The 249,987-nt window shown below is 40.2% G+C and overlaps 1 protein-coding gene across 9 annotated transcripts; it reads left to right on the top strand.

Annotated features, from left to right (window-relative positions):
* Positions 1-41,608: 41,608 nt before the first annotated feature.
* DYRK1A (dual specificity tyrosine phosphorylation regulated kinase 1A) lies at positions 41,609-187,275 on the top strand. Of its 9 annotated transcripts, XM_067739488.1 has the most exons (13): positions 93,398-93,483; positions 94,882-94,974; positions 95,674-95,799; positions 146,153-146,349; positions 152,498-152,617; positions 155,384-155,572; positions 158,979-159,126; positions 163,077-163,363; positions 165,932-166,078; positions 167,945-168,085; positions 176,428-176,734; positions 177,218-177,342; positions 184,009-187,275. In XM_067739488.1, the coding sequence occupies exons 4-13, from the start codon at positions 146,230-146,232 to the stop codon at positions 184,627-184,629; spliced, it is 2,205 nt and encodes a 734-aa protein (XP_067595589.1). In that variant the 5' UTR covers positions 93,398-93,483; positions 94,882-94,974; positions 95,674-95,799; positions 146,153-146,229; the 3' UTR covers positions 184,630-187,275. The 9 variants fall into 9 exon arrangements, with proteins under 9 accessions (XP_067595591.1, XP_067595585.1, XP_067595587.1 ...); XM_067739484.1 differs by lacking the exons at positions 94,882-94,974; positions 95,674-95,799 and adding an exon at positions 41,610-42,035; XM_067739486.1 differs by lacking the exons at positions 94,882-94,974; positions 95,674-95,799 and adding an exon at positions 42,596-42,633.
* Positions 187,276-249,987: the final 62,712 nt, after the last annotated feature.

A 249,987-nucleotide genomic window follows, 5' to 3' on the forward strand; every position in this document is an offset into this window, starting at 1 on the left:
TACCAGATGTATAAATGAGTGGGTCTTCAGATGACTCCAGCTCTCAGTCGCTGGATCCCTCTAGCCTTAACATCTTACCAGCAGAGGCCTCAGACATCATGAGGAAGACCCACAGCCATCGTTACTGTGCCCCATCTGAATTTCTGGCCCACAAAATCTATTAGCATAACAAGATTGTTGTTTTAAGCTGCCAAGTTTTGGGCTCATTTGTTAGGCAGCAACAGTAACTGGGATAGAAATGTAGGGTCTGGAATTGGGGTGTATCCACAACAAAAAAACCTAAAAAGCCAGCATGGGCCTTAGGACCAGCACTGGGCAGAAGCTGGAAAGGCCCATGAGGAGACCATTAGTATAAACTTGAAGTCCCTTGAGGAGATATTGTTGTAGGTGGGAGACCAGGGAGGACATTATTAGTGGAGGATTAAAAAAACCTTTTTATGTTGCTATGCTGCAACCCTTCTTTTTTTTTTGCAGGACGCAGGCCTCTCACTGTTGTGGCCTCTCCCATTGCGGAGCACAGGCTCCGGACGCGCAGGCTCAGTGGCCATGGCTCACGGGCCCAGCTGCTCCGCGGCATGTGGGATCTTCCCGGACCGGGGCACGAACCTGTGTCCCCTGCATCAGCAGGCAGACTCTCAACCACTGCACCACGAGGGAAGCCCTCAAGAAAATTTTTAAAAACTATAAAGGAGCAAGGATTATCAGAGCTTAAGAATAAAACTGTTTCTTATTCCAGTCTGAGCAAAAGATTCTCAAAGGCAGAAAGATAATTTAAAAAGGTACATACACCCTTATGTTCATAGCAGCACTAGTCATAATAGCCAAGACATGGAAACAACCATTGACAGATGAATGGATAAAGAAGATGTGGTACATATATACAATGGAGTACTACTCAGCCATAAAAAAGAACGAAATAATGTCATCTGTAGCAACATGAATGCAACTAGAGATTATCATACTAAGTGAAATAAGTCAGAAAGAGAAAGACAAATACCATATGATATCACTTATATGTGGAATCTAAAATATGACAGAAATGAACCTATCTAGGAAACAGAAACAGACTCATGGACGTAGAGAACAGACTTGTGGCTGCCAAGGGGGAGGGGGGTGGGGGAGGGATGGACTGGGAGTTTGGGATTAGCAGACGCAAACTATTATATATAAAATGGATAAACAAGTTCCTACTGTATAGCACAGGGAACCATATTCAATATCCTGTGATAAACCATATGGAAAAAAATATGAAAAAGAATATATAAATGCATAACTGAGTCACTTTGCTGTACAGCAGTAATTAACACAACATTGTAATTCAACTATACTTCAATAAAAATAAATTTTAAAAAGAATGTATATATATAAAAAATTTTAAATTGAAATAAATTAAGAAAGAAAGAATCTCAGGGCAGATATTAAATATACGATTTTGTCAGGAAAACATCTCAAAGTTTAGCAGTGATTTTATTAAATTCCCAATTGACCAGACTGCCTAAGGATTTAATCTTATGCCTAAATCAGTGTTTGTTTACAAATTAAAGCTCAATTTTAAAAATTAATGTTTTTTAAATCTAAGTTGTTAAATGTTTCCAAATTATGTTACTCATTTTTGTATATATATGCATAAAAAATTTCTAGAGGCATACACACTGACATGTAAACAAAGGATGCCTCTGGGATATAGGATGAAGAATATAGGAAGGGGAAACTTTTCTTTTTATATTTCTGTATTTAAAAATTTTTTTCAGTGAGAATGCATTAATTTTATAAAGGTTAATTTAAAATCCTTAATGAATGTAGTAACATGTGTGGTTTTCTGTTCCTGCCTCACCTGAATCTACCAAGTATAGTTTAACCTTTATTTCATGAATTGCCACCTTATGCTCTTTATAGTTTCATTATTTACTCAATAAATATATAGATATGTGACTGGACTGAATCTATTCTGATGTGGAACATAATTTCAGAGTATTTTTTGCAACCAAACCCTTTATATAATGTTTATTGATTTCCTATTTGTTTCTCTTCTAAACGTAGCATGAGTTGTTTTTTAAAAGAGAATGTAGGGACTTCCTTGGTGGCGCAGTGGTTAAGAATCCTCCTGCCAATGCAGAGGACACAGGTTCCAGCACTGGTCCTGGAAGATCCCACATGCCGTGGAGCAGCTAAGCCCATGTACCACAACTACTGAGCCTGCACTCTAGGGCCGGCATGCTGCAGCTACTGAGCCCACATGCCACAACTACTGAAGCCCGAGCGCCTAGAGCCTGTGCTCTGCAAGAGAAGCCACTGCAATGAGAAGCCTGCACACCGCCTCGAAGAGTAGCCCCTGCTCGCAGCAACGAAGACCCAATGCAGCTAAAATTAATAATAATAAATAAAATGAATAAATAATAAGTTTAAAAAAAATAAATAAAAGAGAATGTAAAAATTTCTCAATAAAGTCATGAGAACATAAAGATGTCCCCTACTATGGGCATTATTTGAAATCATTTTGAAAGTTCCAACAATGCAAAAGGAGAAAATATATAAGAGGAGAAAACAAATGGTTATTTGTGGGTCATAGTGTTATCTACTCAGAAAATTTGAAAGAATAAACTAAAAATCTATTGGAACCAGCAGTAGAGGTCATTAAGGTAACCAATCCCTAGATAAATACATCCCCATACCAACTACTAAGAGAAAAAAATGCTTTACTTCTTTAAAGATGTTTGTCTATACTAGCAGTAACTAACTAGAAAATATTACTAAAAGGAAAGAAAAAAATCCATTCTCAATAGCATCAAAAAGCTAAAATATAGTAAAAGTTCAACAACAAATGTTTGCAACCTCAATGAAGAAAACTGAACATTACCAAAAGACATTCAGAATACATAACCAAGGTATTTCTGTACTTGAATACGAGGGTTACATTTATTGAACACTTATTATGTGGCAGGCACTGTGCTACTCACTTTATATGCGTTATCACATTTAATTCTCATAATAGCCCTATGACATGGGTACTATTATCATCTCTGCTTAAAAGATAAAGAAACTGAAGATTCACGAGATGAACTGACTTGCCAAAGCAGAAAAGCTGTCTTTGTCTAGTGCCTGTTTAACAATCGTTGCCTCATGTTCCCGTGTCATTTCTACCCAAATGGTCATAGAGTCAATGCAATTCCAAGCAAAATCTTAAGAAGAAGTGTTATTTTTTTGGCTGCACTGCGCAGCTTGTGGGGTCTTAGCTCCCCAACCAGGGACTGAACCTGGGCCCTCCGCAGTGAGAGCGCAGAGCCCTAACCACTGGACTGCCAGGTAATTCCCAAGAGGAAGTTTTTTGAAACTTAAAACTTCATCTATAGGGAGGGTAGGAGGGAGGGAGATGCAAGAGGGAAGAGATATGTATATGTATAACTATATGTATATGTATAACTGAGTCACTTTGTTATAAAGCAGAAACCAACACACCATTGTAAAGCAATTAGACTTCAATAAAGATGTAAAAAAAAAAAAACTTCATCTGGAAGAGCAAATGTTAAAAACTGCTAAGATGTCTTTGAAAGGAATACTAATGAGGAAGAAATTGCTCTAGTACTTCTCAAAATGGACTACCAAAATAGTGTCATTAAAATAGTGTAACAGAGGCAGAGAAACAAACTTATGTATTGACTTGACAGTGTTGGTATTTCAACTTTGGGGTAAAGTAAATTCAATAAGTGGTATGGGGATAACTGGATATCCCGCTGGGAACTGTGTAGAATAGACAGCTTCTTCAAAAATAATAAATAAAATGAAATTAAAATGAATTAAAATTCTAAACAAAGTAATAAGAGTACCAACAGAAAATATAGGAGAATACACATAGGGATAGTCCTTTAAAGTGAGACATTAAACCCAGAAACAAGAAAGAAAAGAATGTGACTGACTGGATTACATTATCATTTCTGGCTAAGAAAAAAAGCTCAACTTCCCTTCTGAACAGGAAAATGCAAATAAAAACAAGATACCACTTTCTCTCTTGTCAGGCTAACAATTTTTTTAATGGTACTATTTAGTATTAGAGATGGCATGGAGAAAACCCCTCTTTGTTGGTAGAAATGTTAACTGGCACAGCGCTTTTCGAGGACAAACTGACATTTCTATCCAAAAATTTTTTTATTTTAAATTTTTTTATCGACATATATTTGATAGACAATATTGCATTAGTTTCTGCTGTACAGCAAAGTGATTCGGTTATACATATGTATACATTCTTCTTCTATATTCTTTTCCATTATGATTTATCACAGGATATTAAATATGGTTCCCTGTGCTTATACAGTAAGACCTTGTTGTTTATTCAAATTTTAATACTCATTCCCTTTCACCAAACGAGCACACATTTAGGATGGTAGATTGACTATAGATATGAATATAATACTGATGTGTAGGGCAAAAAGAGAAAACTCTCTTACCTCATTCCAGAAGAGTTTTAAAATAGATATATTTTGATAAGATGTGATAAGATTCACATCTATCACACCTTTGTGAGAGACTGACTCTTTTATCAATGTACAATATTCATTTATCTCTTTGTCTTAATGTGCTTTGCCATCAAATTATATTTTATCTTTTATTAATATTGCCACCTATATTTCTTTTTAGTTTGCATTTGCCTTTGATCACCCCTTATTTTCAATTTTTTTGTATGTGTCTTATGAATATGATATTACTGCATTAAAAAAATTTTAATAGACTTTATTTTTTAGAACAGCAAAATTTAGCAGAAAGTAGAGAGAGTTCCCACATACCTCCTGCCTGTGCACGTGCTTAGCCTCCCAGCCATCAACAACCTGCACCAGAGGGCTACATTTGTTACAACATGATGAACTTATACATGTTAATATCACTCACAGTCCAGAGTTTACCATAGGGTTCACTCTTGTGTTGCACATTCTGTGGGTTTTGACAAAAGTGTAATGACATATACCATCATTACAGTATCATACAGAAGAGTTTCACTGCCCTGAAAATCCTCTGTTCTCCGTCTGTTTATCTTTCCCTCTCTCCTAACCCCTGAAAATCACGGAGTTTTTCTTTTTTAATGTCTCCATGGTTTTACCTTTTCCAGAATGTCATGTAGTTGGAATCATACAGTAAATAGCCTTTTCAGATTGGTTACTTTCATTTGGTCACTCAGTTTGAGAATACTCTTTTTAAAAAACAAATTTAATTGTGGAAAAATACGCATAATGTAGAATCTACCATCATAACCATTTTTAATTGTACAATTCAGTAGTGTCAAGTACATTCACATTATATATATATATATATATATATTTTTTTTTTTTTTGGCTGCGTTGGGTCTTCATTGCTGCGCATGGGCTTTTCTCTAGTTGCAGTGTGTGGGCTTTCTCATTGTGGTGGCTTCTCTTGTTGTGGAGCACAGGCTCTAGGCGCGTGGGCTTCAGTAGTTGCAGCATGCAGGCTCAGTAGTTGTGGCTCTCGGGCTTTAGAACGCAGGCTCAGTAGTTGTGGCACACGGGCCTAGTTGCTCCGTGGCATGTGGGATCTTCCCGCATCAAGGCTCGAACCCGTGTCCCCTGCATTGGCAGGCGGATTCTTAACCACTGTGCCACCAGGGAAGTCCCACATTCACATTATTGTACAAGCAATCTCCAGAACTTTATCATCCTACAAAACTGAAACTCTATATCCATGAAACAAGAATTCTTCATTTTCCCCTCCCCCCAGCTCCTGGCAGCCACCGCTCTACTCTCTGTTTCTATAAATTTGACTACTCTGGACACCTCATATGAGTGGAATCCTACAGTATCTTTTTTAAATGTCTGGATTATTTCACTTAACATAGTATGTTTGAGGTTCATCCATGTTGTAGCCTGTGTCAGAATTTCTTTTTAAGGCTGAGTTATATTCCATTGTACATATAGACCATATTTTGCTTATCCATTCATCCACTGATGGACACTTGAGTTGCTTCCATCTTTTTGTTATTGTGAATAGTGCTGCTATGAACATGGGTGTGCAAATAACTCTTTGAGACCCTGTTTTCAATTCTTTAGGATATAGATGTGAAATAAAATTCATATTTTATGGCACGACAAGAAAAATTTAAACAGGAAAAAAATTTCTCTGCCCTTTGGCCTCCTCTTTCCCCTCTACTGTGAATTGTGTATCTGCATCATGCTTTGACCAAACCTCCCTAACAGCAGAAATACCTGCTCGGCCATAAAGAGCAACGTTCTCTTAGTACCAACAAGACAACACCTTAAAGGCTAACATTCCTTCTTAATCTTGTAAGGGACCACTACGATCCATGACGGACTACTCGCTAGATTGTGTAAACTGTCAATAATATGTCATTTAATGTACAGCTGTCTGTCTCAGAAAACTTACGTAACTGTACGTTGGCCCCTAACCGACAGAAAAGTTCTCAGAGCTTTCTGAGAGGCTGTTTCCAGGTTATACTCCTCAATTTGGCTCAAATAAAAATTTTCACTTCTTTCTTAGATCAACTGATTGATTTTTTTGTCAACAATACCCAGAAGTGGAATTGCTGGGTCATATGATAATTCCATTTTTCATTTTTTAAGGAACCTCCATAATGTTTTACATACTTGCTGCACCATTTTACATTCCCAGTAACACTGCACAAGTGTTCTAATTTCTCCACATCTTCACTGTGACATCGTAATTTATAAGAAATATATATTTGGTATTCGTCCACCTTTTCTGGCACAGAACTAAAATCTTTAGAACTTCCTAAGTGATGACAGCAGTAGAGGGGTCTTTTGTTAAGCTAATGAGGTGACATTTGGACTCCACCAAAGGATGGGGGCTGGTTGCCAGTGGAGTCAACCTGGTGATTAGAGGGTTGGAACTTTCAGTTTCACTGCCCCCAACCCCATCTCCACTGGGGAAGGGAGAAGGCCTGGAGGTTGGATAGATTGCCAATGGCCAATGATTCAATCAATCATGCTTGTATAATGAAGCTTCCATAAAAACCCAAATGGATGGAGTTTGGAGAGCTTCCAGGTTGGTGAACATGTGGAGATTTGGGGAGAGTGGCATACTCAGAGAGAACATGAATGCTCCGAGCCCTTTCCCCATATTTTGCCCTAAGCAACTCTCTTTCTTCTGGCTGTTCCCAAGTTATATCCTTTTACAATAAACAAGTGATCAAGTAAGTAAAATGTTTCTCTGAGTTCTGTGAGCTACTTTAGCAAATTAATGGAACCCAAGGAGGGGGGTGTTGGAACCTCCCATCTATAGCCAGTGGGTCAGAAACAGAAGTGACAACCTGGACTTGCAATTGGTGTCTGAACTGGGGTGGCAATCAATCTTGTGAGACTGAACCCTTAACCTGTGGGAGTGATGCTCTCTCTGGGTAAATACTGTCAGAACTGAGTTAATTGCTTGGTGGTCATGGTGGAACCAAGTCCTCCCCTCCCCCGTTGGAATTGGATGCAGATCATTTCACTCACCAACACTTGTTATTTTCTTTTTCTTTCTTTTTTTTCTTAAATTTTAATGTGTGTGGAATCTTTCCCTTAGATAGTGAGTTTAACTCATTTGCATTTAATATAGTTAATGATTCCTTATATCTCATTTTATGTTTTTATGTAAATACATTTTAATGCTTTCTTTAACTTTTCTATTTTTTATTGCATAAATTAAATTAAAAAATATTTTTTAAATACATTTATTTATTTTTAGCTGCATTGGGTCTTCGTTGCTGCGCACAGGCTTTCTCTAGTTGCAGCGAGTGGGGGCTACTGTTTGTTGTGGTGCGTGGGCTTCTCACTGCGGTGCCTTCTCTTGTTGCGGAGCACAGGCTCTCGGCGCGCGGGCTTCAGTAGTTGTGGCGCACGGGCTTAGTTGCTCCACGGCATGTGGAGTTTTCTCGGACCAGGGCTCGAACTCGTGTCCCCTGCATTAGCAGGCGGATTCCTAACCACTGCGCCACCAGGGAAGTCCGGATAAATTAAATTTTCTTTTTTTATCTCTCCCCTCCCACCATCCATAGTTTGGGAAGTTATGCATGCTATCCCTATTTGTTGACAGCCCTTAATTTTTAAATCCTTATTAAAAGCTCATATTTACTGAATGCTTACTATATTCCAGTCCCTCCGCAGATCTTTTTATATTGATTATTTCATTTAATTCTTACAATAAATCTATGAGGTTGTTTCTAAGTTTTAAACAAAATTTTTTATTTTAGAGTAATTTTGGATTTATAGAAAAATGGCAAAGGCAGTACAGAGAATTCCTGTATACTCCATACTCAGTTTCCCTTATTATTAATATTTTCCATTAATGTAGTACATTTGTCAAAATTAATGATCTAATATTGATACATTTTATTAAATTAAGTTCATAATTTTATTCATATTGTAAGCAGATAGAGTAGGGGGTCCCGGGGAAAGAGACCCAAGCAGGCATGGCTTTCATGACAGAAGAGAAGCCATTTTTGGCCTAAGCCATTTCGTGATCTAAGCCTGGCCACAGTGCTTTCCCTTGAACAGGATCAGTAATGAACGATCTTAAGGCAAATGAAAGAAGGCAGGAACTATGGAAAAGCAGTCAATAAACCATAGTTCAGGGACTTCCCTGGTGGTCCAGTGGCTCAGACTCCATGGCGTGCTCCCAATGCAGGGGGCCCAGGTTCGATCCCTGGTCAGGGAACTGGATCCCACATGCTGCAACTAAAGATCTCGCACGTCGCAATGAAGATCCCGCGTGCTGGTGCAGCCAAATAAATAAATTTTTAAAAAACCAGTAGTTCAGTGACTAGAACAGAGTCGTATTTCCTCCCCAAGGGATATACGTAACAATCTGGTACATACCTTTGAGTTCTGTAGGAGCTCAGGCCTGCATCCAGGTGGAGGATGGAAGGCTGATGTTGACCTTTTCTGACTTCAAACTACTAAAACTTGGACTCTGTGGTCCTTTGCCCCAATTCTATGCTGGATTCTCCTCTGCTCAAGCGCCTTCATGAATATGCATGTACCCTTAGCTTAAATCTTCCCCAACTCTGCTGTTTAGGGAGACACTGCTTTGGGGAAGATCCCCGGTGTGCTCCTTACTTGCTGCAAGTAATAATAAATCCCTCCTTTTCCTGATCTTTGCCTTGGTTGTGTCTTTTGGCCCAACACCCACCAAGAGGCAAACCCAGGTTCTGGGTAACAATATTTCTTTAATTTTTGTCAAATGTCTTTATCTGGTCCAGGATACATTATGTTTAGTTGTCATGTCTTCTTAGTCTCCTCTTGGCTGCGACAGTTTCTCAGCCTTTCCTTGTTTTTGATGACCTTGACCATTTTGAGGAGATGGCCCTTAAATTTAATAAAACCTTTTAAAAATGCCTTTCTATAAGCATTTAGAATGAATCAGTATAACTTTTTCCTCTGGAGCAAAGTAAGACCTTAAGCATCTCATGTTTGTAGCAATACTATGAAATTTTAGTTCTAGTTTATCATTAACTTTCTTTTTACACTTTTCTGTTTTATTTCTTAAAAATCCTTTCTTAAATGTCTTAACATTAAGATTTAAGTATAAATTTTACTAGCATTTTTTTTCCACCACTTTTATATGTTTTGAATTTCCTTCTCTTTCTTGGACTCCTTGTTTTTGCCTGAAGGAAAATTTTTCAGGAAAAATGAATGGGTGATAAGCTTTCTGAGTCCTACATATTCATGTTTTTTTATCTGCAAAATGAAGATAATAATACCTATCCTGTAAATTGTTGAAGATTAGGTGAGGCAAGAGTTAAGCTTTTAGCAACATGTCTGGCACCTTAGAAGCAAACAATTAATGTTAGCTTTTGCTACTATTACAGTGAGCATGGATTATTTTGTATTATAAAGAAAAATATACACAGACATATGCAAATGAGGAAGTTAGTGGCAAGGAAGGTTATAATAAAGAAAGAGATTTGATAGAGCAATAGAGTAGGTGACGCAACCCCTGTGATAAGCATGATAAGTATGGAAAAAGCCTGATCATTTTTGCCAACCACTTTAACCTGGGTTATGCTGTCGACTATAGTCCAGAAAGCCACGTGGGTGTTCAAAGCCACACAGCCCATCTGTCCCCTCAGAGGTCACTGGAGTTTATCAGCTGTCGTGTACCCTTAGCATAAGTCAGGAGGGTTCTGGGGAAATGTCTTTCTGGTTACAAGGACTGACAATTTAGTTCAAAGATTAATAAACACAAAATAACACTTGAGAAGCATGTGTCATGTCAAATGCAGAATGTGTCTTCCAGAGGGAGGAAAAAAGCATCAGAGTATTCTTTATACAAACCAAAATTTCTTCAATTGATTCTTTGTTATTCATGAGCAAGGAGAGAGAACAAATTGTTATGCCTGACACCAGATTTCAGGACTGGAATTTTGTAGTGTGATTCATGTAGCTATATTTAATATTTGCAGAGTCACAGAGTAACTTCTGTTGGAGCCCAGGGACACCTTCACCCTGGGGATCCCTTCTCTTCCAGGGCTCTGCTTAGAGACCCTTATAGGATGGTCTTGGTACAGCATAGAAATTCATTGCTCCCTTCAGTGGCTGTCCAGTGATTCCATCAAGATCAATGCTTGTAAAACACATCTAGGTCTTTCGTTTTAACTTAAGAATGTGTTGCCCTTATAAAGATAAAGTGTTTACCTCTCTTGATCTTGTTAAAGGTCTGTGACCAGTCCGGAATTTTTAATACCAGGGCCTCTGGTAGTTTCCTGTGCTCAGTGGGTGGAATCCTGGAATGGGAGGTATACATAGAAAAAGAGAAAAGAAGTCAGATTTTTAAAAATGTGTGGGTTTGTGATCATTAGGGTAGGACATTGTGCTTAAATCTTCTTATGATGTACTTGTAAATGTTGATGGAATAATATTTAAATAACAAAAGACATGGCCTCATCAATTGGTACTTTAAAAGCTTTCACAGGAAAGAGATAAAGGATAATGTGACTAATAAAGGAAATGCTGATAAAGTATTAAAAAGAACAGAACACTTTTGATGGCTTCACACTCCAAGTGGAAGCCTGGGAAATAAGTGAACAATAAGTGAATAAAACAGCTGGGTGGACTCAGAGAAAATAAGAAAGTTCCCCCCCACCACCACTCCATACGTTCCTCCAAATAGAAACTAAGAGGAAAAATAAAATTGCTCCAAATCATTACAGGGGAACATTTAAGAATTCTAATATTATAAATAGACATTCAGGCTGAGTTTTCCATGCAAAGCTAGAACAAGAAATAAATCCTTAGGTATCAACTAAGAGACTAATACAGCAATATTTTCACAGGTTTAAAGTAAATCACTAAAAAAAGAAAATTGCAAAAACAACGTAATGAAGACATTTTGTCAGATGTCACATATGACAACACATACACATACCTGGCTTTTTCTGAGATTGAATGAGATATAATGTACTTTGAAACTGTAAAACGTTATTCAAATGTATGGCAATATTAGGGTTATGTGGGAAAATAAAAGCATCAGAACTCTTCTTCCTGCTCCCATTTCCCATTCCTTACATTTACCTTAAAATGCAAGAGTTTATTTCTACCCGAGAAACTTGACGGGCTGCCTAATGTAAAATGGGACACACAAAAGCTGGCTTTTCCTTATTCTCTTATCGTTCAGTTGTGAAAAGATTTGTTTTCCCAGTTGTCATTTAAAAATTGTTTTGGACAAGTTCAAACAGATATAAAGTTAGAAAGAATCCTATCACGAAGCCCATGTACTCATCCATCAGCTTCAACGTTTATTAGCTTTTGCCCAGTCTTATTCTATATATAAACCCCCCCAACTCCCACAACTCAAGACTATTTTGAAGCAAACACCAGACAGCATTATCATTTCAGTCAGAATTCCTAAAAGATTAAAAACTTTTCAAAGAAAACGTGAACCTTAACATCATGATGGAGGCTTAAAATAAAAGCAATTCTTTAATTTCATCCCAAACCAGTCATTTCCTTCATTATCCTGTAATTTTTTTTTAACAAATTGTTTGGGTCAGGATCCAATAAAGGCCCATTCATTGTGGTTGATTGATGTATTTCTTAAGACTTAAAATCTATGGGTGCTACACAACATTGTAAATCAACTCTACCCCAATAAAAATGTTTTCTAAAAAAATCTATGAGTGCTGCAATGATCTCCCCTGCCCCGCTTCCTATAGGTCTGACCTAGGACTCAGCATTCCACCCTCTGCCTGAAAAAAGCCTCTACCTCTGAGTACCGTCCTCTTCCCTTCTCTCCAGAATCCGAAGACGTTGATGATCTGGCAAAGATGCTAGGATCTAGGAGTGAATGAGAAAACTGTTTCAAGAAACCCCTCCAACATTTACTTGTCCTTACTCCTTAACGAGAGCCTGTACTGATCACTGGTATAAGAAACGTGGGAGACATTCTAGGAGAAATTTCTGTGTAAGTGTAAAGTGGTATTGTTGGTAATGTTATCATTGCAGAATGTTTTAGAGAGGAGAGCTTTACACAGGAAGTACAAGCAAAATTGAACCATGAACAAAGTATGTTATTACCTTCAGGGTATCCTTAACTTAAACCAGATAATTATTCACAGGCTCAGAAACCTCTGGGACAAGAAGCCATGGCTATAAGCCAAGAGAGAAAAAATTGGATATTTCCTTAATACCCACTGAAGAGAGGAAAAGCAATTAGAGAGTAGATCATTTAAGTAAAGGAAGGTGGGGAAACACCATCAAGTCGGTATCCAGCCAGTTATTCAATAGGATGATTGTACAAATCATCATGCAACAAATATCGTCTCTTGCTTACCCCAAAGGTTAAGGAATTGACTCACTGAGTTTTTAGCAGTAACGAATTGGAGGGGTGAGTCAATCTATGCCTCCCACCTCTGTCCTTCTCACAAATGAGAAAATGGCAGCCTCAGGGGGCTATGAGATTTGCCCCAAGTTGACCCACTTAACTGCAGAGTCGGGGGAGAGACAGGCCACCTGATGCCTAGTCCAGGGCTCTCTCCATCTCTTCTGCCTTCCTTCCATCAGGTTTTGAGAGAGAATTTACAAAGTGTTTGCAGCAATTTGAAGGAAATAACACCAGCACTGTTGGCCTGAATCACCAACAGTCTTGAACCTGGAGGCTCCCCTGTAGGGGAGGAAGGACTTTCCCCCCACCTTCCTAGGTTCAATAGCTGGGTCTGTGAAATAAACAGATAGCAGGTAGACTGAAAGCAGCAAAGGTGTACACACGTTTATTTTTAATAGTATGTGCATGGGGCATCACAAGAAAAAAAGTGAATACTCAGTAAATTGGTGTGATTTGAGAGCTTAAATACCATCAACAGGAGAAGGGGAGGGAGGATGTAGCCAACTTAGGGAGAGCAAATGATTTTCAGGAGAGAGGAAGGGGCCCTTAGAGGAACAGATGGGAGATACGATAGTTTGTGAGGACGTTTGGGTGTGGTGTGGACTTCTGGTCTCTTCTCCTGGGATAACGGTCAGTCTTCTCTGCTGCTGACACTTCTGGGGGGGGGGGGGCACTTATGACATTTGAGTCTCTTTTGGAGAATCTGAGTTTAGGCAGGTAAGGGGAGTTCAGAGAAATCTTCTCACTGCATGTGCTGTCTTTACAGTAGTTTCAGCTCAAAATAATCAATATCCCAAAGCAACATATTTTGGGGTAGCGTGTCCTGAACTTCACTATTTAGTAAATATTTGTTGAGGACTTCTATGTCACAAGGATACTTGGGAGTTTCTTCTGCTTTTAACATCAGGTTTGTTTCTCGAAGTTCATGCCCCGCACTTATCATCAGGTAGATTACTCTGGAAGGCAGGGGGTTTCTGTCATCCACTTTAGCACTGGTATTTCTATCATTGCCCCTTATTTGCTCTTCTCTGCACCGTCCCCTACTGCCTCTTCTCCCCATCACAGCCAAGGACCAACGTGTTTTGTTTGTTTGGTTTGGTTTGGTTTTGGCTGAGCCGCAGGCGGCATGCAGTATCTTAGTTCCCTGACCAGGGATGGAACCCATGCCCCTGCAGTGGAAGCGCAGAGTCCTAACCACTGGACTGCCGGGGAAGTCCCCAGGATCAACTTGTTTTGTACAGAGGATGGTCACGTCTGGCTGGCAGGAAGGTAAAAAGAGACACCCACTGGGTGTGCAGACAGCTATCTGCCCGTGAACTCTTTCTTTTCTGCTCACTTCAGAATCGTTGTTTGAAAGGTACCTTTCATTATCAACTTGGTCCAACCCCTTCTTTTTATAGATAAGAACACTGGAGCCTAGAGAGGCGGCCGTCTGGCTCAAGGTCGCCTGAAGTGTCAATGGCAGATCCGGGCCCAGAAGCCAGGCCTCCGCAGTTCTCTGTCTTTGCATCTTGCTTTATCACACAGGAGAATCAAATCTATTCAGCTACTAAGGGATTTGTGCAGAAACAACTTCCATTTGTGGTTGAGATAACCAACACAAGAATTTTCAGTAACAGAATTTCTTGGGTAGATGAGGGAAAAAATCCCCACTGGGACAAGTTTAAAATGAAAAGCTGTGAAAACGTATGCCTCTCTGAGAAAAGGTGTTTAACCTGCTTCCTGGAGTGACTTGTGTTGGGAACACTTAGTAAGCTCATGCTGACCCAATTAACACAGGGAAGGCATCAAACTCCAGCTGAAGGAGACCTAAGAGAGAAGGAGTCGTCTTTGTCGGAAATGTACACAAGTACCATCTTCATTTTTTCCGTTTTACTTTGTATATTAAAGTAATATATGCCCATAGGAACAGTTTCAATAGGAACCTTAATCTAATCAGGAGGAAACACCTAGATGTGAGCCATTGTATAAGACAACTAGAGTCCTATCTTCAAAAAAGACAGGGGCTTCCCTGGTGGCGCAGTGGTTGAGAGTCCGCCTGCCGATTCAGGGGACGCGGGTTCGTGCCCCGGTGCGGGAGGATCCCGCATGCCGCGGAGCAGCTGGGCCCGTGAGCCATGGCCGCTGAGCCTGCGCGTCCGGAGCCTGTGCTCCGCAACGGGAGAGGCCACAACAGTCAGAGGCCCGCGTACCGCAAAAAAAAAAAACAAAAAAAAAACAGTGTCATAAAGAACAGAAAAGTCCTAGTGGGACAGGGATTATTCTATCATTTAAAAGTCCAAAGAGATAAACCATCCAAATGCAAACTCTGCAATCTGATTAAATCCTGGCTGGAAAAAAAAGATATACAAACAACACTTGGGGGACTATTGAGGAAATTTGACTGTGGCTTGTCTATCAATCCACAGAGGGGATCATTGTTAATTTCCTTAGATGTGATGATATTCTGTGTATGGAGGAGAATGTCCTTGTTCTCAAGAGACACCAGCTGGAGTATTTATGAATGAAGCTTTGTGATGTTTTCAACTCACTTCAAGTGGTGCAGAAAAAAATGAGGGAGAGATAAAGTGAATGTGGAATCCAGGTTAAGAGTATATGGTTGCTACTTATTGTAGTATTCTTTAACTTTTATATAGATTTGAAAAATTTCAAGATAAAAGTCAGAGATAAAATTCTAGTGGGAAAAATCTCACTACAAAAAATGTGGTCTCCTGTTTCTGCCCACTTCCTGTTTCCCAGGATATCTGCTTTCAACATATTTAGTTGCTTATGCTGGTATGTACCTCCAAATGTAAAAATAAATGCAGATACTGCTATTTCTAAAATTGCTATACAATTTTAGATCTGTCTAATAACTTTCTAGTGTAGTAGGTGACACTTTTAGCTCTTTTGTGGTGAGATCCATATTTGACCTTTTCACTCATGACTAAACGACATAAGGCCATATACTGATTAACAAGTGAGTATATAATGATGACAGTTCCTGATTTGTAAAAACGACCTTTTTTTAATTTGACTTAATTGCTTTATTTCTTCAGTTGCTTTGCTTTTTATGAACTATTGTTAAGTGTTTTCTCACCTAAAGGTAACAGCTCTGTAAGATCCCACTCAAAGCCATTTCCCCACAAATCGTCTGTATTAGTTCCATTTTCTTTCTGAGGACACCTGATGTGGAACTCTCCGAGCACCTGTTTGGCTCTGAACTGTGTGCTCCGCAGGTTTGCTGCTCTGCAGTTAAATGGGACTTTCCTTCACCACCACCCCGCGAATTCCCACAGCATCTCTCTTGCGTTGCCTCCCAGATTCCTGGATCCCATGTTTTCTTTGCTTCCTTATCTTATAGATATCTGTGTTTTGTTGAGAAGTTGAATTCCATTCCAACTCCTGACCCTTTGTAACCTTTTTCTCTCTAAAAATTCTTGGGATGTCTCCTTCCATCTGATGTCCTGACATTGCAGCATGGTGTTCTTTGATGTTAGTCTTTTTCTATTCATCACGCCGGACACTCAGTGGAATTTTTCATTTGGAGACTTGTGTTCTTCACCTCTGGGAAAATTTATTGAGCTATTTATTTACTAATTTCCTTCCTTTCATTTTCTCTAGTCTATCTTTCTGGGACTCCTGTCAGCCAGATTGGAGCTTCCACATTGAGCTTCTAATTTTCTTACTTTTTTTTCTCCTGTGGAACATATTCTTTTCCTTCTACTTTCAGAGAGATATCTTTCTGCTCTTTTACTATTTTTTCTTTTTTGCTATCATATGTGTTTATATCTATCGTATTTTCAGTTTTCAAGGACTTATTCTTTTTCTCCAATTAGTTCCCTTTTAAGCATCCTATTCTTAATTCATGGCTACAATATTTCTCTTATTTTTCTGATATATATTATTATTATTTTATTTTATTTTATTTTATTTTGCGGTATGTGGGCCTCTCACTGTTGTGGCCTCTCCCGTTGCGGAGCACAGGCTCCAGATGCGCAGGCTCAGCGGCCATGGCTCACGGGCCCAGCCGCTCTGCGGCATGCGGGATCTTCCCGGACCGGGGCACGAACCCGTGTCCCCTGCATCGGCAGGCAGACTCTCAACCACTGCGCCACCAGGGAAGCCCCTGATATATATTATTATTATATTGTTTTGGCTGCACCACATGGCTTGTGGGATCTTAGTTCCCTGACCAAGGATTGAACCTGGGCCTTCAGCAGTTAGAGCTCGGAGTCCTAACCTCTGGACTGCCAGGGAATTCCCCATCTGATGATAGATTTTTAATTAAGATTTAAAAATTTTTTAAATTTTAATTTTTTATTGAAGCATGGTTGATTTGCAATATATAGCATTTCCCATCTTATACTTTTTGCTTATTTATTTATTTTTGCTTATTATTATTATTATTTTTTTTTTTGCTTATTTATTTTACACAGAGTAGTTTGTATATCTTAATGCCCTACTCTTGTTTTACCCCTCCCTCTTTCCCTCTCCCCACTGGTAACCATTAATTTGTTCTCTATATCTGTGAGTCTGTTTCTGTTTTGTTATATTCAATTGATTGTTTTATTTTTTATATTCCACATATAAGTGATAACATAGAGTATTTGTTGTTCTCTGTCTGACTTATTTCACTTAGCATAATACCCTCCAGGTCCATCCACATTGTTGCAAATGGCAGAATTTCATTCTTCTTTATGGCTGAGATATATTTCACTGTATATATATGTACCACATCTTTATCCATCATCAACTGATGGACACTTAGGTTGATTCCATATCTTGACTATTATAAATAAAGCTGCTATGAACACTGGGGTGCATGTATCTTCTCAAATTAATGTTTTCATTTTCTTCAGATATATACCCAGGAGTAGGATTGCTGGGGTGTATGGTAGTTCTATTTTTAGTTTTTTTGCAGAAACTCTATACTGTTTTCCATAGTGGCTGCTTCAGTTTACATTCCCACCAACAGTGTACTAGGCTTCCCTCTTCTACACATCCTCACCAACATTTGTTATTTGCAGATGTTTTGGTGACAGCCATTTTGACAGGTGTGACTGATAGCTCATTGTGGTTTTGATTTTCATTTCTCTGATGATTAGCAATGTCGATCATCTTCTCATGTGCCTGTTGGCCATCTGTATATCTGCTTTGGAAAATGTCCATTCATGTCTTCTGCCCATTTTTTAATTGAGCTGTTTGTTTGTTTTTGATATTGAGTTGTATGAGCTGTTTATATATTTTGGATATTAACTCCTTATCAGTCACATCATTTGCAAATATTTTCTCCCTTTCATTAATTTGCCTTTTTGTTTTGTCAGTGGTTTCCTTTGCTGTGCAAAAGCTTTTAAATTAAATGAAGTCTCATATGTTTATTTTTGCTTTTGTTTCTTTTGCCTTAGGGGACAGATCCAAAAAATATTACTATGATTTATGCCAAAGAGTGTTCTATGTTCTCTTCTAGGAATTTTATGATTTTAGGGCTTATATTTAGGTCTTTAATTCATTTTGAGTTTACTTTTGTATCTGGTGTGAGAAAATGTTCTCATTTCATTCATTCTTTTACATGTAGCTGTACAGTTTTCCCAGCCCCACTTATTGAAGAGGCTGTCTTTTCTCCATTGTATAGTCCTGCCTCTTTTGTTGTATTTTAACTGACCATTAGTGGGTTTATTTATGGACTGTCTACCCTGTTGCATTGATCTATGTGTTTGTTTTTGTGCTATTATCATACTGTGTTTTTTTTTTTTTTTTTGGCTGCGTTGGGTCTTCATTGCTGCATGTGGGCTTCCTCTAGTTGCGGTGAGCAGGGGCTACTCTTCGTCACAGTGCACAGGCTTCTCAAAGCGGTGGCTTCTCTTGTTGCGGAGCACGGGCTCTAGGCACACGGGCTTCAGTAGCTGTGGCACATGGGCTCAGTAGTTGTGGCTCATGGGCTTGGTTGCTCCGCAGCATATGGGATCTTCCCAGACCAGGGCTCCAACCTGTGTCCCCTGAAATGGCAAACGGATTCTTTTTTTATAAATTTATTTATTTTATTTATTTCATTTATAGCTGTGTTGGGTCTTCACTGCTGTGTGCGGGCTTTCCCTAGTTGCTGTGAGTGGTGGCTACTTTTTGTTGCAGTGCGTGGGCTTCTCATTGTGGTGGCTTCTCTTGTTGCAGAGCATGGGTTCTAGGTGGACAGGCTTCAGTAGCTGTGGCTCTTGGGTTCTAGAGTGCAGGCTCAGAAGTTGTGGCGCATGGGCTTAGTTGCTCCGTGGCATGTGGGATCTTCCTGGACCAGGGCTGGAACCTATGTCCCCTGCATTGGCAGGCGGATTCTTAACCACTGCAACACCAGGAAGCACCCATACTGTTTTGATTACTGTTGTTTTGCAGTATAGTCTGAAGTCAGGGAGGGTGATATTCCCAGCTTTGTTCTTTTTTCTCAAGATTGCTTTGGCAGGGTGGGGAGGGATAAATTAGGAGTTTGGGATTAACAGACACACACTACTATATATAAAATAGATAACCAACAAGGATCTACTGTATAGCACAGGGGACCATACTCAATATTTTCAAATAACCTATAAGGGGAAAGAATCTGAAAAAAATAGATATAATTGTATGTATAATTGAATAATGTTGCTGTACATCTGAAACTAACACAACATTGTAAATCAGCTATACTTCTATAAAAATAAATTAATTAGTTAAAAAAAATTGATCTGGCAATTTGGGGTCATTTGTGGCTCCTTTTTTCTAGTTATGTAAAAAAATGCCACAGGTATTTTGACAGGGATTGCATTAAATCTGTAGATTGCTCTGCATATTATGGACATTTTAACAATATAAATTATTCCAATCCATGATCTTGGAATATCTTTCCAGTTCTTTGTATCATCTTCAGTTGTTTTCATCATTGTTTTATAGTTTTCAGAGTATAGGTCCTTCTCCTCCTTGTTACATTTATTCCTAGGTATTTTAGTCTTTTTAGTGTAATTTTAAACAGGATTGCTTTTTTGCTTTCTCTTTCTTTTTTCTTTTTAAAAAATATTTATTTATTTATTTATTTGACTGCACCTGGTCCTGGTGGCTGCAGGTGGGCTCCTTAGTTGCTGCTCCAGGGCTCCTTAGCTGTGACATGTTAGCTCCTTAGATGCGGCATGCATGCGGGATCTAGTTCCCTGACCAGGGATCTAATCTGGGCCCCCTGCATTGGGAACACAGAGTCTTATCCACTGTGCCACCAGGGAAGTCCTTGCTTTCTCTTTCTGATAGTTCATTATTAGTGTTTAGAGAAGCAACAGACTTATGTTTATTGATAAAGTACCCTGCAATTTTACTGAATTCATTTATTAGATCTAATAGTTTTTTGGTGGAGACTTTGGGATTTTCTATATACCGTATCACGTCGGGTCTTCTCTTGTGGCGCAGTGGTAAGAATCCGCCTGCCAATGCAGGGGACACGTGTTCAAGCCCTTGTCCAGGAAGATCCCACATGCCATGGAGCAACTAAACTTGTGCGCCACAACTACTGAGGCTGTGTTCTAGAGCCTGCAAACCACAACTACTGAAGTCTGTGCTCCTAGAGCCCATGCTCTGCAACAAGAGAAGCCACCACAATGAGAAGCCTGCACAACACAACAAAGAGTGGTCCCCACTCACCGCAACCAGAGAAAAGCCCATGTGCAGCAACAAAGACCCAACACAGCCAAAAATAAAATAAATAAATACATTATCATGTCATCTGCAAATAGTGACAATTTTACTTCTTCCCTTCCAATTTGGATGCTTTTATTTCGTTTTCTTTTCTGATTGCTGTGACTAGGACTTCCAATACTATGTTGAATAAAAGTGGCAAGAGTGGGCATCCTTGTCCTGTTCCTCATTTTAAAGGAAAGGCATTCAGATTTTCACCATTGAGTACCATGTTAGCTATGGGTTTGTTACAAATGGCCTTTATTATATTGAAATATATTCTTTCTATACCACCTTTGATGAGAGTTCTTTATTATGAATGCATGTTGAATTTTGTCAAATGCCTTTTCTGCATCTATTAAGTTGATCGTTTGATTTTTATCCTTCCTTTTGTTAATGTGGTGTATCACATTGATTGATTTGAGTATGTTGAACCATCCTTGTGATGCTAGAATAAATTCAACTTAATCATGGTGTATGATCCTTTTTTTATATATTGTTGAATTTGGTTTCCTAGTATTTTGTTGAGGATTTTTGCATCTATATTCATCAGAGATACTGGCTTGTAATTTTCCTTTTCTTGTAGTCTTTGTGGTTTTGGTATCAGGGTAATGGTGGCCGCATAGAATGAATTTGGGATTGTTCTCTCTTCTTCAATTTATTGGAATAGTTTGAGAAGGTTAGGTATTAGCTCTTCTTTATATGTTTAGTGGAATTCCCCTGTGAAGCCGTCCAGTATTGGACTTCCATTTGCTGAAAGTTTTTTTATTATTATTATTTTAAATTGCAAGTTCAATTTCAGTACAACTGATTGGTCTGTTCAGATTGTGTATTTCTTCCTCATTCAGCCTTGGAAAGTTACATGTTTCTAGAAATTCATCCATTTCTTTTAGCTTGTCCAATTTGTTGGCATATAACTGTTTGTAATATTCTTACGATCTTTTGTGTCTTTGTGATATCATTTGTTATTTCTCCTCTTTTATTTCTCATTTTGTTTACTTGGGTTCTCTCTCTTTTTTTCTTGATGAGCCTAGCTAAGGATTTATCAATTTTATTTATCTTTTCACAAAACTAGTTCTTGGTTTCATTGATTTTTTTCTTGGTTTCTTTTTTATTTATTTTCTCTCTGATCTTTATTATTTCTTTCTGCTGATTTTGGGCTTTGTTTTCCTTTTACTAATTCCTTTAGAGGATAGATTATGTTGTTTGTTTGAGATATTTCTTATTTCTTGAGGTAGGCTTCTATTGCTATAAACTTCTCTCTTAGAACTGCTTTTGCTGAATCTCATAGATTATGAAAAGTTGTGTTTCCATTTTCATTTGCGTTGAGGTATTTTCTGATTTCCTCTTTGATTTCTTTATTAAACCATTGGGCTTTTAGTAACATGTTAATTAGTCTCCATATGTTTCAGTGTTTCCCATTTTTTAATAATTGACTTCTAGTTTCATACCACTGTGGTCAGAAAAATGCTTGATGTACTTTCTATCCTGTCTAAATTTGTTGAGACTTGTTTTGCAGCCTAGCATGTGATCTTTCCTGGAGAATGTTCCATGTGCACTTGAAAAGAATGTGTAGGACTTCCCTGGTGGTGCAGTGGTTAAGAATCTGCCTGCCAATGCAGGGGACATGGGTTCGCTCCCTGGTCCGGAAAGATCCCACATGCTGTGGAGCAATGAAGCCCGTGCACCACAACTACTGTGCCTGTCCTCTAGAGCCCATAAGCCACAACTACTGAGCCTGTGCACCCAGAGCCCATGCTCCACAACAAGAGAAGCTACCACAATGAGAAGTCTGCACAATGCAACAAAGAGTAGCCCCTGCTTGCCGCAACTAGAGAAAGCCCGTGCACAGCAACAAAGACCCAACACAGCCAAAAATAAATAAAATTAAATCTTAAAAAAAAAAAAAAGCTTAAAGTTAAAAAAAAATTAAAAAGAATGTGTATTCTTCTGTTTTGGGATGAAATGACCTGTAGTTATCTATTAAGTTCTTCTGGTCTAATGTGTCATTTAAGACTGCTATTTCCTTATTCATTTTCTGTCTGGCTGATCTGTCTACTGCTATAAGTGGGTGTTAAAGTCCCCTACTATTATTGTATTATTGTCAATTTCTCCTTTTATGTCTGTTAATATTTGCTTTATATATTTAGGTGCTCCTGTATTAGGTCCATATATGTTAATGAGTGTTATATTCTCTTGTATTGATCCCTTTATCATTATCTAATGCTCTTCTTTGTCTTATATTATAGACTTTGTTTTAAAGTCTATTTTGTCTGATGTGAGTATTGCTACCCCCACTTTCTTATCATTTCCATTGGCATGAAATATCTTTTTCCATCCCCTCACTTTCACTCTGTGTGCGTCTTTAGCTCTGAAGTGAGTCTGTTGTTAGCAGTAAATAGATGGGTCTTATTTTTTTTATTCCATCAGCCATTCTATATCTTTTGATTGGAGCATTTAGCCCATTGACATTTAAAGTGATTATTGACAGGTATGTACTTATTGCCATATAGTTACTTGTTTTCTGGTTGTTTTTTGTGGTTCTTCTCTGTTTTTTTTCCTTCTTTTAGTTTAGTCCCTTGTGGTTTGATGATTTTCTTTAGTGGTATACTTGTGTTCCTTTGTCTCTTGTTTTTATGTATCTACTGTAGGTTTTTGTTTTGTGGTTACCATGGGGTTCATATATGTTGACCAAAAACGATATCAATTTGTTTTAAATCAGGAGTCATTTAAGATCAAACACATTCTAAAAAATATACATTTTTACCTGCTCCTCTACTTTTTGTGTTTTTGATGTCATATTTTACATCTTCATGTTTATCCCTTTATTAGTTATTGTAGTTATAGTTGATTTTACAGTTTTTTGTCTTTTAATCTTTGTCCTAGAATATTTAAGTGGTTGATCCTCTGCCTTTACTATATATTTGCCACTTTGATTTTTTAAAAAATACTCAATAAAAGTAGTAGATGGGTACTTCCACAACATGATGAACTTAAATCTCTACCTATATGCAGCATGAAGCTTATTGCCATCCAAATTGGGGCAAGATAAAGATGTCCTGTATCATAACTATTACTTGACAGTTTTCTGAGCGTTCTATTTATGCAAATTTTATTTGCAGATTATATGATTGTTTACAGAGGAAGCCCAAGAGAATCAAAAGAAAAAGTATCATGAAGAGTAAAAGAATTCTGTGAGGGCTTCCCTGGTGGCGCAGTGGTTGAGAGTCCGCCTGCTGATCCAGGGGACACGGGTTCATGCCCCGGTCTGGGAAGATCCCACGTGCCATGGAAAAGCTGGGCCCATGAGCCATGGCCACTAAGCCTGCGCGTCCGGAGCCTGTGCTGTGCAACGGGAGAGGCCGCAACAGTGAGAGGCCCGCGAACCACAAAAAAAAAAAAAAAAAAAAGCTAACTTAGCTCAAAGTGGTTGCTATCAAATGCTTTTTCAAAAATCTATAGATATGGTCCATTATTTTTCTCTTTTAATATTTTAATACTGTGAATTATTTTAATAGATTTTAAAATGTTGACACACCATTTAATTCCTTGGTCATTGTAATAGTCATACAAGGTTTTATTTAGAATTCTTGTGTTGTCAGTCTAAGGTATTTCTTTGTAGTTTTCTTGTTTATGCTATCATAGTTGGGTTTTTGTTGTACATTAAGCTAATATCACACACACAAAAAAGTACTTGAGATTTCCTTCACTTTATAATCTAACAATTTGGATAGAATTGCAGTTATCCATTCCTTTAGGGTTTATTTGATTGAATCTCATGGTTAAACCTCTTGGCATTTTTCCTGAGAGGATTTGTCTGTTTTGGTTTCCTGTCTCTTATTAATTAACAAATAAGCCTTTCTGAGTCACTGAGTTTTAGGTATGTCTCCTGTAGACAGTTTGGCTTAGTGATCCAAACAGAGAATACTTTTTCCGTAGATACCACATTGTTGACTCCATACTATAAGCATACTATAAGAAATTAGTATATTTTCAATTCATTCATCTTCCCTGTCCCTTCCACCATGTAATTCTACTTAAGTACAAGATTTTTAAAACATGTTTACCTTTATATATTTAAATATGCTTATACCTCATTTAATAGCTTTAAATGATGTTATCTTTTTTTGGGGGGGTGGGGTGGGGAGCTTGTATCTTTACATTATCGAGTTGTCCCATCTAGCAATAGGTATTTCTCTACATTTACCATCTTTTTTTTAATGCCCCACAGTGGAATATTAGCATTTTCTTCAAAGAGATCCTGCACATTTCCCGTTCGACTATGTGTTTTATATTTTCTGTAGCTCTCTTTTTTTTGCGGTACGCGGGCCTCTTACTGTTGTGGCCTCTCCCATTGCGGAGCACAGGCTCTGGACGCGCAGGCTCAGCGGCCGTGGCTCACGGGCCCAGCCGCTCCGTGGCATGTGGGATCTTCCCGGACCGGGGCACGAACCCGTGTCCCCTGCATCGGCAGGCGGACTCTCAACCACTGTGCCACCAGGGAAGCCCAAATGATGTTATCTTTTTATCTCTGGTTATAAAAAAAAATTTTAAAACCTGTTTTCCATCTTCTTTCCACATTACCCACACTTAGTTTCTAAGTTATTTCACTTCTATAGTCTTAAGATTTTTAGTGTTATTATTCAGTTTGGTATATACAATCTCTCTGTTATATTCTTAAATGGATTTATGCTCATTAATGCTTTGTATGTCGTTCTGCTATCTCTTAGTTGGCTGAAGTTCATTCTGTGTAATTTCTTTAAACAGCATTCATGGAAACTACAGATCTAGATGTAAAATTCTTAGGTTATGCATACTTTCCTTGAGAATGCTAGGAATGTTCATGGAATGTTACCGTGGAAAAGTCTGAGGTTAGGTAGATACAGATATATATATATATATATATATATATATATATATATATATATTTCCCCCCTGAGGACAACTCCAGTTTATGCTGTTGTACCAATATAATGATGAATAATGCCCACCCACTTTCACTCACAAGTGTCCCAGTTAGGACAACAAATTATATGGTCACTCTACATATAGATAACGTGATATTTTTACAGGATGTCTAAAGAATTATTTATCTTTGAAGACCAGAAACCTTAGACAATATGTCTTCATGATTATCTTTTTTTGTGAGATTTTTTCTGGAACAAGGTATTTCCTTATAACCTGCAGGTTGAAATTCTCTTTTATTTTTGGAAAGTTGTCTTGAATTATATCTTTAAATATTTTTCTACACTCCTTCCTCCCTTGCTTTTTTGTTTTTTCTAATGGTATGAAGGCTATGCAGGTTAGATCTTCTTTGTCTTCCATATGTAAAACATATTCTCTCTAATCCTTTTAAAATACTTATTCATTTTTTCTTGCTTTTCTCTTTCCTATTCTCTATATGCTTTATTATGTTTTTCATAGTGTTCATTCTCTTTTGTGTTGCTTTTAAGTGGACCTTCATTACTAGGATTACTTTTTCAATTTCTTTTCTAAGCTTTCCTTTCTTTGGCTTGTATGGACATTTCCCTGAGCTCTTACATGTCTATTTGTGCTTTTGTATTACAGAGGAAACAGCCTAACTAGGCTCTTGTAATTCAGTTTTATCTCTTCAGAACCAATTTCACCTACTCTGTCACAATTTTCACCTGCTCTATGGCAATATTTTTCTATTTAATATTTCTTATTTGCCTTTTTTTTCTTTTCATCATGTACTTATGGCACTCTAATTACATAGATTCTATTTTAATTCAGTTTTAAATTATGAATTTTGCTTAAATAAACAGAAGTTTTTACGGACAACAAATTTCAGAAGGTTTAGATGGAGAGGAGCCAGAGTTATGTTCCTGAATATTAGACAAAGTGCTGTGTGCCTGAGTGTACTCTTTCAGCCTTTACTTCTCCAAACCAAATCAAAGATCAGCTCTGCATTGCTGTTCACAATGCTGAGTGTCTCTGCTACACCATCTTCACCAACAAGATGGCTCCTACAAATTATATGACTTTTCCATGTGATTCTTTATTCAGTACCACACTCCTTGCTTATCAAGAATCTGTGTCCATTTAAACTATTAAAATCACAAAATGATGACACTGGAAAAAAAATCGAGGAAATACAATGGAGTTATACATTTCTTTGGTTTACCCAAAAGAAATTAGTAAAAGGAAAAAGAGAAAAAGAAACAAAGGGACAAGGAACAGACTGCATAAGTAGCAAACAAATAGCAAGATGGAGGCATAAATTCAGTCATATCAGACATTAAATTAAAATGGATCAAATTATAATTCAAAGGCAAAGATCGTTAGGCTCAATAAGAAAAGATCCAATTATATACTATTTCACAGAGTTACACTTTAAATATAAAGGCAGAGTTAGGCTGAAAGTGTAAAGATGGAAAATTACATACTCTGTAAACATTAGCTAAGTAAGGTTGGTCTGGCAAATTAATATCACAAAAAAAGATGGAAAGGCAAGAAGTTCTGGTGGTGATAAGAGGGACATTTCACAATATAAAAGGTGAATTCAGTAGGAAGACATAAGAATCACAAATGTATGTGTATCTAATAACATAGCTTCTAGATATAAAAAGCAAAATTTGACAGAAATTAAAGAGAGATAAACAAATCCACAATCACAATAAAGACAAATCTACAATCACCTCTCTCAGTAACTAATAGAACAGGCAAAACAATCAGTAGGAACACAGATTTCAATGGCATTAATAGTCAAGGTGACCCAATTGATGCTTATAAAACACTTCACCCAACAATTGCAGAATACACACTATTTTCAAGTGCACATGAAATATTCACCAAAATAGACTCTACATTGAGTGACAAAGCAAGTCTTAAAAAATTTCAAAAGATTGAAATCACGCTGAGAATATTCCCTTACTATAGTGGAATTAAAGTTGAAATCAATAACAAAAACTAACTAGTTATCTGTAAATATTAAGCCCCACATTCTTAAATAACCCATGTGTTAAAGAAAAAGCACAATGGATTAGAAATATCTTGACTTGAAATGATAATTAAAATATAATCCATCAACATGTGTGGGGTATAGCCAGAGCAGGGCTTGACAGGGGAATATATTGTTCTAATGTGCAAACTAGAAGACAAGGTGAAAGTTAATTACCTAAACTTCAATCTGAAAAGGCTTAGAAAAATAAGAGCAAATTTAATCGAAAGTAAGTACCAGGAAATAAATACTTTTAAAAAGGCCCTAGGGCTTCCCTGGTGGCGCAGTGGTTGAGAGTCTGCCTGTCGATGCAGGGGACATGGGTTCGTGCCCCGGTCCAGGAAGATCCCACATGCTGCGGAGCAGCTGGGCCCGTAAGCCGTGGCCACTGGGCCTGCGCGTCTGGAGCCTGTGCTCTGCAACGGGAGAGGCCACAGCAGTGAGAGGCCCGCATACCGCCAAAAAAAAAAAAAAAGGGCCTAAATCAATGAAATGGAAAAACAGAACTGCAATGGACAAGAATCAACATGACCACGAATCAACATGACCAATCTTTTTTAAAAGATTAAAAAAATAATATAATGTTTACAAGACTGATGAATAAAAATGAGTGAAAACACAAGTTATCAATACCAGTCATGAAAACTTAGATTTCACCACAGATCCTACAGATAAGAAAAGAATAATAAGAGGAAATTAAGAGCAACTTTATATCAATAAATTCAACAGGTTAGATAAAATGGAGAAATTATTTGAAAAAATCAATTTATCAAAAACTGATACAAGGAGTATAATATCTGAGTATTCTCATATTGTTTAATGAAATGGAATCTGTTATTAAAAACAGTCCCTCTACAAAAACTTCAGTCCCAACTGACTTCGCTGTTAAATTTTTTTGAAAATTTAATGAAGAAATGATACTAATCCTATATAACTCTTTCACAGGAAGGAGAAAAGGGGAATATTTCCTCGCTCATTTTATGAGGCCAGCATAACGTTGAGAACAGAACCTGATGAGAACATTGTAAGAGAGTTGCAGACTGATATCTCTGATGAACACAGAAATCTTAAACAAAAAATTAGCTATTATTAACAAAAAATCACTGGCAAAATAAAGGAGGAAAGCCATACGATTCTCTCAATAGATTCAGAGTGTCACTCAGTGAAATTCAACACCTGTTCATCACAAAAACACTCAGTAAAGTAGAAATAGAAGGAAACTTCCTGCATTTGATAAAAGTATCTGAAAAGCTTATGGCTAATATATGAAATTCTGAATCATGAAATATTGAATGCTTTTCCCTCTAGGATCAGGCGAGACAAAAATGTTTGCTATCACCACTTACATTCAACATTATACTGAGGTTCAAGTATGTACAATCATGGGAAAAAAGAAATAAAAGCACACAGTTTGAAAATGAAGAAGTGAAATATTATTTACAGATAAGAAGTTGTGTACACAGAAGATCTAAAGGAATTTACAATCTATTAAAACTAATTAATGAATTAAGCAAAACTCTGGGATACATGGTCAATATACAAACATCAGTTCTTTCCATATGTTTGCCACAAATTAATTGGAAAATGAAATGGTAGGGTTAGAAAACTGTTTTAAGGAGCCACTCAAACATAACTGAGGACACTTACTTGACACTTACTTATTCCTTGCTAAAGCCTGTATTGATCACTGGTATAAGAAACATGAAAGATACTCTAGCAAAAATTTCTGTATAAATGTAAAGTGGTATTGTTGGTAATGTTATCATTGCAGATTGTTTTCGAGGGGAGAACTTTACACAGGAAGTACAAGCAAAATTGAACCATGAGCAAAGTATGTTATTACCTTCAGGGCATCCTTAACTTAAACCAGATAATTATTCACAGGCTCAGAAACCTCTGGGACAAGAAGCCATGGCTATAAGCCAAGAGAGAAAAAATTGGATATTTCCTTAATACCCACTGAAGAGAGGAAAAGCAATTAGAGAGTAGATCATTTAAGTAAAGGAAGATGGGGAAACACCAAGTCGGTATCCAGCCAATTATTCAATCAGATGATAGCATAAATCATGCAACAAATATTCTCTTGCTTACCCAAAGTTCCAGGAATTGGCTCCTTGAGTTTTTAGCAGTAGCGAATTGGAGAGGTGAGTCAATCTACGCCTCCCACCTCTGTCCTTCTCACAGATGAGAAAGTGGCAGCCTAGGGGGGCTATGAGATTTGCCCCAAATGACCCACTTAACTGCAGAGTTGGGGGAGAGACCGGCCACCACCGGATGCCTAGTCCAGGGCTCTCTCCATCTCTTCTGCCTTCCTTCCATCAGGTTTGAGAGAGAATTTACAAAGTGTTTGCAGCAATTTGAAGGTAATAACACCAGCACTAAAGGTGGCCCGAGATCACCAACAGTCTTGAACCTGGAGGCTCCTCTGTAGGGGTGGAAAGACTTTCCCCCCACCTTCCTAGGTTCCAGGTTCAAGACTGTTGGTGATTCAGGCCAACAGTGCTGGTGTTATTTCCTTCGAATTGCTGCAAACACTTTGTAAATTCTCTCTCAAAACCTGATGGAAGGAAGGCAGAAGAGATGGAGAGAGCCCTGGACTAGGCATCAGGTGGCCTGTCTCTCCCTCCGACTCTGCAGTTAAGTGGGTCAACTTGGGGCAAATCTCATAGCCCCCCTAGGCTGCCATTTTCTCATCTGTGAGAAGGACGGAGGTGGGAGGTGTGGATTGACTCACCCCTCCAATTCATTACTGCTAAAAACACAGTGAGCCAATTCCTTAACCTTTGGGGTAAGCAAGAGATGATATTTGTTGCATGGTGATTTGTACCATCATCCTATTGAATAACTGGCTGGATACCGACTTGATGGTGTTTCCCCATCTTCCTTTACTTAAATGATCTACTCTCTAATTGCTTTCCCGCTCTTAAATGGGTATTAAAGAAATGTCCAATTTTTTCTTTCTTGTTGTTGGAGCTGGTGTCTTTCAGAGCCCCCTCCCCTGCCTGCCCCGCCACAAATCAATTGCTCGGACAGAGCTGGAGGTACGGAGAATGTCTTTTGTAACATGGAATTGAAATCCAGGCATAGGAAGCAGATGAAGGAAATTTTAATGAGAAGGGAGGATATGAGAATAGTTCTCAAGAACTTAGTGAAGTAAAGAAGGAAACAAATACTTGTTGGATGCCTGCTAGGCTCCTGGTATTCTGGGCTTACTGCCACATGTTTATTTCTGAAATGAGACGTGGGAAGAGGCCTATTTTATGATATTCCCAAGATTTAGAACCTGATTCATTAGGTTAAAAAATATAGGGACATAGGGTCTATTTTTTTCTCCTAATCGCCAGTAATTCATTGTAGAAAATTTGAAAAAAGGCACAAAAAAGGGAAATATCACCTATAATTGTACCACCCTGTGGTAAATATTACAGAAATTTATTTTAATATATATAATTTTCATTACAAAATTGAAGTCATACCAAATCTACTACTTTATTTATTCTTTTATTATGTGTTCTATTTTGACATGATTTAAAAAAATATATCTATTTATTGGCTGCGCAGGATCTTTGTTGTGGCGTGTGGGCTCCTTTAGTTGCGGTGTGTGGGCTCCTTTAGTTGCAGCATGCAGGCTCATTTAGTTGCAGCATGTGGGCTCATTTAGTTGTGGCATGAGGGATCTAGTTCTCTGACCAGGAATCGAACCTGGGCTCCCTGCACTGGGAGTACAGAGTCTTAACCACTGGGCCACCAGGGAAGTCCCTATTTTGACATGATTTGCCACTTTTTTTTTTTTTTTTTGCGGTACGCGGGCCTCTCACTGCTGTGGCCTCTCCCCCTGCGGAGCACAGGCTCCGGACGCGCAGGCTCAGCGGCCATGGCTCACGGGCCCAGCGGCTCCGCGGCATGTGGGATCTTCCCGGACCGGGGCACGAATCCGCGTCCCCTGCATCGGCAGGCGGACTCTCAACCGCTGCGCCACGAGGGAAGCCCGATTTGCCACATTTTTTTAGTCAAGCCCCCACTGCTGGACATTTAGGTTGTTTCCAATGTTTCAACTTAAGGATGTCCTCGAGGGGAGTTGCTTGAAGGGTGGTGGATTGGCCAGGGCAAGTGTTGAAAGAAAAGGAGACGTTTAGCCTGAGAAAAACTAGATTCAGGTGGGAAAATCACAGCTTTCTTCCAATATTTGAAGGTTGGTATTTGGAGGAGGAGTGAGACTTGGTCTTTGTGGTCCCAAAAGTGTGGGTGGAAAGTGTGAGGCGGTCAGTTCATGGTGTATACAGTTAAGGGCAGCTTCAGGAGGTAGTGAGTTTCCAGCTCATGAAGATGTTTAAACGCAGACTAAAAATCACTTATGCTTACAGTAGAAAGACCGGAGAGTTTTGAAAACACAGAAGAAGTGATTTATTCATTATTTTTTGAAGGGGAAGATGTCATGGAAAAGACTTCAAAAGCAAAAATTTGGAGGCAAATCTCTTATTATTTATTATTATTTGTATCAGGGCCCAATATTTATATAATAATTTACAGTTCACAAAGTATTAGAAAGAATCCCCCTTTTAAAATGAGAGAACAAAGTTAGGGATGCAGGCTTTTTTTGGGGTAGTAGCTTTATTGAAGTATAAATGCATACAATAAACTACACATACCTAAAAATAAATAAATAAAATTGAATAAAATGAGAGAACAGATTCAGAGAGGTTAAGTAAACCACCCAAGTTCCTACAGCTGGGAGGTAGTGGAGCTGGACCAGAGGCTCACGTTCACAGTCCCTACAACCACTCACTTTTCCAGTTGCTATTATTACTCTGTTAAGGTCAGCAGTCCCTTCTTGAAAGTCCAGACTCACAGGACTTTGCCTGTGCCCTGCTTCACTGCAAGGCAATGAAAATGTCCCCAATGACTAATGTGAACAGAATGTCGCAGTACAGCTAACAGGTAAGGTCTCCTGTGTGTCCTTTCTATGCCATAGCAGCGACTTCACGATTAGGGGTCTGACAGGTGAGGGCGGGGCTCCTTCCCACTCTACCATCCTAGGATTCCATGATGTCTCAGGTGCCTTCTGCTCAGGACAGGGCCCCCGTCCCTGGCGGTCTGAATGACTATACCTGCCACATTATCCCTCTTGTCTCATATATACCTTCGACCCTGTCAACTCAGACCCCCAGAACACTGGGTTTTGAGCCTCCGCTCTATCTGTCTAGCTGGAAAGCACATAGCCCAGGAAATTATCCCTGTTTCTGGCATCCACCCCGAATCCTTGCCTAGTCTGTTTGGGCTTGGCGCACTGAAATGAAATGTCAGGTTCCCTTTTGGCTCCAAGAAGTTGCCCAGCATCATATTCCAGTGAGCGACTCCCAGCTGCACTCCTGGGGGACCCTCCCCACCTGGCCTTTCTAGCAAAGCAAGTAAGCGGGTCCCATATATTGACCCACCTCCCTGAAAACACCTTTGGGTTTATAACTCTCCCACGCAGGCTCCCTCCCAATCTGCAGGAAGCCTGCATCCACCGTGGGACAGAGAGGAAGGCCGGAAGCAGATGGCCACCCCCTTTCAAGCCCAGAGTGAAGTGGGCTTCTCTTGTTTTTAACCATTTCCTGGTTTCAGCTGTTTTGCAATTCGATGGTGACTCCATTCTTACAAAAACATCTACTTGGTTGCCAGTATATTTCAAGCACTGGGGGTTAAAAAAAAGCCAAGTGAGCTAGGCCTCTGCCCTTGAAGAGCTTCCTTTCCTCCTGGCAGACGGAAAAGGAAACCTATAATGAAGATGCAGGAAGAGAAATGCTTTGATGAGGGAATGAGACCTTCCAAAAGAGAGAACAGTGTTATGGGGGCCTCAGTTGGGGATGCCTCTACCAAGGAGGCCTGAGGGTCAGATCGTGAGAGGACTGGGTGACAAACTGAGGAGTAGGAGTGTTATCCCCAAAGCAGTGAGAGCCCTTTAGGTGTTTACAGGTGATATTATACTGAATTTGAGAAAGAGTCCTCTGCAGCCCTGAGGAGGAGGGGGAAGGAGGAACAAGCTAAGAGGCTGGGAGGGGGCTTTTACTCTTTATGTCATTCTTTTCTGTTCTGTTTGGGTTTTCAAACCATAAGCTTGAACTGTTTTTATTTTTAAAATAAACAGTCATTATAATGGGATTAGTGGTTCCTTTGGTCTTAGTCTTTATACTCTTCATGTTATAGATTTAAAAAGGAAACATAATAAATAATTTTTGCTTTTAAAATTCTGGAATTGGGCTTGTCTGGTGGCGCAGTGGTTGAGAGTCCGCCTGCCGATGCAGGGGACGCGGGTTCGTGCCCCGGTCCGGGAAGATCCCTCATGCCACGGAGCGGCTAGGCCCGTGAGCCATGGCCGCTGAGCCTGCGCGTCCGGAGCCTGTGCTCCGCAACGGGAGAGGCCACAACAGTGAGAGGCCCGCGTACCGCAAAAAAAAAAAAAAAAATTCTGGAATTGCTTTCAGACATGGGAAAGGACAGGCGTTTTTGTTGACCTTCACAAATGGTTTGGCTATTTGATTCTGCCCTTAAGCTGCTAATAGTACAAGCAGACAGAAGGCTGCTATTTTTGTGTTTGGGATATAGAAGCTAAAAGACTCAGCCACACAGAATTCCTGCCTAAACCCCTGTCCAATGAGAATGCCCTAATCTATGATTTCTCAGACTGGAGGTACTTGGGGTGAGCTGTGGACTGTGCAGGAACACTGGTTTGAGAAACACTGATGAAATAGAACTAGCTCCATGGTAATCGCTAACATTACTGTATCTCTTCAGTGGAATCTTCTTCTTCCAGTTTTGCCCTGCAACAATCTTTCCTCTGGCACTAGAGAAATTCTATCCATTTTAAGATCAGAAGAGAACATTTCCCACTTCTATACAAATCAATGGACAGTTTCTCATAAAGTTTTACAATTGCCAAAAACCTCACGTAGGGAAATAGGAAGGAAATAGCAGTAGATCATCATTCATTTAACAATACAAAGCAAAACAGCATTTATGGTATGCCAGATATGGTGATATAATGATGAAAATATAGGAACCTTGCCCTAAAAGCACGTATAGTTTAGACATGCAAATACAATGTAATAAAGTAATACCACTGCTATACCCACATAAATCTCTTTTGCACTGAATTGAAGCAAACACTGGAAAATAGCAGGAAATGGACATACCAAAAAACACTGTAGGAATATTAAATGATGTCCACTAACATACCTACATTAAAGCGCCAAGAAAATAGCCAAAGTTCTCCAAAACTGTTGAGCTAATGAACCATTGAAGTAAGTGGCTTTTGTAGATCTCTGTGCCTCCTACTTAGTTTTAATTCCATGTACTTAATTGTTTTTCACAGTTTCATTAGGGTATTTTTCCTCAACCTGTTAATTTCAAGGAAGGTATTTATATATATATATATATATATATATATATATATATATGAATCAATATATTAAATTGTAGTTCTTTTCAAGTCTTGCCAAAATGTTGCAAAATACTGTTTCAAGGTATTTCCAAACAGTGCAAATATCCAGTTTAATCCACAATTTCACATTTTCTATTCAACCTTTATCTTGATGTCACAGAAAAAGAAAATGTTAATGATAATTCATGAAATAATACTGGTAAACATTCTTACAGGTTAGGAAAGTAATGAATATTGTATTGTCCTCCTTCTAAAAAATGACAGCATTAGAACCCCACCTTGGGATAAACAACCTTGTAGGCAACCTTATTGATGCTAGGATAATGGCAGCAGAGCACTTGGTCCCAGTGGCTGTTCAAGAGGAGGCAGGGATGCTGAGGGCAGTGAGGCTGAGAGCAGGAAAGAAGTCTGGGCTAGATCCAAGGAGAGATGGCCACAGGTAAATTGACTGTGGTGATGAATGTCTGGTGTTGATATCATACACTAGCCTAACAACAGCATATGGCCTGCCAGTTTTCTTTTCTTCCTTTCTCCTCCCCCCTTTCTTCCCTCTCTCCTCCACCTCCTCCTTCATCCCCTCCTCCCTTCCTCCTTTCTTTTTCTCCTCCTCCTTATTCTTTGCAGTAACTAAAAAAAAAAGAAATCGATAAAAAATAAAATCAATATATATGACATTTTATATTTCCTTTTCCCCCAAATAGGCATAGGATATACACAAGCAGAGCACAAATAGCTAATAAACATATATATACATATATACAAAGAAGATACTAAATGGTCAGAGAAATGCAAATTGGAAGTTTTAGCCACAGCAATCAGAGAAGAAAAGGAAATAAAAGGAGTCCAAATCGGAAAAGAAGAAGTAAAACTGTCACTGTTTGCAGATGACATGATACTATACATAGAGAATCCTAAAGATGCTACCAGAAAACTACTAGAGCTAATCAATGAATTTGGTAAAGTAGCAGGATACAAAATTAATGCACAGAAATCTCTGGCATTCCTATACACTAAGGATGAAAAATCTGAAAGTGAAATCAAGAAAACACTCCCATTTACCACTGCAACAAAAAGAATAAAATATCTAGGAATAAACCTACCTAAGGAGACAAAAGACCTGTATACAGAAAACTATAAGACACTGATGAAAGAAATTAAAGATGATACAAATAGATGGAGAGATATACCATGTTCTTGGATTGGAAGAATCAACATTGTGAAAATGACTCTACTACCCAAAGCAATCTACAGATTCAATGCAATCCCTATCAAACTACCACGGGCATTTTTCACAGAACTAGAACAAAAAATTTCACAATTTGTATGGAAACACGAAAGACCCCGAATAGCCAAAGCAATCTTGAGAACGAAAAACGGAGCTGGAGGAATCAGGCTCCCTGACTTCACACTATACTACAAAGCTACAGTAATCAAGACAGTATGGTACTGGCACAAAAACAGAAATATAGATCAATGGAACAGGATAGAAAGCCCAGAGGTAAACCCACGCACATATGGTCACCTTATCTTTGATAAAGGAGGCAGGAATGTACAGTAGAGAAAGGACAGCCTCTTCAATAAGTGGTGCTGGGAAAACTGGACAGCTACATGTAAAAGTATGAGATTGAATCACTCCCTAACACCATGCACAAAGATAAGCTCAAGGTGGCTTAAAGACCTAACTGTAAGGCCAGAAACTATCAAACTCTTAGAGGAAAACATAGGCAGGACACTCTATGACATAAATCACAGCAAGGTCCTTTTTGACCCACCTCCTAGAGAAATGGAAATAAAAACAAAAATAAACAAATGGGACCTAATGAAACTTAAAAGCTTTTGCGCAGCAAAGGAAACCATAAACAAGACCAAAAGACAACCCTCAGAATGGGAGAAAATATTTGCAAATGAAGCAACTGACAAAGGATTAATCTCCAAAATTTATAAGCAGCTCATGCAGCTTAATAACAAAAAAACAAACAACCCAATCCAAAACTGGGCAGAAGACCTAAACAGACATTTCTCCAAAGAAGATATACAGACTGCCAACAAACACATGAAAGAATGCTCAACGTCACTAATCATTAGAGAAATGCAAATCAAAACTACAATGAGATATCATCTCACACCAGTCAGAATGGCCATCATCAAAAAATCTACAAACAATAAATGCTGGAGAGGGTGTGGAGAAAAGGGAACCCTCTTACACTGTTGGTGGGAATGTAAATTGATACAGCCACTGTGGAGAACAGTATGGAGGTTCCTTAAAAAACTACAAGTAGAACTACCATATGACCCAGCAATCCCACTACTGGGCATATACCCTGAGAAGACCATAATTCAAAAAGAGTCATGTACCAAAATGTTCATTGCAGCTCTATTTACAATAGCCCGGAGATGGAAACAACCTGAGTGTCCATCATCGGATGAATGGATAAAGAAGATGTGGCACATATATACAATGGAATATTACTCAGCCATAAAAAGAAATGAAATTGAGCTATTTTTAATGAGGTGGATAGACCTAGAGTCTGTCATACAGAGTGAAGTAAGTCAGAAAGAGAGAGACAAATACCGTATGCTAACACATATATATAGAATTTAAGAAAAAAAAATGTCATGAAGAACCTAGGGGTGAAACAGGAATAAAGACACAGACTTACTAGAGAATGGACTTGAGGATATGGGGAGGGGGAAGGGTAAACTGTGACAAAGCGAGAGAGAGGCATGGACATATATACACTACCAAACATAAGGTAGATAGCTAGTGGGAAGCAGCCGCATAGCACAGGGAGATCAGTTCGGTGCTTTGTGACCGCCTGGAGGGGTGGGATAGGGAGGGTGGGAGGGAGGGAGACGCAAGCGGGAAGAGATATGGGAACATATGTATATATATAACTGATTCATTTTGTTGTGAAGCTGAAACTAACATACCATTGTAAAGCAATTATACTCCAATAAAGATGTTAAAATGAAAAATAAATAAATAAATAAATAAAACAAGAGGGTGTGGTAGAGTGTGGGAAAAAGCCATTCTCACATACTACTTTTAGGAGTGCAAATCGGTGAAATCATTTCTGTGGGATATGTTCACAACATGAATCAAGCCTTTTAAGGATACATGCCTTTATACTAAGGAAATAACTAGACAGGTATGTAAAATGTATATATGGGCTGTTTATGCAACTTTATTTGTAATAACAAACAAAGAAGAAAACTTCCTTAAAAAAAAACTAGAGGAGCAATTAAATTAATTATGGTTCGTTCACCTGATGGAATACTTGTAGCTTTTAAAATAATTATCTAAATTTCAATTGATTAACACAAAAATTTGGTCACAACATAACTAAGTAAAAAAGGCAAAAGGCATAAAATGTACCTCTGTATGTTGTATGTGTGTGTGTGAGCTCGTGTCTCCCTAAGAAAATCTGGGAGGACTTATTCCAGTATGAAGCTAATAACAAGGTTTACCTCTGGGTGGTATCTATGAATAATCTTTACCTCTATTTTTTTCCATATTGTAAAACTGTCTGTAATGACCATATATTATTTTTATTTTTTGGCTTTGGACCTCCACTGTAGAGAACTGAGTGTTAACTTTTCGGTCCATTCAGCATACTACATTTGTCAGCTTAAATAAGGCCCCTCTCTTTTTTTTTTTTTTTTTTTTTTTGCGGTACGCGGGCCTCTCACTGTTGTGGCCTCTCCCGTTGCGGAGCACAGGCTCCGGACGCGCAGGCTCAGCGGCCATGGCTTACGGGCCCTGCTGCTCCGCGGCATGTGGGATCTTCCCGGACCGGGGCACGAACCCGTGTCCCCTGCATCGGCAGGCGGACTCTCAACTACTGCACCACCAGGGAAGCCCCCTCTCTTGTTTTAATTTAGTTTGTTTTTTTAAAATCTGTTTGATATACATGAATTACTTATAAAATCAGAACAAACAATAAAGCTTGTATGAGGGAACAATCAAGAACTTTCACTCAGAAGTCTGTGAGAAGAGCAAGGGTGTCCTCACCACTGTCCAGGCATGAATTGTAAATTGTGCACCTTGTCACCTGGTATGAGGCGCAAAGATAGGATTTTTGGTTAGCTTGTTTATCCTTGGAATGTTTGGGTAATAACTCCCAGTGGGGTTCCAACTGCTGAACTTTTGGGCTTAGTATGGTACACCACCAGGAGTGGTCATGAGCAGATTTGGAAACCAGCAAGAAAACCCCTGGCATCTTGACTTAGATCGGTGTATCAGTCTGCCGGGACTGCCATAACAAAGTACCACCAACCAGGTGGCTTTGACAACAGAAATGTATTGTCTCACAGTTCTGGAGGGTAGAACTCCAAAACGGAATCTTGTTCCAAGCCTCTCTACCAGTTTCTGGCAGCCTCAGGTGTACGTGGAGTTCTCCCTGTGTCTTCACATCATCTTCCCTGTGTGTGTCTGTGTGCTCAAATTTTACCTTTTTATAAGGACACCAGTCATTGGATTACGGCTCACTCCAATGACCTTATCTTGATTACCTCTGTAAAAACCCGCTCTCCAAATAATCTTGCATCATTTTGGTGTGGTGGAAAGAACATAGGCTTTGCAATTACACATGAGTTTAAATCTTGGCTTTACCACTTACTGGTGGTATGACCTTGGGAAAGTTATTTAATTATTCAGGACTTGATTTCTCACTGGTATAATGGGGAGGTAATGTTGCTGAGGTTTAGAGATACCCTAGAATGTGCTGGGTATGTGCAGGCTGTAACCATCTGTGATTTGGGGGTCTTTGCTTGTAGATGTTAATTTCTATGACAAGATATATTTGTAATACATCTGTCTGTGGACCTGATGGGAAGATTCTCAGATGAGAGCAAGGATTTAATCACTGAACCTGGTCAAGACTCAACTGGCATCTGTACCAGGGTCCTTCCTGCCTACATGTGTTCACGTGTTTGGGATCAGCATAATTCACAGGTTACTTTTTAGATGAAGCCTGTATAAAACCATTTTACGGCATTCCAACCTGGACATGACAGTTTATTGATCAACGTTGTTTAAGGCTGTCATACTGGGAGGAGGGATGGTGGTGGCGGTGGGGTGGAGGGGAGAAAGGGTGCAGCCTTCTTGATATGAAGACCAGCAATGCCTGCTATTACTGCATGATTATAAGCTCAAGATTCTGCTTCACCCTGATAACCTTTTGGTGGACTTGACTGAAGACAAGGGCACATTTCTTGAGACACTGTCATATTCTTTTCAGGTTATCTAGAAGACTACTTATGCAAGTTTCCTTCATTACCAGCAATAAACATTTTTTAAAAATAAATTTATTTGTTTTTATTTTTGGCTGCGTTGGGTCTTCATTGCTGCGCAAAGGCTTTCTCTGGTTGCGGTGAGCGGGGGCTACTCTTCATTGTGGTGCACGGGCTTCTCATTGCGGTGGCTTCTCTTGTTGCAGAGCACGGGCTTCAGCAGTTGTGGCTCACGGGCTCAGTAGTTGTGGCTCGCAGGCTTAGTTGCTCTGCAGCATGTGGGATCTTCCCGGATCAGGGCTCAAACCCATGTTCTCTGCATTGGCAGGCGGATTCTTAACCACTGTGCCACCAGGGAAGTCCCACCAGCAATAAAAAATTGAGTCAAATTTAATTTAGTGTTAAAGGTTGCAGATGCTTAAGTGTCCTGATAGAAGTGAAACTGTGGTGGATGGGGGTGGGTTTGGCGGTGGGAGCAGGGAGAAGAGAAGCAGGAGGGAGGAAGGAGTTGGTTGTATAGGTGGAAGTGTAAGTTTGGGCAGAGTCAAGATTGCAATCTCTCACCCTCAATAGGGACACTCTTCACCACTTCCTTCAAAACAATCAAGTTGAACGTGGACTTTAACTGCATTACTAATTTTGAAAAAGTCGGCACTCTAAAAGAACTTTTGATAGTCATGGCAACTTTTGATACCATGAGAATCAGTCTGAAGTAAGTTATTTGCCTACTTTTTGCCTAACTTATCTTAAGTTTAGTCTGGTTTCTTTCATGGCCTGTGCTAATTTGAATGGTTGCCTTAGTATATCAAGGTTCTGATAACTGTAGGAGGGAAACATTTGTTGGAAAAACTCAAGTGTCTTTTCTCCAGTCACACAGGATAGAGACCAGTATTTATAACGGGGTTGTTTTTCCTTTTGATTTGTACTAAAAGATTAAAAACATTTTATTTACTGGAGTATAGTTGATTTACAATGTTGTGTTAGTTTCAGGTGTACAGCAAAGTGAATCGGTTAGACACACACATACATCCGCTCTTTTTTTAGATTGTTCTCCCATACAGGCCATGGGGTTGTTTTTCTTTACACCTGTAAGATTGTATCTGCAGCCACTGTACTTATGAACGGTTTAAGCTTCAGAAAAAATTGATATGAACATTATCATAAGATTGCAAAAACAAGCTTAGAAATAAATCCATAAACTGGTGAATAAGAGTAAAATAATATCTATAATATCCTTTTTACCATAATATTAAATGCCATTTTACTAGACTGGTACAAAATATAATTTCAGACAGTGGCTGTCTACTAATTACACAGTAGCCAGCACAGCAGGGCTACTAGCATACCTAGGTTTTAATGCCTGGGGAGCACACCTCGCAATATTTAGTCAGGCAGAAGGTCTAGATAAAACAAAGATAAACCAAGGCCAGAATATTAATAAATTGTGGGCGGATCTAGAATCTGGAAACTGAGACGATACATGAAAAAGGAAATTAGGGAGTTGGACAAAGATACAGTAACAGCTTAAGACGATTAATTTTCGGGGAATTCCGACGGGGAAGGAAGGCTGTGCCCGGAAAGGCGGGAGGGGGGGTTGAAATCCGTGGGAATGCCTGGGAGAGCCTGCACAGCCTAAAGTTTTTATGATGGCTCCGTCCATAATTTCTGTACGCTTGCATTGGCCGCCTCAAAGACCGAGCGACAGGATTTAATCAAGGTGTCAGCCGCAGGGGCATCGTGAATACGGGCGAAGCGTCCGGAATTCCTGAGATGTCTGAAACGCGGAGGCGGCCTCTTCCCCACCCCCCGCCGCAGCCTCCGTGGGCATTTTCCGGCGAGGGGGGCACGCGAGCCCTTCGAAGAACAGCTTAAATCCGCGGACGTGCGCGGCTGGCGCGCTCCCCGGGGATGAAGGTGAGAACCCCCGGCCCGGGCGCGCGAGGGGTGGGTTCCCCGGGTCCCCGCGTGGCCTCAGAGTCCAGCCCCCCTCCCCCCGGAGCGGGCGGGGCTGCGGGCGCACGACGCGGAAGCGCTGGGCTGCGAGGGCGGTGGCGCGGGGCCCGCGCGCGCTCTGCGGGCCGCAGTCGGCGCGGGCGCGGCTGGCGCGGCGGGAGCGGGGCGGGGCGCGGCTGGGCGGCCGGGGAAGAGGCGGGCGCTCGCGCACAGGCCGGGCCGCCGCCTCGCCCCCCTTCCTCTTCCCCTTCCCTACCTCGGCCCGGCCATCCCCCTCTTCTCCCCTCCCCCGAGCGAATCACGCGCCCTCCTCTGACACTCGTAGCGGGCCCGAACTCCGAATTTATCCTTCACGTGACCTGAGGGGGTTGGGTGGTTGGTTGGGGACGAAGGGGGAGAGGGAAAGGAGGGAACGGAATCTGCCGTTGCCCGAGCAACAGGCCCCGCCCGCCGGCTTGGGGCCGGGGGGCGGGAGGAGGACGTCAGCACGTCAGCCGGGGTTTTGCGTTTTGATTGACAGTTGCTATAGCGACCGGGTCGGTCCGTCGCCATTTTGTTGGTTGGTTTTTTTTTAAACCCTTTCGCTTCCCGCCCGAATAATAATAAAAAGCCCCATTGGAGTGAGGCGGGGGTGGCGGCGGCAAGAGCGGCGGGGGGATCCGGGGAGACTGCTGCCGTCGCTGCTGCTGATCGCGGCCCGGGACGGGCTCAGGGAGCGGACACCCCGAGCGGGGGGTGCGGGCGCCGCCGCCGCCGCCGCTTCTGCTGCTGTTCCTGCTGCTGCTGTTGGTGCCGCTGCCGCCGCCGGCGAGCGGGCGGGACCGGTGTGAGTGTGAGAGAGTGTGTATGTGAGTGAGCGTGTGCGAGGACGAGTGTGCGTGCGTGTGTGTGTGTGTGTGTCTGTCTGTCTGTGCGGGGACTCGGGGGCGGGCGGTTCGGGCTCTCCTGGCGGAGGAGCCGCCGCCGCCGCCGCCGCCGCTCGGGCCCCGGCGCTTCTCGCTGCGCAGGTTTGGAGCGCGCGCCATTTTGTGAGATTTACAAAATCCTCCTCGGGAAGAAGCCACCGGCAGCGGCCGCGACTCGGCGCCCGGCCTCGCCGCCGCCGCCCTCCGCGCCGGCCCGGGCCTCGCGGCCCCGCCGCCGGGAGTCGGGGTCCGGGGACTGCGGTATTTGCCGGGGAGGGTGCTGTCGCCTCCCCGGCCCCGGGCGCCGCTGGAACCGCGAGCCGGAGAGAGACTGAGGAGGCTGCGGCTCGGCCGCGGAGCCGGGAGCGCCGGGGGCGGAGAGAGGAGGCCGGGGCGGCGCTGGCTGCGGAGGCCGCGGCGAGAGCGCAGCGGCGAGAGCCCGAGGCAGAGACTCACCGGAGGGAACGGCGCGAGCGCCCCGCCATCGTCCCGGTGAGTGTCCGGCCCGGCCCGGCCGCGGCCCCGCCCGGCCCGGCGCCCGGCTCCCCCCGCGGCCTGCAACCGGGCCCGTGCCGAGGCCGGCCGGGCGGGGGGAGGGACCTGCCATTTTAGGAGGAGGCGCCGCGGCCCGGGGCCGGCCGCCGGGGGAGGGAGCCCGACAGGCCCGGTCCCGGAGGAGAGGCGGGTGCGAGCGGAGGGAAAGTTGCGGAGGGTGGGAGATGGGGCCGCGGCCTCCCGGGAGCTCCCGGGAGCCGGGGCCTGGGGGCCGGAGAAAGCGCCAGACCTTCACTGGTCGCCCGAGCGAAGGGGAGGAGGTTGTCTTCCTCCTCCTCCTCTTCCTCCTCATCCTCTTCCCCCAGCTCCTCCCTCGTCCCTCCTCTTGGTCCCCACCAGTGTGGGAACGGCCGGGGTTCTCCGCAAGGACAATGCGCGGGTTAAGAAAATGGGGCTGGCTGCCGGGCTAGGCGCCGGGGAAGGTCGCGAGTCCGGTCCCCGCGCGGCCCTTTTGGGGTGTGTGCTGGAGCCAGGGCACTCGGCATGCTCCGAAGTTGTGCAGTGAGTGCAAGTGAGCCCGGCCACTCGAGGTGGATTGATGACTTGTTTAGCAGCGGGAGGAATTGGTGGCTGAGGATGCGTAAATTATAATTGATACGTGGGTATTGCAACGGAACTTCACAAGTCTGTTAATAGGCACAGACCCACTCTCGTTTAGAGACACCGGAGCTGCTGAATAGCTTCACACTTAGCGAAAGGCCCCTCCCGGGTCCGAAATAGTTAAAAAATGGCAGAATTAGTGAGTGAGTGACTCTGACCACTTCTCTGTGCCTGTCGTCCAACCCTTGGATGATGTGAATCTTGTAATCGAGGTGCAGTACTTGAATGCCAGCACCATTTGGTTCTTGAATTCCGCCCAAGTTGTTAGAAAATACATCTTATAACATTGTTTTCACACTGATTTAAAGATTAGGACGAATAGTGCCAGGCACTTTTCTTCAGGGCCTTATGTGTATTAAGTCGCTTATCCTCCCGGTAGGAACTGTTACCCATTTCACAGATGAGGAAACTGAGCGATGACTCATCCAAGGTCATACAGCTGGGACCAGGAGTCTGTAGCCAGCCTGGGCTCTTAATCACTAGGGTATAACTCATTATTGTAAATACTGGCAAATTTTGGAGCGATCTGTGTGTAATGACTCAGGATTCTAACCTAGAGCTTCTGTCCACGTATAGTGTTTTGCATGGAATTAACTTTGTGGTTTGCGGAAGCGGAAAGGAAAGGTTGAGGTGAGGGCCTCTGAATGAAACTAACTAGTCAGCTTCTGCCCCCCCGGCCCCCCCCCCCACCGCTCCCAGTCAAACTACGTAGACAATTTTTGAATGGAAGGAATTAAAAAATATTCTTCAGTGCGTTTTGTTCACACTTAAATTTAATTATAGTCATGTAAGTATTGATGAGTCATAAGAAAGTTTTGTGCAAAGTTATTTTTAGTTACTTTTTATCTTTGAACACTTAAGATTTTCTCTGTGATCCCTTACACTTTACATATACAAAGTATTTAAGAATGGATATATTTAATATTTTGGGGGCGTTTTCATAATTCAGTGGAATTACCTTTAGCTTTTGTTTTGTAAACTTCTTATATCTTGATAAGTTACGAGAATTTTTTTTCAGCTAGAGTATAAATGTGGAAAGAGAATTAAAATTTCAGGTGCTAAGATTTTAAACGGAAGATCATTTCAAAGAGACTTCAGTTATGAAAAAAGTTCACTCCGTTAGATTAAGATTTTTAGTATACATATGCCTTACACTTAAAGTGTACACCCAGCGCTTCTGGAGGATTTGCCTTGGAGTAGCAGTGATGTTTATGGTGGCTGTGCAAATTCATTTAGACTTCAGACCTTGCCAAAAAGTTGAGTCCTGTCAATGTCTACAGCAAGTTGTAATGTAAAACTGAGTATAAAAAGTTCATAAGAAGTGTGAGCTCAGAAGTTAATTATCCTGAAAGGAAGAGTCACTCCTGTGTCTGTAAGGTGAAGACTCACTCCTTTGAAATCTAAAAAAGATTATGGATTTGAATAGAATTAAGTGAGTGGATGGTCCTTATTGGTAGGGGTGGGAGATGGACTAAGTGATCTAGTGAGATCTTGTTTTTGTTTGGAATATGGAATTTAGGTTTAAGATCGTTTCTTACATTTCTTTTAAAGACTTTTTGGTGGAATTCAATGGAAACTTACAAACATACATAGTTACTGTGTCCTGGGGATTCAAAAATTGAGTTAATCCAGCCTCTTTTAAGGGCACTAACATTCAAAACAAATGAAGATGTTCCATTGTAATGCAGTGTCTTGTTTGGGAATGTAGATGTTAAAAAAACCCCTGCCTTAGAATTTTTTTCCTCTAGAATATTGTCTGATGTCTGCCCCTTAGTTTCATTTATGGAGATTTTTTTGTGTGTATGACTTAGAGATGTTGTGGTGGGGAGTGTGGTAAGTGCAACAACTGGTATTTAAAGAATTTACATAGGTTTTTGTAGAGCTACAAATCCCCATGAAACCAAATTTAAGATAACTTGTTATAATACGTGGTGAGAGTGACCTTTGGCATATGTTTTGTTTTGAAACTATGTAAAGAAAGAAGATGCTAATTTGTATTGAATCTTGGGTACTACTTGAAAACGAAACAAAAAAAAGGTTAGAAGTTTAGAATGCCCAGGGATGTTTTCACATGCATGTTTATGCTTGGCAACTATCTAGTCATGGGGAGAAAACTTGAATAGAAGTAACTTTATTATGAGTGAGAAGGGAATTAATTGCCTTCTACGTGATCTTAAAAATAAGCTTAATAGAAGAGGGGGCTTCATTTGTGACTTTATTTGTGGTAAGGTGTGTGCCAAATTTTCTTTGCTTTAACATTCACTTTTCCCTTGTCTCAAAGAACTTTCACATTTCCTACACACCCACCCCCACCCGCAAGCAGTTTCTCTTTTTATCCCCCCCCAGAAAAACTTTATCTCAACCCAGCAGAACCCCAAAACTTCCAGAGTCTTTATAAAGAACTTGATTTTTCTCTCCCAAAATTTTAGTAGTCTTAGAATTTTATTGTATTACTATCAGTAAATTTAAACTGTGAGTTAAGAATCACTATTTTTTGTTGAGTTTTTGGGTGGTTTTACCTCCAGATACTTGTGTGTATTTTCTGTTTAGAAGTAAAGATATTACTTGAAGCTATCACACATGATCACCTGAAACTTGACACTATCATACTTTGCCCTGTAAGGTGAAATGCATGACTTTATTACTTTCGTGTGAGCACCTTACATGTATATATAGTGGTTATGCTTTTGGAAGGGCTTCTTACCATATATCATTTTGACAATGGGCAACGTTTTGATGGCTAGAGAAATTATAGTAATTCATAACCCAAGGCGTGCACAGTTTTGGTTTAAAAATTTTGGGGGAAGGGGTTAAAATTTGTGGTTAATTACTTGGAAAAATCATCAAATTATTTTAAATTACTTAAAATTTCTCCCCAGTTGCCTCTAAATAAAGAAATCATTTGAAATCTTGCCTTATGTCAGTGCTATAATGTTAAGCTAGAGCTGTAAAGTTTACCATTGGTTATGTGAAAGTGAAATGTTGACTTCACATGACTAAAGTAATTAATTTAAGGCTCTTATTAGGCAAGAGACAAGTCTTGTTTCCTAACCTAGTGGCTACAGGCAGCCTTAGTTTCATTTTTTGGTATATGAAAACAAAATGACTTGGAAATATTGCATTGTATAAACCAGCTAAATGTTTTTAAAAAGTTTTGGTTTTGCTTTGAAATCCTACTTCCAGAGTTGTATAACAATTTAAAATTCTTTATTGGAGATAACTTATGGTACATTGAACATCTAAGATAATGTGGTTCCTTGTAGGCATACTTTTTGCTAATACAGAACCATTTTGGCTTTTCAGCAATTGATTCTTCTCCCAGAGCTATGTATCCTCTCTTCTAGAAGGTGACTTTTAAAAGTTTGTAATACTGTTAAAGTTTTGTTTGTTTGATGGACGTGTGCCCATATCTGATACATAGTGCATAATAGTTTAAAATGTATCTTTACTCTTGATGAATTATTTTCAGTTTTATCTCCCCATAATTGGATTGCTTGTTCAAATTGATTTTGTGGAGAGGGGCTTAGTGAACTGGTTTAACATGGAATGAAACTGGTTTCAGCATCACCTCTATTTTAAATAACATACCTGTTCATTAAATAATCCCCTTATTTCTCTAAGTATATAAAATTTCGACTGGAAAGAGTTTATTATTTTTTTAAGTTTTATGGGTATTTGTGGTTAAGGTTGGCAGTTTAGCACATGCATTTGGGTAAGAAGATGCTCAAATTGTGACATCTATCCAAAATCTGCTTGATAGCAAGTTAGAGATAGTAGCTGAGGAAGCATGATAACTGTGGAGAGAGTATTGGCCTGTGAGATGGTGCCAGGCAGAGCCTCCTGAGTCAGGCAGGTCTGGAATCTCAACAGGTCCTGCCACTCACTGGCAGTGTGGACTTAAGGCACAGTGATTTTGCTAAGTATCAGTTTTTTCATCTGTAAAATGGGGTTGATGATACTTACCATGGGGTTCTTGTGAAGACTGAGATAGCACACATACATTTCTTAATAGCTTTCTCCCTCTTTCCTCTTCTTCATTGATACTCATCTTTATGGTCTCAGCATAAATTCTACTTCTTCAGAGGCCTTCCCCCAAACTCCAGTCTAAGTGAGATTCCTTGGCCATGCATTCTTACAGACTCTGCTTTTTTTGACAGCCATCACTAAATGTTGCTATACAGTTATTCATATGTACGCGTAAGTACACGTACTCAGTTATTGTATGTCTCTCCCTCTCTCCACTAAACTGTAAGGTCCATCTGGACAGGAATAATTCTGTAACCCCAATGCCTGGCACATAACAGGTGTAGCTAAATGTACATGTACATGGAATGATGGAATGAGGAACCTGTGTGCCACATTCTGCCTGAGCACCATTCCTTAGTTCTGCAACCTTGGGCGAAGTAGCTTCTGAGCTTTAGTGTCCTGTATCCAGATGTGCAGAGCACCCGCTGCCTTGCCCAGGATTTTGAGAATGTGAAATGAGATACTGTAATGAGGTGTTCCGCAAAAAGCGTAAAATGTAAGTTGGTACAGTAGCAATAATTTCAGTAGTGAGATTACCCAAGAATTTATAATTAGAGTTTCAGCTTTACTGAGCTGGTAAGTAGCTGTTATGTAATATTTATTAGTAACTTAATCTTTCTATATGCATTAGTTGGAACACAAGATTGGACCTATGTTCTGACTAAATACAGTGGCTTAAACAAGGAGTTTACTTCTCTCTCATATAAGTAGCCTAAGGCTGATTGTGGTGGCTCCAAGATATAGGGGACCTTGGTTCCTTCTGTCTTGTTTTTCTATGCTTAAGGGGACACCATTTCCTATATAGTTCAAGACAGCTGCTCACCACATTCACAGTCCAGGAACAGGATGTGGGGAGAGGACATCCCCTCTTTAAAGACAAACCTGGAAGTTGCATATGTGACTTTTGTTCACACCCATTGGTCAGAACTTAGGTGGCCACATGTAGCTGCAAAGGAGGCTGGGATATGTGGTCTTCAGTAGGTAGCTGTTTGGCTGAAAATCTGTTTCCACTGAAAGAAGAGAATCGGGGGGTGGGGGGATTATGAAACATTGCCTGTCACACTTTCAAATGTTTTGGAAGAAACTTACAGAAATGAACTTTGAAAAGACAACTTATTGCACTAATAAGTTTATATTCCATATTTACTCTTTTGAGCAAATTACTCTTTTGAACTATGGTGTACAAATTGAAATAGACTATCAGTACATAGTATATAGAGTATATACATATGTAGTCAGATTAGAAAAAATGTAACTAAACTTCTAGTAGTGAAGGAATTTTGGGTCACATTATTTTACTATGGTGTTTTCTGGTAGAAACATGATTCTTGATTGCTTTGACTATTATATGTAAACAGTATTTGAAATCTCAGCTCTTGGATTTAGTTTTAGCAGTCCCCTTGACCGTTTTGTATGTATTTGTGCGCATATCCTCAGCAAGCAATACTAGGATATTGTGATTCAGTATCGCAATATCTTGTTAGGTTTTCAGTAAATGTTTGAATCACTGAAGTTGCAAGGAGGATGATAGCAGTGATATTTAAACATTTACTGTCCAGTATCTTCCTCTTTATTTCATGGGTTTGACAAAAGAGGAAGGTCTAGGATTCTTTGAACTAGCGTATAATTAGGTCAAGTAGAGACCTGAGGAACTAATGGGTCTCAAACAGTTTTCAGGAGAACTTGTCAAAGTTGTGGGATTCCCAAGCTCCGATACTTCTCTTTCTGTAGGTATGGGTGACACTCTAGAATCCCCTTTCTTAATTTGGACTCCAGGTAATCCTGATGCAGTAGAAACATTTTGAGAAACATAGACGTAGTTCATTTCTCATTTTAGAGAAGGAAAGGGATGCAGAGAAAATAAATGACTTAACCAGTGCCTCAGAATAAGCAGGTCTGGGGGTTCTTTGTTCTTTCTACAGAAGAGGGGACAGAGAATAGAGTACAACTGCATTTTTTTTTTTTTTGGCGGTACGCGGGCCTCTCACTGTTGTGGCCTCTCCCGTTGCGGAGCACAGGCTCTGGACGCGGAGGCTCAGCGGCCATGGCTCACGGGCCCAGCTGCTCTGCGACATGTGGGATCTTCCAGGACCGGGGCACGAACCTATGTCCCCTACATCGGCAGGCGGACTCTCAACCACTGCGCCACCAGGGAAGCCCTGCATTTTTGATTTTATAGGAAGATCTGTTGTTTTCAAATATGTTGCTATTTATGTGTGAGCTCATTGGTAGTGAATGGTTGGCTCACTTACCTGTCTTCTTAGCCTCTTAGAAGAATAGCCTGAGTTGGTCAAATAGTATTTAAAGGTGGGAAACTGAGGTTTTAATTCAGGTGTAGTTAGTGTTGGTGCTGTAGTGAGTAGGGTAGTGTATCTCCAGCGTTAGGGTAGATGACAGGTAGGTTTTGACCTGGCATGTTTAGAAGGAACAAAGGGAGGTCATGTCCTCAAATTATTACTTTCCTTTTCTTCTGGTTTGCTTGCAGTTCTCACTGTTGAATTCATTCCTTTAGATTAAGGTAAGAGCTGGATTCCCTAATTTAAAGTGGAAATATTCCCAGAGGAATATCCTTTATCTGTTATCAGGCTAACACTTTATTTTTATCATTTAGCTGGCTGTCATTTTAAACATTGGAGAGTAGCACCTGCACTAATAAGAGAGCTTTTTGGGACGGGGAGGGAAGGATAGGGCACATGTGCCCTTGCCCAAGGAAACCAAAGGCATGTTTGAGAAATGTCTGCTTGTGGTGCAGTCCTGGAAGGGTTCACGGAGGCTTCTCTGGTGGCCGGAGGTTGGTAGCATTAGACTGGCACTTGCTGGCCTTCTGTTGCTAAGAGTGTCCGTAATGGGACTGTGGGTAATTTTGCTGAGGACCACTGGGCTTGATGGAATACGGAGTCATTGGAGTAGGAGTGTTCTCTTTTTCTTAGTGTTTTTTCATCGTTTTAGGGCTCCTATTTGAGCAGTCTTATATCAGACATAAAAGGTATCATTTTGATCTAGAGAATTTTAGTTCTTAACAATCAACAAGTTATGTGTTCTCACGATTAAAAAAAAAAAAAGATCCAGCCCGGTAGAATGGTGTCACCTCCCCACCCCCTGTGCTCCATAAGTAATAGCTATTTAGTTTTTCCTACTAGAAATGTTCTATACATATAAATGTACAACTGTATATGTAAACATTTAGTATATACACGTCTGTTACAAAGCTGTCTATTTAGTGCGATCCTAATTTTTTTTTAGTGTGACATTGTGTGTGTGTGTGTGTATCCACTCTGTGTACTTAAAATCAAAAGCAAATGGGATCATGCTGAACACACAGTTTTGCAACTTAAGCTTCTTGATCATCTTAGAACTATTCCCATATCAGGTGGTAGAGTTTCCCTGTTTTTTTAACGGATGGGAAGTATTCCATGTTATGGATGCAGCACAATTGAGTCAGTCTCCATTAAAAAGCATTTAAATTATTTTCCCCTATCTTTGGTATTTTTAAACAATGCTGCAGTGTACATCCTTGTACATGTAACTTTTCTGTGAGCATTAGCCAGAGAGTATATATTTATAAGGGAAATTGCTGGTTCACCAGGTATGTGCACATTTGAATATGTATTACCAAATTGTCTTCCAGAAAGTAGCACCAATTCGTACTTCATCAGCAGTGTCTGAGAGTGTATAGTTTCCCAAATCTCACCAACACTGGTGTTATCTAAGCTTTAAATCTTTGTCAATTTAATAGGTGAATAGTGAAGTCTAATTGTTTGAATTTGCATTTCTTTATGAGTGAATTTGAGCATCTTAGTTGTACTGTAAGTCTTGTACATTAAATAACAAAGTATTCATTCTTTGTTGTTTAGTTAAAATTGTTCTGTGATTTTCCTGTATTTATTCTGTTGAATGAAAAACTGTTTTGATAAATTGTAAATGCTTATAATTGTACCTGCTTTGATAAATTGTAAAAGGGGCTTCTTGTTCCTCTTCAGCTGAGGAAACATTTGCCTGTCCTCTGTATAAGATATGTGAATTACGGCGGTAGAAACTTTGACTACAAAAGTAAATAAGGTTTGGTGACCTGTGCTGTTAGTGTTGAGACAGTTGTGTGTATACAGGCAAAATTAGCACAGGTAAGACCATGGCTGCTAACAATTAGAGCTATTGCCATACAAAGAACTAATTAGAAGAACGTGGGGAAGGCAGACAGATTGGGCATCTGAGCAGGCCTTGTGGAGGAGGAGGGATGGGAGCTTGGTCTCGAAGAATGGATGGGCTTTTTACAGTAGAACCTGGGGAAGTGACAGTCGGCTGGAAGAAGTCATATGGGCACCTGTGGTGGTGTGCCTGGAGTTTAAGAGCGTGTGTGTGTGTTTATGTGTGTGTGTGTGTTATGTTGGGGGAGGGATAGGAACAATTGCAGTGAGAAATGAGAGTTACGGGTCTTAAAAGGAATTTGAATTTGGGGCAATTGAAGGTTTTTTTCAGCAGGGCGATGATGGCAGATCCATGGGTTAGGGAGATGACAGCCTAAGAAGGAAGGTTTTGAAAGGCTCATTCTAGGTGTACAGGCATGAGGAATAGGAGAGGGAAAAACAAGACAGAGGGAGAGCCAAGTTTGGAACATGTTGAGTTCCTAATTATTTAATTTTCAACAGAACAAAGTGAATATTTCTGGATTCAAATAGCAACGTGACCCAGGTTTTGGAGATAGAGAGGAGAGAATTCAGCTTTGGTGGCAGTATAGTAAAGGCCATGACGAGTTGAATGACTGGCTGCATGGGACAGTTGAGAATATTTCCTGGTAAGGTCCTGAAGGAACTGTGGAAGAACAGAAGATAGAATTATTATTGTAGCTCAAACCTTACATTAGTGACAGGTGGAAGTAATTTGTAGCACCATTAAAAATGAGCTAAAAAATGGGGCAGTGGGAGAAGGCAGTGTTAGAAGCTGTGATTCTGGAAAGGAACAGGTTGTATCATAGTTCACGGTTTGAAAAGTATAGAGTAGTTAAACATGTGAGAGTTTAATTTATTCTGAGTGTCTTAGTATTTTCCTGAAAAATACCATATTCTGTTTATTTTCACATATGTCGTTATTGGGAGACCAATCATCTAAAAAGCATTTATCTTGTGAGGCAGATAGAGCTATTTATTGAGTACCTACTAGTGCCAAACATGGCACTAGGGCCTGGGAATCAATGCTGAAATAAAGCCCTCGCCGTGTGTGCCATCACGGAAGTTAGTTGTAGCGGGGGATCTTTAATAGCCTGCTCCTAATCCAGAGTAGGCTTAAGGACTCAGTCTAGAGTATACATGAATTTTCATTAAAGGGAACACAGGCTATGAAATTGAGTAATGTTTGATGTTGCTTTTGAAGGTCAAAATTTTTGTCTCCTTTTAAGAGTCCCTTTGACAGTTAATTTTAGGTTAAAGTTTATTTGGATATAAGTAGGACTGCTGTCTTTAAGACAGATACTGTCTGCTGAAAAATTTGTTCTGATTTGATCGTTTCTCCTTGAAAAAGAACAGCTGTCATCACAGTGGTGTGTTTTACTTCACCTTTACATCAAACACATTTTATTTATTTATTTATTTATTTATTTATTTATTTATTTATTTATTTATTTATGGCTGTGTTGCATCTTCGTTTCTGAGCGAGGGCTTTCTGTAGTTGCGGCGAGTGGGGGCCACTGTTCATCGCGGTGCACGGGCCTCTCACTGTCGCGGCCTCTCTTGTTGCGGAGCACAAGCCAAACACATTTATTTTTGAGAGACCTTACTGTGGTACAAAAGACTGTTTCATTAAAGTTTTCCAAAAGAGCAATGGTGAGAAAATTATTAGGATCTCAACATATTTTGCAATCTAATTTCAATTTTTGAATTTCCTTATAGTGGTTCTGTGGTACAGTTCAAAATGTCAGTAATGCTAGGTAAATTTACCTAAGAATTGGCCTGAAGGCCCACAGCTACTCAGCAGTACTGGAGTCAGCTATGCAAAGGGAAGAAATTGAAGACAGAAGTCTTAGGATTCATGGGAGATGTTTGGAAGAAGGCTGTTTGCTGAATAAGATAAAGATACATCTGAAGTAAAGGATGTGGGCATATAGGGAAGGTCAAGGAATAAAATTCAATAGAATGGATAGAAATGGAGGAGAGATTTGAACAAATGGATGAACAAGAATTCTCAGTTCTTTAAAAAAAAAAAAAACCTCTTTAATGATTTATTGTGACTTCTAGGGGAAAGACTAGACTAGTCATAGGACCCCCTACCTGGATGATCTGGCTCCCGCTGACTTAAGCCGTCCTGCCTCCCATGTCTTTGCATGTCTGCTTCCTGGGCCAGCCATCATCCCTTCTTTGTTTTAGTTAACTTCTTTTCCTCCTTCATTTTCAGTTCAGATATTACTTTGTCAGGGAAAGCAGAGTCCTGTCCTAGTCACCTCTTCTTTTTTAATATCTCATGTCTCCCTGTACTTTTCTTTCACAGTGCTTATCACAGTTGGTAATTTTTTTAGTGCTTGTTTTATTAATACCCTCCAGAGAGCAGGCGCAGTGGTGTCTTGCTTCCCCTTGCATTCTAAGAGATTGGCAAGTGTTTGGCGTATGGTGAGTACCAAATAAACATTTGTTGAATGAATCAGTGAACTACGTTTTGGTCTTTACTAGTTGGTCTCAAGGACCAAATGATTACATAAGGGGAATGTACATTTGGAGTAAGAGTTGGACAGGGAGTATGGGAGCCTTGAAGAAGAAGAAGAAAGGTGAATCCTGTCTTTTTAAAAATAAGCTTGGAAAACTATGTAGTCAGTAAAAAGACCAAGTTATTTACTCATGGATTAATTTAATCAGTGCATATTGAAATACCTACTAGTTGTTAGAAGTTCAGTGTTGGTATTAACGGAGTTGAAAGATTGTGTCTTCTCTATTAAAGGAGTACATAATTTTACTAGTTTATTGAAATAGATACAGTTTTTAGTTTCATTTGGAATGGTTTTAAATTGTGGAGGGAATCAGGCTGGATGTTCTTTATGATTCTTAGCCAGCAAAGTGAGGTTCATTCAGCAATTATATCTGGAATGTCAATCCAGCATTTGCAGTAGCTCTCGGGTTCACATTTAAAATAAGCTCTAGCTTTGACGTCATTTAAAAAGTGATAGAAGGGACTTCCCTGGTGGTGCAGTGGTTAAGAATCCACCTGCCGGTGCAGGGGACATGGGTTTGATCCTTGATCCGGGAAGGTCCCTCTTGCCGCAGAGCACCTAAGCCTGTGCACCACAACTACTGAGCCTGTGCTCTAGAGCCCGCGAGCCACAACTGCTGAGCCCACGTGCCACAACTACTGAGGCTGCATGCTCCACAACAAGAGAAGCCGCCGCAATGAGAAGCCCGTGCGCCTCAATGAAGAGTAGCCCCCACTCGCCACAAGTAGAGAAAGCCCTTGCACAGCAACGAAGACCCAACACAGCCAAAAAAAAAGTGATAGAAAAGTGAAGAAAGTGGTTTGGATGCGTTTTGGCTTTACTTTTTCTTCACATTTGGACAACAGAACAGGAAGAATGATTGAGGGAAAGTTCGTTGATGGATTTTCAAAAGAATTGAGTCTTGTAGTTAGAAAATTACTGAAGCTTTTGATCTTGTCAGGTGAATGATCTTTTTAAAAGCTTAAAAGGGACTTGTTTTAAAGTAGTTCTGAAACCTTTCTCGGGGACTAGTTTCTGTAGTAAATATTTAGAAAAGCAAATATTCAGATTTTATGTTTTGGCTCTTTGCCTGGCCCCTTGCCAGGCCCTTGGGACGTAGTTGTGAGTTAGATGGACATTCATGGTCCCATTCATGGTCATGAAGCTCTTCAGTATGGTTAGAGTTCACTGTAGAGAACTCTAAAGGAAACTTGGCTTGATGCTTCCATCATCCAGCTATCCATTTGTCCATCTATTTATGTATTCCTTGAACTTAGTTCTGGTGGCAACATGTTAGACTATATTGTTGCTTCATTTCTGATAACAAAGGGGCTAAGGGGGATAACGTTTATAGTACCAATGTAAAGTAGAAACTTGGATCTTCAGCTTGTTGGCACTGGCAGATTTTTTTTAAAAAAAGATGTTCATGTAAATCAGTGAGTTTCTCTTATTAAAAAATAAACTATTTAATAATGGTAATATTATTAAATAATGCTAGTATTGATTGCCTGCTATGGGCCAGACTCTACATATTCATTATTAGTTATTTTAATATTATCAGCAGCCCTAGAAGGTGGTGGATAGTATCTGTTTATAAGTTAGAAAACTGAGATGCAGGGAAGTAAATTTGCTTAAGGTTAATCATAGTAGATTGCTTATGCTGCTTCCAGGTAATAAAAAACCCAGTGAACAGTTATGGGCCCTAAAGTTAAACATTGAGATAGAAAAGAAAAAGGAGCATAGAGCTTCTATAACCCATTAATTGAAGAAATAGATAAAAGTTCTGGTATGCTGGGATTGATGCTTTGTGCTACTGGTTCATTAGTCTTTCAGATAATTAACCAGAACATCTAATCGCTTTCTATGTTTGGGGAATTCTTTCCCTTAAGAATCTTGGTGGGTGGTAGACGTCTTTCATTACGAAAGCCAGTTGCTCACTTTCTCTGCATTTTTGGGGGGTTAGGATGCAATCATATGACCTGGGACCTCCATTCCACTACCTCAGAAGCCAGTGATTTGCAGAAGCAGGCACTTTGCAGAGTCTGTGTTCTGCAGTGCAAGGGGGATGGCAGCTGCGGCTCTTCTGGAGGCAGTCAGTGACAGATCCAGTTGTAGCATTTAGTTCCGGGGTCAGTGGTATCTCTACAAATCACAGGGACCGAATCCTGTGTTGTCTCCACCAGACCAGATCTGTGGTTTGAATTTTCGGTGTTCTTGGTTATGTAGCCTTCCAGCCTGGCCCTCCTGGGGTTTTCTGTGAGTTGCCTAATACACTTTAATAACTTCCTTTACAGTTTCAACAAAGGTAGAGTTAGTTTCTTTTGTTTGCAACCAAGAACCTTTACTCAGATGATACTAATTATGACAATAGACAATTCTAAGGAACTCTGTGGTCAGGGTTACCTGTATCTAGATTAGAATTTACTAAGTAGAAGAGTTCACAATATATATTAAGTGAAATACTCGTAAAACAACTTTGCTTATTGATTTAATGAATTTGCTGAATTTGAGTGCCTGTTCTAGTCCAGGATATGTTCTAGGTGTTGGAGATACAGGAGTGACAATGCAGGTAAGATCCCTGTACTCACAGAGCTTACGTTCTATTGTGAAATGTAGAATAAGCAAGAAAGCAAATAACATAATTGACCAAGAGTGATACATATCATGATAAAAATAAAGACAGGATAATGTGATAATGATGTGTGTGTGTATGTTTAGGAGTTGTATCTTATAAAAAAAAAACATTTACTTTAAAATTGTTGTCAGGAGTCATGACTTCTGTTTTTGACTATGGGGCAGTAACATTCTGAATTTACCCTCCAGCTAGGAAAGTGGACAAAATACATGGAACAACTGTTTTCAGATATTAAACAATAGGCAGTGCAGAACCACGATCCCTAACAGATGGGAAACAAACGAGGAGGTCCTGTGATGGTGCACCTTTCTGCCTGGAGGCAGATCTCAGTGCAGGGAAGGAGATCCCCAAAAAAGCCAGTGAGTTGAGGAAAGAAAGATTGGAGTTGGGGGAGGCCAAAATGGTTCTGATTTGAGGAGCAGAGTTCTGGAAAGAAGGGAGTTATGCAAAGAAAGAGTTCCATAAATCTTCTTAGTGGTCCCCTTAAATGTTGACTGAATGCCAATGTGTGGTGCATGTGTAGGGTACAGTTTTATGAAGGAAACATTTCTGGGGAAGGAATCCACTGGGAAGCTGTAAGCAGAACAATTTTCTGAGCTCACCCAGGGCTGGAAAATATTTGAGTACTTGATAGCCAAAGTAGAAAGATCTCATTATATGCTGCGTTGATTGAGAATCCAAAAGGGTCATGTCTTAATGGGGCTAAACTAGTCCTAGAATAAAGGTTACTCTAGATCCGTTTGAAAAAAATCTTAGAAACAAGCCTTAAAAGGGGCAAACTGCAATTGACCCTTGAACAACATGGCTTGAACTGTGCAGGTCCACTTAACACGTGGATCTTTTCCAGTACTGCAGTACTACATGATTTGCAGTTGGCTGAGTCCATGGATGCAGAACTGCAGATATGGATGACTGGCTGTGAATTTATACTTGGAGATTTGACTGTGTGGGGCGGTCAGCATCTCTAACCCCTCTGTTGTTCAAGGGTCACCTGTAATTTGAAAGTAATGTAATTGCGAGTCATTGCAAAGGCCAGTACTCTTTAAAGAAACGTAAAGAAACCCAACACTCAACAGTGTAAAATGTCCAGCATCCAATCAAAAATTACTAGATGTGTGAAGACGTAGGTTAATGTGACTTACGATTAGAATATCAGTAAATTGAAACCAACCTAGAACTGACATGTTAGAACTAACAGGCAAGGACATGAAAGCAGTTACTGTATTCCATATGTTCAAAAAGTTAGAAATTATGAAAGGTATAAAAAGATCCAAATAAAACTTTTAGAGGTGAAAACTAATGTGTGGAATGAAAAATATATAGGATGGCATTAATGGCAGATTAGACATGGCAGAAGAGAAGATTAGTGAGCTTGAAGACAGAAGAGAAAACTCGGGAGAAACAGAAATGATAGAGAAAATGGAATTAGCAGACAAGGTTATTAAAAAATGGCTACAATATGCAGGGTCAAATGTCAGATCACTGTGTTGTACATCTAAAACTAATATTTTATGTCAAATGTATCTCAATAAAAAATACAAATAAAACACAGGGTCAGATTGTGGTTAATGTTGACATCTTGGTACATGAGTTTTGCTTAAAAAGAGCAATTGTGACTGCTACCTGAAGTTGGCTTGATGTGTAGTTAAGAGTAGTTGCAAATCATTATTTCAGCAAAGCACCAGGATATGGCGGAAGAACTTTATTGTGTAACAGGGTGTTATTTCTTGATATGTAACAATATTACCATAAAGTTAGAAACTTAAAAACAAGTACATTTATGGCCTCACAGTTTCTGTAGGTCAGATGTCTGAGCACAGCTTAGCTTAGCTGGGTCTCAGAGGGCTCTGGTCAAGTTATTGATGGGGCTTTGGTCTCATCTAAGGTGTAACTGGGGAAGAAGGTCTCCCCTAAGCTCATATGATTGTTGGTAGAATTCGGTACCCTGTGCAGTGTTGGATTGAGGGCCTCAGTTTCTTGCTACCTATTGGCAGACATCTGCCCTCAGTTCATTGCTGTGTGGTCCTTTCCAGCATGGCCACTACTTTCTCAAAGACAGTGAAGGAGCGAGTCTACGCACTAGACAGATACACAGTCTCATGTATCATAACCGCAGAAGTGACATCCCTTCATATTTCCTGTATTCTCTTGGTTAAAAGCAAGTCATAGGTCTTGGTTCAAGGGAAGGGTCTGTGGAAGGGCATGAACAGCAGGAGGCTGTGTCGTGGGAGCCATCTTAGAGTCTGTCCATTACAGACAGTAGAGTATAGTGGTAAAGAGGTGCTGTACATTTGATTGGATGCTGTACATTTTTGTACATTCCCTGGAGTCTGATCTAGATATCTGGCTTTGAATCCTAGCCCTGCCTGTTCCCAGCCATGAAAACTTCTCTGAGCCTCAGTTTCCCCGTGGGGATAATATATGCCTACTGTTCATAGCATTGTGAAGAGTAATAGAATGCATGTAAAGCACTTAGGACTCCATCCTGCTCACTCCTAGTCATCTTCCCCATCTCAGTTTAGATGTCTGTGTTCAGGGAAACCTTCCCTGAGTCCTTCCAGTCTAGGTTAGGTTTCACAACACCTTGAACTTTTTCTTACCACGCCACCTGAATTTTATACCAGTTAGGTTTATTTATTTTTGTATCTGTTTTCTTTAGACTGAGCTGCTTAAGAGCAGGAGTTGCATCTGCTTTGTTCACTGCTGTCTCTTCAGGGCCTAGCATAGAATCATAGAAGGGCCTGTTGTATAGAAAACTCCATAAATGCTGAATAATTGAAAGAATGAGGTTAAACTGCATGCACTGTTTCTTTGAAATGGCATTTTTAGTGTTACCATACTGTGTTTTTTCCAAGTACTGGAGCAGTTAGTCTAAAAGATACTCCCTCTGTTTCTAGGATGGTCAGGATCTAGCATGGGAGATTGAGGCATAATAGTCTTAGAACTGTGATTAAAGACGTTTGCAGAGTGGATGCTAAAAAGTGGTAAAAAAGAAAAAAAAGAGGCTGACCATATTGAGGATACAGTAGTAAAAATCAGTTCTATTGGATTAGAAGTAGGGTACACAGTAGAGAGTTTCTCTTGGCAGTAAATGTGCTCTGCAGATCACTCCATGGTGTGGTATGAAGGAAATAAGCTTGGAGAAAATTACCTTCTTGGAGATTGACAGTACACATTAGCATATTATAGGAAACCTGTAACATGGTAAGGGCAATCTTTATTAAGCTTGCTCTGAATAGTTTATAAACACACACATATCACAACCTAGTAAGGTATTATTTTCAAATAACTGATGATAAAAATTAGGTTTAGAGGTGAAGTAATTTTCCCTAGTGGTTGGTGAGATAGAATTCAAACCAGGTTCAGCCCTCACTCTTAGTTATTATTTGTATTGCTTCTGTGGAATATGTTTTAGCAAATATTAATTTCATGAAAGCAGGAATCTTGTACCTTTTTGAAAAAAATTATTTTTTGGCTGCTTTGGTCTTCGTTGCTGCATGCGGGCTTTCTCTAGTTGTGGCGAGCAGGGGCTACTCTTCCTTGCAGTGCACGGGCTTCTCTTTGTTGTGGCTTCTCTTGTTGCGGAGCACGGGCTCTAGGCGTGCGGGCTTCAGTAGTTGTGGCACGCGGGCTCAGTAGTTGTGGCTCTCAGGCTCTAGAGCGCAGGCTCAGTAGTTGTGGCGCACGGGCTTAGTTGCTCTGCGGCAGGTGGGATCTTCGCGGAACAGGGATTGGACTCGTGTCCCCTGCATTGGCAGGTGGATTGTTAACCACTGCACCACCAGGGAAGTCTGAGAACCTTGTACATTTTGTTTGTCATGTATCTAGGGCTAGAATCTTGCTTATCCCTTAATACATGGCTGAATGACGGGTTTCTGGTATTATTTTAAACTGTATCGGCTTCCCAAGTTGAATTCCATGTAAAACTTGAAGAGAGTTTTGTAGATAGCAGCTAGTATAATCCAATCAGTGGATTACAACAGAAAGTAATTTTGTGTTTTCACTTTGCAGTGATTGAGTAGTTATGTCCCTAAAGAAGAAACATCTATGTAGTCTCTGACTCCTTGTAACTTCCTCTCAGTTACTTTTGAATTTACTCTTATTACCCAGCTCTCTTGAGTTTTGTTTCTGAAATAGTCTTCAATTAAGTTCTTTCTTTACATTATTGTTAATGACCTCTCTACAGATCAGATCTTTAGTTTCTTTTTGCTTACTGCAATAATTTTTTTAAGAATTACTTTTTAGTTTTAATATGCATATAATCAAAATTGAATACTACTGAAAGGCTTGTGATGAAAACAGCCTGTCCCCAGGCACCCCCTTCATTACTCCAGCCGTGCTTCGTAGAGCAGTGCTTCCCGAACTTTTCCACCTCAGGTTCTGTGTGGACAAAATAGAAGAGGCTGTTTGGGTGTCCTGAGGTCTTTAGGGGATCTTGGCACTTCTGGAACGTTAGTGGCACTGTGTGCCATGCACACTAGCTGGCAAGCTCTGCCCCGTAGGTGGTCACTTTTTCCTCAACTCTTACCTGTTTCTTCTGCTGTTTATCTATTTCTAAATAATTTGCTTATCAGTTAGGATGCTTTTGGATGGTAGTACTGAGACCACGACCCAAACTGGCTTCAGTCCAGAGGTAGGGTGGGCTCTAGGGCTAATTGGTTTTGTGGCACAATAATGTCTTCAGGGCCCCAGTTTTCTGTCTCCCCCTTTAGTCATTGGCCGGCTACATCCTCAGACTAATAAGATGGCTGCAGCAGTTTCAGGAGTTGTACCCAGATCCAGCAGTGTCCAGAGAAAGAAAATTATTTTTCTTGTAGCTGTATAAGAATATGGAAACTTTGCCTAGAAACTCCGGCAGACTTACCTCCTGGGTTGTATGCCTTTTTTTGAAAGACTCACTAGGAAGGGAAATGGAATTACATTTAGACCAATTAAGCACACGCCTGGAACTGAGCGCTTTCCCTGAGAACATGCCTAAAGGGATGGGTGTGCAAAGCGGTTCTGGACAAAATTAGCTTCTGTTAGAAAGGAAGAAGGGGAGAGTGGAGGCTGGGTAGGTAACTCTGACCCTAATTTGGTATTTGACTTAAAATTTAAGATATTATCTATTGACTTTCTGTTAAGGTAGATGAATATTTAACTTTAAACCACCTGTTTTACACTTCTTCTCCCATCTGTTCATTATAGTTTTATATATATATATTTTTTCTTTAAATGTATTATGTTTAATGATGATTATGTAAGTCTTGTTCACCATGGAGGAAAATTGTATACTATGATTACATTTCCCTCCTTGTATAATTTTGTTTTTCCTGTTTTGTTTTCCTCGTATAATTCTGTTGTGTTTTGTTTTCTAGGTACTAGTGACTGAGTTTTCCTGTACCTTCTAATAGCCTCTCCATATAGTTTTGCACAAATATCAGATAATTAGTTGTCCTGTTCCTCATTCTCACTCACCCCCACCCCCTCCCTTAAGAATGTTCTCAAGGGGCCGTCCATCAAACTACTCCTGTATGGAATTCTTTTTTTTTTTTTTTAATTTTTATTGGAGTATAGTTGAGTTACAATGTTGTGTTAGTTTCTGCTGTACAGCATAGTGAATCAGTTATACATATACACACATCTACTCTTTTAGATTCTTTTCCCTTGTAGGTCATTACAGAGTATTGAGAAAAGTTCCCTGTGGTATACAGTTGGTCCTTATTAGTCTGTATGGAATTCTTGCTCTCTAGGTCTAGTAGGGTTCCTTTGTGTATTTCCAACAGGTTTGGGTCTCCTGTTTCCTAGTTCTCTGAACTTTATCTTTCCTGCCTTTATCTTTCTTTTTGCCAGAGCACAACTTTCAGTACTTCCTGAGAAAGGGTGCAAGAGAGGTTAATTTTTTGAGACATCATCTGAAAATACCTTTAATCTGCTTTCTCTCACGAGTAAAAGTTTTGACTGGGTACAGAATTGCAGTTGGAATATAATTTTTACTGAGAACTCTGAATGGATTTCTTCATGGTTTTTTAGCTTCTATAGCAGATATAATTTGTATTCTGGGTTCCATTGGAAAAGTTAGAGAACATAATGCACTCCCATGTATCCATCACCCAACTTCAACATTGATCAACTCATGGCCGTTTTTTAATTTATTTATTTTTGGCTGTGTTGGGTCTTTGTTGCTGTGCTTGGGCTTTCTCTAGTTGCGGTGAGCGGGGGCTTCTCTTCATTGAGGTGCGCGGGCTTCTCATTGCAGTGGCTTCTCTTGTTGCAGAGCACGGGCTCTAGGCGCACGGGCTTCAGTAGTTGTGGCACGTGGGCTCAGTAGTTGTGGCACGTGGGCTCTAAAGTGCAGACTCAGTAGTTGTGGCACAAGGGCTTAGTTGCTCTGTGGCAAGAGGGATCTTCCCGGACCAGGGCTCTAACCTGTGTCCCCTGCATTGGCAGGCAGATTCTTAACCACTGCGCCATCAGGGAAGCCCTCATGGCCACTTTAAAAAAATTCATAATCCTATCTACCCCTCTTCCCTTTGATTTTATACAAGCAAACCCAGATATATAATTTCACTCTTGAATATTTCAGTATGTATCTCTAAAAGATAAGGACTAGTTTCTAAACCATAACCCCAGTAGCATTATCGTACCTTTAAAAGATTAACAGTAATTCTTCAAATATCCAGTTAAAGTTCAAGTTACCTCGATTGTCTCATAATTATATTTTTAAACAGTTCATTCAAATGAGGATGTAGGTAAGGTCCATAAATTGTCATTGATTGACAAATCTCTTAAGTCTCTTAATCTATTGGTGGTTTTTTTCCCCCTGAGTTTTATTTGTTAAAGAAAGTGTATCATCTGTCTTGTAGTGTTCTACAGCTTGGATGTTGTTGAATGAAACCCTGTGGTGTCATTGATGTGTTCCCCGTCCCTTGTAATGTATTTCCTGTACTTGGCAGTAAGATCTTGATAAAATTTTGGTTTTTTCTTCTTTTTCTCTGTTTTTTTTTTTTTTGAGAGGTGGTGAGTGGGGAGAATACTGCATGGGTGGTATGTTATCTTTAGGAGGCACAAAAATATCTGACTTTCTGTGATGTTAGTGGCTACTAAATATTAATATAGATCCATTAGTTTATTAGAAAATTTGATCCTTTTTATATGAACCCTCCCACTTCCTGGAAGTTTTAAGGATCTGATCTTCATCTGTGGTGTTCTGAAGTTTTGTAGTGTTACCTTGTCTATTTTCTATTTGTTTACTTTTTACACTTATGGGGAGATATTTTTCAACTTTTACTTTCCATCAAGGTATTTTTTATGTTCTCTGCTCCTCCCCCCCCACTAGCATTTTGTTTTTACTTCATGGTTACATATATTCTTTTGCCTCTTCAAGCACGTTCATATTATGGTTAATTGCCTTTTTCCCCCTTTCATGGCACTGTCTCAGTTTCCTCTCTATTCCTGTTTTTCTGCTTGTTTTGATTTCTGCCTTTGAGTTTTGGCAGCTTTCCTCAAATACCTGGCCATCCCTGGGCTGGTGGCTTATATTTAGGAGTAAGTTACAGTAAAGCCGAAGGAAGCTCTTTGTGAGGTTGAGGCTTGTTCACTGAAGGCTTAGTGTGGTGCTCGAGGGACCCATGAATATGAGTAACCCTAGGGCTTTTACTCCAGGGCTCTTGGTGTCTCCTGATTGAAACTGTAAATCGCATGCCTGGGGGAGAGGGGACGTGTATTCCTGTTGCTGATGTTCTGCAAGCAGAACTGGAGAAGGGGACTAGAGTCCACAGTTCCGTGTAGAGACTCTTACCCAGTTCTGTTTTTCGTCTTCTGCCTCAAACCAGTTCTCTGTTGTGCTTGATCTTTCAACGTGTGGAGCCTCTTTGCATTTCCCCAGAGAGCGTGCATGCCTCTGGTCTATTTGGGGACATGATAGTTGCCAGCCTGTATAGGGTTTGGGCTGCAATTTGGGGTTTTACTACATTTACTTTATATACTTAATTGTTAAAACGAACTTAGGAAAGTTGCTGGTAAAATACAGATAACTTTTATTTCCTGAATCTTTTGAGAGAGAGTTGTTCACATGATGTCTCTTTGTTGAATATTGTAGTGCATGTTTCCTACAAAGAGACATTCTCTTGCCTGACAACAATACAACCATCAAAGGCAAGAATGTAACATTGATATATTACAGCTGTCTGATCCTTAAGCCTCCATTCAGGTTACAGCAGTTGCCCCAGTGGTGCTCTTTATAGGAGAAGGATACAGTCAATCTAGGATCACTTAACACATTTTGTTGTCACGTCTCTTCAACTCTTGATCTAGAATAGTCCCTCAACTGTTTTTTTCTTTTATGATATTGATATTTTTGAAGAATACAGGCCAGTTATTTTATAGAATCACTCTCAATGTGAGTTTGTCTGATGTTTCTTTGTATTAGATGTAGGTTAAGTATCTTTGCCAGGAGTATCATAGAAGTGATGCTATATTAATTTCAGTGCATTTTGTTAGATGGTGTATTATTGTTTTTCTGTTTGTGCTGTAAAAAAATTACCACAAATTTAGTGGTTTAAAAAACATACATTTATTATATTATAGTTCTGGAGTTCAGAAGTCCAAAATGCATCTCAACTGGGCTCAAATCAAGATGTCAGTAGGGCTGCATTCCTTTTGGAGACTCTACAAAATAATGTTTTTCCTTGCCCTTTCCAGCTACTGGAGGCTGCCTGCATTTCTTGGCTTATGGCCCCCTTCTTCTCTTTTCAAAGCCAGCAGGTTTGGACCTCGTCCATCTCGTGCTGCCATCTCTCTCTCTCTCTTCTTCCCCCCCCACCCTTTCACTCTTAAGGACCTTTGTGATTACATCGGGCCCACTGGGATAATTGAAGATAATCTCAATTTTAAAGACATCTGATTGGCAACTTTAATTTCTTCTGCAAACATAATTCTCCTTTGCCATGTGTAAAGTAACACGTTCACAGGTTCTGAGGATGAGGGTGTGGACCAGTCTTGGGGCAGGGGCGTTGTTGTGCCTGTACTACAGGTGGCATATGATTTCAGTTTGTTCCTTATTGATGACGTTTACTTTGATCACTTGATTATGGTGGTGCCTTAAGGCTTCTCCATTTTAAAGTTACTTTTCCTCCCTCTTTGTAATAAATATTTTGTGTAGAGATACTTGGAGACTGTGTAAATATTCCATCAGTAATCAGGCTTCTAATTTATTCACTTGTTTTATATCACTATGAGTACCTGATTTTCTGTTTTATGCAGTGGGTTGTAATCCATTACTGTCATTATTTATTTTGATGCCTCACTTGTCCCAGATTTTGCTAGTAGAAGCCCCTTCAAGTTTGCTTCTATGTCCTTTTAGCATATCTCCATCATTTTTTGGAGCACTTTCCAGGCTCATCTTGAACTATTGTCTCAGTCTTGGAATTGGAATTGGCTATTTTTCCAAGGACCCCCACCCCCTTAAAAAATCCTTTATTTTGAAATAATTGTAGACTCACAGGAAGTTGCAAAAATAATATAAAGTCCCATGTACGCCCTTCATCCAGCTTCCTTCAGTGGAGTTTTGTGTAGCCCTACTACAGTATCAAAATCGGGAAATTTGATATATCTGGTACATTTCTGTTAACTGCACTACAGAACTACTCACTTCTCATTATTTTTTAAGCTTGCATTTGCGTGTGTGTATAGTCTTTTGTAACTTATCTATTCCATGTATAGAGTTGTGTAGCTAGCCCCACAATCAAGATAACAGAGCTGTTCCATCACTTTAGAAGAACTCTTTTGCTACCTCTTTGTATTCCCAACACCCCCCTCCACCATTCTGTTTATTCTCCATGTCTGTAGTTTTGTCACTTCAATATGAATGGAATTACACAGTATTAACCTTTTGAGATCAATCTTTTTCACAAAGCATAACGCCTTGAGGTCCATTTGGTGTTGTGTATATCAATAGTTAATTCCTTCTTATTGCTGGGTAGTGTTCTATTGTATGGATGTACCAAGTTTGTTCAACCATTCACCTACTGAAGGACATTGGGATTGTTTCCAATATTCTGTATAATATTATGAATAAAACTGCTTTGAATGTTTGAGAACAGATTTTCATGTAAACATTGTTTTCTGTTTTTTTGGGGTAGAAGTTTAAGAGTGTGATTGCTGGGTCATGTGGTGAACACGTCTTTAGTTTTGTAAGCAATCACCGGACTATTTTCCATAGTGTCTGTACCACTTTATTGTTCTCACCAGCACTATGTGAGGGATCCACTTTCTCAGCATCCTCCCCACCATTTAGTGCTATCACTGTTTTTTATTTATAGCTGTTCTAATAGGTGTGGTGATACCCTGTTACGGTTTTAATTTGCATTTCTTTAATGACTAATGATGTTGAACATTTTTTCATTTGCTTGTTTGCCATCTGTATCTCCTCTTTGGTGATATATCTGTTCATGTCTTGCCCATTTTCTGATTGGATTTTTAAAGAAAAGTTTAACTGCTGAGTTTTGAGAGTTCTTTATGTATTCTAGATACAAGGTCTTTGTTGGATATGGTTCGAAAATACTTTCTCCCTGTCCATACATAGCTTGTTTTTTCATCCTCTTAAAAGAGTCTTTCAGAGCAAAAGGTTTGAATTTTGATGAAGTCCAGTTTATTAAATCTTTCCTTTATGGATCATGCATATGGTGTCAAGTGTGAGAACTCTTTGCCTAGAGCTCTGGTTCTTTTTCATGGAGAATGGTATTAGAAACCAAAGCCTGAGCATTAGGTGTGCTTGTTGCTCTTAGGGTGTGGATCTTCTCCCGGTCTCAGTGGACATAGAGAATATGTGTGTGTCCTAGGCCTTTCCAGATTTCGGGGTACATTAACTATTTTCTTTGGTATCTCCAAGTGTAGACACTTATTCTGTGCCTTCCTTCATTCTCCTAAGTCTACTACCACTGTCTGTGTTTTATTTCATTATCTAAACATTGGTCCATTCTTTCTTTTATTATTATTATTTTTTGACTTCTATACTGATTTTATTTTCAGTGGAGCTTTGTGAGAGAATAATTGTAAATGCATGGACTATCCACTGTGTTGCATGTGTACTTGGTGAAGCTGTAGTGTTCCCTTTTCAGATCTTTTTTGTTGTCATTATTTTTCTTTTACACTTGTCAGCCTTACCTCCCTCCTACTATAGCTGCTTTCACCCTGATTGTGCTGTTTTGCCACAGCCTGTAATCATCCGTGATTCTCGTTTCCATGTAATGAAGACCAAGTTTATTAAAATATTCAGGTTCTCTTTATAGTTGGACCTCAGCTTACTTTTCCAGTCTTTTTATCTGCAACCCTACCGTATTTGCTCCACTCCAGAGCTATTCTAAGTAGCTTTCATTTCCCCACATGTGTTATGCTTTCTGCTCCTTTCCTCTCAGTTTTCCTTTGAGGCACATTGTCTGTGCTAGTTTTATAACATTTTCTATAGAGCACAGAGCTTGGCATATAGTGGGCACTTGATGCATTAAATACATAAACAAATGCTGCTTCCTCTAAAATAATAATACCACCCAAACATTTTATTGACCTATTATCATTTTCCAAATACTACCATACAGTATCTCATTTAATTCTCAAAGCAACTCTGTAAGCCATTATTCATCTTTTATAAATTATGCTGAGTGAAATGTCCAAGGTCTTAACTGTAGGAGTTAAATTGCATTTAACAAATGTTTGTGTACGTATTTTGTGGCAGGCCCTGATTTAGATGCTCGAGACACTTGGGGAACAAAGCAGACAAATGTGCCCTTAATAGAACCAATATTAGAATGTTTTCCTTGTGGGGTGGGTTTTGGGTAAAGTCTTCCATAACCTTAGTTACTCATCTCAGATGTCATCTCTTTTAGTTTCTCCTAGCTCTTCTGGAAGGAGGCAGGAATTGGGTAGAAAGAATAGCTGTGTCTTCTGTGTTCTTGTTAGTTCCTTTTTGTGCACAGTTTTATTCTAAGTAGCATTTATAAAATCATTATTTGTATTTGGGGCCTTTGCTAGATTGAGCAGCTATGGGCAGGGATTGTTTTTTTTCTGGTATCCGGGATGCCTGGCCCATAGTATATCTAATATTCTCAATAAGTGTTTGAACCCATTAATATAAAGACTTATCCATGGTTGTCATTTACTGATAGCAGGTAACAATACTCTTCAGTACTCATTGATGCCTCTGTGTAAGGATACAAACCAGTTTAAAAAACTCCACTCTGTATCTTAGCCAGTAGGACATATTCTCAAAGAGATTATCTATAGGCAAGTTTTTTACTGAAGTTTAATAAACTATTTTGTTTGTGGTGGGTATGTATACGTCTCTAGTCTGGAGATGGAGTCTTGACCCCCTTTTCTCCTCAGTTTTGAGCATCTCATAGGAGTCCTGAGTTGTTTGTTAAAGAAGTGTGCTGATACAATATAAGGTGTCAGAATTTACCAGCCTTTTTCCAGTTCAAGAAGATAAATGATTTCAGATGTAGAGTGTTTACTTTCATTTTCCAAACACATACATTGTAACTTTTCTTCCATGTTTGCTTACATACAAAATGTTGGGGTTATCTATATTTATTTAATGAACCATGTCAAATCTCAGTGGCTTAAAACAACCAATACTCTTTTCTTTGCTCACAATTCTCCAATTTGGGCAGGCCTTGCCTCCATTGCACATGGTGTCTCCTGGGACTGGAAAGTCTGAGATGTTGGATTCCAGCACATGTGTGGTCTCTGAGACATCTTCTTCCTTGTGACTTTTTCATCTGGTTACTGTGGGCTTTCTCACAGCATCGTCTTGGGGTAGTTGAACTTCGTACGTGGTGGTGGATTCCAGAGGTGGTGACTGGATTCTGGAGGTGCCAACAGCGGAAGCCATTGGGCCATCTTAAGACTTATGCCTGGAACTGGCATAATGTCATCTTCACTAGATTCTTTAGGCCAAGAGCAAGTCACAGGCCTGTCCAGATTCAAGCAGAGGAGACTGTACAAGGTGTGGACACTGGCAAGAGTGGTTTATTGGGACCACCAAGGAACATCCCACTACATGAACGAAGTATTTTTCTGAAGGGGAAAAAGGTGACTTTTCTGTTTTGTTTTTTTATTATCTAATCTGACCAGTTTATGCATTTTATAATGCACTGATGTGATTGTATTCCTTTTTGCTGTAACTACATTCAGATAGCTGTATAATATTAACATAATTTGTCTTATTCAGTTAAACTGTGGTTTGATAATTTTGGTAGGGTTTATAAATATAGATTTGGAGATTGGGTAGAAGAGATAATGAGTACTTTATGGCCTTCTCAGCTCCAAATTACACCTAAGTTAAAGTACCAAAGTACTAGATAAAAACCCTGAATATGTACTTTGTGAAATAAGTGATGTAAACCTCCTTTTGGGTCACATGTTACAGTCCATAAAATATCTCAAGTATTTCTCCAGTAATCCTGTGATTGTCCTTTGTACAGGAGAAAGAAGAAATAGATAATCATATCTCCTGTAATTGTAGCTCAAGACTTTTCTTTTTTGCCCCTGAACAGATCTCCTTAATGCTGGGAATGTGACAGTGTTCAGTGTTTCATTTCATTTAAATAGTTCTCATATTGAGGTCATCCTGTTACTGGGCTTGGGTGTAACAATGGAAATTTGTCAGAAACATTGTGGCTCATTGACCATATACATTGGAGTCCTCTGGAAAGCTTAAAAGAAATGCAGATTTTTGGGTCTACCCCCAGACTTAGCATATCCAAATGTCTGAGAAGGGGTCTGGGTGATGTGTAAAGTTTGAGGATCACATTTTTAGGTCCTGTGACACGCATTCTCCATGGGGGAGGTGATATCACTCCCCAAGGGGGAGAACTTGTTCTTGGGTGTGGAGGAGTGAAAAAAATCTTAGATATTACAGTAAGTCAGCCTTACCTGACAGAATCTTATTCCATAATATTTAATTTCACTCATTAAGGAGAAATTTAATTTAACTAAAGTTTTCTTCCTGGTGATGGGAACGAAGGAGAAAAGGTTGAGAAACATTGTTCTGTAAGGATTACTCCTGCACAGTGCCTGCCCCACAGGACTTGAGCCACCTCCCCCATCCTGGAAAACCTTGGTATGTGATCTGGGTAATTTTTTTAATACTGAGGTTTTACCTGCACTAATAGATTTTCTTCTAAAAATCCAGAGGGGGAAAGCATTTTACTCTATGGAGTTTTGCATCCAGGCAGATCGATCTTATCCTTATGGACAAAGCACTGTTAGAATGGACTCTGTTCTGGGATTTGGAAACCTTTTAGCTTTCTAGAAAAAGCTCTTCCTGTTCTTTAGCTTATTATCACATAGCTCACCAGGATCTCTTGTATGCCAGAGGAAAGGAGGCGTTCCTGTCTCTCCTGGGAGTGAGGCCTGTTCCCACGCCTCTGTCTCCTGTATGGTGCAGGCCCTGGGGGGGTCAGGGTGGGTGAGAAGGCAGGACCCCAGTGCCCCTGTTCTCTGGGAAGGAGTGTAGGCCGAATACTGTTACTTGGGTTTACTGACTTCTTTCTTTGCTTTGGACTGGGTACAAATGAAAATACTTTTTTGGGATGGGGGCTATTACAGGGCAGTAGCAGAAGTAGAAGAGATGTTTCTAATGTATTACTTTCTATAAGGAAAAACTTCAGATTTTGATTTGAGTATTTCTGGGTCCTTCAGGGTAGTGTTAACGTCTTTGTACTTGTTTTCTGTGTAATTTATCCAGGCTCAGGAGGGTTAAAGGCATAGTACAGCCAGGAAACGAAAGGCCTCTGTAAATCTGCATTCACCTGAAAACACATTGCTTGGCAACTGGCAGATGCTGGGGTAGATTATTTGTTGAATCAATGAATAAAATTAATCCAAAGGTTATTTTAAAAAATGCGGTTCTTTTTTCTATGATTTTAGAATCCAGGCTTAACGTAATGTTAAAGGGAGAGTGACCTGGGAAGTTAGGAGTCCCAGGGTCCAGTGTTCTTCCTGCCATGTCTTTTAATCTCTAGACTTTCATAGATGATCTTTTAAGAGCCTTTCAGCATCCAACATTTTATTATCAGACACCTTAGAAACGTCCTCAGCTGATGTATTAAATAGTTGTTAGAGGGGATTAGTTCTAGTTGTCACGTACACAGTAGTGTATTAGGGTCCACGGTTAAGCTGCTGTAAGTGGGAGCCAGCACTTTGATGACTCTGAGAACACAGAATCATCTCGAGGAGGTGAATGGCCAGGTTGCTGGGGGTGCTGCCTCAGTGGGTCATCCAGAGACACGTTTCTTCCACCTTGATCATTCACAGTACCCTAGGGGACGGCCCTCATCTGTGTTGTCCTTGCCCTAACTCACAGGCAGGTGAAGAGACTGAAAAGTGTTCACTCCTTGTCTTAAAAGACCGTAAGTGTCACCCCACGCTGTTTTTTTCACATTCTGTCCATGAAAACTTAGTTGCATGGCCATACCTAGCTGCAAGGGAAGCTGGGAAGTGTAACCTAGCAGGGAAGTTGTGTGCTTGACTATATTTATGGAGGAAAGAGATGACTGTCTCTGCCACAGATAGTGTGGATGAAACCATTCAGCCTTCTTAGTAGCACCCTTTTGGGGGAAGCTTTTTACTTAATGTTTTTGTTTAGCAAAAATCTTACAATTAACACAAAGAGGAAGTAAATTATTTTGGCACTTGGATTAAAATGCTAAGTAGAGTATATCAAAAGGCAAGTTTTGAAATTAATTAGGAACATAAAACTAACCAGCTCTAACGGATTATACCTTTGTGTCCTCAGAGTACAAGCCAGGTAAAGAGTCGTTGAATCTTTGCTATATTCTGTGTTCCTAGAAACACCTAGGTGCACATTCAGTCAGTTTTCCAGAGGAGTAGTTTTCCAGAGGAGTAGCCCATGGTTCACTTCGGTAAACTAGCCCAACAGAAGGAAGCTCCTTCTTAAATACCATCAGGCCTCTTGGGCTCTGAATTCTTGTTAATTTGTAAATTTGGCCATGTGTCATAATCGCCTGGGGCCCTTGTTCAAAATACAGGTTCAGGCCCTATCCTGTGGAGGTTCTGATGGTTATGTCTCTGAATCTGAATTTTTAACAAGCCCCTCAGGGTGACTCTGATGCAGCCGTCAGTGGTATGGGATGTCCACTGCTTTGGATAGTCTGCACCTCAGTTGCCTCACATGTAAAAGTGCAAAATTATACCTACCTGGTTTCACAGGGTTCAGGGAGCATGACATGAGTTGTACTTGAAATTGTTTCATAAATTAAAAAGTATCATAAAAAATGTTAGGTGGCATTATAAGTTAAGTCCGTGCCAGGTATTGTGCTAATTTATTTGGTAAATAAAGTTAAGTGCTCGTATCTCCCTTTAGAAGTAAGCTGGGAAATTACTGTGAGATAGAAATCTAGACTTCTTGATCCTTGCCTAATTGAACAGGGATTCTGGAAAAGTTATCTGCTCAGCATAACTACCAATAGCAGAACAAGCCAGATAATTTACATACTTTTGTTTTAACATAGTGATAAGATACTGTATATCGACTTGATGACTTCCGTTAAATACATTTTCATTGTCATCTGTGTGGGAAACTGTGCTCTGTACTTTGGCCTTGAATATGATATAGTCTCTGCCCATAAGGAAGTTACAACCTGGTAGAGAAGACAAGACTTATAAACAGATCACAGTACCATTATTAAGAACATTTTCTTCTCAAGGGATGAATTCTACAACTGTTACAAGGCAGGTTCTGAATATGATATTCAGGTTCAGATGGGAGAGGTCACGTAAGGTGAAGAGCACAGCTTGAGACAGGAGGAGTGACTTCCCTTTTTCTTTCTACCCCAGAGGGACCAGCCTCTGTCAGGTACTAGGAGGACTCTTTTCTGTCCCCATTTGCAGTTGCCTGGACCTTGTAAGGCAAGTAACATGATAGAGAAGCTTGTGAAGGTTAAGGATACGTTTCCTTCTCTGAAGTAAAGGGAAGTGGAACTAAATGTGATAATGCAAACCATGTGCTAGGCACTAATGTATATCACCTTAATCAGTTCCAACAGTTCTGTGAGTTGAGAGAGGCCGTGTCCTTTAGTGGAAGGAGCCTGGGATTTTAAAGCCTAGAAGCAGTTGGTAATGTTGGCGCCAAATCTGGCTTATGCATCGATGTTCAAGTAAGTGGCTTCTTCCTGGTGAAGCAACTTGACAGGACATGTCAGACTGTTCCTTCCTTTCAGCATGTTAGGTTTGCCTTGGCTTTGACGAGGGCATGGCTGCTGCTTAACCCATTGAGATATTACGGATGGAGGTCTGGGGGTTCATTATTAAGCTGCAGAGTAAAGGAAGGGGAAGTGTGGTATAGCAAACATGCAGTGTATGGTAGTAGGGAATCTTGACAGGAAATACAAAGGCTGATTTATTTGATAATGTACCAAAGGTTGGGGATAAAGTAGTGAAAAGCACAAATACAGTTTGTGCCCTCATGTCATTGACAGCCTAGGTTTGACATTTTAACATTTGCTGTTTGTGATAGAGCATGTGAAAGCTTTCTTGAACTGTTACAGATTGGATAGCTCAGCATTGGGTTTCACTGAGCACGAAAGTGGTGGGGATTTTACACTGTATGTTTTCCAGTGGTTATGTCTTTTTAAATCTTGAAGGAACTCACAAAAAAGCAGTAAGATTGCAGATCATTCCAAATGAGATGTTGACATAAATCAAGCGTACTTTTCCACATCCTTCAAGAATACAAATACAGATTGGAGCGTTTTTCATAGGTGACATTTGTAAATGTACATATTTTAAGAAGATTTGAAAATGTCTTTCTTACCTCTTTGTATTAGTTTCTTGGGGCTGCTGTAAAAAAAGTACCACAGACTTAGTGACTTAAAGCAATAGAAATTTATTCTGTCCTTGTTCTGGAGGCCAGGAGTCTAAAATCAGTACCACTGAAACAAGATGAAAGTGTCATCAGGCCCAGGGGGTCTCTAAGAGACAGGCTCTTCCCTGCCTCGCCTAGCTTCTGGCGGCTGCCAGCATTCTTTGACTTGTGGCTGCATCTCTCCGACCTCTGCCTCCATGGTCGCTCTGCCTTCTCCTCTTCTGCCGGTGTGTCGCGTGTCCTTCTACCTCTCTCATAGCACACTTGTAAAGGCATGTAGGACCCACCTGGATAACCTCCTCATCTCAGGATTCTTGACTACATCATAATCACACCTGTAAAGACCTTTTTCTAACTGTGATAACATCCAGAGATTAGGATGTGCATATTTTTTGGAGGGTGACATTTTTTAGCTTACACTCCTATGCATTATTTGGAAGAGTAGGAAGTTTGCTTTTGAAATAGTAACTTTAAGATATTCGTAAGTATATTTCCAGTTACAGTAAACATTCATGATGTATCTTACATCTTTTCAACATTAGCTTGAGATTCAAATTTGGGATCCAAATTGGGAGGCATTGCCCCAAATTTTACCACCTCACATGTCATTTATAACAATGGTTTTGAGCTACTTGTCTCTAAATAGTGGAGGTTATTGTTCTTTTAGGACTAGCTCGAGTGAAAGTTGTAATTTTTATCAGGATTTATTAAAAATGAGTCTAAATTTAAGAAAATGATATAAATTATTGGTACTCATTTTAGCAATTTAGGAATTTTAATGACTGTGAGAAGGTGCGATTGCAGGAGGATAATGAAAAATATACTATGATTATACTTTTCCTAAAATTGCTTGGTTCTATCAAACTTGAAAATGTGTTACAGTTGGACTTCTTGTTTTTTATTATGCTATACCTTATTTTAGCGAATTTTGGACTGATCATTTTGAATAAGGTATGAACACATAGTGAACAGTGTTGTTTTAAAAAGAAAAGATGGTTGTTACACTTAGAATGGAAGGTACCAATGGAGGGTTTTTGCAGTCCTGAGCCAGTCATGAACATAAATGTATGTGTGTGTATTAATTTTAATACCTGGTTCTTCCTTGAACGTGCCTAATTTTTTTTTGTCACCCTTAAAAAAAAAAACAGACTCTTTTCTCTAATATCTTAAGATACATATTTGGAAGTTCTTTTCAGATAGTTCTATTATTTCTAGTTCCTTGGGTATGAAGTTTGGTTGTTTACCCATTGAGTTTCTCTTGTGATGGAGGGTTTCTTTGTGTGTTTGTAATTACTTTGTATGAGCTCTTCTTCACAGGAACTTCTGAAGGTGTTCTGTGTATCAACTTCGAGGGAAGTTCATATCTGTGTTTAAATATTTAGAGTCAGTGACACTTTGCACTTCCCATTCCCTATTTCCCAAGTGTAATAACGGTAAACACTATCAAGCTGTTTACCTGCTTGGTGCAGTTGTTGCCATATATTTTCCTCCGACATGTGTTACTCCTATGTATGTTACAATTTTATGATTTTAGCTTTAAGCACCTTTTAAGCTCCAATTTATGATTAATTTTTGTTTTAAACAATAATCTTTTAATTTAATTACAAGAAAATAATCATTTATGAAAATTTACCTACTTATTTACCATTTCTGGCACTCTTCATTCCTTGTATAGATTTGTGTGTCCATCCAGTATAATTTCCCCTCAGTCTGAAGAACATTCTTTAGTGGTTTTTGTAGTGCAGGTATGCTGGTAAAAAATTCTGTCTTTATTTCACCTTTGGGCTTGAAGGTTATTTTAACTGCGTATAGAATTCCAGATTGATAGTTGTTGTCATTGAGCATATTAATGGTGGTGTTCCACTGTCTTCTGGCTTCCTTGTGTCTGGTAAGATGTTAGTGATAGTTACTATTTTGTTCTTTTCTCTGTGTATACTGTCTTTTTTCTCTCTGACTGCTTTCAAGATTTCTCTCTTTATCTTTGGTTTTAAGCTGTTTGCCTATGATGTGCCTGGGTGTGGTTATAATTTGAGAGGTTTTTTTTAGCCATGATTTCTTCAAATATTTTTCTACTGTTTTCTCACTGTCTTCTGTGATTTTATAATTTCCTTTTTTTTTGTAGTTTCAATTTTTCTGCTGAGATACTCTGTTCATTCACACATTAAAGAGCAAATTGTTCCTTAAAGTTTTTGAATGCATTTTCTTCTAATACTTTGTATAAAATATCTGCTTTAAAGTTGTTGTCTGCTATATCTAACATCTTGTGCAACCTGGGGTTGGTGTTCTATTGACTCTTTTTCCCCCTTGACTGTGGATCACATTTTTCTGTTTCTTGTTTACTGAATTTTGATTGAATACTGTTTTTTCCTTCTTGAGAATGTTTGTTCTACAAAGCTGGTTGGTCACCTTGAATTTATTTATGTTTGGTTTTGTATTTTATTACTCAAGATTTATAGAAAGCTCAAGGTGACGCCTGGCCCCTCTAATATGGTGGGACATGACTTCCAAACTGGGTCTGCCTGTGGATCTTGCCTGGGTTTGGTTTTAGACATTATTCGTTTTGGTCTGCAGAAGGCTATACTCTAAAAGTGTGGTCCTTAGTCTTGAAAGGGGGAAAGGATGTTAAGGTGTGTATTAGTAAGGGTTCTCCAGAGAAACAGACCCAATAGGAGGTATATGATTTAGTGTAAGAAATTGGCTTGTGTGGTTATGGAGGCTGAGAAGTCCCCACATCTGCACTTTGCAAGTTGGAGACCCAGAGAGCTGATGGTGTAGTTCTGGTCGGAGTCTGAAGCCTGAGAACCGTAAGAGCTGATGGTTTAAGTTCTAGTCTGAAAACCAGCAGGCTCAAGATTCAAGAGCTGCTGTTTCAGTTTGAGTCCAAAGGCAGGGAAAAGGTTGAAGTCTCAGCTCAAAGCAGTCAGACAGGAGTTCTCTCTTACCTGTGGAAGGGTCAGCCTTTTTATTCTACTCCGGCCCTCAACCAACTGGATGAGGACCACCCGTATTAGGGAGGGCAGTCAGTCTATGGATTGGAATGTTAATCTCATCCAGAAACACCCTCACAGACACACCCAGAATAATGTTTGACCTATTGTCTGGGCAGCCCATGGCTCAGTCAAGTTGACACAGTAAACCTCTGTTAAAGAGATCTCTCCACTGTGGCTGGGCAAAGACTCCAAAATTTCCCATTCTCTTTCATTTCTGTTCTGCTCTCAACCTCTTAGCAGTCACTCTGCACTAAGCTTGTCTTATCCTTGCCCCATGTACGTTCTGGTCTTCTTGGGACCCCTCTACAGACTTTTGGAGACCCCTTTCTGCATAGCTCTCCTCTCTCTGTTGCTCTGTCCCCCAAAGATTCCAGGTGCTTCAGCTGTTTGGAACTCTTAATCTTTACTTTCACATCTCAGTAGGACCCCCATGCTTTGCTTGGATTCTAGCTCCCTCCACCATGTTGGGAAGTTGTCCCCAGAGAACCTGGGCAAGAAAACAGGGTCAGTGGAGGAGACAATTTTCTTTAAAAATTTTGTTTCCCTGATTATATTTCATGGAGTAGGCAGACTTTTAAATAATGTTGTAGTGATGTGGACCTTTGGATGAAGGTCAGGCCAAAGGGGTGGACTCTAGAGTAAATTGTACCCCACTTCCCACTTAGTGTTGGAACCATAGCCAAGGCAGATGCCATGGGTCGCAAGCTCTGCAGATGCAATGACTAGGGGCTGTCACTCATGAAACAGCTCTCCCATTAATGGATGCCTTCGTTCTTTCCTTCATTTGCCACTTGTTCTCCTGTAACATTCTTCTTACTCTTAGTCCTATTTTCTTTAACTACAGGGAGCGAGTCAAGGTCAGTTCATTCCATCCTTGAGACTTGCTAAATTATTTGGAAATGTCTAGTCACTGGTCCTTTAATCTTTCATTGTCTTGGCCGAACGTCCTTGGTACTTCCAGATCCCCAACTCACCTAATTACTTTCTCAGAAGTTCTGAATTTTCACTGCCTCTCTTACGTAGATCTAGAAATTGAAAGAATTGTGAGCTTCAGAAGCCTTACCCATACTAAGACTACAAATCCAGATCTCACCTGTCAAATTCTTGGAAAGATTTTTCTGATACTCCCTCTTCCTCAAATCTAAATTGGTTCTTCTCGTTAATTTTCTCTTTTAGCAATGTGTACTTCCCCCTCATAATCGTGAGCATGGTTTGTAGTTATATATTAGTGTGATTTTGCCTGTCTCCCACGTTGGACTGTGAGTTCCCTGAGGGCAGACACAGTGGCAGTAAATCTCACCCGTGTGTCTCCAGTTCTCAGCACATATTTGTTGAAGAAATGAATGATAGATTTGAAACTCTCATCATGTCATGACATCATCTGATTTTTAGGATATTATTTGTGTGTATGCAGTTATTTAAAATTATTTTTCAGTTGTTTCAATAGGCGTAAGTGATGGCACTTCTGAATTGTATACAGAAGTATGTATGGTTGTCCCTCTTGCGACTTTCTGTCCACTCCTGTCCATTCCTACCCAACCACCTTCTCAGTCCCATTGTCCTAACGACAGATACTGCTGTTCAAGGTTTGCAGTTATCTTTCTGGACATTCTCCTGTGTATTTCCATTTATATGAAAAGAAACATAAGTATGCTTATGTTGTTGTTGTACAGATATATGTTTGCCCATATTTCTTTGTAGCAATGCAGTTTGAAGCTCAATTAAAATGGCAATTAAGTATTATTTTGCTATTATCATTGGTTTGATAATCAGATCTTTTCTGATCTGTTTATTTTACTTTCACATACTCTTTAAGTAAGGCACATAACCTCTAGACCTGAGTTTCCACATCTACTAAAGGATTGATTTGAATTAAATGAAATTGAAGACCTCTTGCTCTCAATCTGATACTAAATTCAGTGTTATTGTATAATCCATATGTATTAGCTACCACAAAAAACATGTTATTCTTTGTAATATTGAAAAAACAGGAAGATCAAACATCAATTATGACTTTGGGTAGCAAGAGGAAATTTTGGGGCAAGTTGTTAAAATGTTCAATTTTTTTTTTCTCCAAGAGTGGCTAGAGAACGTTAGCTGCTAAAACTAGTAGTGGGATCTGTCTGTCTTGTGGACTTTGGCACTAGGAAGTTTGTGCTTTGTTGATCCCTCAGAGCTAACTGATGACACCCTAAAAGGAATTTCACCCCAATTCCCTGAATTTTCACATCACAGCTGTATATTTATTAACACAATAAATGTCCCTGTGAAAAATTTTATAGGAATCAAAGTTTACATAGGTAAATCTTGGTTAGTTATTTATATAAAGCATTTTATGTAAAATAGTTTCCCAAGCAATTTTAACCCCATCTCCTCTCCCAAAAGAGAAACAAACAAAAGAATAAAAAAAAGCAAATTTTGCTTAGTCATGGTATGTTTTTAAGTTCTCTGTCATAGAATATCAAATCTTTAAATTTCTTTTAGTTAGCTGCTTTTGTCAAGTATCTCACTTATTTTATAGTTTAAAGAATTGTATTTCTAATACTTCTTTCATATATCACCACTTCTATTTAAAATTTTTTTTTAATTATGGAAAACTTGAAACATACATAAAAGTAGAGAATATAATGAACCCTCATGTCCCTGTCCTCCTGCTTCCACAGTTGTCACTATTTTGCCCACCTGGTTTGCTAACATTTTCAATATAAATAATACCACATTTAAAAATATTCTCTTTAGAAAAGAGGCTTGGTGTTTAAGAGGAAAAAAAAACAAACTCAAAACAAGAAACAAAAACTGTGCCCAAGCTTTATCTGATTATGGCTATTTATAGAGAACTGATAATTATATAAAATATTTTTTTAGTTCATATACCATTCTCTGTATCAGAAATACTCAGTTTTGTGCCTTTCGCATTGAAATGAATTAGCCAAGTCATTTGTTCCATCATTAGATTGCAGGTATGACTTAACTGTGCTTATAATCTTGTCTTAAATATTTAAAAATTTTAACTCATTTGTTTCAACAAAGCAACCAAAAGCAGATATTTTTTTGGAGATGATGTAGTTTGATGATACTGGTTTCCTTTCCCTCCTGTATTGAGAGTCAGCTATAGTTGAGGAAGCTGGCCATCTGGAGGGTGAGTTGAACAGGCTGTTCTCACTTTCTGGGGCTAGGTGCTGTCAAGCATATAGTTAGCTACAGTTGAAGGCAGAGTGGGGTTAGGGCCTTAATCTGGTATAAATACTGCTGTGGCAGGGTTGAGGGGAAGTGGTGTCTACTGTAGAGGTTGCTGGTGGGAGACTATCTGGAGGAGAAGGCATTGGTGTTGACAGGCAGAAAAGGAAGGAAGGCTCATGGAGTCTGAGCAAAAAAGTGATGTTGGGGGAATGATCTTTGTCCCTCGTGGCTAGAGTGTAGATTTGGGGAAAGCATATAGTAGGAAATAAGACTGGAAAGGTGGAGATAATAATGACAGTATAAAATATGACAGTATGAAGAAGTGAACAGGTAATGAGCATTTACCGGGCAGTGCTTTAAATGCTTTACATGTGCTATGTCATCGATAGCAGCACTATTTTATGGGGTAATCTTCACTTTGTAAATGAGGGCACTTAGTCAACTAGGAGTTTAGAACTTTGCGTGAGGCCACCTAGTAAGTTGTGGAACCAGGAGTTAAACTAGGGCAGGCTGACTCCGGAGCCTGACGGCTTTGGGCCTTGAACACCAGGTTAAGCAGCACAAAGCACTTTTTGGGGGTCCTACCATGGACAGTGACCTAGCAGTATATTAACTGAGTTTTAAAAGCAGAGATCTTTTTTTTTTTAGCTGTACGCGGGCCTCTCACTGTTGTGGCCTCTCCCGTTGTGGAGCACAGGCTCCGGACGCGCAGGCTCAGCGGCCATGGCTCACGGGCCCAGCCACTCTGCAGCATGTGGGATCTTCCCGGACCGCGGCACGAACCCATGTCCCCTGCATCGGCAGGCGGACTCTCAACCACTGGGCCACCAGGGAAGCCCGCAAATATCTTTAATAGTTTATTTTCATGAGCTTTTCACCTTTACTGGAGTTTTAAACATTGGAGGTACTTAAAGGTTGTTTCATAGTTGTGGCTTTAGCTAGATTCCATGTCAACTTTTATGTTGGCTGAATTTCTTGGACCATTTTTTCCTGATTATAAAACATGTGCATAGGGCTTCCCTGGTGGTGCAGTGGTTGAGAGTCCGCCTGCCGATGCAGGGGACACGGGTTCGTGCCCTGATCCAGGAAGATCCCACATGCCGCAGAGCGGCTGGGGCCGTGAGCCATGGCCGCTGAGCCTGCGCGTCCGGAGCCTGTGCTCCGCAACGGGAGAGGCCACAACAGTGAGAGGCCTGCGTACCGCCAAAAACAAACAAACATGTGCATATTTATAAAAGTTGTGATGCACTGAAAAGTGTAAAGAAGACAATAAAAACCGTCCAGTCTTTTATTAGCCAAAGACATTCAATATTAATAGTTTATGTATTTTCTTCCAGAGTTTTTTCTATTCTGTTTTTTGTTTTTAACTTTCCTGAGACTGCGCTTTGATGAAGATTTTGAGTTCTTTCTGATAAAATATAATGCATGCCTTTTCCCCTCATGTAATATAATTGTTTTAAGAACTTAAATGATTACATAATATTTTATCATGTGAATGTACAATAATCTTTGTCCTCTTTTCTTTTGAAAGTGTTGTTGAACATTTTTATTGTTTCTGATTTTTTATTTTTGATGATGTACTTTTGTTTATAAATTTTGTATTTTTCATCATGAAATGTATTTCTAAAAGAGGTTGAATGTGAAGCAAAATAGACTACAAGCAGAATGTGAATCAGTGTTACATGAAGAAAATTGTATGGGAATAATACTTACTTTTGCTGAAGCTCATGTTCAAGTATACCATGTATAGATTTGAAGATTATAAATTGAGAAATAAAGCATAAGATTCGAGCAAGAAAAATGGACTGGGACTGGCTAATTAAATTTGAGAAGAGAGGTTGAGTGTCTTGATGTTCAGCTGGAGAAGAAGCTGAGGAATAAGTCTCTGTGCATCTGAAGCGTGTTTTGTAGGCTTTGTATAGTTATTTTCTGTTTCTTCAGAGTGCATAAAAAAACATGAACGTAAGTTAGTATGGAGGAATTTAGCATACAGTTTGATTCAGGATTGAAAATTCTCGGTATAGTTTATCATGAGAATTATTCTTGGAGATAGGTAGATTTTCACTATAAATTTAGGATTTTATTCTGCATAAGGAGGAAGGGGTGCTTAAGATGGCGATTTAAAGGTATAACTAGACCTTTATTTCTAAGATTTATTTTAATATTAGTTCTAGTTTTCTTACCTGTTGTGTGTTTCTTTTTGGATATTTCCACATAAGAGCAGCATTACTATGTTAAAGTTTGCAGTTTTGATTGAAAGGACAAACCAGAACAAGAAACAAACAAAACTCCACACAGGCAGCTAGCAAAATAGCATGCCCGTGTAGGTAACTGATTTGCATGACTGTGAATGAGAGGTCCCCAAAGTTGAACATCCAGTCTAGTGAGGCCAGCGGAATTTGAAATATAGGTTGGGAAATGTTGACATTAACACATCAGTCATATGTGTTAGGATTGTGACAGTATGGCTGCTGATACCCCATGCCAGTCATTTATACAGACTTGCCATTGATCAAGAAAATCCTAGTTTAAGATTTTAAGGTTTAAGATTCTAGGTTTAAGATTTCGTTTCATTACAAAATGCCCATTCATTTTAGAAACTTTAAAAAATACTGAAGATAAGAATAACAATTTCCTGCAGTTCCTCTCTCTGGAGATAACTATTTGCATTTTGTGTATAACCTGTCTTTTTTTTTTTTCTCTGCACACAGTTACTCTCTCCTTTTTAAAAATGAATATATTTGCATACTGCTTTATAGCCCACTTTTTCTATATAAGACAGTATTTTCCATGTTGTTATTCTATCATTCTAACGTGCTTATTGAACATCTCCTAGGCTATAATAGAAATATGAGATTGAGATTCACCAAGCAGTAGATACTATCACTTGAGTAAGAATATAACATAAATAATTACTAAAATATAGTGGTCGATAAGTAAACGCAAGTTCAGAGGAGAGATTGGAGTGGCTTTAAGCTGGATGAGGGAGAATTAAGGTGGTCTTGAAGAGTGGATAGGATTTAGGTAAAGAAAGGGCAAGTTTTAGGAAGGGGGAATGATTTGAGCATTGATGCAGAAGGAGGTTAAGTGGCATTTTATAGAATGCCATGCTGAGCTCTGAGTTCAGGGCGATAAGATTTGATCTAATGTTCCTAAGTTACAGAGGGGTTAAATCCAGGTTGAAAGTCTGTGCTTCAGGGATGTATGCGTGGCAGCTAAAGGTGTGATGAAATGGGACAAGGGATGAGCTGTCTTTAAGTAAAACAGTTCCCAAATCGGCTGTGCTCAAGAATAACCTGGAAGTTCTTGTTTAAAAACAACCAGATTCTTGAGTCCTTCTCCACGCTTCCTGAATCAGGATCTTTTGGGGTGGAGTCTGCAGTCTAGTTTTGGCAACCTCCTGTACTGTTTCTGACATACTGTCTGGCCTAGGAGATGCTTAGTTTAGGAGGCCTCTGTAATATGTGTGAAATAGGGACTGATATAAGGACATGGACCAGGGTGATAACAGTAGGCGTGGACGAGAATGGAAAGGCATGAGGCATTTTGAAAATCGATAGAATTTAGTGAGACTGTTTAGAGTAGCTAAAGAAGTCAGCAGTTACTAGCATGGTTGTGGTGTCGGGGGCACGTGTAGAGATGGCAGTGTGAGCTGTGTAAGGAAGGGATGAGGATGCCTTTTAGGCATAGTGAGTTGAGGTAGTAATGTGGCACTGCACGCAGCATCCAGCAGCTGTTGGACTAGACACTGAGTGAGCGGTCAGGGTAGAGAAGAGAGTCTGGAATTATTAGTTCAGAGTAAATCTTTGAAGTACTTCTTTTAGAGGGAAAGATGTATAGAAGAATGAGTTGGAGGGGCCAGACGATGGAACTGGAGAGTAACACCTGAGTTTGGAGCCAAAGGTGAAAGAGACATGGAGGATGATTGGTACCCTGAAATACAAGGTCACACATTTTAAGAATTTTTTAGGAGGTAGCATTTCTCTAAGTTCCACAAAAGTCTAGCAGGGAAAATAAGTGCAACTAAACTCATTTTACTACTCTTAGTAATAGGCTTATTGGAAGAAAATGTAAGCTGTTAATAATAGTGTGTGTTTTTTTATTATTTCTGGATCTTGTTGTTTTTCTGTATTTTTGAAATTCAAGGATAATTAAAAAACAGTGGTTCATAAGATTATATATAATTATATGTATTAAAGTACACATAATCAACTAAGTATATGTGTGCATGTACTTATGTAAATTAATTACATATAATATATACTTTATAAATAAAATTGTGTGTATATAAAATACTTTAGAAACACACACATACATATAAATACTTTAGACCATTCTATTTAGAAAAGTCGGTACTATCAGAAAGGAAAGCGTGAGCAGTTTTTTTATTGCATTTCTTAGAAACTAGTTATGAGAAGGGGTCGCAGACTATTATTGATTGAACATATTCTTCCTAAGTGTCTTCTGTCTGATAGATATGCTTTGTTTCTGGAATACATGCATGCATGAGATCACCCCAGATGTCAGGTTAGGGAGGGAAATGTAACGGGGGATGACACTGAGCGCTGGGTCTCAACCTTGTTTGATTCTCAAAGCACCTAGAGGTCGTTGGGCCACCCCTTTTTAATTCCTCTTATGAGCAGGATCGATTTGAGTAATAGAAAGTTTGAGTATGTTATGTGTAGGTGATGTGAAGCAAGCGCATCAGCAGAAGAGATTGAAAAAATTTGTTCATATTACTTTGCTTTTAATTCCTATTTACAAAGGATTCCTGTACCCAGTTCCAGCATGTGAGGGTGTGTGTGTGTGTGTGTGTGTGTGTGTGTGTGTGTGTGTGTGTGTGTGTGTGTGTGTGTGTGTGTGTGTGTGTGTATGTGTATGTTTTTCACGGGGGAGGGGCTTTTTCACACCAAGCAGTTCTCAGATGGCAGCGGGGTGTCTGAGAATTCAGCCCAATTCTCACACTGTCTACCTGGTAAAGGGCTCAGTCCTGTAAGACCCTCCACTTCTGACACCAAGCACAAGCCCAGGTTGTTACCTGGGCGTCTGACTGGCTACAAACTGGAGGTTCCTGTGACCTCCTCCTTAGGTTTGATTCATTTCCTAGAATAGCTCACAGAACTCACTTTTCTTATTTTGGCCGCGCCTCGAAGCTTGTGAGATCTTAGTTCCCCAACCAGGGATCAGACCTGGGCCCTGGCAGCGAAAACGCCGAGTCCTGACCACTGGACCGCCAGGGAATTTCTCAACACAAGAATTTGTGTGGATTGGATGTGGGGTAAGCAATAGCAAAGAGGTCCTAGATGATATTAGGGTTTTAGTTTGGGAGATTGGGGTGTAGTGATACCCGTTAACCAAAACTGAGAGTACAGGAAGGAGAAGTGGATTTTTTTCCTGTCCTGCCTGGTCATTCCTCGTCTTTTTTGATCAAGAGAGAAGAGTGGGGAAATGACAAATTCAGTTTAATGTGGGACCTGAGATCAGCGGCTTTGGAGTCTGTTTGGTTAGATTTGAATCTTATCTCTCTACAATTCGTCCTGTGTGACTTGGGGCAACTTCACCTCTCTGGGTCTTAGTTTCCTCACCTGTAAAACGGGTAATAGTGCTACTTAACTTATGTAATTATTTATGAGAATTAAGTGAATTAAAGGAAAATGTTTATTTGTACATTAAATATAAGATACCTCATATGCAGTTATAAGTGGGAAACAAAATCAAGCTCGTTCACTGGACTCTCAGAAATGTGGGCCTGAACCTTAAAGGAGAGAGGTGGGCTAGAGGCAAGTTGGTATTTTCAGTCTGCTTAATTGCACATATAACTAAGATAGTACTTAATGTTGCCTTTCAACCAAATCTTAGAAGTGAGGCTTCTGGAACTTAGGTCTGCTTATGACAGGGATATGTCCTAGTATCTACTTTATATAGTAGTAGTCACTCTCCAGTAGTGGAAGTTAGGTTCCTGAAAAGTGCTGTGGTCTGAATATTAATGTTTGAGGAACTTGGAGTATAAGAGAATACATGCAGATAGGTTGATAGACTTGAAGGTTGAAATAAACCTGTGAAAATCATTGTTTTCACACTCACTAAAGGAGACAAAGGATGGCAAGCAAAATAAAGTATCACTGGTAGTTTATATGTTTTTTTAAAAAATAAATTATTTATTTATCTTGGTTGTGTTGGGTCTTTGTTGCTGTGCACGGACTTTCTCTAGTTTTGGCGAGCGGGGGCTACTCTTCATTGCGGCGCGTGGGCTTCTTGTTGCGGTGGCTTCTCTTGTTGTGGAGCACGCGCTCTAGGCGTGTGGGCTCTAGAGCGCAGGCTCAGTAGTTGTGGCGCACGGGCTTAGTTGCTCCGTGGCATGTGGGATCTTCCCAGACCAGGGATCGAACCCGTGTCCCCTGCATTGGCAGGCGGAGTCTTAACCACTGCGCCACCAGGGAAGTCTCTGTATGTTTTGAATTAGTGGCAGGGTACCGTACTTTAATTTGGTCATAGCTTACTCCTAGAAACTTTTCAGTCTCTGCCCACCAGTCTTAAAAAAGATATTTGTCAATGCGTTATGTGTTGTAACAGGTAATATGCCTATGAGTTATTTCCCTCCTGTTTTCCTGTATTTATTGCCATATACGAATACTCAGTGCCTAATTTTGTCTCAGTTTAGCCCAGATATAGTCCTGGAGAGGCCAGGTAACTTGGTGCTTGAGGTAGCAAAAATTGGGACAATATTTATTTAATCCACTCAGCTCTGTCTTCTTGAACCTTTTCTCTGGTGCTCACGCAGGGTTGTGTTAGTTCTTTATGTACAGTTTCATGAGAAATCACATCCTTCTTCCCCTTAAACCCATGTATCAGCTACTTCCACTTCCACCGTGCCATTGGAGTCATATATTCCAAGACCCAGGTTTTCAGTCCTTCATGTTCTTTTTATCTTGCCTGAGGCTTCAGTGCAAAAATAACTTATCTGCTGTTGGTTTTTACACTCTTTTCATCTTGTCTCCTTAATTCTTTTGTTTTTGTTTTTTTTTGGTAAAGGGAATATAGAACGAACTGTTACATGCTGTAATCAGAATTTCTCTGCTAGGTTGACTTTGCAGGAGAGTTACTTTTCCATTCCCCTAAAGTGAAATACTTTATACAAATTAATTTACTGCTTATGAGCTTTATTTCATGTTTGGTATGGTTGAGGCAGAAGAGTGGTGAGTCTAAAATCAGACTAAGTCACCTAGATTCTTGCAGGTTTGCAATTTTCTCCTAACCATTTCAATGATCCCTAATGAGAGGCATCTTGGAGTGGTGGAAAGTAGTGAACTTTGGTGTGGGACCAGAGTTCTCAAGCTGTGCCCATAGGCCAGGCAGGTTAATCTCTCTGACCCTTGATTTCCCCACCGTTGAAATAACAGTGCCTACTTGTACGGTGTGTGGTGTGTGTCAACGTCTGTGAAGTGTCTCAGCTGATGGTGTATAGCAAATGGCTTTTTCCCTGCACTTTTACTCATAATTTCGATTTGATGATATCATAATGCTTTTTGCCTTTTTACTTTTTTTTTTTTTTTTTTTTTAAAGACTGTGACTACTTCTTAGGGATCCTGGGGGAAATCATAAATGTTCTTGGTTTTTAGGATTTCTCTTGAAAGCCCCAGTTAGTGAAAGGACTTTTTTCTGTGTATGCCATTTGATCATCTTATTGGGAATTAGAGTTATAGATTTTTTATTTTCCTTGTGTGTTAGGTATCAGACCATTTCCCCCATGACTCCTTTGGCTATTATAATTCTTGAAAATCTATTTCTAAAATTATTATCTGGAAAAAAGACATTTTCTTCTATCACTTCCTTGCTCTGTTAGTGTAAATGAGCAGAAGTTTATAAGGAAAGCTAATCACAGAGTATAATTTTAAGATAATCACATTGTAATTTGATCCATGGAATCAAATTTTAGGTCTTTCAAATTCGTTTTCATTTTTTTTTTAACATCTTCATTGGAGTATAATTGCTTTACAATGGTGTGTTAGTTTCTGCTTTATAACAAAGTGAATCAGCTGTACATATACATATATCCCCATATCTCCTCCCTCTTGCGCCTCCCTTCCATGCTCCCTATCCCACCCCTCTAGGTGGTCACAAAGCATGGAGCTGATCTCCCTGTGCTATGCGGCTGCTTCCCACTAGCTATCTATTTTACATTTGGGAGTACATATAAGTCCATGCCACTCTCTCAACTTTGTTTTCAGTTTTGTAGCTTGTTATTTTTTTATTTTTTTGTAGCTTATTCTTAATTGGCATCTTCTGAACTATCAGAATTGTCCTTTTAAATCTCATTGTGCATTATATTTTATTTTTTCATGTGGGTTAAATTTTTAAAATTGTGAATATATGAGAATATATATTGATATAACACATAAAATTAAAAGGTCATAAAAAAAACAACTGTATACTTGTACCCAGCTTAAGAAATAAAATAGTACCTACCAATACTTCTGAAGCTTGTATCAGACTGAGTTTTTTCACTGGCTGCTTATGATACTTCCCTACTACTTTAGTTATTTTGGAACTAGATATAGGGCTTCCCTGTTAGCTCAGTTGTTAAGAAACCGCCAGCCAATGCAGGGGACATGGGTTCAAGCCCAGGTCCGGGAAGATCCCACATGCTGCGGAGCAGATAGGCCCGAGCGCCACAGATACTGAGCCTGAGCTCTAGAACCTGCGAGCCACAACTACTGAGCCCGCGTGCTACAACTACTGAAGCCCGCACGCCTAGAGCCTGGGCTCCGCAATAAGAGAAGCCACCACAACGAGAAGCCCGCGCACCACAGCGAAGAGTAGCCCCCGCTCGCTGCAACTAGAGAAAGCCCACGCACAGCAACAAAGACCCATCACAGTCAAAAATAAATAAATAAAATTATTTAAAAAAAAACAAAACTAGATACAGTTTTTAGTTTTCAGTACAAAACGTGTCATTAGAGAATACATTAATACCTGCCATTTAGTTTAACTCTTCAGTTAATCTGGATTTGCCGTATCATGCTAATGCATTCATTTCAATCATAGTTTTGCCACTCTAGTTTTTTTCAGATTTGTAGTAATTTTATAAATCTCAGCATGACAGTGCTTTTGATTAGGTGTCTCGATATCCTCCCACCCTCTCTCCCCTCCTCTCATCTCCCCCACCCCTCTTGAGAAAGAGAGACAGACAAAAAGAGAGCGAGTCTGATACCTTCCTGAGCATACCATGCACGTAAACTCAGCTTGTTGAAATTCTGTTATCCCTGCAGATGTGCTGTAGGTTAATTTTATGCAGTGATTTTCAGACAACTAAAAATTGGTTTGTAAGTTAACTTCAGAAACCACTTAAGCTCAGTTCCTAGATCGTTCATAGACCATTATATTGCCTTGGGCAAAATGTGAGCTAAAACATACTGTAAAAGATTTTGAGGACTATGGGAGGTTCCTATGGTAAGGATAGTAGATGCTTTTTGTTGGCATCTAATTTTGCTCCATAATTTGTGAATGGCTCCATTTGTGGGGGGAAAGATAAAAAAATCACTGTAGGTTTTTCTCAGAAAAAAAGAAAAATATGACTGTCTGGATTTGTAAGCTTCTTTAGAAAGAAAATTGTATCTATAATTGCAAAGTACATTTGTTGTTCGCTGTTACTTACTTATTGTCATTAAAACTCACATCTATTTTTTGAAAAGTGACCAGCCTGAAGGATATATTGGAATAATCACTAGAATCTTTATTTAAAGTAATCTAAGGTCAAGACTTGAGGAGTTTATCATTTCTCAGTATATGATGGTTTAGTTGCTGCATATGTCAGCAGCAGATTTTGTAACTTACAGAAATTCTTTACCCTTTGCTAAAGGCTGCTCTTCAAATGAGTGTGATTAAATGGTTGATTTTTTTTCTAAAAGATGTCAGTTTTAGGGTGAGACCATTTTGATAATCCAGAGTCAGATGCATTATCCATTGTGCCACTGGCCGACTCATCTTTTCCTATTGAAACCATTGAAGTTGGCAGGGTATAGGTAGCATTGTGACATCTTACAGGTGAAGAATGTGATGTCAAGAGCCTGAAGGATTTGAAAATGTGCAGTTCATGGCAAGAGATTTAAAAATTCACATTTTCCTTTACCATGGTTTATGCTAGAATTGTAAAGACTGACCATTTATGAGGGAAAAATTATTAGAAAACTATGTCTTTGAAGTAAAAAATCTTGAATCTTGATGATTCAAATATTATTCTTGCAAATAAAACTATTTTGATGCACTACTTTAATGTTCATCCGTTTATCTGTCCATATCGCCTTTCCCCCAAGTTGGGTACTAATTGGTCACATGCCTAGGGTTTTCCTTGATACCACAGCAGCATCTAAGCTGGAAAAGTGGTTCTTCAGGAATGGAATCTGGAATCCAGGGAATGATTTCAGACACAGGTAGTTCCTAATTTACAAGTAATTCATACATGTAAACCCCTTCCCTGAGCTGCTCTTTCAGTTGCTGCTATTTGGAGTACAGAATTTGAGCTTTTAAAGAACTTCTGGGGTTCAAAAGTAAGTAGAAGCAGAAATAAGTGAAAAGCAGAAATATTTGGTGGCAATAAATAGTCAAATCCATATTATGACCCACTTGCATAAAAATGTTTTTCCTCAAACTATCTCAGTAGTTTTTAACATTATTTTGCAACACTGTTAGAATTCTATCATTTAGGGGTTTATTTGGGCTAACTAGCTAGCATCCTTGTTGAAAACTGCAAATATTAAAGTGAATTATTTCAGCCCTGTTGATTTCTTCCTATCACATACCTGAAATGAACTACACTGAGGCAGTAGGAGCTTTGGGTGGTAATTTAGGAACATACTTAGGGGAAAGCGTTGTTATTAGCAGGATGATTGGAATGTCATAATGTAAAATTTAGGGAATTACAGGCATCAGGAGTTGAGAGAGTGCTAACAAAGGAAAACAACCTATTTCAGAATTTGTCTGGATAAAGAGAGGATCTAGAATTGGTTAAGTTTCTATGTTTCTTCTGCAGGGTCCCCAGTGCCCATGGCTGGTGTAATTATCTTTTGGGTTCAATAGATGTCTTTTGGCTAGTCTGGGAACTTGGCCAACATAAGCAACATTGTTTCATTAGGAATAATACTTACTTCCACAGCATCAATTTGAAAAATAGATTTTTAGACCAGACTCATTTATAAGTTAGGTTTCAGCCTGTGCTTGTCTTTGTCTTGTCTGTCATCACGTGCTCTCAGTTGACAATAGCTACCAGGTTGCTTTTCTTTCCCATCAGTCATGGAATTTGCTGGCCAATCATAAAATAGCAGTGGAAGTAATAAGTAGGAAGTAAAGTGAAAGAATTACAATAAATACAAGAAGCCACTCCTAGAGCAAAAGAGGGCTTGTGGGCTTAGGGGAACAGTTGGTGAGCAGTGTCTCAGAACTTAATTTACCAGTAACATTGGTAGATTGATGTGATCGTTCCTATAGAGTAAGTTTCATTACCTCTGATAGTAAGCCATGGTGAAAAGTGAATTCACATTTACTGATTTGTGAATTGATGTAGATTACAAAATGTAGATGTTTTTTATTCGGATAAAATTACATAGAACAGTGTAATATTGACAGTTTATTTCATCCCTAGAAATGTGTGAAATTTTTGTTGGTAGTAGTCAGATTTTAAAACTGTTTTTCTCCCTGACAATTAAATATTTTATATTTTATATATAATTGCTTTTCATTAATGAAAATTATTTTCGCGTAAACTTAAATAAATGTGAGGAAATGAATTTGCAGTAATTTTATCTCTATGTTTTGGGGATTGTATTTACATTAGATGTTCCTCAATTAGGGGTAATTGTCTTGCATCCTTATCTCTTATCATAATCTGTTTTTCTTCACACAGTGTTATAGTTTTGCTGCTGGACTCTTCCCTCCCTTCCCCCACCCCATCAGGATGATATGAGACTTGAAAGAAGACGATGCATACAGGTGACTCAAGTTTTGAAATACAGTAAAACTGTGGCTGTCTGAGAGAATGTGGGAACTGGTGGTATATTTTGAATGCGGGAGCTTTCTGATAAACAGCATTAGTGGGGAGAATTATTTAGATCAATAAATGCAAAGATAGTTGGGATATTTATTAAACTTGACTTTGGGAATCAGTTTGATAATCAGTGACAGATAGTGTTATTAATACAAATACAGCATAGTGATTGCTAGTACTTGACCTTTTCAAAAGGGGTGTTGGCTAATACTTTGGCGAGAATTGAAGTATTTCTGTTAAAAATAAATAAAATATTCACCTTTATGGTTGAATGCATGTTCCCCCAGATCCCTGTTAGAAGAGAGCAGATTTTTTAAAGGCATAGGGAGTAGATGTTAGTAGTGTGTCTTAAGTCTCTGATAATTCAGTTAAGGATATTATACCCATATGTATGATTCCTTAAAAAATATGGTCTGGGATTTTGTTTTTTCTTTCCTGCTTCTCCATCCCTTCCTTCATTCCTCTCTTTCTCCTTTCTTTCTTCCTTTTCTCCTTCCCGTTTATCCTTTTGTCATTTGTATTTATACAAGAGAAGCAGTATAGAAGGCATTTTTGAAAGAATATTTTTGATTGCTTTATAATTATTTGAGGTGATCTTATACATGGAAAAATGGAGGCTTGTTCCATCTGTGGCTGTGTTTGGGCTCTTGAAAATGTAGTGTAGCTAATGGATGAAGTGTTAACTAACTTTTAAACTTGAATGTTCTTAAATCAGGCCGATTAGGAGGTATTTTGTTGAACCAAGTGGCTTATATTTGCAGGCCTGGTCAGAGATAGTCTTATTTGATTTATAAACTGTTTAAAAGAGTGATCTTTAACTGGAAAAGAAGTAACCACATAAATCTTGGATAGATGCTTAATTACGTTATTGGTGAAGGTGTTAAGGATTTTGTGGTTGCTTTTTATTTGGGTGATCTTTGTTTTCTAAGAAGAAAAAAAATTACCATTTTTTGACTTCAGCTCGGGATTTTAAAAAACAATGTCTCAGGTGTGCCATTTTGTATGAAGAAATGTGCTTGAATATATATTAAATTTAATTATAGATCAAATCATACTTTACATTCATGAGGGACTCAAAGAATCTGATGGTAATTCTTTTTTGAGTAAAAGGTGTTTGAGTAATTATCTCTGTAATCTGTCTCTCGGGTACACATGTATATTTGCCTGTACGTATTAGAGGTACACCATGTACACATGCTGGCTGAGTGGCTGACAAAAGCAACATGATGCTGAGGCTGAATGTCAGTGTCATAGAGGAATAAATAGGAATATTTACAGAAAAAATTATAGAATTTTATGAAAATTTTGTTGTCAGATTTTATACGTTTGACCTTTTGGTGCAGGAACAGTTGCTCAGCACTGTCAGCTCCCGGATTGCTCCTTGGGCACTATACTGCACATTGGCTATACCAAGTAGATGCTCACTTTCGCCTGAGGTCAGTAGAGGAACAAAGTATTTTGGGGGTATCTCATAGATTTATCCATGAATATTAATGATTTTGGAGATTTTCCCTTAAGAAATTTTGAGGTGGCAAAGTTGCTATTTTATTTCTAGTTTACCTTCATAAGATATGAAGAGTTTCTAAATAACTCTTTTTCTTGAAAGGCTTATGGATGAAATGAAATATCTAAAGAGTAAATCCAGTTTTTAAAGGTTATCTAGTTAATTTTATGAATGCTAGAACACACAAAAAAATTACAAATACTAGATTTATGATATAATCTAGTCTCTTACTCAGCCTCATAGTCTTTAAAAATTACCAACATTTACTGGCTTATAAAGGAAAAAACTCAAGAAGAAAGATCTGACTCTCTCTAATATACATATTAGCTGTTGGCGTATTTCCCTTTCAACAGTTTGAAAGTTAATAGTTGTTTTTGAATGTAAAATTAACAGCTTTCACAATCATCATTAATTAATGAAGTTTGCTCTTGTTTTACTGTGCACACATTTATTCTTCAACGGATAGAATTTTAACACATAAAAGCTCGTAAGGAGTTTTTTCATTGAAAGTTATTTCTAGAATGCTTTTGCCTACTTGAAAGTGAATACTGTTTCCCCAGGCATTCATGGTCCTGACTTTATGTTGGTTAGCTGTGATGATACCTTACTCTCTCATACCATTTCATTTTAGGTGCAGGTTCAGGGATGCTAGAAAGGACATTGAAGTATGCTTTGACTGACTGTCTTTCAAAAGCCACAGCTTAATAATCGATTTTTACTGAACAGCAAACCAAAGTTAAACTTCAATATATCTCTGGTACGTGTGTATATAGGTGTTCCTGTACTTAACTTAATTTGAGGTAATTTTTGCATATTTTAAAATATAGTTAGAATGTAAATTAGGTAAAATTAGATTATTTTTTGATTTTTGGGAAAAAAAATCATTTATGACCAAACATTTTATTTGGCTAACATTTGCTTTGTACCAGGTACTGTAACAGTGTTCTGCTCGTAAGGATCCCTGTACTTAGAATCAAGGAGCACATAGGAACACATTTCAATTGGAAGAGGGGGCAGATATATAACAAATTTTGCAGTGGATGTTTATGATAAATCTTAAACACTTGTCTGTTGAATTCAAGCCATCTAGAGTAAAAACAGAAAGCACTCTCTGGTTAATAGCATTTGCAGTAATGGCTTCACCTGATACCTTCATGCCGATGTTGTCAAAATCTACCTTTGTGTCCCACTCTTCTCTTCTGAGCTCCAGACTCATGTAACTGCCTCCTACATGTCTCTCCTGCACACACTCCCTCCTCTCCTATTTATCCCTGTTAGCGATGAGTGACACCGTTCTACCCAAGCACACTGTCATCTTGGGAACCTAGGAGCTACTTTTTACCGCTTTGAATTAAGTTATAACCAAATTCAGTTTATTTAGAATGTAGAAATCACTTAGGAGATTAAATTTGGAAAATGCACTGCCTCAGAGATCACTGTGGACATTAACATAAAGGCGTTTGCATTTTTCCAGTTTATTTGATAAAAGGACCTCACCTTCCTTTTATTTCTTATTTATACCTGTTAACATCCAAGGGAACACTAGTGGGAAAAGCTGTTGGATACAGCAGTTGATACTGTTCTTTATTTGTTGGGCTTCTTTAACAACTGAAATTGTTTTTTAACAATAGTGATAGGCTAGTTGTTTTAAAACTTGAAATAGTTCTAGAACATACAGAACTGAAACTCTTTGAGGATGAATAACATTGGAAATTTGTTTATTTATTTTGAAAATCAATTCTTTTTTTATATAAATTTATTTATTTATTTTTGGCTGCGTTGGGTTTTTGTTGCTGCGTGCGGGGTTTCTCTAGTTGCGGCGAGCGGGGGCTACTCTTTGTTGCGGCGTGTGGGCTTCTCATTGCGGTGGCTTCTCTTGTTGCAGAGCATGGGCTCTAGGTGCGTGGGCTTCAGCAGTTGTGGCACGTGGGCTCAGTAGTTTTGGCTGGTGGGCTGTAGAATGCAGTCTCAGTAGTTGTGGGCTTAGTTGCTCCACAGCATGTGGGATCTTCCCGGATCAGGGCTCGAACCCATGTGCCCTGCATTGGCAGGTGGATTCTTAACAACTGCGCCACCAGGGAAGTCCCGGAAATTTATTTTAAATTCCGCTCATTTGTTCATATTGTCTGCCATATTTCTATGAATTTAAGTGCTTAAAACCATTTGATATGGCAGAGTTTTAATTCTAGATTAAAATGTGGGTTTTGTAGGGCAAAGTTTATATACTTCAGTGGTCACAAGAGTATGGCATACTATTGCAGAACAATTAGAAATCAGATCTGTATATTTAAATAAAATCAACTTCTGTAATTCCATTCATGTACAGGGTGCACTGGGGGAAATAAAAGGATATGTACATTTTGATATTTGGGAGTGTATTGCCCATTTTCTTCCTTTTGGACTTGTTCTTCATGTGGTCCTGCGTATCTGGTCTTTTTCTGTAAGTGTTTTCCCTCCTTTAGCTGTCATTCATTTCTTAACCCCGAGCGGTCTGATTTTGTGCTTAATAATTCAATGAATTGATGGGTTTTGGTGAACGGTAAATCTAGTGGATTTATTTTTGCTCTCAGATTTTAATTTTTTCTCCCAAGAAAAAATTGATAAATACTTGTATTTACCAAGTAATACAGCGTCAGTGAAAAAATTTGGAAATTTATGAGAATATAGGTAAGTGGAAGGAAACATACCCAGAGTTCTACTGCCCGTCGCACTATGGCACTTCCCCTTCTAGTGTTTTGTTTGCAATGCCATTTTTGATTAATTAATATCATCTGAATATCTGTTCAGGTTTGTGTGCTTGGGTAGAATCTATTTTTATGTTGTTTATATTTTCTCTTTTATTGCCTAGCATTATATTGTGAACATTTCCCTGTGTCATCAGAAACTTACTAACTATAGTGATCTGCTGTTCCTTTGAACTTGGAGCAAATTCAGAGCATTCAGAACTATAACTTTTTGCAGGTGAATTATTTTAGAAATTTATTTTAAAGTATGCTGAGTTGAAACCATTTCTTTGTATGCTCATTTCCTAGTTAAGTTAGGTTTCTCTCTTATTAGACATTTTTTTTAAAATTTTTCCTTTTCACTTTTTTTTAAAGTACTGACACCTGTGCATGAGTGTTGGGTTGTATGTTAAATTATTTCCTTGTAATTTATTCCTATGAGCGTAAGTATTAGGTCATAGGGCTTGGAAAATTTTAAGGCCCTTCATACAGACTTTTAGAATGGTGTTTGGTAATATGTACCAGTTTATACTCACTAGCATTAGATGAATGTTGGTCTTTTAATATACATTTGTGAGCATTGAGTATTATAATTAAAAACAAGTTTCTAATTCAGCTGGCAAAAAGAAGAATCTTCTGTTTTAGAAAATATAAAAGTGATAGTGTGTACTCAATGGAGGAAAAAGTTCAGTTGCTTCAGAAATGTATAAAGTGACAAAACTAATATAGTTCAGTAAATATTCTCCTCCCAGGATTCTTTCTGGCAAATGGTTGTATTTAATGCTTTTATGGCATTTGCACATGTTTGCTTACCAGTTTTTTTGGTCCCAGCTAGTCTGATTCTCAAAGTCAGAGGACCATGGCTTATCCTGTTTGTCTTTGCTGTGTGTGTCTCGCAGGGTTCCTGTGACATAGAAAGTGCTCAACGAACACTTAGAAAAAAACCACTTTTTGTCATTCTACTAATGCCTAAAAATATTTTACTCTGAATGTCTGCTTTAATAAATTTCTTCAAACACTTTTAAGAGTTCTGCATTATTTTCCATTTCCTTATCCTTTTATGTTTCATATTTTATTAAGTTTCTGATTTCCAAGTGAAAGCAATTAATAATGATTATATCATATATATATCTCATAAGAAAACATACGATATTTATAGAGAAGATGATGGGAAACCTGAGGTTAGCCATGTTGTAAAGTTGAATTTCTTAGACCCTAGTGCCTTTATTCAAGGCCTAGGCGAAAGCAAATAGATTCATATTCATTATTTTAGATTTTAGGGACTTACTAAATGTACCTCCAAAAGAACGTTTGAGTTCTGGGAAGATGACAGCAGGGCATAGTTTTTTGAATCTTCGTAGTTTTCCCTAAAAACAGAGTAACCAGCACAGCAAAACCAAAAATTCATGGACACTTTCTATAAGACTAGGTGAACAGTATCACTACAAACCCTAATGGAAGTAGGTGGGGACAAATCTCCAATAACTACAAGACCTGCATGGTGTCAGCATTTGTACAGAAAGATGCAGAAGGGAGCAGCAGGAATCTGATGGACCTGAGAACAGGAGAAGCCCAGGCTAGCTAACAAAAAGTCCCTGGAAAGTGTGGCAGGCAAGTTGGAGAACAGAAGCTAAAATTAAGAGATGTTTTTGAGTTCTCAGGATACCAGGGGCCCACAGTGAATTCTGTGGGTTAGATCCATCTGGTCCCTATGAATTTTCAAAACTTACCAGTTGAAGTTCCCTTGCTGGTCAAAGTCCTGCACTAAGGAGACGCTGCTGGTAATAGAATCCAAATTAAGGAGGATGAAGACAGTGGGGAAAAGGGAAAAAAGGACATATAAAGTTGGGGGAAGGTGAAAGTACAGGAGACCTCATTCATGAAACTATATTTCAGTGTCCTTCATTTCTTCTTCATGAAAACAGAAAAGGACTCTTATTGAAACCGGAAAAGCTATTCCAGTTTCCTAAAAGTTTTTTATTTTACATGAAATAGAGCAACTGACTAGGATCACAGTCAAATTCCCCACAGAGCTTTTGTAAGAAGAAAGGAATAAGGAGAGAATAATATTGCTGCAGACAGTGAAAACATATTACTAGAAAGAAATGTTAATGAAACAAATGAAAAATATAATCTAATGTTTCTAAATGAACTCAGAGAAATTTAGGAAATGGTACAAATATGGAAGAGCAACATAAATCTGAATAAGGAAATGTTAGAAATGTGGTGATAGCTAAGGAAAGAGAAATAAAAGAAAAAATCATTTAAAAAATGAAGTCTAAACTAGAAGGACACAGAGTGAAAAAATAGTAGAAAATTTCTTCGGAGAAACAGAAGATAAATAGAAGAAAAAAATTTCTGATAAAAAAGAATTAAAGAAAAATAAAGAATCATTCTGGAGAAAGTGACATTTACTAAAGAGAGGCAAGAAGTTTCAACATACAAATAATAAGAGTCTCTGAAGAGGAACCAAAGCAATGAAACTTAATAAGTTTTAATAATAATAACTCAAGTAAATTTCCTGAAATTAAAAAAAGTGTTGCCACTACATTTGAAAAGGGTATGTTGTATACTTGGATAAATCGATACAGAAACAACCAACATGTAGACATATTCTTTAAACATTATTGAAAATTCTTCGGGGTATCTAGGTAAAGACTCAGTTCTTTAAAGGAAGAATATTAGATCATCTGATTTTGATAGCATTGCTTTATTCTGGAAGCAATGGAGTAGCATCTCATATTCACAAGGAAAGGAGATAAGAGCCACGAGTTTTATACCTAGCTAAATTGACTGAAGTATAAAGACAGCAGAGAAAATATTATGAACGTGAGTATGAATTTGGAGGCTGTTCTTTCTTTGAGCACTTCTTAAGGAATCTACCAGAGACTAAACTTTGGCACCCAGAGAGATTGCAGGGACGTTGATATAAGGGGAGCTTTAAATAGGTACTTGTGGAACTTAAAGGATGCTTATGAGTGAGTGTAATATGTAATGGCTAGATTCTCTGCAATGAAGATACAGTACAAACAACAACAAAAAAAGGTAGAATAAAGTTTCTGATTGCTTCATTGTTACTAATGGGAAATAAAAGAATATTACTTCAAGTTGGAGAAGAGGGAGGGGAGGGGGGAAAAGTTACTAATTAAGTTTCAGTGGTATTCTAAGTAGGGGAATCAGTAGGTCATACTCTTTCACCCCTAGACACATAGTGAAAAGAAAGGAAAATAGAAGGGATTTGGGTAACCATGAGAACAAAATACAAAGTTCCAAATCTCACTTTCTTCATATGGGGAATAGGAGGCATAATAATGGTAATAAAACCTCACAATGTAGTCCGAGCACATGCCTGATAGATGTGCTCTATTTTAATTATTATTATTCTCTCTCCTCTCAGTTGTTATTACCATACTATTTATGAGTATTTAGGTTTTGCATTTTCTTAAATTTCCCCCTTATTTGAGAATTTGGCCTGTCTTCTCAAATTACATGTTTAATGTCTCAAATTTTATCAGACTTACAGTTAATTCAAATTCATCTCATTTACATAATTTAAAATTTGTGTTGAAGGACTGTTTTATTAGGCATTGGAATTAATGCTGATTTTTTTCCTACTTATTGGAATTATTCAGAAAGGATTTATTTGCAGGAGCAGGGTAGATAGGGAAAAAATGTAATAGGGGCAAAGGGTTTTTTCTGGGAACCAAGTTACCTGAAAAGCTAATAACATTTTGTTTTTTCATAGTGATATACTTGACATGATTATCTAACATCCATTTTTACATGAATCTAGTAGAAAAAGATTTTGTTATAACGAAAATTTATTGTCGAAAGAGATCTGAAATACTTTAGTTTTCCCTCTTCCCCATTCAGTAAAACACAAAATGTAGTTTTTTTCTCTCTTTGAGGGCAAGGACTTTTTTCCTATCCCTCACCTTTTATAGAAGTAAAGTATGTGTGTATTTGTGTGTGTAAATATTCTCTGACACAAATTACATATCATAAAATTCATCTTAGGAGTAAGTTTGAGTTTTGAGTGAATTTATACAGTTGTGCAGCTATTACCACCACAGTCCAGTTTGTGTGTGTGTGTGTATATATATAATTCATTAATTAATTTTTTTATTTTTGGCTGCATTGGGTCTTTGTTGCTGCGTGCGGGCTTTTCTCTGGTTGCGGCAAGCAGGGGCTACTCTTTGTTTTGGTGCATGGGCTTCTCATTGCAGTGGCTTCTCTTGTTGCGGAGTATGGGCTCTAGGCACGCCGGCTTCAGTAGTTGTGGCACGCGGGCTTAGTTGCTCTGTGACACGTGGGACCTTCCCGGACCGGGGCTCGAACCTGTGTCCCCTGCATTGGCAGGCAGATTCTTAACTACTGAGCTACCAGGGAAGCCCAAGTTTGTATATTTTTAATTAAAAATAATTCAAGTTCAAATAGAACTTCTGTAAAGAAGAAAATAAAAATCAGCAGTAATCCAAATAATCAGAATATCACTGTATTTTTTTAGTTGATATATTTTTGCCTGTTATACCTTATGTACATGTGGCTCCTTCAAACAGTATTGAAGAAACAAAATGGGGTCACATTTTACTTACTTTTTTTAGTCTTCTTTTAAAATTTAAACATTTCTCAATCAATATTCTTTTATAGCATCATTTTTAATGAGTAATTAGTATTTTACAAATCAGATAACTATTCCCCATTGTTGCTAATTAGTTCATGTTTAAGTGAATGTTACTGTGGTAGTCCTTGTGTTCATGTTTGATTTATTGCCTTAGGTCCAGTTCCTAGAACTTGCATTTATTGAGTTAAAGGATATGTACTTTTAAAAAAAATTTTTGTTTATTTTTGGCTGTGTTGGGTGTTCATTGCTGTGCGCCAGCTATCTCTAGTTGCGGTGAGCAGGGGCTACTCTTCATTGTGGTGCGTGGGCTTCTCATTGCGGTGGCTTCTCTTGTGGAGCATGGGCTCTAGGCGTGCGGGCTTCAGTAGTTGCAGCACGCGGGCTCAGTAGTTGTGGCTCGCCGGCTCTAGAGCGCAGGCTCAGTAGTGGCACAAGGGCTTAGTTGCTCCGTGGCATGTGGGATCATCCCAGACCAGGGCTCAAACCCGTGTCCCCTGCATTGGCAGTCAGATTCTTAACCACTGCGCCACCGGGGAAGCCCCAAGGATATGTTCATTTTTAAGATACATATTTTCAAATGTCCTTTTAAGGGACAGTTTATGCTTTCCCCAGCTACACAGCAGAATTTTACCACATTCTAGAATTCTGAGTATTTAAAAATATTCCAATTTAATAGACAAAACATAACTTAATATTTTAATTTGCATTTATTTGAATATAGTGAGATTGAATATGTTTTTATATGTTCTGTGAATTTCCTTTTAAAATTTTTTGCTGATATTTCTCTTGAGTATTTTTTTTTAAAATTTCATTTTCTAAGAGTTCCTCACTGACTCTGATGATATATATGCCAGGAACCATTCTAAATGATTTACATTTATTAACTCATTTTTTTCTTGATGATTACTCTCAGATAGGTATGATGATTAACCCAGCCAGAAGTTAGGTAGCCTGCCCCAGGTCACACAGCTAGTCAGGGATGGAGCTTGGATGCAAACCCAGGAGCTTGACTCCCAACTCTTAACCAGTATATTTCTGCTTTGTTACTTACTTCTCATAATTTTGCAGTTCATATTTGTGTTTTAATTTAATTCATAGTATTATTTTATCCAGTAGCTCTAAGTTTTTGTATGGAGGGACTAGGTCTTATTTATTAGTGTCAATGCCTGGAACATAATCGATTCTCAAATATTTGTTGAACAAATGAGAATAAACCCATTAACAGTCTGTTGGTGGTGGTGACCTTTTATTTTGTGTATTGTATATCCTCTTTTACAGGGATTCCCAAGGGCTTCATAAATAATTTACTCTTTGGTTTTGATAAGATACAATAAGCTTATCTGTATTAGCTTTTCTGGAAAGTCTGTGGAAGTAATTACTGCTTTAAAAAGGAACATGTGTTCTTACACAAGCAAATATGAGGGGTGAAGAATGTATGTTATCGACAGGGATTTGAATTGTAGATTCAAGTGAAATGAAATATTTGTTTTGAGTGTAGGAATAATTTGATGGAGTTTGGTTTTTGTAGTTTTAGAAAATGGATAGACTTGGCCATTATTTAAAAGGCTTTTTGAATAAATTTTGGTTTATTTTGAGCAGTAAAATCCTTTAAAAGGAAAACCCAAAGTAAAAAAGCTGATGTAAAAAGTTAATGCTAAAGGTTTTGACAATGTAGATCAGCTACTCCAAAGGTATAATTTAAGATTGCACTTCTAAGTGCTTTTTCTCCCTTTTCGTTTGACATCAGGCTACTATTTACTGGTCCCTCCTTAGTTTGGTTGAGGCCTGGGGTGTCCTTTAAACACTAGTCTTATTAAAAAGTGTAGAGGTCCATATTATTAAATGGATCTATGTTAGAGATTAGAGAGATGCACATATAAGTTTACTTCCATTTTTACACACTGTCCACAAAATATACATGGGATCAAGTACTCAAAAAGCAGACACTTGAAAATGTAAATATTTATCTTGTTAATAGAAACCTAGGTCTGCTTTGTATAAAGTTATAAAAGCTAAAAAAAATTTGTTGAATGCTTGCCTTTTCTATAACCTCCTGGTTACAACCAACCTTTTTTTCCCCTACTAGTAGTAGTATCTTTTAGCCCATGCTTAACTGACATGTTAAAATCATATTTGTACTTTTCTTCTATATTAAGCATTAATTACTCATTAATTACTAAATTTATGGGCTTATGTTCATAAACCTTAATCAATTCTGGAAGTAAAAAATGAAATATCAGTTTTCCTTTTCCTCATTCTCACTCCTTAGTGGTAAAATGCCTTTTAATCTTCAGTTTTTAAATTCTTCCTTTGGTTACTTACATCACTTTAAATAGAGTAATAGACCTATTTTATTATTTAAGAAACTAATGGCTGTCGTCCCAGAAAGAGGAAATCAAATAGCTCTCTATGCTACCTTTCTTTCTGCCAATTTCTATTACTATTTTAAAGTTTTTCTGTTATTAGTAAAATTTTATAAAATTGATTTAAACCTCTCTTTCTTGACCTGTCAGTTTTAGACAGTTTCTCTTGTTTTCCCAAGATATAAAATGAGGGCTTTAGTACCCTTTCTTTTTACCTCACAGACAATGACTTTTACATTGTATATAAGAATATACACTTAGATATCTTTCTTTAACTGCAATTGAGTTCCATGATTTTGTCTTGAGATTCTGTTGAAAATTAAAAACACAAAAAGCTATACTGGAAAAACCACATAGTGTATTAGAACCTATAGAGAGGGAGATGTAATACGATGTCACTGAGCTCCTTCCACTCACAGAAGAAATGTTAACAAAGACTGGAGGTGTAGTGCAATGTCATGATGATTTTTAAAAATGATTTAATTGTATGATGTGCATTCAGTTTTCACTAGGAAAAAAATTTTTAAAAATCTCAGATGCAGAGTAATTGTAATTTTTATTTTAATAAAAAATATTTGTAACCCCTATTGCCCAACTCAAGAACCTGAACTCCCTCTGCCATTATCTTTTCTCCCAAGTGGCAGGACGAGTGCAGATTTGGCGTTTGTGGTGAGACACTGGACGGATGACCTCAGTTCAGTGGCTGTGAATTGGGGTCCTGGCAAGAGGTTTCTCATACTTTCATTTCCAGGGTGGGGGACCACAGTGAGCAGTACGGAGTTGTGCTGCTCCTGTCTAGCCCTTCCTAGGCAGGTGGCTTAGTGTCTTCTGGGGCATTTCTTTGGCCTCAGCCTGGGGGTGACTGTTCATCTGTGTTTGAGTGTCTGAGCCTCAGTGTGTTGACTGTGTGGTAGACACTTCTTGGAGCTGTTGGGACAGGCTGACCACGCAGCAGGTAGTTGTCTGGTAATCAAGCCCACTTCTGCCCTTCCTTCTCCTCCAGTTTTCCTTTTCCACTCAGAATGGCACCTGCCACTTTTGCTGTGGTTCTTGGTGTCAGCTTTCAGCTCTGGGTCTTTCTGATACTCTTTGGATATTGGTATGATCCTGTTGGCCTTTTATCTTGAAGAAGTCTGTCAGAACCTTTGGCTCACGGGTATTTCTCCATCCCATGCTTCAATGAATTGATTTTATTTTTGTGACTCTTGACTGCTGTGTTGGTGGATATCATGGAGCATATGAACCGGTATGCTTATTAGTCTATCTAGTGCTGTAGATTTTCTTTTTAAAAGCACCTTCCACCCTCAATTTAGGAAACTGAGCTTCTGGGTGTGGCGTCGGTTCCTTCTCTTGCTGGTAGTCTTCAAGGATTTTTCAAGCATTACTCCAGTTCTCGCTGTTCTTGGTTCTCTATTTACTAGTGAGTTCTGGTAGTAAATATTAAGAACTAGGTGGCATTCGTGGTCTCAGTAAAACTTTCCTTCTACTACCCACCTGTAGTATAGCAATTAAAGTTGCCCATGTGAGAAATAGCTCTCTTGAGAGTCAATACCTGTACTTCAGTTTCTGCCTTTGTGACTTTTGGTTTGGGTTCTGTTTGGAAGCACTGTTTTCTTTGTCCATGTTTTGTCCATTACCTCCACGTGGCCTCTCCTTGTTACCGCTGCTTGGGAGGATGTCTGCTTATCTCAGGTGCTTCGAACACAACCATCTTGAAAGTGAAATTTTCATACTGTTCATTTTTAAAGTCAAACTGAATATAACCCCTAAATGTATTAAATCTGTCCACCTGTTTTCATATGACATGGGAATTGATAAGAAAATACTTAATGTATAGGTGAAGATGGTTAAGAAAGATGAAACTTACTATATTTTATTGTCTTGATAAGCACAATACAAAGAAAGATTTTAACCCCAAAGTTAATTTGCAAGAATCTTTTTTTGTTGTTTGTTTTGGCAATGTGCATTGATTATGATAACATTTAGCTAAATAAAGGCTTGATCAGATTTTTATATTTCCATGATACCTGATGAGGGAGTAAAAGTATATTTAATATACAACAGTGAGTATTCATAATGTTTTGGTGCCTTTTTTGGTTTGGGAGGGGAAGGAGGATGAAGATGGGGCCATTTCCAAAATGTGAATTAGTTGATCCACAAGAGTAGAGAATAGTCCAAGATTTAAAAATTTATGTCTATAATCCAGATTTAAGTAACAGTTTACCTTCTTTTTTTTTTTTTTTCTGTACGCGGGCCTCTCCTGTTGTGGAGCACAGGCTCCGGACGCGCAGGCTCAGCGGCCATGGCTCACGAGCCTAGTCACTCCACGGCATGTGGGATCTTCCCGGACCGGGGCACGAACCCGTGTCCCCTGCATCGGCAGGCGGACTCTCAACCACTGCGCCACCAGGGAAGCCCTACCTTCTATTTTTACAAGCAGACTCGTGAGAAGGAGGGGAAAAAAGCATCAGGATTGCTCTTAAGTTGGAGAGAATCTACTGGACTTATTTTTTTTTTTTTTTTTTTTGCAGTACGCGGGGCTCTCACTGTTGTGGCCTCTCCCGTTGCGGAGCACAGGCTCCGGACGCGCAGGCTCAGCGGCCATGGCTCACGGGCCTAGCCGCTCCGCGGCATGTGGGATCTTCCTGGACCGGGGCATGAACCCGTGTCCCCTGCATCGGCAGGTGGACTCTCAACCACTGCGCCACCAGGGAAGCCCTGGACTTAATCTTTTGTAAAGGATGTCCAGCTAAACAATATGGTGGCAGCCTCACTTTATAGAATGAGGCATTACAAACTTGACCACAGTAGTTGCTCAAAAATTTTTGAATATTTTTCCAGATTAGATGGCTTCAAATTAAAAAAGGAAAATACTTGCCATTTTTCAAAACTATAAAGCTACATTGTATTTCTCCCTAAAATGCAAAATTGTTGGTATGGTGTGATTTGTCATTTGAGATAATCTTGGATGATTTGTTACGTGGCATAATAATGGTCTCTTACACATTGAGAGGATATATGTCTTGAACATCATTAATTGCAGATGAGAAGTTACTAGTTATATATTCTAAATATGTTTCTTCTTAGAATATAGGGGAGAAAACATAATTGGAATACTATATTTTTAAAAAGTTAATGATTAATTGTATACTTAGAAAACTTACCATTTTCTTTACTAGGAATTTTAAAATACATATTTTATATAATGAAGATTCTAATTTAGTGAGTTAACTAATTTTAAACATTTTAAATGTTTAATTTCTGATTCTAAAAGTAGTAGTCATTGACGTTTTCCTAAACTCCACAATTTAAGTAACTTTTAAAAGAACTGCTGATAACTAAACAACATTTAAATTCAGGATGTTTTATCCTAGAGCATCTGTCACCAGACAGATGATATTTCCTTGTGTCTCTAGGCCCCAAAGGAAAATAAGAATCCAAGGTTTTAATTTTTTTTTCTTCTTCAAGGATGGGAAAATTTTGTCCTATGAAAAGTGTTTAAGAGGTGGGCCAAAAAAAAAAAAAAAAGAGGTGGGCCAGGAAACAGCCTTTGTTTATATGGAAAATGATTTTTTTTTTTAACTGCTGTAGATTGGAAGACAGGCTGGATTAAGATCACTTAATCAATGTGATGGAAGTAAGAAAATCTTGAACCTGGGAGAAATGACCAAGATATTAAAGATTCATGGGCAAGAGCAAGAGTATGAATGAAATTGGCTTAAAAATCTTCTTTGCCCTTGTCTTTAGGAATTAAAGGAGGCTTGTAAAGGGTTCCAAGTGTTTAAAAAACACACAAATGATATCTAAAGTTTGAAGTGAAATGAGATTGCGTCTTTCAGGAATGGATTAAATGCTTTGGGTTAGTGATTTTCAACCCTTTCTTAAGTAAGCCTTGGTTAATAGATGCTTTTATCATATGATGGCATGGAGAATGATTCTGAGCTAATCTTTTTTGAACATTTATATTTAAATATATTTTCATATGAACAGCAAACCATGAGACTTACTGGTACCCCACGGATATATTGATTATTTATAGATACTGTTAGAAGATTATTTGGGAGGGCTTTGATTTTCATCTGTAGGATCTTTTGCACTATTTTTCTAAAAGTATAGTTTGTTTATGGAACAAGGGGTTAGTGTTAGTCTTTCAGGTCTCTTCCAGCTTTAAAGTTCCTCCCTCTAACAAGCTGACTCTGGTTTGTGGTTTTATTGGACTTTTTAAATGATTTTCATCCAGAACTGCTAAGTAGAGAGAACATGAGAAGAAATTAGGAGACAGGTATGGGTGACGGATGCTTGGAGATGGTGGAAAAGTGGCTTCGGTTTTCTTAAGGGGGAAGATAGTTTGCAGTGGTAGAGATAGGAGCAACATGCTGTTTTCTTTGAATCTGGTGCTTGAAATCTGCTCTTTGTCTTAATTCAATGTATTTTACAAATGCTAGCAGTCTTTCTGGAGACATTTACAGACATTCTGTGGGAAAATATATTTGAAAATCACTGACTTCTTGGTGTGGGATGAATCTGTACTCCCGTTTAGAAGGAGATAATTGCTAGGATAGGTGGGACAAGTTGATCTATTTTAAAATAAAACTGTATCTTTTATAAAGATACAGTTACAAGGCACAAATGGGAACTGTGTCTCCTTGACATGTTTCAAAGCATTTCTCTGAATATGTGAGATTAAAGAAATGTTCTCAACCACTAAGAATTGTCAGGACACTGATGCTCTTTAAGGCTATATTTGTAGCTGTTAGTATGTACTGACAGAGTAGAAGTTTTTTTTTTTTTTTAATGTTTTATTCATTATTAGAAATTTTACATATGAATATAATGTGTTTATATTTTGCTCATATCTTGATCTTGGTTCCAAGATATGAGTATTATTTTCTTGGTCCCAATTTGTGTATTCTGAGCCCTATAGGTTAACAATTAATGTGGGTTTTATTATTTTAAAATTATTTTGAAACTATATATTAACACATATCATAACCAAAACCAAAATGTTATTTCTCTTCAGTCTGATAAAGCTTGTTTCAGACTTCCACTGAGCCGTGTGTTCTGTTATGCCGACCTTTTGTTCAGGCTTTCCGTAATAGAATAAAAATGCTTTATAGGATTTCTCTAAAATGAGAATCTGTTTGAATGTATAGAAAGACATTTACATAATGCCTGCCTTTGAGTAGGTGGGGGAAAAAGTTAAAATGTTGATGGCAGCTTCTGATAGAAAAACTCATAGCTATATAGTAAAAAGTTAAAATTACAATACATACACTACATTAACTGTATTCTGTGTGTATTGCCATTGGATTTCATTTGGAGTGAAAAATAAAATATGATTCTAATCCTTTACAGTTGCTGTTAATTTTGCTCTAAACCTGAAAGTGTTAACAGCAACTTGAAAATGTGACAAAGCTCAATTTCATTTCTTGTTTATTGCTTGTTTTCCTATTGGACAATTGGAAGTAGCTCTGCCCTGGCAACTAAAATAGGCTGTTTGCATAACCTAGTTTGATTGGCTAGCATTCCGACTAACAGTTCCAATCATATGGCGTCGGTTTAGTGGTAGGCTATGCTAATTAGCCGCTGTTGCTGGGGTTCAGGATGGTTTCTATGTGCTGTTCTGCTGCGTTGTGTTGCCTGGTGAGAGACATTGATAAATGAGCGTTTAATGATCTGCAGCAGTTCCCACTCACTGCGGGCAGGCGGATTTTAGAACAGAAGTGGAAATAAGGATTTAATTGCTTTGTTAAATACCTGTAACCAAAATATGTGTATTAAATTATAGAAGTTAAATTGTATAAAATCTTTATCTAATTAAATACTTTATAACAGAAAGGGAATAGCATTGCCAAAATATAACCCAGGGAGCAGCGCTGTGCACAGGTTTTCTAAGACTCTATTCAGTAAAATTGATCTCTTTCTTTTCAGATTAGAAATAGTACCATTGCAAAAAGTAGCATATTTGATACTTCTCATGATTTTGACCTTTTATAAAGGTACATGTTTGTTTTTAATAAATTGGTGCAAGCTCTGGGGCAGAATTTATCTTGTCCTGCTCATGTAATCTTAGCAGATAGGAGCATAACTGGAACCCCCTGTTCATGCTCTTCTGTTCACTTGGAAGATCAGGTTGTTATTCACCAACTCTTATTATTATCTTTCTGATTTAAGTCAGATGCTTTAACTATTGCTTGTATTATACTATCTTAGGTTTACATTAAGTTTTTATTGAGTAGTTAGGTGAGCGATTCTGTAGGAAATAAAAAACTCAGTGCTTTGTTCAAAGAACTTAAGAGGTGAAGAGTAAACACATGCAAAGTTAGATGAAAATATAAGACAGTCATACTTAGAACGTGCCATAAGTATTTATCTGGAAGAGTACAGGTAAAAAGAAATCACCAAGCGTTTTGAGGATAGGGACATGGGAAATGGGTTGAGTGGTCTGGGAAAGGCTTTTGAGAAAGCCCACAGAACTTTGTTAAGGTTTTAAGTATGACTTAATTCAAATAGCTGGAGAAGAATAGGAAGGAAGAACATTTTAGTATGAAGAACAGATAACAATTGAACAAAAGTAACATTCTGATATTATTGTTATCCAGTATAGGTGGTCACAGTGATTAAGGCTTCAGCGTCTTAGATGTTTCAGTGCCTGAGTTTCTAAGCCAGCTGGTGTTATTCCCTTAAAATAAGAACTGCTGTTATACTGTTCTAGCTCTAATTTTCTTTGGCTTTTCTTCACTTGGTTTTGTGGCAACCAGTGCTCTTCACCTTTTGTGTCTGTTGCTTAAAGCATAGGGCTTTTAAACTTTCTTTCCTCCCTTTTCCTTGGCCCTAAAGCATTGAAACACAAGATGGCACCAGAAATAATCCATTTGCGTTTTAGATGTCTATATCAAATTTTCTGAGAAGTTTACCCCTTTAATTGTTATATCTTTTATTTAAGGGCCTGGTTAAATTAGACAGGCTAATTGGACAATCTTACAGCCTTGCGAAGAATGTAAACAAAAATTAAACCTTAATAGCTGATTATTGTTTTTCCTAGGCATATTTACTGAAGATGTATTCTAAAACAAATGTACACATTGCTCTGTGTTAATTATATCTCAGTAAAGCTGGAAGAAAAATAAATAAATAAAATAAAACAAATGAATAGAAATGCTTTATTCGTCCCCATAGTCAGAGAGATATAGGCTCCTGCACTCAGGGAGTTTATAATTTAATGGAGGTGGATGAGGTATGTCTTTATATAACTGTATGGTATAGTTATGCAAAGTGGTGAAATATCCGTGCTACAAGAGAGGTGGAGATTCAGAAGAGGGGTGATCCTTTTTCGATTGGGACAAGGAAAAGATTCTTGGTGGAAGTGGTGTTTCACATGGTCTTAGGAATGCTTATTTGCGCTCCGTATGTCATCTTTGGTGAAGTGTTCAAATCCTTGTCCAACCTTTTTTTTTCCTTCTTCTCCTTTTTATTGAGTTTTGAGAATTACCTATTTTGGATTCAAGTCCTTTAGCAGATACATGATTTGCAAATAATGTATCCTAGTCCATGGCTTACTTTTTCATGCTCTTAAACGTGTCTTGAAGAACAGATGTTTTTAATTTTTATGACGTCTAATTCATTGATTTGGTCTTCTGTGGATCATGCTTTTGGAAAACTTTTGCCTGATTGTCCCAAGGTCTAAAAAGTTTCCTATGTTTTTTTCTCCCCCTCCAGATTTTATAGTTTTGGGTTTTACATTTAAGTCTGTGATCCATTTGGAGTTAATATTTTAAATGGTGCTGCAAGCTGTAGCTAAAAAAGCACTTTTTCTGCAAGTGGGCCGTTTGAAGAAAGGACTCTCCTTTCTCCAGCGAATTACTTTTGTATCTTTGTTGAAAATCAGTCTTCCATATGTGTGCGGGTCTGTTTATGGACTTTCTGTTCCATTAATCTGTTTGTCTGTCTTGACACCAGTACCATATTGCCTTTATTACTGTAGCCGTATAATAAGTATTGAAATCTGGTAGTAGTAGTGTTAGTCCTGCGACTTTCTTCTTTTTCAGAATTGCCATGGTCACTCCAGGTCCTTTGAGCTTCCATGTGAATCGTCACATCATTTTGTCAGTTTCTGCAAACAAGCCTACTAGGTTGTGGGTTGGAATTGTGTTGAATCTGTAGATAGTTTTGGAGGAAGGATTGACTTCTTAAACAATATTGATTCTTCAGATTCATGCTCACTGTATATCAAGAAAACAGAAGCCATTGATTTCAGAACTTCTTTTTAAAAAATATTTTATATTTAGTTCAAATTATATTTTCTATTTCCATTTATATATTTAATTCACACAACAGAGGTACTACTGGACATTATTTGCTATATTAGAAACAGTACTGTGTTTTTGTCCATTCCATTATCCAATGTCGTCTTTTTTAATAGAGGTGTTTAGTGCTATAATTTTCTACCTAAGTGTTGCTTTAGCTGTTTCCCCCAAGTTTTGATATAATGTATTTCATTTTCTTTCAGTTCAAAAAAAATACTTTTAATTTGCTCTTTGATTTCTTCTTTGAGCCACAGGTGTTTAGAGCCATTTCTTCTTTGAGCCACAGGTGTCATTTAGTTTCTAAGTATTTGGGGATTTTCCATACATCTATTACTGCTTTCAGATTTCATTGCCGTCAGAAAACATATTTTGTGTGACTTGATTCCCTTTAATTTGTTGAGATTTGTTTTATGACCCATATTATGGTCTGTCTTGGTAAATGTGCTGTGTTGCTAGAAAAGAGTGTGTGTTCAGCTGTTCTTTGGTGGAGTATTGTCTAAGTGTCGGTTACGTCAAGTTTGTGTATAGTGTTGTTGCTATATCCCTACTGATTTTCTGTCTACTTGTACTATCAGTTATTGAGAGAAGGATATGAAATTTTCTAATATAATTGTGCCTATTTATTCTTGCAATTCTATCTTTTTTTGCTCCGTGTATTTTAAAACTCTTTTAATAGGTGCATACGTATTCAGAATGAATATATCCTCTTGATGATTTGGCATCTTTATCATTATAAAATGACCTTCATTCCTAGTCATATATTCCTTGGGTTACAGAATACTTTGTTTCATATTAATATAGCTGTTCTGTCTTAATTTTGATTAGTGTTAGTATGATATATCTTTTTCAGCCTTTTACTTTTAATGTGTTAATGTCTGTATTTGAAATGTGTTTTTATAGGCAGCATATAGTTGTCTTGCTCCCCCTGCCCCAGGTCTGCAAATCTCTGCCTCTTGATTATTGATATGTTTCAGTTTAAATCAGGCTGCTATTTATTTTCTATTTGTCCCCTCTGTTCTTTGTTCCCCCTTTTCTCTTTTTTTTCTGTCTTCTTTGGATTAAATGAATATATTTTATTATTTGATTTTTTTTCTCCTTTGTTGGCTTATTCATTTTAACCCTTTGTTTTTTAATTCAGTGATTGCTTTTTATCTCATAGCAGTCTACTTTCAAATACTACTACTTATATCACATCACATTTGGCATATTGACTGTACCATACAATACTTTCATTTATCTTTTACTGGTCTTTTTACTGCTTTTTCACAGATTCTATTTGTATGTATGTTAAAAAACCCCACACTACATTATTATTTTTGTTTAAACAGTTAATAATCTTTTAATGAGACTTAACTAATTAGAAAAATTCTTATACATTTGCCCATGTGATTACCTTTTCTGATGCTTTTCATTTCTTTGTCTAGGTCCTGTTTCCATCTGGTCACATTTTCCTCCATCCTCAGTACTTCCTTTAATATTTTTTGTAGTGCAGGTCTACTAGTGACACATTTTCTCACCTTTTGTATATCTGAAAATTTTTGCATTTTATTTCATTTTTGAGAGATATTTTCATTGGGTATAGAAATTCTAGGTGATACTTTTTTCTTGCAAAACAATTTTAAGATGTTACTCCACTCTCTACTCACTTGCATTGTTTCTTCTAAGAAATCTTCTTTAATCCTTATCCTTGTTCCTTTATGTATAATATGTCCTTTTTCTTTCCTGGCTGCTTTTAAGAATTTTTTTCTGTCATTAGTTTTGAGCAGGTTGATTATGATGTGCCTTGGTGTGGTTTTCTATATGTTTCTTGCGCTTGGGGCTTGTTGAACTTCTGGATCTGTGAGTTTGTGGTTTTTTAATCAAATTTGGAAAATTTCTGACTTATTTTTACAAAATTGTTTCTGTTCATTCTCTCCTCCCTATCAGGAACTTTAGTTACATGTATATTATGATATTTGAGGTTGTCCCAGAACTCAGTGAATGTCTGTTAATTTTATTTTCTCTCTTTTTAAAAATCTGTTTTATTTTTTTCTGTTTTGACAGCTGGTTTCAGGTGTTGAATAGTCAGTTGGAATTCTGAAATACTTTTTATTGCTGTGTCTTCAAGTTCACTCATCTTTTTTTTCTACAATGTCTAATGTGTTTTTTTAAAAAATTTATTATTTTATTTTTGGTTGTGTTTGGTCTTCGTTGCTGCGCTGGGGCTTTCTCTAGTTGTGGTGAGTGGGGGCGGCTCTTTGTTGTGGTGCGTGGACTTCTCATTGCAGTGGCTTCTCTTGTTGCGGAGCGCGGCCTTCAGTAGTTGTGGTGTACAGGCTCAGTAGTTGTGACTTGCAGACTCCAGAGCACAGGCTCAGTAGCTGTGGCGCATGGGCTTAGTTGCTCCGCAGCATGTGGGATCTTCCCGGACCAGGGCTCGAACCCATGTCTCTTGCATTGGCAGGCGGATTCTTAACCACTGCGCCACCAGGGAAGTCCCTTTAATGTGTTTTTAATCTTACACAGTGTAGTTTTATTTATACAAGTTCAATTTGTGTCTTTTAAAAAATATTTTCCACAACCTTCCTTAACTATTTGAATATGTGGAATGTAGTTATAATAATACCTCTTTTATTGTCCTTACCTGCTAACTTTAACAGCTGTGTCAATTCTGGATCAGTTTCCATTGATTGATTTTTTTTTTTTTCATAGGTTATGATTTCCTGCTTCTTTGCATGCTTGGTAATTTTGATTGTGTGCCAGACATTCGTGAATATTTACTTTGTTGAGTGCTGGGTAGTTTTACATACCTATAAATTTCTGTGATCTTTTTTCTGGGACAGTTAGATTTCTTAGAAATAATTTGATCTTTTGAGTTGTACTTAAGGTTTTGTGTGTGAGACCAGCACAGTGTTTAGTCTGATTGTTCCTCACTACTGAGAAGATAGTACCCTGTGTAATTTATTTAATGCTCTGTGAATCTTGATGTTTCCCAGTCTGATTGGTGTGTATGTTGCCTAGCTTCTGGTGGTTTGCTGTCAGTCTTTGGCATGCCTTGACCTCTGCTGCGTCACCCTGATCTCTGTCTTCATCTTCACATGGTGTTCTCCCTGTGTGCCTGTCTCTTTGTCCAAATTTTCTCCTCTTATAAGGACATCAGCCATACTGGATTAGGGCCCAACCTAATGACCTTATCTTTAGTAACTACATCTGCAGTGACCCTATTTTCAAATAAGGTCAGTTCCAAATAAAGTCATATTCTCTGGTGCTTGGGGTTAGACTTTAACATGAATTTTGAGGGGACACAGTTAAGCCTGTAACTGCCCCCCTCCCCTAGTGGTGTTTCCTTGAATGTACCCCCTTTAAAAAATTTTTTTCTTTTTAATTTTTTAAAAAATATTTATTTATTTGGCTGTGCTGGGTCTTAGTTGCGACACGTGGGACCTTCTTTGTGGCACGCGAGATCTTTTAGTTGCAACATGTGAGATCTTCCTGGTGGCACGTGGGATCTTTTAGTTGCAGCATGTGGGATCTTTTATTGTGGCACTTGGCATCTAGTTCCCTGACCAGGGATCCAACCTGGGCCCCCTTCATTGGGAGCGCAGTCTTAGCCACTGGAACACCAGGGAAGTCCCTGAACATACCACTTTTATGCTCTTACGTTTTTATCTATGTTCTTTCCTCATTGGAATGTCTCCTTTTCCTTTCCTTTGCTTATCTTAATTAAAAACTACCTACTAATCAGAATTAATGTCTATTTACCCTTTGTTATAAGCGTTTACATGGCTGTTTCTTGCACATACTTGCAACATTTTTGAAGAACTGGAGAGGACTCATTTTTGGAATTGTGCCCCAGTTCTTTCTTTCCTCCCCAGTACCGCCTGTAGTACCTTATAATTAGTGGTTACTTGAATTGAGTATATTAATGAGTGTGTCTGAGCAGACAAATTGTAGGTACGAGGCATTTTACGAAAGATTAATAACTTCAGGAAGGATTGGAGTCTGGACTCATGGAAGCCATTTAGGAGGTGGTTATAGTAAGCCAGCCATGCATTAGTTTATTAAACAAATACTTACGGAGCCTACTAGGTACAGAACCCTTTACTAGGTGTTAGGAATTGATAGACCTGTGAAAATTACAGAATCTGCCACTATTCTCATGGAACTTACTGTCTATGAACAGTTACGAGGTAAAAGAACAGTTACGAGGTAAAAGAACAGAGAAGATGGATATGAAGGAATTTCCTAAGGAACCCTAGACAGAACTTAAAGAATGATTAGTCACGAAGGTGGAGGATGAAGAAGAGTTAGAGCAGCATGATGTGAAGCCTGGATGAGTGGGAGAGTATTGTTAGTGGAAATTTCAAGTCAGGCAAGGACATTCTTTTCTCGGGGGAAAAGATAAGTTAGTTTGCTTCTGGTTAAATAGAACTTCTAAGTAGAAATTGCAGATTGCAGAAAATTCAGAAATGAATAGTGAATTCATAGATGTTGGTCCTGCTTTACCATGAAAAGGAGAGAGAGCATGAGTAGCTAGTTAAGGGAGGGGCTGACGGGGTCAACAGCGGGGCTTTCCTGGGTAGGTGATACTCTGAAAATGTTTGGAGGAAGAGTGGAAGGGCTGGAGAACTGGGACATGATAATGTGATGATCATTTCTCCTTGGCATCTAGTTCCCTGACTAGATGAGGAAGCTGGGGCACAGGAAGTTGAAAGGTGCTCAAGGACACAACTAGTAAGTGGTGGAGCTGGAATTCAAACTGGGTGTCGCGGCTCAAGGGTCTGTGCTTCTAGGCACTCCTCCATGCTGCCTCTAATATTTTTCTTTAAATGTACTCACTTATTTAACACGTTAAAGTTTTTCGTAAGGAAACTATAATACTATTACAAAGTTAGAACATCAGCCTCATTTGTCACTTAATGAAGGTGGGAGTAAAAATAAATATAGGGAAACCAAAGCAATTCTGTTTTTTTTTTTAAGATTTATTTATTATTTATTTATTAAAAAAATTTTTTTTTTTGGCTGCGTTGGGTCGTAGTTGTGCTGCACGGGCTCTTCGTTGAGGCGTGCGGGCTCTTTCATTATGGTGCCCGGGCTCTTCATTGTGGTGCATAGCCTTCTTTCTAGTTGTGGCGTGCAGGCTCCAGGGCACATAGGCTCTGTAGTTGCGGCGCACGGGCTCCAGAGTGCGTGGGCTCTGTAGTTTGCGGCACGCGGGCTCTCTGGTTGAGGTGCGCAAGCTCAGTAGTTGTGGCGTGCGGGCTTAGTTGCCCCGCGGGATGTGGGATCTTAGTTCCCTGACCTGGGGTCAAACCCTCGTCCCCTGCATTGTAAGGTGGATTCTTTACCACTGGACCACCAGGGAAGTCCCAGCAATTCTGTTAAATTTATACAACTTACAGAATGCATACCTGAAAATAATGGAACTATTTATGATCAGTTAGTAGGTAAGGGATATTCTGCTGGATGTCAGGTAGTTTAAGAAAACAGTGAGGTAAGCAACATACGTTTTTGGGCATTTATTGTGCCAAACATTTCCTCTTGGTGTTGAATATATACTAGTGGATAAGACAGAGTCCTTGCTGTCATGGAGCTTATGTTCTAATGGCTAGAGATACACAGTAAACATCTAAACAAGTAGATGGTTGGGGGAGGTAGTTTTTGCTAGAAAGGCCAGGGATGGTCTCTCCAAGGGAGTGCTTTACTTCAGTTTCATTTGACTTGTTTCAAATGAACATGTGCCTGTGGGATAGTCTAGTTTATAGTTCCAGCCACAGTCCTCCATAAGATCTTGCAAACGTATTCTTGTATCTAGAACAACTTAATATTTTTTCCCAGTTGGAGTAGAGGAATGATAGTTGTCCATATGAAAGCCCAGGAAGCTCTGTGTAAAGGAGTGGTCATTCGTAATCACAGTCTATCTCCTTATGGAGCCGGGGAAAGGGAGGGAACTTAGCATCCTGCTCGTGTCAGTATTAGCAGTCGTAACATCATTCATTTGGGGGTAAGGACTTCCCTGCTTGGAAAACAGTGAGTAGACTCTGCTACCACAAATGTCTTCAGCATTAAGAAAATAATGTAGCACTGTGCAGGAAAATCCTTGCTAGTGCCCGTACATACCATCGATATTTCTTGATAGTTAATGTGGAAGAACATTTTATAACTGAAAGTTTGAAAGAGTTTTCCTGAGCACTAGGCCTCTCAATTCACTCATTTTGCATAAAATGGATTATACTGCACTTATTTTAACCATCTACTAAGTATTGTAATATCTCTGAAAACGTAGGCATAATAACTCTTTTTCTAAAACATGTTGAACTAAGTGCATTACTATTAAATACTCACTGTAGCGGGTGCAACTCAGGAAACAAAGCAGACAGGTTGCATTTTTCAAAAATTCGAAATGAAAATAGCCTATTCAGGTCCATGGGGGACTTTTAAAAAACATTTTAATTGACATTAGTTTTCTTTTCAATAAAGTAGTTAATAGGAAAATTGATACTATTTTCTAGCTATTAAAAATATTAGTATCCTGGAGTTTGAGAATTCATAGCATGAAGGCAGCTTTCAAATCCTTCATCTTTGAATTTGGGTGGTGTTTTAGAGTTTACAAAGTGTGTGTTCATATGTGTTAGCTCACATGACCCTCTCATAGGTGTTGGAATGACTTATCATCCCCACTTGAAGGAAGGGCAGCCGAGCCTTGAAGACGGCCAGGGTCACACTGAGAGATAGTAGAGCTGAGGCTAGAATCCACTTCCTCTTTTTAGTGCAGTGTTTGCTCAGTGCCTGTCGTATGGAACAGGCACTGTAGACGTCACAACTAGGAAGGCCTGGCTGGCTCTCCTCCTTCTCCCTGTTGAAGCACCGTGCCCAGGATGGGCAGAGGGAGTTGTCCCTCGGTGCCCCCTTGATAACTCTGCTGCATGGAGTTCTTGATACAAGTCACTGCTCCTCTGGTTGATACTAGTCTTATGACTGTCCCTCTTTGTTAGCACTTGTCCTCCTTGTCGGTGACAGTGACAGCTTGGGAGGGGACCAGAGGGCACTTACCATTTCTCTACTCTCCTAGTAGGAGAAACTGGTTCTTTTGTATCCCCTTCCTTCCTGTTAATCTGTGTTTGAGTCTCATGAGGTGAGTTAGTTGAGCCAGGCAGTGATGTTTTTTGAGTGCCATTATGTACCCATTCACTGAAGATATGTCAGTGAATGAAGTAGCAGCAGTTCCATCCTTCAGGGACTTGTGTTATAGTTGGGGTAAAACAGATAATAACACAAACACATGTACTATATAAATAAATACATAAATACACAATATTTTATATTATACATGTAGATACATAACATACAGATATATAAGCGTGTGTGTGTATAATTTTAGGGTGCCTCACTAACATTGCTGCCTCTGAAGTCGCAAGACCCCAAATCCAGCCTATTGCCTCTTTCTTATAAATACACAGCCACACTCATGGGTTTACGTATTGTCTGTGGCTGCTTTTGTGCTGTGAGGGCAGAGTTGATTAATTGCAGCAGAGATTGTGTGCTTGATAAAGCCTAAAATATTCACACTCTGGCTTGAAGAAAAAGTTGGCTCACTGCTTGCTCAAGATCTTGCCAGCCATTGTGCTCGAAGGTACTGGTTCAGCTTCAGAGCTAGAAAATAAAGCTTGATTGGGAAGCCGACAGAGATGATAGATGGTTGGAACTTTGGGGCCGAGAGGGTAGTTTCCATTCTCTAGGTGCGGGATCGCTGTGGTAGCTCCAAAGATGGAGGTGACTGAATAATTTGTTTTGAAGTAGGGAACCTATTATGCTTGCAGAAGAGCATTTATTGTTGTTTTCTAGTAAGTGTGAATGGTATGTGGTGATTTTAAAAATGTGTATTAAAATGATGTAATAAGGACTTCCCTGGTGGCGCAGGGGTTAAGAATCCGCCTGCCAGTGAAGGGGACGTGGGTTCGAGCCCTGGTCCGGGAAGATCCCACATGCCGTGGAGCAGCTGAGCCCGTGTGCCGCAGCTACTGAGCCTGCACTCTAGAGCCCGCGAGTCACAACTACTGAGCCCACGTGCTGCAACTACTGAAGCCCGTGTGCCTAGAGCCCATGCTCCACGACAAGAGAAGCCACCGCAATGAGAAGCCCGTTAACCGCAATGAAGAGTAGCCCCTGGTTGCTGCAACTAGAGAAAGCCTGCACGCAGCAACGAAGACCCAATGCAGCCAAAAATAAATAAATTAATTAATGAATAAATAAAAATGACGTAATGAAAGTATATATAAATTAGATGATGGGAGTTGCTCACATGTGGCGGAGCAACTAAGCCCGTGAGCCACAACTGCTGAGCCTGCGTGCCACAACTACTGAAGCCCACGTGCCTAGAGCCTGTGCTCCACGACAAGAGAAGCCACCGCAATGAGAAGCCCGCTAACCGCAATGAAGAGTAGCCCCCGGTTGCTGCAACTAGAGAAAGCCTGCACGCAGCAACGAAGACCCAATGCAGCCAAAAATAAAGAAATTAATTAATGAATAAATAAAAATGACGTAATGAAAGTATATATAAATTAGATGATGGGAGTTGTTCCTGTTACCCTAGAGTCCCATTCTTCAGAAATATTCATTATTAAGGGCTGGTTTTTTTTAAGATCTATTTTGATGTGGACCATTTTTAAAGTCTTTATTGAATTTGTTATAATACTGCTTCTGTCTCATGTTTTGGTTTTCTGGCCGTGAGGGATGGTGGGGTCTTACCTCCCGGACCAGGGATTAAACCCACACCCCCTGCATTGGAAGGTGAAGCCTTAACCACTGGACCACCAGGGAAGTCCCTTAAGGGCTGTTAAGACATGGATTTTAATCTCTGTCTAAATATTCCCTTCTACGCAAGAGTTTTAAAAAAAGTGATTTTCTGATTATCTTCTTGTACATTGTGACCCCTTAGTTGACTTGGCACCTCAAAATGCAAAGAATTAGGAAGGATTTTAATAGAAGCCTCCCCATCAGTTGATGAGTTGACATTGTAGATTTTTAAAATTATGCTTTCATGTCAAATATTAAAGTACTTTGTACTATATCATCACTGTTCTAAATCTCACAAATTTTAATGAAAATTCTCGTTCTAGTAGAGGGGCCCCATAATCTGATCACCTGGGAAATCTTTGAAAAATATTGATGTCTGGTCCCCATTTCAGACCTAAATGACTCCAGATCTTTAGAGGTTGAGATGTCCCCCGAGCGAGCTATTGAGTAGGTAGCACTTTGTATAATACAACTTAGTTTTCATGATGAAAATTTATAGGAAAATGGTAAGGTTTTACATGCTTCTGGTATATATAGTTCATGGTTTATCCTGGAAAAAAAATCCGTATACTGAGTTTCTTTGAATTCAAATATTGAACAAAGGAGGGAAATACATATAAGACAGGGGTTATTTCATTTGATTTGAAGATTCACATAAATTCACTCCCTCCCACCCTCTGCTTTTGTACTTACTCATCAAGAAAAAGTCTACCTTCTCAAAACCAAAAACACATTTCTTAACCTTTGGGTGGTAGCTTTGTATTAGTCCAGATCCTTACTAATGGGAGGTGGCATACATCTGATCACTGTTTTCAAACTGGGAAATAACATTTCTTTAAGTATTTACTAACCTTTCTGGGTAGATATTACTTTCTGTATTCATTATGGTAGGCTAACTGGTATAACAAACATACCCAACATTTCAGTGATTTTATTTTTTTATATATATATATATTTTTTTTTTTTTTTTTGCGGTATGTGGGCCTCTCACTGTTGTGTCCTCTCCTGTTATGGAGCACAGGCTCCGGACACGCAGGCTCAGCGGCCATGGCTTATGGGCCTAGCCACTCCGCGGCATGTGGGATCTTCCCGGACCGGGGCACGAACCCGTGTCCCCTGCATCAGCAGGCAGACTCTCAACCACTGTGCCACCAGGGAAGCCCCATTTTTTTTTATAATTAAAAAATATATATATTTTTATTTATTTCAGGCTGCATTGGGTCTTCGTTGCTGCACACGGGCTTTCTCTAGTGGCAAGCGGGGGCTACTCTTTGTTGCGGTGCGTGGGCTTCTCATTGCGGTGGCTTCTCTTGTTGCGGAGCACGGGCTGTAGGCGCGTGGGCTTCAGTAGTTGTGGCACGCGGACTCAGTAGCTGTGGCTCTTGGGCTCTAGAGCACAGGTTCAGTAGTTGTGGTGAGCGGGCTTAGATGCTCTGCGGCATGTGGGATCTTCCCGGACTAGGGCTCGAACCCGTGTTCTCTGCATTGGCAGGCGGATTCTTAACCACTCAGCCACCAGGGAAGCCCTCAGTGAGTTTAAATTAGAAGTTTATTTCTTGTTCATGTAGTAGCCTACTGACTGTTGAATCAGGGGATAACTGTTCTGCTCTGTACAGTTATTCAGGGACCAAACTGTGGACATTTTCCTATCTTACATGTGGTGTATAAAGGTCACCCTGGGCTTTGGCATTCAGTCATTGGATTGGGAAAGAGCATGGAGGTTTACATGGGAGATTTTTATGGGTCAGACCTGGTAGTACCACACATCACTTCTGTTGACATTCCATTGGTCAGAGGTTAGTTACAGGGCCATGCTTGCTGCAAGAGAAGCTGGGAAATGACTAGTTGCCTCAGTAAGGAAAAAAAAAGTACCTTTAGTTACCGATTAGTAGTCTTGTCCACATGGCAAATGCAGCCACCATAAATATGACCAGCAAGACCTTGATTTAGTCTATGTAATTTTTTCTTTCATTGTTCCTTTTCTCATCCCCCCATGATTCTGCTAAATTACTTCCTCCACGTGCCCCCCCCCCCCATTTTGGGTGATTGTCCTTCATTGTTCCTTTATGTGTGACAGGGTTCTTGGATGCGGAAAAACTCATCCTTTCCTAATTTGGGAAGAAAATGAATTTAATGGAAGGCTATAAGTTAGCTCGCAGAATTGATTGGAAAGCTGGAGACTGTGCTGGAAAAATAAGTAGGAACCAAAGTGGCCGGCAGCAGAGGACACAGCCAGGTCAGGCCACAGGATGCCTCTCCCGGCACCTTGCAGTCAGTCGCCGCGTGAGCTTTGTCTGTCCCGTCCCCACAGTGAGTGTGCTCTCACTGTTGGTGCATCTTCAGAAGTGACTCCTCAAGATGCTCGCTCTGACTGTTCAAACTTGGGTTGCTAGCGAAGCCCTAGTTACCAAGGAGTGAGGAAGAGCAAAGTTTTGCTACTGTTCAGCTTTTATAGTAGGAGGCATGGCTTTCTTTGTCTTCTGTGATTCCCACAAACCGTGGTGGGTGTCCAGAGACCAAGTGACCAAAAAGTGACAAACCCCTACTTTAGCACCTTTTCATCAGGAGAAAATGTCCCATATTTTGGTGTAAGATAGGAGACTGTTCCAGTCTTGATTTTGCCACTGACCTTTTTGGACAAGTCGTTAAAACTCTGGATTGCAGGTGCCCCCTTTATAAATTGAGGTTGGGAACTTGATGCCTGATAATATTGGTTCATCCACTCACTCACTGAATAAAATATTTATTGAGTGCCTTTATGTGCTGGCTTAAAAGAGGTGAGTGAGAGAGACATCCTGGCCTTCTCGTAGTTCAGTGGATGAGCACAGAAATCATTCCAATGCAGTTAGGGTGGGATGGCAGCTCGTGAGGAGTCCCTTATCCAGATTAGAGGGTTGTGGGCAGGGGTTTCCTGTATCTCTCTTTGCTTCATTCACTCATTGATTTATTAAAGTGTCTGCTTTAAGCCTTTGCATTGTTGTAGTTTTGAGAATACCTGAACAAATAAGACCAGTCCTTCCCTCAAGGGTGCTAACTGTGAGGGCATGCTGATTACTCCCGCACAGAACATGCTTGCTGTGCTAACCGCAGAATAGTAGGAAAAGAAATGGAGCAGGGAGCAGCTCACTGTAAGATTCTGGGAAGGTTTCTAAGAGAAGATGACATTACATCTGGGTTTTGAAGTTTGAGTTCAAGATTTCTAGGAGCAGAAAAAAGAAAAGGGAGTATTCTAGATAGAGGGAAAACTTCTGCTCAGACACTGTCAATGCAGCTGAGAGAAAGGATGTGTGATGGGGGGACAGGATGGAGGGAATGGTGGGCAATGAGATGAGAGCTGTAAACACTTAAACCTGGAAGCTCTGAATGTCTCAAGGTGTTGGAGATCTTGAAACTTTTTTAAGGAAGCAAACTTTGACAGCAGTGGGGAGAAGGTGCAGGTACTGTAGAATCCTCAACCCTTTCTTCTGAATTGAGATCTTGATGAAGAGTACAGAAATAAGCAGATGGATTTGTGAGACATTCCTAGGCCAGAGTCATAGAATGTAGTTGGATTGTGTGAGAGTGTGTGTGTGCGCGCGCGCGCATGTGCGTGCACAGGGAGGGAGGGAAATGAGACAGTGAATAAGGCTCTGCCGTCTCTAGCTTGAGTGGATGGATAGGGGGGATGCAGTTTATAGAAGTGGGTTGCACTTGGCATTCCTCTCTGCTCCAGCCTGGGCAGACACAGCATGCCGTGCTTTCTAAACCGAGGTTCAAGTTAGCCTTGGAATCTGTAACAGTATGCGCTCCAGACGGCCACTGCCAGTCTGTTTGAGTTTGTACTAGAGGGGAAACCTGCTGCCTTTTTTCTCTGTTGTGAGGGATGGGAAGTGAAGAGAAGACACAGCTCCCCTCCACACCCAGTTTCTCTTTTCCTTGTCTTATTTTCTTCAGAACACTAATCGGACATTTTTTCTGGTATTATCAAGTTCACTTATTGTCTCAGGGATCCTGCCCTCCCCCCACCAGCAATAAAATACAAACTCCAAGAAGACAGAGACTTTGCCCTTCATCTTCACATTTTTGGCCTTAATGCTGAGAACTTTATCTAGAACAGCACTGTCCAACAGAATATAATGTAAGCCACCTATGTAATTTAAGTTTCTAGGAGTCACAGTTTAGAAAATAGAAAAAAGAATCAACATTAATTTTGGTAATATATTTTATTTTACCCAATATTATTATTATTTACCCAATATATATTATTTATTTAAAAATATTATTTTAAAGTTAAAAATTATTGAGAGAGTTTACATTCTGTTATTTTGTACTAAGTCCTTGAAATCTTGTATGTTTTACGTTTGTTGTACATTTACAGCCCATCTCAGTTCCAGCCAGATGCATTTCAAGCACTGAGTAGCCCTACCTGTGATTAGTGGCTGCCATATTGGACAGCTTAGGTCTAGAGCATAGTAGGGGCTCAGTAAATTTTTTTTTTTTTTTTTTTTTTTGCGCGGTATGCGGGCCTCTCACTGTTGTGGCCTCTCCCATTGCGGAGCACAGGCTCTGGACGCGCAGGCTCAGCGGCCATGGCTCACGGGCCCAGCCGCTCCGTGGCATGTGGGATCCTCCTGGACTGGGGCACGAACCCACGTCCCCTGCATCGGCAGGCGGACTCTCAACCACTGCGCCACCAGGGAAGCCCGCTCAGTAAATATTTGTTGAATGAATGAATTAGAAGATAGATTGGTTGTTAAGGGGGCATGTAGAATCCAGGAAGGATTTGGTTTTAACAGTAAGGAAATAGAGCATATTAATATGTTTGACAGAACTGGAAGGGAGAGGTAGATGATAATAAAGGGGCAGTTTGATGGAGGAAGTTCCCTGGAGGAAGGCCCCTGAGGAGGTAGTTGGAAATGGGGTCTGGCAGCCCAGGTAGGAAGGATGAGAGATGTTCTGCTATCTTACCTCTTTTGAAGAGGTATGTTCTTCAGTTATATTTTAGGAAACCCAAATCCAGTTTGTTTAGCATAAATTTCTAATTGGAATTGTGTTATAACTATTTGTTCCCCTCATTTTAGATATTAGATAGTTGAGAGTTATTTTAAAAAATCTTAAAAGTGGTTTTCCTAATGACTTAAAAAAATTGAATCATTATGTTGTACGCCTGAAACTAATATAATGCTGTATGTCAATTATACCTCAATTAAAAATTTTTTTAATTAAACAAAGAAAGGAGGGCTTCCCTGGTGGCGCAGTGGTTGAGAGTCCGCCTGCCGATGCAGGGGACGCGGGTTCGTGCCCCGGTCTGGGAGGATCCCACATGCCGTGGAGCAGCTGGTTCCGTGAGCCATGGCCGCTGAGCCTGCGCATCCGGAGCCTGTGCTCCGCAACGGGAGAGGCTGCAACAGTGAGAGGCCCGCGTACCACAAAACAAACAAACAAACAAACAAACAAAAAAAGAAAGGAAAAGAAAAACATCTTTTCACTTGGGAAGTGGGAAGAAGTGTTATTGACATGTATCAACATCCTTTCTTTGATGTCATTCGACTAGAAAAAGAAGTATTTTCTGTGTTAAAATTAACTTAATCAAATCTAGTTTTTAGCATTGTGATTATATTTATCTGCATTGTACATGTCTGAATATAAAATAAGGTTATTTCCCCAAAATTATTCCTCAGTCCCTACATACTTGAGTTCTTAAACAGTCTTTTATATTGTCTCTTCTGTTATGGGGTATACTACTGTTCATTACTTTATTGTTCATTACTGTTCATTACTTTATCTGAATAATAGAGGTCTGTTTGAGGATGACATGTAAGCATGGGGAACTGCTTTCAGTAGTAGTTTGGGATGCTTATGGAGATCGTTTGATGTAACGAATCTGTTCAAAGTGAGGCAGAGAAATTTAACACAGATTTTTAAGGTCATGATCTCATGTTTTCAGGTGTTGATGTTGTAAATAAAACTTTTGAAGACCATGTTTTAAAGTATTGTAATAAGTAGAAATCGTGAATATACCCGTAGAATTAATGGAAAACATCAACTCTTCTAATTTAAAAAGTTTTTAATCTTACTTGGGATAATATATCCAGTTATAGTGTCATACGGTCATTCAAAAAATGTTGCCTTTAAAACAGTTTAGAAGTTAAGATTGTGTGCTCTGGGAAACCTAGATGACTTTAGAGGAAATCTAATGAGGACAAGAAACTGGTATTGAAGATTGGAAGTAGGCTTTTGACTATATCGTGATGGACACCTCCCATATATATAGATAGATATGCACAGGCACACCTCAGAGATACTGTGGGTTCGATTCCAGGCCACCACAATAAAGTGAATCACATGAAGTTTTTGGTTTCTCAGTGCATATAAAAGTTATGTTTACACTATACCGTCGTCTGTTAAGTGTTCAGTAATAGCATTATGTCTTTTAAAAAAGTACATACCTTGATTTAAAAAATTCCAAAAAAACCCCAATTACAATAGTAACATCAGAGATCACTGATCACACATCACCATAACAAACGTAGTAATAATGAAAAAGTTCGGAATATTGCAAGAATTACGAAAATGTGACACAGAGACATGAAGTGAGCAAATGCTGTTGGAAAAATGGTGCCGATAGACTTGCTTGACTCGGGGTTGCCACAAACCTTCAATTTGTAAAAATCACAATATTTGCGAAGTTCAGTAAAGTGAAGCGCAGTAGAACAAGGCACACCTGTAGTCGTGGTCTGATTGGGAAATGTGAACTCTTCTTGCTTTGGGGACAGTCGTATATTCCTGACTGAGGTATGCTCAGGCAAATATGATGATGTCAAGGCTGGAAGTGACTGGGGAGATGGTTATTCATGGGTGTTCAACCTTTTATCTGCCCAAGCATCCAGAGCAGGTTAAGTTAACACCTGTCAAAACAGAGGCTTTCTAGGAAAATGCTTCCGAGATGGGGAAGAAAGGAGGGTGATGTGTATATTTTGAAGAAGCCCCAAATAGATGGTGATACTTCCTCTGCATGTGACGCAGTAGGGTATGTGATGGGGTAGGGCTGTTGGTACAGGTGGCATGTTTTTCCCAGTGTCACGTAGTTAACCTCTGAATTTGGACCGGAACTGTGGGCTTCTCCTCCCCAGGCCAATTTTTGTTTTTCTCTGCCACACTCTTTTCCTTCTCCTTTTATTGTTTTTGTACCTTTTCTCCTTTCTATTCTCAATAAAGGTTTAACTGTCTTGTGCTTGATAGCATGAAAACTGCTGAGATGTACTAGGAAGCAGTCTTTGACCAAGTCATTACATTTAAGAACATGTGTTCATTCAACCTAGTGCCCTTTTCAGACTTTCTCATTGTCACCACTGTTTCCTAAGTCTCCTAGGCTCAAAACCACTGAGCCATTTTTGAAACCAGCTTGTCTCTCTCTCATCTTCCATCTTTAAACAAGTTTTTAAGTCCTGTCATTTCTATCCCGTGGTGTCTCTTCATACATCTTCCTTTTTTTTTCCAACATTAATCTCCTAAAGCCTCTCACAGTCCTTTGCTCGGACTGTTGAAATAAGCCCCTAATTGATCTCTGCTTGAGGTTTCTCTCTGTTTCAATCCGTATTACACATCAATTATGATAAGCTTAAATAATAGAACATCTATTGAGCACTTACCATGTGCCAGATATTGTTTAAAACAGTGGTCCCCAACCTTTTTGGCACTAGGGACTGATTTCGTGGAAGACAGTTTTTCCACGGATGGGGGGGTGGGTGGGACATGGTTCAGGTGGTAATGCAGCGATGGGGAGAGGCAGATGAAGCTTTGCTCGCTGGCCTGCCGCTCACCCCTGGCCGTGCGGCCCTGTTCCTAACAGGCTGCGGACCGATAATGGTCCGTGGCCTGGCGGTTAGGGACCCCTGGTTTAAAACATTGTCTTTAACTTTCATAATAGTCTTGAGGTTCAAGCACTGTTATTAACCCATTCTGCAGATGGAAAGGGAGGCAGAGATTGAATTATCCAGTCACTCAGTAGCTAGGTAGTAAGTGGCAAAATTGAATCCAGACACTCCAGAGTGTGTGTTTCTATAGTTGAAAACACAGCTGGAGTGGTGTCACTCCTGGCACCCTTTCTCTGGCACCCTCTTACCTATTTTACAAAATCCAAATCTCTTATCCTGGCAGAAAGACTCTTTGGTCCAGCCTGCCTTTCTATCTGTAACCTACTCCTCTGTCTATGTTCTCCAGCCAAACTTGAAGTGACGTTTGAACCGCTGTCTGGAAGAGAAGTGGGAGTTGGTCGGGCAAAGTAGCGGAGTAAGGAGGGAGCGGAGGGTGCGCCTGGGAGAGCTGGGGCTGGAGCCTGAGGGAGGGCCTGCACAGGGTGAGGCTGCAGGTGAAGGTCGGTCTGGACCATGGCCCACTTCCCGGTCTTGTCTTTTTCCACAGGACATTTTCGTGAGCTCTTCACAAGATTCATGGAGACTGAGAACTGGCTTTTTTAGGAAGGTACTTTTGTAAAGCTTGATGTGAAGTTTATCTGTTTTTCCTAGATTCCTTTTTAAATTCCCCTCTCTTCTGGCCACAGCCATCCATTTGTATGCATCCGTGCTGCGTTTATTTTCACTTGAATTCAAGCAGGTTGTACTTGGGAAGGACATTCTCAAGCAGGGTGCTCTTTCTCAGCCTCGATCTCTTTTCCCTGCTAGTTCAGTTTATCTTCACTCCTTTGCAAGGGAGGACCTAGCAGTCTCGTCTTGTAGGAGGTGTTTCTCGTGTCTCTTGAGCACTTTCCCACTCTTTCTATCTTTGAGGCGTTCCCTGGTGAGGAGAGTGGACTCTGCAGAGCCTGGGTTGTGTTACCACTGACCAGCCATGAGCATGGGGCCACCACATTCAGGGCCCCTGTGCAGCTGCTGGACTTCAGTTTCTTTCTATGTAAAGTGTAACAGATGCTGTAATGATGCCACCTAATTCTTGGAGCTTTCATGGATATGAGGCATACTGGAACAAAACTTGGCATGGAAGAAGGGTTTAATGAATGTTGTTACTATTTTTTACTTTTATTACTTTTTCTTTAGTTGTGAAAAACTATTGACAGAGCATTCTGGTAAAGGGTCATACAAACCTGCTTTATTCTTACTATTACTACTGAGGGTATTCTCTTTGGTTTAGAAAAATGTGCTTGTTTGAGAGGTAAATAATGAAATCTCATTGTTATTTACCTGTCGACTTACTTTTTGACTTCCAGTGAGTTTGAAAGTTTTCCCATATGCTTATTATTGGTTTGTGAGAATTGCATCTTTTGCCTTTTTTCGGGGTGTGGGGGCAGATCTTAGTGTTTTTAATTGTATCGTTAGAGAGCTTTATATATTTAAGGATATTGTATAACACTTTGGACAGTAACATTTTCCAGACTGTTTTCATTTGGCATGGAACTCAGATGCAAATTTTAAATACTTTTGCACAGTAGAAATGGAAGAGGGAAAACTAATGATGAACTCTAAAATGATGTATTTATTTGCTACATAAATATAGTTTTAATGAAGTGTTCCTTTTAAAAATATTATTACATTTTAAAACCTCTGTGAACAGTTAACAGTTTGCTCAGTACTTAACTTTTAAAGTGTCTCTGGTCAGATAAATATCTTGCCTTTGGGGCATTTTGTAATGGAAAATCCCTGTAAATATACAGTGTTCTAATTGGAATCACAAAGCCAAATGATTGCCTCATTGGATAATTTTAAGTATTATGCTGCAATTCAATATAGGTACCCAACTAAGCACTTAACTAGATTTAAAAATATCTTGTATGTTTAACAGCTGTCTAGCTAGAACGAAAAAAGACTGAGGAGAGGAGTTATGTGTATGTTCTCCTCTTTTCTGCCTGGGATCAGAGAGGGAGAGAGTTTTAAAAGTGTTTTTTTCTTTCTCAGCTGCTGTTGCTGTGCCTGCTTTGGGAGAAGGCAGAGGCAAAGATGAGGGAACGTATGGGGCAGCTTTCTTTCCAAAGAAACTTTATGTGCCTGAAACTTAGTAGCATCTCCAGACACTTGTTAAAGTGGCATGGTTGTGGCATAGCTGAAGTGATGGCAGCCTGTGGTAGGTGACATTTCCGCCTGTGTTGTATTCCTAGCGGCCTCTCTCTGTGTTCTGATTCTTCTTCCTGGAGGGGAAGGCAGCTAAGCAGGCAGTGTTCAGCTTTTTAATAGCTTCATAATATTTTAGCTTTTAGTTGTGTTGTAATATGTGGTTTCTCTTCCTTTTGTACTTCCAGGTTTCTGGAAGGCAACTGTAGTGTTTATGGGCCCTAGCAAAGTCGTGGTCAAGAGATCTGAAGAAAAATCCTGGAATGGGGTTGGGGAGGGAGCATCTTTGGGTAATTCAGGTTTATATGTATGAACATATTCATACATTATGTGTGTGTATGTATATACGTGTATATACTTTATGTGTGTATATATATATAAAACATTTAAAGTTTTTTTTAGATAAATAGTATTTTACTATGTATTTGTATAGATTTTTTTAAAAAGGAAATAAATTAGAATCTAACCACCATTTATTAAAATGTGTCATTTAAGCTCTAAACAGAGACTTTTGAGCACAACCTTTCCTTTCCTCTGGCAATGATCTGTGTAACATTTCAAATCCATGGCATTTTACAAAGGAAGGAATACTTTGCGTTTACGTGACTGGACAAGATGATGAACCATCTCATTTCATGTATGAGGAAACTGACTTATTTGTTACCATGCTGCATTTATGCGGGTGTTACAGCAAGCGAGAGGAAGTCTTAAATCCTAGGTCAGTGTATATCTATGTAGCAAGCTTGAACTTTCCTGGTGTATTTCTCATTTTACCTGTTTTGTAAATGAATATGCTAAATTTGCCTGTTACAGAGGAATCTGAGATACGGAAAGCAGAGCTTCACAAAGGTGGTTATGAGCAGCTTGAGATCTACAATTATCCCATCTGGATGGTTCCAGTGCTTTTCCTTAACTGTCCCACAGATGACTCTGACCTGAGAGGAGGTGAATGAAAACCCCATCTTCTGACTGAAAATAGGAAGTGGCGTTCGTTGAATGCACATGTCACGTTACTGCTGGTTAGGCTGACTTTAACTGTTTCATGCGTTGTCAACTACCGCTAACCCTGTCTCAGGTGATTGTATTTGCTAAACCATAAATAAGGGTATGTGTCATCTGACAAATTCTAGTATGAGGGACAGCTGTCTGATAGCCTTGAGCTACACGATCACTGTCGTCCCTTCTCGTTGAAAGGCACGCTAGACTCTCAGATCTGGCTTACCGTCTAATTGAATGATGATAGTTCCTTAGCTTGCTTGAAAGAATTGTTTCTTGATTTTAACCAGTATAGTTTGTCAGTTTGAATGACTTACATCATTTTTGTAATACTTTCAGTATCTTTATTTATTTATGAAAGTTAAACTTACTGAAGGCCAGATGACTGCAGTGAACATGTGAATCCTTCAGTTAAACAAGTGTTTAGCATTTATACAAGCATTCTAGTCAGGACCCCAGTTATTTGCTCATTTTCTTTGGTATTAACCCGGATGCCTGATAGAGCAACCAGCACTGTCCTGTGTAGATCTTCTAGATTCTTGAAAATACTTTTATTCTCACAGTGGTAGTAGATTTTTTTCTTTTTTTCGAATCTTGGTCTCCTTTAGCCTGATTAGTTACCTGTTGAATAAATCATGTTATTCTCATACTGTGGCTAGAAAGAAATTTATGTAAATTAGGTCCTATATTTATAGGTGACACTGTTTTTGTACTGAGACAGCCAGAAAAGGCTGCTGCAGCAGCTGTTGTCTCCTTGCTGTTCCCTTGTGCTGAGAGCTGGATTTTGCTCGCTCAGAAGGCATCTTTTTTCTGTCCCTCTGCAGGGCTGTCCGGTGAAACAGCATCTAAAATTAAACTATCAGAAACAAGTTTGCTTTTTGTTTCCCAAAAGGACTGGAGTAGGGTGGGGTGGATGGGTTAGAGGCTGTATAACTTTGAAACAGTTATGAGCCAGCAAGGATCATGCAGCTGCCATCATGAAGATAAACCTTTTTTTTTTATCGTATTTCCCTCAAACTTAATTTGCCTCAAAAGCATGTTTGTGAACATTTTGTTCAAGTGGCCATTATTTTGGTTTCTGTGTTAAGTATGTTGCTTTCTTTAGCATGTAATTTTTCCAGTAAAATTTTAGTTTTAAGTTTTAGAAAAGTTTTGTTGAAGTCATTTACAATCAGTTACCAGTTAATCACACCTAAAATTCAGCAGCTTGTATGCTTAATTTATTGTAACATAATAATCTTTTGTGTTGGCATTTCTAAATCTTCTCCTAATGGCAGATTCATATTTATAAATTTGTAAATGTCTGTGCTCTTTCTGTACTGCACAGTGAGTTGGTTAGGCAGCAGTTACTTACAGCATGTCTACTGCATGTTGAGCACTGTTCTAAGTCCTAGGGATTCAGTAGTGAACAAAGCTGGAGGAGGGCAGGGGGAGTGTCCGTTTCAGTAACATTATTGCACTGGGAGGTGGACTGGGAGGTGGACTCCATATCAGTCACTAAGTAGCTACCAGGCCAAGGAAGAAAATCACTGATCTTCATTTTCTTCAAGTGGTTGGAATTGATCTCTTGAAAGGTTTAATCTCGCTTCTAAAATTTCTCTACGGAAATTGTGTATGTTTACTTGTCTTTTGTTTCAGCCCCACCCCCCATTACTAAAAATTAAGGGCTCAAAGGCTGCTTGGCACCTTGTTTCCTACTAAAGGGGGAAATTTTTTATTTAGATGGGCTTATTACTGATTAAACATTTTAATTTAATGGACAGTATAAGAAAAAAGGGATTTCTTTTTTTCCACTTGGAATTTTTTCATAGCTGCTGATAACCCATAAAATAACCAGGTAGTATTATCTGTTTCATTTATTTTTTTCTATTTAAACATATTTTATAATTTTAGAATATTGGGAGAAATATAAATTACCCATATTATGTATTATATATACTATGTACAGTATAATAATTATAGAGTCTGGCAGCTGTATCTTGAGTGATTATTTTAATCCTTTTTGTGTTCCAGATGCTATTATTTATTTATTTATTTATTATTTTTTTTGCGGTACGCGGGCCTCTCACTGTTGTGGCCTCTCCCGTTGCGGAGCACGGGCTCCGGACGCGCAGGCTCAGCGGCCATGGCTCACGGGCCCAGCCGCTCCACGGCATGTGGAATCTTCCCGGACCGGGGCACGAACCCGTGTCCCCTGCATCGGCAGGCGGACTCTCAACCACTGCGCCACCAGGGAAGCCCCCAGATGCTATTATTAAAAATAAGTGCTTGACATTTTACTTCAGCTATAAGAATTTGGTTTGCCGTTAGTAACTGAAAGGGTAAAGGACCGTTTACTGTCTTACTTAGGGCTAAGTAAGATTTTCTGTGATCTAGTTGAGGATAATCCGTCCATCTGTCCATCCATCCATCCATCCAGTCTTTCTCAGTGGTTGCTTGAGGGCTTATCACATGCATCCTTAAGTTATAGTGTCTTGTACTCTAGGCACGTGGGCTTCAGTAGTTGTGGCACGCGAGCTCTGTAGTTGTGGCTCGCGGGCTCTAGAGCGCAGGCTCAGCAGTTGTGGCGTACCGGCTTAGTTGCTCCGCGGCATGTGGGATCTTCCCGGACCAGGGCTCGAACCCGTGTCGCCTGCATTGGCAGGTGGATTCTTAACCACTGCGCCACCAGGGAAGGCCTGTTTCTTTGTTTTTAAATTGACTGATTTTTTTCCCCCCTTCCACAGTGTCTAGTCTCCTATTAGGTCCATTTAGTGAATTTTTCACTTCAATTATTTTTCATTTCTAGAATTTCTTTTTGGTTCCTATTTATATTTTCCATTTATCTGTTAAGATTTGCTGTTTGTTCTTTTATTTTGTCCGTAATTTCCTTTATATTTTAAAAGATTTGTAATCTATTTTTTGTCTGCTAATTTCACTATTTCTGTCATTTCTGGGTCTATTAATGAGGTATTTTCTTCCTGAATACAGATCTCCTTTTCCTGCTGCTTTGTGTGCCTAGTGATTTTTGACTGGATATGGGCGTTAAGAATGCTAGGCTGTTGAGCATCTGGGTTTTGTTGCCCTCCTTTTAAGAAGTGTTGAATTTTGTCCTGGTGGGCTGTTAGCTTACTTGTTGGTCATCTTGATCCTTTGAGGTTTGTTTCAGTCTCTGTTACAAGTGGAAGGCTGCCTTTTATAGGGCCAGTATAGCTTTCCTCCTAAAGTGTGGATTTTCTGGGGTCTCTGTTGAATGTCTGTGGTGTTTGTCACGATTTCTCCACCCTAAGTGATTAGAACACTTACTGTCTCTCAGTCCGGGGCAAGTTCTAGTAGTTGTTCAGCTTTCAGCTCCCTGCCTGTTGCTCTTTGTGTGGCCTCATGGACCTTCACCTGACGATTGTGCAGCTTAGTATTTGGCCACACAGTCAAGGGCATCCCCAGGTATAGATGAATGGAGCTCCTTCTCTGCATAACTTCCTTATTTCTACTGCCTGCCCCACAGATTCCAGCTAACTCAGTAGCCTTGAACTCTCATCTCTGTCTCCTCAGTTCAGTAAGACCACTGTGTTCTGTTTGGGCCCCCCTCCCTGCACTGTACTCTGGAAATTGTCTCCAGATAGAAAGCCAAGGTGGTTGTGGGGCTCACCAAGTTTGTTTCCCTTTTCTCGGTGATCACTAGGCACACAAAGAAGTTGTTCTGTGCGGCCTGTTGTCCAGTGTCTGAAAACAGTCATTTCATCTGTTTTGACTAGTTTCGTAGTGGTTTGTTGTGAGTGAGGTAGTTCGGTACCAGGTGCTCTAAAATGGTCAGAAGTGGAAGTCTGATATTATAGGCTTTAAAGAGAAATATTTTTATCCCTATACCATTGTTACTTTTAACAATTTAATGCACAGATTTACTTAACATCTCATATTGATAAACCGAGCATTTGTTTAGGTGTTATATGAGCAACTTCATCCTGTTTGTAGACAATTGAATATGCTGTTTTGGCTATTAGGTTAAAGTGTGTGTGTGTGTGTGTGTGTGTGTGTGTGTGTGTGTACATGTACACATGCATTCTGTGGTGATACATATTGGCCACTAACTAGAGGGTAATAAGAAATCAGTTCATTTGTTTTTAAAATTAGATAATTTATAGAATCATAACATAGTTTCACCTTAATGTATATTTATTTAACACCTGTGGAGGCAGGCACTGGCTTGTGTTTGGGATATAAAAGTGAGTAAGAGAAATTGACTGTCAGCAATAGATGTAGCCTGTGCTGTGATTAGACTGTTCTTTACTTCTGGTTCATGAGCCCCCATTTTATTTATTTATTTATTTATATTTATATTTATTTTTATTTTTGGCTGTGTTGAGTCTTTGTTGCTGCATGCAGGCTTTCTCTAGTTGCAGTGAGCGGGGGCTACTCTTCGTTGTGGTGCGCGGGCTTCTCACTGTGGTGGCTTCTCTTGTTACAGAGCACGGGCTCTAGGTGCACGGGCTTCAGTAGTTGCGGCACGCGGGCTCTAGAGCACAGGCTCAGTAGTTGTGGCGCACGGGCTTAGCCGCTGTGCGGCATGTGGGATCTTCCTGAACCAGGGCTCAAACCCATGTCCCCTGCATTGGCAGGCGGATTCTTAACCACTTTGCCATTTTAAAAATACTTCTTTCATCCTTACCCCCTTCAGCTTTCTCCCTCCCTTTTTGAACCATTTCTTCATGTTCTAAATATTCCTGATGGATTCAGTTCATTCTTTCACCGAACAGATATTTACTGAATGCAGGCCACGTCCCAGGCACTGTTCTTAGTACTAATGATATCTTACTCATGGACTTCCATTCAGTTACCCTCTTAATTTGTATTTTTCTTGCCAGCCATCATTAAAAGTGCAACTGGCTACTCCTTTAACGTTTTTCTTCTCTTTTGCTATGGGTATATCTTGTTGCTAGGGACCTTGGAGGTTTCTTCCCACTTAAGCTTGGTTGCCTTTCTGTCATTTCTTAGGGGATTCTGTCTCAGAAACTTGGCCTTGTAAAAGTTTCTGCATTTGAATGTCTGAGTTTTAATTAACTTGAATTATTTTCATTTTTTTTTGTTCTTTAACATTGTTCTGTCTCTTTAAAATCTAATGTGGATTAATACTGTCACAAGGATGGTCTCCTATCAGTATATTAATAAAAAAAAATTCAAGTTAGCTACAAGTGATGCTACATGTGGGTCTTATATCAGAGATAAATGATTGGTATTTTCACTCAGGGTCTTCTCCCAGGCTTTTCTGTTTGGTATTTCCTCTGTGTCTACTTCTGCCTCTGTCTTGCCGTCTCTCAGTCTCTGAGATCTGTTCATGGAATGTTTCTCTCTAGAATCAGTGCTCATCTCTACTAGTGTTATGGTCTCTAGTTGTTAAAGTTTAGAACATAGTGAGGAAACGGCTTCATTTTTAAAAATTTATTTATTTATTTATTATTTAGTTATTTTTGGCTGTGTTGGGTCTTCGTTTCTGCGTGAGGGCTTTCTCCAGTTGCAGCAAGCGGGGACCACTCTTCATTGCGGTGCGCGGGCCTCTCACTGTCGCAGCCTCTCTTGTTGCAGAGCGCAGGCTCCAGATGCACAGGCTCAGTAGTAGTGGCACAGGCTCAGTAGTAGTGGCTCACGGGCCCAGTTGCTCCACGGCATGTGGGATCTTCCCAGACCAGTGCTCGAACCCGTGTCCCCTGCATTGGCAGGCAGATTCTCAACCACTGCGCCACCAAGGAAGCCCGCTGCTTCATTTTTAAATAAACTATTTACCAACATTTTTATGAACTTTTAAAATTTATGAAGATATGCTTATGGTTAAAAAGATTCATAGAGTTCAGAAGGATGTAAAAAATGAAGACAGAACCTTACATGCATCCTTTTCTCCAGCTTGCCTTTTATACTATTTGGCAGCAATTTAAAATATTACCTTGGAGTTGAGCTCCAAGGCATGATTTTCAAGCAGAAGCTAACGCACCATTGTAAAGCAATTGTACTCCAGTAAAGATATTAAAAAAAAATACTTTTGAATTAAGTTTTGTAAGTTTATCATTAAATTAAAATATCTGCTATTGCAACATGTATTTATGATACATTCTTGGGCTAAAATATTATTTTTAATTTAGTTGAATAAGGGTTATATATAATATGGCAGATACAGGTTAAACCATATGAAATTGCTGTTTTGTAGGCCAAAGGAGGTCTAATGTCAGCAATTTCATATAGTTCAGCCTAATTCTTTATCATCGTCTCTGTTATAGGATGAACTGAGTCTATTTCCTCATTAACATTTAGATTTAAAAAGGAAGATGGGAGCTTCCCTGGTGGCGCAGTGGTTGAGAGTCTGCCTGCCGATGCAGGGGACATGGGTTCGTGCCCTGGTCTGGGAAGATCCCACATGCCGCGGAGCAGCTGGGCCCGTGAGCCATGGCCGCTGAGCCTGCGCGTCCGGAGCCTGTGCTCCGCAATGGGAGAGGCCACAACAGTGAGAGGCCCTCGTACCGCAAAAAAAAAAAAGGAAGATGGAAACTTTAGAAAGAATAAAAACCATGGTGATTTGCTTAATTATAGAATCAAGTTGACAAGAAATTCCCATATTAGTTTGTCTTCTTGGAGTCTTATTATAGGAGAGGAATGAATGAGTGAATACCTTAAATACTTTCTGGCATTGTGGGAGGAAACTAAACTTGAGTCTCTTTCTGGATTTCACATGCAGCAGTTGAGCTAAGAAAGGAGACAGTGAGCATGTGGCAGACACCACCTATATACCAGGCCTTAGTGCTAGAAGCTTAATCTTTCTTTCACTTCGCTAAGTAACTGGTAATGTTACTAAGTAGTTATAATAGATTTTATAGTAAACAGATGGTATTGTAAATAGCTTTATAAAAAAAAATCCCACAGGGACTTCCCTGGTGGCGCAGTGGTTAAGAATCTGCCTGCCCACGCAGGGGACACAGGTTCGAGCCCTGGTCCTGGAAGATCCTACAGGCCACGGAGCAACTAAGCCCCTGCACCGCAACTACTGAACCTCTGTGTCTGGACTACTGAAGCCCACGCGCCTAGAGCCCGTTCTTCGCAACAAAAGAAGCCACCGCAATGAGAAGCCCGTGCACCGCAACAAAGAGTAGCCCCCGCTCGCCACAACTAGAGAAAGCCCACGCTCAGCAACGAAGACCCAATGCAGCCAAAAAAAAATCCCACAAGTGAAAAACATAGTTGTTTCTTGTTGACCCACATTTAGATTACCTACAGCAAATTTTAAAGGAAAATCAGATTCTTTGTCACCTACCATACCACTCTTAGGACGGAAATGTGTTTTAGTCTTTAAAAAAAAAACAACCTACAAACCCCAAAATGTGGGGGGAAAAGCCTTACGGTGTATTGTGTAGTCAGAATATAGCCTGTTTTTGGACTCTCTGCTACTTGCATTAGTTGGAAGATAGCTTTCTTAAGATGAGCAGTTAAATTTTTTTAGATGTTATTCAAAGCAGCATTGGCATCATTTGGTGGCTTGTTAGACTCTCAAGCCCTACTCTAGATCTACTGAGTCAGTCTGCAGTTTTAACAAGATTCAAAGGCAATTTGTAAGCACGTTAAAGTTTGAGACTCACTGTTATAGATCGTGGGTGGCATTGTCACCCCCACAAACCAATGCCTTAGTTACCCCTCAGTGAGTGCTTGTTGAATTTAGTGCATGTAATTGACTAGATCTAGATTCAGAAAATGAAACAAGTATTTTAGGAGGATAGTTGTAACAGTAATAATCAAGCAGCAGCTATCCAGTTCATTGTATTTCTTTCATGGCTGTCTGGATATCAAAAAGTTATTGATCCGTCACCCAAAATGTATTCTTGAGTCTGATTCTACTCATGCTGGATGATTAGTCACTGTCTTGTGATTGTGTGTTTGTGGTGTGTGTGTGTGTGTACATACGCAAGTCAACAATAGTATACAAATTAAAGGAGTAATTAGATTTTGGTGAGTCAAGGATATATAATCCATATTGTAATGTATAAGATAACTTAAAAAAAATAATCTGCGTGCAAGGAGGGCATATAAAGTTTAATCCAGCAGAAGGTAAGAAAGGAACATAAAACAGTTGGAATAAGTATAGAAAGGTTATTAGTGTTCATACATGAATTAAACCCAACTACATACTGTTTAACAAGAAACAAACCTAAAATATAAGGGAACAAAGGTTGAAAGTAAAAGGATGAACAAAAGACATACCATGCGAAGATTAAGAGGTGGGCTTGGTGTAGTCATGCTAATGTCAGACAAGGTGAAAAGCATTATTGGAAACAAACGGGCAGTTTTTAATGATAAAAGGCCTTATTCATCAGGAAGGTATAAAAACTTTCAATTTATGTAATGCAGTACATGACCTAAATGGGAGATTTTTAATATACCTCTCTGGCTAACCGATGGAATAAGATAAGTACAGAAATAGAAAATACAAGTAAAAGAGAAATACTTAATAAAATTAATAAACCTTTGATTAGACTGATCACAAAGAAGAAAAGAGAAGGACTTTTTAACCAATCTTGGGTGAAGGGGCTGTCACTACAGTTATGTCTACATTGATTGAAAAGCTTATAAGAGAGGGTATTATGAAGAAGTTGATAACGATGCATTTGAAATTTAGACAAAGTAAACATAGTATTGGAAACATATAGCCTACCAAAACAGACACACCAGAAAATGTAAAATCTGAATAGTCATATTTAAGAAATTTAATTGAAAAACCTACCCACAAAGAAAGCTGCACGTCCAGGTGATGTCACCAGTGAATTTACTACAAAAGGATAATCATGACCAAATTGTATTCCAGGAATGCCGCAGTTGATTTAACATTCATAAACCAATCAGTGTATTTCACCACATTAACTAAATAAATAAGAAAACGCATGTCATTTCAGTGGAGTTCAGAAAAAGCATTTAATAAAATTCAGCATCAGTTCATGAGAAAAAGATTTTAGCACACTGGGGCTAGAAGGGAACTTCGTTAACCTGGTAGTGGTTATCAGTTAAATACCTAGAGCAACCACAATACTGGAGAAATACAGAAAGCTTTCCTTCTGAGATTGGGTGTGAGACAGCAGAACCTGTACCTCCTCCTCTAATCACCGCTGTACTGAAGGTGGCAGCAAGTAGAATAAGGCAAAGTGAAGAATAAAGATTAGGAAGGGGGAAAAAGAAGACTGTTCAAGTGCCCAGTTGTGCTAGTAGTTACTTACTAGACAGTGCAGATAAATCCATCATTGCAGAACTTTCTGTTGGACAGCGCTGTTCCAGACAATGCAGTTTCAACCAAAATCCCAGCATGCGTTTATTTGTCTTGGTGAATTTGATGAGCTAATTCTAAAACATAGACACAAAGAGGGCTAAGAATAGCCAAAACATTCTTGTAGAAGAAAAAAATTCTTTACTACATATTACAACTTCTGAAGCTATCATAATTTAGACAATATTTGGTTCTTACGCAAAGATATAAGAAATCTAGGTAAGTCTTTATCCAGCATAAGAGAATAAAGAATCCGAAAACAGATCCAAGTATGTATGAGTATGTGATTTTTGATAAAGTTGACATTACAGGGCATTGGGGAAACTTTCCTTTTAATAATTGGTTCTGGATTAACTGGATGTCCATTTTGGGGGGAAATGAAACTTGATTGCTATCGGAAACACAGAAATCAGATCCAAGAGCACTGCCCATCTTTAGATGTGAGTGGTAAAACCCAACTTCTGGAAGATAACATAGAATTTCTTCATGACTTTGGTTTAAAGGAAAGATTTCTTAAACAGACACCAAAAGTACTAATTTTAAACCAAAAGTTGGTAACATTAAGAGATTGTGTTCGTCAAAAAATACCATTAAGGGACTTCCCTGGTGGTGCAGTGGTTAAGAATCCACCTGCCAATGCAGAGGACATGGGTTTGAGCCCTGGTCAGGGAAGATCCCACATGCCACAGAGCAACTAAGCCCACAAGCCACAACTACTGAGCCCGTGAGCCACAACTGCTGAAGCCCGTGCTCTGCAACAAGAGGAGCCACCGCAATGAGAAGCCCGTGCACCGCAATGAAGAGTAGCCCCCGCTTGCTGCAACTAGAGAAAGCCCGTGCACAGCAACAAAGACCCAACACAGCCAAAAAATAAATAAAATAAATTAGTTAATTTAAGAAATACCATTAAGAGAGTGACTGTAAACCATCTATAACCGATAAGGGGCTTATATCCAAAATATGTTAAAAAATCTAATTTTTTTTGGCTTTAGATATTTGTAAGTAAAAGACTCTCTTGATAGAAAAATTGAAAAACAATCTGAATGGGCATTTCACCTAAGTGGATACCCAAGTGGCTGATAAATGAAAAGATGCTCATAGTCACGAGGAAAATACACATTAAAATCACAGTGGAGTACACACCTACTGCAGTGGCTGAAATTAGAAATACTGATGGTTCCAAGTGTCAGTGAAGGAATGGAGCACAGGGAATTTTCATAAACTACTAGGGAAGAAATAGGTTGATTAAACAAAAAACTGGAAAAAAACCAACAGAACAGCATCTCTGTATATACCGAAAATCACTTAAGAATCTTTCTAGTGGCAGTATGCTTAATAGCTCTGAACTGGAAGTAATCCCATGTCAATCAAAAGTAGGGTGGATAAAGTAATGATAATGAACAAGCTACAGTTCATAAGCCTAACATTAAGCAAACAAATTCATTTATATAAAGTTAAAACTAATCTGTTTTTGGAGGTCAAGATACTAGTGACTTTTAGGGATGAGGGAGTTAGGTATTGATTGGGAGGCGTCATAGAGTAGTGGTGCGGGGTTTCTGGAATGATGGCAAGTTTTATTTTTCTTGTCCCACAGGTTCAATTGATGATAATTATTTAAGCTATATACTAAAGACTTTTTTCTGTGTATTATAACAAATAAGTTTAAGCACAATATGTAATAATGACATTGATGATAGAAACAGAAGCTTGTATGTTTTAAAAAGTGCATGTTATGTACCAGGTTCTATTCTGCATGTCAACTTGTGGTATCTCGTTTAAACTTTATAACAATCCGAAAGGAACAGGGTTAGTATAATAATATCTCGGCTATAGGTAGGGAAACTAGGACCCAGAATGGTTAAGTCGTTTGCCATTCAGAGCCTTAGTCTTTTTACTATTTATTTATAAGAGTTATTTATAGATCAAGGATCCCAATTCTTTTCATATACATTTATATTCCTTCCCAGTCTTTTGTGTTTTTAACATGCAGATTTCACACACACACACACACACAGACACACACAGTTATTTGACAGTTAGGTTTCCAATTTTTTGCTGTTGTAAACAATACCAAAATAAACATTCTTCCCTTACTATTTTTGTGCACATCATCTATTATTTCCTTAGGATAAATTTTTTTTTTCACCGAACAAAGTCACTCTATGGAATTGGATTAACTGAATGTATTTTTAAATTATGAATAATGAAATGTTTAGAGAAGTTATCCCATCTGTCATCGCAGGAACATTGTACTTATCCAGCAGATATTTATGAATCATATACTCTGGGTCAGTAAGGACTGCACGCTGTAATGGAGGGAGATAGAAGCTAAGGTCTAAAAACAACACTAAGTAGGGGGTGAAGACTTGAGATTTGCGCCTTAGAAAGGTCACTCTAGCCATCTTATTGAAGAAATGCGGAGTTGCACATGGGCAAAGTAAAGAGAGAGAGATCTATTAGTGATCTATTTTAGTCATCTAAGTGAGGCATGGGGTAATGGAAATGAAAAGAGGAGACTGAGCGTTCTATGGGAAGTAGAATCAGTGAGATTGGGCTTCCATTTGCACAACGCCGTCTGTGGAGGAAACGAACTCGAACGTGACTCTCAGAGCTTTGATTCTGGTTGACTGGGTAGAAGACAGTGGCGTAGTGGCGTTTGCTGTGTAGGATATAGAAGTGGAACTTATATTTTTTGGGGGGAATTGAGCTTTGTTCTCTTTAGTTTGCAGAATCTGTGCAACATTCAGGTAGAGATTGTATGCTCCAGAAGAAGGGTACTCGCCCCATCTTTCTTCCCATCTACTGTACCGTGCATTACAGTACAGTAATTGCAGTTGATATTAAGCCATCTACTAATTGCCGGAGCCGTTCTGAGTACTTTACATGTATTAAAGCACTTAACCTTCACCACAGCTGTTTGAGGTCGATATTATTATCATTATCAGGAAATTAGGTGTGCAAGGCCACACAGCTGGTAAGCGTGAAGCTGAAATTTCAAACTACAGCAGCCTGGCTAAGAATCTGTGGTCTTCACTTTGGGGCCAGCGCCGTTGTGTGTTTCAAAACAAGCTGACTTTAGAAAAATTACTCTGGTGCTGAACAGTGTAGTGTGTTGTGTGGTGAGAGTTTGCTGGTTTACTCAGGAAGACAGGCACATGTATGCTGGGCCAGTGTTGGTTGACCGGGGTTTTGTGCTTTGTTTTCTGGCTTTAGTCTGTGATTGCAAATTTGCAGATTTGGTTGAATATAAGAAGAAAAGTCTTTTTCTTTTCCTAAAGAAAAATTAACTTTTATTAGCTAGCTACCAAATACTTTTAGGACCAAAATGTTAATTTTCCATTTCTACTATGAAAATTATGACCATGGTCCCAGCCTACCTGTGGGATAATAATTGATTGTTCGTTTTTGTGGCAAGCTTGCCTGGTCTAGGCTCTCTTAGGACTGTGTCAGAAGAGTCCAGAGGAATACAGCAGCCTGTGAATTTGTTTCCATGTATTGTGCGCTCAACTTTTAATTACCTGTGTCAGTGGTGAGCACCATTAGGACACATTTTTCACCTGGTTTGGGGGATGCTAGGGCTGTTGATTGCCATCCACCTGACAAAGCGGCATCTCAGCAGTTTTCCTTTGAATTGATTTTTGAAGAGCTGATCCATTGGACAGGCCCTTTGCAGGAATTCAGAGATTACTTTTGCAACTTGTGGTTCTCAATTGATGCAAATCTCATGTAAAAATAAGTATGAAAGGTTGTTTCCATTGCTTTACAAAAAGATTTACTTACGATTTTCTCTTAAAACAGACTTGTAGATATTCATTTTAATCACTATTATATTTTATACCGTTTATTGTACAACAGTTGTGTTGAGTGTCATACCCTTGTTTGCAGTTTTAAAGGTTTTTAATATTATTGAACATCCTAAAGTCCTTATTTAAAGAACTATCAGATAAGTCAAAAGATACAAACATTGGGATATGAATGCATCCTTTAAACCTCACTTATTATCTTCTCGTAGGAGGAGAGACTTCAGCATGCAAACCTTCATCTGTTCGGCTTGCACCGTCATTTTCATTCCATGCTGCTGGCCTTCAGATGGCTGGACAGATGCCCCATTCACATCAGTACAGTGACCGTCGCCAGCCAAACATAAGTGACCAACAGGTTTCTGCCTTATCTTATTCTGACCAGATTCAGCAGCCTCTAACTAACCAGGTAAGTTTATGACGTATCAGAAATGATTTGTTGGGATGGTAATTTATTCATTAAAATGGTAAAATAGTAAATAGGCAGAATGCCTTAATGGTTTTCAGTTTACATGTCACATGGGATTCCGGGTTGACAGAATATGATATTAAGGAGTTTGTGTTTAAAAGTTTGTTGGTTTTTTTGGTTGGTTTTTTCTATGTATTTCACTTTAATTAGAAAAACACTTATAAACATAACCACATTCTCTCATTCTGCGATGGGGGAAAAGTTACTTCTAAAGAATATTAGTTAAAATAAAAAAACTTAAACCTTATTTTTATGGGAAGGCGGTTAAGTAGAAAAATGTAAGTTATAGGAAAACAAGTCGGATCCCATTATAGGAAACTTAAAGAGGTGATTTTATACTGTCATAAACTACCTCAGTACACATTTATAAAAATAAATATGAAACTCCTTAAAATTAAAAAGAAAAATTATAAATTAATCATGCTGCTCATTCTAATATTCAGACTAGAGATTCAGCAATTTTCCATAAGACGGATAGTGTAAAGTGAATAAATGCTGAAATCTCTTGATATACATACACATATGCATGTGTGTATGAATCTTCCTGAATTAACTGCGTCCACCATGTTGATTTTTGATTTCGGGAGTTTTTTTTTTTTTTACTAGCTATAGTTGTGGTAAAGTTTCTTTCTCCACTGAGACTGTGTGTGATGAGTGCAGAAAATGGCTGTTTTTCCATGTACTCAGGAATTTGGTTTGTCACTGTTTAGGTCTTTCGATATGAACAAAACCAGAAAATTTCGAAGTATTTCTTATACTGGATTATTTGAAGGAAATGTGTTTTCTCTAATTCAATAATACCTGGTTTTAATGAGCTATTGGCTACAGTTAAGTAACATCATTATTTGAGGGCACCCTTGTATGTATTATAATAAGATCTTGTGAATAGTTGAACTGACTTTACATTTATAAAATTATATAACGTGAATAACATTCACAGTTAAATAGTAAGATAAATTATGACAGGACATAAGAATTTGTTTTATGCAGTAAATGGAGAAGTTGTATGTTTGAGAATTGGAGCAGTTGGTCAGAATTGGAAAGTGTTCAATTGTGTACCAGAAGAAAATTCTCTGGACGTCCAAAAAGTAGTAATAGCACAGTCTTTGCACTGTACTTTCAAGAAACAAAGTATGTTTGGATTCATTTTCCCGCTTGTTCAAAAGTAGCCTATCAGGTAGGGTGTCTGTTTTTAGTCTGTTTTTACAGCTGAAGGGATTGAGCTCCCATTTGTGACTTCTCCAAGTATGTAGGCAGTAGACTCTGGGGCCCAGCCCAGGCTTCTTTCTTCTTAGATACAGTGCTTTTTCAGTTGTAACACCTGGCATCTAAGGAGGGCTAGGAAAAAAATCCAGTCCTTTCAAGTTATTTTATGTTTGTATTATTGTAGTAGGTAATTTAGTTAACAAAGTACCTATTTTTAGATACAGCTAACATCTTATTTGAGGGTTATTTTCAAATAAGAGATAAGTTACTTAGTATTTCCATTGTAAGCTGTAAAATATTTTAAAAGATTCATATGATGTAAAAAGACTGTCTTTTAAGTAATAGTATTCAGCCAGATACTTCTGCCAAACTCCAGAAATTTTGGAACCTTAATAAGGCAGTCAGATTAAAAGCTTACTTATAACTGAAGTGTAAAGCACTGAAACTGTGCACTGATGTGGCGTGGTCTGCTGGTCATAAGACATGGGCTCCAGGTCTTGACTCATGATCTGGTTGTGTGACTTGAGTCAGGTCACATGGACTCTTCCCTCTGTTCCTTGAATGTAAGATTGAGACCTTAGACTAGACCCTCCAGAAGAGTACTCTCTAGCTCTAAACTTCTGTAATTTCATTATTCAGTTTCCATAATCATCCTATCCAGTGCCTTTTAAGTAAGGTTTATTGTACAAGTAAATTGAAAGAAGATAACGTTTTATTTCTGGTAGTTAATCTTTCTTGTGTGAGTGTGTTTCATGTGAATTTAAATACAGTTTTGTTCAAAAGATAAATGAAGTAAAAGTAAAAGTAGAAAAGTATGATTGATGTTCAGAATGCTGAGTCTCTCTGGGCTGTTAACAGTTTTCACAGTACCTTTCATGGTCCTTAAGCTATGTACTCTGGATATGTGTTACATATGCTATTCAACTTTATTAATAGCTCTCAAAATAGCAAGAATGGCAGGACATGGTGTTTCTCATTCTCCACTGTATATATGAAAATACGAGGTAAACATAAATAAAATGGGTGGAATAGGTATTATTAAACTAGAAAACAATTTTTAAATAAAGTCCTGGTACTTAACACTGTGGAATCTTTTCAAGAAAAAAAGATTGTTTTAGCTCTTGTAGCTTCTCTAAGCAGGAGGTGTGAACTACTGCCTTTTTTTTTTTTTTTTTTTTTTTTTGGCTTTGTGATCTGTGTCATCATCACACAGAAAGGTCAAGAGATAGGAGCGTTGGGGATGTGACATTTTTTGGCTCCCGGAGCCTTAAGGCTGAGGTGGCAGGAGAATAGCTCAACAACTTTGCCTTTTCAGCGAGGGCGTTGGGGGCGGTGTGGAGGCCGTGGTGGGACTGGGCTACCTGCAGTGGCTCAGGGAGCCCCTGGGTCCTCTGAACGCTGTGGGACTTCTGCCCGGCTGCGGAAGGGAAGGAGGGAGCTTGCTATGTTACATTCTCCTGACTGTGTGACCATAAGAAGTTGGAAGTGGACAAAGTGTCAAGTGCTTAGGGCTGGCTTGAGTCTTAGTATATAGATTTGTCACTGAGTGTGTATTTGGACAAGTTAATTTTCTAATTCTGAATTGGTGCTTATGGCACCACAGTAATGAGAAACAGAAAGTTTGGTTGCCTAACAGGAAATCACAATGAAAGTTTGTGGAGGAAGAGTCGTTTAGTTTGTCGAAATTAATTTGTTCTTTCCATATATTTTGAGTGCCTAGCCTGCACAAGGCACTATTTGAAGCACTGAAATACAGCCTGATCTAAAGGCCAGTTTTTTGTGGGCGGAATTCATCTGGTTTATATATACAGATGCCCCTGAAATAGTAACTTCTGTTGCCAGAAGAATATAAGAAAAGTAATGTATTTAGAATTAGCTAATTGATTTGGCCTTTTAGGTAGCTTGGCTAATTGTGGAAGAGGTTAGCAATATTGTGTGACATGCCAAGGCCATAGCACACACTCATATATTGAGTGCAGGAAAGATTGTTAGGCAAAATTACATTCATATCCAATTTCATGCATGTCCTATGTACATTAAATATTTTTTTTTTGATTGTGGGATTTTGGTGTTTTAAGCGAGCATAATTACTCATGGAAAGATGTAGGCACTAGTCACATTTTTTCCAATGTTTGAAATACCAGTGGAATTGTAAGTGGGCAAGTTAAAAAAGCATATTTACAGTTTTGAACATAATTAATTGTAATAAATGCATATGTTTATTTTATTGGTGTTTATTATGCATGACTCAATTATTTTGTCCAACAAATAGACTAAAAATGATTCAACAAGAGGATAGACAAGAGACCTAAAATTAACAGGGAGCTCCTGGCCCAGTGCTGTGGTTCAGATCATAGGCTTAGGTGGGAGACTGCCTCACTTCTCATCTCTGTTATTTACTGGCTCTAAGACCTTGGTCAAGTAACTTTACATCAGAGACTCAGATTTCTCATTTGTAAAATAGTGAGAGGAACTTACGTTACTTATTCTCATGAGATTGTTGAGAGGATTACATGAGAGAGTAAAAATCTGCATACTCAAAGCATAGTGTATAGCAAATATTTGCTGCTATAATTATTATTTTATTAACTACTTAAGTAATTCAGTTGTTTCTAGCAGTAGTTATACCTTCTATCAACTCTTGTGGCAAAGGTAAACAAGTATTTCACTGGTTCAGATTTCGTGAAACTTCACAGTGAGGCTACACTCCAATGGTCCAAGAATGGTCTTGCCAAGTACGTTACCGGCTTGAAAACGGTCAGGGTCTTAAAAAATAAAAAAAGGAAATACATTAAGAGAAACCTCTTTCATTACCTTAAATGCTTATAGCATTCATTCACATAAAAGTATTTGACATGCTTATTACTGATATTGTCTATTCATTAAATTAAGTCTCCAAGGACAGGTATAAGAACCAAATATTCTGTGAACCTAACTGTACCTGTTCATATTTAGAAAAATAAAACTATATATATTTAATAAATTAATTCAGGTGATATTATTAAGTCTTACTATATTTTCAGACAAATAGTTACAATCATTGAAGGTTTTTTTTCCCTTAAACCTTATTTGGAACTTTAAGAAGGAGAGGATCATGGGAAGAGGTAATAATTATTAACTTAATTCAGTAGTTCAGTGAATTTGCCATCCGGATAACAACTTTTTAGAGTTTGAGTATAGATTCAGAAGAAACTAATGTTAATACCAGTTTAAGAGAAAGTGCAGGGTCGGAACAGTTCTCGGAGCTGAGTTGCTATTCCCAGGTTATAATCCTCAAATTTGGCTCAAATTTCCACTTCTTTCATAGAATAAAGAGAGGGAGAGAGAGTACAGCTAGGTAACTGTAACTAGGTAACACCATCTTTTCATACCACAGGGATGGGGATTCTTTTCTGTTCTGTCCTTACAACCCTTCTGTCTTCTTTTTTTGTTACTGTGGGTTAACTTGGTTAATTTTCCCAAGACTCCAGACATTTCTGTGAGGCCTTAGTATGATGTCTTTTCTGTCTCTCTGCCCCTCAGATTGACTGACCACAGTGCCTTTGGAAGGGGCTGCATCAGGGGCTTCTGGCTCAGTTGTTTTGCTGGTGTAAATGTCTGCAGGAGAGCTAGATAGGAGCCCAAGGATGACTAGCGTAGTGACTGAAGGTACCTTGATGTCATTAATTGGTTTTGAGGATCTGTTGCTTGCAAGAAGCCCCTCTGGGAACTCCTTTGCTGAGGCTTGAGGAGTGGGGCGAGAGCAGCCATCCAGGATCATTAGTGTGCTAGTTGCAGCATTCCTGGGCGTATTTATGTTTGGAGGACGTTTGTGTTTCCTGCTTTATCCCCCGTCTAGCAGGAAGCTCACAGTTGAACCCTGACTGCTTATTGGACGATGAAGGAGACATGGGTTAGTTTTGGGGTGGGAGTATGGTTGAAATGAGTTTTTTAAAAGAAAGTTTCATTAGCTTTAAGGTGTTCTCTGGAACTTATTTGTGGTCAGCTCCTAGTGTAATCATAGGTAGGGATATTGGTATTATGGCTTCACTTGTTTATTCAACAAATACTTATTAAGTACCTACTGTGTTTCAGGCACTATGCCTGCTATGTTTTAGGCAAAGGGAATACAACATTGAAGAAAAGAATCCCTGCCCCATATGGAGTTTTCCTTGTAGTGGAAGGAGAAGGAGAAACAACTAGAACCAGTAAATGAGTAAATGTATACCAGTACGTCAGGTGCCGAAAAGTGCTGCTGGCTGGGGGCACAGGGAATGTGGAGGGTGAGGTCGGATGTGTTAAGGTAGAGGGCATGTTTTACTCAGTCATGTTAAAGAAGTGAGTGAAGATTTCAGCCTCGCTTACAGGTGCTGGTCAGAGGGCAGGGTCTGGGGTTGTTAGGAGCTGCAGTTCTGCAGCACCAAGCTCCATCTCTGCTCCACGAACAGCTTGCTTCGTGGTGCCAACTGGGTCTTAGACTCCCGTGTTAGGAAGCTGAAAGGTGGGTTAGTCTTCATCTGCCTGTTGTGAACCAGGTCAGGCTTTAGGAATAATTTAGAAGAAATTTTTCCATAGGCTAATTGTATGGTGGAGAAGCCCTCTTGGGCAGCATCATGCATGTCTCCTGGACCAGGGGTATATCTGTATTCCTCTTGTTGAATTTGGGGAACAAAATTGAAGCCTTGGTAACTGGGCATATTATCTTCTAATTCCATTTATTTGTTCCAGTGGTTGTCTTCAGTGGATTCCGGATGAAAGAGATATGACCAAGAGAGCATGTATACTATTCTAACGTAGATGTCTTTTTTTTTTTCTTTTTTAAATACGTATACACAGGTTACAGAAGAGGGAATTCATACCAGTACAGTATAGTTAAAGTGCTAGTCTTTTCTGTCTATTTAAGGTGATGCCTGATATTGTCATGTTACAGAGGCGGATGCCCCAAACCTTCCGTGATCCAGCTACTGCTCCCCTGAGAAAACTTTCTGTTGACTTGATCAAAACATATAAGCATATTAATGAGGTAAGACTATTGATTTGTTATAACAGCATCTATTTTGCAATAGAGCAAGGGAAAAAAGTTATTTTGTAGCATATTTAAGCATACTAAAATTATTTTTAACTCCCAAGGATTGTCATATTGATGATTATCATGAAGACTGGTAAGTTAGTGATTTATAGATAATAAAATTATAATTGTGTAAAACAAATAAGATATATTAACAAGAACTGCAAAAAGTTAAGATAATTGTGGATAACTTCCCTTCTTTTTAAAGTTATATTTAATATATGCTGAGTTGTCATTTTTATAATAATCTCGTCTCCAAAACTTCAGGGGAAAGGAAGGTAATAATGATAATATAAAAGTATGAAAATGTTACGGAATTTTGCTTAAATTTTTACTTATCTGTTTCTACTTTTACCATGGATGTCAGGAAGCTCTGAGATGTATTTAATGCCCAGTTAACAGGCATTTGCTCTAGTCTGTCTGATCTATCTATATTTATGTAGTTTAAAGTTTTCTTTTTAAATTAATGTGTGTTCTTTTATCTGTATCTTTTTCATTGTAAGATATCTGAAAGCCTTTTTGGTGGAAGTAAGTAGGATAAAAAACATGGACAGCCCTTTGAATTACTCACCTTTCAACTTGACTCTTGGCTTTCAAAACTTATTTTTCTGGTGTTTTAGACCTTTGGCTTGGTTGTTACTTGCTTCTAATCCCAACTCTAGCTCTGTAATGAATTATTAAATGAGCTTTTTTGGAGAAGGGTGGACACCCTATGCTTTCTTTCCTCTTCCAATGGGGCCTTACATCCTTTCACGTTAAAGACTTATCTTCTACCAGCTTTAGAGCCATTTAACTAAAAAGATGTTCTTATGTGTGTATAAATTTTATAGCAGTTTGATGCTGTTTTAATGCCAGTATTATATTATTGTGGCAATGTGGCAGGATAAAATTGAAGTGAACTCAATGAGGAGCATTTCTAAGTTGGATTTTGTATACAATTTATATGTTATAAAAGATGTTCCAAACTAGCTTTTGGTCATCTGAAAATATCTGATAAATTGTTGTTAACAATTGATTAATGTCAGTTTGCTAATATCTGATAAATTGTTAAACTGTTAACAGTAGCTTTGTTAAAGCTTGTTTTTAACTGTTTTGCCACCTTGTAAACTAGTTTTTCTGATGTTGCTGTGTGCAATGTAATTTATAATTTCCTGAAAGTTAGTTACCAGTTACCTGGACTGTTGCCTAGTCCACCTATTATTTTTTACTAGTCTTAGAAACTACTTTATAAGAAAAACAGATACAAGGAAAATAACTGAATCTGTGACCAACCATAAGGTTTACGGCCTTTAGTGGGGGGGGGAGGGGCATGGCTGTTTTTCATTAATATGTTATTACAGGCTTAAGAACTAGGCATGTCTCAGAGGCCCTTTTTATATTAGCAAAACATCAGTTCATATATTATACATTTAAACTTTCATTTTTAAAATCTTTTGCTCTAGGATCAAATATAAAATTGGGATTGACTAGAAAGGGGCATGAGGGAACTCGAATATAAGGAGGATGAAAATGTTCTTTATTTTGTTTAGCATATGTTGATTACATCAGCGTATACATTTTCCCCAAAGTCCCTCATATTATACACTCTTTTTTTTTTGAATTTTTGAATTTTATTTATTTTTTTATACAGCAGGTTCTTTTTATTCATCCATTTTATACACATCAGTGTATACATTGTCAGTCCCAATAGCCCAATTCATCCCACCACCCCCACCCCCACCCCCCGCCGCTTTCCCCCCTTGGTGTCCATATGTTTGTTCTCTACATCTGTGTCTGTTTCTGCCCTGCAAACTGGTTCATCTGTACCATTTTTCTAGGTTCCACAAATATGCGTTAATATACAGTATTTGTTTTTCTCTTTCTGACTTTCTTCACTCTGCGTGACAGTCTCTAGGTCCATCCACGTCCCTACAAATGACCCAACTTCGTTCCTTTTTAATGGCTGAGTAATATTCCATTGTATATATGTGCCACGTCATCTTTATCCATTTGTCTGTCGATGGGCATTTAGGTTGCTTCCATGACCTGGCTATTGTAAATAGTGCTGCACTGAACATTGGGGTGCATGTGTCTTTTTGAATTATGGTTTTCTCTGGGTATATGCCCAGTAGTGGGATTGCTGGGTCATATGGTAGTTCTGTTTTTAGTTTTTTAAGGAACCTACATACTGTCCTCCATAGTGGCTGTATCAGTTTACATTCCCAACCAACAGTGCAAGAGGGTTCCCTTTTCTCCACACCCACTCCAGCATTTGCTGTTTGTAGATTTTCTGATGATGGCCATTTTGATGATGGTGGGAGGTGATACCTCATTGTGGTTTTGATTTGCATTTCTCTAAGATCTATACCATCTCACTGTATATAAATTATACCTTAGTTTAGAAAATAAATATGAATCAGGTCCTGTTACTCTTCTTGAGTGGGAGACTTTGGCGTGGTCACGTAACATCTCCTATTTAAAAAATGTATAAACAGTATAATTCTAAAGTGAATTTTACTGTAGATATTTTTCATTTGTTATATATCAGTGTTATTCTGTAATTCCAGTAGCAACTATAGAAAATTATTTATTTTATTTTTGTGTGTGTTATAAAGAATAAAAATTCATCAGTTTCCTACTGATAGCAGATGTGTCTTGTATGTACTCGACATATGGCGCCCTCACTGCTCCCCGTCCCCAATAATTTTTCATTGCACAGCTAACACTATTTTCTCATTTCAGGTTTACTATGCAAAAAAGAAGCGAAGACACCAGCAGGGCCAGGGAGACGATTCTAGTCATAAGAAGGAGCGGAAGGTTTACAATGATGGTTATGATGATGATAACTATGATTATATTGTAAAAAACGGAGAAAAGTGGATGGATCGTTACGAAATTGACTCCTTGATAGGCAAAGGTTCCTTTGGACAGGTAATTTAATGGAAGATGCTGAATTTCATAAATTAGAAAGAACTTCCTAGTGAATCATGTTACTATAGCCTTTTCTCAGTAGTACACTTTTAATATTTGCAAATAGATCTAAACAACAGATATGTAAGTATTTGGGTTATTATAGTTTTCTGTAAAGGTAAGAAAACTGCATCAGCTATAAAAACTCCATTAGACTTTTTTAAAAAAAACTTTCTATAGCTATCAAGTAGTTATTTTACTAATACTAAGTGGTTGATTTTAATCACTAATAGACAGTATTGCCTCTTTCATGTGGGGTTTTTAGTCTCTGGATGGTTCGTCGTTATGTATGAGAGAGATAATTACCTTCCTGTCGGATACTCCTCCTCACAGAGAACAAAATTACCATTTTCAGCTGGCACAGCACATGTCCTCTCGCTTCTTTGGAGACTTGGGACACCAGGGGCTGTGCCCTAAGTTTTTCCTCAGCTCCTCTTCTAGCTCCGTCAGGCCTCTAAATGGGCAGAGGGTCTCCAGGGTCTCCTCTTAAGTCCTCATGGCATCAGCGTTGCTAATATTGTGATTGGCATTGTTCCGATGGGTGGGGTCGTTCAGGCCGCTTCTACCCAGAAGAGTGAGGGAGGAACTCCAGTGGACCTGGTTTTTTGTTCGTTCCTAGTCTCTTCTCTCCACCCACAGCTCTCTTCTCCTCACTTGCCCACCCTATCCCAATACAAAGCACAAACCCTAACTACATTAGCCTCTTACATCAGCTGTGCCCAGACTAAGAGCTGTCAGACCTTCTTCCTTGCACTTTTAAAAAGCTTTTCTCTGGCAGTGGATCCCCCAGCTGTTCCCATGTGTAAATCTCCCTATCTTATCTCATCAAGTCACAGAGCCTTTTTGTTTGAGGTATGATTTACTGTTAATCCCAGCCTCCTTTGCCTCGTAGCTTTTGTGCAGCAAGTCAGTTACTATAATAACTTCTAATCCAAATACTTCTTTTGACTTGGACAATATTTTGGATTTTGGAGGTTGTTTTTGGTTTGTCTAAAACTATGGAACCTGCATACACTCTTACTTACCTGTTCCTGCCCTGAGTGAAAGCAAAGCATGCCTCTTTTCAACCTGTGAGGAAAAATTCATCATGTGTCAGTCTAATCATGCTTAGGACAAAAAGTATACTACAGGCCAGTAGCAGCTACAGCTCTAGACCCAGACAGATCAAGCTATTAAACCTATAGGGAAATATGAACAAGCTTCTTAGAAGACCCCTGACTCTGGTGTGGCTCTACCAGGCCCTGGTGTCCCATGTATAATACATTTGCCCCTGTCCATGATTTCACAGAATTTTTGTAATTATACGTAATTCAGGGCCTTTCCCCTTGATTTGTAACCTCTTTTTCTCCTGAGTCAGGGGATTCTCAGTGTGTGGGGAGTCCCTCTTTAAGAAAGGATTACTTTTTGTCAGAAGCAGCTTCTGCTTCTCTTTGAGAGCTTTTTAAGGAAAGGCATTTCTGAGGCCTCTACCTTTTAAGTAAGGCCGTGAACACCCTGGATAGAGTGATTGTCATGTCCACCTTCAAAATTACACCAGCGTTTAGGCAGTTGCTCTCAACAGGACGCTTTTCAAACTTCTGTGATGTCCACCATGAAAACTGTGGCTGTACAGCCTGTTCTCTAAACTTAGTTTTCCTTAAATACTCAGTCTTTGAGCTCACCGTGATCTTTCCCCCTCCCCTTTAATTTTCTCATACTCTGATTCCTAAGAGCAAGTCAGCATAGTAAACCTGTGAAAACATAGGCCTATTTGACATCAAAATCCATTTTACCAGATCAGACTGACTGATGCCTTTCTCCTAGGCTGAGGTGTGTTCAGGGTCAGGACCTGTCACTCACCAGATAAAGTCTTCCTTACCGACTTGGCCAGACGTCCGCTAAATCCTCTGCCAGATCCTTGTCAGAGAAGCAGCTTCTTCATTTCTTAAGCCAGTGGTCATCAATCCTGATTGCACTTTGAAAGTCTCCAGGGAGCTTTGGGGATTGGGGGTGGGGTGGGGAGGGGAGGATGGATACTTAGGCTCCAAGCAGTTAAATCAGAGTCTCTGTGACTGGATTCTGGGCATGGGTATTTTTGAAAACACCCTACTGAATGTGTGATATTCGGGGTTGCAGATCATTGCTTTAGCATTGAGCAAGTTAACTATTTGCTAAGTCAGTAAATAGTTGAGTCCATGTTAGTGGCCTTTGTCCTGGAGACCGTTAGGATCTGGGCACTGAACTGCAACTCTTGGTACAGTCAATATGGTCAGTGAAACAGAAGAATATCAGAAGCACTTGGTCAGATGTTTACATGGGTCGCCTCTGATCTAAAAGACAATAGATAGTATTTTTTTAGAATTGGGTGAAACCAGAGATACTGCACGTTTCATTCCAAGTTTGATTTCAGCTGAATGATTTATGATCTATGATTGACAGTAACCTTGACCGATGTGATCTTGGACCATGCATTCCATTCTCTTCCTCTAATCCAGTGGTACTCAGCCAACACATTGGAATCACTTGGAGTTCTACCTGCATCTCTGTACTTTCTGAATATGCTAGAAAATGTATCTAAAACTATTATCTATTCAGACTATTTGTAATATTATAAATATAATATTTAATCACTTATAGCAGTTTCTGATTTGTAGAGATATAGTTTTATCTGTGTATTTCCTGATTTTGTATAAATTTATTAATAGTGTGAAACTTGTTTTAAATGAGTAAAATTTTAAATGAGAGGTATGCATGGTGATTTGCACATGAATGTTTCAGTTTCCTTCTCATTTTAAAACTCAAAATCCCCTAATTATGGCATTTTAAACTTTTTTCCTGGTTATTTGTTTTTGATATTTTTTAAATTGAATAACTGTAAACTAATTCTTCTGGTATGCCTAAGTTTTTATCTGTGAAAATCTAAGTCACATTTAGAAAGTTATCTACATTTTTCAGATGACTTAGAACCTTTTAAGTATCTCACACATATGCTTGGGATTTAAACCAGGTTTTTCTCTTACTAAAAGAATAGTTAGAAGAATTGTTTTATAATGTTATTTAGTAAGAAAGGTAAAAAACCCCAAAGCACTTGTCAAGATTCATAATTTATTTCTGAAGGAGGAAAATAGTTAATCTCATTTTAAGAAAGTTATCTATTTTGTGGATGTTTAGAAATACTGTAAGGATGCAGAAGAAATCCATTTGAAAAATGACTTAAAGTGACAATAAAATAGTAAATGGATGCTGTTGAATGGAAACGAATAGGATCTCTTTTAATTAGGAAGGTCAGAAAAAGGGGAATTAGATAAATGTACAATTAAGCTGAACTGTAAACTTGTTAAATTGTTCATTAATGAAATAGGTATCATCTGTCTTTTTTCTCTTTTAGGTTGTAAAGGCCTATGATCGTGTGGAGCAAGAATGGGTCGCCATTAAAATAATAAAGAACAAGAAGGCTTTTCTGAATCAAGCCCAGATAGAAGTGCGACTTCTTGAGCTCATGAACAAACATGACACTGAAATGAAATACTACATAGGTAAACAAACAAACAGGCAAAGAAAGCAGTGCGCCCTAACCCAGACCACAAATTTGAGTTATTTTTGTATGAATATATGTTGATTTTATCTTAGTGATTGGGTAAAAATTCAGTTATTTCTGTTGGAGGGCATAGATTTATACACGTTACTTGATCTGGCAGTAATATTTTACATCTTCGGGTACGTGCATTCTAGGTGGTATATAGTATAAAAACAAATGAGAATAGTGTCTTTTTTTGTTGTTTTTTTTTTGTTTTTCAAACTTACAAGTGTCATTTGTTTGCTTTAATGGTGCATGTTTATATAGAGAGGCCACTTTGTGTTAACTTTAACCATTTCTAATATAGCTCAGAAATTAGAAGTGAGCTAATATGTTGTTAATGGTTACAGAACCATTTTTGGAATGTCTGAGCCAAGATCTCAGGTTCTTCCTCAAGAAATAGTAGCCAACATTTCTTGAACTACTACCATATTCCTTGTGGTTTTCTTCCATCATCTGTAACCATAGCAGTCCTGAAAGGAAGGTGGTAAATCCTTATATTACAGGTAGTTTGTACAAAGAGTAACATACCCAAGGTCCCAGGGCTCTTGGAGCTAGGGTCTGAACCTACCTCTGCCTAACTCCAGAGCTTGTGTTTATTTCATTGTCATATGGTGTTTCTTCTGAATACAAAAAGGGGAGACAGAAGAATTATGAAAATAGTTAAGTCTAGGGCCAATTGATATATGGATAAAACATCTTCTGATTATACATTCTTTAATACTATTCTTAATCAAATCTAAGACACCATAATTTTATGTGCCACCAAGAAACAAATTGCTGCCAACTGTAAACACAAAATGATGTCAATTTTAAGATAGAGACCTTAGGGTCAATTAATTACAGACTGTTTTATAGGCATGTATTAGCAGCTCACCTTCAGAAATGCTAACTTTACCTGAAAAACATATGAGGTTAAGTTTTATTAGCAAACTCCTTTTTAAGAAATGAGGAGAGGGCTTCCCTGATGGCACAGTGGTTGAGAATCTGCCTGCCGATGCAGGGGACCCGGGTTCAAGCCCTGGTCCGGGAAGATCCCACATGCCGCGGAGCAACTAAGCCCGTGCGCCAAAACTACTGAACCTGTGCTCTAGAGCCCGTGAGTCACAACTACTGAGCCCGCATGCTGCAACTGCTGAAGCATGTGTGCCTAGGGCCCGTGCTCTGCAGCAAGGAAAGCCACAGTAATGAGAAGCCCATGCATCGCAACAAAGGGTGGCCCCTGCTCTCCACAACTAGAGAAAAATCCGGCGTGCAGCAACGAAGAACCCAACACAGCCAAAAATAAATAAATTTATTTTTTAAAAAAAAAGAAATGAAGGGAGGGCATTATGGTTCTTTAGTCCCCCCAAAATAACAGAAACAAAAAAATTGATGTTTAAAGGTGTAAGGTTCACATATTCAGATTAAATTTCATTTATGAAACACCCTTCATTCCTCATTGTTGCAATAAAATGAGCTTATACTATTAATTTTTCTTCCTTAGTGCCTTCTCTGTAGATGTCTGATAAAACCCACAGTAATAACATTTGTATTTCAAGTCTTTTCACACTTACTGCATGTTTGCTGTTCACTTTCAGTTACAACTTAGTGTAAGGTGAGCACATTTCCGTTCAAGGGGCTTAGGAGGCCAAGAAGGACATTCTAAGGATGCAGTCCTTAGACTTACAGTCTCTAAACATACCTCCCTTTTTCTTCTTTCTCACTCTTGTTTTATTTTGAATTTTTGCTTAAGTAGTAGAAACGTTGATAGCATTACTACAACAATTTATTTCTGCCTTGTTGAAAGAAAACACGAAATGTTAGCTACTTGGTTATGTTATAATAATGGCTGTCATTTTTGTTTCTAATAAACTGACTTTAATGATCATTAATTGCATCAGTTATTACAGATATTCTTTTGGATGAGTTTTTTTTGTTTTTAAAGGTTCTTATTTAGGAAGAAGGTGAATTCATGCACAGTGTCTTAAGAAACTGAGTTTCTATATTGGAAAACAAGCAAAAAGAACTTTAGATTTAGACACAGCCATGGCAGTAGAGTTGGTACATTGAATTTAAGGTGTCTGGAAGTTGTATTGCTCTTTTATAACGTAAATAACTTAATTTTGAAGTGATTTGATCAATATAATTTAGTCTCATGAGTTGTATAGTCTTTAAGTCTTTGAACTTCTAAAAACTCTTACTTTTTTTACCACATAGCATAATTTCTTATCTGGATTATTTGGTACCTGCCACGGTCTAGTTAAAAGAACATTCAGTTTAAGTGTAGAACAAAGTCTTGCCAACCGTCTGTTCTCCCCAAAGTTCAGTTTAAAAAAACTTAATGTATATACTTGTGTTTGAGCTTTCTTTGACAGTGTCTTTAGTGCTCAGCACATTATAGATACTTAGTAAATGAATGATGAATTAGTGGAATTGAGTGGATTGATCTTCCATTGGAAGAATATTCTAATCACAGCTTCTTAGAGGGATTGTCATAATCACGTTTGAATTCTGGCATCAGTTACCTTTTGCATTCCTTTTGCGGCTGCTGCTTAACCAGGTCAGAACTCTTGTTTGGACCATGTCTCTGGGGTGTCTTATGTCACATGGAGCTATGTTCTTAATTTTAAACCTATGAACTCAGTGATTAAGAACAGATGTTATACATTCTTATGTAACTGTTAGTGAGAGTTGAGTTGTACTATGGACTCCTATAGAGCCATGTAGTAGTTGTGTTATTTATCCTAATTTTAGATCACGTGTATCAGGAATGATCTAAAAGCTATATTGACATGCAGTGCTTCCAGGGAGACAGTTCAGGGCTCCTACCAGGACAACACAATGTATCCCCTTTCTCAGGGACCAGACATTGAATACTGTCCTAGTTATTCCAGATAAATCTGTAGAGAAACCTCTGTTTTAAATGATACTAAAAGACCAAAATGAAGGTAGCCTTGACAAATGGTTGTTTTTATGTCGTTCCAGTTGAGTTATAGGTGCTCAGTTTGGTGTGTGTAAGAATTTTTATAGTGAAGGGCAGTTCTTTACTTTATTGAATGACTTCATCTGATGTGAAGTCAGTGTTAATACTTAAAGCACAACTTTTCGAAGCAGTTTGTCGACGATTAAGCCTTTTTAGAGGATCAGTAGTGATACCAAGTAATGTATTCTATTAGACTTTCCCCATTCATAAGCCTACTCACAATTTCTTGTGATTGAGCTTTATTTTGAAGTTTTCCCAAACCTTCAGTCTTGGACAGGATGTCCTATGTACCAGTTTGATGAACATAATCAGATGCCTTGATTATGAACTCTAGTACCTTGCAATGTGATTTTCGAGCCTTTGCTGTATTTGCCCAAAAGAAAAAAAACCTGTCTTCCTTTGACAATTGTTTCAGAAAATCACTAGTGAAATCTAAGGCTCAGCAAAGCAGATTGTGTATGTGTATCAAAGCCTTCCCAGAGAGGGCTGCCAAGTACAGCATCGTCACAAGCTGGACATCCCAGTGGATGGAGCTTAGATGAAGTTGTGAGGTAGGGCTTTCAGGGAGTACAACGTGTTTTCTCTTACCAGTGACAATAAAATTATCAAAGTATTCTCAGTACTCTTTGTCAGTTTGCTACTTGCGTTTTCATACCTGACTTAATTTTTTTTTAAGCAAGGCATTTTGGTGGTACTTCTTGCATTATATTGCATATTGGCAGACACTATACACTAATATATTAATTCAGCAGATGAACAATTTAGATATTCTTAACTGATTAAAGAATGTGCTGTTTAGTGCAGAATGCTGATCTCCAGATTTTAACTTGATTTTCACTCTGCATTTGACAGTGTCATGTTACAGATTGTTGGAGAGTTCATGTGCATGTTATTCTCATTTTATTGGTATGTATAATTTAAAATGAAACTTTTTTCTCTTTCAGTGCATTTAAAACGCCACTTTATGTTTCGAAACCACCTCTGTTTAGTTTTTGAAATGCTGTCCTACAACCTCTATGACTTGTTGAGGAACACCAATTTTCGAGGTGTCTCTTTGAACCTAACACGAAAGTTTGCACAGCAAATGTGCACTGCACTGCTTTTCCTTGCGACTCCAGAACTTAGTATCATTCACTGTGACCTAAAACCTGAGAATATCCTTCTTTGTAACCCCAAACGCAGTGCAATCAAGATTGTTGACTTTGGCAGTTCTTGTCAGCTGGGGCAGAGGGTAAGTATATTTCAGGACTTGTGAATTAAAATTAGAATTAGGTTAAAAGACTGTAAGTAGATACTTGAAATGTTATTAATCTGTATACAATTTGGAGGTAATTACAGGATGGTTATCTTTAAAATGCAGCACTTGAATCACCTTGTGTTGATACCTATTTTGGGAAATACCTTTTAAAATGCAAATAGTAAACTTTGAATTAGAAGGTATTAGTTTTTTAAAGTTTAACTTAAAAAATTATGTGTATACTAAAAGTTTAAGAGAAAAGAGGGGATGGATATATTAAATATTAGGTGATTTGTTGTAACTATATTTCCCAAATAGAGGTCCTTAGTATAAATTTGGGGAAATTCCAATAATAGAACATTGACTCCTTGCTGTAAAATATTTCTCTAAATATAGGTCGAGATAAATGTTTTTCCTCAAAAGCTGATGGGTAAAAAAAAATGCAGGTAATTTTACATTACACACAGTGATACAGTGTAAATTACTAGGTTGATAGACATACTTGTTTTGATAAATAAGTTTAAATCTTTTTTTTGTTTTATAAATTATGACACCGAACTAGTTTTCTTTAGAGTGCTAAAAACAGACATGTCCATAGCAGTAAATAGATTTAGGTTTAGCTGATTTTAGGAAAGCAAATTTTTCCTACTGATCTTTCTAGCATTATGAAAGCTACTCTAACAGTGTTTTGCATATAAAATAGAAGTTATAGGATGGTCTCTTCTTGAAACCAACTAGGGTCACCATTTGATAATACTTTATTCATTTAAAATGTTGTTCCTATTTACTTGTAAGTATTAAAACTGCATTTCTTAAAAAAAAAAGGTAAAAACATAACTAACATGGAGATATTCCTATTTCATATTGGCTTTCCATTTCTTGTTTTTCCAAATTAGTGAAATTTCCTATCCAACTTTATTCCAGCTTTTAAATACAGTAGGTTAATTTAATCATGAAGGTTTATGGTCAGTTAACAAGATTGTCTTTTTGTTATTTTCTGAAAATTATGGTAGCAATGCTACATTGAAATACTTTTTAAAAATGGAAGGAATAGGAAGCAAAGTTTGCAGTTTCGGATGCCTCTGAAAATCAAAAGATGCTCATAGTTGTTAATAGGGATCAAGTATATTGTAAATGGAAAATATGTGCCCATCTTGAGAGTCATTTGAATAGATTTTAGACTTGTAAAATTTTTTCCTATTTAAACCAAATCATATATGCTGCCATGATATCAAGCACTACTATCTCTCTCCAGCCAAAGTGAAACAGCTATACCTCTAGCTCAGTGAGTTTTTTAACTATGTGAGTGTATCAGAATCCCATGGGAAGTCATTTCCAAAACAGACATGCAGTGGCCCTATTCTAGGTCTGCTGGCTCAGTGTTAGAAGGTGGCAGGGCAAGTATGTTTCAAAAAAAGTTTCTCAGACGATCCTGGCACACACAGGCTTGTAGATAACCCGACTACTGCTTTAAGCAGCTGGATAGGTAGGTGACAAACTTCCTTTCCTAAGCTGGGAAATAAGTCTCAGTAGTAGGGAGTCTTTGGGGCTTCACGATGCCATTGGCTTATAAAAACTTGGAAATGTAATAGTTCTTCCTGGTCCCTTTCAGTTAGGCTTTCTTCACTCTGAGCAGGCCTTAAGGTTGAGCTGACCTGCTAGTGGAGGCATGGGATGGTTCTCAGATTTGGCTGGAGTTGTGGAAGTCACAGAAGCTTTCGTGAGAAGCGGCTCCATGCTGCTGGCTGCCTTGTTTGAGTGTTAAGTTAGGGAGTTTGGGTAGGAGGATTTTGTTTGTTTCTCTCCCCTTTTTTAGTAAAACTATCTTTGCTTTTGTAGTATTTCTAGATATAAATTTTAAATGGCCAGGTGAAGATGAATTGGTCTCTGAAGACATCTCAGATTACTTCATCGAAAATAATCCATTTCAAGATTTCTTTTTCTCAGAAGTCTTAGAATGAGATGGAGGAGGACAGGGTAGAGAAGTGATTAGTCAGAAACGACTCCCAATTGAATCTTTATGTGGCAGTGTTTCTAGATTTATCTGTGAGACTAGTACAGTACAGATGTCTGAAATTTCAATTACATTGTACTGAGTTTGAGTCTTTCTTAATGCTTTGAATTAACCTGAAAAAAGTCTTTCAGGTTACTTTAGATACAATTGAGCTGTTAAATTAATGGTAAACCAAGTACCAGCCATAGCAGGAAAGAATAATAGGGAGATAAATTGTTCTCAATAATATTTTCTTCTAATAAGGCATAATTGTTTAAGCTATATCTTGGTTACCGGTTAGGATTGAACTAAATGAAAGGGCTTGAATTATATATATATATATATATATATATATTTTTTTTTTTTTTTCATTTCACAGATTTACCACTCCCTTGAAACGTTTAGTGCTTTAAACAGTATTCATAGTCTAATGTTGAAATCAGTAAATGGAACTCTAATAACCCAGTTATTTTTTGCTGTTAATATTAGACTTGTGTTCTTAATTCATTGTTGACCACAGTTAAACAAAACTTGTTTTGGAATTAATACTATTTTGAAATATATTTCAGATATACCAATATATTCAGAGTCGCTTTTATCGGTCTCCAGAGGTGCTACTGGGAATGCCTTATGACCTTGCTATCGACATGTGGTCCCTTGGGTGTATTTTGGTTGAAATGCACACTGGAGAACCTCTGTTCAGTGGAGCCAATGAGGTATATGATGGATTGCTTTAAAAATTCTGTTTTTGTTTTCAGTCTCTGACAGTATAATCTGAAAGTTGTTTTTAGGAAAAGATGTCTATTTACCAACTTTTATCATTCAAGTGTTAGGTCAGTTTTGAACTTATTTTATCCATTTAAAATTTTTTTTCAATTATGTAACGGTGAGTTTAGAATTGTGAGACGGGAAGCGAGATCTTTCAATCTGCCAGTGGAGGAGAGCAATAAATTAGATTAGAAAATGTTAAGTATTTTGGTATAAATTTTACAGATTTTAAGTATAAGAACAGAAAAAGATGATAATGAAGAAATGAGGACCACCCTAAAAACAGTGTAAACGTGACTGTAAATTTTGAGAGTATGATTTGAAATTAAAGTAAATGATGACTAGTAGTTGTTGATGAATATTTGATCTGAATAATTCAGGGTAAATTAGGACTATAGAATTTCAGAGCGAGTCCACAGGTGTTTATTCTGTGTTCTTAGAAGATTTTTGAAGGTCAGAGGCAGTGCCTGGGAGGAGGGAGGGCAAGGGAGAGGGAGGCCAAGCTCCCTTACAGTCACAAGAATGGGCTTTCATTGGTTTTAAAACTGTTTGCTTGTGGGATCCTGTTGTGTTTTGTTTTTTAAAGAAAAGTTAACCATTGCAGATTGTGATCAGTCCATTCATTTATATGTGAGAAAAGAAAGACTAATGAAATTTCATGACTTGAACTGGGTTATACAACTGTCAGTAAATAGTGCCAGAAACGTGTCCCTTCCTCCTTCCTTTTAATTCACTTCACTCTAGCCAGTGAGCTACTTTTTGGCAGAGCTGCCATAAGTGTGTCTTTGGTTTTCTTTTAATAATAAATAATATAAAGGTAATAGTACCTTTTTCATGGGCTTAAACAACATTAGGAGCATCTGAAACTTCAGTGGCTTCCATCTCACTCGTGGTGAAAGCCAGTCCTTTTGAGTAGCTTGAAAATCCCTTACTCCCTCTGTCTCCTGTTCTCTCTCCACCTCTCCCTGCTGTCCTGCCCCGCCCCGCCCCGCCCCGCCCCTGCCGTCTCCCGGCCCAGCACACACAGCTCTCTCTCAGGTCCCTACGAACGAACCACAGGCTTGTACCAGGGCCCTTACGTTCATTCTTTGCTCCGTGCCTGGAGTGCTCTTGCTCCTGCCCTTGCGGCCTTCATGTTTTTGCTCTCACGTCACCTTCTCAGGGAAGCCTTTCGTGACACCCTATTTTAAGTTGCAGTGCCCTTCTCACTCTCCATCCCCTTTTAATTTTCTCCATGGTTCTTAGTGGTCGCCTGATATGTATTTGCTTATTATGTATTTGCTTCTTGGTGATCTCTTCCTCTACAACACAAACTTTGGGGCAGGGATTTTTGTTTTGTTTATTGCTGTGTTCTAGTGCGCATGGTTTCCAGCATATAGTAGACGCTCAGTATTTGAGTGAATTAATCTGCACTTAAAAAAAATACTTTTATTGGGTCCACACTTTTAAGCCTTTGGGTTTTTTTTTTTCTCTGTGTGATTATTTAACTAAAATTCTCCCAAAACTTAAATTTTAAAACTCCCTCCAGTCATTTCCTTACTCTCCATTGTATCCGTGACCACCTGCCATCCCATGGATGTACGTGTTTGCTTCATTGTGTGCCCTCCCCTCTGTGGAGTGTGGGGCTCAAGGAGAGCAGGGACTTTATCTCTTTTGTTCATTATTCTATGCTTACTGCCCCGAGGAGTGCCCCGCACACAGGAGATGCTCGATTTATTTATTTCTAATTTATGAATGAATGAATGGATGGATGAGCACAGATAGGATGTCCTACAGTAGAAATTACAGGTGTTTTGTTTTTATTTTTAATACAGGTAGATCAGATGAATAAAATAGTGGAAGTTCTGGGTATTCCACCTGCTCATATTCTTGACCAAGCACCAAAAGCAAGAAAGTTCTTTGAGAAGTTGCCAGATGGCACTTGGAACTTAAAGAAGACCAAAGATGGAAAACGGGTAAAATAGGGAAATAATTTTTTTGAGCCTTTGTTATTTCTTTTACTGAGCTGTCTTTATATAGCGCATTTTGTATTTACTTGAAATCAGTGTTGCTGAAGTCAGTTATTAACAGTAGTTCCACTGATAACTTAGGTATGTATATTTTCTTCATAAGTTGGTTATAGAGTTTGACCTGAACTATCTGTATGGACCAGTGTTTGCTTAGTGCTCTTTAAGGCTTCATTTTGAAACTGTATGTCTGCCTTTTGAGGTAGCTGATCAAATCACCATGCCTTGTTTCCACAGTAGAATTAGTAAGTTTGACCTTTGTTTCTCATAGTTTGAGTACGTAGTGAAGTCACAGTTAACAATACTGCAGCTGTGAACAGTGGAAGTCATAATTGCAGTAAATGGCTTTTTTTTTTTTTTTTTTTTTTTAAGTTCAGATGAGAGAAAAGGATTCTTAAGCAGTTTGTGACAAGAATATGAACTGACTAAATGGTCCTTTTGATAGATTTCAGATTCCTAGCTTGGGTAACAGGAGTTTCACATCTCCAAAATCTTTAAAATTTAAGTGAGGTTTTTAAACACGTTAGGTACGTTTTAGTAATTTTCTTCTATCTGAGAACTTTTTTCAGAGACCTAAACTGTGTCAGTTTAATAGAGTAAATGATAACAGTTTTGCATCTTGATTTACATCTTTGTTTTATATATCTGAAAATAAACATATGTTTTGTAATCTAGCTTGTTTCTAGTATAAGATGAAAATAATCTATAAATCTGTGATTGTATGTGATACATATACCAGACACCTTGTGATTGTAGTTTTTGCGTTTTCAACACTTAGATTTTATTTTTGCTACACTTTTTATTTTGCCCTTGCGTTTTAGCGATGCTGCCACCAGGTGTCATTTCCAGTGAATTGAAGATGATGCTTATGTGCTGTAATTCACCTTCAGCTATGGAGTCTTAACTTTTAATATCAAATGGGGTTTTTTTTAAGAATATTAAAAAAAATAATACATATATATAACTATCTTTCACAACTGATTTGTAACTTACTGCATTTTGCCTTATTCTCTGAAGTTCCAGGCATTGTAATATCTGGCAGCTAAATTATGCCTACTCCCCATAAGGAAGGGATGGAAAATACCAAGCAGACATCCTGAATCCTTTTGCCTTTGTCCACATAGCTTTATCAGTCATGGCGCCTTTTCCCATTGAACCAAAACACAGCCTAGGAGTCCTTAGCTTCTGCAGCATTCAGGGTTGCTCCTACCAGTTGATTTTAATTAGCATGGAGGATGTGAAGCCTTCTTTATGTTTTTATCTCTCTGCAGTACAGGCTACCACTTCTTTTTCCACTTTGAAGTTTTTTTTTTCTTTTGCTGCTGCTGTTTTTTTTCCTTTTTCTAAATGAAACATTCATCTCATTCCATTTCCCTAATCTCTGCCTTATAAAACCACAGTTAAGTCACAATGAGTTGTAACCTATCATTTCTCCAAAATTCAGGTATAATTATTTTAAATTGTTTAGGGGGGACATTTCAGAAAAGAGTAGTTAAATCTTTTCCCTTAAAATTGAAAGTGAGTATCTTGACCCACATTTAATACATATTAATTAACCATAGATTATTTGAGGTTTTCTTTAGCTGCAATTAAGCAGCTGACTTAAGAAACTTTATTTTTTAAAGTGTAAGATAATTACTTCTCTTTGAATAGAAATAAATTTTCAGCAACAAAAAAATCAAATCCATAACCAAATGGTTACATTGTAACGATGCACTAGGGATTTTAACCGTAAGTATAAACAGGTGTGCATGCACCATCATTGGGTATATTTGTTTGCTTTATTTCCTTAGTGATTTTATTTTTAATTTCTCATTTTATGTTTCAAGGGCCCATTTTAGCTTCCTAGTAATGAAATCCATACCTACTATCTATTTTTTTCCTTTGGTGGGGAAAGGGGATGAAGAATTAAGAGTATAAACGATACCGTTTTGTTGAAGTATAATTTATACACAGTAAGATGAGTGTCTTAAGTGTTCTAACTTTTTAACTTTTAAATACAACAGTATATATCCACTACCTAAAACAAGGCATAGAGTAAGTACTTCCACCACCTCTTATATCCTTTTCTGTCATCTCACCCTCAGTTTCTGATTTCTGTCATCATAGGTTAGTTTTGACTATTCATAGGAAAAATTCATGTAAATGGGATCTGTATAGTATTTATTACTTTGTTTCTTTCACTTAACAGACATTGTTTTTGGAGATTCATCCATATTGTGTCTCAGAAGTTACTCCATCTTATTGCTTCATAGTATTTCATTGAATGGAAATACTGTATTTATATTTACCTGTCAGTGGATGTTTGGGTTGTTTCCAGTTTAGGACTATTATGAATAAGGCTACTGGGAACATTCTTGTATCAACTTTTGTACACTTAAATTTTCATTTCTCTGGGTTCACTACTTAGAAGTAGAATTACCAGATCATAGGGTGTATGTGTGTTTACCTTCATAAGAAAAGAGCAAACAGTTTCCCACAGTTTTATCATTTTGCATCCCCACAGGTATGAGAGTTGCAGTTGCATGACATCCTCACCATTTGATGTGGTTGGTCTTCTTGATTTTAGCCATTCTAATGGGTATATATAGTGGTTTTCATTTGCATTTCCCCATGACTGATGATAGTGACCACCTTTTCATGTGCTCATTAGCCATTCGTGTATCTTCTTTTTTGTGATAGTCTTTCCAGTCTTTTGCCTGTTTGTTATTGGGATGTTTAATTGTTGAGCTGTAGGAGTTCCTTTTTTTTTAACATGTAATGGATATAAGTCCTTTGTCACATATATGTTGTCAGTATTCTCAGACTGCACCTCGCCTATTTCTTTCCTTAGTAGTAGTTTTTAATGAGCAGGAAATTTAATCTTTTTTTTAATGAATAGTGTTTTTTGTATTCTAAGAAATCTTTACCTTCCTCAAGTTTATGAAGATACTCTCCTTTAAAAGTTTTTTTTAAATTGAAGTATATGTAGTTGATTTACAATGTTGTATTAGTTTCAGATGTACAGCATAGTAATTCAGTTACACATACATATATATATTCTTTTTCAGATTCTTTTCCCTTCTAGGTTATTGCAAAATATCTAGTATGTCCCTGTTGGTTATCTGTTTTATATATACTAGTGTGTATATGTTAATCCCAAACTCCTAATTTATCCCTCCCATCCCTTTCCCCTTTGGTAACCATAAATTTGTTTTCTATGTCTGTAGGTCTGTTTCTGTTCTGAAAGTCAGTTCATTTGCATCTTTCTTTTCTTTTCCTTTTTTTTTTTTTAGATTCCACATATAAGTGATCTGTTATTCTTTGTCTGGCTTATTTCACTTAGTATGATAATCTCTAGGTCCATCCATGTTGCTGCAGATGGCATTATTTCATTCTTTTCTATGGCTGAGTAATATTTCGCTATATATATACACATACACCCCACATCTTCTTTATCCACTCATCTGTCGATGGACGTTTAGGTTGCTTCCATGTCTTGGCTATTGTATTGGGTTGGCCAAAAAGTTCGGGTTTTTCTGCAAGATGTTATGGGAAAACGCGAACGAACTTTTTGGCCAACCCAATAAATAGTCCTGCAGTGAACATCGGGGTGCTTGTATCTTTCCGAATTAGTTTTCTCTGGATATATGTCCAGGAGTCAGATTGCAGGATCATATGGTAACTCTATTTTTAGTTTTTAAGAAACCTCCATACTGTTCTCCATAGTGGTTGTACCGATTTACATTCCCACCAACAGTGCAGGAGGGTTCCCTTTTCACCACACCCTCTCCAGCATTTATTATTTATAGACTTTTCCATAATGGCCATTCTGACTGGTGTGAGGTGATACCTCATTGTAGTTTTGATTTGCGTTTCTCTAATAATCAGCGATGTTGAGCATCTTTTCATGGGCCTGTTGGCCTTATCTTTCTTCGAGAATCTTTACATCCTTACTTTGTGTCTGTCTGTGTATATTTGTTTTATCAGTAACTGAGAGGAGTGTTCATTTTTAGTGATGATACTGGATTTGTCTTCATCTCCTTCAGTTGCTTTATGTTTTTTGAAGCTCTCTTAATAGGTATACTTGTTTAGTATTTTTAGGACTTGGTGATAAATTCAGTCTTTCATTACCATGAAATATTCCTCTTTATCTCTAATAATATTTTTGTCTTTGAGTCTACTTTGTCTAATATTACTCTAGCTATACCAGCTTTTTAATTCTTAACATTTTTATAGTGGTTTTTTTACCCTTTTACTGTAGTAAACCTGTTCATACTTTTGTATGTGAAGTATGACTTCTGTATACAAAATGTAGTTGAGTCATCCTTTTTAATCTAGTCAAATAGTATCTTCCTTTCACAATGAATATTTAACCTATTTAATTATTCAGGGGTTTGGGTTTTAGACTTTTGCCTTATTTGTATTCTATTTGTTTTATCTGTTCTTTGTTCCCTGTTCCTTCTTTACTGCCTTCTTTTGAGTTGAGTACTTTTTGGTATTTTATTTCACCTTTTCTTAAGTGACTGTTTAGCTGTTCTTCGGTGTGTAATTTTTAGTGTTGCTTTTACTGTATGCATCTTTAACTTACCAGTTGAACTTAACAAAATGTTATATCACTTTATAAACCGTGTGATAACCACGTGCTTTTATCTAAGTCCTTCTGTCTCTTGTCATCATATATCACTTACACATATGTTATAACCCTCACAAACATTGACTACTTAAATTAAAAATGATTTTTTAAAGAGATTTAAAAGTACATAAAAAATAAAGAAAATAAAAAGTTCTTTTTGGGAATTCCCTGGTGGTCCAGTGGTTAGGACTTGGAGCTTTCACTACTGTGGCCCCGAGTTCAGTCCCTGGTTGGGGAACTAAGATCCTGCAAGCCCCAAAGAAAAAAAAAGTTCTTTTCTTTTTACCCATAGAATTTTTCATTTCTTTTTGCAGTTCCTGACTTCAATCTTGTATTATGTTCCTTCAGCTTGAAGAACTTCCTTTAACTTTTTATTTTATAGTGAATAACTTCTGCTGATGAATTCTCTCAGCAGTTGCTTATCTGAAAATACCTTTATTCACCTTCGTTTTTGGGAAGATATTTTCCATGGATATGGAAATTACAAATTGATATAGAATTTTAGGTTTACGTAAACCTAAACAAATTTAGTTGTTTAAATATATTAATGACATTGTTTTCTGTATTACATTGTTTCTGAAGAAAAGTCAATGGTTTTTCTAAGCATTGTTTTCTTTATGAAATATTTCTCTGTCTTCCCCCTGGCTGATTTTGATGCTTTTTTTTTATTATTATAACTTAAGATGTTTTTATTTGATTCTCACAATAAGATGACGATAGATAGTAATAATAGATATTCTCAGTTCCATTTTTACACATCAGAAAACTGAGATTCAAGAGTGTTAAATAAATTCTTTGGCGACCACAGCAAGGAATGGTAGGGCTAGAAAGCAAGCTCAGGTCTTCTCAAGCTGCGCTTAGCACGCTCTCACGCTGAGAAAGAGAACTTGGGGATATAACAAAGAAGGAAAATGCCTTTAGCACAGGGATCTTCTGTGGAAGAGAAAAGAAGCAAGCAATTTGGGTGACACGCTCAAACATGACATATAAAAGCTGGTATGAATTTTGTAGATCTTTTTGTTCAACCTCTTTTTTTTTTGCTTTTTTTTTATGTTTGATTTTTCAGCAGTTTGACTATTAGGTTCTTATGTATAGTTTTCCTTGTATTTATTCTCCATGGAGTTTGCTGAGTTTGTTAGATCTGTGGATTAATCTCTTTTCATCAGTTTTTGAAAGTGCTCAGACATCATCCTTTTAAATATTTGTTCTGCTTCACTCTCTCTTCTCCTGCTAATTATTCAATTAAATATATGTTATAGTGCTTACTATTAGAGGTCTCTGGTTTATTCATTTTGTTTTCTTTTTGTGTGTTAGTTTAGATAATTTCTTTGCTCTGTCTTTCTAGTTCACTGATTGCTTTTCTTCTCTTGAGCCCAGTCTGCTGTTAAAACCATTAAATGGATTCTCTGCATTTCTTTTAGTTCTAGTGTTTTCACTTAATTTATCTTTTTTTAAAAAAAAATACTTTTGGGCCTGGTGGCGCAATGGTTGAGAGTCCGCCTGCCGATGCAGGGGACACGGGTTCGTGCCCCGGTCCAGGAAGATCCCACGTGCTGCGGAGCGGCGGGGCCCGTGAGCCATGGCCGCTGAGCCTGTGCATCTGGAGTCTGTGCTTCGCAATGCGAGAGGCCACAACAGTGAGAGGCCCGCATACCGCAAAAAAAAAAAGAAAAGAAAAAAAGAAAAAAAACTAGTTTTAAATAACACCCCCCCAGTCTATCCACACGTTACCTAACTTTTGAAGTAAATTCTTTTTATCATAGTTATTTTAAAAAAATTAATTTATTTTGACTGCGTTGGGTCTTTGTTGCTGCGTGCAGGCTTTCTCTGGTCGTGGCAAGCGGGAGCTACTCCTTGTCATGGTGTGCGGGTTTCTCGTTGCAGTGGCTTCTCTTGTTGCGGAGCACAGGCTCTAGGCACACGGGCTTCAGTAGCTGTGGCACATGGGCTCAGTAGTTGTAGCTCATGGGCTCTAGAGCACAGGCTCAGTAGTTGTGGCGCACGGGCTTAGTTGCTCTGTGGCATGTGGGATCGTCCTGGACCAGGGCCCGAACCCATGTCCCCTGCGTTGGCAGGCGGTTTCTTAACCACTGCGCTACCAGGGAAGCCCCATAGTTATTTTAAAATACCTGTCTGTCAGTTTCAACATTTGGGTCATTTATATATGTGAGTTTTCTACTATTTTTTTCACTTGATTATGGACCCTTTTTGTTTGTTTGTTTCATGTGTCTATAATTTTTTATATGTATGTTGGACTTGCTGTATTTAAGAACAGTTGAGATGGAAGTAAATCTTACTTCCCTTTAGAAAGAGGCATGCTGCTTACTCTGTCAGGCTGCTAGTGTGATGAGACTGAGTCAGTTTCATTTGTAGTTTAGCTGAATCTGGGCTGTGTTTTGTTTGTTTGCTTGACTTAGATTCTATTCTCCACTGTCTTCATAGGTTTTAAGCGGTGTTTGGAAACTGCAGAGATCTTTTATGCATTGTTGCCCAGCCAGCAACCCGCTGCTAACTCTTGGTGCCTCGGGGTGATCTGTGTCCATAATGCTGCTCTGGACCCAGCTCTGCAGCGCCCTGGGGGACCCTCCCTGGGTCATCTGCCTGTCCCGTCCTGTGGCCCAGCCACACGTGGCTGTTAGAAGTTGGTTGGGAGTTGGGCTGGACTCTTCTTAGTCACATCTGTGGCATTTGCTCCTTCTCCCACCATAAGTCTCTTCTTTCCTAGGAAAGACTCTTCATTTTCTAGAATTTAGTTAATCTGGTTTCTTTAGTCCTCAGCTCTCTGATAGGTTTTTAAAAAGCAGTGATTTTGTTGTGTGCCTGCCTGGCTTGTTCTTGATTTTAGAGTAAGAGCGATGGTCTCTTGCGAATTTCTACATTGTACCTAGAAGCAAAAATCCAATGATACTATTCTGAATAAATTCAGTATTCATAGGGATTTTAAAGGTTATACTGTTATCTGTTAAAATGAGTTCCCAGAAAATCTCAGCACATGTTAAGGCAATTTATTATTAACCATATTTTCTATCAATAAAATGAGGCATAAATAATTTACTTCTGATTCTTTTATCTGCATATGAGCAGGTAGGGTTAGACCCATGATTCTTTATTAGGAGTGATCTTTAAAACTTTAATGAGCCACTGTTACTGAGTAAGTGCCCCTGAGTTCACAGGTGTATTGGGCAGAAAAGAGGTTCACAACCACTGGTTGGCACACTTCCTTTGTAAAGGACCCCATAGTAAAGGTTTCGGCTTTGTGGGCTTCTGTTGAGTATTCTTACTTGGTTTTGTTTGTTTTTACAATCTTTAAAAATATGAAAACAATTCATAGTGGAGGCTATATAAAAACAGGCTCTGAGCCAGGCCATAGTCTGCTGATCTCTGGGCTAGATGATCTTTATAGTCATTTCTGGTCTCAAAAGTGAATTTCTCCTAAGTACAGTGTGTTCGGAATAGTATGTGAATAGTATTGTGAATAGTATTTTAATCGGAATAGTATGTGAATAGTATTGTGAATATTTCACATTAGTGTGAAAATATAGAGGCTCTAACTATAAAGCATTCTTTTTAATAAAGGCCTCAACATTATCATACATGTAAGCATATTTGACATTACGTAGGCTTTTACATATTCCATCAGATTTAGAGAAAGCCTTTTTATCTTTTTTCTCTTTAGGAGTATAAACCACCAGGAACCCGCAAACTTCATAATATTCTCGGAGTAGAAACAGGAGGACCTGGTGGGCGTCGTGCTGGGGAATCGGGTCATACAGTAGCTGACTACTTGAAGTTCAAAGACCTCATTTTAAGGATGCTTGATTATGACCCCAAAACTCGAATTCAACCTTACTATGCCCTGCAGCACAGTTTTTTCAAGAAAACAGCTGATGAAGGTACAAACACAAGTAATAGCGTATCCACGAGTCCTGCCATGGAGCAGTCACAGTCTTCGGGCACCACCTCCAGTACATCTTCAAGCTCAGGTCTGTTCTTTTGATATTATATTAGGCTTTGAAATGTTTCCTCTTTTCTTTACAAAGTGGGGGTTATTTTAAAGTTTTTTAAAGTTTGTTAATGGGTGGGAGGAATTATTTTTCCCGAACCTGTTCTTTGTGGCTAGTAAAAAAATTCACCTCCCCCAAAGCTCTAATACTTAATTATGCATATAATAAATTCTGCTTGGAAACAATACTCCTTATTAGCCAAATTTTAAAATTGTTTTTAAAATGGAAATACTTGGTTCACATGCTTGAGTTTTCCCCTGACTTAACCAAACTTGGTCATATTTTAGTTCAGTGGTTGATGTGAAAGAACATAGAGAATTGGAAGCCTTCCTGGTATACTTCAGGTTAATACAGATTTTTTTTTGGTGACTCACTTCCCGTTTTAATGTTATAGTTTTAGGATATATACTTGAACAGAATTAACTTTACACTCACAAGCTGTACCGTGTTGTGATACTTCAGGTGGGTCATCGGGGACTAGCAACAGTGGGAGAGCCAGGTCGGACCCAACGCACCAGCATCGGCACAGCGGCGGGCACTTCACAGCTGCTGTCCAGGCCATGGACTGTGAGACACACAGTCCCCAGGTGAGCAGTCACACAGCCCTTCATTCACGCCCTCCACTGTGCCCAGGCGTACCAGTGTTGGATGCCAAGTGGTTTTAGAATGATAACGTCATTTACTCTAAAAGGTTCATATCTTCCTTGGTTGTAAGGAATTCTAACTTACACATCCTTGAAACATTTTCCCTCCGTGTTTAGAAATAGCTCCCGTTTATTGAGTGCGTACCAGCAGCTGCTCCAGGTGTTTGTTTATCTTGTTTACTCCGGCAGCATTTTGAGCCTTGCCCTGTTTGGATTTTCATTTTACTTTGGGAACTGTGACTTCAAGGTTTAGGGAACTTTCCGAGGTGCGTGATCTTAATTACTGCACTCCACTGCCTCTTGTGATCTGCTATCACTGACAGTCCTAGATTCTGAATCAGTTTGTGGTTTGATTTTCACCTCCATTTTTTGTTTTGAAGGTTTTTTGTTAAAGAGGATCTAATTAAGTAAATTTTTTTAAGGGGTGAAGCAGATGATGGTAGAATATTTATTAAATACTCTTTGTAAAATAATAAGTTAATTCATACTGAGTACTGCATTATGATGTTTACAGTGAGAGGCAAGTATATTATCTAATGAGAAATAAAATGGAAGTTGATGAATATCACTGCCCATTCTTGGGACTGGGGCAGCTGAGTGCTGGTGGAGAAAGGCATATCTGTAGATGCATTGTTACCCCTGTTAATTCGTAGTCACCAGCATCTACTTGGGCAAGCTTGCATGTTTCTCAGGTCATCTCATCGTGCTCCCATTCTCTTTAATAATTGCTTCAGACTCTCCTACTCTTGCTAGAAACCTTTGCCTCCCCTTCTCTGCTCTCCCTCACTCCTCACTGTGTAAGGAACAGTCCTCAGAAAGGAGCGCTTCACTGCGTGTCACCAGCCACCTCGCCCCACCGCCATGTGTGCTTGTCCCCTTTCTCCGGCCCCTTGTCAGCAGGGGCAGCAGCTCCTGCCTGGGGTCAGCCACCTCGGGCCCTGCCCCTCTCCTCCCACCTGCACAGGACTTGGCCCTGCTCAGCCACTGGCCCCTGTGTCCTCTGCTCGCCTTCTTCCCGTCAGCACCTGATCATCCCCAGCTCTCTCCCATCTGAAGCAAAACCTTTCCCTGGCCCTTGTCTTCCTCGCCCCACATTTCTGCTACTATTACTTCACCCTTTAAGAAGTCTTCAGCTGCTCCAGTTGGGCTGCTTCCCAACTCAGGAAACTGTTCCTGTGGAGTCACAGTGGTCATTACTGAGGAGCCCGGCAGACACTCAGTCACTTGTCACTCTCTGGTCCTCACTCACGTTGACACAGCCCTGGCCTCTCTGTGCTTTTTTTTTTTTGCGGTACGCGGGCCTCTCATTGCTGTGGCCTCTCCCGTTGCGGAGCACAAGCTCCGGACGCGCAGGCTTAGCGGCCATGGCTCACGGGCCCAGCCGCTCCGCGGCATGTGGGATCTTCCCGGACTGGGGCACGAACCCGCGTCCCCTGCATCGGCAGGGGGACTCTCAACCACTGTGCCACCAGGGAAGCCCCTCTCCATGCTTTTTGTAGCACTCTCCTCTGCCTTCCCGGACAGGATGGCCCTCATCCCAGCCCACCTCCTTCCTTCACTGTCTCCTTTTCGGATTCTCTGCTCCCCCGCGGCCACGTAAACGTGGGTGGTCTGTGTCCTGTCTCTCACCTTAAACACTTCCTGGTGACCTCACCTGCTCTTACCAATGACTGCAGCTACCATCTCGATGTCGGTCACTTTATGTCTTTATTTCTGATCTAGACTTCACTCCTGAGCCCCACACCTTTATTTCTAATCATTTACTATAAATACCGTTTTGGAAGTCCCTACAGCATAACACTGCAAATGCATCCTATAAACTGAAGTCATCATTTTCTCCTCCGCCAAAGCTCATCTCCTTTTATCTGTATCAATACAAGTGGCCCTGAATTTACCCATTTGCTCAGGTCGTACACCTGGCACCTGGGGAGTTCATTCTTGACTCCTCTCTCCCTCACCCCCCACCTTGAATCCAATGGTAAATAGTATGGATTCTGAATATCCTACATATGTGTCTGTTCTCTCTACTTCACCCGCTTGGTACAATCATCTCTAGCTTATCTTGCTGTAAAGATTATTCCAACCAGACTTCCAGCGTCCAGTTTCATTCACCAGTTCGCCTCTGTTCTCTTCTCTGCAGCCTAGTGAATGTTCAGTAGAGCAGTCTGATCCAGCTCTTTCCCTTGCTTTCAGCCAGTTTCTGGCTTTCTCTTGTACTTAAAAAAAAAATTGTGACTTCTTACACAGGATTCAGTGATTTCTGTCATCTGGCTCCTACCCAGGCATCCTTCCTCCTCTTCATTCATTCTGGTCTTCCTGGAATTTTTTTTTTTTTTCATTTTTCAGACTGTATACCATGTTCCCTTTCACATTTCTCACATTGACCGTGCTCAGCCTGGAATAAGCTTTTCCTCTGTCTTTGCTTTGATGACTACTATATATCCTTCAGGTCTCAAATATCACGGCCAGAGGCTTTCCCTAATTCTTTAGAACGACCTTCCTTCTTCCATCCCTTTCTCCCAGTTTCTAAATTAATGTTATTAGTTTTATGTAGTCTTTCTGCGATGTTTTATACATATGCAAGCAAATACAAATGTATATCCTTCACCTAACCTTTGTACACAAATGGTAGCATACCGTGCACACATCTTGTTTTTTTTATTTTAACATGTTTTACATATATTTTTATTTATTTATTTATTTATTTACTTTTGCCGTACGCGGGCCTCTCACTGTTGTGGCCTCTCCCGTTGCGGAGCACAGGCTCCGGACACGCAGGCTCAGCGGCCATGGCTCACGGGCCCAGCCGCTCTGCGGCATGTGGGATCTTCCCGGACCGGGGCACGAACCTGCATCCCCTGCATTGGCAGGCAGACTGTCAACCACTGCGCCACCAGGGAAGCCCTACATATATTTTAAAATGTATATTATGGAGCTCTTTCTGTATCATATAGGGAGCTTTTTCATTCTTTTTGTTGTGTTTTAACAGTCACACAGTATTCCATTGTTTAGATATTCCAAGTCATTGCAGTAGTTCCCTATTAATGGACATTTAGCTTATTTCCAATCTTTTTTACTACTGCAAATAATGCTGTAATAAATAACCCTACATATAAATCATCCACACACATGCAGTTTATATGTGATACGAGTTCCTGGATGTGAAATTGCTGGGTCAAAGAGTAACGTGGTTTGTCATTTTGATAGCTGTTGCCAGATTGCTCTCCATATAGTTTTACCAGTTTAGCCTCCCACTAACAGAGTTTGGAGAAGCAGTCAGTGTGATCACCTTTGGATCAGTCTGAACTGAAAAACCTGGTATTGGACAGAGTATAGTTGCATTTCACTTATTTCTTCTTTCCATGAATTTAAGTAGCTTCATAGTTTAAGAACCATTAATATTTTCTGAGAACTTTCTGCCTATTTTTCTACTGGATTATTTTCAATAGTTTTTCTTGAATTTTGATTCTGAGACCACCTTTGTTGAGTGGTCTTAATGATCTGTGCTAGCCACTGGTGATAAAGACACAGGCTTTGCTTTCCTAGAGCTTACCGTGACACAGAAAATAAATAAAACGAATCAAATGAATAGAAATTGCAAGTACTATTAACTGTTAAAAAGAAAATAAGACAGGATAATGTAATAGAGAGTAGTGATTTGTTGGGTGGGAGGTATTAATTCAGATAGGCCGAACTGATAACAGGACGACCCCCCAAAATATGGTAGCTTAAAAAATGTGAAGTTTCTTTTTTATGTAATAGTCCAGAGTGGGTATTCAGGTTAGTGGCGTGGCTCTCTCCCACATCCTGGGTTCCTACCATCTTATGACTGCCCCATCCCCAAGGGCCTAGTTGTCTGCTGCATCTGGCAGGCAGAAGGACTTGGGATGTATTTTGTGGGACAGATCTGGCTGTAACATAGGAACCTTCATTCATATTCCATTGACTAAAACAGTCATATGGCCATGTCTAAGTACAGGGGAGGCTGGGGAGTAAGCGTAGTGCAGCCTTATGCTCAGGAAGAAGAGTATGTTTTTTGAGGACAATTTGGAACCTCTGCCACAGAAATTGGGGGAGCATTAGCCAGAGTGGTGAGGGAAGACTCTGGAACTGAAATGATGAGAAAGAATCATCCAAGCAGAAATTAGAAATCAGAGCATTCTAGGCAGAAGGAACAGTAAGTACAAACACCCTGAGGCTTCTGAAAGATGTTGACTAGGTAGAGGAATAGAAGGAAGATCCTGTGTAGTAGGAACTTAGGCAGCAAGAGGAAGGATGGCTAGAGGAAAAGTTTGGAGAAATGAGCATTGGCCAGATTGTTTATGGATTTTGGATTATTTTGTTTATCCATTCATCCATCAGTGGGCACTTACTTGGGTTGTTTCCGTATTTTGGCTATTGTAAATAATGCTGAAGTGAATGAACATGGGGGTACATATATCTTTTCAAGATACTGTTGTTGTTTTCTTCATATAAATACCCAGAAGTGGAATTGCAGGATCATGTGGTAGTTCTGTTTTTAATTTTTTGAAGAACCTCCTCCATACTGTTTTCCATAGTGGCTGCACTAATTTATATTCCCACCAAGCAGTGCATGAGGGTTCCCTTTTTTCCACATCCTCACCAACACTTGCTATTTGTTGTCTTTTTGATAATAGCCATTCTCATGGGTGTGAAGTGATATCTCGTTGTGGTTTTGATTTGAATTTCCCTGATGGTTCATGATGTTGAGCTTCTTTTCCTGTACCTGTTGGCCATCTGTATGTCTTCTTTGGAAACATGTCTAGTCAGATCTTCTGCCCATTTTTCAATCAGATTGTTTGGATTTTTGCTGTTGAGTTTTATCAGTTCTTTATATATTTTGGATATTAGCCTGTTATCAGATAATATGATTGACAAATATTTTCTCCCATTCAGTAAGTTGCCTTTTCATTTTGTTGATGGTTTCCTTTACTGGGCAGTAGCTTTTTAGTATGTTGTCATCCCATTTATTTATTTTTGCTTTTGTTGCTTTTGCTTTGGTGTCAGATTCAAAAAATCATCACCAAGACCTATGTCAAGGAGCTTATTACTGCCTATGTTTTCTTCTAGGAGTTTTATGGTTTCAGGTCTTACATTCAAGTCTTTAATCCATTTTGAGTTAATTTTTGTGTTTGGTGTAAGATAGTGTGGTTGAGTTTCATTCTTTGGTATGTGGCTGTCTAGTTTTTCCAACACCATTTATTGAAGAGACTGTCCTTTCTCCATTGTATATTCTTCGTTCCTTGGTCATAAATTAGTTGACCATATACGCGTAGATTTATTTCTGGGCTCTCTGTTCCGTTCCATTGATCTATGTGCTTTTTTTTATGTCAGTACCATACTGTTTTAATTGCTATAGCTTTGTAGTATAGTTAGATACCAGGGAGCATGATGCCTCCATCTTTGTTCTTCTTTCTCAAGATTGCTTTTGCTATTTGGGTTTCTTTGTGGATTACAAATTTTAGGATTATTCTTTTTTTTTTTTTTGAAAAATGACGTTGGAATTTTGTGGGGGATTGCGTTGAATCTGTAAATTGCTTTGGGTAGTTGGGACATTTTAACAACATTGATTCTTACACTCTTCCAGTCTGTGAGCATGGACTATCCTTCCATTTATTTTTGTCTTCTTCTTCCAGACCTTCTTCTTCTACAGGTCTTTTACTTCCTTGGTTAAAGTTATTTCTTGATATTTTATTCTTTTTGATACAGTTGTACATGGGATTGTTTTCTTTTTCTGTTTCATTATTAGTATATAGAAATGCAGTCGATTTTTGTGTATTGATTTTATATTCTGCAACCTTATTGAGTTCATTTATTAGTTCTAACAGTTTTCTAACGGAGTCTTCAGGGTTTTCCATATAATGTAATGTTACGTCATCTGTAGGTAGTGACCATTTTACTTCTTTATTTCCAATGTGGATGACTTTTCTTTTTCTTGCCTGATTTGGATTTGTGTTTTAAAAAGACTGTTCTTGCTACTCTTTGGAGAATGGTTTGGAAAAAGGCAAAGATGGAAGATGGGAGTTGATTTAGGAGGCTGTTATATTAGTCTAGGCAAGAGATGATAGTGACCTAGGATAGAGTAGTCGTGGTGGAGATGGAGAAAAGAGGCCAGATTTGGGTTCTATTTTGGAGGTAGCTTTAGTAGTACTTGCTGATTGTTTGGATGGAGGAATGGTTGAGCAGCTAGATGGGTACTAGTGGTTCTATTAAAACAGGAAAGATTGGAGAGAGGAGGAGCTTTAGGGGGAAAGTAAAGAATGCCTTTTGGACCTGTCAGAAATATTTACTATCTGGCCCTTCCCAGAAGAAGTTTGCTGACCCCTGGCTTAAACAGTGCTCCCAAGGAAAGAAAGTGGCGAGTAAAATATATGAGTATGGGTGTAACTTGCTAAAAATTGAAGCTTTCATAATAAAATATTTTTCACTCTTGAACACATTTGGAAGTTTGTGTTATAGAACTGTCTAACACATTAAGGTTTCAAAACCCTCTCTCTAACTAATGTAAATGCTAGTGTTGTAGCTTTTTATCGAAGATTAAAGCTTGGAAACGGTACTCTTAAATCGTTTTAAAATCTGTTCTTACAGGTGCGTCAGCAATTTCCTGCTCCCATTGGTTGGTCAGGCACTGAAGCTCCTACACAAGTCACTGTTGAAACTCATCCTGTTCAAGAAACAACCTTTCATGTAGCCCCTCAACAGAATGCATTGCATCATCACCATGGAAACAGTTCCCATCATCATCACCACCACCACCATCACCACCACCACCATGGACAACAAGCCTTGGGCAACCGGACCAGGCCAAGGGTCTACAATTCTCCAACAAATAGCTCCTCTACCCAGGATTCTATGGAGGTTGGCCATAGTCACCACTCCATGACATCCCTGTCTTCCTCAACTACTTCTTCCTCTACATCTTCCTCCTCTACTGGTAATCAAGGCAATCAAGCCTACCAGAATCGCCCAGTGGCTGCTAATACCTTGGACTTTGGACAGAATGGAGCTATGGACGTTAATTTAACCGTCTACTCCAATCCCCGCCAAGAGACTGGCATAGCTGGACATCCAACATACCAATTTTCTGCTAATACAGGTCCTGCACATTACATGACTGAAGGACATCTGACAATGAGGCAAGGGGCTGATAGAGAAGAGTCCCCCATGACAGGAGTTTGTGTGCAACAGAGTCCTGTAGCTAGCTCGTGACTAAATTGAAACTTGAGTTTGTTTCTTGTGTGTTTTTATAGAAGTGGTGTTTTTTTCCAAAAAACAAAGTGCAAAGCTGCTTGAATCAGAAGGAGATTAACACACTGAACCGCTACAAGAGGGCAAAGCTGACTTTTTTTTTTTTTTTAACTTGAAAAGATTGCAAAGGGACAATGAAGTTTTTAAAAGAGCCATGTCCAAACCCATCTTCACGGATAGCTCAGAGGTGTCCTCTTTTTGCCTCCCCCATTTTAACTCGCCACATCCCAGTCATAGTGGGGTTTTTGTCTTTCTATTCCACAGAAGTTGTTGTTCAGATGTTGGTCTTAATCATTTGCCAACTAATTTTAAAATAAAAGGCACTGCACATAATTTGCATTTTAAAGGGCCCCATGAGGGTGTTTTTCCTTCCATTTTTGTTTTTCCTTTTTTCCTTCCCGTTTTTGTTTTGTTTTCATTTTGTTTAGGGTGGGGGGTGGGAAATTTGGGGTTTTAAGTCCTCTAAACACACTTGGGCACGGAAATGCAGTACTGTAAGGAAGAGGGACCTCCAGCTCACACAAACATCACCTTCAGCTGTATGGAAGGGACGGTTGTATTGGAGTTTGTAAGGCACAGTAAGCATGCTAAGTGGCGGGATCAGAACTCTCCTGTCTGAACCTACTGAGGAGCAAAGCAGCAATTGCCTGGGATCCTGTGGGTCTCCCGTTGTTGAGGCCACAGTGAGATAGTAATGGAACGTGACTGGTCTCCTAACCAAGGTGCACTGAGAAGCAATCAACGGGTCAGTTGTGGCCAGTCCTGGGGAGGTCTGAGTGGTGGTCTTTGGGATAACCTTTGGCCTTATGGATTTGGACTCGAAGTTAGAAGAGCCTACCATTTCAGATGCAATCACTTTTGGACATGCTTTTGCAGACAGTCCTTAATGCTGAAAACACAGAGAATGGGTAATTCAAGAGGCCTTTCTTTTAAAATAGACTTTTGTGACCCACTAATTGTAAGGTATTGCAAGGTCACTTTGCGTGTGTCATAAAGTTGACTTCCTTATTGGTTGAAGGTCACAGAAGTAGTGGTTTGCTTTGATGGAAATAGCTACAGCTGTGTCCCTTCCTGCTTTTTACTTTTTCTTTTGCTTTTTCTCGGCACGTGGTATCTCCACCATTTCTTCTGCACAAAGATGTCTTCTGTTCATCCTGAACATTTTTAAAAAAATGCAGAATTTTATGTGACTGCTTTTTTGCCTCACAATTATGCTGTGAATTTTACAAAAATTTATTTTCTTTTTTGATAATTTATTGTACCAAAGCTGTTTTTATAGCACATAGATGTCTGTAACCAATAATGTAGCAGTTCTGCACTTTGACACAAGGTGTAACTAGACCATTTTTAAATGTCAGTTGAAAATTATGGCTGTACTATTGCTTAAACAAAACTGGAACTGTTGTTGAATCCATAGCCAATACATTTACAGCAATCTGTGTACTGAACATAATAGATTGACATCTAACTCAAGATTACAACAGCTGTTACATCCTAAATGTGTTCAGGCTTCTGAAGGTAAAGGGACACTGGATCCAGAAGCTGTGGAACCAGCAGTTGATTCTTGTATTCCTGATTAACCTACTTGTAAACTTGAAAGCAAGACCTTGATTGCACCAACAGGTCCAAACTATGAGCACGAGTAAAGCAAAACTTCCATGCATGACCCGGAAGGGAACAGGCTGGTGTCTAACAGGTGCCTAGTTTTGAGATTGTGCTGCCTTAATGTAACACAGTCTGGCAGTTGCTAAATTTGTGTTCCCATTTTAAATTGACCAATTTTATGGTGTTAAACTTTTGAGCGGTTGAGTTGGGAGAATGAAGATTAAGGAATTTACCTGTCCGGGATCAAAGAAGCCTAGAAAAGAAGCAGTAATCTACCTCTGCCGATAACCCTGTTCAAAACAACTCAGCAGAAACACCACATTAGTTTTTATTGGTCAATTCCATGTGGCTGACTAGATCAATTTTTTCTGAACAAGAGCAGGTTTTTATATGTAATCAGTCAGTGACAAAAGAAAAAAGGCTTAAAATCATGTGAATGGAAACTTGGGAATATCAGTTTTTATAAACCACAAAATTTTTTTTTGTTGTTAATCAGGAAATCCATTTTTATTTTGTAATTAAATGTCAAGCCTGTGGATGGATTTTTGAACTCGGTAGTTCATAAAGTTTACAGTGAATAAAAGGACATCATCTTGAGTCTAGCAATATCAAAAGGAATTCAGTAGTTACTGCTGTTTAGGAATATAAGGTGAAGATACATGGGTCAGATCATTTTCTGTGCTGGTTGCCACATCTTAGCAAGCACCAAAAAACGAAAGCAGTTTTTAAACCGCTATTTACATAAAGGAAGTCATAAAATCCAATGCTTCTGCATACTGTGTTATGTTACAGTCCAGTTTTGTGTGCTTTACTACACGGTTTGGTTACAGGACTTCTGTGCATTGTAAACATAAACAGCATGGAAAAGGTTAAATACCTGTGTGCAGATTGTAAGATCTGGTCCGGACTTGCTGTGTATATTGTAACGTTAAATGAAAAAGAACTCCCCTTTGTATTATAGTCATGCGGTCTTATGTATGATAAACAGTTGAATAATTTGTCCTCAGACTCTTTACTATGCTTTTTTAAAATTAATTTAAGAAAAATGTAAACATAGTTGAAATCTTTCTATGCAATTAACCTGGTCCAGGTAATGAATGGTCTGGTAGGTATACTGACTATAAGTTTAGTCAGACGTGTAGAAAGGAAAACAGTAGTTACATCAACGTAGGCTTCAAAAATCTTGGAAAGTAAACATTGGAGGTTTAACAGACCATTTTGATTTTTTAAAATTGTTTCTTTACTTTTCACAGTTTCTCTTTGATTCAAAGTGCTCATAGGCCGTAATGTTTAGGATGGATGTGAGAGTTAGATGATTTTTCTCTAGGATTTGACCTGCTTGGAAGCAAGAGGAAATACAAATAATATCGTTCCTCTTTCCCCAGATCCTTGATGGGGGCCTATCAGGGACTTTATACAAGAAAGTCTAGAATTCCTGCCACAGTGAATTAATCCTAACCTAAAGTCTCCTGTTTTTTATAAGTTAGCCTGCATAAGTATACATTAAGGTGGCTTTCAGAAGGCAAAAAACTTACTGTAAATTTAAATGTGATTTTGTAAAGTTCAGATTGTCTACATAAAGTGCACTTACCACATGTATGAAAGAAACTTCCTTTAGTGTTTTTCTTAGGGTAATGAGCATTTTATAGGTAAGTGGCACATTTTGTATATCAGAATCAGTATCCAAAAAACTTAGGCTTATTTTTATTTAATGAATATTAGAACTGTTAATACATGTGAAAAATCATTAAGGCTACAATAATTATATAAGGCCCACAAGATGACTACTCTGTTTGCTACTGTATCGTCTTTCCCAGCTCCTATGTTGTTAAACTTATTGTTGTAATAAGTCTTATAATAAGGCAATACAATGATGCGATAGTAAATGCTAAATTTCTTCTAGATTAGTTCCCCAGTTTCCTTTTGGCCTGCCTTTACTCTGTTAGCTCTCAGAATACAAGTTCAGTACTCATTTTTATATCCATTTTTGTAGTGGTGACCAAAGCTAACAGATCAGATGGTTCATTCCAGATACAGAACTTGGTCTTAGTGCCATATATGAAAAAAAAGTTTGAAATTTTAAGATTAGGGTTAGGAGAAAAACCGATCGGTATACTGAGTCTGTTCAGATTTCTTAGAATCCTTGGGATTGCTCGACATTGGGAAGCCTTTGGTGTCAGGAAGTGCAGAGTAGGTGGTCTCATTTTCTTAACCATGGATCTCCTTCCCTAGACTTGTTTCCTAGGGTGAAAACATACATCAAGTAATTTTTAGTACAAAGAAGAAGAAAACCCTAAGAACATAGCTTATCGTATTCTTCTTCTTCCCTCATAATGCATAGCAGTAACCTGTCTCCCGGTCCCCTGAGAACCATCTTGTGGGTATCACCTGGGCTTTCACACTCTAGTATTAATTCCTACATATCCCTGTGTTTAAAGCACTCGTTATTTTTTTGTGGAAGACTCATTTAGGATGGTAAGTGGTCTTGTCGGTTTGTGCGTTTTTCTTTCTCTTTGGCATTATGTACAGCCAAGGTCCCTGGTTTCAGCTGCTCACGGGAAAACGATAAAAGAGCTAAGGTGTTCTTGCATCGTAATTTTTGGGGATACCATTCACCTTAACACAGAGAGGGCCCGAGGTATTTGTCATCAGTTTTCTTACCTTAGATCTTCAAAGACGAAAGTATTTCTCCAACTAAAACACAATGATTTAAATGTGTACCAGATAACTAGGTAGAGCCCCACAGGTTTCAATATCAGCTTCTTTACATGAAAACACGGGGTTTATTTATTTTATTATTTTTTTTTGCAGTACGCGGGCCTCTCACTGTTGTGGCCTCTCCCGTTGCGGAGCACAGGCTCCGGATGTGCAGGCTCAGAGGCCGTGGCTCACGGGCCCACCCGCTCCGCGGCATGTGAGATCTTCCCGGACTGGGGCATGAACCCATGTCCCCTGCATCGGCAGGCGGACTCTCAACCACTGCGCCACCAGGGAAGCCCAAAACACAGGGTTTTTGTTTTTTTACATAATTTCACACCTTGAGGGTATGACCTTTTATTAAAGAGAGCGGTGGGAATGACTTAAGTTTCAGGCTTGGCATGTCATGAATTCCCTGCCACCTGCAGCAGGACTTGGGGACGCTGCTTCAGAGCAGCGAGGAGGGAAGATGAATCTCCAGTTCGCTTCCTTGTGCCTTAACTGGATGTCAGTGTCCAGTCTCAGCTGGGTTCTGAAGGAACAGAGGCACTGCGGTAGGAATCTTGTTGGCTGGTAAAACGCAGTTTAAATGTGCGGCAGGAAAAATGGGTGACAAAGCTCCTGGTGAAGGATGGAGGAGGTGGGCGTAAGTGAGCGCACACCCCTTCCCGGTGAAGGTGGCGCCCTTGGGTGATGCAGGCTCGGGTGTGGTCAACCGTGTGCTCTCAGATCTAGAAAGATACTTGAGGACTTCTCAGGTTGCAACATGTAGAAAGGCCATGTAGGAATTATATTCATTTGTCTGTTTTAAAGACCACAGTTTATTTAAAATACTTCTGTAAAATTTTATTTTATTCTTGTAAATTTTACTCCCAATATTTCCTCATTAATCGCTATAGTTGCCTCAGGTCTTTAGCTGAAGCTGCAGTCAAAGGGGGAGGATTCCGAGCCAAAGGTAAGATAGAGGGGCAGGCCCTGGGTGTGTGGCGGTTCTTCCTCAGGCAGGGCCATTGCCACCAGCCGAGCAGCTGGGCCCAGGGCTGGGGCCCAGGGAGGTCTGTGAAGAAGGAGGAGCTTTGCCAGGAGAGTGTTGAATTGGTTAAAATAGAGCCCAGGGTGGTGAGTTTGTGAGTCACCCTTGACTCACTGTTGCATAGGAATGCAATAGCAGGCTGGGTGAGGATGGGGGTTGTCAACTCCCTGGACACTAAGATGACTGCTGATGGTGTCAAAGGATTATTTATGTTTTTAAAGGTCTAAAGCACGATATAGTGAAATAGTGACCCTAAGGAGAAAGTCTTCACGTACATCGCAGGCAAGCCCCCGTCTGTTGAAGAGCTGACATGACACACGGGATCCTGAGCTGGGTGAAGTAGTTGACTTTAGGCGCTGCTCCATTAATTGCCCAGCAAATCCGTAAGCAAGCTCTGGGGAAAAGAAACGGTGTGTTTGGTGAACCCTAGGTGATCTTACCAAACTGTTAAATCAGTGCTCATCAATTTAAAACGAGTTTTCAACCCTGCCACACATCTGACTCACCCGTAGGATTTTATAAAATCACAGATGTGCTCATCACCCTCCCAGAATTTTTGATTCAGAGAGTTGGGAGTGGGGCCTGGGTCTCTGCTTTTTAAGTGGCTTTACCGGTGACTGTGCCCTTGCATAGGATGACTTGGAGGGCCCAGAGATTGGCTTGGCTAACCGGACAGGAGTCTGAACTGAAGAACGTTTTTTTTTTTTTTTTATATCTGGGAATTATATATGGTTCTTTATTCTTTTTTTTTTTTTAACATCTTTATTGGAGTATAATTGCTTTACAATGGTATGTTAGTTTCAGCTTCACAACAAAATGAATCAGTTATATATATACATATATTCCCATATCTCTTCCTGCTTGCATCTCCCTCCCTCCCACCCTCCCTATCCCACCCCTCCAGGCGGTCACAAAGCACCGAGCTGATCTCCCTGTGCTATGCGGCTACTTCCCACTAGCTATCTACCTTACGTTTGGTAGTGTATATATGTCCATGCCTCTTTATCGCTTTGTCACCGTTTACCCTTGTCCCTCCCCATAGCCTCAAGTACATTCTCTAGTAAGTCTGTGTCTTTATTCCTGTTTCACCCCTAGGTTTCTCATGTCATTTTTTTTTTTAAATTCCATATATATGTGTTAGCATACGGTATTTGTCTCTCTCTTTCTGACTTACTTCACTCTGTATGACAGACTCTAGGTCTATCCACCTCATTACAAACAGCTCAATTTCGTCTCTTTTTATGGCTGAGTAATATTCCATTGTATATATGTGCCACATCTTCTTTATCCATTCATCCGATGATGGACACTTAGGTTGTTTCCATCTCTGGGCTATTGTAAATAGAGCTGCAGTGAACATTTTGGTACATGACTCTTTTTGAATTATGGTTTCCTCAGGGTATATGCCCAGTAGTGGGATTGCTGGGTCATATGGTAGTTCTATTTGTAGCTTTTTAAGGAACCTCCATACTGTTCTCCACAGTGGCTGTATCAATTTACATTCCCACCAACAGTGTAAGAGGGTTCCCTTTTCCCCACACCCTCTCCAGCATTTATTGTTTCTAGATTTTTTGATGATGGCCATTCTGACTGGTGTGAGATGATATCTCATTGTAGTTTTGATTTGCATTTCTCTAATGATTAGTGACGTTGAGCATTCTTTCATATGTTTGTTGGCACTCTGTATATCTTCTTTGGAGAAATGTCTATTTAGGTCTTCTGCCCATTTTTGGATTGGGTTGTTTGTTTTTTTGTTATTAAGCTGCATGAGCTGCTTATAAATTTTGGAGATTAATCCTTTGTCAGTTGCTTCATTTGCAAATATTTTCTCCCATTCTGAGGGTTGTCTTTGGTCTTCTTTATGGTTTCCTTTGCAGCGCAAAAGCTTTTAAGTTTCATTAGGTCCCATTTGTTTACTTTTGTTTTTATTTCCATTTCTCTAGGAGGTGGGTCAAAAAGGACCTTGCTGTGATTTATGTCATAGAGTGTTCTGCCTATGTTTTCCTCTAAGAGTTTGATAGTTTCTGGCCTTACATTTAGGTCTTTAATCCATTTTGAGCTTATTTTTGTGTATGGTGTTAGGGAGTGATCTAATCTCATACTTTTACATGTACCTGTCCAGTTTTCCCAGCACCACTTATTGAAGAGGCTGTCCTTTCTCCACTGTACATTCCTGCCACCTTTATCAAAGATAAGGTGACCATATGTGCATGGGTTTATCTCTGGGCTTTCTATCCTGTTCCATTGATCTATCTTTCTGTTTTTGTGCCAGTACCATACCGTCTTGATAACTGTAGCTTTGTAGTATAGTCTGAAGTCAGAGAGCCTGATTCCTCCAGTTCCTTCTTTCGTTCTCAAGATTGCTTTGGCTATTCGGGGTCTTTTGTGTTTCCATACAAATTGCAAAATTTTTTGTTCTAGTTCTGTGAAAAATGCCAGTGGTAGTTTCATAGGGATTGCATTGAATCTATAGATTGCTTTGGGTAGTAGAGTCATTTTCACAATGTTGATTCTTCCAATCCAAGAACATGGTATATCTCTCCATCTATTTGTATCATTTTTAATTTCTTTCATCAGTGTCTTATAATTTTCTGCATACAGATCTTTTGTCTCCTTAGGTAGGTTTATTCCTAGATATTTTATTCTTTTTGTTGCAATGGTAAATGGGAGTGTTTTCTTGATTTCACTTTCAGATTTTTCATCATTAGTATATAGGAATGCCAGAGATTTCTGTGCATTAATTTTGTATCCTGCCACTTTACCAAATTCATTGATTAGTAGTTTTCTGGTAGCATCTTTAGGGTTCTCTATGTATAGGATCATGTCATCTGCAAACAGTGACAGCTTTACTTCTTCTTTTCCGATTTGGATTCCTTTTATTTCCTTTTCTTCTCTGATTGCTGTGGCTAAAACTTCCAAACCTATGTTGAATAAGAGTGGTGAGAGTGGGCAACCTTGTCTTGTTCCTGATCTTAGTGGAAATGCTTTCAGTTTTTCACCATTGAGGATGATGTTTGCTGTGGGCTTGTCATATATGGCCTTTATTATGTTGAGGAAAGTTCCCTCTATGCCTACTTTCTGCAGGGTTTTTATCATAAATGGGTGTTGAATTTTGTCAAAAGCTTTCTCTGCATCTATTGAGATGATCATATGGTTTTTCTCCTTCAGTTTGTTAATATGGTTTATCACATCGATAGATTTGCGTATATTGAAGAATCCTTGCATTCCTGGAATAAACCCCACTTGATCATGGTGTATGATCCTTTTAATGTGCTGTTGGATTCTGTTTGCTAGTATTTTGTTGAGGATTTTTGCATCTATGTTCATCAGTGATATTGGCCTGTAGTTTTCTTTCTTTGTGACATCCTTGTCTGGTTTTGGTATCAAGGTGATGGTGCCCTCGTAGAAGGAGTTTGGGAGTGTTCCTCCCTCTGCTATATTTTGGAAGAGTTTGAGAAGGATAGGTGTTAGCTCTTCTCTAAATGTTTGATAGAATTCGCCTGTGAAGCCATCTGGTCCTGGGCTTTTCTTTGTTGGAAGATTTTTAATCACAGTTTCAATTTCAGTGCTTGTGATTGGTCTGTTCATATTGTCTATTTCTTCCTGATTCAGTCTTGGCAGGTTGTGCATTTCTAAGAATTTGTCCATTTCTTCCAGATTGTCCATTTTATTGGCATAGAGTTGCTTGTAGTAATCTCTCATGATCTCTTTTATTTCTGCAGTGTCAGTTGTTACTTCTCCTTTTTCATTTCTAATTCTATTGATCTGAGTCTTCTCCCTTTTTTTCTTGATGAGTCTGGCTAGTGGTTTATCTATTTTGTTTATCTTCTCAAAGAACCAGCTTTTAGTTTTATTGATCTTTGCTATTGTTTCCTTCATTTCTTTTTCATTTATTTCTGATCTGATTTTTATGATTTCTTTCCTTCTGCTAGCTTTGGGGTTTTTTTGTTCTTCTTTCTCTAATTGCTTGAGGTGCAAGGTTAGGTTGTTTATTCGAGATGTTTCCTGCTTCTTAAGGTGGGCTTGTATTGCTATAAACTTCCCCCTTAGAACTGCTTTTGCTGCATCCCACAGGTTTTGGGTCGTTGTGTCTCCATTGTCATTTGTTTCTAGGTATTTTTTGATTTCCTCTTTGATTTCTTCAGTGATCACTTCATTATTAAGTAGTGTATTGTTTAGCCTCCATGTGTTTGTATTTTTTACAGATCTTTTCCTGTAATTGATATCTAGTCTCATGGCGTTGTGGTCAGAAAAGATACTTGATACAATTTCAATTTTCTTAAATTTACCAAGGCTTGATTTGTGACCCAAGATATGATCTATCCTGGAGAATGTTCCATGAGCACTTGAGAAAAATGTGTATTCTGTTGTTTTTGGATGGAATGTCCTATAAATATCAATTAACTCCATCTCGTTTAATGTATCATTTAAAGCTTGTGTTTCCTTATTTATTTTCATTTTGGATGATCTGTCCATTGGTGAAAGTGGGGTGTTAAAGTCCCCTACTATGAATGTGTTACTGTCGATTTCCCCTTTTATGGTTGTCAGTATTTGCCTTATGTATTGAGGTGCACCTATGTTGGGTGCATAAATATTTACAATTGTTATATCTTCGTCTTGGATCGATCCCTTGATCATTATGTAGTGTCCTTCTTTGTCTCTTCTAATAGTCTTTGTTTTAAAGTCTATTTTGTCTGATATGAGAATTGCTACTCCAGCTTTCTTTTGGTTTCCATTTGCATGAAATACCTTTTTCCATCCCCTTACTTTCAGTCTGTATGTGTCTCTAGGTCTGAAGTGGGTCTCTTGTAGACAGCATATATATGGGTCTTGTTTTTGTATCCATTCAGCCAATCTGTGTCTTTTGGTGGGAGCATTTAGTCCATTTACATTTAAGGTAATTATCGATATGTGTGTTCCTATTCCCATTTTCTTAATTGTTTTGGGTTCGTTATTGTAGGTCCTTTCCTTCTTTTATGTTTCTTGCCTAGAGAAGTTCCTTTAGCAGTTGTTGTAGAGCTGGTTTGGTGGTGCTGAACTCTCTCAGCTTTTGCTTGTCTGTAAAGGTTTTAATTTCTCCATCAAATCTGAATGAGATCCTTGCTGGGTAGAGTAATCTTGGTTGCAGGTTTTTCTCCTTCAACACTTTCAATATGTCCTGCCACTCCCTTCTGGCTTGCAGAGTTTCTGCTGAAAGATCAGCTGTTAACCTTATGGGGATTCCCTTGTGTGTTATTTGTTGTTTTTCCCTTGCTGCTTTTAATATGTTTTCTTTGTATTTAATTTTTGACAGTTTGATTAATATGTGTCTTGGCGTATTTCTCCTTGGATTTATCCTGTATGGGACTCTCTGTGCTTCCTGGACTTGATTAACTATTTCCTTTCCCATATTAGGGAAGTTTTCAACTATAATCTCTTCAAATATTTTCTCAGTCCCTTTCTTTTTCTCTTCTTCTTCTGGAACCCCTATAATTCGAATGTTGGTGCGTTTAATGTTGTCCCAGAGGTCTCTGAGACTGTCCTCAGTTCTTTTCATTCTTTTTTCTTTATTCTGCTCTGCAGTAGTCATTTCCACTATTTTATCTTCCAGGTCACTTATCCGTTCTTCTGCCTCAGTTATTCTGCTATTGATCCCATCTAGAGTACTTTTAATTTCATTTATTGTGTTGTTCATCGTTGCTTGTTTCATCTTTAGTTCTTCTAGGTCCTTGTTAACTGATTCTTGCAATTTGTCCATTCTATTGTCCATTCTATCTCCAAGATTTCGGATCAACCTTACTATCATTATTCTGAATTCTCTTTCAGGTAGACTGCCTATTTCCTCTTCATTTGTTAGGTCTGGTGGGTTTTTATCTTGCTCCTTCATCTGCTGTGTGTTTTTCTGTCTTTTCATTTTGCTTATCTTACTGTGTTTGGGGTCTCCTTTTTTTCAGGCTGAAGGTTCGTAGTTCCTGTTATTTTTTGTGTCTGTCCCCAGTGGCTAAGGTTGGTTCAGTGGGTTGTGTAGGCTTCCTGGTGGAGGGTACTAGTGCCTGTGTTCTGGTGGATGAGGCTGGATCTTGTCTTTCTGGTGGGCAGGTCCACGTCTGGTGGTGTGTTTTGGGGCGTCTGTAGACTTATTATGATTTTGGGCAGCCTCTCTGCTAATGGGTGGGGTTGTGTTCCTGTCTTGCTAGTTGTTTGGCATAGGATGTCCAGCACTGTAGCTTGCTGGTCGTTGAGTGAAGCTGGGTGCTGGCGTTGAGATGGAGATCTCTCGGAGATTTTTGCTGTTTGATATTATGTGCAGCTGGGAGGCCTCTTGTGGACCAGTGTCCTGAAGTTGGCTCTCCCACCTCAGAGGCACAGCACTGACTCCTGGCTGCAGCACCAAGAGCCTTTCATCCACAGGGCTCCTTAATTTGGGATGATTCGTTGTCTATTCAGGTATTCCACAGATGCAGGGTATATCAAGTTGATTGTGGAGCTTTAATCCGCTGCTTCTGAGGCTGCTGGGAGAGATTTCCCTTTCTCTTCTTTGTTCTCACAGTTCCCAGGGGCTCAGCTTTGGATTTGGCCCCGCCTGTGCATGTAGGTCGCTGGAGGCCGTCTGTTCTTTGCTCAGACAGGACGGGGTTAAAGGAGCCGCTGATTCGGAGGCTCTGGCTCACCCAGGCCGGGGGGTAGGGAGGGTCACGGAGTGTGGGGCGGGCCTGCAGCGGCAGTCTGCCGGCGTGACGTTGCAGCCTGAGGCGCGCCGTGCGTTCTCCCGGGGAGCCGTCCCTGGATCCCGGGACCCTGGCAGTGGCGGGCTGCACAGGCTCCCCGGAAGGGCGTGTGGCTAGTGACCTGTGCTCGCACACAGGCCTCCTGGCGGCGGCAGCAGCGGCCCTAGCGTCCCACGTCCGTCTCTGGGCTCCGCACTCCTAGCCGCGGCTCGCGCCCGTCCCCGGAGCTCTCAAGCAGCGCTCTCAATCCCCTCTCCTCGCGCACCAGGAAACAAAGAGGGACGTAAAAGTCTCTTGCCTCTTCGGCAGGTCCAGACCCCTCCCCGGACTCTCTCCCGGCCAGCCGCGGCGCACCAATGCCCTGCAGGCTGTGTTCACGCCGCCAACCTCAGTCCTCTCCCGGCGCTCCGACAAAAGCCGGAGCCTCAGCTCCCAGTCCCGCCCGCCCCGGCGGGCGAGCAGACAAGCCTCTCGGCTGGTGAGTGCCGGTCGGCCCGATCCTCTGCGCTGGAATCTGCCCGCTTTGCCCTCCGCACCCCTGTTGCTGTGCTCTCCTCCGCGGCTCCCAAGCTCCCCCACTCCGCCTCCCGAAGTCTCCACCCGCGAAGGGGCTTCCTAGTTTGTGGACACTTTTCCTCCTTCACAGCTCTCTCCCGCTGGTGCAGGACCCGTCCCTATCCTTTTGTCTCTGTTTAGTTTTTTCTTTTGCCCTAACCAGGTACGTGGGGGGTTCCTTGCCTTTTGGGAGGTCTTAGGTCTTCTGCCAGCGTTCAGTAGGTGCTCCGTAGGAGTTGTTCCACGCGTAGATGTATTTCTGATGTATCTGTGGAGAGGAAGGTGATCTCCGCGTCTTACTCTTCCGCCATCTTCCCGGAAGTCTGAAGAACGTTTTAAAATAGTTTCATTATTGAAGTGTATATAATTAAATATATATCAATGGGTAATTAAAATTCACAACTTAGCCTGCATTATAAAATATTATAAACAAGCCTCCAAGAAAGGCAAAAATAGCAGATGTAAGTGTGTAAACCTTTCACAGTTTGTTTCTTGTCATCTTCCCTTTTGGAAGGGGTTGGTGTGACAACCTATCAGTAGCTCTCAGATGTCCCATGAGAATGGCACGTGTTAAGTTTATTTCCCAGAGATGGGGCTGGGCCGTGCTGCTTCACACCTCAGTCTCGAGTGGTCTTTGTTGGCCCAGCGGCAGATTCTCCAGGGCATGAGCCACCTGGTCTGAGCGTGCAGACATTCCGGAGGGCTCCGCAGTGCAGTGGCCGCAATTTTCAATCTAGAATCGGGTTCAAGTCCGTGCTATCCGTGCTCTTATCCTGGGCAAGTTGTTTTACTTCTCTAAGCCTCACTTTCCTTTTTTTTTTTTTTTTTTTTTGGTAAAATGGGAATGACTGTAGTATCCACTCTGGGATTTTATGCAGCTTCACTGAGATAATGTACATAAGAATCTTAGCACAATGTAGGAGGTGCTCAATAAATATAATTTGTAACTAGAGAGCTTGGGTCCACAGTATGAATGGATCTACTTCTGTATCAATTTAACAAGCATCCTGTGGGAAACCGAGTAGTGTTCTCTGTGAAGGATTAAATAGGATTACTTTCCAGTTTACTTTTATTTCTGGAGTCTGTAACTGGACGTTATTCCCTTCCTACTTGATTTTGCTACTGCACAGTACCTACATCTATTTTAGAATTTTGAGGTTGTGTGTTTTGTAGTTGGCTTTGATATAATGTGTGATATTTAAATGTTTTATAAAGGATTTTTCTCTGTAACTTAAAGGAAGCTGTTTGGAGGCCTAACTATGGAAAGGGCCCATTTTTTAACAAGCACTGTCATTCAACCTGGCCGTCATGTGTCCGGTGGCCTCTCCCTACGTCCCTTTTCCCACTTGAAGGCATATGTTACATTTTTAGCCTTCAGAGATTTGACTTAGGGAGAAAGGAGGATAAGTAAAAAAATCAGTTCGTAAACAGCGATATAATTGGGGAAGCTTTCAAAACTTAGTTATAACCCACACGTTAAAAGCTTTAAGGAGCTAGCTGCTGCTTGTTTTTTTTTGTTTTTATTCTTTATTTTGTTCATATGTTAGAGGACTGTGTACCTCCACCAGCTTGGGGGCCTGTAATTTGACTCCCTTTTCATTCCTAAGGCATCCTCCTTTCCTCAGAGCAAGCATAAGGACAAAAATGCCTTAAGACAGAAAGTCTGTTCCTTCGAGTTAGAACATATGTGTGTGGTTGACGTTACTGCACAGGAGCACGTGCATAACATGGCCTGTGGCTGCAGCTGGGTGGAGCTCACGATGGATCTAATAATGGATTTAAATGTTTCCCTGAGGTAGATAAAATGCTTTGGGGAGACAAGAGTTCCCCACGATCCTAAATTTCACATACAATGGACAGCCTCCTTCTTGTAAACCAAACTGGGCTGCTTTTGTGCCTCTTAATAGCTCTCCGTCTTTCCCTGACCTGCGGGCACATCTCTGCCCTCTGGACATGCCTTTGGCGTGAGGGCCTAGCCAGCAGGAGCCCTAGTGCTGACTGCACACCTCGGATCAGAGTAGGATGGGGGTGAATCTAAGACTGCTGTCAGACCTGAGAGATACTCTGCCGTTTGCAGGGGGGCTCACACGGTCTTCATCACCGCCACTCTCTGACTCAGTACGACTGTCGCCCAGGTCCTGCCCCCGGCGTGGGGAGGTGGGCGCTGCTGAGACCGTGGACACTTTTCTGAAGGTGCCTCCTGCGCACGTGTAAGGGCAATGATTTCACATCTGTACTGGTCCAGGAGGAGTCAAGTTAGGGCTTGTCCCGTGCGGCTTCCCCCGTAGTCACCAGCTGCGGTCCTTCTCCGCAGCTCAGCTTGCTCTGTGGGTGAGGGCCCTGCCTGGCTTTCACTAGGAGCGGGGCGCTAGCGGTGACTCCCCTCACTGGTCGGATAAAACCGGAGTGAACTAGAAACATCTCCCCTGCTGCCTGCAGACAACACTCCGAATCGAAGGAAGCAATCAGTACTAACCCTGGAAGTAGAATTTATAAATGGAAAGCCCTACTCTGAGTAAAATGTCTTACTAGCTGGAGGGAGGGGGTGTGTCTTGAGGCAGGTGACATGAGGACTGCCTGAGAGAAAAGTATCATGACCACCTGTCCTGTGCAAGGCACTTGGCTACGTCCTAGGGCTGACGCCAAGTCCATCACTGTTCCTGGGGGTGGGGCTCAACTCCAGCTGAGCCGAGTGTTATTAGGGTCAGGGTGTGAACAGGGACCCTCTTCTGGTCCAGGGACTGGACGGGGTTTCCCTGAGGAATTGAGGGTTAGGCTGCTAACCTAATGGATGAATGGGAGTTAGCCAGGTGGTGGTGGGAATGTTCTAGAATCTTGAAGAAAGAGTATGTTCAGAGCCTGACGAAATGAGGAAGTGAGAGGCCTTGCAGGTATCTGTTCCTAAGCAGATGGAGTCCAGAGCCACTTAGGAAGGAGAGCTGGCAGGCCTGGGGTGTGGATCGGACCGAGTGAGTGGCGGGGCGGGGGGGGTGGCAGGAGTGGAGGCGTTGGCCTGAGCAGCTTGGTGGCGGCCGTGCTGTCAATGGTATCGGGAGCGTTTGAGGTAGAGCAGCTCTCCTACACCATCTCCCTGCAGTTCAGGACTTTTGAGTGCTAAGGGCTTCCAGGACATTTAAGTGGGCATGTCGAGTAGATCGTTTGATATAAAAGGACAGGTTGAAGGGGTGAAGGTGAGGCCTGGGGTGGTCGATTTTGGTCCTTCTGTAAGCAGGTGATGGGGACTGAGATGACGTAAAGGGAGGTGGGAGGAGAGCCCGGGCACTTTCACCAGAGAAACCTGTACAGTCGGAAAAGTAAGAGCCCACGCCTGCCTTGGGCCTTCAGTTGATTTAGGACTAGCGAGGGCAGAGAGGTCACCTAGACTCTCGCCACCTGGCGTAGTCGGGACTTGCAGCATCAGCATCGCCCATTCTGCCTGTTAGAAACGCAGATCCTCAGGCCCGGCCCAGACCTACTCAGAACCTGCGTATTAACAACGGCTGTGGGTAATTGATATGCACGTGCAAGGGTGAGAATCACTTGCTTGGCACCTCACTGGGTGAGGTGAAAACCTAAGAGAAACCTTGGAGAAAACCTAAGAGTTGAAGCGGCTTGTTCAAGATGCCACACCTGACCAGTGACAGCCTCCAACTTCCAGGACAGGCTCTGGCCGCCACGATGACCTCGACTTTTGGGATCACGTACCACAACCTGCAGCCGGACGATCCCTCCAGCTGCTGTGACCACCCGAAGTGGAGTTATGGGTGAGACTAACATCAATTCATGTAGACTCTTGGCATATGGGCTGACTAAGCTTAGTGATTCTGGAAGGACTGCATTGTTCTCATGAACCACGATAGACATGGCTTTCCTGAACCTGGAAATGTTGAACAGGTTTATCTCTGATTGTCTTTTCATTTAACTATGTAACTAAAATAGCTCCCGGGAGACTCTGAAGAGTGAACACGGAGACTCTGCTGCTTCCCCTTCTCCTCCTCTAAATGCTGTCCCTTGTCCCCCTTCCTTTCTCCCAAGGTCATTTTTGTTCCTTCTGGTTTCCAGGGTCCAGCATTCTTCTTCCGGCTTCACCTCTTCCCTGGCGGTGTTTCAGGCTGGTGTCTGGGGTGTCGTGTGACAAAGTCGGGAGCCCTTCACCGAGACTGTTTCTGCCACGTGGCAGCCATAGGCCCCTTTTGTCTCTCCCGCCTGTCCGCCAAGTCCAGACAAATCGTGCAAATCCAGATTGTTAATTCAGGCCCCCAGCCCATGCCTCTGGATTAAGTGAGGCTCTTGAGGACTCTCTGAACAAAAGTAAAAGTAGAGTTGTAAATGGAAGAAAAAATAAGGAGATTCATGCTGTTTTAGTGATTATCAGGGAAGCCTTCCCTTTTTTCTTCTCTCTGGAGCATTTCAGCTTGCTCGCTCCTTGCTGCCGTTACTCACATTTGCCCACATGCGGCTGGCAGCAAGCCCTCAGCACGTCCTTCCAGGGCGGTGGGCCCCTCAGGAACAGGAGACTCCGGAAAAGCAGGGATGACTTTGGCCTCTGCTTCCTGTCTGTCGCCAAAGGTTAGGTGTTGGCAAATTACAGCCACCCTCCTGCTTTGGTATGGCCTGCCCAGCTAAGAATGGTTTTTATATTTTAAATGGTTGAAAAACATCAAAGGAATAACATTTCATGTTGTGAAAATTATATGAAATTTAGATTTCAGTACCCATAAGTGAAGTCTTAGTGGAACACCACCACATTTTAAAATCTGCATATTGCCCGTGGTTGCTTTTTGCTACACTGGCAGCGTTGAGGAGTTGCCACAGAGCGCATGCGTGGCGCACTCACTTTGCCCTGCTGTTTGGTGCCCTGCACGTGGCAGTGATGGTTACAAATCAACAGTATTTTCAGTGCTGCCTATTTTGCCATGCCACACATTTATTTTTTATTACCAGTGTGGTCATTATGTCAAAACAAGAGAAGGGGAAAGTGGATTTCAAATATCACAGCTTTGATGGAGTGTGGGTTATTTTGTTCCTGAATTAAGTGGCAACACGCAATGATATGGTAGCTGTCACATTACAAAGAATACAATATGTGTTGGCATTACCAGTCTAAACATCCAACAAATGACTTCTAACTCACAAGGAAGCAATGGTCAGGAAAATTAGAAAATTTAAAATTGAACATCTCATCACAGAATTCCTTCACAGAAATAAAAATGGAAAAGGAGGCTGCAACCAAAGACAGTTTCTGATTGGCTCGTTTATTAGGCAAGCAAGGAAAGCCACTTACCTATGGTGGGTTAATTCAACCGTGTGTGATGCAGCAGCTGAAGAAACACCACCAGAGAAAGTAAGCCTGTTTAGAACTACCAGCCTTTCGATGGTAAGAGTTGCTCCAAAATTTTGCAGACAACAGGAGTGACATCAATCGTCAATTAAAAAACAAAGCAAATGATTTTGAGTGTTTTTCTGTGACTCTTTTTTACAAGAGTTGATGTATGTTAGCTTACTTGAGGAACCTGTGCTAAGTTGGAAATTAGCCTTTGTGCACACCCTGTGGTGTAACAACTACAGACAAAAATATTTTCAAAGTTGAGAAACTGAGTACAACCTGAAGTGGAATCTGCTAAGATGTGCTACAACTGATGGTGGAAAAAATATGTGAAGAGTAGAAAAAGGATTAACAGGACAAACTTACAATGCTTGTGATAATATAACATGTTAAAGTGTAGGGTTATTTGTTGTATTATTTAAATCACTGGGTATGTTGTGCAAAATATTTGAATCATGTGTTATTGAACCAATATTGTCAACAGTGAACTTCAGTTGCTGTTGTGGACTTACCTGGCAACAGTTCCATGAATTCTTGTCAGAAATAGTAGCTGAAAGTCCTGACCTGGTCTATAACACAACAGTTCAGTGGTTTAGTAGTCGTAAAGTTTATTTCAATTTTGACCTCAGGACCAAGACTGAAACTTTTCTGAATAAGAAGAACTGCCCTCAACCACTATTGTCAAACACTGAACAGCTTTGGAAATTAGCTTTTGCTGCAGATTGGTAATGTTTCCTAATGAATTCTATCTAAAATCACAAGGAAAAACTGTTTATACATGGAATTCACACTACGGTAAAGTCATTTCAACAAGAACTAACGTTGTTGGGATCGCAACTAATGTTAACATGTTGTCAAAAGTTGAAACAAGAAGGAAGAGTTCCATTATTCCCACACACGTTTGCAGCAGGTATATTATCTGAGCTCATACTGCAGTTCCAGGAGCCATTTTTAGACCTTAATGTAAACCCAAAAGAAATGTGCACATTTCAAAATCCATTAGCTGCAATTGAGGAGCTTCCACGTAACCTTCAATTGAAGTGATTAATCTGCTAAAAAGCAAACATCAAGAGAAAAATCTAATAGAATTCTATAAATGTCTTTCTTTCTTTTCTTTTCTTTTTTTTTTTTTTTTTTGCCACTCTGCACAGCATGTTGGATCTTAGTTCCCCAACCAGGGATCCAACCCATGTCCCCTGCAGTGGAAACGTGGAGTCCTAACCACAGGACCACCAGGGAATTCCCTATAAATGTCTTTCAAGTGATAAATGTGCAGTTAAAAACCTTGTGCTCATCGACTGATATCAGTACTGGGAAGTACCTATCCGTGGGAAGACATTTTCAAACATGAAATATGTAAAATCTCATTACAAATCAGCATTAGCATATAAAGGTGTGCAATTAATTTTGATACTAATCACTAGCTTTGAACTTCAATTAAGTGAAATGTTATCTCCCCCAAAGAATTCAAATTATTCTTATTACTAGACCTGTATTACACAAAAATTATACTCAATTATTATTATAGTTGGCTTTCACCAATTAAATTTTTTTTATTAATTATATAAATTCCTACACAATATCCTAGAGTTTTGCTTCTTGGCCCAGAAAACCTAAGACATTTAATATCTGGCCTCTTAAAAAGTCTGCCTTTGGGGCTTCCCTGGTGGTGCAGTGCTAAAGAATCCACCTGCCAATGCAGGGGACATGGGTTCAAGCCCTGGTCCGGGAAGATCCCACATGCTGCAGAGCAGCTAAGCCCATGCACCACAACTACTGAGCCTGTGCTCTAGAGCCCACGAGCCACAACTACTGAGCCCTCACGCCTAGAGCTCATGCTCTGCAACAAGAGAAGCCACCACAATGAGAAGCCCGCGCACCACAATGAAGAGTATACCCCACTCGCCGCAACTAGAGAAAGCCCGCACGCAGCAACAAAGACCAATGCAGCCAAAAATAAATAAATAAATAAAAATCTGCCTTCTCCTACAATAGATGGAGCAAAGAAAGAGTAAGTGAATTCAGTCTCCAGATGAGTACACCAAAAGGCAAGTTTGGGACAGAGGTCCAGGACCCTCTGGCCGTACTCCCAGAAACAATCTCTGCTCCCCAAAGAGTCTTTGGGCCATGGTCTGTTGGTATAGGACCAGGCCATGATGCAGAGAACCACCAACGGGACAGCCCCGTGTCCAGCAGCAGGGAGTGATAGACCAGTTTGTGGCTCAAAGCTTGTCTACTGACAAGGTCTGTCCTCGGATGCCTGACCTCCACTCATCAGTTTGCCCGTACAAAGGCGTTGAAAGGTTTACATTTTCCTCCTGATGCAGACTTCAGCCGGGTGTCCAACAATTCAATTCAATTCTGACACTATCTACCTGGAGTCAGCATCAGATTCTGCATGTAAAAGGGTTCAGTCCCACAAGACTGCTCCCACTTCAGATGCCAACCACAAGTTCTCAGACTCCTGTGCTTCTGATCGACTAGGGTACTCAACTTCTCTGGGTCTCAGTTTCTTCATCTGTAAAATGGGGATGAGACTATCACCCACCCTGTAGGTTATTGTGGGATTAAATACATTTATATTATATTATAAATAATCTTAGAACGGTGCCTGGCACATAGCAGAGCTTAGTAACTGTCAGTTCTTATTAGTTGTTCTAGCTTTCCAGAAGGTAAGGAGCTGCTGTTACCTGCAGCTCAGTAACTGGCCTAAGGTCACAGAGCTGTTAATTTTGGAGTCAGTTTTCAAGCCTAGGTTTTCAGACTGAGCGAGTTCACTCACCATTACCCCAAACGGCCTCCCATCCAAGCCTCCACCCCGACTCCAGCTCTGTCTCTTGCCTCCTAGGCCCCCGGTCCATCACTTACCTGATAGCATTCTCACAGACAAACATTGACCTCCTCCATTTAAAATCCTACCCCATCACTGCCAGGATATAATTTAAGGTTCTAGAAAATTCATTCAAGAGCTGACACCCACCTGCCCCACTGAGCCGCAGCCTCCTGTGTTCCAGCTTCACCAGCCTCTCAAATGTGCCTGCATCAGCCTTTGCTCCCAGCCTGATCTTCTGTGATGCCTTCCTGGTCCTTGCCAGTGCCCCCTCCCTCCATGACCCAGGGTCCTGCCTGTGTTCCACGGCTCCTGTGTGCACCCGCAAACGTCGACCAATGTGTCAAAGTTAACAATGTCTCTCTGGCCAGCACCTGGAGGGCAGGGCCTGCTTCTCCTTCCTCCTCTCTCTCCAGTGCTTGGGGTAAAGTCAATACAGGATGCCGGACGCCTGTGGAGTAAAAGAATGAATGGGAGCATGTGCTTCCTGGAAAGGAAGAGAATTTGGCCGGACCCGTTAAGTCTCTTTCCAAAAGCTTTTTGAAGTTTGTGTGTTTGGGACTCCCTGAAGCAGGAAGTTGCTCACAGAATCATGGATGGAGAGACACCATGTCTCACTCTTGTACCTGGCAGAACATTCTCAGGCCAGAGAGAGGAATCAGCTACCTCTACCCCTCTGGCTTTAGGGAAACAGAGGGGTGCTACACCTCCATTCATGGTGTTGACTGAAGGAAAAACACACAATGTAAGAATTATGAGTTAAGTTTTATTCAAGGATCTGACTGAGGACTATATAGCCCAGGAAACAGCCTCTCAGTAGCTCTGAGGGGACTGCTCCAAAGAGGTGGGGGGAGAACCAGAATATACATGATTTTTGGCTCAGGAATACGTGCAGTCAAGCACACATCTTGGTAAAACACTACTGCTAGTCACAAGGAGTAGGTATCTCAGTTAATGATTTTAGTGCTTTTCTATGTAGGGGAAGATGCAAGAATCTGGGTTCATTAAAGTTCTTTCTGAGATATACATCCAACTATCTGAGGGGTATGTTTTTTCCAAAGCACAGAGTGCCTCTTCCTGTTTTCTGTCCTGAATTTCTTTCAGGGTGAACTAGGACTTAATCCTTGTAGAACTGAATGGTGGGTAACATTCTTTGTTTTTACAGTGGATACCACCCTGGGGCAGATTCTTTTTGTTTTGTTTGCACAGATCGGAAGCTTGGGGCTGGGGGCCATCGAAGGTGACCTTTGTGCACCCAGCATCCAGGCTGAGCAGGCCTGGGTGGGGCTGGAGTGAGGGTGACATGCCCGCTATCAAGAGGCCAGGGTAGGGGTGCAGGTGGTTTGAAGGAGGCTGGAACAGGCATTGGACCACAACCAAAGACTGGGAAACGGGTGAAGGAAAACAAAAAAAAAACAGGTAAGAATTGCACCAAGGGAGTTTTGTTTTTTGAACCTGAAGACAATTTTTTAAAAATAGACAAGTTTCTTTGGGTCTCTGAATATTTAATAAATGGTTATATGTTTTATAAGTCTAAATTGCAAAAAATCTGTGGTGATGAAAAGTCTGGGCTTGAGAAGTGTGCCCATCTGGGTCCCAGGTGATACTCCTCCGTTGAGAGACATGGGACAGAAGCCCAATGTCACCACATAGACCAGAGTCACAAGAGTAGCATCAGGGTTTTATAAGGTGAAAATAAACCCTATTCAAGATTAGATATGTAAACCTCGGGTTGGGAGGTGACAGCAAGTGTTAACATACTGTCAAAGGAAACTTCTTGGACCTTAAAACTACCTCTAGAGCATTGACGGCTCAGTCTTTCTAGAAAGGCCCACGGCTGCAGGGGACCAGCTAACTGCCCATCTGTGATGCTTCCGGTCAAGCAGAGTGGTGACTTTTGCCCTGGAAAGGGTGAGTCTGCATCTCCTCTCCTTTCTCTGACTAACTTTCAACACAGAGAAAGGGTTTTTGTTTTTGTTTTTGTTTTTTGCGGTACGCGGGCCTCTCACTGTTGTGGCCTCTCCCGTTGCAGAGCACAGGCTCCGAACGCGCAGGCTCAGTGGCCATGGCTCACGGGCCCACCTGCTCTGCGATATGTGGGATCTTCCCGGACCGGGGCACGAACCCGCGTCCCCTGCATTGGCAGGCATTGGCAGGCGGACTCCCAACCACTTCGCCACCAGGGAAGCCCAAGGGTTTGTTCTTGTGTGACCAAGTTCTCCCAAGACACAGCAGCCTTGGGATGAAAGAGGAACTGTGGTGAGAAGACAGAATCTCCCTAGCTCCGCCCCCGCCCCGCCCTTACCTGTCCATGCCCAGCCCTAGCTCTCCCCAAAACCTGTGGAGCGTGATGTCACAGTCCTCCTGCTGCTGGAATGACCCGTCTCCAGGCATCCTGGGCTAATCTCCAGCAGGCCCTGAAAACACTGTCTGCCCATCACTTCCCTGGCGGCCTGGTCTCAGATCTGCAGAGCTGAGAAAGTGGGGCAGCCCCTTCACCCCAGCGCTCATTTTCCCAGGGCTGCCCTGGGCCCCCAGTGCTGGGGGGCTGGGAAAGCTCTGGGCACGCCCCACTGCAGGACTCCTTCCAGACAATTCCACTGGTTTGCTGTCCTCAGCTCTGGCTTCTGGGCCTCTATGTCCTTGGGAGGAATTATTTCCTCTTTCCCTTTTGCAACCGCCCCGGCAGCTGCCCTGGCTGGCCTTCGGGGCCGCGGCAATCCTTAGGTACTAAGCCACATCAGGCACAGCTGAATGTGAACGTCCACTGCTCAGAGTTTGATTTGGGTGCCATTTGGGGCATTTTCTAGAATGATATTTTTTGTGACAAAATTCCAGCTATAGTTTCTAACTGCAGTAAGGACAAAAAGGCAATGAGTTTCCCAAACTAGAAGCATTCAGAGACTTTTTGAGTTTCTATGATAATACGCCAAAAATCTCTTCAACTTACCTTTTTTTTTGTTTTGCTGAAAATGTGATATTTCACCCAAATTACTTCAGTAATTTGCATCTCTAAAAAAAATGACAATTTCCTGCTTAACCAAGCAAAATTAACAGTAATTCCTTACTGTCACATCCAATACCAGGTCCACAGTCAACTTTCCCCATTGTCCCCCCAATATATTTCACTGCTGATTTGTTCAAACTAGGATTCAATCAAGGTCCAGACATTGCATTTAGTTGTTGTGTTTCTTAAATCTCCTTAGATCCAGAAGTTTGTTCTCTATATTTTGGGTGGTAGAACAGTTTTCCCCACTCTAATATGTTTAATAGTTTCATTTTTTACATTTAAATCTTTGATCCATTTGTAATTTATTCTATTGTTATCTTGTGAGGCAGGGATCCGATTTTGTATTTCCCCAAATGGCTATGTGGGTGTTTCAACACCTTTTATTAAAAAGTCCATCTTTCTCCCATTAATTAAAGATTTCACATGTATCCTTTGTCATATGTTAACTGTCATAATTGCTTGGGTCTTTCGTACCTTCTAACATGTTGCATGGTGTGTAAGCCTACCCATATGCCACAAGCACACTGTTTTCACTGCAGAGGTTCTGTGGCACGTTTTAGTATCTGGCAGGCCAGTACCCCCAATTTATCACTCTTTTCCTCACAGTTTTCCCGGTTATTCTTGCTGGTTTATTTTTTTCCATATGACTTTTCAAATAAATATATCTAATTTCAGAAGAAAATTCTGTGAATGATGAATTGACTTGGGAAGAATTGATTCTCTTTGATGTTGAGTCATCTTATCCAAGAACATGGTCTGTCTTTTCATTGGTTAAATCCACTTTTGTGTCTTTCAGGAGTGTTGTAAAATTTTCTCATAAAAGTTTTACACAATTCTTTTAAATTTTACGCTGAGGTATTTTTCCTTTTTTGTTTGTACTGTAAGTGGGATTTTTCTCTTCCCTTATATCTTCTAATTGGTTATTATATGAATATAGGAAGGCTATTTATTTTATGGTATTTTAATGTTAATTTTATATCCTTACTAAATTCTCTCATTTTTTTTTTTTAGTATATTGTCCATGGACTCTTGTGCTTTTCTAGTATGCAATAAAATCATCTGCAAACAGGGATGTTTTATATTTTCCTTCCAGTGGCTGTCATTTTGTTGTTCTCTCATCTAGCGACATCAGCTAATAATTCCAGTGCAGTTATTGGAGTGGTAGAAAACATAGTGGGTCTCCTTGTCTTACTCCTGACTTTCTTTATAATTTGTACAGTTGTACCAGTTATCTTTTGATTAGTGTTTGCATAATATATCTTTTACTATCCTTTTACTTTCAGGCTTTCTGTATCCTTTTGTTTTCTATCTGTCTTTTGTCAACAGCATAGAGTCAGACTGGACATTTTTATCCACTCTGAAAGTCTTTTTGTTTTTAATTGGACTTTTAATCCACTTAGATTTAATATAATTGCTGATGTATTTGGAATTGTACATTGATTCCATATTAATTATATGTTAGATTTAATATAAGTAAGAATATATTTGGAATTATACATTATTTAGAATTATATTACCTACTCTTTTTGTCCCCAGTGATTTCTATTTCTATGTAATTTTCTTCTTCTTTTGGGTTGATAGTATATTTTTCAATTATCATTCTATTTTCCCCATTAGTCTGGAAGTTATCCAACACTCCACTTGTCTTTTAGTGGTAACCATAGAGATTAAAAAGTGTGACACTCATTTATCTAAGGTTACTATTATTAAAGCACTTCACCCTCTTTCTAGACAATGCAAGGATCTTAGAATATTTTTAACTGTACATACTTCTCAATTTACATGATATGATTATTATATCTGAACTCTATTTTTAGCCCACAGTAGATTTTATTGCTTTCTATGAAGTCAGCAGTCGGTAGGATTTACCCACAGTAAGATTCACCCTTTTTCATACTCTTCATTCCTTCCTGCATCTCTGAGCTTCCAACTAGGATTGTTTTCATTCTGCTTGAAGGACACCTTTTAAGTTTTTTTTTGTTTGTTTTTTGTTTTTTCTGGTATGCGGGCCTCTCACTGTTGTGGCCTCTCCCGTTGCAGAGCACAGGCTCCGGACACGCAGGCTCAGCGGCCATGGCTCGTGGGCCCAGCCGCCCCGCGGCATGTGGGATCCTCCCGGACCGGGGCACGAACTCATGTCCCTTGCATCGGCAGGCAGACTCTCAACCACTGCGCCACCAGGGAAGCCCAAGTTTTTGTTTTTTTTAAATTGCAGTCTACTGGTAGTGAATTACTTTAGTTTTTGATATTTGAAACTATTCCTTACGTTCATTTTTTAAAAAATAAATTTATTTATTTATTTTTGCTGTGTTGGGTCTTCGTTTCTGTGCGAGGGCTTTCTCCAGTTGTGGCAAGCGGAGGCCACTCTTCATCGCGGTGCGCGGGCCTCTCACTGTCACGGCCTCTCCCGTTGTGGAGCACAGGCTCCAGAGGCACAGGCTCCAGAGGTGCAGGCTCAGTAGCTGTGGCTCACGGGCTTAGTTGCTCCGCCGCATGTGGGATCTTCCCGGACCAGGGCTCGAACCCGTGTCCCCTGCATTGGCAGGCAGATTCTTAACCACTGCACCACCAGGAAAGCCCTCCTTACCTTCATTTTTAAGGAATTTTAGTTTTAACGTTTAATTTTTAAATAATTTCAGGATTATTAAAAAGTTAAAAACATAGTGCAGAGGGTTCCCGGATACTTTGCATCCAGTTTCCTCTAAAGTAACCATGTTCTGTAGCCACAGTACAATTATGAAAGTCAGGAGGTTAACACGGATACTATACTAGTCACTGATCTACAGTCCTTATGCAGATTTCATCAGCTGTCCCACTAACGTCGTTTTTCTGGACCAGGATCACACGTCGCATTTAGCTGTCATGTCCCTTCTGTCTCCTGTACTCTAGGACAATTCCCCAGTCTTTGTCTTTCAGGACCTTCACACTTTTGAAGAGTTCCATCCCGGTATTTTATAGAATTTCCGTCGGATTTGTCTTTTCTGATTTTTTTGTGATTAAATTAGGGTTATACATTTTTGGTAAGAATACCAAGAAGTGATATTGTGCTCTTCTCATTACATCACACCAGGAGGCATAGGCTTTTGTTATATCTTATTACTGGTGATGTTAACTTTGATCCCTTGGTTAAAGTGGTATTTTTCAGTTTTCTCCACTGTAAAGTTATTAGCTTTCCCTTTGTAAGTCATAAGCATTTGATGGAAGATACTTTGAGACTATGTGTATACATTATTTAATACTGTATAACAAGTTACCCCCAAAGTTAGTGGCTTTAAAGTAATAACCACTTATTATCTCACAGTCTCCTTGGGTGAGGAATTTGGGAGAAGCTCAATGGGATAGTTTCGCTTGGGGTCACTAGGGCTGAGGTTGTAGTCAAGATGTCCATCAGGGCTGCAGTCATCTGAAGGTTTGATTGGGCCTGGAGGGTCTCCTGCCAAGATATCTCCCTTCCAGACTGTTGGTAAGAGGCTTTAGGTAGTCACTGAATTCATGCAGAAGCTTCATTTCCTCACCATGGGGATCTCTGCGTATGACCCCTATAGCATCCTCACATAGCACCTAGCTTCCACCAAGTCCAGTATGCCAAGAGCTTTAGGTAGAAGCTACAAAGTCTCTATGACTTATCTCCTCACTCTGTCATTTCCTCAGTATCTTATTGGTCGTCCCTAAATGGGGAGGGGTCTACATAGCAGCAGGAGTACTGGGGCCTGGGGATCATCGTTGGCCATCTCCATGGACCTCGGTTCCTCTGGGCTTTTGACCCCACCTTCTCAGGCATCCTTCCTTCTCCATGAAAGGCAGCTGACGTTTGCTGCGGAATTGTTTGCTTAGCCTGTGTGTCAGTCAGGGGCCATCCAGAAGACAGAAACCACACAGAAATTTGTACAGGGCAAGCTTAGTATAAAGAAGTATGAACAGGAGTACCGGGGAATGGCTAATAAGAGGCCGCTAGAGAATACAGGCACAGAGACTTCCCTGGAGGACCAGTGGTTAGGACTCCACCCTCCCAATGCAGGGGTCGTGGGTTCAGGCCCTGGTCGGGGAGCTAAGATCCTGCATGCCGTGCACTGGGGCCAAATATAGAAAAAAAATAAATAAAATAAGAACAGGCACAGGGAGCCGACACCACACCTGGGACTGAGACAGGCCCCTGCCAGGACTGAGATCCAGACCCCGCCGTGCGGGCACAGTTCAGGGGATTACAGGGACTTCCCCAGGCAGGATTTGCTTGCATTCCACCCTGCAAAAGGAGGTACCACGTCTCGGAACCCTAGCGGCTGCCTCAGGAGGTGCTGCAGAGGCCCCGCAAGAAGAGGGTCTGGCTGGCCGCCATCCTGAGCGAAGGCACCTCTGCGAAGCGCCGAGCGGTGTGTCCAGGGCACGGGCTCCTGGCGGCCTCACCTGCCGGCACTCTGCCCTGAGCCACCCGCGGAAGCCATCCGTGGGCGACTTGGTGCCAGCCATCGAAGGAGACGTGACTAGCCAGCAGCACTAATTCATACCGACGGAACTAAATGACTAATACGAGGTCAAGCGTTTATTTCCTTTTGTAAGGAGCGAAAACATAGCTTCTTAGTTCCAATCTAACCGCCCCCTCATTTGCCAAGTTGCCAAGGTCCTAGCTGCGTTCAGCATAAACTCTCAGCAACAGCCCCGGGGAATGGATGGATACAGTTAAAGGGTTTGGGACCTCCCTGGTGGTCCAGCGGTAAAGACTCCGTGCTCCCAATGCACGGGGCGTGGGTTCTACCCCTGGTCGGGGAACTAAGATGCTGCATGCCTCACAGCGTGGCCAAAGATTAAAAAAAAATAAGTGTACAGTTTGATTAGTTTCAATGTACGTATACACATGTGTAACCACCACCGTTGTCGGATAACAGTTCCATCTCCTCCAAAACCCCAATTCCCAGTGCGATCCCTCCTTTCATCTGCCTCAACCGCCGATTTGCCCAGAGCGTTTAATCGGTTAAAACAACCTTAAGATATATATAGGAGAATCATTTCCTGAGAGGACAGACAAGAAAGACACAATGAGGAAGAGTGATAGGGGCTGCAGGGACTTGCTTTACCAGATGTCAGAAGGTTCTGTAAAGCCACTGCAACCAAATCAGGGTCTAGGAACAGACCACGAGATCCGAGGAAGAGCAGACAAGCCTGAAATACGGCCCACCGTCTATGGGTGGAATTTAAGACGTGACAAAGGCAGTTCTCTTCAATGGAAAACGTTTCCTGGTGCGTGCGTGTTCTCAGTCTCAGGGGCTGACATACGTAGTTATTTTAACACAACATGGACACGCTTCAAGGATTTACAGGATCAGAGGAGGAACAAAGTGGGTAACAGAGGATATAACACTTAAGAAGGATTTTGAATGAGAAACGAGTTTGTTCCGGGGACAAGGAAGTCTCGTTTTGGACTTCTGACCTCCAGAACCGTAAGACGATCCACCTGCGTTTGTTAAAGCCAGTGAAGTTGTGGTCATATGTTACAGTAGCCACAGGAGCCCATGCAGGCCAAGTAGATCAGGTTGGTGGTGCCTCAAGTCTGAGGGGAAGATGGAGGCGGAAAGGCAGACTGGGGTTTGGGGCAAGACCAAGTGGCTTACGTGACAGGGTGGCAGTGACTCCCGTTTTCGGACCATCACGCTGGCAGGAGGGTTTGGAGGCACACAGCGAGGGGAGGTACTCTCTGTTCTGCACAGATGACGTTTTCATCTTGGTGACCTCACTCTTGAGAACAGCCTCTCAGGGGACGTTTTAGTGGGTATCGCTGTCACGGTGCGCGAAAGGTCACGTGTGTTTTTCTGTTTCAGGGTTTCTGCCAAGTTTCTCTTGACCTCCCCCTTTGACAGGCTGGTTAATTCATTCAGGCGTCACGAGGCAGAAGAGCTGTGGACAAGAGGGAGCTCCAGGTAAGTCAGGCCGCCAGGTGGAGAGGAGGATTCAGGTGGAGGGTGACACCGGAAACAGCAGAGGCCATGCAGGAGGGACTGAGGGGCCCCTAGACACATCATCTGTGACACTTGCTGCCCATCTTGGTCAGAAGGCCACACCTGGCTCCTCTGGGGGCTGTTCTTTGGCCGTCACCTCTGCTGTCGTCCAGGGTTTCTGTGCATGGAAACCCCTTTACTGAGGTAGCCCAGGGGGCCTTGTGACCAAAAGAGCTGAAAACATTCTGATTATCATGAGTTATTATTGTTATAATAATCATTATATGTAAATCTCTCATCTAAAGTTCATCTGACCCAGTTTAATTAATTCCAGGATTCAGGTCAACGCGTGGTTATTTTTGTGTTTGCTCAAAAGGGTGTTTCTTGCAGATGGCAAGCAACATGAGTGTTTGCTATTTGGTGACAAATGGAGCTCAATTAAAAGCCCTGTCACTTTCAGGAGTGGCTGTTTTGCACAAGGGTCATTCGCTCAGTCGTGCTGGACAAGGAACCACGCTTGTTAAGAGGTTGCCGTCTTTAAGCGAAGCCAAATTCCCACTACGCTCCCCTGTGCATGGTGAGATCTGAGTCCACAGGACACGAGGCGCTCGCGCCCCGCCCCTCCTGACGCTCTCCAGGCAGCCTTGGTGACAGCCGGGCACTGAGACGGGCGCAGCGGTGTCCTTTTAGGTTCTGAAGCACGTGGTGGGGAAACTGAGCCTGTGCCGCCCAGACCTTCAGATTCTCTTGATAGATGAGAAGGGAAAAGCATTTATAAGATAACAAATTAGGATTTCTGTGTTGCCATCTGTGATCTGGTAGATGATCAAGAATGTACATTTCCCTTCCTCCCAATGCGTTTCTGGGTGTCTTTTGAGAAAATGCAAGAACTGAGGATTTTGTGTCAACCTCTGCGGCCTGTGAGTCATTCCCGTCAAGAGTAGTTAGAACTGGGGGGTGGAGGTGAAAAGGGGGGAGAAACTGAAGGCACAGGAAGGGGCTGTAGGTGGGGACGGTTTGCTCATGCGTACGGGCTGAGGGTCCCCGTGCGGGCAGGATGTTTTCACGGGCAGCCTGAGGCTCTGTCCTGTCATCCTGAGTACCTGGGAGGGAAGCTGAGAAATAAACAGGCAAAACAAGGTTAACAAAGCTCTTCCATGTCAGTGGACAAGGTAGTGGGACCTCATTTTTACGAAGTGTTACTGTCATCAGTGTTGTCCTGGGTACACTGTGAACACAGAGGTGTGTATAAAGGCCTCCTCTCTGGTCCTCTAAACCGTACTCTCCTGTCGAGCCTGTAGTCCATCACCTCCCCACCCTGTTCTCAGGGTGCTGGGGGGACCGAGCATCCTTCCCAAAGACTCATTGACTTGTCGCCTTTGGTTCAACACAGACCAGACTTGCAGCCAGTTTGCCTTTGAAGGGAAGGGGAAGACGTAGCTTCGGGAGTTTGGTGAGCAATGACAAGGCTGTTGGAAAGGGGACACTGAGAAACTGAGTTCATTGGGATTGGCTTTTTATTTGCTTCCTTACTCAAAAGTATTAGCTGTTTATGATTTCAGGGTAATGATCTTGTTTAGTACAGCAAACAATGATTTAGTGCCTACTGCCATGTGTCTCTGAGTGTCAGATGTTGTCAGTGATAAGATGGACGGTCCATTTATAAGAGCCATGCGGGAAGAATGGGAGGAAACACCATGACATAAAGGGACCCACTGATTGTGGGATTTGTTCTAATATTTGAATCATTGTAATGCAAATAAATAGTGTGCTTGTTTCAAACTGAGGGAATAAGTCAAGTGTGACGGGGGAGAAAAAACATTAAGACGAGCAATAAAAATAAGGATCCTTGGTATTAAGAACGCTTCCTTCATTTGATGTTATGTGTTAGGTAGACTAGGGTAGGTTACAAATCAATGTAAACCTAAGATGGTTTGGAGTTTCCTTCAGGCATTGGCGTTTCTTGTAGGGGAAGGGGGCCCAGGTGCCTGAAATGCACAACCAGGCGTGGGAGCTGCAACATGCATAATATTAATTAGAGTTCAATATTCATTTATAGTCTTTATTTTTAGGTAAAATTTATATAGAGTGAAATGCACAAATATTAAATGCGTATTTAATGAGTTTTGACAAATGCATACAACTGTGTAACCAAACATCTGTCAAGTTGTGGAAATCACCATCACTCCAGAAACGTCCCTGATTACCCCTTCTAATCAATCCCCACCTACAATACTCAGAGGTAACTATTGTTGTGATATTTCACTACAGATTAACTTTACTTCTTCTGAAACCTCATAAAATAGAATAATACAGTTTATATTGAATACTTTCTTTTAATTAAATTTTCTTTCACTCAACATAATACATTTTAATAGCTTTTTTTAGGTGTAATTTGGCTTTACCATGAATTTCACTGATTTTAAGTGCCTAGTTTGATGAGTCCGTAAATTCAGAATCCAGCTTTTAGAACACTTCCATTACCCTCAAAATTTCCCTCTTGCCCATTTGCGATCCATCCCTACTTTCATTCCAGGCAACCATTGGTCTTCCTTCTGTCTCTATAGCTGTATAGACATATGTGTCTGGATTCTTCCACTTAAGTTTTTTTTTTAAGATCGATGTATCTCTTTTTTTAATGTGATTTCAAATGTGTATACATAGCTATATTTTATATTTTATTTTGGTATATGTCTTTTATTTATCTATTTTTTATGGAAGTATAGTTGATTTATAATATTGTGTAATTTCAGGTGTACAGCATAGTGATTCAGTATTTTTGCAGATTATACTCCACTTTAGGTTATTACAAGATAATGGGTATAATTCCTTGTGCTATACAGTATATCTTTGTTGTTTAACGTCTTAAGTGGTTTTAATGTCCATTTATGTTGTTACACATATCAGTAGTTAATTCTTTTTTATTACTAAGTTGTATTCTGTTTATAGATATACCAAATTTTATTTGTTGCTTCATCAGTTGATGGATTTGGCCATCGTGAATGCTGCTGTGACTGTTTATGTGCAAGTCTTTGTGTGGACATATATTTTCATTTCTCATAGGAAATGGAGTACAATTACTAGGTCATATGATAAATGTTTGTTTAACATTTCAGGAAATTGCCAGGTGTTTTTCGAAAGTGGCAGTATCATTTTACATTCCCACCAGCAATATATGAGTGTTCCAGTTTCTTCACATCCTCACTAATGTTTGGAATTTTCAGTCCTTTGATTTTTTTTTTTTTTTTTTTTTTTTTTGCGGTATGCGGGCCTCTCACTGTTGTGGCCTCTCCCGTTGGCTCCGGACGCGCAGGCCCAGCGGCCATGGCCCACGGGCCCAGCCGCTCCGCAGCATGTGGGATCCTCCCGGACCGGGACACGAACCCGCGTCCCCTGCATCGGCAGGCGGACTCTCAACCACTGCGCCACCGGGGAAGCCCCAGTCCTTTGATTTTTAGCTATTCTACTAGGCATATAATAGTATTTCATTGTTTTTTTGTTTGTTTGTTTGTTTTTGGCTGCGCCATGTGGCATGTGGGATCTTAGTTCCCTGACCAGGGATTGAACCCATTCCCCCTGAAGTGGAAGCGTGGAGTCTTAACCACTGGACTGCCAGAGAAGTCCCTCATTGTGGTTTTAATTTTCACTTCCCTGATGACTAATGATGTGGAACAACTTTTCAAGTGCTTACTTGTTATTTGTATACCTTCTTTAGTGCAGTGTCTATTAAAATATTGTGGGTTTTTTTAATTGGGTTGTTTGTTTTCTCATTACTGAGCTGTAAGAGTTAGTTGTGTGTTCTAGATATGTCTTATTGGTTCCACCGCGTGGATATATGATTCACCAGTAATTAACTGCTAAGTCAGACAAAGTACAACACATTCTAAAGAGAGGCAATAAAACTCAGAGTCTCAATAACAACATGAACAATATCCAGCAAACAATAAAAAATTACAAGGCATCCAAAAAAGGCAGGAGGGACTTCCCTGGTGGTCCAGTGGCTAAGACGCTCCATGCTCCCAATGCAGGGGGCCCAGGTTCGATCCCTAGTCAGGGAACTAGATCCCGCATACCACAACTAAGAGTTTGCATGCCTGAACTAAAAGATCCTGCATGCCACAACTAAAAAAGATCCTGCCTGCCGCAACTAAAAAAAGATCCCACATGCTGCAACTAAAAAAGATCCCACGTGCCACAACTAAAGATCCCATGTGTTGCAACTAAGACCCAGTGTAGCCAAATAAATAAGTAACTATTAACAAAAGCCCAAATACAAATATTTTTTAAAAACCAGGAAAATATGATCCATACCTAAGAGGAAAAATTGTGCAAGAGAAATAGAAGGTGAAAGGTTTATTTTGGCCATGCCACACGGCTTGTGGTATCTTAGTTTCTTGACCGGAAATTGAACCTGTGCCTCCTGCAATAGAAGCTCAGAGTCCTAACCACTGGACCTCCAGGGAAGTCCCCACATTTTCCAGTCCTGATGAGAAATATCCTCCCAAAAAGTTCAACAAAACCTAAGTAGAATAAACACAAAGAAAAACCACATCTAGGTGTACCATATTTAAATTGCTAAAACTCAAAGGTGGAGAGAAAAATGTTAAAAGTAGCTAGAAAAACTCCTCATATTACATACACAGGAACAATAGGAATGATTCTGACTTCTCATTAGAAACAATGTGAGGCAGCATAATGGCACATTTTTTATAAGTGCTAAAAGGCAAAATTGTGAATCTAGAGTCCCATTTTCAGAGAAAATAGCCTTTAAAAATAAAAATGGGGCTTCCCTCGTGGCGCAGTGGTTGAGAATCTGCCTGCCAATGCAGGGGACACGGGTTCAAGCCCTGGTCTGGGAAGATCGCACATGCCGTGGAGCAACTGGGCCCGTGGGCCACAGCTACTGAGCCTGCGCATCTGGAGCCTGTGCTCCGCAACAAGAGAGGCAGCGATAGTGAGAGGCCTACACACCGTGATGAAGAGTGGCACCTGCTCACCGCAACTAGAGAAAGCCCTCGCACAGAAATGAAGACCCAACACAGCCAAAAATAAATAAATAAAATTTTTTTAAAAAATGAAATGATTCATATTCAGAAACAAAAAAGTTAGGAAAATTTGTAGACAGCATGCTTGCTCTACAAGAAATGTTAAGGAAATTCTTTAGGCTCAAGGGAAATTGTACTGAAGGAAACTTGAATTAACACACAAAAATGAAAAGAACAAGAATGGTGAATATGGGAAAAGTATAAAATATTTTCCCCATTTCCTAATTTCTTTGAAAGCCAATTTGATTAAAAGTAACAATATTAACATCTTGTAGGGCTTATAAAAAATGTGGATGTAAAATTTCTGAAACAGTATGACACGAAGGGAAGGAGAAAATGTAAAATGTCCGGGAAGATCCCACATGCCGCGGAGCGGCTGGGCCCGTGAGCCATGGCCGCTAAGCCTGCACGTCCGGAACCTGTGCTCCACAACGGGAGAGGCCACAACAGTGAGAGGCCCGTGTACCGCAAGAAAAAAAAAATTTTAGTAAAGGTAAAAAAGATTTAAATAATCCTTTTGATCCACTTAACCTGTTTATCATTAACAAAATTCTACACCTAACAAAAGCAAAACACTTCTTATTTTTAAATACATATTGAACAGTCACTAGAATAGACCACAGAATAAAACTCAACACTTTAAAAAGTATTGAAATAATACTTTCTGGTCTCAGTAGGATTAATTAAGAAATACTTAGAAAGTCCCCAAATATTTGAAAGCTAAGCAACATACTTTTAAATAACTCATGGATTAAAGAAGAAATCAAAATAAAATTAGAAAGTATTTTAAAAATACTTTAAATAGGATTTTAAAATTTGTGAAATTCAGGTAAAGTAGTGCATAGAAGGAAACTTATGGCTTTAAGTACATATATTAGATAAGAAGAAAAAGTTTAGCATCAATGATCCATAAAGCTAAAAGTGAAGAAAGAAATTAAATCCAACAAAGTAGAAAGAAGGCAATGTGAGCAGAAATTGGTGAAATGAAAACTGTGCAGAAAATCAATAAAACAAAAAGATGAATAAAATTCATAAATGCCTCAAAAGACTGAAGAAAAAACCCACAAATTATTAATATCAGGAATAAAAGAGAGACATCACTACAGATTTGAAAGGCATGAAAAGGATAAGGAAATATGAACAGCTTTCTGCTAATAAATTCAGTAACTTAATTAACATGGCCAAATTCTTGAATGAAGCAAATTTATAATAGTCAAAGAAAAATAGAAAGTCTGAATCACTCTATATCTGTTGAAGAAATTGAATTTGTAATTATAAACTTTCCCGCAAAGAAACTCAGGGCCCAGATTGCTCACTTGTCAATTCTACCAAGTATTTAGGAAATAATAATGTACATCTTGTGCAAATTGTTTGGAAAATGGACAAGGAATCCCCTGACATCAAACCAGGCAAGAACATTTCAAGAAAAGAAAATTACAGAAGGTAGTCCTTTAAAACACAGATGTAAAAATTCTTACCAAAATATTGGCTATTAGAATCCAACAACATATAAAAAGGGTAATCATGACCAACTAAGATTTATTCTAGGAATTCAAGGTCATTAAAACATTCCAATCAGGGACTTCCCTGGTGGTGCAGTGGTTAAGAATCCGCCTGCCAGTGCAGGGGACGCAGGTTCAAGCCCTGGTCGGGGAAGATCCCACATGCCGCGGAGCAAGCTAAACCCGTGTGCCACAACTACTGAGCTTGCACTCTAGGGCCCGCGAGCCACAACTACTGAAGCCTGTGAGTCTAGAGCCCGTGCTCCGCAACAAGAGAAGCCACCGCAATGAGAAGCCTGCGCACCACAATGAAGAGTAGCCTCTGCTCACCACAACTAGAGAAAGCCTGCACACAGCAACAAAGACCCAACGCAGCCAAAAAGAAAAAGAAAAAAAAAAAAAGAAAGAAAAGGGGGCAAGATATTTGAACATATACTTCACAAAGGACACATTAATTGCCAATAAGCTCATAAGAAAGCGTTCAGTATTCATCAGTAATATGCAAATTAAAATCATAATGAGGTACTCCTACGCCCCAGGAGAATGGCTAAAATTAAAGACCCAAAACACCAAATGCTTGTTCAGGACATGAAGTCACCACAACTCTCATATGTTGTCATGAGCGTATAAAACGGTACAATCTCTTTGGGAAAATGGAAGTTTCTTGTCAAGTGAAGCATTCACCTCCCCTATGACTAAGCGTTTCCACTTGTTTACCCAGAAGAAATAAAAACGTATGTCCACTAAAACAGTCGTGCAAGGATCTTCATAACAGCTTTATTTCTAATAGTTAAAAACTGAAAACAACCTACATTTCCATCCCCAGGAGAGTGGATTGTGATGTATTTATATGATGGAATACTACTCAACTACAGAAAAGAACAAACTACTGATATATGAAACCGTATGCATTTAAGAACATTATGTTGAGTAAAGCAAGCCAGATGGAAAAGAATACACACTATTTGATCCTATATATGATGTTCTAGGACATGACAGGCTAGTCTATGCTGATAGAAACCACAACAGTGGTTTTCTCTGGGGCAGAAAGATTAATAGGAAGGACGTGAGTAAACTTTCCGTGGTGCTGGAAATGCTCTTTATTACTACTGGGGCTAGAGTCACACGGGTTTATCCATTTGTCAAAACTTGTTGAATGGTATACTTAGGATCTGTTCGTTCCACGTTATGTGAATTTTGCCTTAACAAAACAAAAAGAAAAGGAATAAAAGCTAAAGGAACAGACCTAACACATTTAAAAGAAGATGAAGGGTTAATTCCCAAATGTACAATCCTTGACAAGGCCACCTTTGAGATGCAAGGGGCACCAAAAATGCTTTTCAAAAAGCATTACCACTGAATTAAACAGTGATTATGGGAGGAAGCAGGAGTTAATTTGAGAAAAGATATAGGGCTATGAGTAGTTTCCAAGAAAGATTTGCGGAAGTCAAAGGTCTACAGCCAACCACATTACGTTCACACTACTGACTTCAGACATGTAATAAAGTGAAGGGAGTCTTCACATTACTTATATTTATTATAGAATTATCTAACACAACAAATGTAAAACATAAAATGAATTTACCTAAACTAAACTATTTTTTTTAACCACTCACCCTTTTCTTTGAGGCAGGGTTAAGAATCCAAATTACCTTAACCTTCAGATGGGCGTTTATGGAGTCTCTTTCCAGGATGACTTTGTATCAGATTGGATGCTGGGGGTCAGATCCTGTCCCAGGACTCTCCTCAGAGATCCAGAGCTTCCGGCCAAAGACTAGACCTACAAATGTCCAGAGAGTACAGGGACCACTACAGCCTTCCTGCAGGGAAGCAAGTTCTGGGGGGCTCTGAAAGCACAGACATTATATATTCAGTGAACCCCAATCTGTCGGCTGTGGGCGTTATGCCTGCTGATTCTGGCCCTGCTTTCCCCAGCCATCTACTTGTGGAACAGCCAATTACACATCCTGATAGATGTGATTGCCTTCCCTGGAAGAAGGCAGCTCTTGTAGTCGGTTACCCATCAGGAGCTGTGGCTGGGACTGAGATTTCAAGTCTCAACTCATACACACTCTACATCTGGAGTGACATCCTTGTGTTACTATTTCACAATCAAACGGAGCAAAGATGCTGCAGCCATGGACGACTCACCCTGAGAAGTGCCCCGGAAGGAGAAACCCTGGGCTGTGGCCAAAATTAAGGGAGGAAAAGCATTATAAAAGGAAAACCAGTGGCCCCAGGCTGTGAGGACGGCCTGGAGCTCCTGCAGGAAGATGCCCTAAGAAACCAGGACCTGGCCTCTCACGCTGGGGTGTGCAACTTGGATGGCAACTTGGATGAGTGGTGTGTGTCCTGCCTGTTTTGCATTTCAGAGAGAAAGGAAGAGAATGAAATAGGCTTGGTCCACAGCAAATTCCAGGCCTATTTCTTCCGCTATTGCAGTGCAGGGGCTCCCGGTCCAGCAGTATTTTGAATGACAAGGGTGGGAAGTTGTGGGTAGTTGGTGGGATAAGAAAGGAGGGGCTTCTCCCATGGAGCTGGACCCAAGAGTAAGGAGTCTTTGGGGAAAGCCCGTGTTGTGTTCCAGGATATTCTATTGTTATTTTCTAATCTTTTAATCTCATAGCCTCTGGTTCACACACTTAATCTCATTAACCTTCAAAACAATCCGGGAGGTAAGTCAGATGATTCCCGCTTTACAGATGAGGGGCCCAGAACGATGAAGTTGTTGATGCTAGATCACACAGCCAAGGAGGACCGAGGCTCAACCCAGGTTGGGGAACTCCTCAGGAGTGCATTCTGGGGCTGCCCTGTGTTCTCTTAGAGCACACGGGGGCCCTGGTCCGACAAGGCCATTGATCTGGCGGGAGCTTCACTAACGACTCCAGCATGAACATCTTCCAGGAGGATTCTTCACTGGGCAATGAAGCAAGAAATTTGCGGCAACGCCTGATTTATGGGCCAGGCAGTTAAGAGTGCTTTGCCAAGCTATGAGCATAATTTAAAGGAACCATGGCAGGAGGAAAGGCCTCATAACTCACATCCTTTAAGGGCTCTTAGAACAAGAGACACGTTGGATCATTGAAAACATCTCTGCTCCTCGGGCCAAAAAAGATGGGTGTGTTTCTGGGTATTTCGGTCAAAGAACAGGGAGTCTGGATGAATATACATGGCGGAAAAAAGTAAGGAAAATACGTGCAGGTCGTAAATTTCTGGCTGATATTTCCTTTGTTATTTTCTGACCAGCTTGGTATTTATTCAACCACGTGCTCGCTCTTCATGCCTCTCCCCACACCTTGTAAATGCCACCCTCGGAGCCGAATAATTTTTCATTGAATAGAATTGAAATGCTGCCAGGAAAATGGGTTTGGGGATTGCGGAAGCAGAGCTACAGAAGACAGAGTGGAAGAGTCCCGGTGGGTCCTGGCCCTTTTACATCTCTCTGGGCCTCAGTTTCCTTTTCTGTAAAATGAAGAGTCTGGACCCATCATCTTCCCTAGTTTGAAAGCTCTGTGAATTTCTTGCAATCATGACAACCCACAGTATTATCATTCAGCATCTGGAATTAACACGCCCCCTCTGCTAAACCCCCGGAACCATTTTCTCTAAGTGTTTATCACTTTTCATCTCAAGTTCTAATTATTTATGGGCATTTCTTTCCTTTTTCCCCTCCCCGCCTGGACTCTGAGTGCTTCGGGCGAGCTGTCTTTTTCCCCCTTGGACCCCTCCCAGCCCCCGAGTGGCACACTGTCACCCAGTAACACTCTGGTGTGAATGAAAATGAATGAATAATTGAAGATGGCCTCTACTCACTATTTGTCCTGAGGTCGGATGACTTTGAAACCGACAGAACGCATCTCGGTACTTAGTAGAGTGTAGGTTCCCCTGTCTCGGCACAGAAAGAATTCAGTGAGAGGCAGAGTGACAGGTAAGGAAAGAGTTTATTAGTATAGGACACTTGTGACAAATACAAGCGGCGGGCAAGAGGATGCCGTGCCCAGGACAAAGTGGGCTACAGTTTTATAATCCAAGGAAAAGTGGGGAGGAGGATAAGACCACCTTCTTCCTCATTCTTTTTTTTCTTTGCGGTACGCGGGCCTCTCACTGTTGTGGCCTCTCCCGTTGTGGACGGACGCGCAGGCTCAGCGGCCATGGCTCACGGGCCCAGCTGCTCCGCGGCATGTGGGATCTTCCCGGACCGGGGCACGAACCCGCGTCCCCTGAATCGGCAGGCGGGCTCTCAACCACTGCGCCACCAGGGAAGCCCCTTCCTCATTCTTGAGTAGACGTCACGCTTCCATCATCAGCTCCTCCTCCACGTTGGGTGGGGGAGTTTTCTTGTCCCTACGTGGTCAAACTGGGCCTATCATGGTACTATTCAAATTAGCAGAAGGGTGGTATATGCTAAAAATGGTAAATCGTCTCAGGTTTTAGTGTAATGTCACTCTTTCCTTATATTTTTATTTTTAGTGTGCACAGAGGACCATGTGCTAGGAATCGTTGACTTACTGAGCTCACCAGGCAGGATGTGGGTCTCACGCCACCATTGTTTTATTGTTTGGGGGCATGTCTCATGCTTCTGTTGCATGGTTTTGTTGCTAAGTGAGCCTGCTTGTTTTTGTGGTTAAACAAACCTGCTTTCTTGAGTGATCATTAACTTACAGGGTCTCCCATACTTTTTTCTCTATTTACAATCCCCTAGTGGGATTAACTATTTCACCACCTACTTTGTCCCTTTACTCTGTCCCTATCAACTTGATTTAGAGTTTTTCTTATAAAAAGTACATTATTTCTATTTGATAAATTTTAATATGTGTGTTTCAAAATGCAGAGTTAGAAATACGTTTCATTTTTGTAAGATACTATTATTTTAGGAGACTCATTAAAATGAGTCTTTTCTATTGCAGACTTTAAATCAAAGCACCACGTTTTTCGTGTTTTCTGGAAGATGCTGCTCCACACATTTCATGGTGGCCACTGTCCCCTCTCCGCCCCAAATTGATCACGTGAATTATTGTTGAGCAATAATTCCCCCTGTCACTGTGGACACGATATACCCATTGATATTGGCTCTGACCAGGTTGGCTGGCTTTGGCAATGGAATGTTAGCAAACATGGTACAAGCAGAGGTCTTTTTTTTTTTTAATACACCTTTATTGGAGTGTAATTGCTTCACAATGCTGTGTTAGTTTCTGTGGTACACCAAAGTGAATCAGCCATATGTATACATATATCACCATATCCCCTCCCCCTCGAGCCTCCCTCCCACCCTCCCTATCCCACCCCTCTAGGTGGTCGCAAAGCACCGAGCTGATCTCCCTGTGCTATGCGGCTGCTTCCCACTAGCTGTCTATTTTACATTTGGTAGTATATATAAGTCCATGCCACTCTCTCTCAAGTCCATTCTCTATGTCTTCGTTTATTCCTGCCCTGCCACTAGATTCATCAGTACCATTTATTTTTTCAGATTCCATATGTATGTGTTAGCATATGGTATTTGTTTTTCTCTTTCTGACTTACCTCATTCAGACCTAGGTCCATCCACCTCACTACAAATAACTCAGTTGCGTTTCTTTTTATGGCGGAGTAATATTCCATTGTATATATGTGCCACATTTTCTTTATCCATTCATCTGTCAATGGACATTTAGGTTGCTTCCATGTCCTGGCTATTGTAGATAGAGGTGCAATGAACATTGTGGTACATGACTCTTTTTGAATTACGGTTTTCTCAGGGTGTATGCCCAGTAGTGGGATTGCTGGGTCATGTGGTAATTCTATTCTTAGTTTTTTAAGGAACCTCCATACTGTTCTCCATAGTGGCTGTACCAATTTACATTCCCACCAACAGTGCAGGAGGGTTCCCTTTTCACCACACCCTCTCCAGCATTTATTGTTTCTAGATTTTTTGATGATGGCCATTCTGACCGGTGTGAGGTGATACCTCATTGTAGTTTTTATTTTTTTATTTATTTTATTTTTGAATTTTATGTATTTTTTTTATACTGCAGGTTCTTATTAGTCATCAATTTTATACACATCAGTGTATACATGTCAATCCCAATCGCCCAATTCAGCACACCACCATCCCCACCCCCTCGTGGTTTTCCCCCCTTGGTGTCCATACGTTTGTCCTCTACATCTGTGTCTCAACTTCTGCCCTGCAAACAGGTTCATCTGTACCATTTTTCTAGGTTCCACATACATGCATTAATACACGATATTTGTTTTTCTCTTTCTGATTTACTTCACTCTATGACAGTCTCTAGGTCCCACCACGTCTCAACAAATGATTCAATTTCGTTCCTTTTTGTGGCTGAGTAATATTCCATTGTATATATGTACCACATCTTCTTTATCCAATCTTCTGTCGATGGGCATTTAGGTTGCTTCCATGACCAGGCTTTTGTAAATACTGCTGCAATGAACATTGTGGTGCATGTATCATTTTGATTTATGGTTTTCTCTGGGTATATGCCCAGTAGTGGGATTGCTGGGTCATATGGTAATTCTATTCTTAGTTTTTTAAGGAACCTCCATACTGTTCTCCATAGTGGCTGTATCAGTTTACATTCCCACCAACAGTGCAAGAGGGTTCCCTTTTCTCCAGTATGTTGAACAATAGTGGTGAGAGTGGACATCCTTGTCTTGTTCCTGATTTTAGAGGAAATGCTTTCAGTTATTCACCATTGAGAATGATGTTTGCTGTGGGTTTGTCGTATATGGCCTTTATTATGTTGAGGTAGGTTCTTTCTCTGCCCGCTTTCTGGAGAGTTTATGTCATAAATGGGTGTTGAATTTTGTCAAAAGATTTTTCTGCATCTATTGAGATGATCATATGGTTTTTATTCTTCAATTTGTTAATATGGTGTATCACATTGATTGATTTACATATATTGAAGAATCCTTGCATCCCTGGGATAAATCCCCCTTGATCATGGTGTATGATCCTTTTAATATGTTGTTGGATTCTGTTTGCTAGTATTTTGTTGAGGATTTTTGTATCTATATTCATCACTGATATTGGTCTATAATTTTCTTTTTTTGTAGTATCTTTGTCTGGTTTTGGTATCAGGGTGATGATGGCCTCATAGAATGAGTTTGGGAGTGCAATTTTTTGGAAGAGTTTGAGAAGGATGGGTGTTAGCTCTTCTCTAAATGTTTGATAGAATTCACCTGTGAAGCCATCTGGTCCTGGACTTTTGCTTGTTGGAAGATTTTTAATCACAGTTTCAATTTCATTACTTGTGATTGGTCTGTCCATATTTTCTATTTCTTCCTGATTCAGTCTTGGAAGGTTATACCTTTCTAAGAATTTGTCCATTTCTTCCAGACTGTCCATTTTATTGGCATAGAGTTGCTTGTAGTAGTCTCTTAGGATGCTTTGTATTTCTGTGGTGTCTGTTATAACTTCTCCTTTTTCACTTCTAATTTTATTGATTTGAGTCCTCTCCTTTTCTTGGTGAATCTGGCTAATGGTTTATCAATTTTGTTTATCTTCTCAAAGAACCAGCTTTTAGTTTTATTGATCTTTGCTATTGTTTTCTTTGTTTCTATTTCATTTATTTCTGCTCCGATCTTTATGATTTCTTTCCTTCTGCTAACTGTGGGTTTTGTTTGTTCTTCTTTCTCTAGTTTCTTTAGGTGTAAGGTTAGATTGTTTATTTGAGATTTTTCTTGTTTCTTGAGGTAGGCTTGTATAGCTATTAACTTCCCTCTTCGAACTGCTTTTGCTTCAGCCCATAGGTTTTGGATCGTCGTGTTTTCATTGTCATTTGTCTGTAGGTATTTTTTGATTTCCTCCTTGATTTCTTCAGTGATCTCTTGGTTATTTAGTAGCACACTGTTTAGCCTCCATGTGCTTGTGTTTTTTACGTTTTATTCCCTGTAATTCATTTCTAATCTCATAGCGTTGTGGTCAGAAATGATGCTTGATATGATTTCAATTTTCTTAAGTTTACTGAGGCTTGATTTGTGACCCAAGGTGTAATCTATCCTGGAGAATGTTCCATGCACACTTGAGAAGAAAGTGTAATCTGCTGTTTTTGGATGGAATGTCCTATAAATATCAATTAAATCTGTCTGGTCTATTGTGTTATTTAAAGCTTATGTTTCCTTATTTATTTTCATTTTGGATGATCTGTCCATTGGTGTAAATGAGGTGTTAAAGTCCCCCACTCTTACTGTGTTACTGTCGATTTCCTCTTTTATAGCTGTTAGCAGTTGCCTTATGTATTGAGGTGCTCCTATGTTGGGTGCATAAACATTTATACTTGCTATATCTTCTTCTTGGATTGATCCCTTGATCATTATGTAGTGTCCTCCCTTATCTCTTGTAACAGTCTTTATTTTAAAGTCTATTTTATCTGATATGAGTATTGCTACTCCATCTTTCTTTTTATTTCCAGTTTCACGGAATATCTTTTTCCATCCCCTCACTTTCAGTCTGTATGTGTCCCTAAGTCTGGAGTGGGTCTCTTGTAGACAGCATATATATGGGTCTTGTTTTTGTTTCTCTTCAGCCAATCTGTGTGTTTTAGTTGGGGCATTTAACATTTACATTCAAGGTTATTATCGATATACATGTTCCTATTACCATTTTCTTAATTGTTTTGGCTTTGTTTTTGTGGGTCATTTTCTTGTGTTTCCTGCCTAGAGAAGTTCCTTTAGCATTTGTTGTAAAGCTGGTGTGGTGGTGCTGCATTCTCTTAGCTTTTGCTTGTCTGTAAAGCTTTTGATTTCTCCATCATATCTGAATGGGATCCTTGCTGGGTAGAGTTATCTTGGTTGCAGGTTCTTCCCTTTCATCACTTTAAGTATTTCATGCCACTCCCTTCTGGCTTGTAGAGTTTCTGCTGAGAAATCAGCTGTTAACCTTATGGGAGTTCCCTTGTATGTTATTTGTCGTTTTTCCCTTGCTGCCTTCAATAATTTTTCTTTGTCTTTAATTTTTGCCAATTTGATTACTATGTGTCTCAGTGTGTTTCTCCTTGGTTTTATCCTATATGGGACTCACTGTGCTTCCTGGACTTGGGTGACTATTTCCTTTCCCATGTTAGGGAAGTTTTCCACTATAATCTCTTCAACTATTTTCTCTGGTCCTTTCTCTCTCTCTTCTCTTTCTGGGATCCCTATAATGCGAATGTTGTTGCGTTTAATGTTGTCCCAGAGTTCTCTTAGGCTGTCTTCATTTCTTTTCATTGTCTTTTCTTTATTCTGTTCTGCATCAGTGAATTCCACTATTCTGTCTTCCAGGTCACTTATCCGTTCTTCTGCCTCAGTTATTCTGCTCTTGATTCCTTCTAGTGTAGTTTTCATTTCAGTTACTGTATTGTTCATCTCTGTTTGTTTGTTCTTTAATTCTTCTAGGTCTTTGTTAAAGATTTATTGCATCTTCTCGATCTTTGCCTCCATTGTTTTTCCCAGGTCCTGGATCATATTCACTATGATTATTCTGAATTCTTTTTCTGGAAGGTTGCTTGTCTCCACTTCATTTAGTTGTTTTTCTGGGGTTTTATCTTGTTCCTTCATCTGGTACGTAGCCCTCTGACTTTTCATCTTGTCTATCTTTCTGTGAATGTGGTTTTTGTTCCACAGGCTGCAGGATTGTAGTTCTTCTTGCTTCTGCTGTCTGCCCTCTGGTGGATGAGGCTATCTAAGAGGCTTGTGCAAGTTTCCTGATGGGAGGGACTGGTGGTGGGTAGAGGTGGCTGTTGCTCTGGTGGGCAGACCTCAGTAAAACTTTAATCCACTTGACTGCTGATGGGTGGGGCTGGGTTCCCTCCCTGTTGGTTCCCTGGCCTGAGACAACCCAACACTGGAGTCTACCTGGGCTCTTTGGTGGGGCTAATGACAGACTCTGGGAGGGCTCATGCCAAGGAGTACTTCCCAGAACTTCTGCTGCCAGTGTCCTTGTCCCAATGGTGAGCCACAGCCACCCCCACCTCTGCAGGAGACCCTCCAACGCTAGCAGGTAGGTTTGGTTCAGTCTCCCCTGGTCTCACTGCTCCTTCCCCTGGGTCCCGATCCACACACTACTTTGTGTGTGCCCTTCAAGATTGGAGTCTCTGTTTCCCCCAGTCCTGTTGAAGTCCTGCAATCAATTCCCACTAGGCTTCAAAGTCTGATTCTCTAGGAATTCCTCCTCCCGTTGCCAGACCCCCAGGCTGGGAAGCCTGACGTGGGGCTCAGAACCTTCACTTCAGTGGGTGGACTTCTGTGGTATAAGTGTTCTCCAGTCTATGAGTCACCCACCCAGCAGTTATGGGATTTGATTTTACTGTGATTGCGCCCCTCCTGCCGTCTCATTGTGGCTTCTCCTTTGTCTTTGGATGTGGGATATCTTTTTTGGTGAGTTCCAGTGTCTTCCTGTCTATGATTGTCCAGCAGCTAGTTGTGATTCTGGTGTTCTTGCAAGAGGGAGTGAGAGCACGTCCTTCTACTCCACCATCTGGTTCCTCCTCCCTCATTGTAGTTTTAATTTGCATTTCTCTAATAATTAGTGATGCTGAGCGTCTTTTCATGTGCTTCTTGGCCACCTGTAAGTCTTCTTCGATGAAATGTCTATTTAGGTCTTCTGCCCATTTATTCATTTTTTTAATTTGCAGTACGCGGGCCTCTCACCGTTGTGGCCTCTCCCGTTGTGGAGCACAGGATCCGGATGCGCAGGCTCCGAGGCCATGGCTCATGGGCCTAGCCACTCCGCGGCATGTGGGATCTTCCTGAACCGGGGCATGAACCCATGTCCCCTGCATCGGCAGGCAGACTCTCAAGCACTGCACCACCAGGGAAACCCCTGCCCATTTTTTAATTGGGTTGTTTGTTTTTTTGATATTGAGCTCCATGAGCTGTTTTGTATATTTTGGAGATTAATCCTTGGTCAGTTGTTTCATTTGCAAATATTTTCTCCCATCCTGAGGGTTTTCTTTTGGTCTTGTTTATAGTTTCCTTTGTTGTGCAAAAGCTTTGAAGTTTAATTAGGTCCCATTTGTTTATTTTTGTTTTTATTTCTGTTACTCTAGGAGGTGGGTCAAAAAAGATCTTGCTGTGGTTTATGTCAAAGGGTGTTTTTCCTATGTTTTCCTCTAAGAGTTTTATAGTGTCTGGTCTTACATTTAAGTCTTTAATCCATTTGGAGTTTATTTTTGTGTATGGTAGTAGGTAGTGTTCTAATTTCATTCTTTCACATGTTGCTGTCCAGTTTTCCCAGCACCACTTATTGAAGAGGCTGCCTTTTCTCCATTGTATGTTCTTTCCTCCTTTGTTGTAAATTAGGTGCTCATATGTGCATGAGTATATCTCTGGGCTTTCTATCCTGTACCATTGATCTATATTCCTATTTTTGTGCCAGTGCCATACTGTCTTGATTACTGTAGCTTTGTAGTATAGTTTGAAGTTAGGGATCCTGATTCCTCCAGCTCCATTTTTCTTTCTCAAGGTTGCTTTGGCTATTCAGGGTCTTTTGTGTTTCTATATAAATTGTAAAATTTTTTGTTCTAATTCTTTGAAGAATACCATTAGTAGTTTGATGGGATTGCAGTGAATCTGTAGATTGCTTTGGGTAGTATAGTCATTTTTACGATATTGATTCTTCCAATCCAAGAACATGGTATATTTCTCCATCTGTTTATGTCATCTTTGATTTCTTTCATCAGTGTTTTATAATTTTCTGAGTACAAGTCTTTCACCTCCTTAGGTAGGTTTATTCCTAGGTATTTTATTCTTTTTGTTGCAATGGTAAATGGGATTGTTTCCTTAAATTCTTTTTTTGATTTTTTGTTGTTAGTGTATAGGAATGCCAGAGATTTCTGTGCATTAACTTTGTGTCCTGCAACCTTACCAAATTTATTGATTAGTTCTAGTTGTTTTCTGGTGGCATCTTTAGGGCTTTCTATGTATAGTGTCATGTCATCTGCAAACAGTGACAGTTTTACTTCTTCTTTTCCAATTTGTATTCCTTTTGTTTCTTTTTCTACTCTGATTGCCATGGCTAGGACTTCCAAAACTATGATGAATAAGAGTGGAGAGAGTGGACAACCTTGTCTTGTTCCTGATCTTAGTGGAAATGCTTTCAGTTTTTCACAATTGAGTATGATGTTTGCTGTGGGTTTGTCATATATGGCCTTTATTATGTTGAGGTAGGTTCCCTCTGTGCCCACTTTCTGGAGAGTTTTTATCATAAATGGGTATTGAATTTTGTCAAAAGCTCTTTCTGCATCTATTGAGATGATCATGTGGTTTTTATTCCTTAATTTGTCAATATGGTGTATCACATTGATTGTTTTGTGTATATTGAAGAATCCTTGCATTTGTGGGATAAATCCCACTTGATCATGTTGTACGATCCTTTTAATATGTTGTTGGATTCTGTTTGCTAGTATTTTGTTGAGGATTTTTGCATCTATGCTCATCAGTGATATTGGTCTGTAATTTTCTTTTTTTGTGATATCTTTTTCTGGTTTTGGTATCAGGGTGATGGTTGCTTTGTAGAACGAATTTAGGAGTGTTCCTCTCTGCAATTTTTTGGAAGAGTTTGAGAAGGATGGGTGTTAGCTCTTCTCTTAATGTTTGATAGAATTCGCCTGTGAAGCCATCTGGTCCTGAACTTTTGTTTGTTGGAAGATTTTAAATTACAGTTTCAATTTCATTACTTGTGATAGGTCTGTTTGTATTTTCTAATTCTTCCTGTTTCAGTCTTGGAAAATTGTACCTTTCCAAGAATTTGTCCATTTCTTCGTGGTTGTCCATTTTATTGGTACATAGTTCTTTGTAGTAGTCTCCTATAATCCTTTGTATTTCTGCGGTGTCAGTTTTGATTTCTCCTTTTTCATTTCTCATTTTACTGATTTGTGTCCTCTCCCTTTTCATCTTGATGAGTTTGGCTAAGGGTTTATCAATTTTATCTTCTCAAAGAACCAACTTTTAGTTTTATTGATCTCTGCTATTGTTTTCTTCATTTCTCTTTCATTTATTTCTGCTCTTACCTTTATGACTTCTTTCCTTCTACTGTTTTGGGTTTTCTTTGTTCTTCTTTCTCTAGTTGCTTTAAGTGTAGGGTTAAATGGTTTATTTGAGATTTTTCTTGTTTCTTGAGGTGAGATTGAATTGCTATTCCCTCTTAGAACTGCTTTTGCTGCATCCCAAAAGTTTTGAGTCACTGTGTTTTCATTGTCATTTGTTTCTATGTATTTTTAAAATTTCTTATTTGATTTCTTCAGTGATCTCTTGGTTATTTAGTAGCACACTGTTTAGCCTCCATGTATTTGTGGATTTTACCGTTTATTTTTTCCTGTAATTGATTCCCAATCTCAAAGCGTTTTGGTCAAAAAAGATGCTTGATACGATTTCAATTTTCTTAAATTTACCAAGGCTGGATTTGTGACCCAAGATGTGATCTATCCTGGAGAACGTTCTGTGTACACTTGAGAAGAAAGTATATTCTGCCACTTTCGGGTGGAATGTCCTATAAATGTCAATTAAATCTATCTGGTCTATTGTGTTATTTAAAGCTTGTGTTTCCTTATTTATATTCTGTTTGGATGATCTGTCCATTGATGTAAGTGGGGTGTTAAAGTCCCTACTGTTATTGTGTTACTGTCGATTTCCCCTTTCATGCTTGTTAGCATTTGCCTTATGTATTGAGGTGCTCCTATGTTGGGTGCATAAACATTTATACTTGCTATATCTTCTTCTTGGATTGATCCCTTGATCATTATGTAGTGTCCTCCCTTATCTCTTGTAACAGTCTTTATTTTAAAGTCTATTTTATCTGATATGAGTATTGCTACTCCATCTTTCTTTTTATTTCCAGTTTCACGGAATATCTTTTTCCATCCCCTCACTTTCAGTCTGTATGTGTCCCTAAGTCTGGAGTGGGTCTCTTGTAGACAGCATATATATGGGTCTTGTTTTTGTTTCTCTTCAGCCAATCTGTGTGTTTTAGTTGGGGCATTTAACATTTACATTCAAGGTTATTATCGATATGCATGTTCCTATTACCATTTTATTAATTGTTTTGGCTTTGTTTTTGTGGGTCTTTTTCTTGTGTTCCCTGCCTAGAGAAGTTCCTTTAGCATTTGTTGTACAGCTGTTATGGCGGTGCTGAATTCTCTTAGCTTTTGCTTGTTTGAAAAAGCTTTTGATTTCTCCATTGAATCTGAATGAGATCCTTGCTGGGTAGAGTAATCTTGGTTGTAGGTTTATCTTTCATCACTTTAAGTATATCATGGCACTCCCTTCTGGCCTGCAGAGTTTCTGCTGAAAAATCAGCTGATAACCTTATGGGGATTCCTTTGTATGTTATTTTTTCTTTTAATATTTTAATATTAAATATTTTTAATATTTAATATTTTTTCTTTGAATTTAATTTTTGTTAGTTTAATAAATATGTTTCTTGGTGTGTTTCTCCTAGGGTTTAACCTGTATGGGACTCTCTGCGTTTCCTGGACTTGGGTGAGTATTTCCTTTCCCATGTTAGGGAATTTTTCCACTATAATCTCTTCAAATATTTTCTCAGACCCTTTCTTTTTCTCTTCTTCTTCTGGGACCCCTATAGTTCAAATGTTGATACATTTAGTGTTGTCCCAGAGGTCTCTGAGATTGTCTTCAATTCTTTTCATTCTTTTTTCTTTATTCTGCTCCTCAGCAGTTATTTCCACCATTCTGTCTTCCAGCTCACTTATTCGTTCTTCTGCCTCAGTTATTCTGTTATTGATTCCTTCTAGCATATTTTTCGTTTCAGTTATTGTGTTGTTCATCTCTGTTTGTTTGTTCTTTAGTTCTTCTAGATCTTTGTTAAACATTTCTTGTACTTTCTCAATCTGTGCCTCCATTTTATTTCTAAGATTCTGGATCACCTTTACTATCATTACTCTGAATTCTTTTCAGGTAGTTTACCTATTTCCTCTTTATTTATTTGGTCTTCTAGGTTTTTACCTTGCTCCTTCATCTGTGACATACTTTTTTGCCATCTCATTTTTTTTTTTTCTGATGGGTGGGATTGTTTTCCTGTCTTATTGTTTGGCTTGAGGCTTCCAGCACTGGAGTTTGTAGGCTGTTGGGTAGAGCTGGGTCTTGGTGCCGAGATGAGGACCTCTGGGAGACCTCATTCCGATGAATATTTCCTGGGGTCCAGTGGTTTGAACTCGGAGCTCCCACCACAGGAGCTTCAGCCCAACCCCTGGCTCATGAACCAATATCCCACAAGCTGTGCAGGGTGGCAAAACAAAAAAAAGAAAAAAAGAAATAAGAAAAAAAGGAGCAGAACAATAATAAAGAGTAAAAAATAAAATTAGATAGGAAACTAACAGATATGTTAGAAAGAATATAAAAATAAAAATATAGATGAAACAACAACTGGAAGGTAAAACAGAACCACAATAGTAAAAAAGAGGAGAAAAGAAAAAAAAGGTGGAAAAGGCTTTGGCTGTGAGGGGGCGGAGCTTAGGAGGGGTGGGGTTTAGGCAGTGGGTGGGGCCTATGCTTAGGACTCACAGGGCTGGAAAAGGCCCTGGGGGGGTGGGGGCTGGGTCTTAGGCTCAACCCTACAGAAGGGACCCAGGTGTGCCTCTGGTCTCCGAGGGTGGGGGGACCCGGCCTGGGAGCCCACCAGGCTTCCCAGGCTCAGGTGGGCGAGGCATATGCCCTCTGCTCCTCTCCCACTCCTCTGGTCCTGGAGGGCCCCTGCCACCTGCCTCTCCTCTTCTCTGCCAGCCTCCTTCCTATGCCCCCAGGACCAACATGGCCCAGAGTGGGCCTCTGAGGGTGTAGGACCTGGCTCAAGAGCTGGGAAGGCTTCCCACACTGATTGAGCAGGGGAAATGCTAGGCTTGCTACCCCCTGATCCAAGCTCCCGAGGGTCCCTTCAGGCATGGGGACCCCTCCCCCCACCCAGCCACCCCTCAGGGGCGCCGGTCCTGTCTGACTTCCACTTCTCCCCTCTCAGTCCCCCCACCTCCTACCCGATTGCTTGGGGGTTCCTCCCATCTCCTTGGGCATCGAGGTCCCCCACCAGCATCCAGCAGGTGCCCTAGTTGTGGGGAGACCCAAACTCCACGTCTTCCCACGCCGCCATCTTGACTCCGCCCCTTGCAAGCAGAGGTCTTGAACGTGTGGTTTTCCTCGCCTCTGGTGCTCTGCTATTTATCATAAAAAGAACATGGGGAATAGACCAGAAGCCACACTGCAGCCTAGATCCACCAAAGTGCAATCAACCTGCCACAACCTCTAAAGGTCAACAAGATGCAGAGTGCTGGGGTTGTGTGTTAGGCAACGGTATTGCAGCGATAGGACCTCGATGACAGATTGACGTCATAATGGAGTAATTATAGCTCAGGCATACAAAAAGGAGTCAGCGGCCATGAGGATCTGGTCTCAGACACGTCCTTGCACCCCTGGGAACTTGGACTTTCTGTGAACTGTACCAAACTCAAGGACACCATCAGTCATTTTTAAAACAACACCTGCCAACTGCAACCTTGTGGTCTCAAGGCTGTTCTCCCTTATAACTATGTAACCACCTTGGACCCCAACCAATCCTTCCTGCCAGCTCCCATTATAATTCTTGATAAACAACTCATGTAGCTAACAATGGCCTTGCAGTTTTTGCCTTTACAAGCTTTCTCCATTTTGTGGTCCTGTGGAACACAGTTCAGGTGCCCCTGGAATCCGTGTCTCCTGGCTACAATCCTAAGAAACCCCAAAGAAATACCTCTTTATTTCAATCAGATCCCCATTTCTGAAATTTTGGTTAACAAACAATATTTCCAATTTCTAGTTTTGTCCTTGTATGGTTTACTTTCCCCCAACTTCTCCATCACGCCTGTCTTTGTGCCTTTGGGGATAGAGCTAGAAGCCCTGCTTGGATGTCTACTTTTTGGTAGATACAGGTCCATCAAGCAGGGGACTTCTGGAGTTTCAAGCCTTCATTTTGAGAACTGAGCTGAGTATCTCTGATTCTCTATCATTGTGTCCATATTTAATTTGTTGTTCTTTACATTTGGAGTATAATGTAAGGAAACTTTACATGATTCACTAAATTTTCTTTAAAAATTAACACATTTTTTTATCACATTTTATGGAATCAGAATTTCCAGGTTCCTCCTCCTTATTAAATCAATGGCTGAAATAAACATTTTAAATGGGATTTAAAAAAGTTAAAAATTAAACAAGACTTAAAATAAGGGTATTATTATTACTGAAATGAAGCAAAATTCACATTACATAAAATCAACCACTTTAAAGAAGGGTGTTAGTCTTCTTTTTCTTTAAGCCCCCTCCTTTCATGAACAGAACCCTTTGTTTCCCTCCCCATTCTTAGCCACAAGATTTGAAGAGGTTGAAACCCATCCCCAGCTCCAGGAAAGGATCCCTAAGTCAATCAGGGAATCCCAAGCCTCTGGCCATCAATAACTAGTTCAAGGAAGGACACAGAAACTAGTCAGAGGCAAGGAGATGCAAAGAGGTCTTCCTGGGGCTGGTGGGCTTGGAGACAGTCTCTCCTCATTCTGTAAATCCACTAGGAGAGACCCTCTCTCTTCCACTGGATGGAACAGTATGAGGGAAGGATTAGAATTCCAGCAACTGCATTTTTTCAAAAACGTTCTAATTTTTTTTTCTTTTTACCTTTTCATCCACTAGTTTTTTTTTTTTTTCACGGTACGCGGGCCTCTCACTGTTGTGGCCTCTCCCGTTGCGGAGCACAGGCTCCGGACGCGCAGGCTCAGCGGCCATGGCTCACGGGCCCAGCCGTTACGCGGCATGTGGGATCTTCCCGGACCAGGGCATGAACCCGCGTCCCCTGCATCGGCCGGCGGTCTCTCAACCACTGTGCCACCAGGGAAGCCCCATCCACTAGTCTTAATCTACTCTAGTAAGTGGCCAGCCAGCTACTTCTTTCATCTTAAATGTTATGGTAAAGTGTAATTCAGGCTATGCCAGAGTCAGAAGGGGAAGGAGGAGGAAGGAGCCCAGAGCAGTTAGAGAGAAAGAGGGTGGGGCTGAGGCAGAAGACTGGAAGAGAGAGGAGCTCCTGCATCCTCACTGCCCTTCTGCTCCTGGCCTGGGTTCCCTGGCTGGGGTGGGTCTAATAAGGACTCGTGTGTGTTTGTGTGTGTGTGTGTGTGTGTGTGTGTGTGTGTGTGTGTGTGTGTGTGTGTGGCGGGGAGGGTGGGGGCACGAATGCTCCCCAACATCCATCAGTTCAATCAGTTTCTAATTGCACGTGCAGCATCCAAGGGTTCTGCACCCTTGGATTCAACCAACCGCAGATCAAAAATATTTGGAAAAAAATTCCAGAAAGTTACAAAAAGTAAAACTTGAATTTGCCACACACCGGCAACTAGTTACATCGCATTTATACTGTATTTACAACTATTTACATCGCGTTTACGTTGTACTCAGTTTTACAAGTAATCTAGAGCCGATTTAAAGGATATGGGAGGATACGTGTAGGTTACGTGCAAATACCATGCCGTTTTGTTTTGTATGAGACTTGAACATCCTCGGGTTTTGGTATTCTGGGGGTGGGGTGTCGTCCTAGAACCCATCCCCCTTGGACCCTGAGCGACAACTGTAATCTTGGAAGTAGTGGAGGAAAAATGGAACTAACAAGCAATGAGGGGTTATTCATTTTTCATTTCTGCTTTTTTGACTTTGCATCTTCAGGTGGGAGGTGAAGATGCTGGAAGTCATTGACTTTGACCCGTCTTATACTTCATACCTTCTGCTCAGGCTTGGGGCATTTTCCTCACTTGTGAGATCAGTCTGTTTGACTAAGGTGGGTTATAATCCTCCTCTCCCACGTCACAGTGCGCCCGGGCTTGCTACGGGTCTGATTTCTACTTTGGTCCACACGCGTGAATCTATGGCTGTGGTCTGGGGACTCCTGGGGGTCCCCAAGATACTGCAGAGGGCCTGCAAGGTCAAAACTATTTTTCATGATGATCCTACCACATTAGCTTTTGTTCATTCTCATGAATGTAATGTGGGGTTTTCCAGAGGTCACATGATGTGTGATATCCCAACAGATTTAACGCAGAAGCGGACATGAGATTCCAGTTGGCATTTAAGAGATTTGCAAAAATTTAAAAGAATGCCACTCTTGCAGTGTTTTTCTTTTATGAAAATATAATTATTTTTCATAAAATGTTATTTCCATGAACATGTAATGGGCTTAATGTTTTAAAAATCTCTTAGTTCTAGTGTGGTGAATATTGACAGCTATTCTCCACATCAGCAAAAGCTCTTTGGGGTCCTTAAAGGGAGGAGCTAAACCCAAAAGCCAGAGGACCGCTGCTCTAGGGTCAGAGTATGTACACTTCCTCACTACACATTCTGTGCTCAGCCTTGTGGGAATAAAAAGAGAAGGTTGCAGACGGGGCCCCTGGGCATTTTGCCTCTTCTCTGGACAAGGGTCTGAGCCGGTCTGCCCTGTGGGATTGCCCATCGTGGGTCTGCTCTCGTAGGCACTGAGCCTTTCCTGTGCTGCGCCTTCCAGACCACCTGCCTCCCACTCCGGCCCCAGAAGCATCCTGAGAACCTCAGGAGGTGTCATTTGCACTGAGAGACTGAATATAGCATGGAGAGACCACGTAGATATAAATAGAACCTCTGCAGCTACGGGCCCAAAACGCCCAGGACTTGGTCAGTGACTGCCAACTTCCCTAAATTTTGCCCAGACTTCCAGCTCAGGACCAGCCAGAGAAAGCTAAACTTGCGCTTTTCTTAACCAACCACATAGGATGCCCACTTCTAGTCAGCTGCTTCCAGCTTCCCTGTGCCAGCAGCCTCCCATCAGGGACCCCCTGAAGCCTCCCCTCTCGTTCACGCTAAAGCTTTCCCACTTCCTGCTTTGCTTGCCTTTGAGTGTCTGCCAGAGGCAAATGTTATGGGTTGAGTTGTGTCCCCGAGAAATTCACTTTTTTTAAATTTTTGCCTTGCCGCATGGCTTGCGGGATCTTAGTTCCCCGACCAGGGATTGAACCCCGGGCCCTCGACAATGAAAGTGCTGAGTCCTAACCGCTGGACCGCCAGGGAACTCCCAGAAATTCGTATGCTGTAGTCCTGATGCTCAGCAGCTCAGAATGTGACCTTATTTGGAGATAGGATCATTGCAGATGCAATTAGTTAAGATGACATCACACTGGAACAGGGTGAGCCCCTAACGCAATACGACTGGTGTCCTTAGAAAACAGAGACGTTTGGAAATGGATCTGCATAGAGATCTGCACCGAGACCCGGGGATGCAGTTACTAGTCAAGGAACACCAAAGGTTGCCAGCAAACCACAGGCAGCCAGGAGAGACGCTTGGGGACTTTCTCCCTGACACCTTCAGAGGGAGCACGGCTCTTCTGATTCCATGCTCTCAGACTTGGCCTCTAGAACCGTGAGAGAACGCATTTCTGCTGTTTCAGACCCTCAGTGGTGGGTGCCTTGTTACAGGAGCCTTAGCGTACCAATACAGCTCCCTTGCTATAACAAGCTGGGAAGAAATGAGAGCCTTTGCCTGCTGTCACTGGGTGGTCTTCATCTATTTCCACAGCACCACATCCCTGCTGGGAAGGACAGGTCTTCAGATGGAGTTAGCAGGACCCCAGGCAGCCAGGCTTTCAAAGGGTCGAAGGCTGCTAGAAGCTGTTTCTCAGGCTGGGGGTACTGGGCCTTGGCACAGCCCGGGGGTTGACCTGAGACGATCCCATAGGCTCCAGACTGACCATCAGTATTTCTGTTCCATCACCTCTGTGGTTCGTTACCAAAGAGCTTCCCATGAGACAGTGAGAGGCCTGGGCCTTGGCTCAGGGCGGTGGTAGGCTAGCTGCCCAGCTGGCTGCACCCCGACCCCAGGCCCCGGGTGCTCACAAGACAGCTGGAGCCCTGGAATTCCATGCTGCTGTTTTACTCCCATTTTGTAAAGCATTTGGGCTCATTCAAAGGTGTCCGTTTGGCCTTCCATGTGCGTGGGGAACAAGGGCCTCTTGCCTCACATGGCATGCGGAGGCCGACTGGAAACAAGTTATTTTGAGACCAGCACAGTCTGTACAGATAACAGTAATAGTATTTTATTGCTGAAGTCGTGTGAGAAATGTTGGGCTTTGGGGGAGAAGAATGCAGATGAGTTTAAAAATAGAAGGCTGTAATTAGCCAAGCACGGATTCGTTCTGGAAGATATCGATTACTACGGCAACCACACATCCCACTTTCTCCAGGACAGCCTTCGTTCTGTGGAATTTGATTCTTTTCAGTTAAGGTGATCCATTAAATGTCTAAATGCAACTTACTGTTATGGAGTTGTACGACTGTTACACACACATGAATTCACAAATCCAAACAAACACTCGGTGTGTCATCACTCAATTTCTTTCTTTTTTTTTTTTGTTATGGAAATATAGGCATTGTAGCTGTGGTCCTTTCCTATAGGTTAAGAACTAGTTACGAAGATAAGAATCCAGGAGGGCGTGTGTCAGACGTGGGGCTGCTAATAAGGTGTGAAGTGGGGAGTTAGGCTTAAACTTGTTGGTTGGAGAGCTGGACGTTTTTTATTGGACGTAAATCCAAGAGGCCAGTTTTCAAGTCTTTGCTCTGTGCTGAAAGTTGTGTCTCATGGAATTCCAGAGTGGTTCTGCAGGGGACATGCGTGTGAGCTGCTCTGGGTGTGGATTATCATGGCACATATGCTGTGCTTACCCATGAAGTGACGGGTGTGCGATGAATGGGATTTGCACGAATGCGCCCCTGCAAAGCCCAGAGCCCAGAGCTTGGGGCTAAAGAGACCAGAGCCCCTCGGGTGGCAGCAGCATGGGTGGGGTCACTCTATGGACAGAGCGTAGGAAACCATCTTTCCATTTCCTGCCTCGGTTCTCAGAGGAGGTGATGGCTGTGTTGTCCGGTGGTTGGAGGGGGATACAGGGCAGCGGGAGTCCAGGAGGCGAGGACACTGGGGGTGGCGGGTGGGAGGCGCCCACTCACCGCTGGTGGATGGTCATCTTAGCACCAGAAACCTCCATTTTGGAAACTTGCGTTTTGTTGCTATTTGTATTTTCAATAAGGATTCCCCTTAGTTTTCTGCAGTCTTAGTTATATTAACATTCTTTTGCAAATATCAGCTAATTTTGGTTATCCTCAGGGAGTAAGAGGAAAGAGACTTTGATCTAGGACTGGAATTTTGATGGGCATCATGGAAATCAGAGTTAACAAAAACAACAACAACACTCCAAGGGGAAAGTTAATCTTGGAGGGAAGAGCCTGGGAGCCCTGGAGATGAGCTGAAAAACGCACTTTATCTATGCGGGATCCCTCTCCAGCACTTCTCTGCTCGAATTTTTTTTTTTTTAAATCAACTCATTTTTACTTTTTTTAAAAAAAATTAATTAATTAATTTATTTTTGGCTGTGTTGGGTCTTCGTTCCTGTGCGAGGGCTTTCTCTAGTTGCCGCGAGCGGGGGCCACTCTTCATCGTGGTGCGCGGGCCTCTCATTGTCGCGGCCTCTCTGGTTGCAGAGCACAGGCTCCAGACGCGCGCAGGCTCAGTAGCTGTGGCACACGGGCCTAGTTGCTCCGCGGCATGGGGGATCTTCCCAGACCAGGGCTCGAACCCGTGTCCCCTGCGTTAGCAGACAGATTCTCAACCACTGTGCCACCAGGGAAGCCCCTGCTCGAATTTTTGAGGGGTTTGCGCTTTGGTTTTAAAAGGAAGCTGTTCTGTGTTCTGACTGTGTGCCGCCCTAGGAGATGGCATCTCAGAAAACTCGCCTCAAACACTACCTTTGGTTTGTAAAACAGTGAAACCATTTCTCAACGTGTGCTTTGTGGACCAACAGCACGGGAAGCTCCTGGGGGCCTGTGACTGGCAGAATTGCAGCTTCCTCTTCAGACTGAACGTCTGAATCTGAATCTCTCTCTGGGCCTGGGGATCTGCATTTTCAGCACACCCCAAAGTTTAGGAACCTCTGCTGCAAAATCTCAGCAAGTCCAGCCGAACTCTGAACCTAGCCTAACCCCCGCAGCCCCTTAAAGGGGAGGATGCTTTCGGAGCGCCGAGGCCACGTGTCCCAATTCCTTCTGCCTAAGTGCCGTGGGCACGTGTGCGCCTTTGTAAGGCTAAGGCCCAGCCGAAAGAAAACAACAGGCGGACATGCCCTGGGTGGGACTCAGAAGATGCGCCGTTTCCAAAGAGAGAGACACTAAACCCCGCTGATGACTCTGTGTGTCTAGCCGTGTGCCTTATACAGAGCACGGAGGCCCCGGGAAGGATCTAGGGGGGGACAGACCGAGCGGCGCTGCTGAAGGCGCCTTGTCCACAGTGTCACCATGTGTCTGCGTCTGTCTTTTTTTTTTTTTTTTTGCGGTACGCCGGCCTCTCACTGTTGTGGCCTCTCCCGTTGCGGAGCACAGGCTCCGGACACGCAGGCTCAGCGGCCATGGCTCACGGGCCCAGCCGCTTCGTGGCATGTGGGATCTTCCCGGACCGGGGCACGAACCCGCATCCCCTGCATCAGCAGGCGGACTCTCAACCACTGCGCCACCGGAGAAGCCCCTGCGTCTGTCTTTGGAGAGCTCTCAGCCCGGTGTGTTGAACAGCTGATACATGCTTGTAGCAAGCAGAGCTGGGCAGCCGAGCCATCTGCAAATGGGAGCAAACGTCTGGAATGGTTTCTTGTGGCAGTGGGACCGTCGCTGGTCTTACCGACAGAGGCAGAGGAGAAACCACAGAACCTCGTTAGGTCCTGCAGGAGATCCGGCAGCGGCGCCAGGATACGTAAGTCGAGGTCAGTCCCACCCCCCCACCCCCCCACCCCCCCCGCCGCCACTCCGTCTTCCCAGATGTCACCTTCTTAGTCATATCTTGACTCCTCCCTCTGAAAGGGCACACCCTCTCTTCCCTCCCGTTGCTTTACGTTCCCTCAAAGCGTTCCTCCACACCCACCCCATAAACGCACGTGCTCAGCATCACTCCCTCACTGGACGGTGGGCCCCGAGGGCAGGCTCCCAGGCTGTCCTGGTCATCACAGGATCCCCGGTGCCTAGAGTGCCCCTGGTGTGTGGAGGTGCTGGAACAGTGTTTGTTGAATGAATCAATGGTAGACAAGGTGCTCAGAGGAAGAGCCGTGGGCTCCTTCTCGCCCCTCTGAGTGATACCTGCCCACCGCAGCAGGAAATCTCCAGGTCAACGTTGCGAATGAAGCCGAGCGGTGCGAGTGTCTGGCAAAGCTGGCTGGACGCGGCAGGGGTGTAAATATGCAGCTGTGGATTGCACACTCTTAGGCCTCACCCTTGGGCTGAATCCCATCCACGTGGAACCCCAGGTGGTCTTGACAGTGTCCCCCAACACACACGGCACTCACCTGCCCCTGGTACCTGCCATTCACCAGAAGCCTCCAATTCTTTAAGGCCAGCTCGAGGCCGGCCCTCCAGGCAGCACGTCAGGTCCTTCTGACGTCACCAACCCATCCTGATCTCTGCTGACTCCCAGTGCCCATGGCCTTGGGGCCGTGCCGCCCGGGGCAGCTCTGCCTGGCTCTGGGTCTTGTGAGGTGAGAAGCAAGTGGGATTGATGGACCCCTGGGTGCAGGGTCTGGGCATCTTTTATCATTTAAAAGATTTTATTTACTTATTTTCTTTATTTTTTTGGCTGCATCGGGTCTTAGTTTGCGGCTCGCGGGCTCTCTCGTTGAAGTGCTTGAGCTCAGTAGCTGTGGCGCGTGGGCTTACTTGCCCCGCGGCATGTGGGATCTTTGTTCCCCAACCAGGGATCGAACCCTCGTCCCCTGCATTGGAAGGTGGATTCTTTGCCACTTGACCACCAGGGAAGTCCCTGGGCATCTTTTAAAATCCCTCAGACCACCTTGTAGGTGGGGGGCCCCACAGAGGCTCACATGGAGCCCCTGTTGGTTGTTTAATTGTTCAGCCTCCATCCCTGGAGGAACCACAGTCCGTTTTCTCCCATCTTCCTCTCTTTAAGTGACTAGGATGTGAGGGACCCCTTGTTGAGCTCAAGAAATGTTTATCAAACAGATGCACGTAGTTGAAGAATTATCTAGAACAGAAAGGCACAGACGGTGAGGGCTGTCCCTCGAGCCACTCCTTTCCCCCCATAGCCATGCTTCCCAGAAAACCGTTTCACCCGTTGAGCTGTTGCTTCTGGGCATTACCTCCTGTGTTAATTTCCTGTGGTTGCTTTAAAAACTACCGCAAACTTAGTGGCGGCAACACAAATCTGTTATCTTACAGTTCTGGAGGTCAGAAGTCTGCAACGAGTCTCACTGGGCGAACATCAAGGTGTCAGCTGGGCTGTGTTCCTCCTGGAGAGGCCGGGGGAGAACCTGTTTCCTCACCTTTTCCAGCCTCGGGAGCCCGTCCACAGTCCTTGGAATGTGGCCCTTCCTCCGACCTCACAGCCATAGTCACATCACTCTGACCTCTGCTTCCATGGTCTCACCTCATTCTTGATCCTCTCGCCTCCCTCGTCCATCTTTTAAGAACCCTTGTGATTACACTGGGCGCACTGGGATGATCCGGGATCATCTCCCCATCTCAAGGTGGTAAATTTCGTCACATCAGCAAAGTCCCTTTTATCACATAAGGCACCGTAGTCACAGGTTCCAGGATCTGGACGTCTTTGGGGACCATTACTCTGCTGATCACGTCCATATGTGCTGATACTGTCATTTCCTGACACCCATCTTTTCCGCATTATCTGTTGATTTCTTATTACTAGACTGGAGGATTTCACTCTTAACATCTTTATTCACCTCCTCCCCTTACACTCTCAGTGTGTTATTATGACAATGTAACAATTGTTCCCTGCTGAGCCAACTCATATACTGTGATTTCATTTCCTTTCTTGTAGAGCATTTTCTCCCCTGGACTTCTACTTGCTTTGATCTCTGCCCTACAATTTAGTATGGTCATATTCCCGTGCTTCTCCCGGAACGCTCCCTGTGAGAGCCTTCTGACCTCAGGTCCCATAGGGTTTCTGGGCACCGCACAGCATGGTGGTTGGGTTTTAAGCATGTATATTCTGAGAGAGAGACAGAGAGACACACACACAGAGAGAAGGAGGAGAGAGGTGGGAAGAGAGGTGGAGAGAGAGGTGGGGGAGATGATGTGTTGGGGGGGATGGTGGAGAGAGAACACTGCTGCATTCTAGTCCTCACATTCTATTCCCAAAGACCCTCTGAGTTTCAAGGGCGGCAGGGGATAGACACCATCTCCTAAAGGGAGTATGCTACCTCCTGGAAGGATATGTGAGACCAGAAATATTACATTGACAATTTTGGAAAATATTAACCTACCATACAGTGTACCACAGTTGTTGTTTTCTTTTTTTTCTCAAACAAGAAATTTGTTCTTTAAGAGAGACTGGTGCCACCCAAATAAAAAGTATTTTTTACTCCACTCCACTTGCTTTGCACCGTACACCCAAAATACAGCTTCTATTTCCTTGTGTGCACAAACCACATTGTCATGAGCTTTTAAGAGAACTTTCTCTCACGCTGTTTGCATCTCCTTTTTTTTTTTTCATTTTATATAATAATTTTTCTTTGCTCACTGTTAGAAAAATTGCTTTTAAAATAAGTAATCATTTTCTTTCAAAGGATATATCCAGAAACAGTTGTACTTCCTAAAAGTCCTTCAGTAATTTGTTTTATCTGAGAAAATATAAGGTGTTTTGACAGACAGATTTTTGGGGGGGGGGATTTTTTTTTTTTAATTCAAACAGAAAGTCACAAAAATTATCATCCTCATCAGTTCACTCAGTCCCATGTAACTAATTTTTTTTTCTTGATCTTTTGTTAGCACTTTTATGAATTCATCAGTTTTCCATTAGAGTTCTGAAAATGCTTATTCATTCAGTTCAGCAGTACAGTCAGTTACCAGAAACCTGTACTTGTCAGAGTCTTTTCCATGAATTCCTTGAAGATGAAACCCTTTTATAGGAACATTTTTGCAAAAGCATCAGAGTACACCCAGAACTGTCTGTAAATGACAAAAGACTTGAAAATGACCACGGGTAAAGATTTCATGAAAGTTCATAATAATTCAATTGACAAAGAAATTTAGTTATTTCTGAGATATACATTTTAAAGTAATAACTAGAATTATGACTTATAATATTATACCAGAACATATAATATTTTTAGAAAATTCATGTAATGTCTGAAACATTTATGTTAACATATTTCCATACAAGTAACCCAAAGAAAGTTTAGTATTAGTTGTTTTTTTTGTTTGTTTTATACTGCAGGTTCTTATTAGTCATCCATTTTATACACATCAGTGTATACATGTCAATCCCAATCACCCAATTCAGCACACCACCATCCCCACCCCACTGCGGTTTTCCCCCCTTGGTGTCCATATGTTTATTCTCTACAGACATAGATTTTTGTTTCATGAGAAGGCTGATGTTAGGACAATGGCCATGCAAACTGTGACCATACCCTGTCACCCCCCACCCCCATCCCCAGCTTGTTCTTATTTCAAAAACAACTCTTTGGAAAATAATTTTAAGCAACAATATGATACAATTTTAATTACAATATGATATATAACATTTGGGCCAGTTGACCCAAATCGACATTAAATCGAAACCTCCAATTATTTAGGCAAAAAGCAAACCTAATAAAGTACGTGTGGATTTCACGGTATGTACAATATTAAAATCATGCCATGGCAAGCCGGGGCTGCCTGCAAGCCCCTCTGCGATTGTGTATCGTGAGTGCCCCTGAGGTCTCACACAAGGAAGCCTTACTTCTCTGAGCCCTGCTGATGCAGGGGCTGCTTGGACCTTCGTGAGACCTCAGTGGCTTTTTTTATCTTAGGTCCTGATCACGGAGTAGATTGTGTTTGGTGCTTGGGGAGCCTGATCAATGGCCCATGCGACCCTCTGCCATGGAGGGTGTCCGAGTGTGTTTTCCACTCTAGGCTGCCTTGTATGGCAGTGCATGTCGTGCACTGAGCAACTCCAGGGGCACCATTCTCGTCACACTATCTTAGGTCAGTTTTCTGGCAGTCAGCAGTATCTTGAGGAAGGGGTGCTTCTTCCTAACTCGTGCAGAGGTGCATGCTGCCTGGGAGGTGAAGGAATACTGTGACTGGAATCAACGAACTGGAGAATAACCCTACCTCTTCCGCCCCATGGCTGTGTGACTGTCCTCTGAGTACTAGTCTGCTCAGGTTGCCATGATAAAGTACCACAGACTGGGGGGCTTAAACAACAGATATTGTTATTTTCTCACAGCCCTAGAGGCTAGAAGCCTGAGATCGAGGTGTCAGCAGGGTTAGTTTCCTCTGAGGCCTCTCTCCTGGTTGTGTAGATGGCCATGTTCTCCAAATGTTCACATGCTCTTTCCTCTGTGTGTGTCTTTCCTTTCCGGGTCCTAATCTTCTCAGTAAGACAAAGACTGGTCATATTGGATTAGGGCCTCTCCCTAATGACCTCATTTAACCGTAATTACCTCTTTAAAGACCCTCTCTCCAAATACTGGGGGTTAGAACAACATATGAATTTGTGAGGGGAAACAGTTTAGCCTAGAACACTGTGCCCCAGCGTCCTGATCTAGGGCTTGTAATGATAACCTTCTTAAAGGAAGTTACGTGAAAGTACTTTGCAGACTGTAAAGTGCTGTGCAAATATAAAGTGTTGCTGCCTCCTTTGTCCTCCTGACCTGTGCCTGGATCTCTGATGTGATTGCTTAGATCTCGAAGAAATACCAGGCAGAGTCCCTCCCCTAGAAGGTGGGAAGAGCCAATAAGGGGTGGTGGGGCTGGGCCCCGAGGTGGTGGCTCGTTCTTCCCGCATCAGGGGCCTCTCTTCCCTGCCACCCCAGCTGGGTGGCAGAGCAGCATGGTACCTGCTCTGTGCCATGCCTCTGGTGGGGGGGAGGGGGCAGTGTGGAGGGAGGAAAGGGAAGGGATGTCCTTACCAAGATGCAGAAGGCCCGAGAGTTCTGGGTTCACTGGCCTTCCATATAGTTAGAAGTGGTGGCATCTTTACTGGGGGACCAACAAGTTACTGGCGACTGGCTCTGCCTTCCCTGAATCACATCAGATTCTCAGCAATGTGAGCAAGCATTTGCCCGG

The sequence above is a fragment of the Pseudorca crassidens genome, chromosome 5 (genome assembly GCF_039906515.1).
Source record: "Pseudorca crassidens isolate mPseCra1 chromosome 5, mPseCra1.hap1, whole genome shotgun sequence".
Classification (NCBI taxonomy): Eukaryota; Metazoa; Chordata; class Mammalia; order Artiodactyla; family Delphinidae; genus Pseudorca; species Pseudorca crassidens.

Bases quoted from the DNA above. Each gene is read 5' to 3' on its own strand.
- DYRK1A (XM_067739481.1), top strand. From the start codon at position 132,767: ATGGTTCCAGTGCTTTTCCTTAACTGTCCCACAGATGACTCTGACCTG. The intron at 152,618-155,383 runs GTAAGACTATTG...TTCTCATTTCAG, and splicing joins CATATAAGCATATTAATGAG to GTTTACTATGCAAAAAAGAA. The intron at 168,086-176,427 runs GTAAAATAGGGA...TTTTCTCTTTAG, and splicing joins AGACCAAAGATGGAAAACGG to GAGTATAAACCACCAGGAAC.